The 288,358-nt window shown below is 36.9% G+C and overlaps 1 protein-coding gene across 2 annotated transcripts; it reads left to right on the top strand.

Annotated features, from left to right (window-relative positions):
- The first annotated feature begins 53,906 nt into the window (after positions 1 to 53,906).
- KCNJ3 (potassium inwardly rectifying channel subfamily J member 3) lies at positions 53,907 to 242,085 on the top strand. 2 transcript variants are annotated; one of them, XM_006079316.4, is made up of 3 exons: positions 53,910 to 55,099; positions 64,957 to 65,173; positions 238,800 to 242,085. In XM_006079316.4, exons 1-3 carry the CDS (start codon positions 54,398 to 54,400, stop codon positions 239,384 to 239,386), a joined length of 1,506 nt encoding a protein of 501 aa, XP_006079378.2. In that variant the 5' UTR covers positions 53,910 to 54,397; the 3' UTR covers positions 239,387 to 242,085. The 2 variants fall into 2 exon arrangements, with proteins under 2 accessions (XP_006079380.1, XP_006079378.2); XM_006079318.4 differs by lacking the exon at positions 64,957 to 65,173 and having other exon boundaries at positions 53,907 to 55,099; positions 238,800 to 238,916.
- Positions 242,086 to 288,358: the final 46,273 nt, after the last annotated feature.

The following is a 288,358-nucleotide window of genomic DNA, read 5'->3' as shown; positions in this document are numbered from 1 at the left end:
CCTCCCAGCATCAGAGTCTTTTCCAATGCGTCAACTCTTCACATGAGGTGCCCAAAGTACTGGAGTTTCAGCTTTAGCATCATTCCTTCCAAAGAACACCCAGGACTGGTTGGATCTCCTTGCAGTCCAAGGGACTCTCAAGAGTCTTCTCCAACACCACAGTTCAAAAGCATCAATTCTTCGGTGCTCAGCCTTCTTCACATCCATACATGACTACTGGAAAAACCATAGCCTGGACTAGATGGACCTTTATTGGCAAAGTAATGTCTCTGCTTTTCAATATGCCATCTAGGTTGGTCATAACTTTCCTTCCAAGGAGTAAGCGTCTTTCAATTTCATGGCTGCAATCACCATCTGCAGTGATTTTGGAGCCCCCCAAAATAAAGTCTGACATGTTTCCACTGTTTCCCCATCTATTTCCCATGAAGTGATGGGACTAGATGCCATGATCTTAGTTTTCTGAATGTTGAGCTTTAAGCCAACTTTTTCACTCTCCTCTTTCACTTTCATTAAGAGGCTTCTTAGTTCCTCTTCACAAAGCCTGTGCCCATCTTTGGTCAAATACCAATCACTTGGAGAAGGCCATCTGGCTCATCTACATGAGGTATAGACTGGGAATAATTATGACTTACAGAATGCAAACCACTCTGGAGCTGAAAATGCTTCCCTTGAGTGACATGGGCTGAATTGGGAGTAGATATTTGAACAAAATGACAGTTATATTAGGTAAGAGAAATAAACAGAATGGTTTCTAGATAAGTAAACAGTCTCTACCACACTAGTAGACAAAGACAAACTGACAATTACTAAAATTCAGGCAAGTTGATGTTTACTTTATATACATGATCAGATATTTTTCCTAAGGAATGATTTTTTTGTTGCCAATTTAGAGTTGAAAGGAAATAGGATAATCTGTGGAACAACTCCATCATAGCACTGGGTTAGTTTTCTGAGAGTGGAATCTCAGGCAGCATTTGATATCTAACATTTGCTAATTTTTAAAAATTTAATCAAAATATAGTTGATCTATAATGTGTCAATTTCCACTATACATCAAAGTGATTCAGTTACCATTTAATTCTAAGTATTTTGCTGGATTTTCTTATTGAAGGTTGGTTGCCTCAACCCTGCTGCTGCTGCTGCTGCTAAGTCGCTTCAGTCTTGTCCAACTCTCTGCAACCCCATAGACGGTAGCCCACTAGGCTCCTCTATCCTACAACACACCAAAGAAATAGACAGTCAGCTTTGCACAGGATCATATCAGTAGTTTAAGGTAGAACCAGTGTTCAAACTCAGTCCCTAAAATCCCCCAGACCAGAAAGTCAGAGTCATCACTCTGGTCATCACACATCACCCCCATTCATCAAAGGCAAATGAAACCATGGTGGGAAGAATGTTATGCTTGGGAAAATAAATGCAAAGAAACAAAGTTTTTAAAGGCAAATGATACAGGGTTTAAAATCTTGGGGCTGGTGCACTGGGATGACCCAGAGGGATGGTATGGGGAGGGAGGTGGGAGGTGGGTTCAGGACGGGGAACACATGTACACCCATGGTGGATTCATGCTGATGTATGGCAAAACCAATACAATATTGTAAAGTAATTAGCCTCCAATTAAAATAAATGAATTTATATTAAAAAAAAAAGAAATCTCCATGAGTTGTCAGGTACTCTAACAACTGAGCTAAAGTTCAAGATTGTTTGAACTGAACTCTAGCTGATGAAACAGGAAGTAGTCAAGAAGACTAGGGTTAGGAGAAGGCTATTTCCTTGTTTTCTGTATCTTTAGGTACAAAGATTTTTATGGATCTTTAGGTACAGAGCTTCCCATGGCTTAGCTCCTCATTTGAGGCCAGTGGCTGCTGACCGATGCTAAATCTTCTATTGAGAAATAAAAGTTCCTATCTGAGTTGAATTGGCTCAACAATTTATACAGAATTTTTGCATAAAGAATGTAAATGCCTGTGGTTGACAAGGTGTAGGGAAGGTGGTTTGTGTGGTAATACTGCTTAGTCACTTGGAGAAGGCAATGGCAACCGACTCCAGTACTCTTGCCTGGAGAATCCCATGGATGGAGGAGCCTAGCAGGCTGCAGTCCATGGGGTCGCTGAGGCTCAGACACGACTGAGTGACTTCACTTTCACTTTTCACTTTCATGCATTGGAGAAGGAAATGGCAACCTACTCCAGCGTTCTTGCCTGGAGAATCCCAGGGACAGGGGGAGCCTGGTGGGCTGCTGTCTATGGGGTCGCACAGAGTCGGACACGACTGAAGTGACTTAGCAGCAGCAGTACTGCTCAGTCACTAGCTGCTTAGCCTCTCCAACACTGATTGACAGCCAACAGCACCCACTCTCCTACAAAGGGAGTTTGCTAAAACCTCACCAAAAAGGCTTAAACTCATCCCAGTTCCCAAACCAAAACTTTTAAGGCACTGTTTATGATTTCTTATAGCCTTTACACACTCTTGTTTTTCATAAGACTTTAGTATTTCATCTACCAGCACTGGGCTTCCCCAGTGGCTCAGATGGTAAAGAATCTGCCTGCAATGAGGGAGGCCTGGGTATTTGGATCCCATAGTGTAAGCAGGTTTCATTTTGATGAAGTCTGACTTAGAATTTCATATCCTAGTGCTCTCTGTGAAATCCCACATCATTTCCTGAGTTGCAGCTCCACCGTCTTCAGAGAGAGGCTCTTCTGATATTTTGCCTGCCCCGCTCCATGTTACCTATCCTGAATTTTACTGTATCTTCGAGCTCAGACCCTATTCTGAGATTCTGTTTCAAAAACATGCAGTGTTCCTAAATCTGCCTTTTAGAGCAGACTTCTTCCTGGTCTCATTAATCAGGCTCCTTAGGAACTTGAATGCTGACTCGTACTAGTTCTACTTGCCCTGGGTCTGAATAGTGAATGGAGTTACCAAGCAGCTCACCTGCTGTGATGAATATTTCAGGTAGCCACACTACACCAGGGGGCAATTGACCCTGAGATATCTTACAACAAATAAACCGTCCTGCTTCACAGATGGACACTGAGAACACTTGTCATTGTCAACTCCATTGCCTCTGTAACTTTTAGTGGATTCTCAAATATTTCTATTATCCATAAAGTTTATATATCACTGATTTTAAAGAAATGATATATTTATAAATCACATATATATCACATATTTTAAAGAAGTATTTTATTTATTTATTGGAAGGGAATGTAGTTGATTTTTCAGTCATACCCAGAAAATATACTATGATAATTTTGGAAAGGAATTCAGACCTTGCACTCAGCCTATATAATTTATGTGACTGTAAAATGAAGTACTTAGGCAATTTGCAAAGTCAACACAAATTCAGCCTAGCTTGTACTCTTGAAAAATCATGACTTTAAGAAATCTTAAAATCAAGGCAGACTATAAACTCTAGACCTCCTCTATGGGACATAAAGAAAAAAATATATTTCCTCAAACCACTTTTATATTTTCAATCTGTCAACCTGAATTGATGTCACTAATTTGATTACAAATTCATCTGTATTACTTCTGGCTTGACAGGAGTTCAGGCTGCAATATCCAGCTCTTTTGGGATTCTGATACTGTCAGGAGGCCAATTTTGTGAAACATTTTAGATAAATAGTATTTATATAAAATGGGGACATTGTTCATGCAATTGATTATACTTGATTTATGTTTCTGTCTTTTAAATCAGGTAAATGTCTGCAACTGAATCCTTTTAATGCTTTTCCCCTCACAGTTCCCTGTTATGTATAAGGTGATTGAAAAAGAAATCAAACACTTTAAAAATATATTTTTCAGTAAGTTAGGTATATAAGATTATGTCATCAAACCAAATTGAAAAGAAGGAACATGAATATCATTGAACATGTTCAGCACATCTCCATTTCACCAGGCACACATCAATTTTGTGATCTAATTCTTTCAAGATCCCTCTTTTGCATGTTGTCTTCCATGATTGAATAAGATTTTTATCATGTGTTTCTTCTTTCTCTTATAGATGTGAGAAAGGAGTCTTACAACATCAAGGTTATTAATTTACCTCCCTCAGAGTCTTATAATTAACTATCCAGGGATCTGGGGATTTGGGCATCTACTCTTCAATTATTCATTGTATATATGGAGTGTGTATGTACAACTTCTCTGGTGACTCAGTGGTAAAGAATCTGCCTGTAAGGCAAAAGATGTGGGTTTGATCCCTGGGTCAGGAAGATTCCCTGCAGAAGGAAATGGCAACCCACTCCAGTATTCTTGACTGGGAAATCCCATGGACAGAGGAGCCTGATGGGTCTACAGTCCAGATCAGATCAGTCACTCAGTCGTGTCCGACTCTTTGCGACCCCATGAATCGCAGCATGCCAGGCCTCCCTGTCTATCACCAACTCCGGGAGTTCACTCAGACTCATGTCCATCGAGTCAGTGATGCCATCCAACCATCTCATCCTCTGTCGTCCCCTTTTCCTCTTGCCCCCAATCCCTCCCAGCATCAGAGTCTTTTCCAATGAGTCAACTCTTCGCATGAGGTGGCCAAAGTACTGGAGTTTCAGCTTTAGCATCATTCCTTCCAAAGAAATCCCAGGGCTGATCTCCTTCAGAATAGACTGGTTGGATCTCCTTGCAGTCCAAGGGACTCTCAAGAGTCTTCTCCAACACCACAGTTCAAAAGCATCAATTCTTCGGCGCTCAGCCTTCTTCACAGTCTAACTCTCACATTCATACATGACTACAGGAAAAACCATAGCCTTGACTACACGAACCTTTGTTGGCAAAGTAATGTCTCTGCTTTTGAATATGCTATCTAGGTTGGTCATAACTTTCCTTCCAAGGAGTAAGCGTCTTTTAATTTCATGGCTGCAGTCACCATCTGCAGTGATTTTTGGGCCCCCCAAAATAAAGTCTGACACTGTTTCCACTGTTGCCCCATCTATTTCCCATGAAGTGATGGGACCAGATGCCATGATCTTCATTTTCTGAATGTTGAGCTTTAAGCCAACTTTTTCACTCTCCACTTTCACCTTCATCAAGAGGCTTTTTAGTTCCTCTTCACTTTCTGCCATAAGGGTGGTGTCATCTGCATATCTGAGGTTATTGATATTTCTCCCAGCAATCTTGATTCCAGCTTGTGCTTCTTCCAGTCCAGCATTTCTCATGATGTACTCTGCATATGGGGTCACAAAAGAGTAAACACAACTTAGTGACTGAACAATAGCAAATATATATATATTATATTGCTTTTCAGATATATTATTTATTTATTATTATCAAGGATTATATCATGTTAAAATAAAAGCAGAAACTGTTATACTTCTTGACCACTGTTAAAAGATATTAAATGTTTATTTTTCTAATTTGATGTACAGGGTAGGTTAATTGCAGTGTTCTTTTATTCTAATTTTGGATTCGTTACAAATGCCGAAAATAAAGAAAAGAGGGAATCTACAAAAATAATACTTTTTGAAGTACTCTAAAAAATTAGCACTTTTTAACCCTACATAAATATAGGAAGTCTTGAATATGACATTTCTCAATAAAAGTTCTGATCTAAAACGTGCATATTAATATGGACTTAAATAATAGAAAGTGAGAAAATTGCATTATTTTGTATCATGTAGATCATTAGTTTGTCACTCACAGACATAATGTACTAAATAGATGAAAAAACATTAAAAGTGAGCAACGCAAAGATAACCAAGGAAAATCAAGTCTGTTATTAAAATGCAGAAGAGATGTGGACACAATGTACCATGATTTATAAGGAAGGTTTGATTAATAGAGATGTCTCAAAATTATTAATTTCGATATAAATAACTTCATATAACTAAGTGATGCTCTTGGGTATCAGAAATCAGTGTTTTGGTATAGTAGTTAAAAACACATGGAAAATAGTGTCAGAGCCAAGAGAGAAGATGTTCTTGAGTCAACTTCAGCATTATAAGGTAACTCTAATTATCATATATGCTTTATTCTTTAATGGTTTCCTTAAAATAAAACTAGCTTTAGTGAATGACCCAGTGGCTTAGCATTGAATATTTTGAAATTATTTTATCTAATTTTTATATTCATGTAATAACAGAAATGTAGTACAGTATATGATTGATATAAGTTTAATATGATAATATAGCATCCCCAATAAGATAATTTTTAAAAATCAAAATGCGTACATTAGAAGAGGCTAACTCTAGATGTCAGAATGATATCTAAAGGCCAATTGAATGAATTAAGCTTCTTGTCATGTTTCATGAAAAATGCACATTTCTAAATGTTCTTTTCTAGAGTTAAGAAATTCAGTGTGGCTATCAGCCAAAAGGAAGGGGTACACTAATACCTAAAAATGAATTGTAAACACACAGGAGGTAATTGTTATGAGCCAAAGCAAACAAACATGGCAAACATTAAAAAATCAAAAGTGTTCTCTGGAAGATCAGAATAAATGAATGGTTACTGAAGTATAAAGGTGTAAAATGAACATATAATTTTTGTATGGCAGAAGGATAATAATGAGAAAAATTAGAGTTATTGAAATGGAAACCAGTAAAGCATGATTGCAAAATGTGCATCTTTGTCACTTCTGTTGTAGGGATAGATTTCAAGTCATATATAGGTTATCATGAAATTATCATACAAATCAGGATACATTTGAGCATGAATAATGGTGCTATTAGTCATTACTACAGGCAAACTGGGACATGTATTCACAAGTGGCAAAGATATTTTCAAAGAATGCCTCTGCCAAAAATTTACTCCAACCCTTACCAGTGCTATAAACTTTCTGAACATGGTGATTAGTTTCTGTATGCCTGTTTCCTTCCCAGGGTAACAGGAATGAATAATAGTTGCATTTTGGGTTGTTGTGTAGAAGTTTCCTAAAATTACTATATAATTTTCAAATATTATTTTGCTTGTTTCTTCATACTATCCCACTAATAACTGCACATAGCTTACTTAGGAAGCTTAGATTATTTCCAATATTTTGCTATTATAGAAAATACAGCAATATCATTTCACATGTATGTGAGAATATATGTATATATTATGTGAATATATATATTTCTGTAAATTCCCAGGTATGGTATTGATGGATCAATGGGTATATGCATTCAGTATGTTTCTGAACTCTCAAAAATTTATTTTGGAAGTGAAGATATACAGTTAATAGTATCAGAGATAATCAATATAAAGAATAATGTCACACACATATATATTTCTGAAATTTTCCTCTTATAATGATAATTGACTTACTTAAATCCAGATAATTCTCTGTGGCTTTAATATTTCATTGCTAAATTATGATGTCTCACTACATTTTCCCCCTGAATTTTTGTCACTTCCTCAACTTCCATTTTTAACTTTTATTTTAAAGAAGTATCTGGTAGAACTTTGTGTTTGCAACGGAGAACAAGGAATGAGAAAGAAAAGGTAAAATAATATGACAAATTTGTTGTAGTAGAAGAAAGATAATTTGATGATGTTATGGCCTTTTTAATTCATTTGGAGCACACTGAAACAATTAATTTTCCTCATGCTTAGTAGAATCATCTACATTTATTAAGTGATTTCTTGAGCCTTGCTTGTATCACTCCTATTTTCGTACTCTCATCCCAATGGTGTACTCTTCAACTAAGTACCAATTTCCAGCAGATCACAGTAGTTAATGCTAGTTAATTATTTAAAATGAAGCAAACATGCTGAGAGAAAAACCAATATGTCATTATTATTACCCAAGTAAACTTTAAGATGCTGGAGCCGTCAGAGGCCCTGGAAGGATCTGAGTCAGTTTATGTATGTGACCTTTCTGACTCGATTCCTTCTTATGCATTTAAGGCTTGTTTTTAAACTTTTAAAACTGGGTCCTACTCTAAGGGTGGTTTCAATCCGCAATCGAGGTGTGACCCACATTGGATCTCTACTGAATGTCCCTCGTATTCAACATGTGTCTCTCTTCTGACTTGTGGGGACTCAATGACACCTGACTATAAGATCTCTTGAAATTATTTGATTTATAATAACCTGATAATTTCTCTTTCTTTTAAAGTTTTTTCTACTTTGCCTTGCGAGTTTTCACATGTGCAAAGTAATGTTTATCCATATACTCTAGAGCACCCTGTGGCCCCCTGGATCTCTACCACTTAGCGGAAAAGTTGAGAAGATAAAATCTGCAGAAATAGCATTCATATAATGATTGTTTAGAAGTTGATGGATAAAAACTCCAGCTTCCTCATCCTTTGGTTGGGATAACTCTGAGATACATTTTACAATATCTCCTAAAGTTCTCTAAGGAGATTGAATTTCAGTTATCTACAGAGGTAATTCTGTCAATAATGCATCCTTTATTAGTTTTTTCTTTTCCTTTTCTTATATCTCCACTCCTCTGAAAAAGTTTTTTGGAGTCAAATCACTTCAAGAATATTTTTACTTCTTTTACTTTTACTTCTCCTAGGAAGAACCTATTTTACATAGCTTTTTTAATCCCTTTGTGTTTTGTTCATTTTGATTGAGAGTTGTGTTTAAAAAATTATAGAAAAAATTAAAAGTAAGAATGATTTTTTTATTCCTCTAAAGATGATTTCAGTTATTTGCATCATGAAACCTGTGTCCAGAGCAGGGATTGGCAAACTTTTTTCCTGTGCAGATTCAGAGAACAAATGTTTCAGGCTTTGAGGGCCACATGACTTCTGTCACAACTACTAAGCTCTGTCAATGGGCAAGAAAACATCATGGACGGTATAAAAATAAATGAATGCAGCGTTTTCCAACAAAATAATTTTAGTTAATTTACAAAAACAAGTAGCATGCCAGATCTGACCCATAGGCTATAGTTTTATGACCTCCAGTCTATAGAAACGTGCAACCCAATTCCTTTTTGGTTTTCCTGCCTAATTGTACTCATGCCTCAAAAATCTCCACGTCTTCGGTAGTTCTCTAGTATTTCTAAATACTTTTCACAAAATATATTGAACAGCTTTTCTAGATCTCAGTGGGAGAGTTTGTCCACATTACCTAGTCTTCTATTACTGAGACTGGAACTCCTATACTTTACTTGTAGTTATCTGTGGTTAGTTGCTCTCATTTGAAAATTTCCTAGTTCATTGACATTTAAGTATTTTTTTAAAAAACTTTTTTAAATTGGAATATAGCTGATTAAAAATGTTTTGATAGCTTCAAGTGGACAGCAAGGGAACTCAGCCATATATACACAAGTATCCATTCTCCCCCAAATTCCCCTCCCATCCAGGCTGCCACATAATATTAAGCAGAGTTACCTGTGCTATACAGTAGGTCCTTGTTGGTTATCCATTGTAAATATAGAGGTGTGTACATGCCCTCCCCAAGTCATTGATTCTTGTACTTAAAAATTCATATACATGATTCTTCCATTACATGGACCTCCCCCAGACGTTTCATCTTGTTTCTAACAGTAATCATGCCCTTCACTATGAATGAATCCTCCACTGCTAAATATCATCTAGGTGTTGTCATAATTAATACATGTTTCAACTTGAGATCAGTGTCTTCTTTGTTTCTTGTTTATTGCCTCTAGAACTCCGCCTTGAGTTCTAAAAGTCTGCTTTGCACCTTCCTCATCTCCCAGACCAAAGACTTTATTGTATCAGAGCTCAGTAGCCACTCACTATCTTCAGGACCTCTTCCAGTCTTGTGGTTTCTTCTCAAGGCAAGGCAGGAATGCAAAGGAGGGTGGATCAGAACAAGTTGAGGAAATTGTCCACAACCCAGAAGCTGGGAATTAATTTTGGAGCTGTGGATTTTATACAAGGCCAGTTGTGAGGCCAAATGCTAAGAAAGGAGATAGTAAAGAAAAGAAGCCTTGAAACGGGTGGAATTCTGGCCTCAGAAAGAAAGCTTTCTAGATACTTTCTCTTTCAGTGGAAGCAAATTACTGAAATCTTCCAGGCATGATTCCAGGATATGAATAGTTTAAATGCATTAGGAAGATCATGAATAGACTTTTAAGTAAAATTAAAGTAGTTCTAATTGTTTGCAAACAAATTTCCTTTTTCTTTCCCACTCTTTGCTGCTGCTGCTAAGTCGCTTTAGTCGTGTCCGACTCTGTGCGACCCCATAGACGGCAGCCCACCAGGCTCCGCCGTCCCTGGGATTCTCCAGGCAAGAATACTGGAGTGGGATGCCATTGCCTTCTCCAATGCAGGAAAAGTGAAGTCGCTCAGTCGTGTTCGACTCTTAGCGACCCCATGGACTGCAACCCACCAGGCTCCTCCGTCCATGGGATTTTCCAGGCAAGAGTACTGCAGTGGGATGCCATTGCCTTCTCCGTTCCTACTCTTTAACAAGCCAATTAATTAAGAAGACTCTTTTTCTCTAGCTTTGGTCCATGGAATTCCAAGTATATCCTATTGAAGATGAAGGAAAACATTGCAGATATTACCTCCAAGAAGCTTGGTAGCTAAATTGGAGAAAGGGCTGAGACTTCTGTAAGTTCTGAAAAATTCTTCCATTGCAGCATCTGGAAACTTTTGTTCTAGTTTAGTCCCTTTTCAATACCATCATCATAATAAAATGAAACCACCTCTAACTCATAATTTGTACCATCTGGAGACAAATAAGAACTAAGCTCTCATTGCATCTAACTTGGCCCCTTCAGAGGTACTCACCCTTGTAGTTTTCAGTGAATAGTCTCACCATATTCTTGTGAAATTTTAAAATTTTATGACACATAATACTATTTCTTCCACTCCATAAAAATTCTAGATCCATCCAAAGTTCTGGGCAGTCTATTAACTTGACTCTAGAGGTTTTCCTAGGAATACCAAAGTACTAATTCCTACATGTCAAGTTGAAGATTAAAAAAAAAAATGAAGATTAATATTAATTCTATTTAAACAAATGCAGAGATATATAGAAATGTCTACATTCCTATTTCTAGTAAGATAGGGGAAATACTAATTAAATTATGTTGAAATTAGAAATTCTCCTCCAGGTTCTAATGCATGCTGCTGCTGCTGCTAAGTCGCTTCAGTCATGTCCGACTCTGTGCGACCCCACAGATGGCAGCCCACCAGGCTCCCCCATCCCTGGGATTCTCCAGGCAAGAACACTGGAGTAGGTTGCCATTTCCTTCTCCAATGCATGAAAGTGAAAAGTGAAAGTGAAGTCGCCCAGTCGTGTCCGACTCTTCACGACCCCATAGACTGCAGCCCATCAGGCTCCTCCATCCATGGGATTTTCCAGGCAAGAGTACTGGAGTGGGGTGCCATTGCCTTCTCCGTCTAATGCATAATTGCCTCTAATAGGTCTCTATAGTAAGGTATCATTTTTTAGAAAAGTATGATATAACAGCCAATGTGGTATAAAGACCTGGTTACACCACATAATACTTCTACGTTTGAGAAAATATTTAAACTCTCTTTCCCTAAATAACCTTATCTGTAAGTGGGTTGTGAGGATTCAATAAGATAACTACTTCAATAGTGCCTGACATATAAGAAGCACTCAACTGATGAATTCACTCATCCTCTCTATCTTTATGATAACTTTTTATTATCATTGCTTATCAGCTTTTGTAAAGAGTATATAAAATCTTACAAAAATGTTCATTAAATATTAACCAAGAAAATAAAAATATGCTATACCTAAAGCAACTCTATAAAATGTTAGCAGGTCAGAAAGGCTTATACAACTATTTATAATTGCCAAAATAGTTACATTTTCATGAATTTTTTTCAAATATTATTTTGATATATTATTAACTTAATAAAAATGAGTCTTTTGTTGCTTTTCAAATGATCCTCTTCTCCTGACAATTGGGGCTTCCCAATTGGGAAGTGGTAAAGAATCTGCCTGCCAGTGCAGGAGACACAAGACACGTGGGTTCAATCCCTGGATCAGGAAGAGTAGGAAGTAGGAAGATTTAAGTTAATCTTCTTCTGACAATTATCTAGCTCAAATTTATTTTTAATTGGTCAGTGAAAATGTGCATAGAAAATCTTCTTACAGGACTGGCAGTGTTACCTTCACTGTTCTCTACTGATCATCCTTAAAAGGTAATTTAGTATCCTTGTGAATTTTTCTGAGTCACTACATCCTAGGGCAGATCAGATCAGATTAGATCAGTCACTCAGTCGTGTCCGACTCTTTGCGACCCCATGAATCGCAGCACACCAGGCCTCCCTGTCCATCACCAACTCCCAGAGTTCTATCAAACTCACGTCCATCGAGTCAGTGATGCCATCCAGCCATCTCATCCTCTGTCGTCCCCTTCTCCCCTTGCCCTCAATCCCTCCCAGCATCAGAGTCTTTTCCAATGAGTCAACTCTTCACATGAGGTGGCCAAAGTATTGGAGTTTCAGCTTCAGCATCATTCCTTCCCAAGAAATCCCAGGGATGATCTCCTTCAGAATGGACTGGTTGGATCTCCTTGCAGTCCAAGGGACTCTCAAGAGTCTTCAACACCACAGTTCAAAAGCATCAATTCTTCAGCGCTCAGCCTTCTTCACAGTCCAACTCTCACATCCATACATGACCACAGGAAAAACCATAGCCTTGACTAGACGGACCTTTGTTGGGGCAAAGTATGTCTCTGCTTTTGAAAATGCTATCTAGGTTGGTCATAACTTTCCTTCCAAGGAGTAAGCATCTTTTAATTTCATGGCTGCAGTCACCATCTGTAGTGATTTTGGAGCCCAAAAAAATAAAGTCTGACACTGTTTCCACTGTTTCCCCATCTATTTCCCATGAAGTGGTGGAACCGGATGCCATGATCTTCATTTTCTGAATGTTGAGCTTTAAACCAACTTTTTCACTCTCCTCTTTCACTTTCTTCAAGAGGCTTTTGAGTACCTCTTCACAACCTAGGGCAGAGAGTTCTCTAATTGTTAGAAGCTATCTCCTTATACTGAGCTTAAATCTGTGTCTTAATTACAGATATCAGTTTACTCCAGTTCTGCCTTCTGAAACTCAAAACCTGTAATTCTAGCATATTTTCAGGAGAATATTCCTTCAGTCTTGTGAGAGAGGATTTAAAATAAACCTAATCAAACAATATGTTTATGAATGTACACATATGATTTATTCTGAGCTTAATCTTGAGTAAATAACGGAACATATATACAAAGAAATTTTGTGACTACTTTTTATTTATTTTAGGACTCCAATTTTAATATGATTTATAATATTAGTTACATAAATAAGGTATTTCAGCCATTGCTATTGGTAAAATACATTGCATTGTTTTAAAATTGAATTTTAATTCAAAATTATATATGCAGTTTAAATTCAAAATATAAATTCAAAATATATAATTTTGAAAATATATAATTTTTTATATATTTGTAAAATGTATAAATTCAAAATATATAATTCAAAATTATATGTGCAATTTAAATTTTTTTAAAAGCATTTCCTTTTATTATGTATGATGTTCCTATTAGGATATGTGTTACAAGCTTATAATATTTAAGCAAAGAAGTTTTTCATTATCTTCACTTTTGGATCTATATAAAATATATTTACATTTATTTTTAGCTTTTGAAAGGAGAAATGTTTTTGGGTACAGTAACCATGCAAATATTCCATCAGGAGAACTTTTAGAGAGCTCTGAGTAATAGAAAGCACAGCTTAGTAATCATAGTTATCTTTCTGGTAGCGTTTTCTTTCGCAAACTCTGTTATATAGAGATTCAAAGATCACTACATTGCAAAAAGTGATCATAAATGTGAATCTGAAGTATTTCTTTTCAATTTTTGGTAGCTTATCTTTAACCTAATTTTTATTTTGGAGTTTTCTAAATCCAACACTATTTGAACTTAAAATACAACACTATTTGAACTTAAAATACTTATTCTACAAATACAGTGTTTAGAAGTATAGTGCATAGATTATTTTAAAAGATGGCCTTTTATTTAGTTACCCATTTTTATAACTTTTACAATTTAAAGTTAATTAACTTCAATACATACAAAATGGTACTCAGCATGGTGATTTCACTTATTGCCAAGTTTCTGTGATCCTTACGTCATATTTAGAGATGTAATATTATTTTCCCTCCTCAAACATATAAAGACAAAACAGTGGAGAAAAGGTAGAGTTCTAAAACTATATTCTTTAACAGTATTTGAAGGTAAAAGGCATTATTTCACAGTTGTGACAGAATAAAGGCCATTATTGTCAACCCCCTGTTAGAATGATTGACTGTGAAGTGTTTATTTTCTCTAAACTTTTCCTTTTCTAATTTGCTCCCCTATTTAGAAGTTGGAAAAAGAATGAGCAAATTAGCCAAGAGAGACTTTTATATATTTTCACAAAGCAATTAATGCTTTATTCAACAGACTGTTGGATAAAACCAATATTTATTAAGCATCAACTGTGCAGTAAACTAGGCATTTCCATAAGTATATTTAACCCTAAAGGTGAATGCTGTTATTTCTATTATTTGGATAGAGAAACTAATGCTAAAAAATTACACCAATTTGCCTGGAGTCATGCAATATATTGAAGTTTCAACTTTAACATAAGAAAGTGTTAATTCTATAGTTGTGGAATTTCCCAGTTTCCACTGATGCTGCTACAATAACAAGATACCAGATGATCAAATTAGTTACATACATAACCCGAGTTCATATGAGACATTCCTGATGTAAAACCTTCAGAAACTCTATATATTTAACATGTCAAACATTCTTTTAAACAATTATAGTATGATATAATATTGAATGTATTATATTGACACAAAATAGGTTTGCACATAGAATTTAAATTGATTACTATAATAACTCTGTGAATTAGGTGGGATGATGATATATTGACCACATAATTAATAGATAAGGAAATACATACAAAGAAGTCTTAGTGTTTGTTATAGGTACAGATAGAAAAGTGTAAGAGTTTTAAGAAACTCTCAGAGCTTCTCTACCCTGTCCCTTTTCCCTGTGTAAAGACTCTAGATCCTTCTGCATAACCACCATTCACCCTCACAAATACCGATTGAGATTTACACACACACACACACACACACATACACACATTTTTTCTGACTTTGTAATTTGAATTTGAATATGGTATCAGACTTGGTACTTGATAAGTTTTGTGGTAAGGATCTAGAAGAGATTTATAGAATGTCTTCTTCAGAAGTAATTTAAACTAGGAGTGATTAGAAGTAAATATAATGTGTTTTTTTCTAGTCGATATTTCAATCCTCTACTTGTATAGCTTTGAAAAATTCATCATAATTTTTATAAAACATTAACTTAAAGAAGTAGTAATTCACAACTGATTAATTTTTGTATAAAAATACAAAAAAAAGTGTTCAGAGCTATTTTGGCTTAAGTAGTTATAATATTGTTTGTTCTTTTTGTTCAATATAGTTCTGCATTTGGCTACTTCTGCCCCAATGTGATGCTGACATAATATGCAGTGAAGGGCTTTTAGGTCAACAGATCCAAGAGCCCTGAAACAAAACCGGGTAACACTTGAAAAGGTTTCTTTCACCTTCATAGGAAAACTGGAATGCAAAATGCCAACTGTGCCTTAGGCATAATTTTTGAAATTTGTCTTTTTTCCTCTAAGGACTATTTTTCTGAATATGTTTTCTCACCAAATATTGTGCCCTTATAGACATGTTTGAGCAATCCAACATTTTACTTGGTTCAGCAATTCCCTAAAATGCCTTTATATTCCAAATGTAAGTTTTGTGTAACTGATTCTGGGCTAATGAATCTCAAGTTTTCAATCAGGAATGTATGGAACTTACTGAACCCACCATTTAATTTTAACAGACATAAAAATTTCAAATTGCCCTGTTAATTTTTAAAATTGGACACAAACATCACTGTTCCCTTACCCATTCTTAACATTCTGGGAGCAGAAAATTCTTTTGAGATTAAAAATTGAGACAAAAGCTATTTTTTGGTGTCAAGAAATGTAAGTAAATGATTGTCTAAAAGGTGTTCAACCACAATGATGCTCATAAATTTTTCTTAGTACTGGTACTTTTTGGCTGTTGGAGTAAATAAATGACATTTTACATGTAGATCTTAAATGACATATTAACCATAGATCTTTCAATAGAGAAATTCTATTTATCTATTCATGTATCATCTACCTATCTAGAGAAATGATTGGGCATAGGTACAGAGAGACATTTTCCTATTTTACAGACAGATAAAACCATCTAGCTGCAATTAAGATTAAAAGAATACCAACTGAACAGTGGCCTCACAGAAGGAAAAAAAAATCTCATAAATGATTAACAGATAATAATTTTGATAACTAATATAAAGATTGAGCCAAAGTATTGGACATGATTCATACTCTATATGTATTACCTTATTTAATATAGAAATCATATGATAGTTACTACCATTGTCCTGATTTTCAGATAAGACTACTAAAACTTAGAAAGATTAACTGCACTGCTCAAGTTTTATTATGAACTCAATGTTTGTGTCCCCTGGAATCAGTATATTAAATCTCTAATCCCCAAAGTGATGGTACTGGAGGCAGGGCCTTTAGGGAGTAGTTAGGTTTCAGTGAGGTGACAAGGGTAGGATCATGATGGGATTAGTGTCCTTCTAGGAAGAGGAAGAGACATAAAAGCTCTCTCTCCAGGAGTACACCCTGAGGAAAAGCTACATGAGGACAAGGTGAGAAGGCAGCCATCACAATCCAGGGGAAGGGCCCCCATCTGACACCAAGTCTTCTGGCCCCTTGCTCTCAGACTTTGAGTTTCCAGAACGTGAGAAATATAATTCTGTTATTGAATAGCTGTGTTATCATGTTAGAGGTAAAACAAGTTTACATGCTAGTAAGTTGTAGATCTAGGGCTGAAAATTACTCTCTGCCATATTTCAGAGCACATGCAGTTAACCATTAAAATATAAACTTGGATGAACAGTGTTTTATCTTCCTACCACTCTGGCTAACATGGTTTTGTTCCAATTCCCAAGATAAAGAAAAGAGTGAACAGGATGAATGAGAGGACCTGTTTAATAAATTTCTGGGTCATTCCTAGAAGATACTTAAGCATTTGCTACTTTTATATTTGGGCTTCCCTGGTGGCTCAGCTGGTAAAGAATCTGCCTGCAATACAGGAGGCCCCAGTTTGATTCCTGGGTCAGGAAGGAATCTTCTGGGTTCGATTCCTGGCTTCAATTCCTGGCTTTGATTCCTGGGTTGGGAACGTTTCACTTCCTGGGTTCGATTCCTGGGTTGAGACCCGGTTCTATTCCTAGGTCAGAAACTTTTATATTTACTTCAGAGATTTTTGACAATCCTAAGGCTTTATTTCTAGCTGCCTTAGAATTAAGGTTTCACTAGACCATTAATTTTTAAGATATAAATTATTTGTTGCTAGGAACGTGTAGTATTCCCCATTTTCAGTGCTACATATTTAAATGAGTATAACATGGTAGTTGGTATAGGTAGACTGTTTATGTCCCTCTACCAAAAATATTATGTTTAAATCTTAACTCTCAAGATGATAATATTATGAAGTAGAGTCTTTGGGGGTAGTTTTGTGGCTCACTGGCAAAGAATCCGCCTGCCAGTGCAGAAGACACAGGTTTGATCCCTGGGTTGGAAAGATTCCCTGGAGAAGGAAATGGCAACCCATTCCAGTATTCTTGCCTGGGAAATCCCATGGACAGAGGAGCCTGACAGGCTACAGTCTACAGAGTTGCAAAGAGTCCAACATGACTGAGAAAGTGAGAGAGCAGAATCTTTGGGAGGTGATCAGGTCCTGAGAGCAGAGTTCTCATGATTGGAATTAGTTCCTTTAAAAAAGAGAGCTCCTTCATCCTTTCTACCATGTCAGGACACAGTAAGATGATTTCTAGGAAGCAGGAAGCAAGCTGTCACCAGACACTGAATCAGCACATGCCTTGATATTGGACTTTCCAGCCTCTAGAACTGCAAAAAATACATTTATTTTGTGTATACTGTTTTCAGTTTATGGTATTTTATGATAGCCACCCAAATGGACTGAGACAGTGGTCTTGGGTAAAATTGCAGCTATGAAGTTTGTCAGAAAGATGAAGCAGATATTAAATCAGATGCAGCTATTTTCATTGCAGTTAGATTTGTCCTAAGTAAATTAACCAGTTTATATTTTTGAATGTTGGTAGACTTGTTTTGAGCAGATTCAGTTTGAATCCACATTCATCTGTCACTCATTAGATTAACAAATATTTACTAGACTTCTACTAATACTCACAATATGTTTGATTTAATCATGCTGCTACTGCTGCTAAGTCACTTCAGTCGTGTCCGACTCTGTGCAACCCCATAGACGGCAGCCCACCAGGCTCCCCCGTCCCTGGGATTCTCCAGGCAAGAACACTGGAGTGGGTTGCCATTTCCTTCTCCAGATTTAATCATGATGACATTGCAAATATGAAGACTAATGAGTTTAAGAGAAAAACTTAACAAATGTGAATCTCATGAGTTTTATATTTGAATATCTTTGGCAAAATGGGGCAAAATTATAACAAATGAGAAAACAAACTCTGGAAAAAACAATGTCTTTAGTTTAGTTGTGTAAAAACCTCCTTTTACACGTAAACTTTTACTAGTTTTGCTGTAATGCAACACATATATTTGATCTGAATTTCAAATTCTTTGCACCTTTTCATGAATATTAATATAAATATTGCTAAGAAATTGCCAAGATGGGCAAGAGTAGGAAAAAAGGAAAAAATTACTGGCTTGAATAAATCTTTAGATTCATTAACAGAGTGAATCAAACCAAGGAGCAGAAGTCAGACTGATTTGTGGTGTAGGATTTCAAGATTTCAAGCTCATCAACCAATGGAAAAAGCTAGGGAAATGGTTTAGGATATTTTACAGTGCAATGATACTTTAGAAGTTTTATTGGGACCTTTAATCTCAAAGATCTAATAGTCTTATTGAGAGAAAAAGAACAGCAATGTCTTAAGCAGAATATAGAGATATCAATTGTGTGAATGAAACAGGGATTTCAGGCTAGATACACCTCTGAATTTGGCCCCATCTTCTCTGAAGGTTTACACAGTCAGGAAGAAGTAGTATAGGGCAAACACAAGATGAAGACACTGAGGATGCATTTTAATGTTTATAAGTGAAAAGCACAACTACACAACACGGTACCACGCCCACTAAAACCAAGTTCTGGGGGTTGCAGATATGTTTATCTCTGTCCCTTCACTTCATTTCTGCCTTTGCTCTATTTTCCTGTGTAACTGAATGCTGAACCTAAAACTTTAACTCCTATCCTTTATTCTTTGCCATGTTCACCTTAAGTACACTTTCTTCTTTTAACCTATGAAACATTATCATAGATGAACTGCGTCTATGATAATGCATCTGATCTCATTGCATTTTTTTCAGACAGTCCCATGTGACATAAACTGGGGGATAGAAAGCCACTCGTGTCAAATCCTACTTGTTTGTCATTCTCAGCGACCTACTGCTCTCCCCAACCTCAGCAACCTATCCCTGCCCTCTTCCACCTTTATGCCCTCCTCCTAAAAGTGATCATATATGTAACTCAGTAATATCTCTGAACATTCCATCGTTCCCAGAAATGGATGAAATGGATCATGGTGGAAGATCAACACTTTTCGGAATAAAACTAAAAAATGATGTCTTGAAGGCCTCAGGTAGGATTTGATTTGATTTGACAGGTAATTGGGAAGTTCTACAGAATGGAGTAAATTATTTCAGGTATGTATGTGTGCATATATTTAGGGACATTTAGCAGGAACTACATTCACATATGAGGTCAGCCTATTACATGAGATGATGTTTGAAGTGATTCAGAATTAGACTAAATATGTGACTAAAAAATTGAAGAAACTAATTCTAAATAACTTGAACTCTGAAACACTTTTCATGTTTTTTTTCTAGCTACCTCATTCTTCTCTCCCTTTCTGGTAGAATAGAGTCATTTACATCTAATCCTAAATTGTTTTGGAAAGTACATCACAGGCATATTTCGATATTCAACCTAATTCCACACCTGACACACAGGGATTTTATTTTCATTGCAATTAAACTAATTAATTAATTAATGTTTACAACATGCCATGTTTTTTTTTGTTGTTTTTTTTTTTCCTGTGAGACAAATTTCCTCTGTTCATCAGTGGAGAGGCTGGAAAATCAACTTCATCATCACATCTTATACCTGTTTCCATTCTTCTATAATCATCCAGGACTTCTGAGCATCTGTGAAGCAGAAATCAAAGATATTGGCTAGGTTCCTGCTCATTTGCTTTTTAGCTATAGTCACCTCTCTGCTTCTTCATGCTGAAGTTTAGCCCTGTAGTCTATCCTTTTTTCTTGGACACGTTTCTTTAGAAAGCTTAGAAATTCCCCTAACAGCAGCCCTCCTTGCTGATGAACCCCATGGGCCTTCAGCCATTTCATTTGCATCTCTGCTCTCTTGGGGAAGCTCTCATTCTGTCCATGATCTACCTTGTCCATTTTCCCCATCAAAATACTTTCCTATTTCCAAACTCCTTGCAGGGACTTTGAACAAAATTCCACTCAGGGGACCATTAGAAACTCAGTGCTGGCTTCATCTAGAGTTGGATGGAAATTCTAAAATTCATATGGAAATTCAAAGGTCAAAAATAGATAAAGCAATTATGCAGTAGAACAAACCTTCAGGATGGAAGACATATTGTATAGTTACAGTAATTAAGTAAATGTAGTTTTGGAGCAAGTGTGTGTGGGGGGGTGTGGGGGGTACAAATGGCCAATAGAACAAACTAGAATCTAGAAAGACACTTTCATGTTCAATTACCTGATTTATGAAAATGCAGTGTTGTCTGGAGAAGGCAATGGCATCCCACTCCAGTACTCTTGCCTGGAAAATCCCATGGATGGAGGAGCCTGGTAGGCTGCAGTCTATGAGGTTGCTAAGAGTCAGACACGACTGAGTGACTTTCCTTTCACTTTCCACTTTCATGCATTGGAGAAGAAAATGGCAACCCACTCCAGTATTCTTGCCTGGAGAATCCCAGGGACAGGGGAGCCTGGTGGGCTGCCATCTATGGAGTTGCACAGAGTTGGACATGACTGAAGCGACTTAGCAGCAGTGTTCTTGATATGCTCAATCATTGGATATGCACATGAAAAGTATAAATTTTGACTCATTTCTCATACCAGCAATGTTTGCAGTACCGGTATCCATATCTTCATCAACACTTACCAACCGTTCTGTTTTCTTTTTGGCATATTAATTTTGCTTTAATTTGCATCCCCATGTTCATGCTGAGTAACTTGCCATTTGTTTGTTGGCCTTCTGATTTCAAGACTGAATCTAAATGGGGATCTTCTATAACATACATCTAATCCATCAAAATTATAAGAAAGAATATAAATACTTAAATTGCTGAGCTAGACAACAAGAAGAGAAATGCTTGGCAGACAGAGAGCTGAGAAATTCCAAACAGAATTAATCCTTTCTATTCATCTTTTCTCTTCCAGAACATGGCTTGAGCCTATATTCTGGCATCCATTTAATTCTTGTCACTAGAGTTGGACAGTTTTATGTCCTTCTGCTCCCTTTAGTTAATAAGCAAGATATGAAAAGCCATGTTGTTGTTTTTATCTGGACCCACCAAATAGGCAATAGAGCCATTTTAGAAATGCAGTTAATGTGAGTTGAATAATGTAACATTGAAATTGAGAAGAAACCTCTTAAGCTGGATATATTAGTTTTACAGGTCTGAGAATGAGCTTCCCAAAGCCTATTCATCTGTTATATTTTAAAATAAAAGCTAGTGTCCTCCAAGAGAGCATACAAAGTCATAATCTTCCACTCTATAACATTAAAATAATATATTTATGAGTGGGTAATCAGACAAAGGAAAACATACTTTTTTAAAATACCCATTTCAAATAATATTATAAATTCATTTTTATGAACTAAATTTGTTGATCAAGTTTGAATGTCCCGTTTGTGATGTTAAACTATGGAAGGAATATCTAGGCAGCTTCCGGAGAACCTCTCTACTGTAGACACTTCCAATAAGTATTTTCTCAAAATATTCATAAAAGTACACACCACAATTGAGAGAGGATAAGGAACACAAAGTGACTAATTGGATGAAGATACATCTTTAATAGTTATCATCGAATATTTAAGTTGCTGTTTGGGTCTCTAAATTGTGACCTAAATATAAGTTGCTCATTTATCAATAATAGTCCATTTAAAACATAATTAATAATGTTGCCCTAAAAGGCTTATTAATATATCACACAAGACATGGTTTATTTTAGAAGTTATTTTAAAAGCATGAAAGGACAGAAAAGGAAGTTTCTAGTCCAAAGAAACATTATATTTTCAGCTCCATAATTATTGTCATTTGCAGTGCTGTAAAGCTTTAATCCAGGGGAGCTCATCAGTGGAATATGACTCAGTTTGATCTGAAAGTCCTTGAGAGGAGGAGAAATATCTGCAGATGGTGGTTCATCTGCATCGTGTAATTACAGTATATGTTCACACTCTAATAAACCTAAAAATATATGAAGACCAATATAGCCAATCCTCTGAATAAGCAATAACTAATGAACATCTGGGAATGGCTGCATGACATATAATTGAGTAGATAATTTCCAAATCAGTCAATGAAGTGGTGGCTGTTAATTTCTTAGTATAAGTACATACTCCAGTGCCATCTAGCTAGACTCATTTGAAAGGACTTCCCAGACGGTGCTAGTGGTAAAGAACCCGCCTGTAAATGCAGGAGATGTTAGAGATGCGGGTTCAATCCTTTGGTTGGGAAGATTCCCTGGAGGAGGGCACGGCAGCTCACCCCAGTATTCTTGCCTGGAGAACCCCATGGACAGAGGAGCCTAGCAGGCTGCAGCCTACAGGGTCGCACAGAGCAGGACATGACTGAGGTGACTTAGCATTCATGCAGACCCATTTGAAACATTTCTTTATGCAAGTTATAATATGATATACTTTTAAACAAGTCTGTATATGAAAATGTATTTATTGGAGATAAACCACCACACGGTTGGGTGAACAACTGGTAACACGGATAAAATGATTCTAGGAAAAGCAGACAAGTGGGAAAGTATATAAGCCCTGTTAATATATTTACTATAACTATAGGGGAGCCTGGTGGGCTGCCGTCTATGGGGTCGCACAGAGTCAGACACGACTGAAGCGATTTAGCAGCAGCAGCAGCAGCATAGCTGAGCCATAGGGGGCAAAAAGCACTCTCAGGAAAAAAGATTCAGAGAGGGCCAACTAGTACTAGCCTCAGTTCCAAAGACATTGCATTTTCTGCTGCCTTTCTAATTCAGTTACACTTACCATTTTTGTGGCCTTTGCAAAAAATGAATTGCTAAGCTTATTCACTGAAAAACATTACATTCTATAAGGTAATGGTATTCTCAATTTGTTATTTAACTTAGTGTTCCGGGCTCCTGGCTTCCTGAGTCTGCTTCAACAAGAGGAGCTCTGGTTTTATTTTCATCTTTCAAATGACATTAATGCTTGTTTTAGTAATGCACTGGGCTAACAAAAAGCAAGGTTTGAAATATTTTATTGTAAAAAGCCAGGTCAATATTTGACATCAACAGGTGAAACAATGAATGTGAAATTTCAGGAAAAAAGCACAACACGCTTGACAAGTAGATATTTTTTAAAAGAGAACTTTACTGGCACTTATCTATAAATGTTACATTGAAGACAAACTTTCTAACCTACAGGAAATACTGAGGCTGATCTTATATAAAGAAAAGTCATGTGAACCAAAATAATTAAAGTAATAATTTTGGATTAGGATATGACTTTATATTTCATGTTTTCCAAAATTCCAATATTACCCCTTCCTCAATTTTTGGATGAAAATAGTAAATGTGTATAAAAAGAAGAAGGCAAAGCCCTTTCTCTTATTCAGTTGTAAGCACTGAGCTAAGCGTTTAAGCATTGCCTTATTTAATCTTTAAAACAATTTGTTTAAAGGAGGTACTACTTTTATTCCAATTTAATAGAGAAACTTGGCCTGGACAACTAGATCCTTAAAAATCTGTGATCTACATCATTCTTGGTTCCAAAGTCCCTTCCTTTTTGTTATCTCTTCAAGGAAGTAATAATACTTTGAGAGAATTCAGTGTCACTGTGTAAGTAAACTGGCCCTATTTGCTCTTCAATTCATATTTTTATTGGGCATGTGAAGCAAGAATAAATAATGTGTATTTCAGTAAACTCAAAACTTAATTACCTCTTACTTAGGTATAAAAATATGATTAAGAAAAATGTTTTCAACTTAGGAGTCAATGATTATTTTCCCCCAAAGTAGACACTACATTATTTATTTTGGTGTAATAGATGGTGCTTAGGTTATTATGAATTTGAATGTATGCATCGCTATTAACTTATTTTCTAATCCCTCAACTAGTTTATGAGAAATAAAAATGACTGGCTCAAAGCCAACATAATACTGCAAAACAATTATCCTTCAACTAAAAATAAATTTTTAAAAATGATTGGCTCTATTTCTTTAGAAAGAATTTTTTGGCTTTGCTTTCATAAGATAGCATCATTTGGTACTTTACAACAAATTTTTTTTAATCCTAAATCTGATACATTTATTTAAGATGCTATTTTAAAGTGATTTTTCTACCTGACAAAAAATTATTTTAACATATTTCATCTGATATTTTGTACTTGGTTGTCAAAAAATCATGTGAGTTGCTTAAGACAGTATACATTTTTTTAATGAATTAACTTTTGAGATAACATTGGTTTATAACATTATATAAAGTTCATGTGTACACTTTATATTCTACTTCTGTAAACACTGAAACATGCTCACCACCAAAAATGTCCTTTTCCTCCATCACCGTACAGTTGATCTCCTTTACCCATGTTGTTCTCCCCCCACAACTTCCCTTCTGGTAACCACTACTCTATTCTTAGTATCTATATGTTAACTGTGTGTTTATTTTTGCTTAGTTTGGTTTGTTCATTTACTTATTTTCTTTCTTTTTTATATTTCACATAGGAGTGAAATCATATGGCAATAAGAAATGTAGGAGAAAAGGCAACCCTCCTACACTGTTGCTGGGGATGTAAGGCAGTGCAGCTCCTGTGGAAAACAGTACAGATTCCTCAAAAAAAAAAAAAAATAAAATAAAGATAAAGCTATTGTATGATCCAGCTATTCTACTTCTGGGTATTTATCCAAAGAATATGAAAACACTAATTTGAAAAGATACATCCACCCCTATGTTCATCTCAGAATTATTTACAATAGCCAAGATATGGAAACAACCTAAGCGTCCATCAACGAATGAATGGATACAGAAGATGTGTATTTACATACAAAAGAATACTACTCAGTCACACAACAGATGAAATCTTGCCATGTAATAATAGGGATAGACCTTGAGGATATTAAGCTAAGTGAAATAAGTCAGATGAAGAAAAAAGAGAACAGCTCTTAAATGTTCTCATTACAGAAAAAACTGTAATTATATGATAGATGTATTAGTTAACATTATAGTGGCAATCAGGTTGCAATATATATGTGTATCAAATGACTGTGTTGTACACCTTAAAATTACATAATGTTGTTTGTCAATTCTATCTCAGTACAGCCTAGAAAAAATAAAAATTAAAATACTATGTTTGATTTCTGTAATTATGTATGTTCTCTTGGCCAAGTGATACTTCTTTTTTTTTTCTATTTTTTAAAATTTTTATTTTATTTTATTTTTTAACTTTAAATATTGTGGGATGATTTGGGAGAATGGCATTGAAACATGTATAATATCATATATGAAATGAGTCACAAGTGGTACTTCTTTGCAAGTTATTTGCCTTGATTTCAGGAAATTGAAACAAATAATCAACATCTCTTACAACTTGTTATTCATATAATTTATTAGAATGGTTACTGTTAAAGACTGAATTCTAAACCCCCAAAGTTCATATGCTGAAGCCCTGACCATTAGCATCTTATCATATGACTGTTTTGGAGATGCCATGAATGTGTTCTGGCACAGAGGAAAGTTTATGTAAGTCACAGGAAGAAAGCAGCCACCTACAAACCAAGAAGCAAACCCTCAAGAGAAACCAAACCTGCTGACATTTTGATCTTGGACTTCCAGCATCCAGAATTGTGAGAAAAAATTGTTTAAGCCACCCAATCTATGGTAATTTATTATAGCAACCCTAGGAATGAATACAGGGCTTATTAAGTTTCTTGGTTGTGTAAATATGTGTGGACATAGAAGAACAGAACTCATTTGGACAGAACAAATTGACAGCTTACCTCTCATCTTTTGCTCACGCAGTGACTTACAAGACAAATATTTAAGAATTATGGAAAGACAGCCAATTTATAAGTGCCTAAATCTATGGGATGAACGTTTTATCATTATTTTCCTGTCCAATTTTAGAGAAGGTAATCATCATAATCATTATACTCAATTACTGATCATCTAAAGGATGTGACATTAGATTAGATTCCAAATTCTAATCATGTCAAATCATCAAACATTAGAAAACAATTACCTGATAATGAGTCAATCTAAATAGTTTGGATCACAAAGTCTTCTCTTATTCTCTATCTGCTTCTATATTTCCTCAAATCCATTCTTCTCACTCACAAGAGTGACCATTCCGAAATGCCTTTGACCATGGAACTTTTGGGAAAACACTTTTGAATTGTTCCCTCATTAATTCAAGATAAATCTCAATCTCTGGAGCATAGCACAAAAAGTCTATGGTAACTTGATGACTTCTGTCTTGTCAACTTCCCTCCCAGGCCCTACCCTACTCTGTAGTCCAGCTCCCCAACCTACTGTGTCCCTGGGTTTTCCTTTTTGACATTTCACTTGCCTCTCTCTTTGCTTGGTTAGCCTTTCTCAAACACACCATGCTTGACAAATGAGTGTAGTGGCTAAGATTAAGAACTCTGATGTTAGACTTAATAGGTTCAAATCCCAGTTCTGTCATTAATTAGCTGGATGATCTGTCTGCTTTAGTTTTCTCATCTGTATGTATCTACAAGATTAAATTCATATCAAAATTAACATCTTAGGATAGTTACACTTAATAAGTTAATTCATGAAGAAAAAAATATTATTTGACTCATTATAAACATTCAGCAAATGTTGTTGTTCAGTCTCTAAGTTTTGTCCAATGCTTCGCCACTCCAGGAACTGTAGCACGCCAGGCTTCCCTGTCCTTCACTGTCTCCTGGAGTTTCCCAAACTCACGTCTGTTGAGTCAGTGATGCCATCCAACCACCTTACCCTCTGTCACCCTCTTCTCCTCTTGCTCTCAATCTTTCCCAGAAGCAGGGTCTTTTCCAATGAGTCGGCTGTTTATATCAGGTGGCCAAAGTATTAGATCTTCAGCTTCAGCCTCAGTCTATCCAGTGAATATTCAGGATTGATTTCCTTTAGGTATTAAGATTTAGGATAAGGGTCTCCTCCTCCAGGGAACTGTCCATGAGTAGAGTAGCTACCCTCCAAGTTTTTCCAATGTTATCAAGTCCATATTACACTTTATTTTAATTGACAAATACAATAGTATCTGTGATACAACTAAAGCATCTTGAAAAGAAGAATATGGTCTTATTTTCATTGCATTCCCAGAGCATATCACTGGACCAGATATATAGAAAGGCTTTATAAATATTCATTGGATAAGTGAACAAAACAGTGGAAGAGCAGTGTTTGATTCAAAGATTAAAAAGGCTTAAAATAAATACTTGAGATAGATGTTGTTCTTATACATAAATCAATTCATCTAGAATGACAATTTTCATTGCTTCTATAAACTAGTGTTTTTAAATATTGAATCACTAGGAAGAAATTTTTCATTATGAAACCAATACAACTTTATTAATAAAATTAATAATTACTTAAATGTTTGAAAATATGAACAGGAAAAATAAATATGAAAAATCCATAATAAAATCATCCAAAGATAAATGTTGTCAACATTTTAATATATTTTTGTCTTTTTACTCTTTAAAAAAGAATGTACATATTTTCTACATTATTCCAATATCTTCATAAACATAAACCACACAATAGATGTATCATTGTTTACTAAAATATTTTTTATTGTAGGTCATGGGTTTGACCAATCTTATTAGGCCATAAACAGTGTAAACAATAAACATCTTTTTGTATGAACCTTGTTTCTGCATATAGAATTATTCCTTGGAATGCCATGTGAGTAATTCAATTTCCAGTTCAAAGTTTGTGGACACCATTAAGACACTTCAAATCTACTCATAAATTGGCTTCAAAAAGATTTATATTAACATATATTTTGTGAATTTTTCTAGTATTTCAAATTACTATTATAACTATGGAAATGCTTACTTATCAAATAAATACCTTCCTTTGAATTATTATCTGTACTTTCCTAGTCTCCTTTGCTGTTTACTCACATCTTGCTAGAAAATGATTAATAATTTCCTTATATCCTAAGTCTTCTTAGGACAGGTATTGAGAATTAGCAAACATAACAAAACCATTCTTAATGATCTTTTTTTCTTTGGTAAATGGGATGGACGAGCAAAGAAAGAGAAACCAAAGGCATGGAAAAAGAGAATAGGGCTAACCAGGAAGGATGTCTTGCTGCTAGATGAGTTTCATTTCAAGGTCTGTCCCTCCTTTTCTTAGGGTTAGAAATTAAATTAGAGGCCACAGGATTGTGGAAGAAAGTTTTCTGTTAAATACACTAAGGGAGCTGATGCATAAAAACCTGAATGTCAAATGACTAATAAACAGTGAGAATAATAATTATATTTACTGCTCAAGAAATCTTACATGAGAAACTGAATTATTATTAAAAAATCACTGGGTGACCATGCAGTTAGAAAATGGAGAACTAGTTGCAATATATCTATGGCTGGTGTTGTCAAGTCAGGAATAGAATACAGCCTTCACTTCTGTTGGATGTATGTTATACAGAACCTGTGATCTTATTTATGGAGCACTGTTGGCATGTCAGCAACTTCCCATTTGGCTTATTTTTCCTCTACCTTCACAACAGAGAAATTGGCCTCTCATTAACAGTCTTACATTAGGTATGCTAATGTTCATAGTTTACAGAGTCTAGTTTAGCTGTCTGACAGTCATTTTGCCTAATGATGAAGACAATGATGGTCATAATACTGATGATGATATTGGGCCTAGAATTGCTTTATGCTTTTCTGCTTTAGCTCTTTGTTGTTGTTGTTTGTTGTTGCTTAGTCTTTAAGTCATGTCCAACTCTTTTGTGACCCCATGGACTGTAGTCCACTAGGCTCCTCTGTCTACACGCACACACACAAATCCACCATGAATATTATCCAATTTCTTTGATTGTCAATATACAATGATGGACAGGGAGGCCTGGGGTGCTGCAATTCATGGGGTCGCCAAGAGTCGGACACGACTGAGCGACTGAATTGAACTGAACTGAACTGAATAATGGTGAAATGAATTTCTCTTTCTTTTACATTATAGGAAGTCAGGACCATACAGGTAAGACCACTTATTCCCTTTTGTGTGTCTGTGTGCACTCAATTGTGTCCAACTCTTTGCAACCCCATGGACTACAGCTCCAATTTTACAATTTTACAAGAAGAATACTGGAGTGGGTTGCCATTTTCTTCTCCAGGGAATCTTCCTGACTCAGGGATTGAACCCATGTCTCTTGTGATTTATTCCCTTGCCTAGTTATAAAGGAAGCACAGCTTTTCTCTTTAGAAGTCTTTCATACCCAACACCAACCATGACCCAACACCAGTTTTGGATTTGTTTGTGACTTTCTTTAAAATCTCTCAGATTCTGCTGAATTTCAAAATTCAGTTGCTAACTCAATCTTATACATCTGCCATTGAGGTCACCCAAATCACCTGAACCATCAATGAACATTTTCTTTCTGGTTGCTGTGGCTGCAATGGATTTATCTTTCTATTGTGTCATAATTCCTGTTTCCCAATTGTTGCCAATGCTGTGCCTGTCAATCGGACCCACAGATCTCTGTAGCAGAAAGCAGAGTGCCAGACGCAAGCAATTACCCCAGGAGTGTGTGTGAGCACTTTTAGGAACAGCCTCACTGCAGTTATTTTGACTACAGGGTGAGGCTAATGAAGCAACTCCAAGAATTTTTCATAGTGAAAGCAATTACCCAGATATGGGGCTTGAACAACAACAACATGACCTTCCATTATGACACTCTGTTTATTAATATTTTAATTACTTCTACACAGATACCCAGTAATATTGGCCACATTTTATCTGGTAATTTTGTTTTTCTGCAACCCCTGGATCATAGGTCAAAGAAACTGTTGTAGCAAAATTTGGGGGGAAAGAGTCATTATATATTTACACTTATCATCATATTCCCCAAAAATAACAAAGCCTTTTTTTTTTTCTTTCATTAACTTTGCTGACTGCTGAGTTCTTTTTGCCCTTGGTTCTAACATAGACAAGAAAATGTATATTACTTAAGTAATATAACAAAAAATATCTATAAAAGATATAAGACTTCTGAAAATTTCAAAATATTGACAATGATATCGTGCCAATATGAATATTATGATTATATACAGATTAACCTAATTTACTGCTTTTCATTTGTTATTTTCATTCATTGATAATACCACTTCTGATTATGCATCTTTTCAATAAAATCTGTGTGTGTCTTTGTAGAAAAAAAACTAAATTTACCTCCAATTAAAGCACAAAAGCTTAATTTACTAGAACTTTTGAGGCCAAACATACTAATACTTGGGATATTTTAGTTTTTGTGCAGGCTACTCTCTCAGGATCAAGTGAATCTTAACTCATAACATAGACATTATTTTTGTGTTCTTGTCATATATTCTGTGAAAATATACAGCCCCACTGAATTAAAATATAGCAGGCAACATAGATTGGTGGTGGTGGTGGGGGTGTGTGTGTGTGTGTGTGTGTGTGTATGTGTGTGAAAAGAGAAGTGAATGTGTATATCAACTTGTGATTATCTGTGGTGAAACTGTGCTTTACATTCATTGGCAACATTTATATTTTAACATAATTGACAGTTCCTAATCAGCTTAATTACCTGTTTGTTGACTTACTGTTTTAATTAGAAGGTCTTGAATTGCAAATAGCAGAAAGCTCCACTTTAATTGGCTTAAAAAATAAAGGAACATTCTGGTTGAGTAGATTTATTGGTGGAAAGGGAAGGACATTCTCAGGCAGGGATTTATCCTGAGATTTATAATATCATGAGGGATCTAGCTCTGGGTCTCTCAGCTCTGTCCATCTTCATTTATTGGTTTTTCCTCCTGATGACTTTATTAAACTGGTTGCAGCAGACTTAGGCCTCACATCTATGCAAAAAATGTCTAGGGAAGAGAGCCCAGTCGCAGCACATCAACAACCCTGAGGTTTACCATTCTCAGGTCAGTTTAGAATGAATATTCAGGTCTGAACCCTATGACTGTGCTGAAGAGAATAGGATGCACTGAGTCAAGATCACATTCCTGCACCTGAAGCTTGCAGGATGCTCAGCTCCCATTACCTGTACCAGAAGGTAGGAGGGGAGCCAGTTTTCCTGGAAACACTGGGATGTCTAAATAAAAATCAGGGACTGTTAAAAAGGGATAGGATAAAAGGAAAAATGCATACTGAAAATAAAATCCACAAATAAGTTGTTGTTTTTTTTAAATCTGCATTGCCTACTGCAAAAATAGTCTGTGGTACTCACATGCTCATTTTGCTTTTCTGTATGGACTGACATGATTCTAAAAGACATTGAGCCATTCCTTGTGGTGTTAGAGAGTGGGAGGCAAAGAGAAATTCGGCGGGGAAGCAGAATGCAAAGAAAGCTGGACCATTTCCCAGCTCTCCTGAGTCAGGTCTTCACAGTATGGCTTCATTAATCTCTTTGAAGTAATTTCTCAGAACATCAGACACACATTCAAATGTTAGTACAAAAATACCTTTCAAAGCCAAATATGACTGCTTTTCACACCATGTATCATTTTGGATTAACCATATCTCTCTGATCAGGTGTAACTATTCCTCCGGGTTTTAGGCAGCAATGGCTTCAGGTAGACCTATGCATGTTATGGGCTTCTGTCAATCGCAGCACCCCCAGCCAAGAAGATGGGTTGTCAGCTAATGTTTCTAACTTATGAGTCCAGGTAAAATGACAGCCTGCTTAGATCCTTCCACAAGGAATCCTTGCATAGTTATATTAATAGTAAATTTTTAAGATTTAAGAAAGATTTATTATTTAAATAATGCAACTCTAGAGGTAAAAATGGATGCCAAATGACTTGATATTTGTGAGTATGAGGTCTCTTCCATTTCTTTCACTCTGGTCTTTCACTATTTGGCCTACACTTTTCTACTACAGTCAGTCAGTCAGTTCAGTCGCTCAGTTGTGTCCGACTCTTTGCATCCCCATGAATCGCAGCACTCCAGGCCTCCATGTCCATCACCATCTCCCGGAGTTCACTCAAACTCATGTCCATCAGGTCGGTGATGCCATCCAGCCATCTCATCCTCTGTCGTCCCCTTCTCCTCCTGCCCCCAATCCCTCCCAGCATCAGAGTCTTTTCCAATGAGTCAACTCTTTGCATGAGGTGGCCAAAGTACTGGAGTTTCAGTTTTAGCATCATTCCTTCCAAAGAATACCCAGGACTGATCTCCTTTAGAATGGACTAGTTGGATTTCCTTGCAGTCCAAGGGACTCTCAAGAGTCTTCTCCAACACCCCAGTTCAAAAGCATCAATTCTTCGGCACTCAGCTTTCTTCACAGTCCAACTCTCAAATCCATACATGACCACAGGAAAAATCATAGCCTTGACTAGACAGACCTTTGTTTGCAAGTAATGTCTCTGCTTTTCAATATGCTATCTAGGTTGGTCATAACTTTTCTTCCAAGCAGTAAGCTTCTTTTAATTTCATGGCTGCAATCACCATCTGCAGTGATTTTGGAGCCCCCCAAAATAAAGTCTGACACTGTTTCCACTGTTGCCCCATCTATTTCCCATGAAGTGATGGACCAGATGCCATGATCTTCATTTTCTGAATGTTGAGCTTTAAGCCAACTTTTTCATTCTCCTCTTTCACTTTCATCAAGAGGCTTTTGAGTTCCTCTTCACTTTCTGCCCTAAGGGTGGTGTCATCTGCATATCTGAGGTTATTGGTATTTCTTCCGGCAATCTTGATTCCAGCTTGTGCTTCTTTCAGCCCAGCGTTTCTCATGATGTGCTCTTTGGTATAAATTGCTGTTTTATAAATAGATAATTTATCAAACACACTTAAGCTTTATGATAAAGAAGAACAAATAAATGTACCTCCTAATTATAAATTATGTCTCCTATAGCTATAACCAGTTTATTGTTTTATCTTGTTTTTCATCTGTTGCTCCTGCACCAATGATCTGTCAATTATTTCTTACTTTATCTTCTGGGAGAATATGTGCTGAAATGAAACCACCTTGTCTTTGACTACTGTCCACTAATTGTCTGCATTCACAGCTCTGCCAATGTACAGGGCCCACTCTTGAGATCAGCCAAGCCATAAAGAAGGATCGTTTTGTTAGAAAACTGAATTTTTCTCAGAGAGGCTGCTGGTTACTTCTGGAAAAATTTTAGTAACTACTTTTCACTAGTCACCTATAGTTTCCTGATGCCATAGTCATTGTTCAGATTCACTGTGGAAGTATAACCCTAGAGTCAAGAAAATCAATTCCCTTAGTAGATTAGACAACATTTAGACATATTTGTATAACATCAGGAATAACTCATATTGGCATATGTGGGTCTATTAATAGATAAAATAAAAATCAAAGAAACTTTTAGTGAAGTGAATAGAATTGGATTTCCACTGACTGTAACTACTATAGAAACTGCTTCTTAATTGCATCTTCCCTTACATTCTAAGCCAAAGAGAAAAGAAAAAAAACTGCTTTGAAGGATCATTTGGAAACTATTGATCTCTTTTTTTCCCCTTCTTCTCAGAGCAGCAATGCAGTATCTTAAGCATGGATAAAAGAAGCACATCTTGACCATACTTTAAATAAGTTAAAAAAAATTCTTAGTGCAACCATTTTACACTTTTTTTAATAGATTTTTTTTTAATTTTATTTTTAAACTTTACAAAATTGTATTAGTTTTGCCAAATATCAAAATGAATCCGCCACAGGTATACATTTTACACTTTTTAATTCAGCTCATTTCTCATCTCTGTAATAATTCATAGTCCCTAGAACCAATGTGTTCACAAAGAAGAAAGAATACTGAGCTTGTCAGTATGACAATTAGTCCAAAATTTATTTCTGTATTCTAGATATACATATTCAACTTTGTGCATTTAAAACTTAAATGCCCAAGATAGAATTAAAACTTCGATTGCATTGCATTGATCCTATTTAGTAAAATGGTAGAATCTTGTGATCTATTGCTTGTAGAAACCCAGGAGTCATGGCTCACTCCCTCACTCCTTGCCCACACCCAGACAATCAATTGACAATTTCCCATCAGTTTCATCTCTTAATGTACCTTGAATCCATCAACTTTTTATTCTTCACTCCCTCACCCAAGTCACTTAATCTTCTGATATTCACACTTTACCCTCCCTACCCAATTCATTCTGTCCCAGCTGTCAGCATGAGCATATAAAAAATCCTTAAGCCTGATAAGGACACCTTTTTATTCAAAAGCTTTTAGTGGTTTCCATGACTCCTAGAATTAAAATTAAACAAAACCACTGGCCTTGACATTGAACATAAACACTGATATCAGTGGTTCTCAGTCTTGGCTTCAATATTTCAAGTACCCCAAGGCAGATTGATTTTACTATTTCAGTTTTATTTCTGATGTTCAAGGGACAGAGTCTGGTTGGTTTATCCAGACATGCAGGGTAGAGTGGTGAAATCGGCATTCTCAGCAGTTTATAGAGTCCTGCAAATCAATCAATACAAATTCCAGAACCCAGCTTGAGAAACGTTAGAAGTTGAGTAATTGGGCAACTGCTGACATTGTTTTCCCTGTGTATTAGTTAGAGTTCTCATGAGAAACAAAACTGATAGGATAGATTGATCTGTCTGTCTATCTGTCGGAGTAACCTCTCGTGATTTTGGAAGACTTAAGTCCAAAATTTGATGGGGATAGGCTAGCAGGTGAGAACATTCCTTGGTGGCTCAGATGGTAAAGCTTCTGCCTATAATGCAAGAGACCTGAGATCGATCCCTGGGTTGGGAAGATCCTCTGGAGAAGGAAATGGCAACTCACTCCAGTACTCCTGCCTGGGAAATCCCAGGAGGAGAGTAGTAAGCTACAGCCCATGGGGTCACAAGCAGTCGGACACAACTGAGCGACCAAGCAGGTGAGAGACTAAGGAGACTTGCAGTTCAAATCCAAAGGCAGTCTTCTGGTGAAGCAGGAAGAGGTGCTGTTGCAGATGAAGTCTGAAGGCAGTGTGCTGGAGAATTTCCACTTTCTCAGTTGGGAGTGGGGAGGTCAGCCTTTTGATCTAGGCAAGTCATCAACTGATTGGATAATGTTACCTACATTATAGCAGGCAATTGGCTTTACTTTAAGTCCACTGATTTAAGTGTGAATTTCATCAGAAACTTCATAGAAGTTCTTGTTTTCTAATCTTCCCAGAAACATTAGAATAATGTTGGACCATCTATCTGGGCACCATGGCCAAGCCAGGTTGACACATAAAATTAGCCATCATACCCTATTCATTCACTTTCTTTTGTGTAGCCTTTCAATAGATTGTTATAAGTGAAGGCAGGGTATATACACGTGTTATCTGTTAGCTCTGGACTTTTTGCATAAGAATTACAAGAAAAATTTGTTAAAGGACAGATTCCTGAGTCCCAATACAGGTTGATGTAGTCAGAACTTGCCTCTTTTAATAAAATTTGGCAAGTCATTTTCTACCTAGTAAAATATGAGAATAATTTGTGTTTCTTCTGAAATACCCTAATCAAAAAGTGTTTTTCACTATTTCCTTGGATTGTTTGTTTTGGTACTTACATAATAATGATCAATGTGCTTATTTTCCATTGTCAGCTTTGCCCTGAGTTCTCGAGCCAACAATTTAGTGAAGGATATGAATACAATCCAGAAAAAAATACATAATCTTTTATTTATTATTGTTATTGTTGTCAGGAATATGAAATCATCCACAATATTTGCTTAGAATGGCATTGAAGAATTAACCTTGCTCTGTGTTCCTTTCATCTGCCTCGAAGAATAGTTTAAATTTAACTATAAGAAAACTATATAACCTTCGGGTTATATTATACATTCTTCTGATGAATAAAGATATATATGAGAGGAACCTGTCTTTATTACTGTCTTATAGTGAATTAGTGAACCTGCTCATAAAAACATTTTCAAAATAATTTCCTTAAAGTGTAACTCATTTCAAATATTAGTTTGGTAGCAAAATGTTCAGTGAATATTTTTATACTACATTGCTTTTTTAAGATTCATGATATGCATTAAAAAGAGATTCTGAGTAGTCCAGTTAAAATTATTTCATTTTTTTTCTAATATGTCCCCAATTGGTTTATCTACAAAACCATATTTATATATGACAGTATTTCAATATACTTCTGAAACATATTTTTGAAAGATCCTATGTTAGCAATTCCTGTCTGTATTCACTCAATAATAACCATTTTTGAGATCATACTCTGTTCTAGCCAATAGATTATACTCTGGGGCATACAAATATGAATAATATAGAGTTCTTATTATGATGGAAGGCTTAATTTAGAATTTCCAGAAACATAAATGGTTGACATATACTTCAAAACTAGGATTGAGATGTTTAATAGATGCTTGAACAGTGGAGTACCAGGAGTTGAGGGTTATATATTTGTCTTCCAGGCAAACTTGAGGTTAAAAAATATTGTTTAAAAAATAATCCTTCTGTGAGAAGTGGGAACAAGGGAGGTTTTAAAACAGGATAGGGACATGATCAATTAAAAATGCTTTCAGGAAGATCATTTGGCAGGAATTTGATGGAGGGACTATAGTAAGAGAGCCTGGTGAGAGAAGGAACAGATGGGAAGCTATTGCAATATTTCAGATGAGTGATCCCGAGTTCCTGAATTAAGGCAGTTGCAATGGAATTAGACAAGACAAGCCAGACTTGAGAAAGAATTAACAAGAGAGGCTGATGTGTTGAATATGGGGAAGAAAGGAGCCAATGATGACTCTAAGATTTCCATCTCAGGGCATGGCAGGGATAACAATTTCAATAGTGCCTCAAGACAGAAGAAGGACTACTGATGTGTCCTGGGAAAGAAGTACTGATTTCAGATTTGAGCCCACAAAATTTGATATGGGTGTATAGCAGCAACATGGGAGAAATATTGATATGGAACTCGAAAGAAATTAGGGTTGACAAAATAGATTTGAAAATCATCAGCCTATGGATAATTGTATTTGAGAGTGTCAACAAGATCATTCAGAGGGCATGGAGTGAGGACAAACAAGGCAAGGATGTGGCAAATCTCACATGCACAGTACAGACCTGGGTGAGAGTCCTTGAGGAGACCAAAGACATGCAATCCAGTGACACTGAGGATAACAAGGAGAGGGCAGGGTTCTGGACTACACAGAAGGAAACAGCTTCAAGAAATGCATCAGTGCATCCCTCAGTGCTTCACAGAATTGGGACTTCCCTTATCATTTTCTTTTGCTTTGCAGTCTCCTCTATCTCCAATGTTTTTATAAGCTTTTTAGAGATGAGTATACATCAATATCACCTTTTATTTAATGGTTTCATTTTCTATTTTCTTCTGTCTACTGGCATTTATTTTGGGGTAAGCATTGGCATACAGGTTTAAGTTGATACCTGACTTCCACACAATAGTTAATTTATTATTATTTTTTTTGGTTTCAGATACACACTACTTCAAAATGGTTCTCCCTCAGCCTTTCCATCTCACTGTTTTACCTGCTCCAACCCCAATAACTGTAGCCAGAACTAACTTGGGGTAGACTGTGACCAACTTCACAACACAGACCTCCTGCCCTGAGGCCTTCTTATGGAAGAGTAGTGATGTAGAGGCATTTGTATCTGATGTCAAAATATATACAAGCGGGGACGTATGTGTGTGGGGTATACATGAGTGTTGTAGGAACTGGAGTAATTAATCTTTTGGGGGCACATCTTTGACTGACCAGTAACAGGCGGGGGGACAACTAGAGATCACTTTTTTTTTTTTGCCTTATGAGAAGCTGTTGTCCATAATGCCTCTTAGAAAATGGTCTTTTGAGATGGAGCAGTCAGTCAACTCAATCCTTGCATCTTCTATTGCCTTTTCCCCCCTTCCTAAACTCATTCTCCTTTTCTTCACTCTCACTATCTAGGATTACATTCCCTAATACAGGGGTATCTCATGAATCTTTGCCACAGACTCTGCTTTGCAGGGATCCCCAGTTAAGACATTCCTGGGACGTTCTTGGCGGTCGAGTGGTTGGGATTTGTTTTCCAGTGCAAGAGGTATGGGTTCAATCCCTCCTCATGGAGTTAGGATCCTACATGCCTTGTAGCCAAAAATATAAGAACACAAACAACAGAAGTCAACATTGTAACAAATTCAATAAAGACTTTAATAAAAGACATTCCTTAACAATAACAATGACATTTATTACGAACACACTCTGCATCACTAGTCTGGAATTCTTTTAGGTTTTTATGTGGGTTCTGGGTATGTAATCTGTTTAGTTAGTATCTCTTTAGCCTGTTTATTATAGCTATATAACATATTTTAGCATGATACTTACCAATTATCTTTAGAGAATCATCTATTTTCCAATGTTCTTATTTCTTTTGGTTGATGCATAGTGCTATCAATGTATAATGTGATCACTGGTCCATGTGATCCGTGGGTAATGTTATCGAGTTACAGCTGTGCTTCATTCACCAGGAGTCTGGAAAGTCATGAACAATGCAGTAGTTATGAAGTCCCTACATTTCTGAAATAAAGTGTCACAGACAACCTTGAGACATGCTCAGAGATCATAAAATTGGTTCAGTCAAAATTATGTCACCTGCTGCTTAAAAGGCTGTAGTGAGACAGCTTTTCAAAGAATTGACAGATTATTGTGTGTCCTCTTCACAATCTCCCAAGAGGGGAAAAATGAAAGACAACTCCAGATGGAAGGATTTTCAAGAAAATATTTTGGAAAGCTTGACATAGATTCCCTGGAGCTTGGGGGACCCTGGAACAAGAACCTGAGTCACACCAGGAAAGTGGAACAAAGCTTTGCTTTGATAGAACATCTGAAGCAGCGAAATAAGAGGCGTATCCCTGGGAACAAGCTGTAAAGTATCTGTGGGGAGTGGAACTGGCTGAGGACCATTTTGGAAAAGCCCCCAAGGGTGTTCCTGCTTGGAAAGCAAAAGAAAAAAGAGATGCACTCCCAAGACAGGAAGCTAAAGACGGAACTCTAGGCAGCCAGCACTGTCCATCCGCAATCAGAGGGCACCAGAGAAATTCTGAGGGCTCTCAAACAGAACCCTCAAAAAACCTTTAAAAAAGAAAACGTTCAAGCAATAAGGCAGATGCCTAGAGGATCGAGTCCTTTTAGTTCTCTGTCACTTCATGAACTTGAGACAATGAGGCTTGGACTAAGGTGGATGCTAGTAGCAGGGCGCATTATAGCTGCTGAGGGGCACTAGGGTGGCTCAAGTTGAGGCACTGTCTGAACCAGCCCCTTTGGAGCACATCTAGGAGACTGTTTTCTCTAGCCAAGGTTCCAGTTCTGGTGAATAAAATTTTCTCATCATATATAAGACTACCTCTCAGAAAGGCAAATCTGGGTAGAAGCCAGCTTCCTACCATCTCATGGACACAGAACACATGGCTTCTTTTGCATTATCTCTCAACCACATGGGGCCACAGTCTTTACCATCCTAAGGCTATGGGCTCCTCTGTGCATAAGTAAAGCAATTTCCAGTGATTCCAAGATGGATTACCTATCTTAGCAATGCTAGCCTCAGTGATTCCACAGTAACTTTCTGTCTTGCTGTCTTGTAATGTAACATCAGCTTTTCACATTAAAGAAAAAAGAAGGGAAATCCACACATCTAATTTCATGTAAGGTGAACAGACCGGAAAGTACCTATGACATGTGAGCTCCAGAGGGGAACTGAGCTCTACTCAGCACAGAGAAGTATGGTTGGAATATTCTGGAGGTGCAAAGACAGAGTGTATAAGTAAGTACAGAAATAATTTGACTGATTACTTTCTCAATACTTGAAAGAGTAAAGGTTATGCAGTCTCCTTCTCTGTTGTTGTTGCTGTCTAGTTGCTAAGTCTCTTTGAGACTCCATGGACTGTAGCTCACCAGACTCCTCTCTCCCTGGGATTCTCCAGGCAGGACTACTGGGATGAGTTGCTATTTCCTTCTCCAGAGAACCTTCCTGACCCAGGGACCAAACCCATGTTCTCCTGCATTGCAGGCAGATTCTTTGCCACTGAGCCACCAGGGAAGCCCCTCCTTCTCTATAGTTAACCTCTTATTCTGTTGTTGCCACTTGATCCTAGCACTTTCTTTTTCAACTAATGCAACTTCCACCATCCATCATATTTTTGGGGGAATCTTTTGGTGGTCACTCACTATTGTTGAGGTATAAGTCTAGGTCTGGTCAAGTAACAGAGGCTTTTTTTTTTCCTATTTTTTCCTGCTCTGCTGCCTCTCAGGGAATGGAAGTTTCCACTCAGGGGAGGAACCTGTGCGTACTGTCAGCTCTGTCACTTCTGACACTCTGTTCTCCCCTTGAGGAATCACACATGGAGCTGCCTCTTCTGGGCATTTTGCTCTCCCTCTGTGACAGGCCCTGCTCTGAAGCTAGGATCAAGATTACTCCATCTCATAGCAGGTAGGCTAGGCAACTTTAGGATATCCCAATGCTCAGAAACCAAGCTTTTTCAAAATAGCTCTCTCATGCAGTGTTAATACCATTCCACAAGGGTACCAAAGTGTGCTGTTTATACTCAACATTTTTTTCCTCACAGAATTCTTAATGAAATAGCATATTCTTTTTGAATTTAGGCTCCCATCAATCCTTCCCCACACCTGCACATCTGTAAGACTCATACATTATATCAGACCATTAGTTCCTGGATGAGGACATTTTGTGTGCTAGGTAACCTATGGCACAATTGCTCATCCCTCTATGACTAAGGCTTTGTTACTAGCTTCTCAACCTCACTCCTTCTCTCAGAAGGAATGGACTTCCTTTCATGAGACTTTTAAGTCCTTAAAGGAATTCACTTTCATCAGTTCAGCCTCCTCATTCCTCAAATGTCAGAGCATCCCGGAAGTGGACTTGGTTTGGGATGAATCTGGCATCTCTCCATCACCCTATCTCCATTCCATTCTATCAATTAAATTCCAGATACATGGAGGATATGCCCTTCTGAGTGCTATAGTTTCTATTTGTGTTGAGGAGATTCTCTGCCACTACCCAGCCTCAACAGGAATAGCTCTGCTTTTATCTGCTTTATTTTTCCTTCCTTGTAAGTTCTCTTTTAAGAAGGAGTTCTAAGAATATTATTCTTCCTTACCTTCAATTACAGTTCTAGATGGGACATAGGGTCATGAGTTATTTAGCACTGGAAACTCTTCAAAGTAACCCTGGTATTACTGGAGCCAATTAAAACTTACAGCAAACAGATGATGAATGCTATCAAATTCTGAAAAACAATATAAATATTTCTTATTTCCACATACTTGTGACAATTTCATGAAACTAATTGATTACTTATAGGTGTTTTGACTTTTGAAAATAAAATACTCTTGCTTTAGAAATGTGTGTATTAAGATGTTTCTTAGAAAATTATATATATATAATTTATATATATAAATATATATTTATATATTGTATATTTTACAATATTTATACATATATTGTATATATGTATATATATTTATATGTGTATATGTATAAATATATATACTGCTACAAGTTTTTGCTTTTATTTGAGGTAAACCCTAAAGTTATAGCTTTTCATACTGTTTGAAAGGCATGTAGAATTGAAGTATGTGTCACTTTTTATAGCACAGCTATTTTGCCTTTAAATAGCACCAATTTAAAGGTGCAGTATTATGTTAGGTGGGTTTACTTTCTAAAGTCATTATTTGAAATACTCTGATATAATTTCCAGATTGTTATTTGCACAGTTATTTTAATAACTTAGCCCACCACTATCTCTTAATTTTCATATGCCCTTTTCTCACTTGTGTCACTTTGTAACCCACACAGAACACAATGAAAGGTTAATGGTGATAAAGCTGATCTGGTGCAGCCACTGGTCTCTTTGACTTAATAAGGAAAATGTTTTTAAATAAACCCAAAATACAAAATCAGGATTGTAAACCAAGGGTCATGTTGGAGGCTCCTTACTCTTCACAGCACTATTCCAACTTGATTTGACCTTTATGGCCTTACCCAATCCAAAGCCCTCCCAAGATGTCTCTGTTTTCAGGGCTTATTTCTTCCTGCATCTTTTTATCTTTCAGATCTTGCAGCTGCAAGGACCATCTTGGCTTTCCTTTATGTTATATCAAGAGGAATGTGTGTCCCAAGCACTTCACTGGGTTCAAAAACAATCATCAGACCAATGAACTTTGTGAATTTCAAAGACTGTCATTGGGAGGTCTCCCATCAGCACTGAGACTACTCTCAATTCTTCCTCTTTTCCTTTTGTCCTTCCTGCTCTCTCTCAAGACTAACAAGCACCTCTTGAGGTCTGACTTTGAAATAGTTCCATCCACTTTAACATGTCTCAGACTCTGCTCAAACATTTCCACATCACAAAAAGCATTCTGGTGAATACTTCTTTCACTGTTTCATTACAGGAGAAAGTTAAAGAAAGTTTTTTCTGTTTTGCTTCTAGCAGGAGTTTTGTTGTTGTGGAGAATGGATAAGGTTGTCTTTTTGTTGGACTGCTAAGAAGCCCATTCTTTTCTTATATTGATGCAAGGACTTGGGTAGGGGTGGGGGTGGAATGAAGTGACCTGTGACCTTCCATCAATAAGCAAAGGTATCCTGAATGAGTGAATGCAAGTGCCCATTAGACCAGAAATAATAGACCCAGGTGGCGAAACTTCAGATACAGCCAGCATTGAGTGAGAAACAGGGAAATGGGAGAGCGGAGGGAATGAAAGGGCTTTCCTGGTGGCTCAGCTGTAAACAATCCACCTGCCAATGCAGGAGGCTGAGGTTCAGTTCCTAGGTTGGGAAGATCCACAGGAGAAGGAAGTGGCAATCCACTCCCAAGTGGCAACCCTTGCCTGGGAAATTCTCTGGACAGAAGCCTGGAGGGCTACAGTCCATGCGGTTGCAAAAGAGTTGTACCCGAATTAGTGACTAAGGAACAACAACAGGGAATGAAAACAGGCCCATTCATTTCTGTTGACTTGAGAAAACAGAGTTTATAACTTGTAACTTACAATGTTACTAAAGAAGGTGAATATACTAAAATCTTTTGACTTTAGTTGTTGCTTTAATTTCATTATATTTCTGTGGCCATAAAATCATCTGTAGGCTAATAGCAGGTGAGACGTTCTCCCTGTGGATATTTTATTCATTTAAAGATAATTTTTATTTGCTTTTCAGTGAATTTGAAAATATTTTGTGCCAAATATTAGACACTATGATTTATGTAGATTGTCAGTTAATTCTCACATCATACTACCTCAAAAAAGTTACTTTTATCTCATTTTAACAGTAAGAAAAGCGAGAAACAGAGACGTCAGTAACTTACCTAAGATCACAAAGCCAGAAATTTCAAAGCAAAGATTCGTATTCCAACAACTGGGGACAGTATTAGAGGTCAAAGTGAAGACCTCCCCCAAAAGCCTAGTGATTCAGTTAACAACTAATTATGTTTTGAACATCTAATTTATTAGTACCTGTCAGGATGATGAATAGAGGAAAATGTTAGTAGAGTGTTATCCCTAATAAAACAATGTTTTACAATTATTTTTAATATTTGAAAATGTATGGGACAGATTTATAATCACCTTTCAGATTTTACTGATTGATTTGATAAAATATTTTCACAGTACTTAGTTTTATCCCATTGACCTACCTTAGAGAGAAGGAAATAGCAACTCACTCCAGTGCCCTTGCCTGGAAAATCCCATGGATAGAGAAGCCTGGTAGGCTACAGTGCATAGGGTCACAGAGAGTCAGACACGACTGAGCGACTTCACTTATCTCACTTAGCTGGGAAAGGAGACAAGGGATTCAGGAACAAAGGGGCTGGCTCTCTTAGTGTGTATATAGTGCCAAGATTTTATCACTGTGTCATTTGGGTTTATTTTGTGTTATCCAAACTTTATTGGTGATAGCAATCTCCTGTAAATACATGGACTTCAAATTCAATACCAGAAGAAAGAACATCTGAAACAACATGCAAATAAAGGAGAAAAATAAATGACACTTCTCCTTCAGTACGACTATCCACTTGATAGCAGGGATTCAGAAAGGCATTTGAATCATTAAACGCTTTGCATTAAGTTGTTTAGTCAATATTTTTTCAATCAGGAGACTCACAGTTGTGTCTACTGTGTAGGCTGCTGGTAACATACCTAATTTAATGGCACAGTTTAAATGAATTCTGCTGACTACGCTGTCCTTCATCTGTGTTACCTCTAACAATTGGTATGCAACCTCTCGCAGCTATAGAGGCAGCCTTGTCATTCATTGGTATTGTCAAGAAGCATAAATAATCACTATGTGACATTTTGACACAAGGGTTTATTTAGTGATGTTTGCATTCTGACATTGACAGAATATGTGAGGACATTTCATCAGCAGCAACTTTAGCCTCACAGAATGCAAAAAAAGATACGCACTTTACTGATGGCTAGAACTGGGCTGTGACCTCCCTATCCCATCCTCTCTTTCTCCCCTTCTCTAATTGTTGCATCCTTGTTCTTTGATTTTGCTAAAAACTACTTGCTGAAAGAATTTTATTTCTACATGCATGAAATTATTTGATCCATTATTTGGTCATACATCCATTATGTGGTCATTTCACAGTATGTTTAATTTCTTTCTTTGGTTGTTCATCTTGATGCAAAACAAAAACAATATAGAAAGGTAACTATTGAACAGCAGGCATCTTCTTTATCTTACCTGCATAATAGATTGCTAACACCTATCCTCTCTCTCCAGAGAAATTCACTAATTAAAAAAAAAAAATGTGTCAATCACCTAAGCTCTGTTTGGAGGAGAGACTTTTCAATTAGTAGAGATGAGAGAGGGAAAAAAAGAGTAGCTTTGGAGAATCATTACATTTAATTATTACTTCAATGCCAAGATGCTTTCAGAGCCTCAGTATAATCTATGGTGTCATAATAAATAGGTAGAAGCTCTTTATGAATAAACTAGATATAATCTTTACTTTCAGAGCAGTTTTGACAATAATTGCTTAGTCTAGACAACCAGAAATTTGAATTGCTGAAGTACCCACTTTGAAAGTTGGAGGAGGAACCATGTAAGAGGGAAACACAGAGTTTTAGTGCACTTCTTCCACTCTACCCCTGGAGTTTACTAACCCACAGCGCCTCTTCTGTTAACTCATAGGGAACATGAAGATGATCTCTGGACGGCTGGATCATCACTAACATGGGTGAGTTTACGATGTCATTTTACTAAATGAAAGCAAAGCTAAATGAAAAAAAAAATATTGAGAGTTTTCTCTGAGTAAAAAACTGGGAGGAATTTTAGAAGTAAGTGTGTATAAAAATGACATTCTGGTTTCTAGTTGTTATTGTCTTTATTTCTGTAATTGTTCTTTACCCAGTCTTCTCCACTAATCATGTAATACAAAGCCTGTATTAGCTGAGATCTGCTAATCTCAGCTTGGCTGTCAGCCGAGGCAGCCACCTAGTTTCAGGGCTAACGTGCTCTGCCACAGGTTGATCAGTGATCTTTGTGAGAGTTTTAATTTTCGTGCTCTTTCTTCTTCCCTCCTTTTCTTCCTTCTGCTCTCCCTCCCTTTCCTAGTTTCAGTTATTTTAAATCAGGAAAGTATGATAAATAGTGGTGAAGAGAGATTATAAAGGCAGAATTTCTAAATTTACATCTGTATTCAGGGAAAGTTGTAGAAACATTATTAATGAAAAAACTTAAAACATTAATGGGCTTAAGATTTTAGTGGCCCCAGATCCTTCTATTCAGTTGCATTATTTATGAGTGTGGGTGGTAGGACTGGGTGAAACTGCAAGTAACCTGCATTGCGTCCTGTTTTGCCCAGGTGCTTTTGCAAGGAGGGAAAGATCTTCCTGTTACGTTGCATTCAGATCTGCAGGTGTTGGACTCTGGTGATTTGTGACAGTTCATAGAACAAGGGGTTACTAATCCCAACTGTCTTTTTCCAGTTAATCAAAGGACGGGGCCTTTGAGGAATGGGGAAGAAAGAGTGATGATACTTCTACATGTGACACTTCCCAGGGAAGCTCATCCACCATAAGCAAGCAGTTCCTACAACCAATGTTTCCCAGTCCTAGCTGTGCTGTCAGAACCACCAAGAGGGCTTTTGAAAAATACTGATGCCTGGGCCTTATGCAGAGAGAATCTGATATAATGACCTGGGGTGAGGTCACAAGGTGATGCTAATGCACAGTTATTGATAGAAATGATAACAGGATAATTAGATTTCAGAAAATTCTACATGTTGTTCCACTTTCCTTTCTGGGGCTTCCCAGGTGGCACAGTGGTAAAGAATCCACCTGTTAATGCAAGAGATGTGAGAGACACGGGTTCAATTCCTGAGTTGGGAAGATCCCCTGAAGAAGGAAATGGCAGCTCACTCTTGCCTGAAAAATTCCACAGATAGAGGAGACGGGTAGGCTACAGAACACAGGGTCTCAAAGAATCAGACACGACTGAGCACACACAGCAGCACTTTCCTTTCTAATCTGGGTTTCCTGCTATGAAATGTTGCTTGATTTCCATCCTCCATCTCTTTATCATCTCGTGTATTTTCTTTCATAATTTCTCTTTTACTCTCTTCTCCTGTCCTATGCCTAACTATTTCATGACTCTTGTCTCTCCCTCTGTCAAGCTGCCTCAGTCTTGGAAGATGCTAAAAGAAGTTTTTTTTTTATATATATAATCCTACCCTCTAGAATACTGTAACTGAAGACAAGATCAACATGGCCATAGGCTATTACTCCCCTCACTCCTGCCGGGAAAAAAAAGAGAGAGAGAGAGATTCATGTCATTGTACCGGGACAAAACTGAAGATTTATGAACACAGTCATAAACAGTTGTTTAGACTATACTAGTATTTCTGGATATTTGTAACAAAACTTCTGAAAAGACTCTGATAGATTCCACTTCTCTGATTAGCAGCCATGGAGGTTTGCCATTTGATCTGCCCTGGAGAATGCCTTCAGCTGGAAGGAGCGCAAGGGATGGTCTGGCTTCTGGTGACAGCATCTTCCTGGTCTGCTGCAGCATTCAGCCAGTCATGTTCTTCTGAGGGCATCCCCTAGCCAATGACAGCTCAGTGAGCCCATGGGACAGGGCTATCTGTGCCTGACTTTGTATGGACACTATTCCAGGGGTCAAATTTTGCTCCCCATGGGGTTGGCCAATTTGCATCACAGTCTGAATGTCTCTCTATTCTACTTCCTCTCACCTTTCTTTTCATTAGCATCAGATTAACATCACAGCTTAAAGGCTCTTTCTGCTTTATTCTGTCTCTTCCTCTTCCAAGTGTCACCCCTAAGAAAACTTTTGCCCTCCTAGCTTTGTCTGTGTATCTGCTTCCAGATAAACTGTACTGACACAATCTGTCAATCTTCTAACATTTTAATGAAAATGGCAAAAGTTGCATTTTTATTTTCCCATAGTGGAAACTAATTACAATCTTTTCTGTGTATACTAGCACAAAAATTAGCATGAAAAATATACTCTATTGTTCCAAAATGCTACTCTTCGTATTTTTTCTTCCAATATTTTAATGTTTAACTTTTTATGAGTATAAGTGACTTCTTATCCCATTATGTAGAAATGTTACCTCTTAGAATTTTGGACATTAAAACTCTGTCTTTGGATATCTAAAATAAAGTCATTTGGATAGAGATAATTTAATGCCTAAAAATGTATGTGATTCATAGGTTTGGAAACTCACCTTCAGAAGCATTTCCTAAAGAGACTCGTTCTTGTGAACCTTAACTAAAGCAATCTTTTTCCTTTAGATGCTTACCACATTGTATTATTATTGCTGTTGTTAACATATTTTATTTACGTTACATCGTTATCATTTCTGACGTGCACAACCCTTGGCATAGTGCTGGGCACATGGTTTATGTACATTAAGCAGCATTTTTGTACATATTTTGACATCTGGGACTTTATCAGTGTTCTTAGGGGAGAAATTCTCAGACATATAACTTCAACTGACATAATTCCAATAGGTAATTATTTTTTCTTTCATATCCTTAATAAACCCTTGAGTTTGATAATTATTTCTTTTCTAACAGACCTTAGTTTTGAAAGACTTTTTAAAAGTCTTTATTCTTTCATAAACCAGAGTATTCCCATGTATAGGACTGGAGTAAAGAGCAGGTTTGTGTCAGAAAAATTGTCACTAAATAAATGGTCTCCAAGTGATAATGGCATCTTGCCTTTCTCTGAATCCTCTGGCAGAGGCCAGGATTCGGAGCCAAGATGAAGGACTGGATGAGTCATCTGCTATGGTATGGCAATGCCTCTGTTCTCAAGTCTGTGCAATCAGATCTCAAACTGATTTCTCCCTTTCATTTTTTTCCCCTTCTTTTTTTGGCAAGAGAGAAAATAACTTCAGTATTTCTTTTTTTAGGAGGATTGGAAAAAAAAAACACACCATTCTATTGCCCAAAATTGCATACAGAATTTCAAAGAGTGACCTCTTCCCAAATATAGCAGAGCTTATGGTGGTAATGGGATATGTTAGCTTTTGAAGCATAAGAGCTTCAGATCCCAAGCCTGCCCATCCCTTCACCAGACTTTGGAGAATGGTAGGACTAGGAGTAAAGGAGTATTAAATATAATACCATTTTCACCTGGGAGTAATTAATATTTCTGGCCATGCAGACTGTCCCATGGTGGGAGTCACAGTAAAAATAAGTGAATGACGAGGAGATGAACCCCAGGTATGCTGAAATGTTCAAAGCCTTGCTTTTTTCACAGTTGGCAGACTAAGTCATTTTTAGAATTTGGACTTCTCGGGGGCAGAGGGTTTTTTCTTTTACATTAAATATACTCTTTTCTCCACACTGTTCTGTTATATAATAGGGTGAGTGCAAGTGCAAAGTCATGCTTTTTCAGTATTAAAACACAGAATCATATCCTTCATTTTTAAAGTTACAGTTATTCGTGTTATTACTAATTTTGGACACAGCAAATAAGACATTGCCAGAATCACTTTCTGGGAAGAATAAATGTGTAGCTTGTTTAGAACTGAGTTGGTTGTTAAATATAGCTTTGATTCCTTCCCCTCCTCCAGCTAAGAACCGCATGGTAGTTTTGTTGGTAATCTACCACCCTGTCTTTAAATGGTAGTTTGTGTATTCTCCAGTTCTATTTTCCACATTGTTCTGGCTTTGTGGCCTTGGCTGAAACTGTGTGCCTCTCCTGTCTTTGGCCCATTCTGTCCACAGTGTTTCACTTCAGTTCATCAGACAGCACCTGATTAGGTGGCCTTCTGTCATCCATTCTCTACACGTCTTGCCTGACCTCAGCACCGCGGGGCTGGCTGCTCTCCAGAACCTCATCATGGAAGCAGCTGCCCTGACAGGGGAAGATGTGCTTGGTTCATCTTTGAACATTTTCAAGGAGTGGGACTGGATGTCACAAATAGGTCAAAGGCTCAGTCACATGTAAAGGGTGACAATGATGGCATCCTGAAAAATCTTTAACTTATCAGGCAGTACTGCTTCTCTCCAAGAGAGACCTTGAAAATGGGGAGACATGCTTTGGGATCTCGTCTCTACCATCTTGTAGGCTCTGAAACAGGAATAGTAACTGTAAAGTTCCAAGCGAGTTTCCTGGCACGTTACAGTAGGCTCAGTAGTTTATGTTCTTTTTTAAAATGTATTAAATATTTAACTTTGCAAGGCAGGGTTGGGTAGCTGGAGTGCTAGATGGTATCTAAATATCAAGAGGTGGATGTTCAGGGTGTTTACCATTTTACAAGGGAAATCTTGGTAAATTCTGAATTCAGGCACAGGCCAGAAAGTAAAAGCCATATTGCAAATCTAGGGGAATTAGAATTCAGAGAAGGGATGATTGTGGCTAGTGGGAGCATAAGGTAAAGGTGGGGGAGATGGCACTTGAAATAAAAACTAAAGAAATTTCTCCCTTCGCTTATGTATACACTAGAGATGGTAATTTGGACTTTTCAGGGATAGAAAAAGAAAACTTAAAGTGACAAGACAGACGTTGAGCAAATGCAGTTCATGTTTGGGAAACTGCAGAACCAAAGTTGTCTGAATCAGAGACCACCTGTATGAGCAGTGTGGTGGAGCGGAAGGAGACCCTGGCTATGGAGCAGGAATCCCAGATTCCTTTCTATGCACCTGGGAAAAGATGGCAGAGCAACCAGGTTCTAAAGATTCATTGCTTTGGGTTCAAATCTCAAAGTTTCTACATATTAAGTCTGTGACATTGACCCAAGTGATTTCCCCCTTCTAGCCTCTAGACTAGACTATGCTTCTTAACATATAAACTTGTTTATAAATTTGGTTGTTGGTTAGGGACTTTGGAATGTTCATGTACACACTGCTATATTTAAAATGGATAACCAACAAGAACCTATTGTATAGCACATGGAACTCTGATCAATGTCATATGCCAGCCTGGATGAGAGAGGTGTTTGGAGGGAATAGATGTATGTATGTGTATGGTTGAGTACCTTCACTGCTCACCTGAAACTACCACAACATTGTTAATTGGCTATACCCCAATACAAAATAAAAGTTTAAAGTTTGGGAAAAAAGATTGGTTGTTGGAAAATGGCAAGGTTTTTCATAGAAAAACTTTTTTTTTTTTTTAAAAAGTGGGAATGTTTAAAAGCTTGGAAATGATATAATTAAATGAAATAATCAAATAGCTCTTTGGTTTCCATGCCACTGATAAATGGATACGATTCTAAGGAGACAGACCTAGTAATATTACCTAGGACAGCTTGAAGGAGTAAAAGGCTAAAGGTAAGAACATCATTTGACTTTGGGTCTAAAACGAAATGACGATTTGAAGAAAGTAGCATTTAAAAAAGAGAGATCAGAGGGACAATCAAAGGATTTGGCAACTGACTGAATATCAGTTTGAAAACTAACAAGCACAGGAAAGATTGCTTTAATTTACATGCTTTTTTATATTAAATTATTTAAGTGACCTGATTTAGGGATAACTTTTAATTTTGCATTACTCAGTGCATGTGGAGTTTCTAGTGATATATGTATGTTGGTATATGCTACTGATCGAATAAGTATTTATTGTGGACCCAGTACATGACAGATAGTGTTCGAGGTGTTAGGGACAAGATGTGCGCTTTTCCATTCCAGGACTCTGACAGAATGAGAGAGAAACAGGAAACAAATGAAGAAAATAGTAGCTGGAAAAAGAAGTATCATGAAGATGAACTAAGTTGATGTGATAGGGGGTAGATGAGAGGCTCTAGTGAAAGAGCTCCTTAAGGAGGACACATTCAAGCTGAGGTGAATGATTGAAGAAATCAGCAATATGGAATGCCATGGCAAGAACATTTCAGAAAGAGAACACAGATAAACAAAGGTCCAAGGATGAGGATTATGCCTCAGTGGGTTTCAGGATTTGAAAGAAGCCAGCCTGGCAAGGGCATCATGACTTAGGAGGAGAGCAGTCAGAGATGAAAGGAGAATATGTGCTAGTTCACAGCTTGAGACCAACTCCAAACACTCATTCCTCATCTCTTGGCCTCATTGCAACTTTACAGCCCGGTCTATGACATCCTTTGCAGCTAGAAGAGTTAATAAAACCACATTCATTCTCCTTTTCAGGTATCAACTTTGGGAAAATGTTCAAACTCCCAATTTTCCAGAATAGAAAGCTGAGGGTCAAAGACTTTGTGTGCAACTTGTTCAGGGTCACACAGTTTGTAAATAGCAGGGCCAAAACTCAAATCAGGTCTATGATCCAGGCCCAGAGAAATTTCCACTTCCCACAGGGTCACTTTCCCTTCTTATGTAATCCTAAAGAATCACAGGCACTGACCCCTTATCAGAGAGCCTGCAGGAGAAGTCTGTAACCTGGCGTAGGGATTTTAACCAAACCACAGGGCAAGAGTCCTCTACTTATGGCTGACCCACACTAAGGTTGAGAGAGAATTAGAAGAGAGCACCTATTGGAGGAGAATTAGTAGAAAGATTCATTTTCCTTTGCCTGGGAGTCTTACAGCAGCCCCTTATTTTCATAATCCCATGATTTGATGATTTTCCAACAATTCAATTTTATGGATCTGGAATGAATGGAATATGCCATAAGAGACCATGGCATTTTAGAACAGACATGAAATGTGGTAAACAAACTGATGTTTCCACATGGGCGCTTTATTAGCTATTTCTGCACTTTGTCCTTCCATTAAGTTAACTGCCAGGCCTGGGTTGTTACAATCCAGCCTTCATCCCTCAATTACAGCCACACATTAACTCCGGACATTCTGAGCCTTTCTAATAGAGCCATTCTCAGGCAGGACTGTGACCTCGCCTAGGAGTGTCTCCCGTCTCTTCTGTTCCCATCTTGAGCCCCCTCTGCTACTTGCAGCTCTGAGTTCTGAACAGGTTTATCACGAAGCCAGTTGCGGTCTCTCTTTATGGTGCATCCTTAAACCCAGGCATCCGTGTAAAGGAGAGCTCTAGTTATACAGACACATTATACTTCTCCCCTTTCAAAGAGAAGCCTTTCCTGCTTGTTGGGGGGTTTCTGCCTGGTGCAGAGGGGCGAGGAAGAAGAGTTGGCTGGCTTTGGGGAGCAGATTTAGAGTCGCATCTCATTGGAGGGGCTAGCTTTTTCCTGAGCTGCCAGACACTGCAGGCTCAACTGAGGCGCGGAGGTGCAATTCAGGCTGGTGAAACAGCGGGGGAAGCAGGACAGGCGGGGCTAGCGCGTCTCTGCAGCGGATCACAAGCACCCGCACACACACCACTCTCCCGCCGCCCCCGGCTCGCGCCTCGCTCCTTCCCACCCGGGCCGCAGAGACGCGGACCGGGAGTGGGGGCCAGGGAGGGAAGAGGAAAAAGGCAGGCGCCGTGAAGCCGAGGAAAAGCTGGAGCGGCGCTGGTATTTCACCTGAGAGTCTGACCCGAATCCCGAAGCTCAGACCCCCTTCAGCAGCACCTTTGTCGCCAGCTAGGAGAGCGCGGCGGTGCCCAGGAACCCTCGAGTCCCTCTTCCAAGTCTTCCTGTGCCCGGTGCACCAGGATCCTCCCGGTGGGGGCCGCGCGGTGCCCCCAGAAAGGCGCGGAGCTTGGGGGACCGGCGTTGGCGCCCATCGTGGTGCGCCGGGAAAAGTGGAGGCGAGAAGAGCCTTGAGGGCAGAGTGCGAGGCCCTGAGGCCGCTGCCGCCCGCGGCGCCGCCTCCTGCCCTCTCCCCTAGGGTGAGTGCCGGGCTGTAGCGCACCGCCACGTCTGCCCGGCGCGGGGGCGGCCGGGGGGCCCGGGTGGCGCCCGCGGAAAGTCCGCGGCTAGCGGACGGCAGGCGGACGCGTCTCTGGAGTCCGGAGAGAGGACTCTGAGCCGGGAGGACGTGGGTAGGGGCTGCTGCACCCTTGCCAGGGCAGAGATGCCTTTGGGCGGGATTTGGGCCAAAAGATAGGAGGCGGGAGCGCCGGAGGGAGCCGGCAGCCGTCCCGGGGGGGGGGGGGGACGGGCGAGCTGGGAGCGGCGGGGTGGGGGGGGGAGGGTCTGGTTGGAGCAGGTAGTGCCGCTTGGGCAACCCGGTGAGTTGGCCGGTGGGGAGGAACTCGCTGGTCAACTCGTTAATTTTAAAGCAGTCAGTTTGGGAGTGCGGCAGGATAGTCAGGGGGGCTGTGAGAAAGCGAGAGGTGGCCCCCGGGATGCCGGTGGTGGGGGCAGAGAGGAGAAGCCTGGAAAAGCTTGGAGGCGAATTCGCGCTTGGGTTCGTGGTCCTCGCAGCCCTCCTGCCTTGAGTGTGGGAGAACACTTTTTTCGGTTTTAAGACAGCGTGGAGAGAAAGCCTCCGTCCCAGGGGAGGAGAGACGTCTGCGGGGGGCAGAGACCGCAGCTACCGCCGGGTGCGCCCCCCACCCCAGGCGCGCCGGCTTTGGTCCCCCCTTTCTCTCCCGCCCCCACCTCCTTATTGGTGCTGGTTTGCAGCGCTAGGCTCCTGCGCCTTCGCTTCGCGTTTGAATCTGGCTCGCCCCTCCGTATTATGTCTGCACTCCGAAGGAAATTTGGGGACGATTACCAGGTAGTGACCACCTCGTCCAGCGGCTCGGGCTTGCAGCCTCAGGGGCCGGGCCAGGGCCCGCAGCAGCAGCTTGTGCCCAAGAAGAAGCGACAGCGGTTCGTGGACAAGAACGGCCGGTGCAATGTCCAACACGGCAACCTGGGCAGTGAGACGAGCCGCTACCTCTCAGACCTTTTCACCACCCTGGTGGACCTCAAGTGGCGCTGGAACCTCTTCATCTTCATCCTCACCTATACAGTGGCCTGGCTCTTCATGGCGTCCATGTGGTGGGTGATCGCCTACACTCGGGGCGACCTGAACAAAGCCCACGTCGGCAACTACACGCCCTGCGTGGCCAATGTCTATAACTTCCCTTCGGCCTTCCTCTTCTTCATCGAGACCGAGGCCACCATCGGCTATGGCTACCGCTACATCACCGACAAGTGCCCCGAGGGCATCATCCTCTTCCTCTTCCAGTCTATTCTCGGCTCCATCGTGGACGCTTTCCTCATCGGCTGTATGTTCATCAAGATGTCCCAGCCCAAGAAGCGCGCGGAGACCCTGATGTTTAGCGAGCACGCGGTGATCTCTATGAGGGACGGGAAACTCACGCTCATGTTCCGAGTGGGCAACCTGCGCAACAGCCACATGGTCTCCGCGCAGATCCGCTGTAAGCTGCTCAAAGTAAGTGCTATCCGCCCCCTCCCCACCTGGCGGCCGCCATTCCTCACGCTCGGGGGAATTAACCCACTTGAGAGCTACCCTCAGGCTCCTAGTCTGTCTTACGCTACAGGCAGACTTGTTTTTTCGGGGTGAAAGATGGGGCAAAGAGAGTACCATCGACAGTTCTGTTCTTTTCCCACCCATTCTCTTGCAGTTGTTTGTTTTATTCTTATTTATATTCATCGGAAGTACTTGTATCGCTTTCTGGACTAATAACACTTAACGGAGTGGTGTTGGCTCCTGGACCTCTGAGGTACAGGAATGCCCTGTTCTCCTTCCTACCCTGGCTCTTTTCCTATTTAGAGAGCTTTGAATTTGTTGTCAGTACACCATTCCAGTAAACTTGAAGTAGTAAAACTGAACAGGCTTTTAGTCTGAAGACAAAAGGTGCTGAACTTACCTCAATTTTCACCTAAGGCTTTATTTATTTATTTGTAGTTCTCTCTCTTCCTCCCCCCCCACCCCATAGTATCAGCAAGTGGATGATTGCTTCAGACCCAATAACTCTGTGGTTATCTTTTTAACAAGTACACAGATGGGAGAAGCAGTTTATAAAGTGGAAAAAGTAACACCTGGTTGTTACCAATTTTTATTTTTACTAAGTATTATCCTAGAGAAGTATTCTGTGCAAGCTGAGTGCTTTTCCTGCAGTCTCTTTAATTAATTTTATTCTTAATTGCTTGTTTTTATGAAGCCTTTGTCAAGTACAGATTTCACCTGAAACTTCCTAGTATCTATTAAAGAAGATTGCTTCCTACCAACAGCCGTGTACATGCTAAAAGAAATTGCTTCTGGAGTGATTTTTAAAGCAAGGTCCATCTAGTCGTTAGAGGGCACCACTACAAACAAGGAGAGAAGCCCACTCTGCACACTAACCCAATTAGAGTGAGGGATACAAGCCCAGTTCTCTCGGTGTTATTTATAGTTCATCTTTTTGAGGGATTCTCCTTAGTTTTCAAATGTTCATAAACTGAGAAAGATGACCGCAATACAATCTCAACAATTTATCTGACATTGCATAGAAAGCCATAGCCACATTCACAATTTTAGCACTAATAAAAAATGTAGGTTGACATTTTACCTTTGAGATTTCAATTCTATGTCCCAGGTCTATATGGTTTTATACAGCTTCAGTTTACATGGCAGTTAAAGTAGAACCGCGTGCTTTTAAAAAGTTTGGCTCTTGTGTTATTTTTATCATTCATTTATAAGGTCTTGCCCTAATCAATTTTGACTATCTTGCTCAGGATTGTGTTAGAATTAAAGCAGCTCAGTTGTCCTGTCACTTCACATCATACGCATATATTTCCTATGCTATAGACAGTAAATCAACAAATTGTGTGTAGCTTTCTGGAAAATTTTTAACCTAGTTCCAATGTATATGTTAATTAAGATAATTGTGTAATTTGAGTGGATCATATTCTTTATAAAACTCCAACGAGCTGCATGTAATTTTTAAAACATTTTAGCTTAGTGTATCCTGCTATGGACCACTGTTTGAACTGAGATGTTTGGATCAGGCTAAACATGCTGTAGACATGTTTGTTGTATGTGCCTGTTTCTATGTAGAGAACAAGATACATAGCCTCTTTTTTAGGTTAGGTGTACTGGGAACATTTTGTAAATATATTGCAAAAGTCTCTATCGTGGAAGCCATGTTTGTGTGTCACTTTGAGATTCTTACTGAAGAATAGTTTACCATATTGATTGATCTACTAGAAATTAAAAATTAGACCTTAAAGGTCAGTTATTGCTATTCTCTAGTGTTTCAAACATATAAATAATTTATTAAAACGTATCTTTTTAAGGAAGCATATTTAGATGTTTTTAGATTGATCAGAAGTCAGAAATAAATAGAATTAATATACATAGCATGTTTTGGTTATTGTTTTTGCTTTTTACAAAGTTATAGTGAATCTAAAGCCCTGGGTCTCTAGTGATTCAGGACGCTGACAGTGATTTTTCTGCATGAGACCGTGTAGCGCATGTACTGTAAGAAGTGTCTTTATTAAAAAAATAGTTCTCTAGTGCTGGAAAATTTGGAGCAAGGTGCTATATTAACACAAGGTGATTAAAAACATCTAATTAAAACAATATGTATTCTATTAAAATTCTTTACTTTTGATATGTTAGGAAGATGTCAGGGTTAAAAGTAAAATTGATTGGCATGTGGCATCAGTTTATATCTAAACAAAATTATGATGAAATTCTGTCCTGATTTTTTTGTGAAGGGAGAGGGTTGATGAGTGGCAACTCTTCATCCAGTCACTTACTGTAGTTTGCTTGAAGTTGATTTGTCCAGTAGCCATGGTGACTAAAATGAATTCTCAGAGTTCTTGTCATTTCCTTAGACTTCATTAAAAAGGAGCCATGTTTTATTGGGAAAATGATAACATTCAGCAAAATTAGAGGGAAGATTTGCCTTTACTAAATGACTCTTATTTTCTCTTAGGGACTGAGATGAAGTGACCCAAAGCAGCCAACTATATTTTTAAAGTGAAGCTATACCAAAAGCTTAAAGCAATAATATTTTGATGTTAGTCTTATACATCTTATTAAATATTATTACACATTTCAGTTTGTTTTCTTAACCCATGTTTGAGATTTTACATGGAAAATTTATGTATCTTTAATACAAAGAAATACATAGATTTTTAAGGCAACAAAAGCTTAATATTTAACAATAGTTATTATAGTCTGTATGAGTTCTTCCTATTACCTAATTTAATTTCATTTGTATTTTTTTCTGTTGCTGTTTTCTTATTTGCTGAATAAAGCCTATTGTAAATATTAATGTAAGAATTCTATTTGATGATTGTAAAGTGCTTTCTATTCTTGCAAAGACAGTAAGAACATTCATGTGGCTTTCTAATCCTCACCACTGTGAGGTTTTTCATGCATTTTTGGGGGTTCTCTTTCTTGATGGAAGTTTTTTTTATAGTTTTTCTGCTTAATTATTAACTGTTATTAACTTACATGAAAGCAAATTTTATTTCAACTCTATTCCTATCTTCTGCGCTTGCAAATACTGAAATTTATTTTGATATTTAAATATAGATCTTCCAACTGTATGCTTGGAGTGATCAGTCCTTTTCTACTTAGGAAAAAATGAAAGTAGATTAAATAAAAATTTTAGAATATAATTGGAAATTATTCTTTAAAATTTATAATATTATTATAAATACAGCTATAGGAAGCTCTTTTAAGATGAGTGGTCTTTCTCTTTTCATCCCCATATTGATGTTTTATTTGAATTTTCAATTTATTTTAGCTGTCTTTTTTAAGAAATCTAAAATATAGGAACTAATGAATGGCACAGTTGTGTTAAGTTAACATAACATCCAGTTTAAAATTTTAATAAAAATGCCTGAGTTAGGGAGTTGAGACTAATGGTTGATACTTTGGACCTTGTAATTTAGTGTTGGATTAAAAGGATTTGGAAATCTCACTCCTTCCCACAAATCTAATACTAATGGTCGACTGCCCTAGACTTCCATCTTAATAGGGAAAGATTTAAACTTTTTGATGCATCGTGTAACAGCTTGCACACTTACTGTCCAGAAGCCATTATACTTACATGTATACATGTGTATATGTGTGTGCATGTATAGATAGTCAAACCTTGTTTACATAAAGTAAGCATAAAATCAACTATTGTTAGATACATAATTTAAAATTAAGTGGTAAGGATATTTTTTTCTCATGGAAATATAATTTTATTTTTTCATATTTTTATTCATGGAAAATAGTCATCATCTTTCTTTCCTAGGATGTCAGCTATGTAACCCTTAAACTCTCAGTTAGTGAAAAGTAATGGTTCCCAGTTATCTTTTAATATATCACTTATATTATTTTTATAGTTATGTTTTCTATTCTCCATTTATATGGATACTCAAAATTGGATGTTATCTGGTTTCCTCATATGATTGTGATCCAGTGCAGATGCTATAAAAAACAAAATTGAATCTGCAAAACTAATAAGCTCTTCATTCTCTTCATATGTCTTAATCTTTTAGCCACAGTGATTCCTGGACCATATAATTCCTGATTTTTTTCCATATTATTTATTAGTTTGTCTTCATTCTATACCTTGCACTTAAATGTCATTATGATTTTTGACTCTATATGACCCTATTTTATATGACTGACTCTTTTCCCCAGTTGATCTTGGCCAGTTTGCACTTTAGTTTTAATCTTGAGACTATTAGTCATCTCTTTTAAATAAAATAATTCACAAATGAATATCTATTAAAAAAACACTCTTCTCCTGAACATTATACATGTGGCTAGTAAAAAGATTCAAGGAGTCTAGGACTGAGTACCCCAGAACTCTTGGGCTAGATCTTAATGTCAGTGAGGTTTTTTTAGGTGGGTTTATTATGTCTTATTAAAAAAGTAAAGTTCGTATTTAGCCTAGCTTTGCTTTCTCTGACACAAGTACAATAATTCTGTAATAGGTATAGAACTTGGGTTCCTTTTAAAGACTATAATTATTCTTCTTCTTTTAAATAATAGTAATATTTTTTTTTTATTATGGTTCCTGCAAAGTACAGGGTGGCTTGTGCTTAGGGGAATACAGCATGAATAGAAATAAGGGCATAAAGACCCACAAATACACAGCAGTAGGTAAGAACAAATGAAGAGAAGCAGGGAAAAACACTTGATGGATTTGAGGGTGTTTGGTGAGTAGGAGGACAATGTGTAAGTAGGGTTACAAATCCCATCCACAGTTATTATTATAAATTCCATAAAAAGTCCCCAAGGAATTACAAAGCTGTTCTTTCATTTGAATGGAATAAAAGCCTCACAAAAATTTATTACAAGATAAATTACATTCCATTCTTTAAGTTACTTTCTTTTTACAAAAATGAACATATTTTTATGGGATAATTGGCTTAGCATTAAAAAAATCTTTATTTTAGGTTTGATGTTGGTCATATTTTTTCCACCTGAGTATTGATGGGATTTCAAACTTAAGGAGTAAAAAATGTACAATTGTAGTTTATCCAGATGAAATTCTAGGTCCATACTTTCCTCTGCCTGACTCTAATTTTGGTCTGATCCCAAAACCATTGCCAGAACAGCTTTGAGTCACAAGACGTTGTTGTTCTTTATCTTTGTACCTGCTTTTGGCTCATTTCCTAATTTTAGATTCCACATGGTACCCTGACGTCATTGCGTGTAATTTTCTAACTTCAGCATATATTCAACATACACATAGACACACACATTGCCCATTTAAAGAGAAATGAAATTTCAGATAGAATAAGGGAGAGATGGTAGGCAAGAAGAGCCACCCTCTCCATCTTCACCTGCTTTGATTTCTTTTCCTTTCTGAACCACTGGCCCTCATTGCCTTTTCCAATGGAGACGTGTGAAAGGTGGTAGAGGGGTAGATCAAGTCTTAGAATATGATAAAGGTGCATCTCACATGTCAGATGTTAGTGATTAAATGTTTTTTTTCTTTTTTTCCCCAGACTCCCCTTGCTTGCCTCTGAGCTAGGAAAGGTCACAACAGTTAAAATTATAACACAGTTATGGGTTAGAGAGATGGGAGAAAGAGAGCAAAGAGATTGACTGTATTGGTGAAGTTTGTCCATGTTGAATGAATGTGGTCAACTGACCACAAATTTCCCAGAAGGAGAATGAACAAACGTGGATCTGGTTATGCCAAGGGTAGTTGTAACGGTATCCCAGATCAGTGTGTGTGTATGTGTGTGTGTGTGTGTGTCTTTCAATATGTACTCAGCAGTCTTTCACTATAAGAAAGATATTTGTTTGTAAAGTACATAACCATGATAATCCCTTCCAAACATCTATGACTTTTGATTCTTTTTTCACCTATAGTCAGAATTTGTAATTGAATATCTTGCAGGCCTTTTTGGACTCTAAGGGAGTTCAAAGTCATTTGACATTAGCTGCTTCTTTGAAATTAGTACTTGTGACTATAAAATGAGTCACAAACCTTAAGTTCTAGACGTAAATCCATGTGACTTCTAACTGAAGGATATATAACAGAAATAGTATATTTCAATAATAATATTTTATTACAAAGAATAACTTTATTGCCGAAATCTAAATTGTATAAAATAATTTCAAGTATCTATGATATTCTACTTATAATATATTTGGACAATAAATTTAAACAAACTTTATGCCTTAAATTTCCTTGATTTTTCTCTTAATTCCCAGAATTTTCTATATGCAACCAGCCAGAAAAGCTTTAAAATTTCAAAGAGATCTTTATTTCCTTTCGAAAAGTTATTCTATACAACTGAAAATAAAAGTTATATGGAAGTCATTCTGAGGTCCTAGTGTTTTCAAATTATGTTCTAAATTTTAAAGAATTAACTAATTTTCCATGAGCTGTTTTTCATTCCACCTTTCCCCCACTTATTCATCCAATAGTTTCAAGACTCTTAAGTGATTATTTCATCAAGTAAAGTCAACCTCAGAAATTTTAATAATTTACCACATTAATCTTAACCTTTAGCAGGTATTTTGAATTAATTTTTTGATTTTGACTGTATCTCTTTACATATTTTTATGTAAAAATGATCATGATTCTGTGTTCCCTTTGGAATTAGGAGGTATAATTTATAGAGCGAAAAGATACAATGTAGACTAGGTGCAAACTGCTTTACTAATGAAAGATTCTTCTTTTATCATAATGCTTAAGATAACATAATAAATTAAGGTTAAATAGGTTTTTCTCTAAATTTTTTCTGCCTATTATCAACATTTCTGAGTGAAATGCAGTAATTGTTATATAAATAAGATTATTAGAAATAGATGAAATATTATTGCTACTGATTTATTACATACTCAAGGTACAGATCACAGTTTAATTTTATAAGGGCACATACATAAATCCTCTTTTTTCTTTGTGTTTGTCATGTATGTATTACAATTCCTTGAGGAAAAGTTCTCAAACTCCAGTTATACAAGTTGAGAAACTTAAAACTATCATAGGCTTTTTTCCCCCCTTGCTCCAGAAAATCTCTAGAATTGCACCAGAATTAGAAAATCCTGGATTATAATTCTTTGTAAGCCTAGAATAGAATGTGCCTGCTTCTAAAGATATATTTGGTAGGCATATATCAGTTTCTGGAATATTGTATTTGGCTGAGCGTTGATAAGATAACCTTGCTCTTGCCAGGAGCTCTGACTTCAAACAATTCCAGTTCTACGAGCACTTGCCAATCCCTTCCCAATCTTTAAATAGAAAAGCTTTCCTTTTAATTCACAGTGATTAATAGGCTTCCAAGTCTACTACAGAGTCAGAGAAGCAAACAGAAATTAGTGAGGTAAGCATATTGATAGTTGGAATATCTCTTAACCAAACAAAATGGAAGAAGACTTGAAAGATAAAATTGTGGATATATGTAGTACCTTAGAGTCATTTAAAGAAAGGTTTAGGTTTACCCACTGGGAAATAATTTCCAATGAATGTGCAGAGAATTTCACTTATCTAAAAAAGATGTAATTGTGAAAAACTTTATTCAGTGAAATGAAGTATTATTTTCCCTATAGTATCACAAAATAAATGCAGTTGTTAACTTTGTTTCTGCCAAAACTTAGGATATAAAGCATTTTTGGAGGAGGGTATAGGCATAATTTCGAGTATATGGAACACATTTTTAAAATCAGAAGATAATGTGGAGTCTGAATGAAATAGATTCATGCATATTTAAGTGTAAATTACCTACATATGAATTAACTGCTTTGCTAAAAATAAGCTATTTCTTGTTCTAGGTTGGCATTTTCCTGATAGCCAGTCTGTTTCTAGGCCACTTCTTTTCATGGGTTGTAGAATGAGCAGAGACTATGAAGCCAATAGCTTACTCTGAGAATGAGGCACATGTATAAATAACAAATATATGAGTGAGGGAGATGAATTTCAGTCTTGGTGTATTATATAAAAGTAAGAAAAATATATGTTCTTTGGGGGAAATTGTTTTAAAATGAATGGGAAAGTGAGCTTAAAATTATATTTGTGAATATTTTTATTTCATGCAGGAAAAGCAGAGCTTAGAATAGTTGGTAAAATGACCTAAATTCTGATATTAACTAGAAATGTCAGAATACCACCTTGTGTTTATATAGCACCTGTTTCTTAGTAGGTGGGAGAACAATGACCCAGGATTTTTGCTTTTATTTTTGCTTTGTATTTAGCTTTTATTTTGCTACATAATCAATATAACTATACAACTGTATACTTGGAAAGTTCTGCTGGCTTAGAAATGATTAGTTTTCTCCAACATTGGTTGTTAGAGCTGCTGTTTTTATTTTTGCACCATCAGGTTTTTCTGTTTTTTTTTTTTTCCCTTGTCAGTAATCATTTTCTTCTTCTTTTTAAAAATTTAATCAACTACTCCTAGGGCAGAGAAGAAAAATAGTCTCTGTCTTTTCATTGGATGTTTTTCCTACTCAAAACTCCTGAGTATCACTAATTACAAAGTAGCTTCATTAACTGACTAGCTTTGTTTTTTAAGAATCTGCAATTGCTGCTATAACAATTTGTCACCAACTTTAAAGTCTTGGTTCTATTTTGCTGTGGAGGGCAGCTTATTATATACCATAGTTCTCAGTGTTTTCAAGCTCATTTACAAAACCTCTGTCTTTTCTGGAACTCCAAGAGTAAAGACTCTGTCTTCAATCTACTGATTCATTGGACAGACCAGTGTTATGGAGTCTGTTTTGTTTATTAAATTAGCTTTGCAAAGAGTCTCTTAAAATATATTGGATTCTTCCAAACCCCATTTGACCAGCAGCAAGCCTCCCTCTACCCTGATTTTTCTGTATGCAACTGCTTAACCCAGCTTTTATTTTACCAGCATCAGCATGTAAACCTAAATATTTGCTTTTGTGGTCCTTGTAAGTAAGATAAGGAATATGAATATGGAAAAACCAGATATGGAAAATGAATAGAAAAGGGAATTAAGTTTATTTTCATGGCTTGCTAATTGTTTATAATCATGTGTATACTTTTTTTCACCATGTAAGCAGTTTGTTGAATTAACCTTTTCAGTGATTTTTATTGAATGCCACTGTCTTATAAAAATTTTAGTAAGCTACAAGTTTGTCTAATATAGATATTTTAAACTACATTTTGACTTAGATTCATTTGAGCATAAATTTTCACTATTTTTACAATTCGTTAAATAGGTAGAGAAATGAACAACTTTAATGCAGTTATTTAGTAGTAGTTCGAAAACCACTAGTTAACAGCATCTGCTTTTATTTTTATTATGTGAGCTGTAGTGTACATAACATTATTTAATATGATAACATCTTCACTATTCTAGTTTATATCTATTACTTTTCAAATGTCCTGGAAAAATAAATTATTATGCTTGTTTTGTAATAATGCAGTAAATCTGTTTTTAAATTATGATCAACCTTATATCTTTAACTAACTCCATAAGAATTGCCTACTTATATGCTTTGAGAGGAAGAAACATCTGGCATGCAGTGTGTTATCATTTAGTGATTTATGTCAAGCCATAGCACATGTACAGTTAGTTCCACAGTTTGTGTTAACAGCCATTGTTGGACCAGGCGTTTCTCCAAAGCTCATGAGTTAGGGAATGGTAATTATAGTAAGTCGCATATTATAAATAATGCATGTATGTTCCACATGAGTTATGTGGGATTTCGGCCCATTTGCTAGAACATAGCCGCATAATGATTTGTTTGGATTTTGTTGCAGATGATTGATAGTGCAGAATGTTGGCAATAATGTAAATTACTGTTGGGCTTCCTTGCAAATTTCAGTACAAGTGGTGATTTCTTCTCTTTTCTGTGTGCTTGTCTAGTCTCGGCAGACACCTGAGGGTGAGTTCCTTCCCCTTGATCAACTTGAACTGGATGTAGGTTTTAGTACAGGGGCAGATCAACTTTTTCTTGTTTCCCCCCTCACGATTTGCCACGTGATCGATGCCAAAAGCCCCTTTTATGACCTATCTCAGCGAAGCATGCAAAGTGAACAGTTCGAGATTGTCGTCATCCTAGAAGGCATTGTGGAAACAACTGGTGAGTAAAAACATAGCTATGCCATCAAATTTCTTTATTCCATAATAACATTATATTACATGCATAATACCTCTCATAGATTGGGCTAAATGTCTCAGCTTGCAATAATGGAAGTAATGATTTGTCTGTTATTTCTTTGTAACATTCAGTTGATACTGCTTTGAAAATGAAGATTTATTGTTGTGATGATTGCATGTGTAATGTTAACTCAGAAATTCTTACTGCAAGACAAAAAAGGGAACTGAGATGACTCCTAGAAATGATTATGATGTTCTAGTTTAATTGCGGAGTTGGATTTCCTATAATCATATTTTTTAAAAGGTTTAAGGTTAAAATAAATTCAGGGCAATTAGTGAGCAGCCTGAACTCAGCAGGCATATCCTTGCCTTAGGGATGGTGATTTGGGTGTCACTGATAGAGCTTTGATATGCTACTAAGTGCAACCTCAGTGGAAAATTCCCTGTGTGTACATGTGTATGTGTGTGTGTGTGTGTGTGTGCGTGTGCTAAAGCAGCATTTTAATTTCAAAGTAGGTCAGTAGATTTCCCCAGCTGAACCTTGACAAAAAAATATTTAAAAAGAAAATTTCTTCCTTTTCTGCTTTGCTATAGCTAGCTGTGTGCTGTATGTTATTCTTTAAGATGCAATGTTGGTAATGCTGCGAATACTCACAATTTGCTACTCTCTGAGGAGAACAAGGTTGGCAAAAGAAAAATAACAGTAAATCAGAGTATATTATTTGGGACCTAAGCATTGCCAGTTGGTTCGCAATCTGCTGGATGCTTGAGACTAACAATGGAATATCTACATAGTTATATCTGTCAGTCTGTCTATCTTGAGTTTTATCCTTGCTACAAATAGTGAGAAAGCAGAAATATTTTCACTTTCCATTTTTTTCTGCCAATATCATTCTAGTCATTTTAAAGTACTAGTTATTATGTATAAACTATAGCACTGAAAGTTTTAATAACATTGGCAATAACATAGATGCATTCAAGCCTTATGTCAAGGTAGATGTTACATAAGGAAAGAATCTCCCACCTTGACATAAAGCTTTGTCTAAGGAGCAGGGGGAAGCAAGCCATTGTAATATTATACATCTGCTAGATAATACATATTTGAAATGTCGGCAAGATACTTAATCTCTATAAACTTCTTTTTTTCTCTCTAAAAGGAGAAAGATATAATAATCACCTTGAAGCTACTTGTTGTATTACTATTATTTTGTTAACATTAGTGCTTCACTTTAAAATTTAAGGTTTGGAGGACAATGAGTAAAGACTTAATTCATCAGTCTTTATCTGGAATTTGATTTCTGTGGACAATTTTATGGTTTAAATTCTCTAGATTTTTAACTTACAATTGAAATCATGCGATAGTATATTTTTAAAAATATATTGATAAATGATGAAACCAATCTGTAAAAGCTTCTAGTTCAAGAAATCTTTAAATTTAAGTTTTATTCTCCTCATTTATTGAAGTAATAATATATTGTTAGAGCTTAAACAGCAGATGGTTTTTATTGATTTGTTTTTATAGCATATGGTTCTACTTTTGACACAGCTGGTTATTATTTATTAATTGTTTATTATTCTAATCACTGCCACAGTGAAGTTTCTGTTTCACTTGACGGTCTCAGAAACATTTCACTAGTGATTTCTGTCTACCTATCTATCCATTCATCCATTTTTCCCTACTTATCTCTAGTTAGTGTGTATCTCTTAGGAATGAGAAAATTCTTCTACAAAATCACAGTGTAATTAAGAAAAAAATCAGAATATTAGACAATGATACAGTACTGTTACTTAGCTCATAGGCTACCTTCAGTTGTTCTAGTAATTTCCATCATGGCTATTTTTTCCTGGTTCAACATCAATTTAAGGATTACCCCCTTCTTTGTTTACTTGTCTTCTCAGTCTCAAGATGGAATAGTTCCTCGACCTTACTTTGTGTTCTTGATCTTGATGTACTTGAAGTGTAAAGGCCAGGTATTTAATAGAACGTCTCTCAACTTGGATTTGTCTGAGCCTTCCTTATTCATTAGGTCTTTCAAATTTTGCCTTCTACATGGGCATCTTAAGGGAATACTGAAGCAGACTGTTTTTAAAATACTCATATGTGTTCTTGACTGAAGTGTCTCCATCAGATTTCAGAGGATCATGGTTAGTAAATGATATTCAACATAAATAATTTGGAGTTTTGTAACATTAAATTATTCATTAGGACTGTAGATTTCATTTAAACAATTTCTCTCTTCTCCTTTTTTTTTTTTTTTAAATAATGAACTGGCAGAGAGTACTTTCCACAGAAAATGTGAAAACTTGACTGGAAACTGAATTTCTTATTTAGAGATCGCCTTTCATGGAGAAAAGAATAAAGTCTACCTCCTCTTAACCTCTTAACTAAGCCTGTTTTCTAGATCCAGTATAGCAAGAAAAACAGCAAAACATTACTCATAATTTATACATGTTATTTCATGGGAACTTTGTCTGACATTTTGTTTGTGTATATGCTCTAACTAATTAAATCATGTACTGTTCAAACTCTGTAAAATCTGTCTATATTCTCAGACCTTCCTGAGTCTGGTAAAAATATCATAAACATTCTTATGTCCATATGATCCTTTAAAATTATACTGAGGCTTATTTAGATTCATTTTTCAGGATGTTTCCTCCTTTATCCTTTCATTCATAATACTTTCTCATAATAGTTATTTGCTTAGAATAAGGCAAATATGATCTTTGGGGATGTTTTGAACATCAGTAATACCATTTTAGCTCCAGTGTTTTTTTTTTTGTTTGTTTGTTTGTTTGTTTGTTTCACAGGCTTGTGACTGTTTACTCAATGTAACTTTTCATCATACTTAACATTAAACCACTAAGATTTTTTTAAATCACTCATTCATTCACTAGATAAATATATGAATACATGCTCTGTTCTTGGAAAATATTTGAAATTCTGGCAATATAAAGCATGCTTCCCAGGCTTAGGTTGACAGTCAGGAAAGGTCTCTCTGAGAAGGAGATACCAAAGTGGAGACTTGCGTGTCAAGAAGGACCTTCTGGGTCTGTCTGGAGGAGAGCACAGCAGAGGCTGAGAAGCAACTGGTACAAGGATCCTGAGTTGGGAACCAACCTAACTGATTCCAGGAACTAAAAGAAGGAGGTGGATGGTTAGGATAGAGTGAGCAATGTAGAGTGTGGGGTGAGAGGTCAGAGAGGTGGGGGGGCACCTCTACATGACAGACGATTATATTGCATTGCTCCAGCAAGTGCTGGGATTTGATTCAAAAGCAAAGCCTGCATTGAAATGCTAAGAGTAGTAATTTAGTAATCTCAAACTCTATATAACTGACAAAAAGCTTTTTTTTTTCATATAAACTGGATTGCATGCAGTTTACTTAAAAACAAGTGACCCCAATGCCTAGGGAATGTATTAAACTTTTGACAGTTTTTGTATTAATAGTACTAAACTTACAGCCTTTATGCCCCAGCACAGGCACACCATTGCTCACTTGGCTGCAATCCTCTGATGAGGATCTTCTGATGTCATTTGGTTTTTGCCTCTTTCCTTCCTGTAGTCACAGTGGGAGTGGTGGTGGTGATGAGGAGGGGGGTGGAAAATTAGAAGCTTTCTCATTTCCTTGAGTCTCAACTTCCAGCTCAAGACTCACAAATAATTACTTTCCCCACCTCCTTGGAAATACTCCTCAGTGATCAGGTTCAGGGATGCTGCCTTGCTTGTTTCTAATGAGCTGGTCTTTCACTTCAAGGAACAGAACATCCACCTCTTCATGAATAACCTCTGCTTCTTGGCTCACATAGCAAATTTCTAAACATAGGTTACCTCCAACTCTTGCTCTCTTTGCTGCTTCTCCCAGGAGGGAGAGCACTGCTAGCGGCAAACAGCATTGCAGATTTGGCTCATTAGAACTCGATGCTTTCAAACTTCAATCTGCTCTCCGCTGCTATTTGGCAGTCTTCTTAATTGTCTTTTCTGCACTCCCAGGCTCTGTCCCCATGGGATCTATTATAGCCGTTTTCTCTCTTTCCATGCCCCCAGTCCCAGCTGTCCTATGCCTTAGCGTACCATCTTTCCACGTAGTCTATCAAAAAGAATGTGATGCTTCAATTTTGATACTTTTTTTTTTGCCCTCTTTGTCCATTTCTCATAACTATCTTCTCTTTTTCTTTGCTGGTGTCTGTGAGTAAAATATCTTTATTCTTCTTCAAAACCATCTCCTTTATCATTATGTTTATTACCTGTGACTCAAATGCCAATACTTATCATACCTAATACTTAAAATAACTGACTCTCATTTCTCTCAAACGTGTTCCAGGGTGTTCTTCATGAAAAACATAATCAAATTATTTATTCTTTTATACTCAAGGTTCTTTCTGGAATTCAGGGACACCACATTCTCTCTCTCCTTCTTTTTTGTTTCTTCTAATTTTTATTTTCCAGTTGTTCCTTATAACCTGTATGACTGCCTCTCCCTATAATTTTTTCCTGGATCGCTGCCCTTCCCTTCTTTCCTTTTGAATCAAACTACTTGATTTTTTTTTTTAATGAATCTACAAAGTACTTTCAAGTCTGTTATTTCTCTTATCTCCAGCTATGAGAAGGAAATGGCGACCCACTCCAGTATTCTTGCCTGGAAAATCCCATGGACAGAGGAGCCTGGGAAGCTACAGTTCATAGGGTCGCAAGAGTTGGACATGACTTAGCGACTAAACTTCTACTATGAAGTCTCTCACTCAGTCGTGTCCGACTCTTTGCGACCCCGTGGACTGTAGCCCACCAGGCTCCTCTGTCCATGGGATTCTCCAGGCAAGAATACTAGAGTGGGTTGCCATTTCCTTCTCCAGGGGATCTTCCCAACCCAGGGATCGAACCCAGGTGTCCCACATTGCAGGCAGATGCTTTAACCTCTGAGCCACCAGAGAAGCCCCATGAAGTCTTTCACCAGCCTTATATATGCCATCAATTTCCAGGACATTCTTCTACTCAGATGTCACTTTTTTGATTCAGAGTCTACTTGTCTAAATACTAAGTAATCATCTTATCCTCAAATTACATCCTCATCTGGAAAGTTTGTCCCTTTTAATCATGGCTGTTTTATCCAAGATCTCTTCCCCTTTCTTCCTTTTTAAAAATTATCAAATTAAATCATTTCACAAATATCTATTGAGTACCTGTTACAGGCTAAATAGTATTCTAGACTTTGGGGACATGTTAGTTAACAAAACACAATTCCTGTTATAATCACATGTGGAAATGAGACAATAAAATGAAGAAGTGCCTCATTTAGAACGTTAGAAAATAAATGCTATGGAAAAAAAATAAGAAAACAAGTTAAGAGGGATTAGAGTTGTAGGGAAGTCAGGGTAGGCTGCAATGAGAAGATGACTTTTAAGCCCAAACACAGTACCTTGAGTAAAGCAAATCCTTTTTCTTTGAAAGGGATTCTGGATGGAGCTTCAGCAGTTGTAAGTGCTCCGAGAGAGCCGGTAACTGGCTTCTGCTCTCTCTTAGTGATGTTTCTTAATTCAACTCTTCCTCTTTAAGTTCACTTCTAAATCACAGTAGTTGTCTCAGGAATGGATTTAGCATTTGCTTACCTGGAGACTGCATTGAATGGTTGCTTGGTGAATTTGCTTCAACACTACTGTCATAATAAACCTGTGCTCAAAGAGCCCTAATGACTGCCGATCAAAATGCATGTGCTCCTTCCTGAGAAAATTAGGCTGCTCTGCTTCCTGTAATGTCCATACACTGATGCTCCCTTTTGCTCCTTTGTCTGCAATAATACCATTTTCATTACCTAGGACAGCATTTCTGTCTTCTCTTACATGGTATGAGAACTGCCATATTTGTTTAGTTTTCCCTGGACTCTATAGTCCATGTGCTTTCCTTTAATAACATTTAAAATGCTGTTTTATTTTTTTACTGTGAAAGGGCTGTTAAATGCATTCTCATTATAGGAAAAAAATTAAAAATGCAAATATGCAAAATAAAGACTTTAGTCTTATTTTCAGCTACTGTACAGTTAATGTATAGGTCATTGACCTTTCAAGTGTCTGTATTCAGATATATTGTTATTAAATATGTGCTGTTTTATAACGTTCTTTATTGTATAATACGTGTTTAACATCTCTGCTGTCAAATTATGGAGGAGGCAATGGCAACCCACTCCAGTACTCTTGCCTGGAAAATCCCATGGATGGAGGAGCCTGGTAGGCTGCAGTCCATGGGGTCGTGAAAAGTTGTACATGGCTGAGCGACTTCACTTTCACTTTTCACTTTCATGCATTGGAGAAGGAAATGGCAACCCACTCTAGTGTTCTTACTTGGAGAATCCCAGGGAAGGCAGGGCCTGGTGGGCTGCCGTCTATGGGGTCGCACAGAGTTGGACAGCAGCAGCAGCAGCATGTCAAATTAGGGTTCTACACCCTTCATCTTAATGACTTTATTGTATGCCAGTTGTATGTATTTAAATTTTTATTATCTGTCTCCTACTCTGGAATTTTTAGCCATTTCCTTTTTATTGAGATAAAGACCCTTATAGGCCATAGCTTTAATTTACTACAACTTTACTCTTTTATATTAATTCTTAGAGATGAAATTCCTGGGTAAAGGAACATATATATTTATTTGTTTTTAACATCTATTTCAGGGTTGCTATATAGAAAGTTGACACCAATTTACATCTGGATATGAAGGTTCCCATTTCTTCATACCCTTGCCAATAATGGATATTATAATCAGTTTTATTTTTGCCAATTTGACATCATTTTATTCTAACTGATTACTAGCAAGGTTGAAATTATGGTATTTATTGACTATGAATTTTATTCCATGAATTCTGAGACACTGTTGCTCATTTTGCTTGCAATTTATTGTATGTATAAATTGCTTATATAATTAGAACATTATTTTGAAAAACTCTATCCCTAGTAGTCTGTATACTATTATCAAAATAATTTCTTTATTATATATACATGTATGTATTTTTCACATTCATCTCCCATGTGCTTTATTAATATCTCGAGATAAACTGTAAACTGCCAAGATTGATTAAGGACTTTGTTTTGAGGCTATATTTTTTATATCACAAATTGTATATCATTGATTGCAAAAAGTAGTAGATACCAGTAAACACTTCTAATCTGTTTATTGTTATTTTTAACTGATTTTAATAGAGTTGCTCTCTGTTTATAAGCTTGCTTTCTGAGTCACACATTATTTTCTTATAGGAAATTAATCAACAAATCCTTGTTGATGATTCATGTTATGGTAGGTGTACGTTCGGGCCTGCTCTTTGTGACCCCATGGACTGTAGTCCACCAGGCTCCTCTGTCCTTGGAGTTCTCCAGGCAAGAATACTGGAGCGGGTTGCCATTTCCTCCCCCAGGGGATTTTCCTGGCCCCAAGATCGAACCTGAGTCTCCTGTACCTCCTGCATTGGCAGGCAGATTCTTTACCACTGAGCCACCTGGGGATCCCCTATGGTAGGTGTAAGATATTACAAAGGTGATAAAGGAGGAAGCCCACAGTCCAAAGGGAGAAAGAAGTTGAACGAAATTGACTATTAGCAATGTGTGCTCAAACAGATGTATGTCGTGCTATAGTATAGGCCAAGAGTAGTGGTTCCTGATGGATTTGTTCTTAAACAGTCTGAGAAAGCCCCCTAGGGGACACAGCATGGGTTGAGACAGGAAGGTGAAGCAGAAGGTCATAAGGAGGGTAAAGGAGAGCTGGACATTCCAGCCCAAGGAAAAGCAAAGGAGAATTCATTTTGTTAGAATCAAATCGTTTTATGTGATCCGGATACAGGACAGGTGGAGGGGGATTGCCTGGAGATGAGCCTATCCCTGAGCCGTGATTTGAACCTCATTCTACAAGTAGTAAAGCCCTGCAGGGATTTGAAGCAGGAGAATGCCACAATCCCATTTGCGGGATCGAAAGATCCCTCTGGCTGCAGGTGGAGGATGGATTGAGTGGGGCTGAAACCGGAGGCAGACCAGTCATTAGCTGTTACAATAGGCCAGACCAGAGATAATTGGTTCCTGCGTGAAATTGTCTGACTCAGACAACTATATAACTGTTGAAAGTAATGAAAAAGGCCTCTGGTTCCAAAGTTGTTACTTATGATTAAACAGGAATGGGAAAAATCAGCTCCAGGATCTTTCCCACTGAAGTTCCTCTGGCTATTTAGAAGAAGCTGAGACAGAGAAACAATAAGATAAATTGAGAAAAATAAATCAAACAGCATGAACAAGCCACTGACTTCTCCTTACTAGTGAAAAACAGTTGGAAATTTTCTAATGAAAAAAATCACAGAGCAGAAGCTCAACTTGTGAATAATTGAGATGTGCCTACAATTTTCCTCTGTGAATGAGTCTACAATATTTAGCTTTATTGGTGGTAATTAATAGTTACACTTTAATGTTTCTTCCAAAGATAGTGTTCAGCAAACCCCTAGTGTTACTGCAAATGATGTAGCGCCCTCTCGACTTCTGGAAATTTTATTCATCCTTCCTCATTGAAAGTACTGAATCATTAGCCTGTGGGCTCCTTGTCCCTTTTGTATTCAGGACCTAAATCAGGGATGTCTTGTTTATTTTCTGGTTTCCCTAATTCCTTCCCAGGTTACAGTTGCCTTTTAAGTTAAGTGGTGTTTCAGAAGACTTAGCTTGCCACATGAGACCCATGGATGTGTATATTTTGGAAATCTCAAAGTACCCTCCTCCAAGTAACTTCTATGATTATATATTTGTTTGACATTTATTGTTTCTTAATTGTGATTTTTTTTTCTCTTTTAGAGATAGCTTTTGAATAATTTGTTGAGTCGAAATAGAATTCGGGGTTTTTGAGAACCATGGATTCTTTTTAAAATATAAGGGAATTTTTATGAATAATTTCTAAATAAAATCTTGGTTTTTTTTTTTCTTTTGATAGGCTATTATAAACATTTTCCCAGGGACTTTAAAAAATTAATGCCTAAACAGTGAGGCATGAAGTAGGATAACTAACTCCACTAATCTGAAACTGAAAGGTTTTCTGAGGCATGTAGCTTTCAGTGCTATAGGAGCTCTGAGCAAACTGGGATGGTTAGTCGCCCAAATTCACAGTCAGGAATGTTAATTAAGCCCTCCTAGAAGCCTGCTTCAATATAATGTGGAAGTTTGCTTCATTGGTAGTGGAATAGATCTTCTCAACTTATTATTGGAGTTACTCCACTGTTTTCCATATTCTGCCTTTATCAACGCTGAATCCTCAAAAATACATAATAAGAATATTTTCATATGTTACTTTCTCTATTACTTTCCTATCTTGTATAGAATATTTAATTAATACAATCCTCAGTGTTTTAGAATGAAGTTTATCATTTGTTGTGCAGGAGGGTGGTATGGGTAAGTTACTGAGGCTAAGGTGAGTTGGGAAGGGTTGACACTATATTTGTCACAATTTGCATATGAGGGATATGATAAAGTAGTAGTAGTAGTATGTGCACGCTCAGTTGTGTCTGACTCTTTGTGACCCCATGGACTGTAGCCCATCAGGCTCCTCTATCCACGAGACTTTTCCAGGCAAGAATACCAGAGTGGGTTGCCACTTCCTACTCCAGGGGATCTTCTGGACCCAGAGATCCGTATCTCTTGTGTCTCCTGCATTGGCAGGCAGATTCTTTACCACTGCGCTACCTGGGAAGCCAGCACAATAAAGAAGTCAGCAAACCTTATAGATAATGTAGCTAATTGTTAAAATGTAAGCATGAGGGATTGTAATTGGGGAAAACAGTTCTGATGAAGATGTGGCTTAGTCCAGTGACAAGGAACATCAAGATTTACACTTTAGGAAATTTTCAGAGATTTTCGAGGTAAAGTCCTGGGACTGACTGCATTGGAGTCCCATGGGATACTTATTAAAATACCGACTTTGGGGCCCTCACTTAGTCTTACAGTGTTCAAATATCTGGTGTTTGTGAACCAAGAAATTTGCATTTGTAATAGGCACCCCCGTGATTCTTATTAAGAACATTTAAGTTTGAGAACTCCTCAATCCAGCAACTAGTAAAGCCACAAATATTTAGTGAATTAATTACTCAACTGAAATACGAAGGACTAATGAAAGAGAACATAGCTCTTTAAATTTCTGAAGTCTTCAGAGATGAAGCTTTGTGTCGACTCAGACTGTGCTGATCAATGTAGCCAAATGCAAATGAATGTGGGTGGAAAACAGTGAAAATCAGGAGTATGAATTAAAATGCATTGCTATTCATCATCTTAACGAAGAACAAGATGTGATAGCTATTGTAGAACATTGTGTGAAGATGTAATATAAATGCCAAACAGCAGTGTTAGTGCCACTCACTGCTGGAGAGTATTCCGATCATCGAAATCACTACATATGGGCTTGACCAGAACACTGCATGCAGGTATTTAATGCATGCAGTATTTACTGTTTCATAAGAGGAATTATGCCTGTGAATGGCTTCAGCCCCCATCCCCACCTTATTTCTGAGTCTTATTTTTCTTTATTCTTCTGCGGCACTGCTCCCTCAGGTTGGTTCATTGTTGGGCTGGTCCTAACATTTGGTGCCCAAACAGGGACCTGAGCTTTCGAGGTTTTTTTGACGGTGCCAGAAGACTCAGGGAATTCCAGCCGAGAGACTGGAGGACAGTGACAGTACTTGATAATGGACAACACCACTGGATACCAGGAAGGCATGTCAAAGAAAGGAAGGAAGAGGACATAGTTTGACATCGATCCTCCTGGAGAGCCACCAGTGATGGGGATAAGAAGACTGACAATCCGCAACCACCTGGAACAGGCTCCAAGAACCAACAAAGCCAAACGGCCCACTTGGGGTCAATTGAAGAAACTGACCATTGAAGGGGAAAAATTGGTCAAAGAACAGGGACAGCTTTGACCTTGGCTACCTTGTTCTTGGCTATGTTATCTGTGATAACTACCATGGTAGGTGCCAATCATACTTATTGGGCATATGTACTCAGTCCTCCCCTATTAAGCCCGATTACATGGGAGGATTCTTCTGTTCCAGTTTTCATAAATGACTCTTCTTTGTTACTCAGACCTTTGGACCCAACCTTCCTTTAAAACCAGAAGAGGGCCGGCAACTTTCAAATGTTAGTGTTAATTATACTGTGGGAACAGGTCTTACACCTATATGTATGGGAGCGGAGACTCATTGTCTTGAGAGAGGATTTCAAAGTTGGTCATCTATAGTTAAAGAACCTATAAAGAACCAGTGAACAAAACTCATTTTTTTAAATTACAATTATTTTCCTTTAATATCACAGGAGAAAGTATTACTATGTTTCCGCCCCATCTACTTAACTGTATTATTTCTATAAAATCTGGAGTAGAACATTGGGTACAATGGAAATTATGTAAAGCTAATACTGGACTTCCCTGGTGGCTCAGAGGGTAAAGTGTCTGCCTGCAATGCAGGAGACCTGGGTTTGATCCCTGGGTTGGGAAGATCCCCTGGAGAAGGAAATGTCAACCCACTCCAGTACCCTTGCCTGGAAAATCCCATGGATGGAGAAGCCTGGTAGGCTACAGTCCATGGGATTGCAGAGTCGGACACGACTGAGCAACTTCACTTTCACTTTCAAGAGGAATTATCATTATGTTTACTGCACAGTTCAATAGGACTTGTTTTTTTTTCCTTCATAATTTTACATTAAGACTAACCCTGGCTGTTAATCATTAAAGCTAAAGATTTGAGGGCTTTGTTTTCTGGGGTAAGTTTTGTGGAAATTGCAGAGATTAAAGAGAAAGTTAAAATAGAAAATGGAAAATGAGGGAGTAAGATTTGAGATTCAGATAGAGTGAGTTTATTTTGACAAATAAAGATTCTAGAACCAATTTGTGTTGCTTCACTTTGATTAGTTTTCTTTGCCCTAGGCTCTGTTTGGAAGAGCTGAGATCATTAACCCATTCAGCTCATAGCGGAGAGCTCAGAACTGCAATTCAAGTGAGAATCATGGCTGCCGTTGTTACTGTTGCAGTTGATAATGAATGTTGAATAAGATAAAAATATATGGAGTTATTTCATAAGCTGTGTATTTTATTAGTCATAAATGATGGTAACAGGGTGCCATTACAAAACCGAGAAGCTATCATCCTGGGGCAGGAGAAAAAGGAGGACAATTCCTTCTTTGTTGTCCGAAGATGACTTACCTTTGGAGCCTAAACTTCATTGTGTTGATTATGGATGATGTGTATTTTCTGAATGTCTTGTGCCAAAAATAACTCACGAGCCTGAGAGTAGCTCTTGTTACAATCATTCCTGCTGTGTAGTTCAAAGAGTGATGTCTGGATGATTCGATCTTAAAGGCTTTTGAGAAAAGTGCATCTTTGTCTTCCAAATATCTATCAAGCAACCTTTTTGTACACCTCTAAATAATTTTTATTATAATTTAGACCTTTTATTTTATTTTGTTTGATTTTGTTTTTACTTTAGATTTCTTGTCATTTAAAAAAGTTGGAAACTTAATGACATTAGTTTTCAGATCCCTTTTTAGGCACATGTAGTATTAACTCTGTAGCATATCTCAACATTTAGATACAGACAAAATCTGAGTCCATGAGAGGAAATCCTTCTTCCAAATGTACAATATGAAGGGGTAACTTTGGGAAGGGAAGAGCTTTGATAATTAGGGTAGGTTTGGACCTTCGGAACAGAATGTATATGTATAAGCTCCCAGCACCATTTTTATTACTTTTTCAGTGCTAAGGGTTTACTTTCTGACTCATGCTCCTGATTCAGCAGTTCCCCAGAAATGGCTCTGATCCTTCCGTATTTGGCAGCACTGCTTAGAGAATGTAGAGAGAAAATGATGTAGCCTCTTTGTATGTGTGTATTTATTCAGATTAGCATTATCGGTTCCAAAAATGTTTTAACATGTGTTATCTGTTTCTTTCTAGTTTTGCTTTGCTGTACATTTCTCCCAGTGGCTTTTTTTTTTTCAAATGTGCTTCATTACCTTCATTTTAATTTGTATGCGTTAAATGCAAAGGTTTGTTAAGCTTATTTGGCTTATTTTCTTCATTTAGTTAAGCTTTTAACATTTTATAGCCTGTAAATTATAGAATGGTAGTGACTCACCATAATCCCTTATGAAAAAGTTTAGGAGTCTTGAGTTTTTAAGGCCTGTTTGCCAAAATTGAGGACAGACTTTGGTCTTAAACTTTTAATGTAATACATTGATGGTCTGTTGTTTTTTGTTCAGTTATTTATTAGTGTTTAAATTCAGTCTAACAAACTGAATTTTGCTTATCTTTTAAATATGTCTAAAACATTACTAAAGAAGGGACCTAACCTTTATAGAGTGCCTTTCTATATTCCAGGTTCTCCTAGACCAGTTGTGTGGATATCAGTTAAAATATTGTACCTTAGTTGAACTGGTCATTTAATCATATCTGCCCAATATCATATGTTCCTTGGCTTGGATATGCTTGGTTAGTCTAATATGCTATTTCAGCTTTGAAGAAGTGTATTTCTTTCTTTTCTTTACACTAGAAGCCATAATATTACCAAAACCAGAGAAAGTTGACAGGAAGGAAAACAGGGCACATTTATTATTGACACGTGTACCCCATTGTTCATTGCAGCACTGTTTATGATAGCCAGGACATGGAAGCAACCTAGATGTCCATCAGCAGATGAATGGATAAGAAAGCTGTGGTACATATACACAATGGAGTACTACTCAGCCATTAAAAAGAACACATTTGAATCAGTTCTAATGAGGTGGATGAAACTTGAGCCTATTATAGAGAGTGAAGTAAGCCAGAAAGAAAAACACCAATACAGTATACTAACGCATATATATGGAATTTAGAAAGATGGTAACAATAACCCTGTGTACGAGACAGCAAAAGAGACACTGATGTATAGAACAGTCTTATGGACTCTGTTGGAGAGGGAGAGGGTGGGGAGATTTGGGAGAAAGGCATTGAAACATGTGTAATATCATGTATGAAACGAGTTGCCAGTCCAGGTTCAATGCACAATACTGGATGCTTGGGGCTGGTGCACTGGGACGACCCAGAGGGATGGTGTGGGGAGGGAGGTGGGAGGAGGGTTCAGGATGGGGAGCATATGTATACCTGTGGCAGATTCATTTTGATGTTTGGCAAAACTAATACAGTGTTTCAGGTTTAAAAATAAAAAAAAAAAAGAAAAAAAAAACTAATAGAATTGAAATGATAATATTATAAAGATAAAGTGCACCTTAGTGATATTTTAGTTGAAACGGAAATGGAAATTCTGATTCGATGAGGTGAAATAACTTACCTGACTTTTGAGAACAAGTTGATGGAAGAGGCTGGAATATATCTTCGCACTTTGAGTCTTATTCAGGCTTTCTTCTCATTACCAACAATGATTCACTTATTTAAATGTAATTCTTGTTTACCATCTTCAAAATAATTAATAATGATGGCAATTGTATATCTTTTAAGACATGTCAAGGATTTTCTCCCTGTTACTAGAGTTTTAGTTTTTGATCAGGTCAACTAGTTGCCCAGCTGAGGAGAGGGGAAGGTCAGTCAGTAGATGCATGCCTTATAAATAGGCCTGGTTTTGAACAGACTGCAAAGTCCTTTTGGGGGTAAATACAATATGACTGATAGTTATCCAGCTCATTCATATTTTCAATAACTATGTATTAAGTAACTGTATTTCAAGCACTGTTCCAGGCAGTGGGTACATGTGATGAATAAGAAAGTCTGAGGATGCCAGTTGGCAAAATTCATGATCCAGTGAGAACTAACACTTACCCAGGCAGTGAGAGTAATGTAAATTGGGAAATACACCGTTAGTGGTATAATTAGTAGGAGATGTCTCAAAGCTACAACCTATGCTTAGAAATGGTAACGGAGTTAGCCAGGCTGAGAAGGAGTAGAGAGTACTACTGGAAGACTGAACAAACTTGGAAGACCTCAAGTGTAACAGACAGAGAACACTTGCTTTGTTTAAGGTATTGAGTGATATTCACGTGGTTAGAGATAGAGTATATATGGGGCTATTGTAGTTCAGCTGCTAAGTCATGTCCGAATCTTAGCGACCCCATGGACTGCAGCACACCAGGCTTACCTGTCCTTTACTGTCTCCCAGAGTTTGCTCAGTTTCATGTCCATTGAGTTGATGATGCTATCTAGCCATCTCATCCTCTGCCACCCTCTTTTCTTTTTGTCTTCAGTCTTCCTGAGCATCAGGGTCTTTTCCAATGAATCGGCTCTTCTCATCAGGTAGCCAAAGTATTAGGGCTTCAACTTCAGTATCAGTCCTTCCAATGAATATTCAGGGTTGATGTCCTTGAGGAAAATATCATATGCAGATGATATATGGGGTAATGGAGAAATAAAGAAGTTTCAGGAGATGGTATTGGAAAAATAAAGGCTGGAAAATGTAGTACTTTTAAGACATTTATGTGTTTGCACTTAATTATTTTGAGCAATGAGGAACCACAGATGGCTTTTAAGTAGAAGAATGATGTGATCATAATTACATTTTAGGAAAAAAATCACTCTGGCTGAATTTATCAAAAATATTAAGCAGAAGAAAAAAATAAATATGGGTTGATCAATTAGGGTGTTAGAGCAGTAATTTGGATGAGAAGTGATAATCTATTGCTAGGGGAAGTTTGAAAATGCATCTGGTGGCTCAGCTGGTAAAGAATCGGCCTGCAGTGTGGAAGAGCTGGATTCGATGCATGGATTGGGAAGATCCCCTGGAGAAGGGAATGGCTACCCACTCCAGTGTTCTGGCCTAGAGAATTCCATGGAGTTGCAAAGAGTTGGACATGATTGAGCAATTTTCACTTTCACTTTGGCCAACATATTGGGAAAGACTTGTTGAAAAGTCTTGTTGAGGTATGTAAAATTTCACATTGCCCCTGATGAAATTTGATGTCTGAAGATGAAGACACTAAAGATGAGGAAATTGCAGACTTAGGGGTGTAAAGTACAGGGACTATATAGCACAAGATTTTCTAAATTCATATTTGGACTAAAGAGAGAGATGTATGAAGTGGAATAAGCCCAGAAATTAAAGCTGGGAAAGTATTGGGAAGTTGTGGATAGGTCTCAGGGCTGGAACTTCAATTTGTTAGGGAAAACGGAAGGTATAACAGGTATTTAGAGCAGGAGAGCGCTACGATCAGATTTGTACCTAAAGGTCTCTGAATAATGATGTATAAAATAATAGTAGTGTATGTATCAGTTAACATTGTCTTTCTCATTTCATTGTTTTCTTTGTTCATGTTGAACCTCCTGGGAGAGGAAAGATAAATAAAATGGATATGGTTTAAATTCCTTTACCTTTTGAAAAATGCTTTACATTAATATGATTTGTAAATTTTGGAAATCAAATGAGAGATGCTAAATACTTTAGTTAAAATAAGTAGTCCTAAATTATTATTTTCCATCAATATCTGCTGCAAAAACTTATTCTTTAGATTAGATATGTAGAATGAGTTTGTCTTCAATGTGATCTTTTTTTTAAAGACCTACTATAGTGTGGTATATAAACCAAAAATGTCAAATTAGAATTGGAATTTAAAAACCTTTTTTAGATCTGTGTAAAGAAATCCTCTGTGTTAGTTGCTCAGTCATGTCCGATTCTTTGTGATCCCATAGACCGTAGCTCACCAGGCTCCTCTGTCCATGGAATTCTCCAGGCAAAATATTTCTACAGGGAATCTTCCCAACCCAGGGATCAAACCCGGGTCTCCTGCACTGCAGGCAGATTATTTGCTCTCTAAACCATTGAAATGTTTATTTGTACTGTATAACTTAAAATTAAGTCCTAGAGAGCCCTGTTGAATTGTGCTCCACTTATCTTTCAGAGAAGGAAATGGTAAACCACTCCAGTATTCTTGCCTTGAGAATCCCATGGACGGGGAAGCCTTGTAGGCTACAGTCCATGGGGTCGCAGAGAGTTGGAACGACTGAGCGACTTCACCTTCACCTTATCTTTCAGAATTCTTTAAGAAATAAAATTATGACTCTGTGATGAAAACTAAAATCTCAGAAATTTGAAATGTGTTAAAATTAGATAAATGCTTTGTGTGAAGATAAAAATTGTAATTTTATAGTTATGGAAATTAGTCTATTAGTGACAACATCTAAGACAATACTGTGAGTGTCTGAACTTACAAAATGTTGATGTATGTGTCTGTACAAATGTGTCTTCTGATGAACATACTTAAAATTAACCAAAAGATGCTATTATTATTTTGATCTTTGCTATATTAAGAATAATTAAGTTCAGTGAGTGCTGAATATAGGTAAATTCTGCCATGTTTCTTTGAATAATATACTATTCAAAATGATCTCGGGAAAAATGATATAGAAAAGTTCATTTCTCCTTAGAGTCAAGAATTTTCTTTCAGTGTGTTGCCATATTGAAATTTAAGTTGTTATACAAAATCCCACGGATGGAGGAGCGTGGTAGGTTACAGTCCATGGGATCGCAGAGTCGGACACGACTGAGTGATTTCACTTTTACTTTCACAGTTCCTGCTCATGCAGTGGTTTTTACTCTGCAAGCAAAAGTGAGGTTAGAACATAACCTGTTGAAAAATGCCTTTCCTCACATCTTTCATTTCTTGGACTTGTGCTGGCAGTCACAGTCCTAGGAATGGATTATTTCCTTTACGTGAACACATAAGGAAATACGTGTATCGTGTAACGATACTGAGTAGAGTATCATTTCAAATTGGATGATGAGAAGCTTAACTGGCTGAACAAATAAAACCTGATGTAATGGGTTAAAGTAAATTCTATTCCAGTATTATATTATAAATGTAATGTTTCACTTTACATTATTTATAAAGTAAAATGTTACATTTTATGTTTAACCTACACATGTACCTTTAATGCAGAGCTGAGACATGAAATATTACTTAACTCTGAAAGAGTTTTTATGACTCATCTGGACTTTTAGTGTTTCATTTGGGAGATTCTTCTGCAGCTTAATGGTTCATATTTCAAAAATAATTTTCTTAGACATTCAAAATCTCCTTCAAGAAATAAAACTTCACTGATAATAATATTAACTAGAGCCTTTTTACTTTTTTCTTTTTAAATGAAATCTTTGAATTTTTTTCTGGTTTTGACTGTATTCCCGCCATCACTCACTGGTCAGGTCAGACAATAAATGTTTATTTTCTTTTTCTTTTCCTTCCAAAATTTTCTTTTAGAAACTTGTCTTTTACTACTTTTTACATTTTGTATCTGGCAGCCTCCACCAACTACCTGTGTGTTTTGGGAAGATATCATTGAACAATTCCTGTTTTTAAAATTGGTAATAATACCTTCTCCACTTACCTCTCAGTTCCTATTCTAAGAATTCAAAGGGATGATGCCTAGACCATGCTTTGCAAAATTGAAGTTCTGTATAGTAAAACATCCTCAAACTCACAGTGTCTTCCATTTTTCACTTCTCCGCACACCTATGCCACTTGTTTGAAAACATAAACTTAACATGGTTTTGCTTCCTTTATTTTTCCCTAGTAATATTTGACTTAATTTTCTTTTGTCAAACTTTATTTCATTAACTCTTTTTCTCCTCTTTTTAAAATTTTTATTGCAGTATAGTTGATGTACAATATTGCATTAGTTTCAGGGGTAGAGCAAAGTGATTCAGTCATATATATACCTACACTTTTTGAGATTCTATTCCCATATAGATCATTGCTGCTGCTAAGTCGCTTCAGTCGTGTCCGACTCTGTGCGACCCCATGGACTGCAGCCTACCAGGCTTCTCCGTCCATGGGATTCTCCAGGCAAGAATACTGGAGTGGGTTGCCATTTCCTTCTCCACATATAGATCATTACAGAGTATTGAATAGAGTTCCCTGTGCTATACAGTAGCTCCTTATTTAGTTATCTGTTTTATATATAGTAATGTGTTTATGTCTGTCCCAATATTCCCATCTATTTGTTTCAGTAACCCTTCCCTTGACAATACTCTTAAACTTTCCATTTTTAGCTCTTTGGTGTAATCTACACAGATCTGCCAATAACCCGAAGATTATTTTAATTTATGGAAAGATTATAAATCAAATTTACTCAAAAGCTGAATGTTTATGTGTTTACATAATACTGTAGATTCTTTTACATGATTTCTCACACTAACAGTTTGATTATATTGAAAACTAGAGTGCAGACTTTATGTGTGGTATTAACTTTTTCAAGTGACATTTAGAGGAGTCTTCTACCAGTGTGGCCAGTTACTGTGCTAGAATGCTGAGTCAGAATCCAGTTCTGCCCCTAAATGGCCATGTTATCTTCGCCAAGTCAAATAATATCCTTGAAAAAAATTTTCATTATTTACAATATATGAATAATACTCCTTGTTCTGGTTTTTGCTAAGGCAAAGGATATTAATATTTTTGAAATTATTAAGTGCCATAATGTATAAAATATAATGATTTTGATGAATGGAAATAACAAATCTAGTTAGATTGCCTGACTTTAAAGACTATATGCTGTCTGTTATTCACATTGATTCTAGGAAAGTTGATTTAATTTTCCTCTGCCTGGATATCTTCATGGGTAAAATTAAGGTAAAAGATTTTCCCATCTCTTTTTCTTAATGTATGTATGGGGGGTATTAAACTAACAATATTAAAACAAGATAATATAGTGATTGTGCTTAGTATATTTAGGACTTAAGGGCCACCCAAAAAATGACTACTTGCTGTTGCTATCATCAATATCCTTAGGTCTTAGTTGAACTCATTTTTCAATAACTTATTAACATATGTAATATATACCAATTTCTTCAGACTTATGCTCTAAAACTAATGACTAATGATAAGCCTTTATGTGAAATTACAATGAAATTTTATTAATGAGTGGCAGAAATGAAGCCTTCTTCAGTTTCAGCAAGCTTTTAATCGACAAGTGCAGGTTTAGCATGATTATAATGAATTGAAAATAGTATTTATTTATTCCAGTTTGGAACAATTATATCCAAAATTTATTGTTGTTGTCATTGTTCAGTCATGTTCAACTCTGTGATCTCATGGACTTCAGCATGCTAAGCTTCCCTGTCCTTCACTATCTCCCAGAGTTAACTCAAATTCATGTACATTGAGTTGGTGATGCTATCTAACCATTTCATGCTCTGTTGCCCCCTTTTCCTCCTGCCCTCAATCATCCTCAGCATCAGGGTCGTTTCCAATGAGTTGGCTCTTGGCATCAGGTAGCCAAAGTATTGGAGCTTTAGCTTCAGCATCAGTCCTTCCAATGAATATTTGGGGTTGATTTTCTTTAGGATTGACTGGTTTGATCTCCCTGCAGTCCCAGGGACTCTCAAGAGTCTTCTCCAGCACTACTATTCAAAAGCATCAATTTTTCGGTGCTTAACCTTCTTTATGGTCTAACTCTTTCATCTGTACATGTGATGGAAAACCATACTGGAAATACCATAGCTTTGACTATACAGACCTTTGTTAGCACAGTGATGTCTCTCCTTTTTAATACACTGTCTAGGTTTGTCATAGCTTTCCTTCCAAGGAGCAAGCATCTTTTGCTAACTATACATGGAGGAATTTCATCTTTTATTTGCAAGTGCTGTAAAATGTCATAAAGTTCTAACAAGAGTAAGGAGCTTTCCTTTAATTGAGTCAGCCATGGTCATTTAATTAAGTTCTTCTTGAACTGGTCCATGAACCTGAATATAATATCCAGTGTTCAGAACATTCTTAGATATTTTATGTTTAACTCCTAATTGACTTAGGCTTTTTTTTTTCCTGTTCTGTGGTGCTATATTTTTGAAAGTGTTTTTCAGTAGCTTTATCATTTTATAAGCCACTGCCAATAAATCATATTGGCATAAAATGACTGACAAAAAAAGGTTAATTATTCTGACCTCTCATCAGTGAAAATCATGGACTTGGGACCAAAATGCTACATGTAGAGAGCAACAGAGACTATATTTTTTTGTTGTTGTTTAGTCACGTTCAACTGTTTTGTGACTCCATGGACTGTGGCCCACAGTCTCCTCTGTCCTTGGAATTTCCCAGGCAAGAATACTGGAGTTGGTTGCCATTTCCTTCAGTGTGCTACCTGGGAATCCTAGAGACTATGTAAATCCATTTAAAAAACAAATGAATAAGAATAAGTTTTATTATAAAATAAACTACAGTGAAATAATTTAAAATCAGAATTACCTTAACTCAGAAATCTTGATTTATATTTGCAGTACTAAATAATACTGAATGAATTAGGCATGCATTTGATGGCAAATAGTAGAAAATGCAGTCAACAGTGATTTCAACAGCTAGAGCTTTATTTTTCATTTCTAACAAGATGTTCAGAAGCTGGCAGACAGGCTGGTCCAGCTGCTCAAAGACTGCTTAAAGACTCAAACACCTTCTTTCTTCTTGCTGTGCCATCTTTAACATATGTCTTTCCTGCCAGTGGCCATTATGGCTGCCTCACTTTTAGATATTATTTAAAGTTACAAGCAGAAAGAAGGGGAAGGAGGAAAGGCTAACAGAGCTCTGTCCTAGCTCTGTCCTAGTGAGACTTATATATCATATTCAGAGAGGAAATTTCCTAGCAGATTCTCTCTCCATTGCATGGGTCAAAACCTCCTCTGACTCTTATCACCCATGGAAGAGTTTTAGAGACTGAATATTTTGAGCAGTGCATAATTTCTTAGATTAAATCAAATAGTTAATATTAAGCTTTTATTTGTTTTTTTGGCCGTGCCTTGTGGCATGTGGGATCCCCAACCAGGGATCAAACCTGTGCCCCCTGCATTGGAAGTACACAGTCTTCACTGGACAGCCAGGGAAGTCCCTAGATTAAATAATACAATGCAGTATTACTCAGCTGTAAAAAGGAGCGAATGTAGTCAGTTGAACTGAGGTAGATGAACCTAGAGCTTCTTATACAGAGAGAAGCAAGTCAGAAAGAAAAAAACAAATATTGTACATTAACACATTTATATGGAATCTAGAAAAATGATACAGATGAATCTATTAGCAAAGCAAGAATAGAGACACAAATGTAGAAAACAGACTTGTGGACACAGTGAGGAAGGGGAGGGTGGGACGAACTCAGAGAGTAGTGTTGATATATATACATTTCCATGTGTAAAATAGATAGCTAGTGGGAAGTTGCTGTATGGCCCAGGGAGCTCAGCCCAGTGTTCTGTAATGACTTAGAGGGGTGGGATTGGACGGGGGTGTTGTGAGGGAGGGTGAAGAGGGAGGGGATATATGTATACTTATGGCTGATTCATGTTGTATGGCAGAAACCAACATAACATTGTAGAGAAATTATCCTATAATTAAAAATACATTTAAAAATACATTTAAAAAATTAGAATGAAAATCTTGCTCTTTATAAGTTAAAGTTTCTACTTAAACCTTGTAAGGTAAGCCAAGATACCTACCTAATAGTTTAAAAAGTGCTGGCAGTATGCTTTATTATTTTTCCTACCATTCTGAAACTCTTTGTAGAGATAAAGCTTGATAGAAAGTGAGTTTTTCTGCTGTGTCTAATTTTGCATATGTTTGTATTTTAAATTTCAAAATGTCCTAGGTATCCCAGGACAATTTTGTTGCTATGGAATTTGTCATTGTTTCCTAATTAGCTTAGTATTTATGGGCTTTTCTCTTTCTCAACCCTTACCTCCTTTTCTTCATATTAGTCCATACTTTTCTTACCCACTGGTGTTTAGATAAATGAAAGACAATGGTAGACTTCAATGGACTCTTTAGAAACATAAAAACATCTTACAGGGTCATATTCTGGAACAGGATTCAAAAAGATTCGTGGCTTTCATCAATTTTTTTTTCCCTTTGTATCACCACTTGGTCTGAAGTTTTTCTTGGATGCAGTGCCAGGCTGGCATCCCAAGTAGCTCATTAGCTGTTCATTTCTGCCTTCTTTGCATTATTTCACTAACTGCCCATCAAAATTCAGTGTGTAGCTCTAGGCCTGCTAAGAACAATCTGGCAAGATATCATTCAAAAGCATGTATTATTTACAGATCACTTGAAAGTATCAGGGATTAATCAAGGATAGAAAGTACAAAAACACATTTAGCTTCTATGAGTGATTCATTTTAAAAGTGGAAAATAAATCAGATGTTTAGTGCATTTCTAGAAAACAGAGGCTAAGTTTCACCACCATGATATTGGAAAAAGCAAGCAAGTAAAAGCTTTAGTATTGATTTTTAGACATTTTGTTTCTTGAAATCTACTTTCCTTATACAGATTTAGAGACTAAACCAGCCAGCTTACCTAGACAACCGACTTGTGTTAAACAAGGTGAAACTAAAGCGCTGTCAGTGCTGTGCTCCTCTGCCTCTGATCCCTCCTCCTACTGTCCTTTCCAATTTTGCAGAACCAGCAGGTGGAAAAAGGATGAGAGAGGTGATGGAGAGAGGGAAGGATCAAGCCACATGCCTGCTTATTTGGACTAAAAAAAAAAAAAAAAAAGTGACATTGATGTTTGATTTTAGACAAGACTGAGCCATTTAGTAGTAAAAGTGAATTGTCATGATCAGCAAACATACAGTTCTTTCCATGGAAATTGAGATGTTGTCATTCATTGAAGAATCAGGAGCCAACAGAGTGAACTGAAAGGAATTACGTAGAGAAAAAGGAAGCTTTTTTTTTTTTTTTCCTGTTCACCTGGCATTCAGGTTGTTCATTAAGCAGGTTCTGTTTACGTTCAGTCAGTAATAGCTCTGGCTTTAGCTTACTGGACTTTGCACCCAGCTGTGGTCTGTCTCCAGGTCACAGGAGTGAGTATCTTAATCTGTGTTCTTGTTGACACAAACTACCTGAGATTATAAGGCAATCAGCCTTCCAGGGTAAGAAGAGGCCTAATTTTGTGGCAGTTTTTTTCTCCAAGCATGAAGGGAGACCCTGGAAATACGCTTAGTAAAATCCTACATTATTTTGTTTTCATCTGGGATGTAGTTAACTTAATTTGCTTGAATTATTGATGTAAGTGCAAAATGTCTTTGAATATTAAGAAATCCATTTCAAAAGTGAAACTTGGCATATATAGACACAGTGCCAATTGCTCTGAGAATTGTTTTTCTTTGTATATTATTATAGATGGCTTCATTTATTTAACATTTTTATATTTATTTCCTTCAGGATAGTCAAAGTTACATTTTGTAAAGTCATTGTGTATCACTCAGTTTTCCCCCCATATTATCTTTTAGGAGAAGCAAAAGAAAACTGTGAAATTTTGATTTTAAGTGACAGGTCCTGGACTGTTTCATAGAAAGATATTCTAGTTTGGCTTAAGAATTTTAGCTCTATCCTTCTAATTGGATACAATGAAGTAAATAATAAGCTCAATTCTGATTTTTAAGTTATAATTTTTGACTATTAGAAGAAGGCTACTGTGTCTCTATGAATGTCCTACGCCAGTGTGTACCATGTGTGTGGCATTGCTCTTTGAAAATTCGCAGTGTCTTCTGAATAATTCTTGGAGTTTCTGTTTCCTGTGCTTCTTTCTCTCTTGTTGCTATAAACTACATAAGGTTTTCCTGAACTTCACTGGTTGGTATAATATGTCATAAACTTAGTTATTGCAGCTCTCAATGCAGGTCACTTTAATGTCTAGAACTTGAGGCTGTTTCAAAACTAATAGGCCCTGGATACTTCCCTGGTTGTCCAGTGGTTAGGACTCTGAGCTTCTACTGCGGGAGGCCAGGCTTCAGTTCCTAGTCAGGGAACTAAGATCTTGCAAGCTGCGCTGCACAGCCAAAAAAGGAACAACAACAACAACAACTACAACACCCATAAAAGTAAGAGATCCTCAAAGCCATAAGAAGTGGGAGAAAGTGACAGGGTCACTGGTACTGAATATGAAGAAACAAAACAAAATGAAAAGACCTAAAGATTGAATTCTGCTTGTGCCAAGTCTGAGGGTTTACAGTGTGTATTTACTGAAGCAATAGAAATGGTAAAGAATAATGAATGTGGGGAGCAAAGAGCAGACTCTTACTCCTTTTTTAAAAATATAAATTTATTTATTTTAATTGGAGGTTAATTACTTTACAATATAAGTCAGATATCTGTTTTTTGGGTCAGACTCTTACTCTTAAAACTATACATTTGAAAGAAAAAAAACAGATATCTGACTTAGCTACTAAATCATCATCATCCTGCAAAGATAGATTGACAGAGACAAAGTATATTATCTTGCCTGAAACATCTAAAAAAGAACACACTGTATTAGACAACAGTTTTCAAGACATTGGATATTAAACATGGAGAGGCTCTGATTCTTAAGATAAGAAACAAGTGAAGTGAGCCTGTAACTGCCCCTGCTTGACAGGGTTGCAGGGAGAGAGCAGCAGGTGGAGCCTGGGGGTTTCCCTGAGTGAAAGGGAAGCGCTGGGAACCCAGAGAGATGAAAGTGCTGGAATATTCCAGAGGAGAGAGCTGCACAGAGACAGACTTTTGGAGATCTGCTGAGGCCTACAGTCTTCAGACTCATGTGCATGGGAACTACCTCAGGTGAGGGAAAGAACCACTGAAAAAGGTTAGAGGGACCTGACAGGGAGTGTTCTTATTTTCACCTGCCAGAGTGGAAAACCTCTTAATTTACAAGGCCTCAAAATTCAGTCTTGGGGAGAATGCACACAAAAATATACTGGCTTATTTAGGCTAATACTTTAAGATATAAGCTGCAATGTATGCTTTGACAGATATGTTCCTTCTGCCTTTATTTTGATATTTGGGAAATAATTCAGTATTTTCATTTGTGTTTGGCAATTGACTAAGGTGGTATTGTGTCTTATAGGCATGTATGTGAGTTTTTTTCTAAGTAGAAATGAGAAGCAGTGAGGTGTAGAAATAGAAAACTGGCTGATGGGAAGAAAACCTCCTTATCAATTTGCCTTAGAATGAAATGAAATACAAGTGGATAATTAGGGTTTCCTGGGGTGAAGTAAAATTTGTAGTTGACAAAATATTCACCTATGGTACTTCTTTAATTAAAATATTCACCTATGGCACTTCTTTTATTAATTCTTTTCTTTGGGTTATTTTTTGGTGTTTGTTTTTTCTCATACATTGAAAGAAAAAGGAAAATTTATTTATTTGATTCTCTTTTATAGAGTTGTCTTTAGTGGCTCATATCTCATTAAGTCATTTAGTCATGTCTGACTCTTTTGAGACCCCATGGATTGTAGCCCACCAGGCTCCTCTGTCCATGGAATTGTCCAGGCAAGAATACTGGAGTGGGTGGCCATTCCCTTCTTCGGGGAATCTTCTCAATCCAGGGATTGAACTTGGGTCTCCCACATTGCAGGCAGATCCTTTACTGTCTGAACCACTAGGGAAGCCCATCATAGCTCATTACAACAGGCTTTATTAATGATTTTATTTTCCTCTGAAACACTGAATAAGTTAATAACCATACTGGATTATTATTATTATTATTAGTGCTTCTCACCTAAAACACAAGTAGAAATGTATACTGTTCTCTTACCTTTTAGAAATAAAGAAATAACAGCTAGATTTCTCTCATTTTTCCTTTCATTTCTTGAGAAATCTAGAATTACTTCTGACATTGGAGTGCTTTATAATCCAGTTTTTCTTAGCCAGTTTATATCTCTTACTTACAAAAACTGAACAGAATTTACATATCATAAGGCTTTATCTTCATGTAAAAAGTCGAATGATATTTGGATTGCATGGCAGTATCATACTTCCCAAACAAAACAGCCTTCTTTATCTTTTTGAGTTTACTTAAATTTGAGACCTTTCAAGAGATCACCATCTGGCAACCTGTGTTGGATTTAGTTCATTGATGTATATGATGCCCATAGTTTTAAAATAATTCTTGGTATTTCTTTTTTAAAAAACAACAACACTTATGTAACTTGGAGATTCAAATAGATGTGTTGTTGTTCAGTTGCTAAGTCCTATCCAACTCTTTGTGACCCCATGGACTGCAGCACGCTGGGCTTCTCTGTCCTTCACTTTCTCCTGGAAGTATGGAATTTCAAAATTTTATTTGAAAAGGGAGATTTAACTACACCAGAGTTGCTTTATCACACCAAGCTGATTAGCACTCATCTTCTGTCCTCTGGGCCATTCTCTCTCCTGGTCCCCACAGTTCTCATACTGTTGGCCTCACTTGTCTATGTTACCTGCTTGGCACTTGAAGTTTGCAAGCGTATACTTTAGAAAATAAAGCCCTACTTATCAAGTATACTTTCAGATTTAGCCTGATTGACAAACAGCTGAAGACTATAAAACCTTTAAAGCCAAGTTCCTCCTCTGATAGAATGAAAATCTAAAGGGAGTAAAAAATCAAGTTCAAAATACTTGAATGAGCATGAAATAGGTTTTACTAAAGTCTGTCTGTGCTTCTGGATCATAAATTCCCCATTGTAATGGTATTAATTATAGATTGTTTTTCATTTTTCATGCTGAAAGCTGTCTTTGAATTATCAATTTTCATTATCAGGTCTCTATCTTTGTATTGTTAAAACAGCAGGAGAGATTTCTTTTTTGTTTTTCTTCAGCTCTGCGCTGTCATTAGAAACTATTTTTAGTAATGGCTTCTGTTATTATATTGCTGGTTGATCATATGTTCCCTGTTGTCACCCATGATGAAAAAAAAATACCTCCTGGTCTCTTGGAAACCAGTTCAATCCAGATTTTACTTCCCATCCCACAAACCAGTATGTTCAGTTTTGTTAATAAAATTTTAGTAGTATAACTATTTAATGGAAGGCATTTTTCATTAGAAGCGTGCTTTTGTTTTCTTCTTAATACTTTGTTGCCATTGTTACTGATGCTTTTTTAGAGAGAAATCATAGAACTCTGATGTCACGCCCTAGATGAGACTTTCCAGTTTTAGCATCTGTCCCCTTGGCATAATTCCTGGTGTTGACAGTTGGGTAAGAAGACACCCCTGGGTTTTAAGAAGTCCTCCTGCTACAGATGGTAGTTTTTGCTTGAGTCTGCTTTAGTACTGACTCTAATCTCCTTCCTATCTTTTTTTGTGTGTGTGTGTGAAAATTTTATATAATCAAAAAAAAATGAGAAGTTTCTCATATAAAATCAATATAAAATTTTACTATGGCATAGAATGTGAAATTAAAACCATATATTTTGAATTGGCCAAATCTACTCTGGCTTTACTTTCTAATAGACAGAAAGTAAAAACAAATTGCAAATAAGCTGAAGACAAAGCGCTTTGGTCATTTTTCTTGAGCTTTTGAAGGATTGAGTACAGAGAAACTCAACATTTTCTCAATATGACATAGCTTTCCAGGGAATCCTGTAACCGAAATAATTAAGGTTGAAAGGATATATGGTCCGGATTTCCAGGCATTGCCATCTCTATGCTTTCTGAGAAACACAGCTTTTTGTTTTTTGCCATATCGTGTGGCATGTGGGATCTTAGTTCCCCGACCAGGACTGAACCCCTGCCTGCTACATTGGGAACATGGATTTTTAATTAGTAGATCTCCAAGGAAGTCTCTACCTTTTAATAATTTTAAGAAATATTTATTGAGCAACTATTTTAGAGTAATTCTTATTTTGTGTCTTCATATATTATTTAAACCTCCTATCTAATTAGGTAGACACTGTTATCATAGTTGATGAAAATAATTGTCAGAGAGGTTAAGTAACTTCCTTACAGTCACACAGCTGATCAGTGATGCCTTTGAGATATGAGCTCTGGTGGGCTGCCTCCAGCACATGTTCATGTGCTAATGAATAATATGCTGCACTGCTTGATTATCTCTAGGTTACTCCATGAACCTCTTTCATGTCACATTTGTTTGATAAGTTTAATTCAAACTATCCTGTATAGAAATAAAAATATATTTGGTTTAGCTTTGCAATATTATTTTCCAATATTGTAATAAACATTTTGCTCAACACCCCCACACCTTAGGCAGTTTTTCCCCTGTCTTCTTGAAATGGGTGACAAGGAATTAATTAAAAATTAATTAATGTGTTAAAAATTCTAATTCTTCATTTCTCCATTCAAATCTTCTTCTATGGAAGTAGGTAGAATAGGATGAAAAGTTGAGCAAAAATTTTTCCAGTTATTTGTGTGGAAAAGTATAGCTGGAAACACAACTTTAGAGTATTGACTTGCGGTTTCAGATGGCAGGTTTAACATGTGAGTTTAGCCCGAATTTCATTGAAATGGCAGAAAAAGTAAATGCAAAAAATGAGTCCCTTTAAGAATCATAGAAGCCAGAAAGGATACAATCAGTAAATAAGCCACTTTGATGAATGTCTAAAGTGTGTAAAACAAATGAAATGGAATAAGGGAGAAATCAGAGGAGAGAAATTCAAACCACAAAAGTCGAAACTGAAATTTGCTTCAGAGCAAAGAGACATTGCTCCCAATGGACCTCACAAAATTTTTTTTCCCCTTAGGGAGGGTGATAAACAGGAATTCTTGAAGACAGTCTGCTTAAGGGGTGGTCCATGTGGGTCCCTCTGCCCTTCTGCTTGATTTCGGTGCTTGTAACCTGGATACATCTGGGAGAACAGTTGTTTAGGTTAAGTGAGAATTTCTCCTCTGAGACTGAGAGAAAGATGATGTTGGCATGGACTGAGGGAAGAGACAGACAAACCTCATCGAATCCTCAAGACTCCAAACTGATAAATCAGAGGTGCGTTTTCTGTTCGAAAGGAGCTCTTGGATTAGTTTGTATATCCTAGCTCTGTGATACTTAAAATGACAAAGAAAGCTCAATTAGGGAGATGGAGCTATTACAGCAAATGAATAGGCAAAGATACACCAAGAAAAATGAACTCAATGATTTTTTAAAAACTCAAGTAATGTGTAATTTAGAGTCTAATGCATCAGATAGAAAAATAATTGTTAAAAGTTCCAGTCCACCAGAAGATAAAGCTTAAACCTCTTGGGTAATAAATAGAAGAAACTTAAAAACGTTGAAATATTAGAAAAAAATTACAAAATACAAGGAAAACTTGACAAATCTACAGTATTTCTAAAATTGATACTCATTTGACCACATTTCTTGCAACCATGACATAAAAATAGAAATTCAAAGCAAAAGATGTATTTTTTACATCTCTAACCCCAATCTATAGCTCTGGAAATTTAAAAAGTTTAGAAAATGCAAAAATTAAATAAGCAGCAATTTATTTTATGACATTTTGAGTTTAAATAATTCATACTAAATTTACAGACTGTTTGATTCAAAATGACCAAGAATTCCACAAATTAAATCCTGTTTGGTGTCTAAATTTGTAGTCTTAATGGTATCTAATAAAAAGACATCATGAACTGAACTTAAACTAGAAAAGAACAATGAAATAAAGGTACAGAAGTAAATGAAACAGAGAGTAAAACCGAGATTTGTTAAATAAACCTCTCCATTCCCAAAGTAGAAGAGAACACAGAACCCTAAACCTGATTTGTTTAACGGGTTAAAAAAAAAAAAAAAAGACAAATAATTGGCAAATCAGAGTGATGCAGGGAGAGAAGATGTAATGCAAATGACTCTTTGAGAGTAAACATGAACAGTAGTCTTGGTATCAACAATAAATAAAGTTGAAGAATGTACAATATTATTGTAGAATTGAGATTTGCTTCTTATAAGACATGAAGCATGTATGTCACCTGTGGATTCTATTTAACTCACTTTACAGTCTTTTGAAATTAAAGTCACAAAGGGCTGACTTTGAATTACTGATTTCAGGTTAAGTGGGTTCCTAAGGAAGAAATAAAGCCATCTATGTATTGCAAGATTGTATTGCAAGGTAGTGTCTTCAGATGCCTTATGTTTTCTAAAATAAATTTGGCAAATAATGCTTTGCCAAAAAGTATATGATTATATTAACATTATAGATTGAAATATTTCATTTGTATTGTTTTGTCATGAAACAAAATTTCTGTATGCACTAAATTATTTGTGGTTATCCATTCCAGTATTCTTGCCTGGAGAATCCATGGACAGAGATGCCTGGCGGGCCATAGTCCATAGCGTCACAGGAGTTGGATACAACTGAAGTGACTTTGCATGAATGCATACCTTACATACACACACACACACACACACACACACATATATATATGTAGAGAGAGAGAGTTTCACTTTTGCTAAGTGAATAGTTTCACTTTTGCTAAGTGATAGTTTCACTTTTGCTAAAGTGATCTATTAAAAAAGCATATATCTACAAATATGGGCTTTGCATATGACAGTAAAAGTGTCTTGACTTTTTAACAATGAATCTAAATGCCATAAATCAATATGTAATAGAGTAAGTATGCCAATAAAAGTGCTTAGAAATTAACGTGAATACCTCTTTGCTGCTTTATAGTACTGAGTGAAGTGTTAGGAAAAGTCAAGGTCTCAGTTAATTGTCCTATGATTATGACTATGCCTCATAAGGACCATTTTCTCTATAAGTTTCTTATTCAAATTTATAATGGAACTCTATTTGATATCTCCATTAGGAATTCCAGTATATATTTCCAATTCAGTTAGGATGAGTCTGGAATATGTGGATCTGGGCAAAGTCACAACTTTCATAAGCACAGAAGAAAAAGCACATTTGTTTTCACATAGCACACCATTATATTTTAAGATGAAAATGTAAAGGATGTAATTATTTGTTTTTTAAGATTGTAAGGCAATTTAAATTACAGAATACAAAAGATGAGCTTTAGTCAAATATCTTCTAACCTAATGATTTTTTTCTTCTATATTATCGACTTGAGACTCAAGATTTACATTTAGACTTGGTTTTTATTTAATTTTTATAAGTAATCAGCATCTGATATCTCATTTGATCCCTATAAAACCATGTGTATTCAAAATATTCTAATTTTATTAATGGTGAAGTTCAGAAATCTGTGCAAAGGTGAATAACTAATGCTTTTCTGGTGATTCAGTGGGAAAGAATCTGCCTGCTATTGCAGGAGACAAGGTTCGATTCCTGGGTTGGAAAGATCCTCTGGGGAAGGAAATGGCAATGCACTCCAGTATTCTTGCCTGGAACATAACATGGACAGAGGAGCCTTGCAGTCTATAGCCCATGAGGTCACCAAAGAGTCAGACATGACTTAGTGCCTTAACACAACAACATAACTTGTAAGTGGTGAAACAGTCAATGTGCTAGCCTGGGACCCATTTACTCTTGAACTTAATGTTCATAATGGTTTACTTATAATAAACAATTTTGTACTGTTTTCTTATTACATTTTTAAATCCTTCAGGACAGATTTTATGCAATACCTTTCCCAAGTACTAAATATTTCTTGTAAGCTCTGCATAAATATTTATTAATTGATTTCTGATCCAGACTGATGCTGGAGGAGGAGAGTTAGTTTTGTTATGTAGGAATCAAGCTTTGAACCAGTGAAAGTGAAGCATGTGCCATCAAGTGCAATGTAGCCAAGTATTAATATTTGAAACTCCCAGACAGTTTTCTGTTTCTGAATGTTCTGCTTTCTGTCTTTCCCATAGTCTAGACAGAAAACTTAACATTTTGCTTTTACTTTTTGACTTAGATCTCCTATTCTTGGTTTTGCTTCTGACTTGACTTTTTCTGCTGATTGATCTGCCTGTTTTAGATCCAGTCAGCCCTGCTTTCTGATTACTTCTCTCATTTCAAGCTTTTGTTTAGATTCTGTGCTCTACAATTGGCCTTCTATATCCACGGGTTCCACATCTACAGATTCAAACAACCAGGGATTGAAAATATTTTTTAAAAATTCCAGAAAGTTCCAAAAAGCAAAATGTTGCCACTCACTGGCAACTATTTCCATACCATGTACATGGTATTTATAACTATTTATATAACTTCATGGGGTCGCTAAGAGTCGGACACGACTGAGTGACTTCACTTTCACTTTTCACTTTCATGCATTGGAAAAGGAAATGGCAGCCCACTCCAGTGTTCTTGCCTGGAGAATCCCAGGGACGGGGGAGCCTGGTGGGCTGCTGTCTATGGGGTCGCACAGAGTCGGACACAACTGAAGTGACTTAGCATATAGCATATAGCATATATTACAGGTACTCCAGAGATGATTTAAAGTATAGGGGAGGATATAGGTAGGTTATATTCAAATACTACCCATTTTGTATAAGAGACTTAAGCAACCTCTCAGATTTTGGTATCTTCAGAGGTCCTGGAATCTATTCTCTGTGGATACTGAGGAACAACCATATTCTAAGTTTGATTAACTCAGGCAGAGTGACTCATAAGAAAAAGCTAGGGCATCTTTCTAGCTACTTTCAGAATCAGCATTTTTGAGCCTTAATTTTTTAAACTTTTTAAGAGATAATTGCAAATTCACATGTACTTGTTAAGAAGTAATACAGATCCCATGTACCCTTTACCTCATTTCCCCTAATGGTAACCTCTTGCAAAACTATAAACACGACATCACAATTAAGATAATGACATTGGAACAGTCAAGATACAGAATATTTCCATCACTATTATATAGATTGCTTATGTTGAATTTTGAAAGTTCTTTGTATTCTAGACCCAAGTCTTTTGTTGGTTATGCGGTTTGCAAATATTCTCACCCAGTCTGTAGCCTATCTTTTTATTGTCTTCACAGGGCCTTTCAGAGAGTAAAATTTTTTAATTTATATGAGGTCCAATGTACCAACTTTTCACTTTATGAATTACGTTTTCTGAGTGAAGTGTAATACCTCTTCCCCTGACCCTAGATCCCAAAGAATGTTTTCTATTTTTTTCTAATAGTTTTTTAGTTTTACATTTAACATGTAAGTCTGAGTTATCTTTTGTATGTAGCATAAGATTTAAATCAAGGTTCATTTTTCCATGTGTGCCAGTGAATGTTGAATTGATCTAGCACTGTTGAAAGTGCCATCTTTCCTCCATCAAATTGCTTTTGCACCTTTGTCAAAAGTGAGTTAGGTGTATTTGTGTGGATCTATTTTTGGATTCTCTGCTCTGTGCCATTGATCTATGTGTCTATTGCTTTGACAAAACCAAATAGTCTTATTTCTGTAGTTGTATAGTAAGTCTCAAATCAGGTAGACAGATTCTTCCTGCTTTGTTCTTTTTCAAGGTTGTTTAGAAATTCTAGTCCCTTTGCCTTTTCATATAAATTTTAGAGTAATCTTATCATGTCTGTAAAACACCTTGCTGAGATTTTGAAACATATTAATTTGAACCTATAGATCAATTTGGGAGAGAATTGACTTCTTTACAATTTTGAATCTTCCAATCAGGAACAATGTATGTCTCCCCATTTATGAGATATTCTTTGATATATACACTTAGCATTTAATAATTTTTCAGGATATAAATCCTGTGTATGTTTTGTTAGATTTACTCCTAAGTATTTTCTTTTCTATTGATTGTGATGGTTTTATTTATTTATTTATTTTTTAATTTGAGTGTCTGTGTGTTCATTTCTAGTATATAGGGATAAAATAGATTTAAAAAATTAAAAAAATAGATTTTAAAATATTATACCTTGATATAGACTGAATATTTATGTTTCCTCCCCCCCACCCCCAATTCATATATTGAAATTAAATCCTGAATGCAGTGGTATTAGGAACGGGGGCCTTTAAGGTGGAACCTTCATGAACAGGAAAAGTGTTTGTATAAAAGAGATCTTAGAGCACTCCCTTGCCCCTTCTGCCTTGTGAGACACAGCAGAAAGATGGCCATCTTTGAGCCAAGAAGCAGAAACTCAACAGACAACAGATTTGATGGTTCCATAATCTTGGACTCCCCACCTTCTAGAACTGTTTGTTTATAAGCCACACAGTCCAGGATAATTCTGTTATAGCAGACTGAATGGACTAAGACATACCTGTAACCTTGCTGAACTCATTTATTAGTTCTAGGACATTATATATATATATATATATATATATATATATATACACACACACACACATATACACACACATATATATTTCTTGTGAAATTTCCTACATAGAAAAGCATGCCATCTATAAAATTTTATTTATAAATTTCTTTCTGATGGGAATGCATTTTTATTTTCTTGCATAATTGCGTAGGCTTGAACTTTCAATACTATGTTGATGATGCATTATTAGTATGGACATTCTTGCCTTAGTCTCTATTTGAAAAAGTAGCATTCATTATTTAACATTAAATATAGTATTACCTGCCTTATGATCCAGCAGTCCCACTGCTGGGCATACACACCGAGGAAACCAGAAGGGAAAGAGACACGTGTACCCCAATGTTCATCGCAGCACTGTTTATAATAGCCAGGACATGGAAGCAACCTAGATGTCCATCAGCAGATGAATGGATAAGAAAGCAGTGGTACATATACACAATGGAGTACTACTCAGCCATTAAAAAGAACACATTTGAATCAGTTCTAATGAGGTGGATGAAACTGGAGCCTATCATACAGAGTGAAGTAAGCCAGAAAGAAAAACATCAATACAGTATACTAACGCATATATATGGAATTTAGAAAGATGGTAACAATAACCCTGTGTACGAGACAGCAAAAGAGACACTGATGTATAGAACAGTCTTATGGACTCTGTGGGAGAGGGAGAGGGTGGGAAGATTTGGGAGAATGGCATTGAAACATGTGTAATATCATGTATGAAACGAGTTGCCAGTCCAGGTTCAATGCACGATACTGGATGCTTGGGGCTGGTGCACTGGGACCACCCAGAGGGATGGTGTGGGGAGGGAGGAGGGAGGAGGGTTCAGGATGGGGAGCATATGTATACCTGTGGTGGATTCATTTTGATGTTTGGCAAAACTAATACAGTGTTTCAGGTTTAAAAATAAAATAAAATTAAAAAAATATATAGTATTACCTATAATTTTGCAGATATTCTTTATAAAGTTGAAAAATCTACCCTCTTATTTTTATTTTCATGTTTTTAAGTATTTATTTGTATTTATTTATTTTGGCTGTGCTGAGTCTTAGTTGTGGCATACAGGATCTTTTGCTGTGGCATGAGAACCCTTAGTTGAGATGTGTGGGATCTCGTTCTCTGACCAGGAATCAAACCCCAGCCCCTTGCACAGAGAGTGCAGAGTCTTAGCCATTGGACCGCTAAGGAAGTCCCTATTCCTATTTTCTGAGTATCTTTAAATTTATGAATGGATATTAAGTTTTGTCAAATATTTTTCTGCATCAATTAATATGATGCAGTGATTTTTCTCTTTTAATGGGCTAGTATGGTAGATCATATTGATTGATTTTTTCATATTTAAACAGCTATGCATCCTTGGAATAAACCTCATTTGGTCATGGTTTATAATTATTTTTTATATGTTGCTGAACTGTTTTTGTTTATATTTGTTAGAAATGTTGGCATCTATATTCATGAGGGATATCAATATTTTTTTTTAAATTGACATGACAGTTAATAGTTTATTTTTCTTTATTTATTTAAAAAATGGTTTTTTCTTGGCTGTGCTAGGTCTTTATTGCTGTCTGGGCTTTTCTTTAGTTGCACCAAGCAGGGACTTCTCTCTAGTTGCAATATGAGGGCTTCTCATTGGGATGGCTTCTCTTGTTGCCAAGTGTAAGCCCTAGGGCGTGCGAGCTTCAGTAATTGCAGCACATGGCTCAGCAGTTGTGGCTCTTGGGCTCTAGAGAAAAGGTTCAGTAGTTGTGGCACATGGGTTTAGTTGCCTGAGGCATGTGGCATCTTCCCAGATCAGGGATCAAACCCGTGTCTCCTGCATTGGCAGGTGGATTCTTTACCACTGAGCAACCAGAGAAGCTTGGATATTGATATTTTTTGTACTGGTTTTGTTTTGGTATCAGGATAATCCCTGCTTCATAAATGAATTTGTGAGTACTTCCTTCCTCTTCTGTTTTTTTTTTTTGTAAGAGATTGTGTAAAATGGGTATTAGTTACTATTTAAATGTTCGGTAGAATTTTCTGGTAAAATTTTTTACAGGGGATTTTTAGGTAGGAATTAAATTCTTTATATCTGTAAGGCTGTTCATATTTTCTATCTCATATTCTATTTTGCTAGTTTATGTTTTTTAAGGAATTAATTCATTTTATCTAAATTGTCAAACATTTCTGTGTAGAATTGTTCATAGTATTCTCTTACAGCCTTCTAATGTCTACAAGGTCTGTCATGGTAACCCTTACACTGGTTATGTTTATTTTCCTTCTTTTCTGTTAGATCTTTGATTAAGTTTTGTTGATTTTGGTAATTGTTTCAAAAAACCAGCTATTTGCAACATTGATTTTGTTTAGAGTGTTTTTCTGTTTTTAAATTTCAGTTTTCATTTTTATTTTTTACTTTTGTTTGCGCTCATCTTCCTTGCTGTGCCTAGGCTTTACCTAGTTGTGGTGAGCAGGGGCTGCCCTAGTTGTGGCTCATAGGCTCTAGAGAGTAGGCTCAGCAGCTGTGGTGCACAATCTTTTTGCACTGTGGCATGTGGAATTATTCTGGAAGAGGGATCACACCTGTGTTCCCTGTATTGGCAGGCAGATTCTTAACCAGTGGACCACCAGGGAAGTGCATGTTTTTAATTTCATTTTTTTTTTTTTAATGTACTTTGTTTCTTCCTTCTGGCTTCTTGGGCTTATTTTACTTTTCTTTTTCTAAATTCTTGAAGTAGGATTTTAGAGTATTCATTTGAGGCCTCTCCTCTGTGCAAACATATGCATTTAGTGCTATACATTTCACTCTAGTGTTGTTTTATCTGTGTTGTGCTTTTTTCAATATGTTTTGGGGCTTCCCTGGTGGCTCAGTGGTAAAGAATCTGCTTGTAGTGCAGGAGACTTCCTGCCATGCAGAAGACACAGATTTGATCCCTGGGTAAAACAATCTCCTGGAGAAGGAAATGACAACGTACTCCAGTATTCTTGCCTGGGAAGTCCCATGGACAGAGGAGCCTGGTGGGCTACAGTCCATGGGGGTCACAAGTGTCAGACATGACTTAGGGTCTAACCCACCACCAGGTATGTTATTTTTTTCATTTTCATGCAATTCATTGTGCTTTTTTGGATTTCCTCTGAGATTTCCTCTTGACCTATGAATTATTTAGAAGTATGTTGTTGGACTGTCAAGTATTTGGAGATTTCCCTTTTATCTTTTGTCACTAATTCTTGATTTGGTTCCATTGTGGTCAGTGAACTCATGCTGCATGATTTCAGCTCTCTTAAACCTGATGAGATTTATTTTATGGTCTACCTTGTTCTAGGTTCTGTGGGTATTGGAAATTAATGTACATTCTGATGTTTGTTAGTGGAATATTTTATAAATGTTGATTAGATTCTGTTGGTGGATGATGTTTGAACTTATTCTGTATCCTTCCTAGTTTTTGGTGTAACTGTTCTATCAATTGTACAAAAAGGGGGTTTTGAGTGTCCAGCTATAGCTGTCAATTTGTGTACTTTTCCTTTCAATTCTGTCAGATTTTGTTTCACATGTTTTTCATCTTTGCTGTTTGGGTATGAACACATTTAGGGTTATATCTTCTTGGTGGTTTGGCTTTTTATCATTATTTAATGTCCCTCTGTGTCCCTGGTAATTATTATTTCAGTTACTGTGTTTTATACTTCTAAAATTTCCATTTTGTTTATCTTTATATCTTCTATTTGTTTGATGAGATTGTCTTTTCCATTTACTTCAAGTGGATTTACACTTGCTCATTAAAGCATTTTTAGAAAGTCTGCTTTCAGTTTTTTCTCAAATAATTAACAGCATCTTTGTCATCTTGGTTTTGGCATCTATTGGTTGCATTTTATCATTCAGTTTGAGGCCTTCCTGGTTCTTGGAATGACTAGTGGACATTTTATGGGTCTCTGAAATTCATTTAACCTTTCTGGTTTAGCTGGTTTCCTCTGACTCTGCTTGGATGGGAGACGGTAAGATGGCAGCAGAAATTTAAGTTCTCACTCAGCCTCCATTGACACTGGAGTCTCCTCTTTACTGCTGAGCAGGAATGGGGATTCTGGCCCTCTACTCGGCTTCTGCTGATATCTCTCTGTTGGGGAGGTATAGCAAAGCCACCGTACTTCTCCACAGGTGGCCTCCACTGACTGTAGAGGTGGAGGGGTGTGACATGGTTATGGCGAAAGTTCTGTCTCTCTACCAGGCCTCCTCTGACACTGCCATAACGGTATTGGGGGGATACCTTGTTACTGCCTGTTGGTTATAGACATCCAGATTCCTCCTGCAGTCTCCACCAACACAAGAGAGGAGAAGGTAGGAGTTCCCTGCTCAGTCTTCTCTGAGATCCCTCCAGTAGAAGTGGTCTACTTTGTTATAGTCAGGGGAGGGTGGAAATCTATATTCCACTTGACACTTGCTGGTGCGGGTGAGGTAAGGGCCGAAGGTTTTTGTGTGGTGTTTGACTGGAGTAGGATTTTTGCCTAACAGCTTTCCATCTTATTGGGCTGTCCTTTCTCTTTCCTTTTGGCTAGAGGGAGCAAACTTTTGTTGAGGCATTTTATGTCTGTGCCTTTTGGTGTTTCTTAGTTGTGAGTTCTTTTGTTCCAAGTCTGGAATATATACGAAGTAAAAAGGAAATCCAGTGAACTAATTACTATGTCTTTTATTGGGCCCTGAGATCTACCACTATTTTGCCTTATTCTCTTTCTTATGTTTGCTTTAAATATAACATCTATGGAGTTTCGTTGTACTTAACTGGAGACACAGGGATAAGTTTTACTCTGTCTTCCCAGGATTGGAAGTCCCTCTGAACTTTATTTTATTTATAAAATGTATACCATAAAATCTATCAACTGGTATTCTACTAGAGAAATTTATAAAAATTTTTGATTCATAGACATGTACTAAAATTATAAAGACATGTAATGATATTATATTATTACTGGTGGTAAGGATGTACATACACACATATATATGTATTTGAAATGTATGTATTTTGAAAGGAAATGACAGTGAGCACAAAAATGTTCATAAAGATGGCTAAAGCTACATAGAAAATTAATAAGCACCAAATTCTTCTCTCACATGTTTCTTGCTATAACTTCCTGGAAAATCATTTGTGAAATACATCTCCTGTCTTATGAGATCATAGTTATATGGACAGTGTTTTTATCTAAATGAGCAATAATTGCTTGCTCTTCAGATCATATCAATATAATTGAGTCTGCCCATTGTACAATGGCAGTAAGAACTTCTAGCAAGCAAACTACTTCCTGCTGTTGCTGTTGGAAGATGAGGGAAGCTCCAGAACATTTTTTTTGTGCAGCAGGGGATACATACCAAGCTTACAGTACTTTTTCACTACATAAATCCACTTTAAAGTTGTACTTTATAGTCTACTAAGAAGTGAATTGAAAATAATGCTTCTCCTGAGAGGTCAGTATTACATTTGTTATAAAATGTAAACCTTTTGAGCTGTTAACAGTTATTCCTTGTACTCATTTATCAGTGTGATTAAAGCTATATTCTCTAGTTCTTTTAGAATGGTTTGCCAACTAGAAGAGTTACAAAACATAAGGCTAAAGAATTACTGAAAAGGAAATTGAGAAAATTTAATTAGTGTTCTACTTTTTTTTTATTTTTTCTTATAAAATTAATGCAACAAGGTATATTTTTAAGAAGAAAACTAGTGTCCAGGTTTTTCTTTTAATTGCTGTTGCTGTGGTTCCATTAGGGAAGAATGAATATAATATGTTTTCTATCCCTATTGTGGGAAAATGGGGGGTGTAGTGGAGGGGTAAAGAGGGGTGGTAAGGCACCGCATTAATATTTCTAAAAGTCTGAACTCTCCTTACATTACCCCCATCACTACAGGTAAACAGCTTTGCCATCTCATGCCCTTTCCAGACAAGTGAAAGAAGTTATTGCTTGAATTTGAAAAGGACAAATAGCCCTCTGTGAATGTAATTTCTCAAGAGAAATGGGTTTAGAGCTGTAGATCTTTGAAATGGCAAGACTTTGATTGAGCCGAAAACACTATAGAGTCCCAGAGGAAGACCAGATGTTTGATGGAGCCAAATACCAAGGACCATGACTTTGGGAAATAAAGTAAAAGATTCCAGTGCCCAAGGCAGGAAAACAGTTAATCTTCAATGACCACGTGGGCTTGGTCAGGGAGCATTTTCTTAGTGTCCAATTCTCACTAAACTCAGTTTTTCTTCAAGTTTTCTAGACAAAATATGCCTCCCTGGGACTCTAGTATATCCCTGCTGCTGCTGCTGCTGCTAAGTCGCTTCAGTCGTGTCCGACTCTGTGCAACCCCATAGACGGCAGCCCACCAGGCTCTGCCATCCCTGGGATTCTCCAGGCAAGAACACTGGAGTGGGTTGCCATTGCCTTCTCCATTGTGTGAAAGTGAAAAGTGAAAGTGAAGTTGCTCAGTCGTGTCTGACTCTTCGCGACCCGTGGACTGCAGCCTACCAGGCTCCTCCATTCATGGGATTTTCTAGGCAAGAGTACTGGAGTGGCTTGCCATTGCCTTCTCTGAGTATATCCCTAGAGATCATTAAGCTTCCTTGCCTCTACCACCTACCACCTCAAAATATAATACATGAATAAGTTAGAATTTTCTGTGACCCTTTTATGACAAGAAGTAAACCTATTATATTATTTTGATTGTTTTAAATTTATATCTTGACTTTTCTTCCACTTGAAATCATAACCAAATTCGTAACTATTGCATATATGCCTATATGCGATATCTTTTTAAGCAATACTTAAAAAAATAACGTCACTCCTAATTCAAAATCAGCTTAAATTGATAGATCAATTGTCCTTTTTTTTTTTCTTTATTCTCTTTCATGCACTAAAGGTACAGTGGCCTTTCAAATAAAACTTCTGTAAAATATAAAAGTATTAGTTGCTCAGATGTGTCCATCTCTTTGCAACCACTTGTCTGTAGCCCACCAGGCTCCTCTGTCCATGGAATTCTCCAGGCAAGAATACTGAAGTGAGTAGCCATTCCCTTCTCCAGGGGATCTTCCCAACCCAGGGATTAAAGCCTTGTTTCCTGCATTGCCCACTCCCACTCAAATCCCATGGACGGAGAAACCTGGTAGGCTACAGTCCGTGGGGTCACAAAGAGTCAGACACAACCGAGTGACGTCACTTTCACTTTCCTGCATTGCAAGAAGACTCTCTACCATCTGAGCCCCCAGGGAAGCCAATGCATTGGCATCTTAAAGGTGATCGCTCACCTTGATTATCACCTTTAAGAACTGAAAAGTTGAAAGGTACAAGTGGGTTATCTGGCAGAGGCTGGTTTTTCTTTTCCAGTTGTTGAGGTGTATGATATTATCCAGTGAGAACAAGTAAGGAAGCAATACTGTGTTACATTTCTAGGATGCCTGGTACCCTGTGTCTTCTACCTTAGAACTAAATTCATCTGGTTGTAAGATCTAATTTAGAAGAAATATGAGTGCATTAAAAACTATCAGTCATACGTTGATTGACAAATTTCTTAGACACCTATACTCCTTTATTCAGATGTAGTAGGGAAATAGAATAAATATGATTTACATACTTAGGAAGCAGTGATAAAATTCAAATTTTTCTTTTAAATTTTACTTTCAGTGAGAAGACTGATATTCTGTGAAACAAGTTGTTTCATATGATTTTACATGGTAAATATACTATAGAAATGAATAAATTGACAGTTCTCTGTCAGCTGCTTGACTTTTCCCTCACTTGGTGGTGAAAATGAATTGGCTTGCAAAGCACTGTACAGGTTTCAACTGACCAGACCCATTGAAAAAGAAACTGTTAATATTTTCACTATTCAACATTAGCAGGAATTGTTCTCATTCCATTTAAAAAAATTACCAGATGCACTGCATAATGAGAATCACTGTTCTTGTTTTTGGTTGGAATGGGCAATGGTAGGGTAAATTCATGTCAACATAGATGTCAGTCTGTTCTTATGGAAGCTATTAATTTTGTATAAACTATTGATTAGGAATTTTGCCACTGACCACTAAATAACAGATTCACTGATAAATAAAAGACCTTTCAAATACACTTCAGTTCAGTTCAGTTGCTCAGTTGTATCCGACTCTTTGCGACCCCATGAACTGCAGCACGCCAGGCCTCCCTGTCCATCACCAACTCCTGGAGTTTACTCAAACTCATGTCCATTGAGTTGGTGATGCCATCCACATCCAACCATCTCATCCTCTGTCATCCCCTTCACCTCCCACCTTCAATCTTTTCCAGCATCAGGGTCTTTTCAAATCAGTTAGCTCTTCGCATTAGGTGGCCAAAGTATTGGAGTGTCAGCTTCAACATCAGAACTTTCAATGAACACTTAGGACTGATCTCCTTTAGGAGAGACTGGTTGGATCTCCTTGCAGTCCAAGGGACTCTCAAGAGTCTTCTCCAACACCACAGTTCAAAAGCATCAATTCTTCAGCGCTCAGCTCTCTTTATAGCCCAACTCTCACATCCATACATGACTACTGGGAAAACCATAGCCTTGACTAGATGGACCTTTGTTGGCAAAGTAATGTCTCTGCTTTTTAATATGCTGTCTAGGTTGGTCATGACTTTCCTGCCAAAGAGTAAGTGTCTTTTAATTTCATGGCTGCAGTCACCATCTGCAGTGATTTTGGAGCTCCCCCCAAAATAAAGTCAGCCACTGTTTCCCACATCTATTTGCCAAGAAGTGATGGGACCTGATGCCATGATCATCGTTTTCTGAATGTTGAGCTTTAAGCCAACTTTTTCACTCTCCTCTTTCACTTTCATCAAGAGGCTTTTTAGTTTCTCTTCACTTTCTGCCATAAGGGTGGTGTCATCTGCATATCTGAGGTTATTGATATTTCTTATAACAATCTTCAGTCCAGCTTCTGCTGCTTCTAGCCCAGCGTTTCTCGTGATGTACTCTGCATATAAGTTAAATAAGCAGGGTGACAATATACAGTCTTGATGTACTCCTTTTCTTATTTGGAACAAGTCTGTTGTTCCATGTCTAGTTCTAACCGTTGCTTCCTGACCTGCATATAGGTTTCTCTTAGTTGACACCAAATGACCTCCACCCAAACTTAAAGTTTTCTCAGATGTCTGTATTTGTAGCCAGCTCATCTGTATGTCCATGGAAAATTGAATTTGTTCAAAAGTTTCAGGAGATCTGCTTTATCATAGTTCATAAAGGTAGTTAACTTGCCAGCCCCTCAGATGGTACCCAGTTTTCTGTCATCCTCAATGTTCTATGACTATGCTGTGTGAGCAAACAAGCAAAATAATCTTTGGTTGCATCTGATTGTCATATGTTGCATAGGCATAACCCCAAATTGTTAAACTCTACAAGAATGTAGTTATAACCCTCATCTCAGAAGGTTGTAACCCAAGATATTTTATCATTTGCTTTTCTGTATTTTAAACTGTGTTTGAATACTGTTGGGTTTTTTTTTCTTTCTTTCTTTTTTCCCTTAGTGTTATGACCTTGGCAGAGTAACTTGACTTCTCTGATACTGATTTCTCTCTTCTGAAATGAGAACAGGTTACTTCTGAATATTTTTGCTTCTATTATATTAGTTTGCTAGAGCTGCCTTAGAAAGTACCACAGACTGGGTGGTTGAAACAATAGAAATTTATTTTCTCACAGTTTTAGTGGCTAGAAGACCAAGATCAAGATCTCAACTCAGTTTTTTCTGGCTTCTCTCTCCTTGGCTTGCAGATTGGCATCTTTTCTCTGTGATTTCACATGGTTTCCTTCTGTGTCTGCCTCTTGTATCTCTTCTTTCTATGACATCAATCATACTGGAGCAGGACCCACCTGTGATCTCTTTTCAATGTAATTACTCGTTTAAAAGCCCTGTCTCCAAATACAGACACATTCTGAAGTGTTGGGGGTTAATTAGAACTTCAGTGTATGAGTTTGAAGGGGACACAATTCAGCCTGTAACATCTACTAAAATTGTTTCTAATACATTTAGGGAAATACAGCTTTTTAATTTTCATTTCAGTTAATTCCTTCTTAAACCAACTGTGCAAGCAAAATGGTTCTGTTTTAATAATCTTGAATACAGAAACAATGGATTAGTGTACTGAAATTGAGATTAATTTTCTTTTAAAATAGACTATTGTCATTAAAAGAGTAATACCAATAAAGATCAGTAGTTTTCCTTTGCAACACCAATAACCAATTGAGAAATGTGATGAGAAAATTAAATCCATTCGTAATAATAATATAAACTACCACACAAACTACAAAATATGTGTGAATAAATTTAAGAAGTATGGAAGTTATACAAAAAGTATGAAGCTTAATAGGAGGATATGAAAAACTTGAAGAAATGGAGATGCTTTTAAATTTTATGATTTAAAATATTAGTTTACTAAAATTTATCTATTTGGTATATCCTTAACTAGAGGAACAGAGAAAGCAATGGCACCCCACTCCAGTACTCTTGCCTGGAAAATCCCATGGACGGAGGAGCCTGGTAGGCTGCAGTCCATGGGGTCGCTAGGAGTCGGACACGACTGAGCGACTTCACTTTCACTTTTCACTTTCATGCATTGGAGAAGGAAATGGCAACCCACTCCAGTGTTCTTGCCTGGAGAATCCCAGGGACGGGGGAGCCTGGTGGGCTTCCGTCTCTGGGGTCGCACAGAGTTGGACAGGACTGAAGCGGCTTAGCAGCAGTGGCAGCAGCAGTAACTAGAAGAGGAGGAAATATGAAATTTCACTTGATGATAGTAATAGTAATCATGCTGCTGCTGCTACTGCTGCTAAGTCGCTTCAGTCGTGTCCGACTCTGTGCGACCCCATAGACAGCAGCCCACCAGGCTCCCCCGTCCCTGGGATTCTCCAGGCAAGAACACTGGAGTGGGTTGCCATTTCCTTCTCCAATGCATGAAAGTGAAAAGTGAAAGTGAAGTCGCTCAGTCGTGTCCGACTCTTCGCAACCCCATGGACTGCAGCCCACCAGGCTCCTCCGTCCATATAGTAATGGCTAATCAGAAGCCTTTTCTGAATATTTACCATTTGTAAGTTCCTCAAGTTCCTCAAATATGTATTACTTGTTAGGTCCAAATATTTCTCAAATAGTTACTCTAAGATCTATATAAACCTTCGTATCACTAAATACATTGGTTTCCTTAACTGTAAAATTGGAATACTAATTGTTCTAGTAAGACATGAAGTGTTAGAAAGTTTGGGATTCTATTGAAACTGTTAGAACTCTGTAAGAAAGCTATTGTTAATATGACTATATGAAGATTAACATTTTTGTAACAAAAACATCATTAATAGATGAATGGCAGTCAGAAATAAAACATACGTGAAACATGACAAATTGTGTCTAAAACATCTAGTGTGTGTGTGTGTGTGTGTGTGTGCTCAGTTGTATCTGACTCCTGCGACCTCATGGAGCCCACTAGACTCCTTTGTTCGTGAATTTTCCAGGGAAGAATACTGGAGCAGGTTGCTTTTTCCTACTTCAGGGGGTCTTCCCAACCCAGGGATTGAACTCACGTGTCCTGCATTGGCAGGTGGATTCTCTACCACTGTACCACCTGGGAAGCCCAAATATTTAATAGATCTAACCAATTAGTATATGAGACAGCTTAATATAAGTAACATTGAACAGTTTTTATGTACCACATATTGTCCTAAAACAGCAATCCTGTTTGGTTAGTGTTATTATTCACCTCAATGAAGACTTTAATCCTCTCTTATTGCACACAAATTTTGTCTAGTGTATTATAATATAATGACTATAGTTTTTGTAGCAAGACTTTTTGAGCTATTGAAATATTCTTTGTAATGCATTGTTAAAACTGTAATTATGAAGTCAAAGGCCAATAATGTGACAGCTCCCCATGCTTTCAGTGCAGGTTATATCAATTAAACTGCCTCATAAATGTTTATTTATATAATGTTTATTAATAGCAGCCTTTCTGATTGATGTGAAGCCACTTAGAAATAGCATGACAAAATTGGCTTATTAAGTTTTTGTTGACACTAACATTTGAGAAAATGTCTCCTTTATTTCACATGTTATTTCTTTATATATTGTTCTTTCTTGAATTTAGGATGATAAGAAATCATGTTCATTGTAGTATTAGTTCTGGACTCACCACTGTAGCATAAATGCCTTGTCCTTTACCCAAATTTTAATTTCCAGTGAGTTTTTTTTTTTTTTTTCTCTTTGGTTTGTTTTAACTGCATGAATGGCTTTGACCCGCAAATTTAAAATGGCATTTTGAAAACTGTATCTGAAAAAGGAAAAAAAATAGAGGTGGAAAAGGCTTCCGGAGACTACTGAAAGGATGGGATGGGGAGAGGAAAAAATTTGCCAGTAATATTAATATATAACAAATTTTAAACATTATTCAGATGTTATTTCCAAAATTTTTTAATACATTTACTTCAATAGTATGATACATAGTTTCTCCTTTTTCCATGAAATTTGTCATGTGCTTTCTTTTAAGATGCATTATTTTGAGATAACTTTATATTTACAGAAAACTTAGATAAATAATATAGGGAGTTCCCACTTACATATCACCTAGCTTCTCTTGATGTTAATATCTTTCATAAGTGAGTGAAGTCGCTCAGTCGTGTCCGACTCTTTGCGACTACGTGGACTGTAGCCCACCAGGCTCCTCCGTCCATGGGATTCTCCAGGCAAGAGTACTGGAGTGGGTTGAATATCTTTCATAACTATAATATAATTGTGAGAACCATTTTATATGTAGTAGTTTGTATCTGCTGCTGCTAAGTCGCTTCAGTCGTGTCCGACTCTGTGCGACCCCATAGACGGCAGCCCACCAGGCTCCCCTGTCCCTGGGATTCTCCAGGCAAGAACACTGGAGTGGGTTGCCATTTCCTTCTCCAATGCATGAAAGTGAAAAGTGAAAGTGAAGTCGCTCAGTCTTGTCCGACTTAGCGACCCCACGGACTGCAGCCTACCAGGCTCCTCCATCCACGGGATTTTCCAGGCAAGAGTACTAGAGTGGGGTGCTATTGCCTTCTCCAAGTTTGCATCTACTAACCCCAAACTCCCAGTCCATCCTTTCTCTATCCTTCTCCTCCTGGGCAGCCACAAATCTGTTCTCTGTGTCTGTAATATTGTTCTGTTTTATAGACAAGTGCATTTGAGCTATATTTTAGATTCCACATGTAAGTATATCATATGCTATTTGTTTTTCTCTTTCTGACTTACTTCACCTACTATGATAATCTCTCTAGTTGCATCCATGTTGCCACAAATGGCATTTTTTTTCTTTTTATGACTGAGTGGTATTCCATTGTATATATGTACCACATCTTCTTTATCCATTCATCTGCTTTCATGCTTGGCTATTGTGAATAGTGCTGCTGTGAGCATAGGAATGCAGGTATCTTTTGGAATTACAGTTTTGTCTGGGTATATGCCCAGGAGTAGGAGTGCTAGATCATCAAGAAATTATTTTTAGCTTTCTGAGGAACCTGCACCAACTTACATTTCCACCAACGATTTAGGAGGGTTCCCTTTTCTCCACACTTTCTCTAGGTTTTTAATGATGGCTATTCTGATTGTTGTGAGGTGATACCTCATTTAGCTTTGATTTGTATTTTTCTAATAATTAGTGATGTTGAGCATTTCTGCTTGTGCTTTTTAGCCATTGGTATGTCTTCTTTGTAGAAATGTCTGTTTAACTCTGCTGCCCATTTTTTGGTTGTTTTCCTGTTGTTGAGTTGTATGAGCTGTCCGTATATTTTGGAAATAAAGCCCTTGTCAGTCACATCATGTTCATCTATCTTCTGCATTTTCTTAATCCATTTATCTGTTAAAGAAAACTTTAGGTTGTAGTAGGTTTTAATTGCAAGTCTAATTTTTTTTTATCAGTAATATCACTATTCAGATTTTCTACTTTTTCTTGTATCAGTTTTGTCAGTTATATTTTTAAGAAATTTGTTTATTTATCCTAAGTTGTCAAATCTATTGGTACATAGTTGTTTATAATATCTGTGTTTTACCTTTGAAATATTTGTAATCTATAATGATAGCTCCCTTTTCTTTCCTATTACTGGAAATATGTATTTTCTCTACATTTTATTCATCAGTCTTGCATGAGATTTTTCAGCACTTAAAGTTTTTCAAAAAACAGACTGTTGACTTTGTTGAGGTTCCCTGTTTTGTATCTGCCACTTTTGTTACTGATTTCTTCTTAACATTATTTTTTATTTATTTATTTTTATTTCTTCTTGAGGTTGAGTTACAGTATTTTCCTAGCATCTTGAGATGAAAGCTTAGATTATTGATTCTTGATTTTTCATTTAATTCAAAATATTACCTAATTTTCATTGTGACAAAATTTGTCACATAGGATTTTTTTTGAAATTTTATGCTAAACATTAAATTATTGAATATTTTATTTAATCTGGTATTTCAGGCATTTACAGACATTATTCTGCCTAAGATTCATGCTAAGAAATATTAAGACTCCCTGTGAATATTTGTGGCCAGAAAAATTACTCAATTCAAATTATTTTAATTTTTGTTAGAGTTTACTAAGTTGTTTCTCACTATAGTCAGCATTTTATGTTCATAAAGCCTGAGCGCAAAGATAGACATTTCATTCTAAGGTTCTCATTCATGTTTTTTCTCACAAACTTGCTTTTCCTTTTAGTTTGATATAGAATCAAGACTAATATATTCTTTATTGCTTTAAAGTTTACATAGAAATGAAGTTACACAAAAGGAATATAAAGAATGTAACATGATTTCATCTAAAGGTTAATGAGATAGATTGGATAGTTTGGGTTTGGAGTTTACCTCTAGTTTCTGCTAGCTTTTTGATATCAGATAAATTAATTAAACTTTCCTAGAGTTTCTTCATCTGTGAATTGGGGATAGTTAATATAGCTATAGGTATCTGGAAGACTCTGTTGCCAATTTTGTTTTAAGTGTGTTACTGTTCTTCCACATCATCTCCCCTTAAAGATGTCACTTTGAGGACCTTCACTGTTTACCTTTATTCTAATGGTCTTCAATATTTTTCTGTTATGGTTCCTGGATTTCCAGACAGTGTATGTCTTTGTGTAAATAGCACATATGATACATGCCTTCTTATTATGACCATTTGATCAATCCTAGAATAGAATCTGTCTTTCTTACTTCAAGTCAATAGAAAGTTCATGTTTATATATAGATAGTGCCTCTATTCTATACTTTTTTATATTCTTCATTTAGTGCACAAACAGTGGGACTTAATTCAATAAAAAGGGAGTTAACTATTATCTATGAATATAAATGATAATAATGATAGTGATTGTAGCAATTATCATATATATTAATAACCTCCTATATATAAAGTTCTATCTTAAGCACTTTATATGCATGTAATTTAATTTTTCAAACTAACACTGTTCTGTGTACTCAAGGGCTGATATCCTCTAGTGTAATTGTGACTCATGTTTGATAATTCATTGAATAATAAATGAATTCATATTTTATGTATTGGGAATCCTTACACTAGATTTCTATAAAATTGCTTCTATAGATGGTTGTATGTTCACAGTGCCATTTTTATCAAATGTGCTGTGTGGTATAAGAGAGCAAATACCTTTCTTTTAAGTCTAATTTAATATTTAGAATAAAACAATTGGTTCAAATTTGTAAATTCTAAGAAATTTATAGTAGAAAGAGCCCAAGATGTGTGTAAGAGGATTTTTTCTGAGATTTAGTGGGAAACTGTGTAATCTTGGGAAGTTATAAAACTTAACAAATCTAGGCTTCTCTATCCTTCCAAATTAAATAAGTAAAAAAAAATGATAACTTGACAGGCCATTACAAATACATTAATAATGAATTTAAAAGATACTTTAAAGTAGGCATTATATAAATATTTTCACAACAAATGTGGGTTTTTTAGAGTGAAATACAATATATTAATAGATACAGTATTACAAATGAAGAATATAAATCAACATATTTGAATGCAACAGAATGTTCTTTCCATTCCTCATTTTTTTTTTTGGCTCTTTCTGGATGAGCAACTAAAGAAAGCTGCTGATTTTGTATTTGTGAGCAGCAGAGCGGTATAATAAGTGAAGTGAATATTTTGGGGGAAGAAGGTTTAGTATTGCGACAGCTGGTTCAGGCTGTTCCTTTATCAGAAATAGTGCCTCTAGACTATCAAAAATAGGAATAGGAACTTAAAATATAATTTTCACTCAATCAAGTAAACTTTGCCCTTTTTCCCTTCTTATATTCATCTCTGTATCTCCCAACTTACAAATGTGCACATTTTGGCTTTTTCCCCCTTCACGGGAGATCTTATTATGTAGTATCAAATAGAAGAAAGATTTGGATACTTCAATATATTTTGCAAGCTTAGTTTTAATCTCTGATTTTGATGGCCTCCTTAAAAATTCTATGCTTAAAGTTAGAGAAATGCTCAGCATTTCAAGCTTATTGAACATAATCTTGACTAAGTAAGTTTCCTTAATTTCAGGCATTTTTGTAAATCTCTTGACAATAGAGAATCTTTTGACAATTAGTCCCTACATTTAAGTTGAGTGGTTTTGCAGGGATGTTGGCGGGGGATCCCTCAGAATTTCAGAACAAGGATTATTTTAGTGTGGGGAGGATGGCACTGGGTCAGCAACAGTGTTCAGAATTTATATCAAGTTTGACTTCCAGAGAAGTCATAGTATTTGAAATGCAACTGAGTACAAATTAAAGGTAAAGAACAAGAGGTAGTGATGTCCAAGCTGCTTCTAGCCAAGTTTAGAACTTTGCTTAATACTATTGGGTGTCCCTGGAGGGACTGCAATCTTGGACAACAGGCGAAATGTGATAAAGGAAAAAGGATCTTTTTTTTCATATGGAACAAATGCTAATTCTTTAATTGGATTAAATAATAAACTGAATATGTAAGAGACAATTTAACTACTTGAGAGCCCAGGTTTAAGTAAAAGGGTACTTCTTTTTTTATTTTTTTTTAATTTTATTTTATTTTTAAACTTTACATAACTGTATTAGTTTTGCCGAATATCAAAATGAATCCGCCACAGGTATACATGTGTTCCCCATCCTGAACCCTCCTCCCTCCTCCCTCCCCTTTGTCTTGAGAGCTCTTTTTTTAGCTTTTTCTTCAGGGCATTATGCTTAGTGATTGTAAGTTTGCAGCTTACACTGATGATTGGACTCTTGAGTTGGCCCTGGAGGCCTCTGACAACAGAAAACAAGGCTCATAAGCAAAGAATTAAAACAGATGACAGAAATTCCCTGGTTTTGCTGACTCATGAACAGATGGTGCTCCCAATCCTTCCATTAAATGCTCTTTTATAAAATTGCTGTCTGTAGCCAACCGAGAATGAGTCTCATGGCTATAAAGTCTAGATTTGTGTGAAATTGGGATGAATTTTGGAACAAACTCAGAGTTCTGGGACACTAATGTCAATTCTTAGTCCTTCGTACAGTTGAACTGCACTCCAGCCTAGTGTTTAGCCTACGATGAATTTCAGATGTACCAGAAGGATGTTGTACTTTTGATGTTAACGTGGTTCCAAGCAATTTTCCATTTGAGCCAGTTCCTTTTGCAATATACTTCAAGGACCTTCTTCATATTGGTTCTATTTCAATTGAATTTTATTTATAAAATATTTCAAACATATGGGTTAGAAGAAACATTTGTGTGTCCACTTCTCAGTCTTAACATTTGTTTGCAAGTTGAAATGTTTGAAATCTTGCTTTAAAAATACAAGTTGCTAAGATCTAACTGCACTTCTTTCCACTTCCTTATTCCCCCAAGGAAATTACTGTTCTGAAATGATGTGTATCAATACTGTGCAGTTTTTTTATTTTCATCATATTTGTATGCATTTCTAAAATAAATATTGATTATTCTGCCCATATTTAAAATGTAAGTAAGTTATATCACTTGTGACTACTTGCTTGTTTTTTATTGTTGTTGACTTCACTGTGTGGGTTGAAAACTTAGATAAGCTTATCAGTTTCTAAAAAAAGACTCTCTGGAATGCTGATCAGAATCTTAACTTTAGACTTAAGTGGGGAAATTTGCAATTTTCATAATATTTAAATAACCATAATATTTATTTGGAAAAACTCATAATCTCCATAGTATTCCCATCCTTATATATTTTCAATATTTTTTATTGTTTTATTATGCTTTCTTAGGATACTCAGCATTACAGAACTTGTGGATATACTAATATTACCTTACACATTGAAAGGAGCTTTGCAGATGTGTAACTTGAGTATTTTGAGATGGTGAGATGATCCTGGATTATCCAGATGGACCCAGTGTCACAACAAGTGTTCTTATAGGCTAAAGGGGAAGGTAGGAGGTAGAAAAAAGATTTGTAACTGATGGAAGTAGAGACTAGGTTGATGGGGCCACAAACCAAATAATGTAGGCAGCCTCTAGAGGCTACAAAAGGCAAAGAATGGATTCTCTCCTAGAGCCTCTAGAAGAAACTCAGTCCTACCATTTCTTGGTTTTGTATTTCTGACCTCCAGACATCTAAGATAATGAATTTGTGCTTAAACCACTAGCTGGTGATTTTTACTGAAGAAATAGGAAACAAATGGGCCTTCTGAAGAAATTGCTTTGCAAGGCTCTGATCTGATTTAGTGTGAGAAAGAAAATACCTCTAATACTATGTGTCAAATACCAAATGCTGTGCCTGTTTCTAAAAGGTTGTTATTTTGGTGAGATTAATCTAGAAACGAACATTTAGAAGAGGTTCATTCAGTCTTACCCAGTGTGTAATAGGTGATGTATCCACATGTGTCTCAGAGAATGGGCCAGAATTTTAAGCCTGGTTGAAGGTGAAGGAGGCAGTTACTTGTAATAAGTAACGTAATAATGTTTGAAGATATGATGGTTACTTGTTTACATAAGTACCCCAGCAAAACCAGTTCACCTCCTGGGAACTTGGTTTCTATTTTTTGTGCAGGAGGATGTGTACTATTTCCTATATCCAAGAGTTGTTTGCAGAAACAAATAGGATTTTGTATATAAATTGTCAAGAGATACCACAGAGGGCTATGGTTAGAGGGACTCTAATCCTGGAGGCCTGCTGGTGGGGATCCTACCTGGATTCTTCAATGTCATTTAAATAAATTAGTCTCTCTGTACTCGGTTGTGGCATCAGTTTCTGCTGTCAGTTTACTAAGTCATTGAGTTAAGTATGAAAATCCACCTACAATGCAGGAGATGTAGGAGACTTGGGTTTAGTCCCTGGGTAGGGAAGATCCTCTGGTGAAGGAAATGGAAACCCACTCCAGTATTTTTACCTGGGAAATCCAATGGACAGAGGACCTTGCCGGGCTATAGTCCATGGAGTCACAAAGAGTTGGGCACAACTTAGCAACTAAATGGTAGCAGCTTACTGTAACTATATCAATTATGTTCTGGGATAAAAGAAATATCAATGTTAAAAGTAATGAAAGTAATTATTTAAAATGAAAGCTAAAGGGTGAAAGTGTGTCTGATTATAAAATGCCCTCCTCTCTTTGTCCCTTCAGGTTCTTTGGTTTGAACAAAAACCAAAGTTATGCTTGATCAACTATAGAATCTCACAGTTGCTCAGAGGCCAGTACAAGCCATGACACAGCCATTTAATCACTGTGTAGGCCTTTGTGTAGATCAGTGTTTTCCTTACTGTGTCACATTTTACAGCAGAAGGTAAAGTTGAATACTACCATAATATACTGCCTGATATTTCCTTGAATAATTAAAATAACAGCTACTGGATTATTTAGGCAGAACAGCTTTTTTGATTACATTTCCCTCTAACTTTCTTGAGTGAATTTTAAGAATTGTTGCAGTTGTCTACACTGGCCTCCATCTGTACAAACCCTCTGTTTGTTCTTTGGATGTACTATGAAAGTGGAAGTGTAGTGGCTCAGTCATGTCTGGCTCCTTGCAAACCCATGGACTGTAGCCTACTAGGCCCCTCTATCCATGGGATTTTCCAGGCAAGGGAACTGGAGCAGATTGCCATTTCCTTCTCCAGAGTATCTTCCCAACCCAGGGATTGAACTCAGGTCTTCTGCACTACAGGCAGACACTTTACCATCTGAGCCACCAGGGAAGCCATTGGATGTACTGTATTCTTACTATTTAAGAGTTTGTAAGTTCTGTTCCTTTTTCCTGGAATGCTCACTGGTCCCCACCAACCCCCCAAACACAAACACACACACACACACACACACACCTATGTAAAGGCTTTTCATCATTGTGAACATTTGGGGTCAGATAATTCTTTGTCAGGGTGTAGTACTTGTGGGCTATGCTGTGTATTCTAGGATGTTTGCAGCATCTGTGGCATTTACCTACTGGATTGCCTGTAGCATCCCTCCCAGTCACAACAGCTAGAATGTCTTCAAATTTTCCAGATGTCCCATGGGAAGCAGATTCACCTTCCATTAAAAATCACTGCTTCAGAGTTTACTGCACATGTTATCTCTTTTAAGGAGTACTTCTCATGTCCCTTAAAGTAACTTGATTCCCTCCACCCGTATTTATTCTCAAGTCAGCCTATGCTCTTTGTCAGTTTCCTTTGTAGCCCTTACCACAAATAAAATGACACAATGAACATGTCTTTAGATATTTTGCATTAGTTGTTTTTGCTAGAATGTAAAGTGCAGGAGGGAAGTGACTTTTTTTGCCTGGTGCTTCATTGTATTCCTTGTGTCTCATGTGCTGCAGCCTGTATGTAGGCACTCAGTATACATTGATCACCTTTGTGATCTTTGACTTGGGTTCAGTTGATATCCTACTGCATAAAATTAATAGTTTTGAAATTAATGATTCTTTGTTTGTTTTTGGCCACATAGCTGTGGAATCTTAGTTCCCGGACCAGGGATCAAACCCTGGCCCAGGGCAGTGAAAACCCTGAGTCTTAACCACTGGACTGACAGGGAATTCTTGAAATGAATGTGATCATTGAAGCCCCAGCATTGAGTTTTGCTGTTGTGATCCTAAAGCATCCTTAGCCCTGTGGTTTCTAAACCACAGGCACTCCCATTGAACTCACAGGGCTATGGAATATTTAAAATTTTCAAGGAAAATACAGTAACATTTCCCTTACACCCTACAAACTATATGCTCAAGTTAGTTCAGTTTCAACACCAGACTGCATTACATTACTTTTGATGATGTCATATATTTGTGAACTATAGGTTTTTGACAGTGCTGTGATACAAAGCTATGCGAGAAGGAAAATTAGTGTGTAACAGAAAATGGGGGTGATGATAGTCAAAGTGATTCCAGGATTTGAGATATGATATGGTGCCAAACAGGTGTACACATGCCAATAGTAACTGTGGTTATTTAAGAATGAAATAAAATATTATTTTTCTTTTGAACTAGTTTTTAAAATGACTACTAAGTTGTTAAGGGCATAAATAATTAGTAAGTTGTTTGAATTTAACTGCTTAATGAACAGAACAAGCAGATATTTCTTTTGGATAAAAAGGTAAAGAAAAAAAATTACTGAAGCAGGAAGGGAGCAGTGAAGATAGAAAGTGTGGAAATCTCTACATTCACCAATTTAACCATTTTCATTCTAAACATTATTTTTAATTGACCCTTAAGTTTATAGCTTCTTAAATAAGCAGTAACATATTTTGAAAGATCTGACTATATTTCTCATGTTCTGCTGCTGTTGCTGCTAAGTCGCTTCAGTCATGTCCGACTCTCTGTGACCCCATAGACGGCAGCCCACCAGGCTCCCCTGTCCCTGGGATTCTCCAGGCAAGAACACTGGAGTGGGTTGCCATTTCCTTCTCCAATGCATGAAAGTGAAAAGTGAAAGTGAAGTCGCTCAATCATGTCGGACTCTTAGCGACCCCATGGACTGCAGCCCACCAGGCTCCTCCATCCATGGGATTTTCCAGGCAAAAGTACTGGAGTGGGGTGCCACTGCCTTCTCCTGTGATAAATCATTATTTCTTATGAAAGAATATGTGATAAGAAACTTAAGATGGGTATGAGTTGCAAATTTTCTTTTGCCATTATGTGGAAATTCAGTCCTCCAGGAAAATGAGATTGGTTTTAGAGAGTTTTCTGTTACTCAAATTAGAAAGAAAAATATTTAGTTAAAATAATCTATTTTTTTATGTTCTCATTTTTATAGGGAGTGTCTGTTAATGCTGAAACTGAGCTTAATATATGTTTGACCTTATCGTTGTATCTACTAGGGTTACTAAGCTACTCATAGGTTATTAATATTCTTGGCTGTACTAGATAAGTTCCTTATAAGAAGTTATTTGGAATAGGCCTTAACTGTCACTTTTAATTAAACTCCAGATCTCTTTGCCTTTTCAATAACTTTCAGTAAATTGTGCCATAGATTGCATAAATGCCATTATAATTAAAGCAAAATTATTTTAGCTGAAAATCTAAATTTGTTTAATTGCTTTGATATTCTTTACATTTGTAATAGACTCCTTATACTGATACCAACATTCTGTGGTTATATGAATTACTGCAGAACATGGGTAGAAGGGAAGCTTTATGAATGCTGAAACTATTAATAAATTTTGCATACTCATATTATTCTTCTATTGGTAGTTTAATGCAGAAATTTTCAGTAATAAATTCAGGTCTTTTAAAAGAAATTTATAATTATGATGTATCTACAGACTTATTATTATCTCTGGCTCTGGAAAAGTACTACAATAAGAGATGAAATTTTAAACTGAGTTCCACACTGGGGAAATTCAATAATTTACAATTCTCAGTGTTAAACATATTTACAAAAGATACAACATTTTTTTTAATTTATTATTATTTTTTTAATTTATTTTATTTTATTTTAGTTTTTAACTTTACAATATTGTATTGGTTTTGCCATATATCAAAATGAATCCGCCACAGGTATACATGTGTTCCCCATCATGAACCCTACTCCCTCCCCCCTCCCCATACCATCCCTCTGGGTCGTCCCAGTGCACCAGCCCCAAGCATCCAGTATCGTGCATCGAACCTGGACTGGCGACTTGTTTCATAAATGATATTATACATGTTCCAATGCCATTTACCCAAATCATCCCACCCTCTCCCTCTCCCACAGAGTCCAAAAGACTGTTCTATACATCTGTGTCTCTTTTGCTGTCTCGTATACAGGGTTATTGTTACCATCTTTCTAAATTCCATATATATGTGTTAGTATACTGTATTGGTGTTTTTCTTTCTGGCTTACTTCACTCTGTATAATAGGCTCCAGTTTCATCAACCTCATTAGAACGGATTCAAATATATTCTTTTTAATGGCTGAGTAATACTCCATTGTGTATATGTACCGTAGCTTTCTTATCCATTCATCTGCTGATGGACATCTAGGTTGCTTCCATGTCCTGGCTATTATAAACAGTGCTGCGATGAACTTTGGGGTACATGTGTCTCTTTCAATTCTGGTTTCTTCAGGGTGTATGCCCAGCAGTGGGATTGCTGGATCATAAGGCAGTTCTATTTCCAGTTTTTTTAAGGAATCTCCATAACATTTTTAAAAATTATTTTGTTATTGAAGGATAATTGCTTTACAGAATTTTGTTGTTTTCTGTCAAACCTCAACATGAATCAGCCATAGGTATATATGTAATCCCCTCCCTTTTGAACCTCCCTCCCATCTCCCTCCCCATCCCACCCCTCTAGGTTGGTACGGAGCCCCTGTTTGAGTTTCCTGAACCATACAGCAAATTCCCATTGGCTTTCTATTTTAATGTCAGTTTCCATGTTACTCTTTCCATACATCTCACCCTCTTCTCCCCTCTCTCCATGTTCATATGTCTATTCTCTATGTCTGTTTCTTCATTGCTGCCCTGTAAATAAATTCTTCAGGACCATTTTTCTAGATTCCGTATATGTGTGTTAGAATACAATATTTTATCTTTCTCTAAAGGATATAGCATTTTTTGCTTTCTTATGCTTTCTCCATTAGTTCATATCTTTGAAATTCATTGCTGTCTCAACAGTTCTCTTTGAAATTCCAGATATTGTGCGCCTAACTAATTTGTTAAAAATTTGTGTCACTGAGATTTCTTGGAAGGATGAGTAGAATTCATGTTGGTGGAAATCTTCCTAGTCCTAAATTCTGCTCCAGCACAGCTCTTGGAAACTGGAAGCAGCATATTTGACAGATTGAAGGAACTGAGAAACAGGAATTTTTGCCTCTGTTTTTTAATTTTTTTCCTTGTCTTTCTTGCCTGCAGTGTTTTAAGGATTATTTATTATTTTTAAGGATTATTATTGAGAGTAATTATTTTGTACCATTGCTAATTAGATGATTTTCTGAATTAAAGGGGTTGTGTTTTATGATTTTATTCATTCCATGACTGATTAATCTTACAGTATTGTTCTTGTTATTGCTTTGAAGTATTGAGGAGGCAGTGAATCGGGGGAGGTCAGGAATCATAAGGATCCATAAAGATCCTGTAATTTTCATTAACTAACTTATTAGAAGTAGTTTTGTTTTCCCCCATTCTAGTCTTCGGATGACAGCTTCCTCAGAGCAAAATACTGAAGCCAAACTTTTTAAGATGCTAGCAGAATTTGATTGATGTAATAAATTTGTGATAAATATTACATTTCTTTTCACAGATAATAAGCCTCAAGAAGATAAATTTTAAAGGTTGTTTGTTAAAATTAATTTGTTCAGAAGATGGAAAAAGGACGACCAACTAGGTTGTCTCTTCTACACAGACACAGAAAACAGGCCTTTTTGATAAATGATGCAGTACTTTTGATGAATAACACTAGAACAAGTAAACAGTCATCCGGAAAAAAATAAATTTGAATCTGTACCTCACATACGTGAGATAAATTACAAATGTTTTAAATATAAGAAATGAAGTAATGAAAGTACTCAATAATAATAATAATATTGAGGGATTTTTGTGAATGTGGAATGGTGCTGTATAAAGCTAACTTTCTGTCAGTAAAAACTTTCTGTAGGAAAGTTTAAAGTTAATGGGGTCAGATAGCTGAAAAGATAGTGATAGGGAGGCAGAATAGGACAGACCCAACTCTGGGAATTGAGAGGTGGTGTATTCCATAAAGTAGAACCTGTCATACTTGGGCCATTTATCAAGCCACTGTTACTCATTAGTGTTGGTGTCAGCTGCATCCAACATGGTCACAGTGTTCTGAGAGTCCAGTAGAAAAGAAACAAACACTTTTTAACAGGATAGTAGACTCTAGGTGCTAGACAATGTTATGCATCAATGGCAAGACCATAGCCTTACACTGAGGTCAGGATTTGGATTCCTCTAATCCTTAGAGGAGAAATTGGTGCTAGCAAGCTAGACTATACCAGTTACTATGTAAAGAACTTGGAGCACAAAATTAGTGGTGGCTTCATGCAAAGGGTGACTTTTTAAGAAGTATCAGGAATAATATATTAGTTTGAATTTCCCTTGTTTATGTTTGAAAATAAGCAGAGAAACTACATGGGTTGTAGACATTTAGTCCCATGTGTGCTGGGAAATAGAGGCCAAGATAGAAGTGAAAGGAAATCTATCAAGATGCTGGAAATACATATATTGATACTGAGGAAGATGACTGGTTTTGAGTGAGGTCATAAACCAAAATTGACATAAACCAATCATCTGTGTTGAAAATTTGGATTTAGGGAGAAATCTAAGCAGAAATAAAGGATTCTGAAAACTGCTTGCAAAGATGAAGGGTTGTTTTTGTATTTCACATGCCAAATAATATATTCAGCAGATCAGTCTAATTCCCTATCCCCTATCCTTATATTTATATTCTCCCTGGGATAGGACATTGAGTAAAGAGAGGGAACAAGAAATAAAAACTGAGAATAATAGGCAATCATTTCTCAGTTGTTTTTTAATTTGTTGCATACTCCTGGAATAAAGAAAACTCTAATGTGCAATTCATGGGTATTAAAAACACATCATGGAATTTAGATTGGTTGGAACACAGAACTATAAAGTCTACACCAACAGTTGCTTTTTTTGTTCTTGAGTATGGTTTTTGACAGTATGATGAATGGTAATCTTAACTTTTTACTTTCCTTGTGATAAGCTGTGCTATATCGTTTCAGTTGTGTCTGACTCTTGGTGACCCCATAGACTGTAGCCCACAAGGCTCCTCTATCCATGGGATTCACCAGGCAAGAATACTGGAGTGGGTTGCCATGCCCTCCTCCAGAGGATCTTCCTGACTCAGGGCTTGAACCTGTGTCTCTTATGTCTCCTGCATTGGCAGGTGGGTTCTTTACAAATAGCGCTACCTGGGAAGACCTTCACTTTCCTTGATACTTTCCCTTAATTGGTGGAGGAGAAAATGTACTGTAGCAAGAAAAAAATACATGAAGTATTTCATTGGTTTTAAGCTTTACTTATACAGTGGGAGTGAGAAATAGATTTAAGGGCCTAGATCTGATAGATAGAGTGCCTGATGAACTATGGAATGAGGTTCGTGACATTGTACAGGAGACAGGGATCAAGACCATCCCCGTGGAAAAGAAATGCAAAAAAGCAAAATGGCTGTCTGGGGAGGCCTTACAAATAGCTGTGAAAAGAAGAGAAGTGAAAAGCAAAGGAGAAAAGGAAAGATATAAGCATCTGAATGCAAAGTTCCAAAGAATAGCTAGAAGAGATAAGAAAGCCTTCTTCAGTGATCAACGCAAAGAAATAGAGGAAAACAACAGAATGGGAAAGACTAGAGATCTCTTCAAGAAAATGAGAGATATCAAGGGAATATTTCCTGCAAAGATGGACTCGATAAAGGACAGAAATGGTATGGACCTAACAGAAGCAGAAGATATTAAGAAGAGATGGCAAGAATACAAAGAAGAACTGTACAAAAAGATCTTCATGACCCAGATAATCATGATGGTGTGATCACTGACCTAGAGCCAGACATCCTGGAATGTGAAGTCAAGTGGGCCTTAGAAAGCATCACTACAAACAAAGCTAGTGGAGGTGATGGAATTCCAGTTGAGCTATTTCAAATCCTGAAAGATGATGCTGTGAAAGTTTTGCACTCAATATGCCAGCAAATTTGGAAAACTCAGCAGTGGCCACAGGACTGGAAAAGGTCAGTTTTCATTCCAATCCCAAAGAAAGGCAATGCCAAAGCATGCTCAAACTACCGCACAGTTGCACTCATCTCACACGGTAGTAAAGTAATGCTCAAAATTCTCCAAGCCAGGCTTCAGCAATACGTGAAGTGTGAATTTCCAGATGTTCAAGCTGGTTTTAGAAAAGGCAGAGGAACCAGAGATCAAATTGCCAACTTCCACTGGATCATGGAAAAAGCAAGAGAGTTCCAGAAAAACATCTATTTCTGCTTTATTGACTATGCCAAAGCCTTTGACTGTGTGGATCACAATAAACTGTGGAAAATTCTGAAAGAGATGGGAATACCAGACCACATGACCTGCCTCTTGAGAAATTTGTATGCAGGTCAGGAAGCAACAGTTAGAACTGGACATGGAACAACAGACTGGTTCCAAATAGGAAAAGGAGTATGTCAAGGCTGTATATTGTCACCCTGTTTATTTAACTTCTATGCAGAGTACACCATGAGAAACGCTGGACTGGAAGAAACACAAGCTGGAATCAAGATTGCCGGGAGAAATATCAATAACCTCAGATATGCAGATGACACCACCCTTATTGCAGAAAGTGAAGAGGAACTCAAAAGCCTCTTGATGAAAGTGAAAGTGGAGAGTGAAAAAGTTGGCTTAAAGCTCAACATTCAGAAAACGAAGATCATGGCATCTGGTCCCATCCCTTCATAGGAAATAGATGGGGAAACAGTGGAAACAGTGTCAGACTTTATTTTTCTGGGCCCCAAAATCACTGCAGATGGTGACTGCAGCCATGAAATTAGAAGACGCTTACTCCTTGGAAGGAAAGTTATGACCAACCTAGATAGCATATTGAAAAGCAGAGACATTACTTTGCCAACAAAGGTCCATCTAGTCCAGGCTATGGTTTCTCCTGTGGTCATGTATGGATGTGAGAGTTGGACTGTGAAGAAGGCTGAGCGCCAAAGAATGGATGCTTTTGAACTGTGGTGTTGGAGAAGACTCTTGAGAGTCCCTTGGACTGCAAGGAGATCCAACCAGTCCATTGTGAAGGAGATAAGCCCTGGGATTTCTTTGGAAGGAATGATGCTAAAGCTGAAACTCCAGTACTTTGGGCACCTCATGCGAAGAGTTGACTCATTGGAAAAGACTCTGATGCTGGGAGGGATTGGGGGCAGGAGGAGAAGGGGACGACAGAGGATGAGATGGCTGGATGGCATCACTGACTCGATGGACGTGTGTCTGTGTGAACTCTGGGAGTTGGTGATGGACAGGGAGGCCTGGCGTGCTGTGATTCATGGGGTCGCAAAGAGTCGGACTGAGTGACTGAACTGACTGAAGCTTTACCTAAGAAAATCAGAGCAATGTGAAAGCTGAGAATCATTCTGAATTATTATCCATAAATTCTATTTTGAAAGCCCAGTTCTTATAAGCTAGATCAGAAATGGTAGTGGCATCTTTCAAAGCCTTATTGCTTTTACCAATCTCAGTGTCTAAAAAAGCTCAGAAAGTTTATAATTATTTGAACTGTACAGTTAAACAAATGTGTTGAAATTTTTTACTCAAAAATAGTTTTATTAACTCAGAACTGTATTAAATGATATTTCCAAATTTAAATTTCAGTTCAGTTCAGGTGCTCAGTCGTGTCCGACTCTTTGCGACCCCATGAATCGCAACACGCCAGGCCTCCCTGTCCATCACTAACTCCCGGAGTTTACTCAAACTCATGTCCATCGAGTCAGTGATGCCACCCAGCTGTCTCATCCTCTGTCATCCTCTTCTCCTTCTGCCTCCAATCCCTCCCAGCATCAGAGTCTTTTCCAATGAGTCAACTCTTCGCATGAGGTGACTGAAGTATTGGAGTTTCAACTTTAGCATCAGTCCTTCCAATGAATACCCAGGGCTGATCTTCAGAATGGACTGGTTGGATCTCCTTGCAGTCCAAGGGACTCTCAAGAGTCTTCTCCAACACCACAGTTCAAAAGCATCAATTCTTCAGCACTCAGCTTTATTATAATTCCTGTGAAAATCATTGGAGTATTTAGTGGTTTTTGATATACCATTCATCAGCCTCCTGTATGGTACAGGAGGCAGTGATCAAGACCATCCCCAAGAAAAAAAAAATGCAAAAAGGGAAAATAGTTGTCTGAGGAAGCCTTACAGATAGCTGAGAAAAGAAGAGAACTAAAGGCAAAGCAGAAGAGGAAAGATATACCCATCTGAATGTAGAGTTCCAAAGAACAGCAGGAGAGATAAGAAAGCCTTCCTCAGTGATCAGTGCAAACAAATAGAGGAAAACAATAGAATGGAAAGACTAGAGATATCTACAAGAATATTAGAGGTATCAAGGGAACATTTCATGCAAAGATGGCCACAATAAAGGACAGAAATGGTATGGACTGAAAAGCAGAAGATACTAAGAGGTGATAAGAATACACAGAAGAACTATACAAAGAAGATCTCAATGACCCAGATAACCATGATAGTGTGATCACTGGCCTAGAGCCAGACATCCTGGAATGTGAAGTCAAGTGGGCCTTAAGAAGCATCATTACAAACACAGCTAGTGGAGGTGATGGAATCCCAGTTGAGCTATTTCAAATACTAAAAGATGATGCTGTGAAAGTGATGCACTCAAATGCCAGCAAAATGGAAAATCAGTAGTGACCACAGGACTGGAAAAGGTCAGTTTTCATTCCAATCTCAAAGAAAGCCCATGCTAAAGAATGTTTAAACTACTACACAATTGCACTCATCTCACACGCCAGCAGAGTAATGCACAAAATTCTCCAAGCTAAACTTCAACAGTACATGAATCATGAACCTCCAGATTTTCAAGCTGAATTTAGAAAAGGCAGAGGAACCAGAGATCAAATTGCCAACATCTGTTGGATCATTGAAAAAGGACAAGTGTTCCAGAGAAACATCTGCTTCTGCTTTATTGACTATGCCAAAGCCTTTGTATGGATCACAACAAACTCTGGAAAATTCTGAAAGAGATGGGATTACCACACCACCTTACCTGCTTCCTGAGAATTCTGTATGCAGGTCAGGAAGCAACAGGTAGAACTGGACATGGAAAGCAGACTGGTTCCAAATTGGGATAGGAGTACATCAAGGCTGTATATTGTCACCCTGCTTATTTAACTTACATGCAGATTACATCATGCAAAATGCTGGGCTGGGTAAAGCACAAACTGGTATCAAGATTGCTGGGAGAAATATCAATAACCTCAGATATGCAGATGACAGCACCCTTATGGCAGAAATTGAAGAAGAACTAAAGAGCCTCTTGATGAAAGTGAAAGAGGAGAGTGAAAAAGTTGGCATAAAACTCAACATTCAGAAAACAAATTCATGGCATCTGGTCCCATCACTTCTTGGCAAATAGATGGGGAAACAGCAGAAACAGTGACACATTTTATTTTGGGGGGACTCCAAAATCACTGCAGATGCTGACTGCAGCCATGAAATTAAAAGACGCTTGCTCCTTGGAAAAAAAGCTATGACCAACCTAGACAGCATATTAAAAAGCAGAGACATCACTTTGCCAACAAATGTCCATCTAGTCAAAGCCATGGTTTTCCAGTAGTGATGTATGGATGTGAGAGTTGGACTATAAGGAAAGCTGAGCACTGAAGAAATGATGCTTTTGAACTGTGGTGTTGGAGAAGACTCTTAAGAGTCCCTTGGACTGCAAGAAGATCCAACTAATCCATCCTAAAGGAGATCAGTCCTGGGTGTTTATTGGGAGAACTGATGTTGAAGCTGAAACTCCAATATTTTGGCCACCTGATGAGAAGAATTGACTCATTTGAAAAGACTCTGATTCTGGGAAAATTGAAGGCATGAGGAGAAGGGGATGACAGAGGATGAGATGGTTGGATGGCATCACCAATTCGATGGACTTAAGTTTGAGTAAGCTCTGGGAGTAAGTTCCAGGGTGATGGACAGGGAGGGCTGGTGTGCTGCAGTCCCTGGGGTCGCAGAGTCGTACATGACTGAGCGACTGAACTGAACTGATTCATCAGCCTCTAGGATGTCAGATGGCAAATTCCAGTGAATAGATTGAGACAATGAAGTTAGCATGGGATCTAAGAATATGCTCTGGATTAAAAGTTACTACATTTTTAAGGGGTAAGTGGTGTATTTCAACAATTGAAATTAACTTTTAATTTATATTAATTTATTTATACTTATTTTAATGTAGTCTTTGATTTTAAAATATAATCACCTCCTTAAAGAACTCACTGTATTTCTTTTAAGCATAGCACCATGGGATTTCTTTCTTCTTTGATAATTAGATAGCATCAAAGATGATATTTAAGAGTGTGTCTGAGGGATGGCTGTTAAATCTGGCAGCTTTTTGGATTGTGGGCCACTTTACTAGGTAGTTAACTTACATGTGATTCTGAAAATAAGAATTTGGAGTAGTTTAAGGGATGCATTTGGAGAGTAAATACGTAGAGTTTGGTAGAGATTTTATGATAGAGGTTTTTTGGAATACTTCTCAGTTTTGAGCAGATCCATGGTGCTGTCAAATTCATTTCTCTCCCACATGTTAAGAACCATTTAGTTGAGTTATTTGAAATCATGTTTCAATTAACACCTTTAATTTCTGATGTGGGTATCTCTAGTATTTTAATATCATTTTAATAATTCAGACTTTTACCTTTGGATTGCACATTTTTCTTTTATGTACTTTTAAATGTTTTAAAGCATTATTAAAGTGATTGAATGTCTGCTATTCATACTTGAGAGCATATTTTAATATACCTGCTAAAAACATTTGTGTTGTCATTATGTTACTTTTTTTTCTTTAATACTTTGTCATAGAATGATTTTTTTTAGATACAAATTCATTAATTTTCAGCTGTTTTTATACTTATTGTGCGATTATTAACACCACCAGTGCATAATTGCTAGAGGGTTTTCTTTAACTCTGTCCTTTCCTAAAGGTTCATATTTTCATTTATAGCATCACAATGAGCTGCAAAAAAAGTTCATCAAATGCACTTTTTGTCATATTAAGTTGGCCAAGGATGGGTATTGGTTTCCTCTATTTTATTAAATTTTAAAAAGTTAGTAAACTAATATTTTAATCACTTACAAGTATATTGATCAACATTTCCCAAGCATAATTTGCTTTCAAGCATGTCTGAAATGACAGATATCCTCAAAATGAAAAAAAAATAAAATTCTGGTCCAGGGCAAATGCTTCAAAGTAAATCTTGTACAGCAGAACTAGTTCTCTCAGATAGAAACTAATTTCCATGTATATAAACTCTGCTTCATTTCCTCTCCAACACTGGATGAACAGCACTTGAATAAATAAGGTTACACTTTTCCACTTGCATTGATTCAGTGTTTTAACAAAGTCGTTTATGATCAGATAGGTAAATTTAAGATTTTTATCAAATATTTATATATATTCCAATCTTTATTATACCCAAATAATACAAATATCCAATGTAAGAGAATTTGGTCAGTTTAGTTTTATATTTGAGGCTTTTTGGGTGGCGCTAGTGGTAAAGAATCTGCCTGCCAGTGCAGGAGATACAGGAGACCATGGGTTCAATTCCTGGGTTGGGAAGATACTCTGGAGAAGATAATGGCAACCCACTCTTTGGGTTGCCAAGTATTCTTGCCAGGAAAGTCCCATGGGGAGAGGATCCTGGTGGGCTACAGTCCATGGGGATGCAAAGAGTCAGACACTACTGAGTTCACACACAGTTTTACATTGAGAAATAGGATTTAATTATTTAGATTGATTTTTATTGGAGGAATATTTACTTTTTTTGACTTTCTATTTTGTATTGGAGTATAGCTGATTAACAAACAATGTTGTGATCATTTCAGGTGAACAGCAAGGTGACTCAGCCATATATACATGCATGTATCCATTCTCCCCCAAACTCCTTTCCATCCAGGCTTCCATATAACGTTGAGCAGAGTTCCCTGTGCTAGTAGGTCCTTGTTGGTAATCCATTTTAAATATGGCAATGAGAAATATTTATTTTTGAAGCATCAGATGCTTTCAGTGTTTCAAAAACTAATGTAGTAATAATGGGGCATATATTTTGATGAAATGGTGAAATCAGGTGGGGACACTATAATAAACAGGTGATGGAAAACATATACTTAATTTAAAATTACCAATTTTATACATAATGTGTGGAAGAAATTCTGAAATACATGGGAAAGACTTAGAATTCTGAACATATTAGCAAAAGCAAATGCAGAGTAATTTTTCTAAACCATGGTTAGCTTTTAAGGATGTCACTTATTTTTAGCATTTATAATGACAATGTAATAACTAGGCACTTTTTAATTATTAAATTCAGATAAACAGCCCATGAGGCTATTCCTCTTTTTTAACCTCTCACACTAAATTTTTCTTGCTACTTTTATTTCTTTTAGGATAAAAGAATTGTCTTCTCTATGATACTTTTGTATATCACAGAAAAGTGTCCTTCCTGTTGGATAGAATTCAAAAAAAATTCAAAGGAGCTTGGTCAGTTTATCTTGGTATTCAAGAGCCAGTATTTTGCAGAAAAGTTTTTTGCTAAACCACTCATCTATGTTATTTGTATCACATTCCTTTATTACAAGGCTGTTTGCTTCACAGATTTGGGTATCTATCTTCTTCTAGATTAAAGTTTCTTAAATACATAAATTCTTTTTATTTTCCTTTCTAATAGTTACTACTGCTAAAAAATAAAAGATTGAGGTTACAGCATATTTTATAAGTAAACATCAAAAATAATCTAATAGATTTTATAAAATATACTAGTTTAATTAAAATACATTTTTACTAATGTCATTATGTAAGACAATAGGCCTTCCTTGGTCCTGGTATTCAGTTCTGTTGTTCAGGAATGTCCAATCCATGTGACCCCATGGACTGCAGCATGCCTGGTTTACCTGTCCATCACCAGCTCTTGAAGCTTGCTCAAACTCATGTCCATCGAGTCAGTCATGCCATCCAGCCATCTCATCCTCTGTCGTCCCCTTCTCCTTCTGCCTTCAATCTTTACCAGCATCAGGGTATTTTCCAGTGAGTGACACCTTCGCATCAGGTGGCCAAAGTATTGGAGTTTCAGCTTCAACATCAGTCCTAACAATGCATAGCCAGGATGTGCTTAAGGATGGACTGGTTGGATCTCCTTGCAGTTCAAGGGACTCTCAAGAGTCTTCAACACCACAGTTCAAAAGCATGAATTCTTCATCACTCAGCTTTCTTTATGGTCCAACTTTCACATCCATACATGCCTACTGGAAAAATTGTAGCTTTGATTAGACGGACCTTTGTCGGCAAAGTAATGTCTCTGCTTTTTAATAGGCTATCTAGGTTGGTTATAGTTTTTTTTCCAAGGAGCAAGTGCCTTTTAATTTCATAGCTGAAGTCACCATCTGCAGTGATTTTGGAGCCCAAGAAAATAAAGTCTGTCACTGTTTCCATTGTTTCCCCTTATATTTTCCATGAAGTGATGGGACTGGATTCCATGATTTTCGTTTTCTGAATGTTGAGTTTTAAGCCAACTTTTTCACTCTCCTCTTTCATTTCCATCAAGAGACTCTTACTTCCTCTTTGCTTTCTGCCATAATAGTGGTGTCATCTGCATAACTGAGGCTATTGATATTTTTCCTGGCAGTCTTGATTCCAGTTTGTGCTTCATCCAGCCTGCATTTTGCACGATGCACTCTGCATATAAGTTAAATAAGCAGGGTGACAATACTGCCTTGACGTACTCCTTTCCCAATGTGGAGCAAGTCTGTTGTATCATGTCCAGTTATAACTGTTGCTTCTTGACAGGCATACAGATTTCTCAGGAGGCAGGTCAGGTGGTCTGGTATTCCCATCTCTTTCAGAATTTTCAACAGTTTGTTGTGATCCACACAATCAAAGGCTTTGGCATAGTCAATAAAGCAGGAATAAATGTTTTTCTGGAACTCTTGTGCATTTTCAATGATCCAGTGGATGTTGGCAATTTGATCTCTGGTTCCTCTGCCTTTTCTAAATCAAGCCTGAACATCTGGAAGTTCTTGGTTCACATACTATTGAAGCCTGGCTTGGAGAATTTTGAGCAATACTCTGTTGGCATGTGAAATGAGTGCAATTGTGTGGTAGTTTGAACATTCTTTGGCATTGGCTTTCTTGGGGATTGGAATGAAAACTGCCCTTTTCCAGTCCTGTGGCCACTGCTGAGTTTTCCAAATTTGCTGGCATTTCGAGTGCAGCACTTTCACAGCATCATCTTTTAGAATTTGGAATTCCATCACCTCCACTAGCTTTGTTCATAATGATGCTTCCTAAGGCCCACTTAAGTTCGCATTCCAGGATGTCTGGCTCTAGGCCAGTGACCACACCATCATGGTTATTTCGGTCATTGAGATCTTCTTTTTATAGTTCTTCTGTGTTCTTGTCACCTTTTAGTATTTTCTGCTTCTTTTCAGTCCGTACCATTTCTGTCCTTTATTGTGGCCATCTTTGCATGAAATGTTCCTTTGGTATCTCTAATTTTCTTGAAGATATCTCTAATCTTTCCCATTCTATTGTTTTCCTCTATTTCTTTGCACTAATCACTGAGGAAGGCTTTCTTATCTCTCCTTGCTGTTCTTTGGAACTGTACATTCAGATGGCTATATCTTTCCTCTTCTGCTTTGCCTTCAGCTTCTCTTCTTTTCTCAGCTATCTGTAAGGCCTCCTTAGACAACCATTTTCCCTTTTTGCATTTCTTTTTCTTGGGGATGGTCTTGATCACTGCCTCCTGTACAATATTACAAACCTCTGTCTATAGTTCTTCAGGGACTCTGTCTATCTGTCTGGTGTCTATCTATCTATCTTCAGGCACTCAGTCTATCCGTCTGTCTGTCTTCCCTGGTGGCTCAGTCGTAAATAATCCACCTGCAAGGTAGTATATGCAGGTTGAACCTCACGGTTTGGAAGATCCCCTGGTGAAGGAAATGGCAATCCACTCCAGTATTCTTGCCTGGGAAATACCATGGACAGAGGTGCCTGGTGATTATAGTCCATGGGGTCACAAAGAGTCAGACATGACCGAGCAACTCAACAACAACACTGTGGCACAATATTCATTTTAGAGTTGAGGGAATTCAGTATGTGTCTTTTTGAACTTGTAGAGAAGTTTTTCAGTTAATGACTGTGCATAAGTAATTACACAGAATATAGAGGGGACAATAAGTAATTACACAGAATATAGAGGGGACAAGACTGAAGATCCCGGCAATCTTGGGAAATGGAAAAAGTACAAGGAAGTATGGAGATAATAAAATTTTGGTACACTTGCCTTATCTAGAGGCAGGATATTCCCTTCAAAATTCTGAGCTTGCTTTTTTCTTATTAGTCCATAACAAATTGCAAACTGAGAATTTTATGAGCACTTTTAATTGGAATTTAGGAGAAAGGAATTCTTAGGGTTTCTGCTGTTTCACTGTCTCATGATTTCCTTTCTCATCCCCCTCTGCCTGGAAGTGTAGTGAGTAGATTGGGAAGGAGCTTGAATAAAAGCAGTTGTTCACTATCAGTCATGGTAAAGAAGCATATGTAACATACTGATATACATATAATTAATGAATTAATTTTTAAACTATTGAATTAAATTTATTATATTTGAAGCTGAAGATTTCAGACATTTTTTAGTAATTTTTGGTAAATTACTAATTTTGGTAAACATGTTTTGGTATTTGGTAATACCTAATGTTTGGTAAAACATGTTTTTTCCATACCTAATTTAGGAAACATTCTTTGAATTATGTGATCATATCTCTACAGTATTATTCAGAAAGGACAGATAAGTACTTTACAAAATTATTCTTGATTATATTGAATAAATATCTTAGTCTAACTGAAGAAAAAAAATATATATAGAGAGACAAATATAGAAATATGTACAATATTAGTTTTAAAAAATTACTATAGTTAAATGCTGATAATACCAGAAAAAGATGGCAGTACAAAATGTTTAGCAATGTTTTGCAGATTATTAAACATTTATTATTTTTGTCCTGTATATTCATGTTTTGTAGCATCCCATGGGCAGAGGAGCCTGATAGGCTGCAGTCCACGGGGTTGCTAAAAGTCAGACATGACTGAGCGACTTCACTTTCACTTTTCACTTTCATGCATTGGAGAAGGAAATGGCAACCCACTCCAGTGTTCTTGCCTGGAGAATCCAGGGACAGGGGAACCTGGTGGGCTGCCATCTATGGGGTCGCACAGAGTTGGACACGACTGAAGTGACCTAGCAGTAGCAGTAGTATTGGTAATAAATGCTCCAGTCCTTGCTGTTGCAGTTGGACACGACTGAGTGACTGAACAACAACTTCCACATTTAGAAAAATTAGGTTTTCAGAAAAGCAGAATTATGTTCTGGTGTTCTATTTTTAAATGACATCACACATACCAATCACTCGGTTTCTAAATATTCCAAAGAAAAATTTTCAGAAGTCTCTTCAACCAATTCTCTCTCTCTCTCTCTCTCACACACACACACACACACACACACAGGATCAAATTGGAAAGATGCAGTTGGGGCATGAGCTAAATTTGTCTGAATGATCAGAATGGTAAATCCAGCTTGAAAACACCTCTTCATACATAATGCACATAAATAAAAATTTTTTTGTGCAAGTAGGATCTTTTCAAAGTTTTCACTGAGAATATGTCGATTGAATCACAGTCAGTTCAGTTTAGTTCAGTTGCTCAGTCGTGTCCGACTCTTTGTGACCCCACGAATCGCCAGGCCTCCCTGTCCATTACTGACTCCCAGAGTTCACTCAGACTCATGTCCATCAAGTCAGTGATGCCATCCAGCCATCTCATCCTCTGTCGTCCCCTTCTCCTCCTGCCCCCAATCCCTCCCAGCATCACAGTCTTTTCCAATGAGTCAACTCTTCGCATGAGGTGCCCAAAGTACTGGAGTTTCAGCTTTAGCATCATTCCTTCCAAAGAAATCCCAGGGCTGATCTCCTTCAGAATGGACTGGTTGGATCTCCTTGCAGTCCAAGCCTTGTTATTAACCTTTGACTGTGTATTCCTGGACTTTGTGTGAGTATGAGTGTGTGCATGTATGTGTCAAACTTAAGCAAATATTCTTTTTTTTTCCTATTTATTCAATATCATGTGCATATCTTAGTTTATCCAGGTTGATTTTATCTGCTGTCAAAAATTATTGACCCAGTACAAGCCAGACAACTATCAAAAGTCCTATAAAAGTCATTACTTACCTTCCTATTTGCTGTCACTTTGTCAAATCCTCTTTATCATTTCTATCTATTTCACTTTTCCCTCCTGTCCCATTCTGTGCCAGTGACCTGATACTTTTTATTCTTCTGCATGATGAAGGATGTTGAAAAGCGATAACCTTATTAATTGAATCAGTAACCACTCTACCCCCACTTCCATTGTTTGGTGTATTCTGTTTAAATATATTGGACTTTAGGAGTGTTTCATTTCTTAAATATTTTTTATTTTGAAATATATCCTTTAGTCATGCTCTTTCAAAGAATAAAAGTTTTTTTGTATAAACGTGCTGAATATTTCAATCATAGCTGCTCTGAGCCAGTTGTTAAATTTAATGAACAGACTAAGTTGACAAAAGGAAACTAAAGAGAGGAAGGAGATTGCCTTTCTGTTAATCATAGGCAATAGAAATCAATGTGAATATGGAGCTTTAATGGCAGAGAACCAAAAACTAACTCAGTGGACTGCTTCTTTCACCAACTCTGTTCCCTGCATGCCAACTAATGGATATAGTTTACTTTGTTCATTGGTTTGTTCTTAATTATTCTTCATAAAGAAAAGGAATAATCACAAATTTTAAAAGAAAGACAACAAATGTGATAATCTGTAAAATGTGTTATTCTCTAAATCTTTCTTGAAATAACTTTATGTCTTCTTATACAAGATGATTAATTAAAAGCTAAAGGTTTCTGAAAAATTTTTACAACTATATTTTATAGTCTCAGTATAGAGATCACATTTTGAAAAAAATAAATTTCAAAAAAATTAAAAGACGCTTACTCCTTGGACGGAAAGTTATGACCAACCTAGATAGCATATTCAAAAGCAGAGACATTACTTTGCCAACAAAGGTCCATCTAGTCAAGGCTATGGTTTTTCCAGTGGTCATGTATGGATGTGAGAGTTGGACTGTGAAGAAAGCTGAGCGCCGAAGAATTGATGCCTTTGAACTGTGGTGTTGGAGAAGACTCTTAAAAGTCCCTTGGACTGCAAGGAGATCCAACCAGTCCATTCTAAAGGAGATCAGCTCTGGGTGTTCTTTGGAAGGAATGATGTTAAAGCTGAAACTCCAGTACTTTGGGCACCTCATGCCAAGAGTTGACTCATTGGAAAAGACTGTGATGCTGGGAGGGATTGGGGGCAGGAGGAGAAGGGGATGACAGAGGATGAGATGGCTGGATGGCATCACCGACTCGATGGACAAGAGTTTGAGAGAACTCTGGGAGTTGGTGATGGACAGGGAGGCCTGGCGTGCTGAAATTCATGGGGTTGCAAAGAGTTGGACACGACTGAGCGACTGAACTGAACTGAACTGAGTAATTCATTTTTTGTTAAAATATAGTTAATGATCAGTTACAGCTTCCATATTACTATGCTGTTACCAAGATTACTGTGTAGAACTGAGATACTTAAGGCCAAAGCAAAGCAACAAATATTGCTTTCAAGAATAAATGACAGATTTCTATTTTGTAATTTTTATCTGGTAGACTAAAGCTCTAGTGTGGGAAGTGCTTTCTGCAGTATCACTCAGAGGGTATTGGTTTTTATTTTACTTATTTATCTATTTATTTGTGGCTGCTCTGGGTCTGTGTTGCTGTGTGTGGGTTTTCTCTAGTTGTGATGGTTTCTCTCGTTGCAGAGCATGGACTGTAGGCATGCAGGCTTCAGTAGTTGTAGTGCACGGGCTCAGTTGCTGCACGGCATGTGGGATCTTCTTAGACCAGGGATTGAACTTGTGTCTCCTGCATTGGCAGGCAGATTTTAACTACTGGGCCACCAGGGAAGTTTGAGAATGATGTTTTTGACAATTTAAAATACTAAACCTCTTTCAAACTTTTAGCCTATTATAAAGACTTAAGAGTTAAACTTGGGTAGTTTTCCCTTAAGACAGTTAAGTACTATGTAAATATAAATGATATAACAGCTTTAGTAGCTGAGATTAACTTTATTTAATTATTATTATTTAATCATTATAACATGTATGCATACATTGGTCTCTTTTGGTGAGCAGTAATTTTCTTATGTATTTGAGACTGGAGATATTCTCCCTTCTTCTCTGTAGTCTAAGAGAGGTTTATCTTTTTTTTCCTTTGTTTCAGGGAATGTAGGAAAGCCTACAGTTTAAGAGCATGGACTTGTCTTTGGAGGGGACCAAAGCTTTGTGACTTTAGCAACAGGGGCTAGTATAATGCCCTAATCTTTACTTTCTTCCTATTTGAATCGAAAGATAATATTCCTCTCAGTGAGGTGTCATAAGGATTGGATCCGTCCCATTATGTGTGTGGGCTCAGTGGCTTCAGTCATGTACGACTCTTGGTGACCTCATGGACCATAGCCTGCCAGGCTCCTCTGTCCATGGGATTTCCAAGCAAGAATACTGGAGTGGGTTGCCATGCCCTCCTCCAGGAGATCCTCCTGACCCAGAGATCATACTCATGTCTTCTGCATTTGCAAGCAGATTCTTTACCACTGAGCCACCCTGGAAGCCTCATCATAAGGATTAAATATATGTAAATCCAATACTTGCTTGGCAAAAAGTAGATGCCTAGTAAAACGTAGTATTACTTATCTTCTAAAATGAAAAGAAAAACAGTTAATACTAACTCATTGATGGTTTACTTTTTCTTATGTAGTACAAGGAACATCACAATATGTTGATCATTCATTGCAATTTGTAGTTGGAGATTGATTACTTACCTCTAGCCTGGAAGTAGTTTCTGTAGACTTTGTGCAAAGGAATTAGTGATAAAAGGAGACCATCCTGGATGATACTTTGGGACCTGAAGTTGCTCAAGGTGTTTGCTTCTCTAACATGGCATATCCCACTAGCACCTCAATGAATTGAAATACTTGATGACTTATCAGGCTGGTTCTCAGAGTCAGTTTTAGAATACTGCACTGATTAGCATATCTCCCAAATTGCTTCCAAAGTCTGACTCCCAAAGGAGTTGGACACTTCCATGTATTCTTCTAGTTTAGGATTATAATGAGGTGTTTGAGTTTTTTTCTATTGTTTCAAAATGTGTCTCAGCACTTGTGACCTGGTAACTAAATACTAATAATAAGTTAATATAATAAAATAATTAATTATATATTACATATATAAGGCAATGCCAAAGAATGCTCAAACTACCACACAATTGCACTTATCTTACACAGTAAAGTAATGCTCAAAATTCTCCAAGCCAGGCCTCAGCAATACATGAAGTGTGAACTTCCACATGTTCAAGCTGGTTTTAGAAAAAGCAGAGGAACCAGAGATCAAATTGCCAACATCCTCTGGACCATCAAAAAAGCAAGAGAGTTCCAAAAAACATCTATTTCTGCTTTATTGACTATGCCAAAGCCTTTGACTGTGTGGATCACAATAAACTGTGGAAAATTCTGAAAGAGATGGGAATACCAGACCACCTGACCTGCCTCTTGAGAAACCTGTATGCAGTCGGGAAGTAACAGTTAGAACTGGACATGGAACAACAGACTGGTTCCAAATAGGAAAAGGAGTACTTCAAGGCTGTATATTGTCACCCTACTTATTTAACTTACATGCAGATTACATCATGCAAAATGCCGGGCTGGGTGAAGCACAAGCTGGAATCAAGATTTCTGGGAGAAATATCAATAACCTCAGATATGCAGATGACACCACCTTTATGGCAGAAAGTGAAGAAGAGCTAAAGAGCCTCTTGATGAAAGTGAAAGAGGAGAGTGAAAAAGTTGGCTTAAAACTCAACATTCAGAAAACTAAGATCATGGCATCCGGTCCCATCACTTCATGGCAAATAGATGGGGAAACAGTGGAAACAGTGGCTGAATTTATTTTTGGGGGGCTCCAAAATCACTGCAGATGGTGACTGCAGCCATGAAATTAAAAGACACTTACTCTTTGGCAGGAAATTTATGACCAACCTAGACAGCATATTCAAAAGCAGAGACATTACTTTGCCAGCAAAGGTCCATCTAGTCAAGGCTATGGTTTTCCCAGTAGTCATGTATGGATGTGAGAGTTGGGCTATAAAGAAAGCTGAGCACCGAAGAATTGATTCTTTTGAACTGTGGTGTTGGAAAAGACGCTTGAGAGTCCCTTGGACTACAAGGAGATCCAACCAGTCTCTCCTAAAGGAGATCAGTCCTAAGTGTTCATTGGAAGTTCTGATGTTGAAGCTGAAACTCCAATATTTTGGCCACCTGATGCGAAGAGCTGACTGATTTGAAAAGACCCTGATGTTGAAAAGATTGAAGGCAGGAGGAGAAGGGGATGACAGAGGATGAGATGGTTGGATGGCATCACAGACTCGATGGACGTGCGTTTGAGTAAACTCTGGGAGTTGGTGATGGACAAGGGAGGCCTAGCGTGCTCCAGTCCATGGGGTCACAAAGATTTGGACATGACTGAGCGACTGAACTGAACTGCTGCTAAGTCACTTCAGTCGTGTCCGACTCTGTGCGACCCCATAGATGGCAGCCCACTAGGCTTCCCCATCCCTGGGATTCTCCAGGCAAGAACACTGGAGTGGGTTGCCATTTCCTTCTCCAATGTATAAAAGTGAAAAGTGAAAGTGAAGTTGTTCAGTGGTGTCCAACCCTCAGCGACTCCATGGACTGCAGCCTTCCAGGCTCCTCCATCCATGTGATTTTCCAGGCAGGAGTACTGGAGTGGGGTGCCATTGCCTTCTCTGGAACTGAACTGATATTATATATATAATACAGTAATCAAAGAGTCACTTTTATTTCAGTAATATTTATTTAGAACCATCAGATGCTTCAGTTACATGTTGAATAGATTAAAAATGATAGTTGTACCATTCTTTCTCTTGAAGGGATCAGATTCTAGTCAGAGAGCAACAGAAATGAGAGAGACAGGAAGAGAGGAAAAGAGACGGAAAGAGGAGAGCAATATGTGTGTGAGTATGTGAGAGAGACAGAGAGGGAGAGAGAAAGATGTGGGAACACATATTTCAGTGCAACATGATAATATCACTAATAGAGTAGTGAAAGTGAAGTCGCTCAGTCGTGTCCGACTCTTTGCGACCCCGTGGACTGTAGCTCACCAGGCTCCTCCGTCCATGTGATTCTCCAAGCAAGAATACTGGAGTGGGTTGCCATTTCCTTCTCCAAGGGAATCTTCCCTACCCAGGGATCAAACCCTGGTCTCCTGCATTACAGGAAGATGCTTTAACCTCTGAGCCATCAGGGAAGCTCTAGAGTAGTATATCCTATTATATAAGGGAATACAGAGAAGGAAATACCCTACTTTGGGAAGGCCAGGGAGGAATTCACTCATAAGGAATTATTTGAACTGAATTACTAAAAGGACTTTTTGAGGCACACAAAGAAGGGATTTTTATAAAAGGGAAAACAAGGTACAAAAGCAGTAGACAGCCTGGCACATTCTGGGCATAATAAGTATTTCAGTTTGGGGAGAGGAATGTATGTGTTTGTGCACATGTATGTGTGTATATGTGATAGGATTATGTGTCAAGTGATTTGACTGCTGGATACTGAGACAGATTATTTTCACAAATGATTTAGTTTTATCCCACAGTGATACAGAACTATTTTAATCAAAGGGGTTGTAACAGGATTACCATCATAGAAACTGACTGTCATCAGTGGGAAAGATGTTGGAAGAGGAAAAACCTGGTAATAGTAAATGTGTGCGTGCTCAGTCTTGTCTAACTCTTTCATGCCTAGTTGCTCAGTCATGTCCGACTCTTTGTGACCTCAGGGACGGTAGCCGCCCAGACTCCTCTGTCAATGGAGTTTTCCATGCAATACTGGAGTACAATACTGGAGTATCTCCTGCATTGGCAGGCAGATTCTTTACCACTGACTTACCTGATTCTTTGCAACCTGCCAAAAGTAGATGGGCTTTAGTCCCAGGCAACAGAATTGAAGAGGGAGGAGAGGAACCTGATTATTGCTGAAGTGAGTTAGCTGGAGTGAAGGGATGGGTCCAGTAAGAGAACCTGAGTTCTGGTTTGCACAGTCTCTCAGGTGTGGGCTACAGGAGGTTTGTAGTGATGATGTTCTTGTTTTATCCATATGTATTACATGTGATGCACGTCTATTCAGAAGCTCTCCTTTAGGATTTCCTGTTTTTGGAACAGAAAGATTAGTGTGAATAATTTCTCAATATCAGAGAAAAACTGGCCTTTTTTGGTAGAGAGAATCATAGCCCTTCCCCCTGAAGATGTTCACATATGACTCTCAGAGCCTCTAATTAGATGTTACACTACAAGGCAAGGGGGAATTAAGGTGGAAGGTGGAATGAAAGCTGTTAACAAGCTGATTTTAAATTTGGGTGAGTCTCCATGATTTCCAACTTCCTTAATAAAGCTATGTCTCCTTTTATTCCCCACCCCAAATTAATAAATTAGGGAAAGTATCTTGAGTTATCTGATGGGCCCAGTATAATCAACAGGGTCCTAAAATGTGGAGGAGAAAAGCCGAAGAGTCAGTGTCACTTGATGACTTGTGAGACTCAACCAACCCTTGCTGGCTTTGAAGATGGAAAGGGGTCATGAGTCGAGGTATAATCATTTTTATAAAATGAACAAAATCAAGGAAATGAATTTTCCCCTACAGCTTCCAGAAAGGAATGCAGCCTGGATGATACCTTGATTTTAGCCTGGAGACACTCATTTCAGATTTCTGATTTACAGAACTGTAAGATAACACATTTATTTTGGACTTCTGAGTTTGTGATAGTTACAGCAGCACTAAGAAACCATTTCGCCTGGTCCACCACGGAGCCTTATGGCTGCAACTCGTGCCCTACGATCTTGTGTTCAATTATTTACATGAAGATTACAAGTGCTCCATTAGTACTAAAACACCACTCACAGTTTTCCAAAGAAGTCTTTCCTTTGAATTTTAGTCTTTTACTGACGGTAAAAGCAGTCTAGAGATAAAAAAAGAAGTAACATGACAATAAAACAGAAATACAGATACATGAATTAGCCATGAAGACTGTTTAGAAATTGATACTTAAGTAACGTGCATTTTAATTACTAAAATGATAGAATTCAACAGCATGCAAGGTCTTGGCTTTTTATTGACTTGCTTCTTGGCTACTGATGATATGGTAGGACAAAAACAGATCTTAAAGGGAAAAAAATAAATATTTGGATACTTTTATTCCTCTGAACTATCTAGTAATTTATTTACTGTTGCTATATCTATGGGTAGAGGTTAATGATCTAAGTGTGGAGCACATCTGTGATTTTTTATTTCTCCCACTTTGCCTACCTTATACTTAGTGGGAGCTCAGTAAAGACTTAATGAATTCAGTTATTTTTATTTAGTGTTTTATTGGGTCAGACTAACAACGGTGAACTGGTGTGTACCACTGGGGAGAACATTCAGTGGTTTTGAGTTCTGCAAAGTTGTCTTAAGTGAGTGTATAATTCTTTGTGCCTTTAAAGATGTTCTTGTGATTATTTGCCCTGTCAGTGAAATTGAATTAAGTATATTGCTGTTTTATTTGTGATATTTTAGGAGCTTCTTCTTGCTCATGTGCATTGTGATTATTGGGAAGTGTTACTTGATAAGGTAGTTTAAGGAAGCACTGTAGTGCTTGAGAAGAATAATTATAGAGCCAGAATACCAGCTTAAATGTGGTTCTGGTATCTGCTTACCATATAATTCTGGTCAAATTCCTTATCCTTTATATCCCTCACTTTCCTTATGTGTGAAATGATGATGATAATAATGCCTATCTGAGAAGGATATTGGAAGAATCAAATGAGTTAGTGTATTTAAGATACTCAGGACAAGATAAGTACTAGACAAATGTTCAGTCAGTTCAGTTCAGTTCAGTTGCTCAGTCGTGTCCTACTCTTTGCGACCCCATGGACTGCAGGACGCCAGGCCTCCCTGTCCATCACCATCTCCTGGAGTTTACTCAAACTAATGTCCATTGAGTTGGTGATGCCATCCAACCATCTCATCCTCTTTTGTCCCCTTCTCCTCATGCCTTCACTCTTTCCCAGCATCAGGGTCTTTTCAAATGAGTCAGGTCTTTGCATCAGGTGGCCAAAGTGTTGGAGTTTCAGCATCAGTCCTTCCAATGAATATTCAGGACTGATTTCCTTTAGGATGGACTGGTTGGATCTCCTTGCAGTCCAAGGGACTCTCAAGAGTCTTCACCAACACCACAGTTCAAAAGCATCAATTCTTTGACACTCAGCTTTCTTTATAGTCCAACTCTCACATCCATACATGACTACTGGAAAACCATAGCCTTGACTAGACAGACCTTTGTCAAAATAATGTCTATGCTTTTTAATATGCTGTCTAGGTTAGTCATAAGCATTAGCCATAATTACTCTACACATGATTGCAAATGGGTGAAACATCCATTTTAAACTATTATGAAACAGCATATTCATATTCCTACAAAGCTTGTGCAGACACACACACACACGATTCTTTCACCTCCAGCATATATTTTATAGATTAGAAAATTGGAGGCAAAAAGACATGATAAAATATCTGCTAATAAAACTATGTCCCCAGCTGCCTGTCTGGTGCCATGCATGGGAAGTAATAAAATGTTCCCTTGCAGTCTGCCTCAGTGAAAGATTGGGAAGAGAGATAGTTTCTTTACAGTGTTCTACTCAGATCAGTCATCTACAAAGAATCCTTATTTATTTTGTTTACTTTCTTAGTTGACTAGGGTGTGAAGATACAAAAAGAGAATAAAGCTTAAAATTACTTCAGCCAAAATTTCATACATCTTTTGAATGAAGAGCTCCACATTTAAATCATGGAGGAGTGATTTTAGCATGTTTTGGTGAAGAAACATTCACAGGTGACTGTAAAGCAATGGGCTTGGATTTCAGTAGCATTGGAATAGTCATGGATGTTAACATTTTTATCTCATCTGCCAGTGCATTTTGCATGAGTCCAGTGAGTTTTTTTAAAAATGAGCTTAAATAATGTTCCCAGATCTATATCTTGTTTTTTGGTCTTTTTGTTTCACTTGGAATCAGACAGAGACAAGGAAACAGGTTGTTTTTTCATGACATAGTAAGAGAATGACTCCTTAGTACATATATTTCTGCCAACACTAACTTCCTGGATTAACCACAAAATTATAATATTTCCATGTCTTTAAAAAATACATAGAAGATACTGGGACTAAATCACAGTTTTAAGTGCCATATAAATGTAAACTTATTAAATCCTCATAAAAACTCTATCAAGTAGACACTATGATTTTCCACATAGAGCAGAGGAAAATGAGGCACAGAGAGGTTAAATAACTTGCCCAATGTCCCACTGCTATAAAGTGATGGAGTCATATCTGCATTCAGTAACCTTCTACTCTACTTTTCTCGACTACAGGAGATGCTGTTTTTTTTTTTTTTTTTTCCCATACAAGAAACTCATTATAATTATTTCAATTATTCTATTTTTTTTAATGCCTAGTTTAAATTCTGTGTATGCTACAGACTTAAAGTGTATTTGGATTACTATGCTTTTATTGAATTCAGTGGAGAAAACTATTTCTCAAACATATCATAATGAAATTCAACTTGGATTTATGAACAAGTGATGGAAGAGTGTGATACTCTTTCCAATTTATAAACTTTAAAATCTAAGTTTTATTTTTTTCTTTCTGGGAGTTGAAGTTGGAAGTTTATAATATACTTCATTAAATTTTAGGGTATTACTTTAATGATATATCAATAATTGTGGCAAGGGTAATTTGGTTTTCCAACTGGTACTGTTACCAAGGATTTTCAAACAATTTTTAATATTTAAAAGTTCTCATTTACCACAGAAATATTATTTATGACCATTTCTAAACTGGAAACCTGGTAGGCTGCAGTCCATAGGGTGGTGAAGAGTTGGACACAGCTGAGCGACTTCACTTTCACTTTTCACTTTCATGCATTGGAGAAGGAAATGGCAACCCACTCCAATGTTCTTGCCTGGGGAATCCTAGGGACGGTGGAGCCTGGTAGGCTGCCGAATATGGGGTCGCACAGAGTTGGACACGACTGAAGTGACTTAGCAGCAGCAGCAGCAGCTAAACTGGAAAAAAATTCTATTTAGCTTATCTATCTGAACCAAAAAGGTATTGGTATTATATAAAAAAACAAAAACAAACAAACAAAAAACTTTTGAGTGGAAAACAGGTATGACTTCTGTAATAAAAATTCAGGTTGTGTAAGGAGAATAATTGAACCAAAATGGACAGCAAATAAACTTTCTAAAAGGCAGAATACTATTTAAACCCTGTAATGTAAAATATAGTCCCAGTTGACAGCCAAAGTTTGTACTTTTGGCAAAGTTACCTACCACTCTGTGTCTATTTCTCAGTTAATAAAATGATCCTAAAAATAAATGTAACTGTGGAATCATGAGAATTGAGTGATTCAGTATGTCAAGCATTTAGAATAGAGCCTATAACATGCTAGTTACATTTTGCTGTTGTGGGAGTGATTAATGGTGGTGGATAGGAGGAAGGAGAGAAGGACTAGGAGGGGGAGAGCTTTACTGGATTGTGATCTAATGTGCAGATAGTACAAGGCAGCATAGTATAAGTGAAACATTCCTCCAAATGTTGTTGTCAGTTGTTCTCTAATAGAGAATATATGATGATTAAATAAACTGTGTAATGGTAAATTTCGTGTAAATGGTAAAGATGCATGGTAAAATTATCAGTATTAGTTTACTATGGATGCCGTAACAAAATATCCCAAACTGGATAGAATAAAAAACAAGAATTTATTTTTTAACAGCATTGCAGACTAGACGTCCAAAGCCGGGTGGCAAGTTTAGTTTCTTCTGAGGTCTCTGTCCTTGATTTGCAAACGGCCATTCTCACTGTGTCCTCACATAGTGTTTCATCTGTCTGCAGTTGTCCCAGGTCTCTGTGTGCAAATTTCCTCTTCATATAAGGACATCAGTCAGATTGAATTAAAGCCTACCCTAATGGCCTCATTTTACTTCAAATGAAGATCATGGCATCCGGTTCCATCACTTCATGGGAAATAGATGGGGAAACAGTGTCAGACTTTATTTTTTTGGGCTCCAAAATCACTGCAGATGGTGACTGCAGCCATGAAATTAAAAGACGCTTACTCCTTGGATGGAAAGTTATGACCAACCTAGGTAGCATATTCAAAAGCAGAGACATTACTTTGCCAACAAAGGTCCGTCTAGTCAAGGCTATGGTGTTTCCAGTGGTCATGTATGGATGTGAGAGTTGGACTGTGAAAAAGAATAAGCGCTGAAGAATTGATGCTTTTGAACTTCGGTGTTGGAGAAGACTCTTGGGAGTCCCTTGGACTGCAAGGAGATCCAACCAGTCCATTCTGAAGGATATCAGCCCTGGGATTTCTTTGGAAGGAATGATGCTAAAGCTGAAACTCCAGTACTTTGGCCACCTCATGCGAAGAGTTGACTCATTGGAAAAGACTGTGATGCTGGGAGGGATTGGGGGCAGGAGGAGAAGGGGACGACAGAGGATAAGATGGCTGGATGGCATCACTGACTCGATGGACGTGAGTTTGAGTGAACTCTGGGAGATGGTGATGGACAGGGAGGCCTGGCGTGCTGCGATTCATGGGGTCGCAAAGAGTTGGACACTACTGAGTGACAACTGAATTGAACTGAATGGCCTCATTTTACTTCATACCACCTTTAAAGTTCCTATCACCATATGTAGTCACATTCTAAGGACTAAGGGTTAGGAACCGATTCAAAAAATGAATTATAAAGAATGCAATTTGGTCCATAAGAGTCATATTTAGGATAGATGAAATTAAGACCAATGGCTAAGTATCTGGACCAAACTTGTTGTTGTTGTTTAGTTGCTCAGTTCTGCCTGAATCTTTGCAACCCCATGGGCTGCAGCATGCCAGATTTCCCTGTCCTTCACCATCTCCTGGAGTTTGCTCAAACTCATATCCATTGTTTCAGTGATACCATCCAACCATCTCATCCTCTGTTGTCCCCTTCTCCTCCTGCCTTCCATCTTTCCAGCATCAGAGTCTTTTCCAATGAGTCGGTTCTTTGCATCAGGTGAGCAAAGTATTGGAGCTTCAGCTTCAGCATCAGTCCTTCCAATGAATATTCAGGACTGATTTCCTTTAGGAATCACTGGTTGGATCTCCTTGCAGTCCAAGGGACTCTCATGAATCTTCTCCAGCATCACAGTTTGAAGGCATCAGTTTTTTGGCACTCAGCCTTTTTTATTGTCCAGGTCTCACATCCGTATAAGATTTCTGGAAAAACCATAGCTTTGACCATGTGGACCTTTGTTGGCAAAGTAATATCTCTGCTTTTTTAAAAAAAATTATTTTAATTGGAGGCTAATTACTTTACAATATTGTAGTGGTTTTTATCCTGAACCCCCCTCCTACCTCCCTCCACATGCCATCCCTCAGGGTCATCCCAGTGTACTGGCCCTAAGCGCCTTGGCTCATGCATCGAACCTGGACTGGCAACCTATTTCACATATGGTAATATACATGTTTCAATGCTATCCTTTCAAATCATCCCACCCTTACCTTCTCCCACAGAGTCTAAAAGTCTGTTCTTTACATCTGTATCTCTTTTGTTGTCTCGCATATAGGGTCATCATTACCATCTTTCTAAATTCCATATATATGCATTAATATTGGTGTTTTTCTCTGACTTACTTCACTCTGTATAACAGGCTTCAGATTCATCCACCTCATTAGAACTGATTCAAATGCATTCTTTTTAATAGCTGAGTAATATTCCATTGTGTATTTGTACCACAGCTTTCTTATCCATTCGTCTGCTGATGGACATCTAGGTTGCTTCCATGTCCTGGCTATTATAAACAGTGCTGTGATGAACATTGGGGTACATGTGTCTCTTTCAATTCTGGTTTCCTCGGTGTGTATGCCCAGCAGTGAGATTACTGTGTCGTATGGCAGTTCTATTTCCAGTTTTGTAAGGAGTCTCCACACTGTTCTCCATAGTGGCTGTACTAGTTTGCATTCCCACCAACAGTGTAAGAGGGTTCCCTTTTCTCTGCACCCTCTTCAGCATTAATTGTTCATAGATTTTTTGATAGCAGCCATTCTGACTGCCGTGAGATAGTACCTCATTGTGATTTTGATTTGGATTTCTCTGATAATGAGTGATATTGAGCATCTTTTCATGTGTTTGTTAGCCATCTGTATGTCTTCTTTGGAGAAATGTCTATTTAGTTATTTGGCCTAATTTTTGATTGGGTTGTTTATTTTTCTGTAATTGAGCTGCATAAGTTGCTTGTATATTTTTGAGATTAATTCTTTGTCAGTTGTTTCGTTTGCTATTATTTTCTCCCATTCTGAAGGCTGCCTTTTCACTTTGCTTTTCACTTTTCCTTCATTGTGAAAAAGCTTTTAATTTTAATTAGGTCCCATTTGTTTATTTTTGCTTTTATTTCCATTACTCTGGGAGGTGGGTCATACAGGATCCTGCTTTGATTTATGTAATAGAGTGTTTAGCCTATGTTTTCCTCTAGGAGTTTTATAGTTTCTGGTCTTACATTTAGATCTTTAATCCATTTTGTTTATTTTTGTATATGGTGTTAGAAAGTGTTCTAGTTTCATCCTTTTACAAGTGGTTGACCAGTTTTCCCAGCATTACTTGTTAAAGAGATTGTCTTTTCTCCATTGTGTATTCTTGCCCCCTCTGTCAAAGATAAGGTGTCCATAGGTGTGTGAATTTATCTCTGGGCTTCCTATTTTGTTCCATTGATCTATATTTCTATCTTTGTGCCAGTACCATACTGTCTTAATGAATGCAGCTTTGTAGTATAGTCTGAAGTCAGGCAGGTTGATTCCTCCAGATCCATTCTTCTTTCTCAAGATTGCTTTGGCTATTCGAGGTTTTTTGTATTTCCATATAAATTGTGAAATAATTTGTTCTAGTTCTCTGAAAAATACTGTTAGTAGCTTGATAGGGATTGCATTGAATCTATAGATTGCTTTGGGTTTGGTTCAGTTCAGTCTCTCAGTCGTGTCCAACATTTTGCGATTCCAAGAACTGCAATGCTTCAGGCACTCGGTCTATCACCAACTCCCAGAGTTTATGCAAACTAGAGTCGGACATGACTGAAGTGACTTAGCAGCAGCAGCAGCATGTCCATTGAATCGGTGATGGCATCCAAACATCTATCCTCCCTCGTCCCCTTCTCCTGCTGCCCTCAATCTTTCCCAGCATCAGGATCTTTTCTAATGAGTCAGCTCTTCACATCAGGTGGTCAAAGTATTGGAGTTTTAGCTTAAACATTAGACCTTCCAATGAACACCCAGGACTGATCTCCCTTAGGATGGACTGGTTGGATCTCCTTGCAGTCCAAGGGACTCTCAAGAGTTTTCTCCAATACCACAGTTCAAAAGCATCAATTCTTTGGCACTTAGCTTTCTTTATAGTCCAACTCTCACATCCATACAGACTACTGGAAAAACCATAGCCTTGACTAGATGGACATTTGTCGGCAATGTCTTTGCTTTTTAATATGCTGCCTAGGTTGGTCATAACTTTCCTTCCAAGGAGTAAGTGTCTTTTAATTTCATGGCTGCAGTCACCATCTGCAGTGATTTTGGAGCCTCCCAAAATAAAGTCGGCCACTGTTTCCCCATCTATTTGCCATGAACTAATGGGAGGGATTCCATGATCTTAATTTTCTGAATGTTGAACTTTAAGCCAACTTTTTCACTCTCCTCTTTCACTTTCATCAAGAGGTTCTTTAGTTCTCTTCACTTTCTGCTATAAGGGTGGTGTCATCTGCATATATAAGGTTATTGATATTTCTCCCAGCAATCTCGATTCCAGTTGTGCTTCATCCAGCCCATGGATGGATGATGTACTCTGCATATAAGTTAAATAAGAAGGGTGACAATATACAACCTTGATGTACTCCTTTTCCGATTTGAAACCAGTCTGTTGTTCCATGTCCTGTTCTAACTGTTGCTTCCTGACCCGCACACAGGTTTCTCAAGAGGCAGGTCAGGTGGTCTGGTATTCCCATCTCTTTCAGAATTTTCCACAGTTTATTGTGATCCACACAGTCAAAGGCTTTGGCATAGTCAATAAAGCAGAAACAGATGTTTTTTTCTGGAACTCTCTTGCTTTTTTGATGGTCTAGCGGATGTTGGTAATTTGATCTCTCATTCCTCTGCCTTTTCTAAAACCAACTTGAACATCTGGAAGTTCATAGTTCACGTAATGCTGAAGCTTGGATTGGAGAATTTTGAGCATTACTATACTAGCATGTGAGATGAGTGCCATTGTGCAGTAGTTTGATCAATTTTTGGCCTTGTCTTTTTGGTATTGGAATGAAAACTGACCTTTTTCAGTCCTGTGGCCACTGCTGAGTTTTTCAAATTTGCTGGCATATTGAGTGCATCACTTTCACAGCATCATCTTTTAGGATGTGAAGCAGCTCACCTGGAATTCCATCACCTGCACTAGCTTTGTTTGGGTAGTATAGTCATTTTAACCATATTGTTTCTTCCAATCCATGAACATGGTATATTTCTCCATCTATTTGTGTTATCTTTGATTTCTCATCAATGTTTTATAGTTTTCTATATGTAGATCTTTTGTTTCTTTAGGTAGATTTATTCCTAAGTATTTTATTCTTTTCATTGCAGTGGTGAATGGAATTGTTTCCTTAATTTCTCTGTTTCATCATTGTTAGTGTATAGGAATGCAAGGGATTTCTGTGTGTTAATTTTATATCTTGCAACTTTACTGTTTTTATTGGTTAGCTCTACTAATTTTCTGGTGGTGTCTTTAGGGTTTCTATGTAGAGGATCATGTCATCTGCAAACAGTGAGAGTTTTACTTTTTTTCAAATCTGGATTCCTTTTATTTCTTTTTCTTCTCTGATTGCTGTGGCAAAAACTTCCATAACTATGTTGAATAGTAGTGATGAGAGCGGGCACCCTTGTCTTGTTCCTGACTTTATGGGAAATACTTTCAATCTTTCACCGTGAGGATAATGTTTACTGAGGGTTTATCATATATGGCTTTTATTATCTTGAGGTATGTTCCTTCTGTGCCTGCTTTCTGAAAGGTTTTTGTCATAAATGGATGTTGAATTTTGTCAAAGGCTTTCTCTGCATCTTTTGAGATAATCATATATATATATATTTTTAATCATATGGTTTTTATCTTTCAGTTTGTTAATGTGGTGTATGACATTGATTGCTTTGCAAATTTTAAAGAATCCTTGCATCCCTGGGATAAAGCCCACTTGGTCATGATGTATGATCTTTTTAATATGTTGTTGGATTCTGTTTGCTAGAATTTTGTTGAGGATTTTTGCATCTATGTTCATCAGTGATATTGGCGTATACTTTTCTTTTTTTGTGTGGCATCTTTGTATGATTTTGGTATTAGGGTGATGGTGGCCTCATAGAATGAGTTTGGGAGTTTACCTTCCTCTGCAATTTTTTGGAAGAGTTTGAGTAGGATAGGTGTTAGCTCTTCTCTAAATTTTTGGTAGAATTCCCCTGTGAAGTCATCTCATCCTAGGCTTTTGTTTGTTGGAAGATTTTTGATTCCAGTTTCTATTTCTTTGCTTGTGATAGGTCTGTTAAGATTTTCTATTTCTTCCTGGTTCAGTTTTGGAAGGTTATACTTTTCTAAGAATTTGTCCATTTCATCCAAGTTGTTCACTTTATTGGCACATAGTTTCTGATAGTAGTCTCTTATGATCCTTTGTATTTCTGTGTTGTCTGTTGTGATTTCTCCATTTTCATTTCTAATTTTGTTGATTTGATTCTTCTCCCTTTTTTTCTTGATGAGTCTGGCTAATGGTTTTTCTATTTTATCTTCTCAAAGAACCAGCTTTTAGATTTGTTGATTTTGCTATAGTCTCCTTTGTTTCTTTTTCACTTATTTCTGCCCTAATTTTTATGATTTCTTTCCTTCTGCTAATCCTGGGGTTCTTCATTTCTTCTTTTTCTAGTTGCTTTAGGTGTAAAGTTAGGTTATTTATTTGATTTTTCTCTTGTTTCTTTGAAACTCCAATACTTTGGCCACCTGATGCAAAGAGCTGACTCATTTGAAAAGACCCTGATGCTGGGAAAGATTGAGGGCAGGAGGAGAAGGGATGACAGAGGATGAGATGGTTGGATGGCATCACTGACTTGATGTACATGGGTTTGGGTGGACTCCGGGACTTGGTGATGGACAGGGAGGCCTGGCGTGCTGCAGTTCATGAGGCTGCAAAGAGTTGGACATGACTGAGTGGTTGAACTGAACTGAACTGAACTCTTCTTTCTTGAGGTAAGCGTATATTGCTGTGAACCTTCCCCTTAGCAGTGCTTTTACTGAATCCCATAGGTTTTGGGTTGTTGTGTTTTCATTTTCATTCATTTCTGTGCATATTTTGATTTCTTTTTGGATTTCTTCTGTGATTTGTTGGTTATTCAGAAGCGTGTTGTTTAGCTTCCATATATTTGTATTTTTATTAGTTTTTTTTCCTGTAGTTGACATCTAATCTTACTGCATTGTGATCAGAAAAGAAGCTTAACATGATTTCATTATTTTTTTGAATTTACCAAGGCTAGATTTATGGCCCAGGGTGTTAGCTATCCTGGAGAATGTTTCGTGTGCACTTGAGAAAAAGGTGAAATTCATTGTTTTGGGGTGAATTGTCCTATATAGATATCAATTAGGTCTATCTGGTCCATTGCATAATTTAAAGTTTGTGTTTCCTTGCTAATTTTCTGTTTAGTTGATCCATCCATAGGTCTGAGTGGGGTATTAAAGTCTCCTGCTATTATTGTGTTATTTAATTTCCCCTTTCATACTTGTTAGTATTTGCCTTACATATTGTGGTGCTCCTATGTTGGGTGCATTTATATTTATAATTGTTATATCTTCTTGTTGGATTGATCCTTTGGTCATTATGTAGTGTCCTTCTTTGTCTCTTTTCACGACCTTTATTTCAAAGTCTATTTTATCTGATATGAGTATTGCTACTCCTGCTTTCTTTTGGTCTCCATTTGCATGAAGTATCTTTTTCCAGCCCTTCACTTTCAGTCTGTATGTGTTCCTTGTTTTGAGGTGGGTCTTTTGTAGACAGCATATATAGGGGTCTTGTTTTTGTATCCATTCAGCCAGTCTTTGTCTTTTGGTTGGGGCATTCAACCCATTTACGTTTAGGGTAATTATTGATAAGTATGATAAGTATTGATAAGTATTTTTCTTCCCATTGCCATTTACTTTGTTGTTTTGGGTTCAAGTTTATAAACATTTTCTGTGTTTCCTGTCTCGAAAAGATCCTATAGCAGTTGTTGAAGAGCTGATTTGGTTTCAGCTTTTGATTGTCCGTAAAGCTTTTGATTTCACCTTCAAATTTGAATGAGATCCTTGCTGGGTATACTAATCTGGGTTGTAGGTTTTTCTCTTTCATGACTTTAGGTATGTCCAGCCATTCCTTTCTGACCTGAAGAGTTTCTATTGAAAAATCAGCTGTTATGCTTTCTAATATGTTGTCTAGGTTTGTGGTAGCTTTTCTTCTTCCAAGGACCAAGTGTCTTTTAATTCCATGACTGCAGTCACCGTCCACAGTGATTTTGCAGCCCAAGAAAATAAAGTGTGTCACTGTTTCCATTGTTTCCCCATATATTTGCCATGAAGCAATGGGACCAGATGCTATGATCTTAGTTTTTTGAATGTTGAGTTTTAAGCCAGCTTTTTCACTCTCCTCTTTCACTTTCATTAAAATGCTCTTTAGTTACTCTTCATTTTCTGCCAAAAGGCTGTTGTCATCTGCATATCTTAGATTATTGATATTTCTTGCAGTAATCTTGATTTCAGCTTGTGCTCCACCCAGCCTGGCATTTCACATGATGTATTCTGCATGTAAGTTAAATAACAGGGTGACAATATAGAGGCTTGGTGTACTCTCTTCCCAATTTTGCACCAGTCCTTTGTTCCATGTCTGACTCTAACTGTTGCTTCTTGACCTGCATGCAGGTTTCTCAGGAGGGAGTTAAGGTGGTCTTGTATTTCCATCTGTTTAACAATTTTCCACAGTTTTTTGAACCAACCTAGAAATGTCACCATCTCCTTTCAAGGTCTCAATCTTGAAATTGATGGCTATCAATTCTTTTAGGATCCCTTGTTGTGATATGAATATTATCTTCTAAAGGAATAGATTGACTGTATTCGAATCACTGTTCTCACTCAGACTGAACCTATTTTAGAAATTGGGTGGAAACTTTTGAAATACAGTTTTGACTCTGTATATTCAGAACTGAAATGATTACTAGTTAGAAAATTCAGTGTTTACTTTTTATTCCTTTATTTTAAGAACTGAAGTGAGAAAGTTATTAAATTTTCCTTCATAGACCCTTGGGAACTTAAGGATACTAAAGGTCCTTTCCAAAAAAAAGTTATTCAAACATAAATATTTCACTCATTTATGGGGCCAGAGACAATAGACATGAGAAAAGTTTTTCAGGATCAATGATGTCATCCACCAAAACTATAAAACTACCCATTGGTTATTGGGCACCATTTTATATGAGGAATGAAATGTCATTCCTCAGGTTATTTTAAGTCAGTCAAATTGTTCCTTAGTACTCTGTGCTATTTTATTTTATACCATTGAGATGCAGATATATAGTCAATATTCCTCTGTTTATTTATTACCCTGGCCAAATTGCTGTGCATCATTAATAAAACTGTGTTATCATAAAAGAGTTTCATTTTGGTCAAGAAAAATACATATATTCTTTTGTTTAGTACAGTATTCTAAAAGCTAAACTATAAAATGTTTTTTTTTGATGGAGAACAAACCAAAAATGAATTAGCCATAATATATTAGTATAATGCACATTATAAGGGAAGCAGAAGATTTAATAGTTATATTTCAAATATAAATCAGAGAATATCAATTTGTTAATTTCAAATTTCATTCATTTTGATATTTGGCAAAACTAATACAATTATGTAAAGTTTAAAAATAAAATAAAATTAAAAAAAAAATTTCATTTACTGTACAACATACAGGACTCTTGAGATATCAAGTGGTAACAGTGAATGATATTACTTGGCTTTTTATAAATCTTTCAATAAATATTTTTCTGCCACTCTAAAGAATGTATGTCAATTTAAAGACAATAAACCATATATTAAGATGAAAAAGATTTTCATACTTGGAAAATGGAGGAAAATTTTTTTTTTTTTGTATTTTGTTTTGGAATTAAGATTCCATCTCATTGTCCTTGCATTTTCTATAATATAAAATATTGCTGACATTGTATTGTATTCCTCTCATTTTTCCAGCTCCAGCAATCATTAATGGCTCTATTTCCTAGCAGTCTTTCTGAAAAAAATTGATTTTCATAATGTAGTTTTCTCTTACTTACTCTTTTCACTTTTTTTTTTTTTTTTTTCGTGTTAAACATCAATAGAATATTAACATATCTCTATGGAGCTGCCCTGCACCAGGGACTATGTCAGCCTTATTTGTTCTTCTCTCCTTTTGCCTCCCTCCCATGCCCCAACACATCACAGCAACCATTGGCTGCCTCTTGGAAACCCTAGGGAACCAGGAAGAAGATATGAATATGACTGCTCTGTGCATTACAGAGATATTTGTTTACCTCTTGTTATTCTTTCCGTTTTCTCAAACTTCCCTAAGTCCAATTCTCATGAAAGGAGCTTAATAAACACAAAAGCCATATCTGGGTTGATTTAGATGTAGATAAATGAGGCACACTTCCCCCACTATTCACACTTCCCCCACTTGTACTTCTCAAGTTCCTTGAATTTACCCTGTGTCCTTCTGCATTCATTTTTCCACGATTTTCCCTTTAAGTAGAACATAGCTTCTTACATTTCTGCCTTTTGAAAAGCCATACATCCTTTGACAGTCATCTCAAGTACTCTAACTCTCATTCCCTGATGCTTTCCAACTAAATGAGATTAGACAATTATGATGATAATCTTACCCTTCCTTGTAATATATTACAAAATACACTTGTGTTGTTGGCAAAAAAAAAAAAAAAACACCTCCTTCAGTGGAGGGAAGAATGTTCAGGGAAAGACTCAGGCATTCATCCACACTCATTTTTTCAGTTTGGAATTTTAACAAATAGAGTAGCTGATATTGCTGTGAAAATATGCATAAAAAATGAGATGAGAAGAGCCTTTGAGATAACTAATATTTAAGATAGAGCAAAGAAGGTCAATCAGAATGATTAAGAAGAAGCATACATATCACATATCTATATGTTTTATTGATAAGTAAGATCAATAAAGTTACATATATTTCATCCATAATGTGCACTATGCAAAATAGAAGTAGTGAGAAGATATAATGAAAACTACAAAACTATCCCAGATTATTGTATTCAGATGCTTTTTGGTGTTAGTCGAATGGTGTTAGTCACTTAGTCATGTTCGACTCTTTGCAATCCCATGGACTGTAGCCTGCCAGACTCCTCTGTCCATGGAATTCTCCAGGCAAGAATACTGGAGTGGTTAGCTGTTCCCTTCTCCATGAGATCTGCCAGACCCAGGGACTGAATATGAATTCATGAGTGGTCCTGGTGTGTACCACAGACTGCTGGTATTTTGGAACTTGAACTGTGGTATTATACCACTACAACTGAGAAAATGGCAGTCTTTTCTCATTTTGCAGAAGAAGCAATTTACTGTATAGCGTTTTCTTGCACCTAACTGAATATTTTGTCATTTTCTCTCATTCCTTTGATACCACAGCTTGTCTGCTAGCAAACATGGTCTTTTATATAAATATTGATGGAAAAATTTGAGATGGCTAGTGACATTTCTAATAGACAAGCGTTTTGCATGGCCCTGTGTTCTTCTTATTTTAAAAATATTAATGAAATATATTTATGTTTTTGACATTAGTATTGCTATTATTTTTAAGACAGAGGAAAAGATATCACTGGCTGAGTTTGAGGTATTTTTCAACTCAAATATGAGGACTGCTAGTCAAATATATTCGAAGGGATAATTTTCAAAAAGTAAGGTAGTATGCTCTTTCCTTGAAAAATGTGAATATCATGGAGAAAAAAAAAAAGTTATCCAAAATTTGCCTTGATGTGGATGTGAGGGTTTTTTAAAAACCTTATCTTTTCTTGATTCAGAGTTATTTGTGATTCTCACTCTGAAGTTCAATTTTAGAGTTTGAGAAACCTTTGCCATGTGGTCAAGAATTTGTTGATATAAATGTTAACTTTTGCTACTATTGGTAGTTCTGTGTTATATTATTTTCATAACCCTTAATTTGCTGAAAACTCAGGGATTTTGTGGCTGATATTTTTCTTAGCTGTATAATATTGCAGTGAGATAAAGTACAAGAATTTCTGTATATTAGATTTGTTTTTCTACCCAGCAAGTCCAGAAGTTATCATGTACCTAGGGGCTAATAGTAAGCAGCTTAAGCCTAAAATGAAGAAGACAGTGGCCCCAGGGGAAATTAAACCCACTATTGCTTTGAATTTGTTTGTTGGAATATCATGAGGCTTTTATATGAAGAGAACACTAAGGATACATATTTACATTATCAAGAATCCGAATTGTGCTAGTTTGTTTTATACAGGGCTTTATTAGAAACTAGAGAAGCAAAGGGATCTTGGAAACTAGAGTTACTTTCTTTGGAAAATACTAACTCTAAATATTATGATCTTAATAGACTTAACAGAACGCACTAGAAGTCTGCTCTGCTTACTGAGATAATGCACTCAAAACTGCCTTGAAATACACAAAACACCATTCAAATGATAGATATCATTATTTTATTAAAATGTAAACTCTTCCTGACAAAACACAGTCACACAAGATAATAGGGAAAACAATTTTATTTATCTTTTCTCAGTATTATAGATGTGTATATTTACCCAGGTATTCCACATTGTCCTCTTGAATATAAAATCTTCATTGACATTCTGTGGAAAAATGTACAGTATTGACACTGAGGAGCCCAAATAGAAAAGGCTTTGGATATTCAAAAATAAATGGGTAGATAGCAGAAGAAAATTTAAAGACAATGTGATGGAGAGAATAAAGATTTACAACAAAGAGCATTTGAAGCAAAAATTAAGTGAACAAATGAATACTACTGTAATCAGAGTTCTCTAATAAGAATATTATTAACAATACATTCGAATATTTTAGAAATTCATAGGAATCAGATTCCATTCAGTATGTTCAGTAACAAGCAGCTGTTTTATTACAGAAAAGGGGAAGGCATCATAAATATGACTGTCATCATGAAGCATGACCTTGTCTCCTTTTCTTGAACAGACATATATCTGATAGTACTTTGATAAAAGTCTGCAAATAGTACAGCTTTCAAGACAGGGTGACCAAATTATTCAAAGTAATACAGAGAACTAAAAAGATACCCTGCCCATACTACTGCTGCTAAGTCGCTTCAGTCGTGTCCGACTCTGTGCGACCCCATAGACAGCAGCCCACCAGGCTCCCCCGTCCCTGGGATTCTCCAGGCAAGAACACTGGAGTGGGTTGCCATTTCCTTCTCCAATGCATGAAAGTGAAAAGAGAAAGTGAAGTCGGGCAGTCATGTCCGACTCTTCGCAACCCCGTGGACTGCAGCCTACTAGGCTCTTCTGCCCATGGGATTTTCCAGGCAAGAGTACTGGAGTGGGGTGCCATTGCCTTCTCCAAAAGATACCCTAGAATGTATATTTTGTCATCACCGGTAATATAGTCATGTGTGGAACAAACCTTAATTTTGGTGAATCTTAACTCTGACAACCAAATTACTAGGGAATAGAGCAAGAGACACCAGATATCAGTTGTACCTTCTGACACTGTGGATATTTCCCTACTTATATTGTTGCATGAACTTCAATTATCTCCTCCACTTGCTTTCATTATTCTTCTTAATACTTGTCCTGAATCTGACACTCTTAAATGACTCTGAGGCTTTCCAAATGAATGATTCACTAAGATTCACTAAGGTAAGAGGATAGATACACTAACATTTGGCTTTTTCATTTGTCTTCATTTTTCACCATCATTTTGTTGTGAGGTTATGTGCTTTGTAGAAAGTTTCCTCTCCCTTCAAAAAAACCAACCAACTTTATAAGGGTTATCATAAGATGCAAGTGAAAAGAGTGAAAGTGAAGTCTCTCAGTCATGTCTGTTTGTGACTACATGGACTGTAGCCTACCAGGCTTCTCTGTCCATGGGATTTTCCAGGCAAGAGTATTGGAGCGAGTTGCCCTTTCCTTCTCCAGGGGTCTTCAGGGATTGAACCCAGGTCTTCCACATTGCAGGCAGACGCTTTACCCCCTGAGCCACTAGGGAAGCCCCATAAGATGTAAGAGTATTTCCTTATTTTTGATGACTAAGATTCTGGGGTTTGGTTTTATAAATTTCCAGTTAGAAGGCATGTTTCCAAATCTATATCCTTCCAAAAGTGGTGGTGCGAGCAGGGAAGAGCTCTATGGAGTGTACATCAGGAGTTGGATAAGAATCCAGTGGGTTCTGCCGGGGAGTTTTTGCTCGTGTTGCCTAAGGAATGGGGTAGGGGGAGGACTCCAGCAAGGTTAGAGGGTGATCTTTGAATAAGTCAGAAAAATACTCCAATAAAGATAACTAGTACTTGGATTTCAACAGCAATAGTTAAGTAAGACCTTGATTTTATCCTTATTTCTCCTCTTCTTCTTCAGTCTAGATAGTCTGAAGATGTCCATTGATAAGAGGTTAAGAGGAGAAGGTGAAACTTTGAGGAGGAGGAGAAAACACAGGGAAAAAGGATAAGTCCTACCTCCACTGTCAGCCTTTGGAAATCATTAGTTGTGCCTGATTTAGGGAAGTATTGCAGGTTTAATTGGTTAAGATTAAAGTCTTAGGAGACATTAGAACATATCCAGGGACATAAAAGAAGGTGCAAACATTTCATGGTCTAAAGGTTTGTACCTTGTTTTATGCCCCAGGGAATATTCCAGTGTAATCTGGTTTATAGTCTATGGGAACTTGAATAGAATATGTACCCTGCTGTTGTATGAAAGTTATATAAATCTTCATTATGTTAAATTGGTTTATAGTGCTTTTCAGGTCTACTATATTCTTCTACTTTTCTGTCTATTCATGCTATGAATTTTTGAGAGTTTGATATTGAAACTCTAAATATCTTAATTTATCTATTTAAAAATAATTGTAATATATAGTAGAACTATATATCACTTTGTTCTGTTTTTTCCAAGGCTCCTGTGTGTTATCATGCTTTCATAATTTAAAAATAAATATTAAAATTTTATTATCTTAAAATACATAAGAACTGCTAGTTCATTAACTTCTGAAAATGGTTAAAAGTCTAAAGGATGTACCCCACATTTTGTCCAGGAAAGAGGTGAAGGGGTGCAGAAAAGTTAGTTTTGGAAGCTAACATGTGAAAAAAAAATAAAGTTTCTTATTGCTCATTGAACTTTCTGGATCTAGCCTGTTCTGTGAACTGTTTGCACATGGTTTGCCTCATTTAATTTTCATGAGGTGGATTATATTATTATTATCATTTTAACAAATGTAAGTCAAAGCAAGGCTACAAGGCCTGTCTGAGTTCATACAGCTAGTAGCTAACTGAATCACATTTTGAAAATGGACTTTGACCAAGAAATTCACTCTTTTAAACATATAGACAAGTGTTCAGAGCTGGTTAGAACAGTAAGTAAGGATCCACAGCTGTGGAGAACAGAAATGAAGTAGTGATCTAAAAACTCTGAGGGAGATAAAAGTGAGAGTTAAAGCAAGGGTCTGGGAACAAGGGCATCCAAGGAGAGACCAGAAAGTCTTCAGTATTAGTTGACAGCAGCAAGTCACATTTTATCACAGCCAAGGATGGTGATTCAAGCAGAAAGTACCCCAGATGCAACTGGTTAAATCAGCAAGGTGCCTAATAGAATGAAACAAATGGCAGACATAATTTATTTAATCATTCAACAAAAAATACATTGAACTTTTCTTAACCCCATTAGACTTCCTGGTAGCACAATGGACAGGAATCTGCCAGCCAATGCAGGGGACACGGGTTGATCCCTGGTCCAGGAAGATTCCACATGCCGCTGAGCAGCTAAGCCCATGAACAGCTACTAAGCTCACCATCTAGAGCCCACAAGCAGCAACTACTGAAGCCCGTGCATCCTAGAGCATGGGCTCTGCAACAAGACCACCACAGTGAGAAATCTGAGCACCACGACGAAGAGTAGTCCCTGCTTGCCATAGCTAGAGAAAAGCTCCTGAGCAGCAACAGAGACCCAGTGCAACCAATAAATAAATAAATGGTTTATAAATCTTAACCCTCAATTAGAGTCCAGGTTCTATGTTTGGCCCTAAGATTAAATTAACCTAAGGAACAAATAAAATCTATCCTTGTACAGCTTCTTCAGAAGGTAAACTGGAACTATAATAGAATTGGAAAATTTTTCCTTGAACTATTTTTTTTTTTGGTATTGCATTGTTACATATTTTAGGTTTCTAGATCTAAAATATTTGTTATTCTATCGTTGCTGTTCAGTCACTTAGTCATGTCTGACTCTGTGATCCCATGGACTGCAGCATGCCAGGCTTCCCTGTCCTTAACCTTTTCCCAGAATTTGCTCAAACTCACATCCATTGAGTTGATGATGCCATCAACCATCTCATCTTCTGCTGTCCCCTTCTCCTCCTGCCTTCAATCTTTCCCAGCATTAGGGTCTTTTTAATGAGTTGGCTCTTCCCTTGACATACTACTTTCACAATTTTGAACCAGTCCAATGTTCCATGTTCCATTCTAACTATTTCTTCTTGTCCTGAATGCATGTTTCTCAGGAGGCAGTTCAGGTGGTCTGGTATTTCCATGTCTTGAAGAATTTCCCACAGTTTGTTGTGATCCACACAGTCAAAGGCTTTAGCATAGTCAATGAAGCAGAAGTAGATGTTCTTCTGGAATTCTCTTGCTTTTTCTATGATCCAGCAGATGTTGGCAATTTGATTTCTTGTTCCTCTGTCATTTCTAAATCCAGCTTCAACATCTGGAAGTTCTTCATTCAAGTACTGTTGAAGCCTAACTTGGAAAATTTTGAGCATTACTCTCACTCATTGTGAAATGAGTGCAATTGTGCAGTAGTTTGAACATTCTTTGGCATTGCCCTTCTTTGTGATTGAATGAAAACTGACCTTTTCCAGTCCTATGGCCACTGCCTAGTTTTCCAAATTCTGGCATATTGAGGGCAGCACTTTCACAACATCATCTTTTAGGATTTGACATAGCTCAGCTGGAATTCCATCACCTCCAGTAGCTTTGTTCCTAGTGATGCTTTCTAAGGCCCACTTGACTTCACACTCCCGATGTCTGGCTCTAGGTGAGTGATCACACCATCATGGTGACCTGGGTCATGAAGATCTTTTTTGTATAGTTCTGTGTATTCTTGCCACGTCTTCTTAATATCTTCTGCTTCTGTTCGGTCCATACCATTTCTCTCTTTTATTGTGCCCATCTTTGCATGAAGTGTTCCCTTGATGTCTCTAATTTTCTTGAAGATATCTCTAGTCTTACCCATTCTATTGTTCCTTCTGTTTCTTTGCATTGTTCACTTAGGAAGGCTTTCTTATCTCTCTTTGCTGTTCTTTGTAACTCTGCATTCAAATGAGTATATTCTTTCCTTTTTTTCCTTTGCCTTTAGCTTCTCTTCTTTTCTCGGCTATTTGTAAAGCCTCCTCAGACATGTCAGATTTCACTGACTTGTAAATTGACATATAGCAGTATATAAATTTAAGGTGTGCATCATCATTATTTGACTTATGTAAGTCATGAAATGGTTTTCATTTTTTAATTCATTTGTTTTTAATTGAATGATAATTTCTTTGCATTGTTGTGTTGGTTTCTGCCGTACATCAGCCATAGTTATACATATGTCCCCTACCTCTTGACCCTACCTCCTACCTCCCACCTCATCCCACCCCTCTAGGTTATTACAGAGCTCCAGTTGAGGTCCCTGAGTCATAGAGCAAATTCCCACTGGCTATCTATTTTACATATGGTAGTGAGTCATTCGGAGAAGGCAATGGCACCCCACTCCAGTACTCTTGCTTGGAAAATCCCATGGATGGAGGAGCCTGGTGGGCTGCAGTCCATGGGATCGCGAAGAGTTGGACATGACTGAGCATTTTCACTTTTCACTCTCATGCATTGGAGAAGGAAATGGCAACCCACTCCAGTGTTCTTGCCTGGAGAATCCCAGGGACGGTGGAGCCTGGCGGGCTGCCATCTATGGGGTCGCACAGAGTCGGACATGACTGAAGCGACTTAGCAGCAGCAGCAGCAAGTCATTGGAGAAGGAAATGGCAACCCACTCCAGTGTTCTTGCCTGGAGAATCCCAGGGACGGGGGAGCCTGGTGGGCTGCCATCTGTGGGGTCGCACAGAGTCAAACATGACTGAAGCGACTTAGCAGCAGCAGCAGCGAGTTTAGAGAACATCCATCAACTTGTATACATACAAAATTGAAGAAATAGAAAACAATTTTTCCTTGTGATGAGAACTCTTAGAATTTAACTTAACAAGTTTCATTTATAACATATAGTAATGCTAATAATATTTACCATGGTGTAAATTACATCTGTGCTACTTATTTATCTTATAACTAGAAGTTGGTACTTTTTGGTTACCTTCCTCCACTTCCCCTCCCTCCATCATCCACCTCATATAACCACAAATCGATCTCTTTTTCTATGTTTGTTTTTAATTTTTATTTTATGGGACTTTCCAACTGTAGGTGCATGCAAATCAATTGTCAGATCTGTTGCCTGGCAGTCCACCATGGTCCCCTTGACATTTTCCAAGTCTTGCACAGTGTGCCAAACCATCCTTTAGCTATGTTCCTTTTTAGGATTGTATATGCAGCTGCTGATTCTGAAAAGTAGGGAAACACATCCCAGGAGTGCACCGTTTAGTCCTAAACTAGACTTGGTTTCCTTCTGGGCAGAACTGCATGTAAGAGCAGCAGATTCCCTGAACTTGGGGTTCCTCTCTGCCGACGTGTCCCACTGCATGTCCAAGCTCCACATAGACTTTTGGGTTACCTTGTGGGTTTTGGGGCTCAGAGAACCAGAGCAGCTATGCTGAAACTTTTACCTCTGATTTTGCTGTGAGTAATAAAGTTAATTGTCCTTGATCAAGGATTCCTTGTCTTCTGTGAGAATCCATGGGGTGTGACAGACTAACTTATGAGCCCATATAGTTATTTTAATGAGAATTCTCCTGCTTCTAGCATTTAATCACACTTATTTTAGTAGTGAAAATTCAAAAAAAAAATCTATTTGGAGCAGTGCAGATTTTGTTTAAATCAGTTCATCACTGATGGGTGATTGTATTGACTTGGAGAATCATTCTGTATTTTGATCATAGCCTAGGGCAAAGGCAGAAACCTTATGGCCTCACAGAATGTTTGGCCTTGTTTATTTATTTCTCTTTCAGTTATCCGTGTATTTTTAAACATGACTACCCTCATGAAAAATATTAACTGTATTGTGCTGTCAGACACACTTCAACCAACTTGAATAGAAAAACATCTTCTGGAGCCTATTATATAGAGTGAAGTAAGCCAGAAAGAAAAACACCAATACAGTATATTAACGCATGTATATGGAATTTAGACAGATGGTAATGATAACCTTGTATGCGAGAAGGCAAAAGAGACACAGATGTATAGAACAGTCTTTTGGACTCTGTGGGAGAGGGTGAGGGTGGGATGATTTGGGAGAATGGCATTGAAACATGTATAATATCATATGTGAAATGAATCACCAGTCCAGGTTCGATGCATGATACCGGATGCTCGGGGCTGGTGCACTGGGATGACCCAGAGGGATGGTATGGGGAGGGAGGTGGGAGGTGGGTACAGGATGGGGAACACGTCTACACCCGTGGCAGATTCATGTTGATGTATGGCAAAACCAATATAATATTGTAAAGTAATTAGCCTCCAATTAAAATAAATAAATTTATATTAAAAAAATATTCTGAACAAAGTTGCCATTTATGATTATAAATAAAATCATAGAGGTAGGGGAAAGAGAAAGGAAATCTCTACTACAAATTCATAGCACAAATTTTCAGAAAAGTAAAAGTTTATTGCTCAGTTGTGTCTGACCCTTTATAATCCCATGGATTATAGCCTGCCAAGCTCCTCTGTCTATGGAATTCTCTAGGCAAGAGTGGGTTGTCATTTCCTTCTTCAGGGGTCTTCCCAACCCAGAGATCAAACCCGGGTCTCCTGCATTGCAGGCAGATTCTTTACCAACTGAACCACTGGGACATTAAAATGAAATTTTGTTGAAAATGAAAACCCAGAGTTGTACTAAGTAGAACTTTAGGAAATACTTCTTAAAATGGTCAGTTTAAACTTAGGCACCAGGCTGACTTAATTTTTTCTTTCCTCAGAAAATAGTATAGTTTCTAAGGATTCATTCCATGGCCCTTGAAAATAAAAGACTGCGAGTACTTGGGGAAATAAATGAGCTAATGAAAAATGCAAGTCACATCATAAGAATTATATTGGTGAGTTTCCACTGTTTCCCCCTCTCTTTGTGACAGTTCAATACCTGCAGTCTGCTTTCCACCACCTCATTTTGCTCTGTGGAAAACATCCACTGATGACATTGAGTCGTTTTAAGTAATCAAAGGCAACTGCATAAACTCCATCAGGATTATGCCTTCCAGGCACATGCTCATCAATTTATGGTGAAAGCTGGAAACTGCATGCATATATCTGAGCAGATGAAAACGAGGAGATGAAAATGTTGCTCTAGCGCTCTGCCTTTTCATGTCTTTCGTAAATCATGATTTCTAAGACTATACTCTACCATAAAAATTCAGAAAAATGTGATTGTGTGACTTTACCATAATCACACAGTCCTCAATCTTTTAACATTTTTACCCGCATGAAGTTTTCTAAAGTGATTTCAGAATGCAATATCTGTGGTTTAAAACCTATAAACAGAAATCTTCTGAATGAGGGCATTGCAACATATAGTATTTATCATCTTAAACTTTTCAAATTTGGGGTTGGCCAAGTATTGGCTACTGGATAGCTCCTTTAAAAACACACAGAGACATACAGACACAGATACACAGACACACACATACACACACACATACACACACACACCACGGCAGCTACATTGGAATTTTAAGTTTCCAGAAGCTGATGACTAACCTTTAATACATATGTCTGTAAGTTCACCAACTAGTGCAAGGAGCCTGGCATTTAACAAATATTTGTTGATTGAATGAATAAATGTGAATGAATAGCAGCATGAGAGATGGTCATGAATTGAATATAGGTAATTGGATTTAATGCCTCTAGGCATTCATACTGTAGATTCTGAGCCCAGACTTTATGGTAATTTTTTTTTTTTTTTTCCTGAAGCAAATGCCTTGCTATTTTCAGGAACTGGTATATGTTCACTTCCAGCAATGTAACGTGGAGGTGTCTGGAAATGCCTCCAAACTAATCTATGAGGAAAGTTTGGTTTTGCTGAATTGGGAGCTGACAGTTCACATCTAACTGGAAAAATCAGATTAATATGTAATTTCACATTCTGGGCCCTTGAGTAAGAATTTCTGTTGCTTTATTGATAGGAATCTATTCTTCAGATTGAATTGTTTTTGTCAAATAGGAGAGAATATATATTTTATTGTCATTTCTCATTGATGTTTTTATTTCCTTTAAGGGAACTGACTTTAGAAACTTTTGTTCTTATTCAGTATTTCCTTTCAATGTTCTTAAAAACATATCTGCCAAGAAAAATAATTCACCTTCTTGCAAAATGTTAACATTTTCCATTTTAAGTTAAAACCACCTTGCCAACAATGTTATTTCAAAATGTTTGATTTGTCATGATATGTTCAGTCTATTTTTAAGGTTCTCCAAATTATATTTTGAAGTTGGTACTTGTTCCAAGTTAAAGCAGTGTGCAATATGTTGCAGTATGACTGAGTGGAGGAGAGAAAGAGATCCAGGAATAAATATAACTAAGAGAAGAGCACTCAGAGCTACATTCTCTTTTCATTTCCAAGCAAAGGGGATTAACCTGCCAAATGGCAGCTTGCCCTCAAAGTCACACTGGATCTCATTCATGAATGAGTGTGATCATTACTTGTATAAAGTTTAATATTTTTTTTAAATTAGAGGATAATTACTATAATGTTGTGATGATTTTTGATGAAAATTTTCACTGATATGAAGCACTCAATATTGTTGAATAATAAGAAAATCATCTGAATTCTCATTGTTTTCCATCAGAGGTAGTTTTGTGCCCAGTTCTAGTGAAATAAATAATTGCACAATACTCAAAATGTAGTAGGTATTCCATGAATATAAATGGATGATGAAGTATTGATATCTATTTTAAAAAGCCTAGTTCTTTTCCTATAAAAGAATACTTGCAGTATATCATTTTCTTTCCTAATACCCAAACTTTATGCCAGCCACTGTGTAATGGGATATATAAATGAGTATAAAACAATTTTAGCCATCATGACACTCTCAATCGCAGTAAGCCAGGGACACAGGTCTGTAATCAGTCAGTTCAGTTCAGTTGCTCAATTGTGTCCGACTCTCTGTGACCCCATGGACCGCAGGCTTCCCTGTCCATCACCAGCTATCGGAGCTCGCTCAAACCCATGTCCATTGCATTGGTGATGCCATCCAACCATCTCATCCTCTGTCATCCCCTTCTCCTGCTTTCAATCTTTCCCAGCATCAGGGTCTTTTCAAATGAGTCAGTTCTTTGCATCAGGTGGCCAAAGTATTGGAGTTTCAGCTTAAACATCAGTCCTTCCAATGAATATTCAGGACTGATTTCCTTTAGGAGTGACTGGTTTGATCTTATTGCAGTCCAAGGGACTCTCAAGAGTCTTCTCCAACACCACAGTTCAAAAGCACCAATTCTTCAGTGCTCAGCTTTCTTTATAGTCCAACTCTCACATCCATGCATGACTAGTGGAAATGCCATAGCTTTGACTAGATGGACCTTTGTTGGCAAAGTAATGTCTCTGTTTTTAATATGCTGTCTAGGTTGGTCATAGCTTTTCTTCCAAGGAGCAAGCATCTTTTAATTTCATGGCTTCAGTCACCATCTGCAGTGATTTTTGTAGCCCCCCAAAATAAAGTCTGTCACTATTTCCATTGTTTCCCCACATATTTGCCATGAAGTGATGGGACTGGATGCCATGAAGTGATGGGACCAGATGGTATGATCTTAGTTTTTTGAGTGTTGCATTTTAAGCCAGCTTTTTCACTCTCCTCTTTCACTTTCATCAAGAGGCTCTTTAGTTACTCTTCACTTTCTGCCATATGGGTGGTATAATCTGTGTATCTGAGTGGCAATCTTGATTCCAGCTTGTGCTTAATCCAGCCTGGCATTTCACATGATGTACTGTGCATATAAGTTAAATAAGTAGGGTGACAATATACAGCCATGACTTACTCCTTTCCCAGTTTGGAACCAGTCCAATGTTCCACGTCCAGTTCTAACTGTTGCTTCTTGACAGGCATACAGATTTCTCAAGAGGCAGGTCAAGTGGTCTGGTATTCCCATCTCTTTAAGAATTTTCCAGTTTGTTGTGATCTACACAGTCAAAGGATTTGGGATAATCAATAAAGCAGTAATAGATGTTTTCCTAGAATTCTCTGGCTTTCTCTGTGTCCAGTGGATGGTGGTAATTTGATCTTTGTTTCCTCTGCCTTTTCTAAATCCAGCTTGAACACCTGGAAGTTCATGGCTCATGTACCTTTGAAGCCTAGCTTGAAGAATTTTGAGCATTACTTTGCTGGCATGTGAGATGAGTGCAATTGTGCAGAGTTTGAACCCTTTGGGACTGGAATGAAAACTGACCTTTTCCAGTCCTGTGGCCACTGCTGAGTTTTCCAAATTTGCTTGCTGTTATAGGTAGAAAATGTTGCACAGGATGCTTCATCAAGGAAGCCATCATTTTAGTAACATTTGCAAATATTTTTATATAATCTGATTGAAACTACCATTTTTGAAGAATCTGCTCTTTAAACAATCATTATTTTCTTTTCTCTATGAAGCCTGTATTTTAAGCTTAGCAAATGAAGTTGCTTTGTTGAACAGTACATGCATGTACCTTGTCACAAATCAATGCTATTCAGTAGATAACTTTGGTCGACACCAAATAGCTATACTAGATTATATTCAGATTTATTAAACATATGTTTTGTTTCATCTATGTGTAATTTGTTTCAATTTTGTTCATTTTTTCTTTGTAAGTTCTGTACCTAAGAAGGCCTATTATGTTGACTTTCCCATTTCTCCTTTAAATGGCTTGGTGTGTACAATTATATGTTTTCTACAGTTTTAGAGGAAAATTAGTGCTTTTTTTTAAAGGAAAATTGGAGATCATGAATCGATAATCTTTACCTCGGTAAACAAAAATCAAGTCAAACTGTGTCTTTGAAGCTGAAATTATATTTTGCTGCCTATTTTATCAATATGTGTGAATATTATATACTACATGTTAATATATTTATATATGTGTGGGTATATTTATGTGTATAGTGAGTGTGTGTTTTTATACACAGTCCTTTAGTGGACAACCGACACTTAAAATTATTTCCTATGGCTATTTCACTATTCTAATGTAGTAATACTTTTTATTATACTTTTTATAAATGTTTCAGAAACTTTAAATGCTAAGACTCAGGTTTTTTTTTTTTCCCTGTCTACATGTATATATTTTTTTTAATTTCAAATTTTTCAAGTCTTTCAGCTTCTTAAGGATATTTTTATTTAGTATTCCAGAGCTGATCTAATAGGCTTAAAGTCTTTTAAATGCTTTATAATACTGATTTGCCACCTGTCTAGATGAAATAGATTATGATTGATACTTTTTGTCCTGTAGACTCTTGAAAAGCAGACCCTTTGGAGTCATAAAAAAAACCCTGGTGTTTTGCTTTTGCATTTCTTTGTGAGGTGCTTTTCTTTTCATCCTCCCTGTTAAATCAGTGTGGAGCCCAAAGCATCATTACAGAGTAAGGAATGACTTAAGTAATTGGATTTCTACCTGGGAAATTGGATTTTGAGGAATTGGATTTCCCCATTGGGGTGTGAATGACAGTAACACAAATTCTAAAGGAAGGGCATCTTTTGGAATATCGTTGCAGACTAATTCACAAACCCTGGACTGATGTTATTTTCTACAAAACTGCAGATTTTTTCATTGCCATTTCTCTTACTGTCACTTGCATAACATGGATTATGGATTAAACAGCAAATTATGTTGAGTGTCTGAATGAAGATTGTGACATAGTGCTGAATTACATAATCATGTGAGGTTATCTGAAGGACTTGAATCTATCTTTAAGGCAGAAGATTTACAAAAAAAGACTCATTTTAGGAATGGCACTCAGGATATACAATACAAAAAGAAAAGATGCCAAATCAGGTAGATACTGAATAGAACTGTGGATTTCCATGGATATAAAAAATCCTGCAGAGTATCTTCATGAAAAGGGGAAAAACTGAAGTTTTTCCAGTTATGGTGTTTAGACAATATTTATGTATCACATATTATTGACTATGCCAAAGCCTTTGACTGTGTGGATCACAACAAACTGTGGAAAATTCTTAAAGAGATGGGAATACCAGACCACCTGACCTGTGGAGAAATCTGTATGCAGGTCAAGAAGCAACAGTTAGAACTGGACATGGAATAACAGACTGGTTCCAAATTGGAAAAGGAGTACATCATGGCTGTATATTGTTACCCTGCTTATTTAACTTTTATGCAGAGTATATCATGAGAAATGCTGGACTGGATGAAGCACCAGCTGAAATCAAAATTTCCAGGAGAAATATCAATAACCTCAGATATGCAAATAACACCACCCTTATGGCAGAAATCGAAGAACTAAAAAGCCTCTTGATGAAAGTGAAAAAGGAGAGTGGAAAAGTTGGCTTAAAACTCAACCTTCAGAAAACTAAGATTGTGGCATCTGGTCCCATCGCTTCATGGCAAATAGATGGGGAAACAATGGAAACAGTGACAGACTTTTTCTGGGGGGGGCTCCAAAATCACTGCAGTTGATGACTGCAGCCATGAAATTAAAAGACACTTGCTTCTTGGAAGAAAAGTTCCAACCCAGACAGCATATTAAAAAGCAGAGACATTACTTTGCCGACAAAGGTCCATCTAGTTAAGGCTATGGATTTTCCAGTAGTCATGTATGGATGTGAGTTGGACTACAAAGAAAACTGAGTGCTGAAGAAATGATGCTTTTGAACTGTGGTGTTGGAGAAGACTCTTAAGAGTCCCTTGGACTGCAAGGAGATCCCACCAGTCCATCCTAAAGGATATCAGTCCTGAATATTCATTGGAAGGACTGATGTTGGAGCTGAAACACCAACACTTTGGCCACCTGATGTGAAGAACTGACTTATTGGAAAAGACCCTGATCTGGGAAAGATTGAAGGCGGGAGGAAAAGGGGATGATGGAGGATGAGATGGTTGGATGGCATCACCGACTAATGGACATGAGTTTGAGTAAACTCTGGGAGTTGGTGATCGACAAGGAGGCCTGGAGTGCTGCAGTCCATGGGGTCGCAAAGAGTCAGACAGGACTGAACCACTGAATTGAACTAAAGTATCACATTTAGCTGCCTTGGTTATTTTATCTCAGTGATTTCACTGAAATGTTGACATAATTATTTGTTTTGTGTCTTTTAAATGCTAACCACCTTGCTCAATGAAGTGACATCTTTTTGTCCTTACTCACTTGATACTCCTGGGTCATGTTTTTCCATTAAGTGGAGGCAAAGAATTTAATATTTGAAAAGCTAATATGGTAGTCTGTGTTGCTCTCCAACTTTTGAGTCACTGAGTTCAAATAATGTGTTAAAGTTTCCTTCATGATTTTAATTATGAAAAAGATATTATTAATATATAACAGTAGAATGGCTTTATGCAGACATCATTTAAAGTAGGTTACCTGGGTAAACCACTGAATACCCTATTAGTGTTTTTTACTGTTATCACTTAAAATTTAGTTCATAAGAGTACTTAAGAGTCATCAAATATATTTATTAGGAGGAACAATAAATTCAACTGTGTAAAATATTCCTTTAAAGATAAAGAATTCTTATCAGAATACTTGTGTTAGGATCTGTGGTGATAGCTTGCTGAGTCTTTTCTATTCTAGACCCATTCTCAAGCCTATTGTATTGTAGCATTGCTGATCAAAAGTCATATAACCTGTTCAGGAGTGTCTAGAAAGGACTCACCTGCCTGGGTATAGGTTACAAAAAAGCCTCAAATTAGATATTTAGGTTCCTGGTCCCCAGAAATATGTCTTTGATTTGTGTCATTGAACCTACTGAGATGTGCCACCTGGTGTTCTAATTGCTTCGCATATAAAGGCAGCCGTCACCTTTCCAGTGCCTAAGCATTCCCATTGTCTTCTATGGAGCTTTTTTATTTCATTACTAATTTTGTGAAATTGAATATTAACATATATGATTGTGTTTCACAAAGTTGATGTAAGACTTCAGTTAGATAATGGATATTCTTCAAAGATCCTGAAATTTGATACCATGATATGTGTATAGATACATGTTTAATTACAAAAGTAAAGCATGAAATATGTTCTTTGTTTAAAATTTCCAATAGCACAGAACCCTAAAATAAAAAGTAAAGTCCTGCTTTTCCAAACCTTACTGTTCAGTTTAGTGTGTTCTCTGATGTTTTTAGCCATGTGCACGTATACAATGCAAATACATTTAATCTTGTTATTGTTTCTGTTTGAGTGTTAATATTTTATAAAAATGGGAGCATATTTTATATGCATGTATGTATATGCATGTACATATGTGTATGTACATACATATAGTATAATTTGCTTTTCTCTCGTAAAGAAAATATTACAGGCATTCTTCCTTACACACTATATTTTGTAGTATGTATGATAATTAATTAATAATCTTCCCTAGGTTGAACATTTAGATTGTCTCTATTATATTTTAACATTAAATGAAGTTGCAACAAATGTCGTAGTTTATCTTGATGCTTAAGTACAAACATTCATGGGCTTTATTCTTCTTCTTTTTTTTTTTTTTTTAACTAATTCCTGCACTGAAAACACTATATTAATGACTACAACTTTTTGTACATTTGTACTTTTTTATATCTAAAAGGCTAGCCTTCCTTATTATCCCACTTGGCTGTTCTTTCAGTTTTTCTTCCAGATGGACATTAGAATCAACCTGAAAAAGTCTACACACACACACACACACACACACACACACACACACACACACAAACTTTGTTGAAATTTTGATTGAGATTGCCTTGAATTTTAGATGTGTTTGGGAAGAGTTCACATGATTAAAGTGTTGAATATTTGTCTAGGAGTCTTCAAAGTTTAACCATGCTTCTTAACATTTGGTGTGCACACACCAAATGTGGCTGAGGAACAGACTGTGTGTGTTGGGTGTGTGTGTGTGCACTCCATAGTGTATGCTGGGGTGGGAAAGAAGCAGGGCTCAACATGTAAGACTGGAGTCTTTGAGGACTATATGTATGTTTTTACAAATTTGTAGAAAGGTGGTGGAGAAGAAGGGGATGCATAGAGAAGCCAGTAGTATAATCAGGTTCTAGATGTTTCCAAGGCTTTTCTTTTTGGATTCAAACACCCCACTCTTCTTTTAACTCGGACAACTTCATGAATCCTAATAATATATAAGAATTTATATCATACATTATTATGTGCTAGGCACTTAACATAGATAAAAACAGAGCAGAGTGGGATCGAGTAGAGAGTAGACTGTAATTTTAAATAGGATAGTCGGGACAGAGTCAACAAAGAGGTGACATTTTTGTCACCTAGTCTTGAAAGTGACAGGGGATTAGCAGTGCAAATATCTGGTCTCTACAGTAAAAGGCTTATTTTCGTTGCCCCTGAAACCCCAAAAGGTCAAGAAAATGTGTACATATTGTTTCATTTGTGTTATGCTTGCCTAGTCTTCAGAGACTTTTTTTGATCCAGAGGTTCAGGTACTTCCCACCCCCAGCTCTGGGAAGTTTACTGTCCAAAACTTTGAACACATCTTAGTTTGTCCTAGCTTTTTCTATAATGATCCTTGGAACTTCACTAAAATTCAAGCAAAGTGAGGGTAAAAGATCAGCTTCTTTCAATTTATGAGTTCTATAAAAATATGGGTATGGTTTTAGAGGCAAGGAATTTTAGGTCTTGAGTAGTCGTAGGGGGGAAAAATATCTGTTGAATGAAGGGACAGAAATGGATGTGTACATTTGCCTCCCTCCCGCCATTCTATTTCCCCCACGTCAATCATTTATTATATTGAATAGCTTTTCTTTCAGTGACCTTTTTGTTTATGTTTAAAGTACTTATGTTTTTCCTCTACATCACTTATTTTCAGTTTTTAATTCTGCTTTTTATTGCCTATTGGCTTCAATATGGATTTTAATTGAGCTTCAGTATTTAGAATATTTTGTATTTTCTTCCTATTTCTGCCAACTTCTTTTATAATAGCTTGTTCATTCTCACTTATTTTCTACTTCTGGCATGTTTTTATTTTTTCTTGATGCTCTTTTATTACACTAACCAGTTATTTTAAAAAATATATTTGAGTCCTATAGAAAAGCTATTTTAGTTTTACTGTTGTGGTTTTCCCTGGTGACTTTGGAAGAAGCTTTGGGTTGTTGTATAGATTATGTTTTAAGTGAAAATTATATACAAAAAGCCAAATTGAAAAATGGCTGTGCAAATCAGTACCTTTGGTATCATCCCCACCAGAGGAGCATGCTCCATTGACCTTCCTGTCCTTAAGAGCCTCCTGCCTATTTGACTCCACTTGATTTGGAGTAGGCACCCAGTAGTATTTTAAGAATCTGTGGTAGATGTTGTCACTTTCTTGAAATCCTTAGATGTATCAAATAAAGTGAATGTTAAGTCTGTGTACTCTGGAGTCAGATGCCTGAGTTTTAAATCCCTCTTTTGCCTACTTGTGCTCACTGCCTGACCCAGCATAAATCACTTACCTTAACTTGGTAAGTTACTTGGCTTCATTTTTCCTATTTCTAAGATAGATATAAAATCCCATTTACTATAGAGGATTGTCATTAGGATTAAATAAGTGGCTATGTGTTAAATATTTAAAAACATAATTGGCAAATAGTAAGAACCTAGTAAGAGTCGCACTAAGAATAACTAAGTGTAGCAAGTTTATTCTTAATTTTTATGATTATTTGTAGATCCCATAGCTTTTGTTTATGTTTACTCAAAACAGAAGCTCCAAAATTAGCCTTAGCCCTGTTCTCTTAGTGTGTATGAATGCAGTTTGGATTTGTATCCTGCTGATTTGGGATTTTCTCCTGCTCTGGCTATTTGGTTCTGACTCTAGTTCAGTCAGGGTTAGTGTGCTGTTTATATGTGTCTTTGATGAAAGAATCTGCTACTCATTATGTGATGTTATCAGGGTTTTAAAAGAGTTCTTGTTTTTAGCAACAACTCTTCAGCTGCACTGTGCCTCTAGGACTCTTGTCTATAGAAAGTGCTGGTGGGGGCAGAAGAGGAGTGGCCACATGGGGAGGTGTTATTCATTGTGGCTGGGGGAGGGAGCTGAGTTTTGCTACTGGTGTTCTGGTCCCTGCTGAGACTTGGTTCTGTTATCCTCATATATCCTTTCAGTTCTCTTGCCAGTTCTGCAGTTGTCTCCATAGTGTTTCTGCGCAGCAAGCTTCAGAGAAAAACTAAGAAAATCTGTATCACAGGTTCTTTATCATGAATTTATCCTTCATTCTTTAAATTATTGTATCTCTTTAATCTTAACTTAAAAAACCTATGATTTAAATTCTGGCTACTAACTATATTCTTTTATATGAAGGTATGCTGACTTTTTTTCTTCTGTCATGTATTTGAAATTAGAGTGAAAACAGTTAATTAGAGCATCTTGTTAACAAGATGCCTATAGAAATAAAGCTATTTTGTGGCATGGAAAGGCAGTGTATTCAAGATTAATAGTGAAATTTGAACTGAAGTGTAACACAAAATGAGTTAATAATGCTGATTACCTTGTAGATGAATAAATAATACTGCTGTTGCTATAGAAAATTGTTCTAAGTATAATTTTTGAATTGCATGAAAGAAATAAAAACACCAGAAAGGTTACAAAATCTAAGAGTTATCATAGTGTCTTAGTATTTAAATGCATTCTATATTAAGATATTTTTTAAAGCTTTTGCATTTCTAAGAAAGATTTATTTTAGGGTTATGAAGGCTATTTAAAAATATAGAGGGCTAGAATTTTATTGGGCATGATTGTCCTCAAGACATTTTATTTTTTGAGCAAGGAAATGGTAACCCCCTCTAGTTCTCTTGCCTGGAAAAATCCATGGACAGAGGAGCCTGGTAGGCTACAGTCCATGGGATCACAAAGAGTCAGACAAGAGCAAATTCACTTTATTTATAAAATAGTGAAAATAATACCTACTTCAAAGATATATAATATCTCTAAGGAAATAGTTATTAGGGTTTCAACTTAACTTAAAAGTGCCAGTTTTAGCTGAAATCTAATCAGTAGGTTTCCTGCAGAGCTATTTCTGATATGATGTCTTGTGCATTGCTTGCCAGTCACACAGAATTTTCTTTATTTTCCTCCATGGTCCTTATTTGCAAAAATTCTGCCTTTCTAGATTGTCTAGTAGATATTTCACAATATTGTAATGTAGAGAACAGGTCAAGTAAATAAGAGTGAAGGAGAAATCATATTGCACCATATTCCCATGATAAATTTTCTGCTGAATTTCTCATGAGATAATAATAGATAAACTCCATCGTGATGAGTAAATCCAGGTACCATGCAAGTATGGTAGCATCCAACTCTGTGAAGTAGATGTTATTTACACTTTATTGATGAATAATGCTAAGTAGAGGAAATTGAGGAGTTTATCTATGTGCACATACTCACCAACAGTGGTGCTGAGGTTCAGATCCGGATCAGTTTCACTCAAATCTGTGTTCCCAGCTGGAGGAATGCTTGCCAATATTTGACATGTTCCTCACCTATTTAGTATTAAAACATAAATAAGTTATAATATAAAATAATTATACATGATCAATTTTCCATTATTATATCATTTGAGTTTTCCTATATTTTAATATAAATTTCTAGGCAGTTCCAAAGTTGCAAGTGGATTTTCTTCCTGAAGTTCATTTCCAAATCAGATTTCAAAACATGAAAATAAGAAATTGATTTTTTTAAAGTTGACAAAAAGCAAATATAGACAAAGATAGTAAATAGGTAGATTGAGGTATATAAAATTCCAAAGGGGGGTTCTGTATACTTTGAAGGACTAAAAAATGGAATCCTGAGAAAAAATGAATGATTTTCTAAGAAGTCCCTTCAGCAGTTGGAATATGCATGAATGTGAAAAGCATAATCTATATTTATGTGTACCAAAGAGGTGGATTTAATAACTGATAAAAGACTTTTAAAAATAGGTATGAATGTGCAGTATTTTGTACAAACCATGTCCTAACAGACTCGAGGGGACAAGAGGAAGTAATGGACCTCTGGGGCAAAATAATTTCCTCCTGTGTTCTGGAGGTGGCACCTGCAGTCTGGGTGGCTTTATTGTTGAAATGGTGTCAGTAGCTGGATAGGAGTGAAAACCTAGAAGGATCTGAAGAACATTGAAGATGAAATAGAAGTCTTGTGAAGTTGACTTATTTTGTACTCAAAATAGGGTAGTCTCTTCATTAACCTTTCTTTTTTTCAGAGGAATTACTGTAGGTGGAGAGAGATATTAGGGATTTCCTCTGTTCTATCTTGATCTGAAAGAAGGATACTTAGGACAGTCTTCCATAACAGTCCTGGCCAGTGAGTTGAAACTGACCTAAATACCTTCTATGTACAAAATAGTATCACTTGTAACTTCAGCTAAGTCAGGGACACGTATGTTAGCATCTTTTCTAATTGGATGGCTCCAATTTTAAGGATGACCACCCAATGACTGCATATACCACAAGTCAGTCATTTATTAGTAACTAAGGTTGTCCAATCCCCAAAGACATCCACATTTATCTGAGAACTACATGATTCACTGGTAGTATTTCCTTAAACACTTGAAGGGCTCTTTTAACCACTCCTGAGGTACAAATCAAATCAAAGCAATTTATATATAAATTAATGTCTGGCTTCCACAGAAATAGTGCAGTCCTAGAGACATACATGGTGCTCCTGGAAAGAAGGTGTTAATTGAGATGGTTCTTCTATCTAAGGGTAATATACATCAATCGGGGACACAGGGTAGAGATACTTCCCATGTGGCTTCCTGACCAGCTAGTAAATCTTAGGTTCCCCAAGTCCAGTTCAACCCCTTTAGAAGGATTGCTTCAAGGAAGTCAGTCAGATCTATCATACTGGACTACACCCCTGGCCAGGTGGCATTCATCAATCATGTGTAAAAGCCAAGCGAGACAGATGGGAATGGAAACACTTAAAGGTGCTGAAAGGCATTTTGCATGAGAGCTGCAGGAGCTGGGGCCACACTTCTTGCTTCTTATTGACTTCGATAAAGTTGTAGAGACTGGAGATCAAGTCAAGGTTATCACCATTTAATGAGGAATGGCAGATCTAGGAGTCTTTTAAATGTAACCAGCTTACTACCTTTTGAGAGAGTGTATCAAGATGTTTTCTTTTATTTTTTTTTGTAAAGAAGACTCCAGAGTGGCTTTGTAAAGATGAGAGATTATTAATGTCTCTCCCTCCTCTGTAAATCCTGAATTCTAAGGTGATTCCTTTCCCAGTGCTGGCATTGTTCCTCTCTCTGTACACTATTCCACTAACTGTAAATCTACCTTTTTTCTAATCACCATCTCCATGTATCCAGACCTGTCATCCAGAGTGTCCAATGCAAGAAGAATAAGGGCAATTTGATAAAATTCATTGAGGTGCATTAATACCTTCCTTGCTTCATATGGATCTCATCAGCTACCTTTTGACCAGGTACCCGCACTTGCCTGGAAATTACCTGCCACTCTGGCCTGAGGCTGTTGTTAGGGGAAAAAAGAAGCAGCATCATAGGCAGGAATGATAGGATGGAATCCTAAAGTTTCAAAGAAGAGGTCTGTATAACTTCTCAACCCTGTGGTCCTAATCACTACCCAGGAGGTGGCCAAGAAAAGAATTATTGGGGGAAACTTCCTTATTTAGTAATCAGACTGCTTTTTACAAAGGTATTTGGACTGGAAAAAAGGTGAGGGAGGTGCAATCAAAAAGATAAATCTTTTTTCAGAGTATTTATTCAAAGACCATTCCACTTCTTAACGAGACCAACATTTAAGGATGAGAAGAGGCATAAATTGCCCTGACTGTTGGTTTAATGCTACAAACAAAGCTACTGGAGGTGATGGAATTCCAGTTGAGTTCTTTCAAATCCTGAAAGATGATACTGTGAAAGTGCTGCACTCAATATGCCAGCAAATTTGGAAAACTCAGCAGTGGCCACAGGACTGGAAAAGGTCAGTTTTCATTCCAATCCCAAAGAAAGGCAATGCCAAAGAATGCTCAAACTACCGCACAGTTGCACTCATCTCACACGCTAGTAAAGTAATGCTTAAAATTCTCCAAGCCAGGCTTTAGCAATACGTGAACTGTGAACTTCCTGATGTTCAAGCTGGTTTTAGAAAAGGCAGAGGAACCAGAGATCAAATTGCCAACATCCGCTGGATTATGGAAAAAGCAAGAGAGTTCCAGAAAAACATCTATTTCTGCTTTATTGACTATGCCAAAGCCTTTGACTGTGTGGATCACAATAATCTGTGGAAAATTCTGAAAGAGATAGGAATACCAGACCACCTGATCTGCCTCTTGAGAAATCTGTATGCAGGTCAGGAAGCAACAGTTAGAACTGGACATGGAACAACCAACTGTTTCCAAATAGGAAAAGGAGTGTGTCAAGGCTGTATATTGTCACCCTGCTTATTTAACTTACATGCAGAGTACATCATGAGAAACGCTGGACTGGAAGAAACACAAGCTGGAATCAAGATTGATGGGAGAAATATCAATAACCTCAGATATGCAGATGACACCACCCTTATGGCAGAAAGTGAAGAGGAACTCAAAAGCCTCTTGATGAAAGTGAAAGTGGAGAGTGAAAAAGTTGGCTTAAAGCTCAACATTCAGAAAACGAAGATCATGGCATCCGGTCCCATCACTTCATGGGAAATAGATGGGAAAACAGTGGAAACAGTGTCAGACTTTATTTTTCTGGTCTCCAAAATCACTGCAGATGGTGACTGCAGCCATGAAATTAGAAGATGCTTACTCCTTGGAAGGAAAGTTATAACCAACCTAGATAGCATATTCAAAAACAGAGACATTACTTTGCCAACAAAGGTCCATCTAGTCAAGGCTATGGTTTTTCCTGTGGTCATGTATGGATGTGAGAGTTGGAATGTGAAGAAAGCTGAGCGCCGAAGAATTGATGCTTTTGAAGTGTGGTGTTGGAGAAGACTCTTGAGAGTCCCTTGGACTGCAAGGAGATCCAACCAGTCCATTCTGAAGGAGATCAGCCCTGGGATTTCTTTGGAAGGAATGATGCTGAAGCTGAAACTCCAGTACTTTGGCCACCTCATGTGAAGAGTTGACTCATTGGAAAAGACTCTGATTCTGGGAGGGATTGGGGGCAGGAGGAGAAGGGGACGACAGAGGATGAGATGGCTGGATGGCATCACAGACAGGGAGGCCTGGCGTGCTGCGATTCATGGGGTCGAGAAGAGTTGGACATGACTGAGCGACTGAACTGAACTGAACTGACCTTTGTGAGAAAAGTTGCACCATTGTCAAAGGGTAAAACCCACCCCAGTCACCGCCCCAAGACTGTCACAGGCAGTTAGATGTGCTGGGAGCTTTTCCTTCATTAGCTCACCCATTATGACGATCACCTACAGCTGCATTGCAAATCACCTAGCAGTCCTAGTGGAGCTGGCCCTAAACAGTGGCTCTTATCAGGAAGCAGAAGCAGCAGTGCTTAAACTAGTACTTCTTAGAGCTGAACCAAAGATCATAATTCAAATGGGAAGCTTACACTTATAAGACTGCTTCACTGGGCTGGCAGTGAGGAGATACCCCACGTCAAAGGTCAGAGAAACCCCAGTAAGACGGTAGGCACTGGAGCAGATGGGAGGGGATACCCCCATGTCCAAGGGCAAAGGAGAAGCCCCAGCAAGTGGTAGGAGCGGTGAATTCGTGTTTACAATTAAACCCCATTCCTGCCAGAGATGCTAAGAGGGCCTAAACAAACCTTGTATGCACCAGGATCCAGGGACCCCACAGAGACTGAGACAGAACAGTGTTTGAACATCTCCTGTGGAGGTATGGGTCAGCAGTGGACTGCTACAGGGACAGGGGCTCTAGGTGCAGCAGATTTGGGTACGGCATAAGCCCTTTTGGAGACAGTTACCATTAACTCCACCATAGAGGCTGCCAGAACTTATACAGGACTAGGAAATAGACTCTTGGAGGGCACAAACAGAATCTTGTGCACCAGGATCCAGGAGAAAGGAGCAGTGACCATATAAGAGACTATTTCAGACTTGCCTGTGACTGTCCAGGAGTCTCCAGTAGAGGCGGGGGCTAAAGGTGGCCTGCTGCAGGGTTGGGGGAACTCAGTGTAGCAGTCCATGCATGGGATCTTTTGAAGGAGGTCACCATTATCTTCATTACCTCTACCATACTTTGGCCCCAGGTAAATAGCAGGGAAGGAACACAGCTCCACCCATCAACAGAAAATTAGATTAAAGATTTACTGAATATCAGTTCAGTTCAGTTTCTCAGTCCAGCCAACTCTGCCACCCCATGAACTGCAGCATGCCAGGCCTCCCAGTCCATCACCAACTCCCAGAGTTTACTCAAACTCATGCCCATTGAGTCAATGATGCCATCCAACCATCTCATCCTCTGTCATCCCCTTCTCCTCCCACCTTCAATCTTTCCCAGCATCAGGGTCTTTTCAAATGAGTCAGCTCTTTGCATCAGGTGGCCAAAGAATTGGAGTTTCAGCTTCAACATCAGTCCTTTCAAAGAACACCCAGGGCTAATCTCCTTGAGGATGGACTGGTTGGATCTCTTTGCAGTCCAAGGGACTCTCAAGAGTCTTCTCCAACACCACAGTTAAAAGCATCAACTCTTCGGCACTCAGCTTGCTTTATAGTCCAACTCTCACATTCATACATGACTACTGAAAAGCCATAGCCTTGACGATATGGACCTTTGTTGGCAAAATAATGTCTCTGCTTTTTAATATGCCGTCTAGGTTGGTCATAGCTTTCCTTCCAAGGAGTAAGCGTCTTTTAATTTCATGGCTGCAGTCACCATCTGCAGTGATTTTGGAGCCCCAAAAATAAAGTCTGCTTACTGAGCATGAAGCCACACATCAGAACAAGATCCAGTTGCCCCCTCAGTCAGTCTCTCCCATCATAAGCCTCTTAACCTTCTCCAGAAGTGGGAAGACAGACAGAAAACCACAATCATAGTAAACTAACCAATCTAATCAAATGGACCACAGCCTTGTCTAACTCAATGAAACTATGAGCCATGCTGTGTAGTGCTACCCAAGACAAACGGGTCATGGTGGAGAGGTCTGACAGAATGTGGTCCACTGGAGAAGAGAATGACAAAGCATTTCAGTATTCTTGCCTTGAGAACCCCATAAACAGTATGAAAAGGCAAAAAGATAGGATGCTAAAAGATGAACTCCCCAGGTCAGTAGGTGCCCAATATGTTGCTGCATCAGTGGAGAAATAACTAGAGAAAGAATGAAGAGACAGAGCCAAAGCAAAAACACCACCCAGTTGTGGATGTGACTGATGATGGAAGCAAGGTGAATGCTGTAAAGAGCAATATTGCACAGGAAATTGAAATGTTAGGTCCATGGCAAATTGGAAGTGGTCAAAGAGCAGATGGCAAGAGTGAATGTCGATATTTTAGGAATCAGCAAACTAAAATGGACTGGAATGGGTGAATTTAACTCAGATGACCATTGTATCTACTATTGTGGGCAAGAATTGCTTCAAAGAATTGGAGTAGCCATCATAGTCAACAAAACAGTCCGAAATGCAGTACTTGGGATGCAATCTCAAAAATGACAAAATGATCTCTGTTCGTTACCAAGGCAAGCCATTTAATATCATGGTAATCCAAGTCTGTGCCCCAACCAGTAGTGCTAAACAAGCTGAAGTTGAATGGTTCTATGAAGAACTACAAGACCTTTTAGAACTAACACCCAAAAAAGATGTCCTTTTCATTATAGGGGACTGGAATGCAAAAGTAGGAAGTCAAGAAACACCTGGAGTAACAGGCAAATTTGGCCTTCGAGTACATATTAAGCAGGGCAAAGGCTAATAGAGTTTTGCCAAGAGAATGCATTGGCCATAGCAAACACCCTCTTCCAACACAAGAGAAGACTCTACACATGGACATCACCAGATGGTCAACACTGAAATCAGATTGATTATATTCTTTGCAGCCAAAGATGGAGAAGCTCTATACAGTCAGCAAAACAAGACCAGGAGCTGACTGTGGCTCAGATCATGAACTCCTTATTGCCAAATTTAGACTTAAATTGAAGAAAGTATGGAAAACCACTAGATCATTCAGCTATGACCTAAATCAAATTCCTTATGACTATACAGTGGAAGTGAGAAATAGATTTAAGGCACTAAATCTGATAGAGTACTTGATGAACTATGGATGGAGTTTCGTTACATTGTACAGGAGACAAGGATCAAGACCATCACCCAGAAAAGAAATGCAAAAAAGCCAAATGGCTGTCTGAGGAGGACTTACAAATAACTGTGAAAAGAAGAGAAATGAAAAGCAAAGAGAAAAGAAAAGATACAACCATCTGAATGCAGAGTTCCAAGGAATAGCAAGGAGAAATAAGAAAGCCTTCCTCAGTGATCAGTGTAGAAAAATAAATGAAAACAATAGAATGAGAAAGACTAGAGATCTCTTCAGAAAAATTAGAGATACCAAGGGAACAGTTCATGCAAAGATGGGCTCAATAAAGGACAGAAATGGTATGGACCTAACAGAAGCAGAAGATATTAAGAAGAGGTGGCAAGAATACACAGAAGAACAGTACAAAAAAGATGTTCATGATGCATATAATAATGATGGTGTAATCACTCACCTAGAGCCATACATCCTGGAATATGAAATCAAGTGGGCTTTAGGAAGCATCACTATGAACAAAGCTAGTGGAGGTGATGGAATCCCAGTTGAGCTGTTTCAAATCCTACAAGATGATGCTGTGAAAGTGCTGCACTCGATATGCTAGCAAATTTGGAAAACTCAGCAGTGGCCACAGGACTGGAAAAGGTCAGTGTTCATTCAAATCCCAAAGAAAGGCAATGTCAAAAAATGCTAAAACTACTGCACAATTGAACTTATCTCACATGCTAGCAAAGTAATGCTTAAAATTGTCCAAGCCAGGTTCAAGCATACATGACTCATGAACTTCCATATGTTCAAGCTGGTTTTAGAAAAGGCAGAGGAACCAGAGATCAAATTGCCAACATTCATTGGATCATCAAAAAAGCAACAGAGTTCCAGGAAAATATCTTTCTGCTTTATTGACTATGCCAAAGCATTTGACGATGTGGATCACAGTAAACTGTGGAAAATTCTGAAAGAGATGGGAATACCAGACCACCTGACCTACCTCTTGAGAAATCTGTATGCAGACCAAGAAGCAACAGTTAGAACTGGAGATGAGCAACAGAGAGGTTCCAAATAGGAAAAGGAGTACATCAAGGCTGTATATTGTCACCCTTCTTATTTAACTTATATGCAGAGTACATCATGAGAAATGCTGGGCTGGATGAAGCAGAAGCTGGAATCAAGATTGCCCGGAGAAATATCAAAAACCTCAGATATGTAGATGACACCACCCTTATGGCAGAAAGTGAAGAAAAACTAAAGAACCTCTTGAAAATGAAAGAGGAGAGTGAAAAAGTTGGCTTAAAACTCAACATTCAGAAACTAGGATCATGGCATCTGGTCCCATCACTTCATGGGAAATAGATGGGGAAACAGTGGATACAGTGGCAGACTTTATTTTTTTGGGCTCCAAAATCACTGCAGATGGTGACTGCAGCCATGAAATTAAAAGTCACTTACTCCTTTGCAGGAAAGTTATGACCCACCTAGACAGCATATTAAAAAGCAGAGACATCACTTTGCCAACAAAGGTCCGTCTAGTCAAGGCTATGGTTTTATCAGTAGTCTTGTATGGATGTGAGAGTCGGACTATAAAGAAATCTGAACGCAAAAGAATTGATGCTTTTGGACTGTGGTGTTGTGGAAGACTCTTGAGAGTCCCTTGGACTGCAAGAAGTCCACCCAGTCCATCCTAAAGGAGATCAATCTGTCTTGGGTGTTCATTGGAAGGACTGAAACTGAAACTCTAGTACTTTGGCCACCTGATGCAAAGGGCTGACTCATTTGAAAAGACCCTGATGCTGGGAAAGATTGAAGGTGGGAGGAGAAGGGACAACAGAGGATGAATTGGTTGGATGGCATCACCTACTCAATGGAGATGTGTTTGCGTAAACTCCGGGAGTTGGCGATGGAGAGGGAGGTCTGGCATGCTGCAGTCCGTGGGGTCGCAAGGAATCGGACACAACTGAGCGACCGAACTGAAGTGAAGTGACTAAAATTGGTAAATGGTATGGAATGCCTAAAACACAACACTATTTCGTTTCCTTGGTCACAGTGATGTGACTGTTGTTGGGCTGAGCGATTGGAATGGCAATTGTTTCATGGTTTCCCATCAGCTTAGTTCACTAGTTATGAGCAACTCCAAGCATTGCAGGTAACTCTCTTCAGGGTGGGCATCTGACCACATAGCAGAAAGAGGCAGTAGGAAGAAAACCTGCAACTCCTGAAAAATCACCCAGTTCTTTTTGCTGGTCTCCATGGTCAAATAAGTAAGATTAGGTTAGAGGGGTTTCCCTGTTATCTCTGAGAGATGAGAATGTCGTTTCAAAAGTCAGAAAACTGAGAAGAGGGAATGATATCACCTAAACAGTGCTAGACTAGAGAGTAAGCTAATTACATCGGAAAATCAAGTTAATTAACAAATTGAGAGGCAAAGTGAATTGTCTACACAAGCAGTTATCTGAAACACTCATACAAGGCTGAAAATAAGTAGCATTGGATGGGCAGAATTGTCAGGTTTTTGTTTCAGTAAGATCTACCACAGAAAGTCTTGGCTTGGGATTTTTCTTTATTCACCATGTTTCCATCAGAAGCAGTGGGGTCAGTGGTATCTTTTTTTTTTTTTAATAAAACTTTAAACTGAAACCCAAAACCTTCTTGACTATGTACTAATATAGAGCAATATTAAACATATTTCCTAGAATAAAATGATACTTTATTTTTACCTGGTACTCAAGGAACTGGCATTACATACCTAGTTTTTACAAGTTCTTATACTTTTGTATGAATTTTTATAAAGAGATAACATCAGCTATTTCACAAAATGAATATGAAATTCCACATCATTGAAAAAATATATCTATATATATATGTACATGTGCATGTATATAATGTATAAAATTTATTTTACTTTTCTGTGTTATAATTTTTCCAAAATTTAGTGCCACATTTATATGTGCAGGGCACTAATTTTTTTTTTTTATCTTTATTGGAGGATAGTCACTTTACAATGTTGTATTAGTTTCTGCTGTATAGTAATGTGAATCAGTTATATGTATTCATATATCTTGTCTTTTTTAGATTTCCTTTCCATTTAGGTCACCCAGAGCATTGAGTAGAGTTCCCTGTGCTATGCAGTAGGTTCTCATTAGTTATTTATTTTATACATAGTAGTATATAAATATGATTTTAAAGGTAATTGAGACTCTCTACATTAAGGTCAAAGTAGAGGAGAAACAGATAAGACAAGGGCATATTTAAAAGCATGTCCTACTGTGTGCTTAGTCACTCACTCATGTCTGACTCTTTGTGACCCCATGGACTATATAGCCCACCAGGCTTCTCTGTCCATGGGGATTCTCCAGGCAAGAATATTGGAGTGTGTTGCCATGCCCTCCTCCAGGAGATCTTCCCAACCCAGGGATCAAACCCAGGTCTCTTGCATTGAAGGCAGATTCTTTACCATAGGATCACCAGGGGAGCCTACCAGATAGGCTAAAATATGGCCAGTAAAATCAGTCTGTGAAATTAAGAGATTATGTACTTAAAATAATACTAGCATAAGAATTCAGGGAAGCCTGGCGTGCTGCAGTCCATGGGGTTGCAAAGAGTTGGACACGACTGAGTGACTAGACTGAACTGAACATAAGAATATACAGAAAAGTTAATCAGAACAAAGGACCCAGAAATAGATTCAGCATATCTTAAACTTGGCATTTCAAATCATTTTATTTTTAAAAAATTATTAAATGATACTATAAAAGTAGGTTTACTATTTGAAAAATATTCAAAAATATATAAAGTTCCCATGAATTAAAAAATAAAAATCAAGCCAAAATGAACTAGATAATAATGTAATTTAAATATTTATTTGAGCTCATTTGTGACTAAGGTATTTATTAGATCAGTAAAAAGAAACTATAATAGATAAATATATTAAACTTACTTTCCTGGAAAGGGCTTTGGTCTCACCCTTTAATAAAATTTTATCAGAATAAAAATATTTTATTTCCCACTGCTTATAGGTGGTCCTTTCACTATGCCAAAAATTTAGAATGTATGTCTCTTGCATTTTCTTGCCCAGGATGGAAATAGAATGATTAGGTGTCTTTCAGTGTGGGACAGAGCCTTGGTTACATTTTTTCCATCTTTATGTATTTATTACATTGGCTGTATACTTACTATGATCCAAGCAGTACTCTAAATGTTAAAAGCTCACTTAAACCCAGCTGTAGTCTGATTGACACCTGAGTTCAAGTGAGGGACGAGAGTGGGAAAGGCCATGCTGGAAGAATTAAGTGCCTTTTTGATGTTAGTTAGTTCCTAAGTCATATCCGACTGACCCTTTGCAAACACATGGACTGAAGCTTACCAGGCTCTTCTGTCCATGGGATTTTCCAGGCAAGAATACTGGTGTGGGATGCCATTTCCTTTTCTAGGGGATTTTTCGACCCAGGGATTGTACCCACATCTTTTGTATTGGCAGGAGGATTCTTTACCACTGAGCTACCAGGGAAGAATCTTTTGGGGATACCCAGATCTTCTGAAAGGCATTGTCAAAAGAGAGGTAGACCAGTGAGGTGTTAAATGACAAGCTGTGGAATTTTTTTCCTTTTTATTTATTGTGTAAAAATAATTTTTATTGGAATATAGTTGCTTTACAATGTTATATTAGTTTCTGCTGTATATCAGTGTGAATCAGTTATACATATATCCCCTTTTTTATGGATTTCCTTCCTATTTAGGTCACCACAGAGCACTTAGTAGAGTTCCCTATACTATATGGTAGGTTGCCATTGGAAGTGAAAGTGAAAGTCGCTCAGTTGTATCTGACTCTGTGAATTCTACAGGCCAGAGTACTAGAGTGGATAACCGCTCCCTTCTCCAGGGGATCTTCCCAACCCAGGGATTAAACCCAGGTCTCCCACATTGCAGGTGGATTCTTTACCAGCTGAGCTACCAGGGAAGCCCGGGTTACTATTAATTATCTATTTTATACATAGTTGTGTACATATGTCCATACCAATTTCCCTATTCATTCGATATCTCCCCCCTGCTTTCTTTGCCACCTTGGTGTCCCTACATTTGTTCTCTACCTCTGTCTCTCTATTTCTGCTTTGCAAATAAGTTCATCTGTATCATTTTTCTAGATTCCACATAAAAGTGGTATTATATGATACTTATTTTTCTTTTTTCTGACTTACTTTTCTCTGTATGGAAGTCTCTAGTTCCATCCATATCTCTGCAAATGGCACTATTTCATTCTTTTTTATGACTGAGTAATATTCCATTGGCATCTGGTCCCATCACTTCATGGGAAATAGATGGAGAAACAATGGAAACAGTGTCAGACTTTATTTTGGGGGGCTCCAAAATCACTGCAGATGGTGACCGCAGCCATAAAATTAAAAGACCCTTACTCCTTGGAAGGAAACTTATGACCAACCTAGATAGCATATTGAAAAGCAGAGACGTTACTTTGCCAACAAAGGTCCGTCTAGTAAAGGCTCTGGTTTTTCCAGTGGTCATGTATGGATGTGAGAGTTGGACTGTGAAGAAAGCTGAGCACTGAAGAATTGATGCTTTTGAACTGTGGTGTTGGAGAAGACTCTTGAGAGTCCCTTGGACTGCAAGGAGATCCAACCAGTCCATTCTGAGGGAGATCAGTCCTCAGTGTTCATTGGAAGGAATGCTGCTAAAGCTGAAACTCCAATACTTTGGCCACCTCATGTGAAGAGTTGACTCATTGGAAAAGACCCTGATGCTGGGAGGGATTGGGGGCAGGAGGAGAAGGGGACGACAGAGGATGAGATGGCTGGATGGCATCACTGACTCGATGGACGTGAGTTTGAGTGAACTCCGGGAGATGGTGATGGATAGGGAGGCCTGGCGTGCTGTGATTCATGGGGTCACAAAGAGTCGGACACGGCGGAGTGACTGAACTGAACTGAACTGAACTGAATATTCCATTATATATATGTACTACATCTTTATCCATTCATCTGTTGATTAACATTGCAGTTGCTTCCTAGTCTTGGATATTGTAAATAGTGCTCCAGTGAACACTGGGCACATGTACCATTTTGAATTGTGTTTTTTTCTGGGTATATGCTCTGGAATGGATTGCTGGGTCATATGGTAGTTCTATTTAGTTTTTTAAGGAGCCTCCATACTGTTCTCCATAGCGATTGTATCAAATTACATACCTACCAACAGTGTAAGAGGATTCCCTTTGCTTCACAGCCCCTCCAGCATTTATTGTTTGTAGATTTTTTAGTGATGGCCTTTGACCAGTGTGAGGTGATACTTCACTGTTATTTTGATTTGCATTTCTCTCATAATTAGTGATATTGAGCATCTTTCCATGTGCTTTTTGGTCATCTATACGTCTTTGGAGAAATGTCTATTAGGTCTTCTGTCCATTTTTTGATTTTTTTTTTTAATGGAGCTGTATGAGCTATTACTATATTTTGGAGATTAATCCCTTGCCAGTTGCATCATTTGCAAATATTTTCTCCCATTCTGTAAGCGGGCTTTTTATTTTGCTTATAGTTTCCTTTGCTGCACAAAAGTTTTTAATTAGATCCCTAATATAACATTATAAAATGACTATAATTCTAATTTAAAATAAATTAAAACAAGAAAATATAAAAATGAATCTGAAAAATAAGACAGGTTGTATGAAGTGTTACAGGGAGCAGAGGGTGATGCCTCTAAAGTGATTTCCTATGCTTTTATTCTTTGGGAGCTCTGCTAATGAAGAAGACAAGAATGTCTGGGGACAGTTTTCAAGTTTGTTTCAAGCCCCTCCATCACTTCCTTGGAGAGCAGCAGCTTTGTCTCCCTTTGGCCTCCATCTTCTAACCATGAGCCCTTGCTCCACCACGTCTTGTCCGTTCTTGTCCCACTGCCATGAGTTGCTCCATGCTCCCGTTTCAGTATGTCCAGGAAAGAAGCAATTTTCAGTGTGCTTTGAGCTGTCTTAGCGAAAAAGGATATGAGGAGGAGAATTGCAGGTGTGCTACAAAGACTGGTGGAATTTCATCCAGTTCCCAGGTGGTGCAGTGGTAAAGAATCCACCAGCCAGTGCAGGAGATGTAAGAGACATGGTTTCAATCCCTTGGTTGGGAAGATCCCTTCGAGGAGGAAATGGCAACCCACTCCAGTGTTCTTGCCTGGAAGATCCCATGGACAGAGGAGCCTGGCGAACTACAGTCCATGCGGGTCACGCAAGAGTCAAACACAATTGATGGAGCATGTGTAGTGGCTGCCACACTTAATAAGCCTGGAAGGAAGGTGTGGTCCCTGTTGCTTTAAGTTCTCTTTAAAATAAAAATTTTAAAACTACTAAAAACTTTCTTGGGTTTTAGATTGTTCCCTAGGTGTCAATTGTTGGGCAAAGGAAGTCTCACTCAGCAGCCTTTCTTACTAGTGACAATTAAATAGAAAATTCTGTAAGAGGAAAAAGATTTAATTTACCAAAAATATCTTGAATCAACTTGAAATTTTAGGACCTATTCTAAGAGCATGACAAATATCACTGAGTGGGATTTATTTTTTCCTTATATAAATGCCTATTGACTGAGTATTATACAAAAGAAAATTGGAATGTCATCACCCTCAATGAGAGGAATCAATATTAGAAGGGTGAAACTTTACTCAAATTGATCTCTTAATGCAATGGTGATCAAAAGCTCAGTACAACCAAACAGGCACTTATTTAATCAAGAAAATTTTGACAAACTGCCTTTTCATAGTGTGGGGCATACTGAACTTGTCCTATTTGTTAATTGAAAAAGAAGTGTAAGGACAAAAGGTAATATACATATATATACACATATGTGTATTTATATATGTATATGTATGGTTTTTTAAATTTTTAAATTTTATTTTTGGGGTATAATTGCTTTACAATGTTGTATTAGTTTCTGCTATACAACAGAGTAAATAAGCTATATATATATATTTTAATTTTATTTAATTTTTTAAATTATATATATATATTTTAATTTTAAATAAATGTTTAAAAAAATTCAGTCTAAGTTTTCCTAGTGAAAACCATTCTTTCACAACCATTCTGTTGTGAAAGCCACAGAATCTTTTGAATTCTGTTAGAAATGAGAAACTTTCTGAAGTTGTTTCACATTTTTTGTAGGATATTGATTTCATGGTAAGTCAGTGATTCTGTCTCCATGGTACTCCCTTTTTTTCAGACTAAAGAATCTTTTGTTTTTAAACATTGACAGATCTGTTTTCTCATTCTTACAGGCACAGTACAATACTGGCAGTTGATTTGGGCTCTACAAAAGTTTGTTTTGATTAATTTGGTTCTCCCATAATGAGGTCGAGATATTAAAATAGTTTGTCTACACATTATTTTGGTATATCATATGGCAATCAGATTGCCTGACATATGACATAGTCAGTGAATGAAGCTGGAAAAGGGGCAATAAAAGCTTCATTTTATAGATATTATATATATTAATAATAATCAAAACTAAAGTTTATTGAGCACTTTCTATGTGTCTCCTATATGCTTTTCATTCAGTGTCTCTGTTAATCCCAGCAATAGAGACAAGCTAGGTATTATTATTATTGTCATTTCTGTTTTTTCAGATGCGGGAATTGATGTTAGTAAGCAATTGAAGTTAACTTATTAACCCAGGATATATAGAGAGTAAGTATCTGGAATATACCCCTAAGCATTATTTTGAATGGCTAAAGAGTTTTTTTTTTTTTTTTTTTTTTTCATATATTTAGTGTCAGCAGGGGCTGCTGTCCGGTGTTTTTTGTTTTATTCCTAGCCTATGTGCCTTCATTAGTAACCAGCTCGCAGCCGTGCCCCACTTTCTTTCTACCTGGCACAGCAGTCTTTTCCAAGTGCAAACCTCAAGCCTCTTCTTGAAGATTACTAGATAGGAATCTACCATCCATGAAGTCTCTTTTTGAAGAGCAGGATATCCATGTCTTCTGAGATCTGCTCTACTTTTTTTTCTGAATCATGGATTGGAGTTGTGTTTCCATTTTCTGATTCCACATTCTATTTGACAGAGTTTTCTTCTATTAGGATCCAAATTTAACTCCAGTTTTCCCTTTTCCTTACCTGGTTTTGCCTACTTCAGTGACTGCTGATAAGAGCATAGCTTTATATAGATATGATGATATGCCACTGTTCAAGGTAAATTTATTATTTGGGGTCAGTTTTATGACCATCTTGGCAAAATATGAAATAAAATATGTTAAATGTTGGCATCATCCAGTAAATTGAAACAGATTTCACTGTAGAAACTGAAATATGAAAAAAATTGTTATTGATCTTATCAATTCAACCTTTTTACCCTAAGAACAAAATGTTAGGAATGGGGGAGATTTTGAGTTACAAACGCTAATGGTATCAACTGGCACCTTCCTCACCTATGAAGAACTATACATTATACCCTACTGCATCAGAAATAAATGCATTGTCCATGTAATAATATGTTTCAAAATTGGGTTTACATGCCCCAGATAAATTGTCAAAACTCACAGCTATAAAAATGCATATATTAATCAACTTGTTGTGGTGTCTACAGAGTTGCCACTCACTGCACACTTACTACTATTCTCTCTAAATGGTGTCACCAATTCCAGTCTGCACACATTTTCTCCTGTCTTGTTTCTTCCTCAAAATTTATGCCAAGATTATTACCTGATACACACATTTTTTAAGAAGAGGTAGCTTTTCTTTTTAAAAGAGATAACTTTTCTTTTTAAACTAATTTTGGTGATTTCTCTTGGTTTTCAGTACTTAAGTAACTTTTGATGACATATGTCCATTCCTAGGGGACAAATATCATTTTATGAATTATTAGCAACATTTTCAAATATATCATTCTTAATATAATGTATAGGTATAGCAATAGTATGGCTTCCCAGGTGGTGCTAATGGTAAAGAACATGGATGCCATGCAAGAGACACCAGAGATGCAGGTTCAATTTCTGGCTCAGGAAGACTGTCTGGAGGAGGGAATGGTAATCCACTCCAGTATACTTGCCTGGAGAATCCCATGGACAGAAGAGCCTGGCAAACTAAAGTCCATAGGGTTGCAAAGAGTTGGACATGACAAGTGACTTCATACACACACACTCACAGAATAATAGTACAAGTCATGGTGTACAATAATAGTACAGGTCATGGTGAAATTGTATATAAAAATGAAGTATTTTAAAGGAGAAGATCACAATATAGTAAGCTAATAAAATGATTTTTGCTCACTTTTTGGTCTTTTTCTTTTATAATTTAATCTCAGTAGAAATGCTTTACAAGGCCTTTGGGTGAAAAATATATAATCAGTAATGTTATGTGCATTATTGTGAAAGGCGACCACCCAGGAACATTTTAAGATCTTTGTCAAATCCTAGGAATACAGTGGTAACAAAAGGATTTATTGTAAACCAGGCAATTTAACAAAATACTTTTAGAGCCAGACAGCAATTCTGGAAAAGATCACAGCCATAAATAGGTAAGACAGTTAAAAGCAGGCACCGTGACTTCCACAGAGACAAGGCTGGTGTATTTATGGCATGTTGAATGTGCAGGAATAGCTGCCGTAGCCCCACTAGTTAGATAGGAAAGTAGAGTTGCCTAATTTGTTTGACTTTTATTCAGTATAAACATTTCCTTTAGAGTCATGTCTGTGTGTGTGCTCAGTTGCTCAGTTGTATTCAACTCTTTGCGACCCCATGGTCTTTTAGCCCACTAGGTTCCTCTGTCCATGAAATTTTCCAGGCAAGAATACTGGAGTGGGTTGCCATTTGCTATCCCAGGAGATCTTTCCAACCCAGAGATTGAACCCTCATCTCTTGCATCTCCTGCATTGGCAGGCAGATTTTTTTGCCACTGTGCCACCTATATAGAAGCCATGTTTCTATATAATTATTCTTCTATATTCTTGTTTTCTTTCTGCTTAAGGAAAAGGTCCTCCTTAGCTTCTTAAATATATGTTTTGAATATAACTCAGTCCTAAAGAGGTGAACATGTATGGTTATTAATTCTGTTGTAGAAAATTCTCAGAAATTTAACAAGTATCAACAGCTAATTCTGTTCCAAAGAACTATATTAATAATCGGTAATAGCAAATAGATTCTGTGGATTTTATTCAATTCTTTACCTCTTTTTGTTTACTAAAACTGCCTTAGACATTAATATTGATTGTAGAGTCAGCTTTCAACAGTGTCCTTCTCTGTAATTTAATTATAGATTTATTATACATGCCCTTGTTCACCAGAAAGAATCAAAGTTGAATAGATGGAAAATGTGTGAGTCAACCCAGTTTTGACCTTAGGTACTTAAGAGTAGGTGTATATGAAGCCCTCCTGGGATTTGACTGGCTATAGATCCCCTTCCTGTCTTCCGTATATCCTTCCTCCAATCTATGAGGTTCACATGAGCAGTCTCCCTGACTCCATTCTTAATATTCATTGCTTTGCATTTTGCCCTGCAGTCATGGTGGACTCTCACCCCGCCCCCGCAACTACTGTTGTTTATACTTGCCATCTTCACACCCACCCAGGACCTTTGCATTCATGGTCCTTTTGATGAACCCCGGTTCTGCCAGATGTTTTCATGGCTTCCGTTGCTTACTTTATTTACACATCTGCCCATCAGGGAGTTATTTCTTGACACCTAACATATGGATGCCTGCTCCATTAGTCACACTGCTTTATTATTCCTTTCCTTGTGGCTCAGCTGGTAAAGAATCTCCCTGCAATTCAGGAGACTTGGGTTGGATCCCTGGTTTGGGAAGATCCCCTAGAGAAGGGAAAGGCTACCCAATCCAGTATTCTGTCCTGAAGAATTCCACGAAATGTATAGTCCATGGGGTCACAAAGAGTTGGACACTACTGAGTGACTTTCACTTTCACTATTATTCCTCAAAGAGCTTATTATTTTCTAGCATGATGTCATTCAGTTGTTTATCTTTTGTGTCCCTTTCCATTAGAATATATATTTCATGAGGGTGTTCCTTTGCCAGGTATATAGTACTTTCTTGAGATTATTTATAATGGATATAATTAAGAATTAATATTTAATAATTAATAAAAATATTTTTATGAGAAATTTAGAATATTTTTAATGAAAAGTAATAACTAATGTATTCAAACAAAGAAAAATTCTATATAAAAGATACACTGAGTAAAAATTGCTGTACATCATACTATGCAAAAGAGAATATTGATTGTTGGGACTTGATCAGAATTTTTTAAAAGTTGTGCATGTTAGAAAATAGTTTTCAACTACAGTATGATTATCACTGACTCAGAAGAAAATATATTAGTTGTTTTTAGTTTTGACTTGTTTTTTACTTTTCCCTTCATCTGTGTTGCATTTTGGAGCTTGCTATCTTTATGTATAAGTTCAGTTCAGTCGCTGAGTCGTGTCCGACTCTTTGCGACCCCATGAATCACAGCACACCAGGCCTCCCTGTCCATCACCAACTCCTGGAGTTCACTCAGAGTCACGTCCATCGAGGAGGTGATGCCATCCAGCCATCTCATCCTCTGCCATCCCCTTCTCCTCCTGCCCCCAATTCCTCCTAGCATCAGAGTCTTTTCCAATGAGTCAACTCTTTGCATGACGTGGCCAAAGTATTGGAGTTTCAGCTTTAGCATCATTCCTTCCAAAGAAATCCCAGGGCTGATCTCCTTCAGAATGGACTGGTTAGATCTCCTTGCAGCCCAAGGGACTCTCAAGAGTCTTCTCCAACATCACAGTTCCAAAGCATCAATTCTTCGGTGCTCAGCTTTCTTCACAGTCCAACTCTCACATCCATACATGACCACTGGAAAAACCATAGCCTTGACTAGATGGACCTTTGTTGGCAAAGTAATGTCTCTGCTTTTGAATATGCTATCTAGGTTGGTCATAACTTTCCTTCCAAGGAGTAAGCATCTTTTAATTTCATGGCTGCAGTCACCATCTGCAGTGATTTTGGAGCCCAGAAAAAGAAAGTCTGACACTGTTTGCACTGTTTCCCCATCTATTTCCCATGAAGTGATGGGACCGGATGCCATGATCTTCGTTTTCTGAATGTTGAGCTTTAAGCCAACATTTTCACTCTCCACTTTCACTTTCATCAAGAGGCTTTTGAGTTCCTCTTCACTTTCTGCCATAAGGATGGTGTCATCTGCATATTTGAGGTTATTGATATTTCTCCTGGAAATCTTGATTCCAGCCTGTGCTTCTTCCAGCCCAGTGTTTCTCATGATGTACTCTGCGTATAAGTTAAATAAGCAGGGTGACAATATATAGCCTTGAAGTACTCCTTTTCCTATTTGGAGGCAGTCTGTTGTTCCATGTCCAGTTCTAACTGTTGCTTCCTGACCTACATACAAATTTCTCAAGAGGCAGGTCAGGTGGTCTGGTATTCCCATCTCTTTCAGAATTTTCCACACTTTATTGTGGTCCACACAGTCAAAGGCTTTGACATAGTCAATAAAGCAGAAATAGATGTTTTTCTGGAACTCTCTTGCTTTTTTGATGATCCAGCAGATGTTGGCAATTTGATCTCTGGCTCCTCTGCCTTTTCTAAAACCAGCTTGAACATCTGAAAGTTCACGGTTGACATGTTGCTGAAGCCTGGCTTGGAGAATTTTGAGCATTACTTTACTAGCATGTGAGATGAGTGCAACTGTGCGGTAGTTTGAGCATTCTTTGGCATTGCCTTTCTTTGGGATTGTAGTGAAAACTGACCTTTTCCAGTCCTGTGGCCACTGCTGAGTTTTCCAAATTTGCTGGCATATTGAGCGCAGCACTTTCACAGCATCATCTTTCAGGATTTGAAATAGCTCAACTGGGATTCCATCACCTCCACTAGCTTTGTTCGTAGTGACGCTTTCTAAGGCCCACTTGACTTCACATTCCAGGATGTCTGGCTCTAGGTGAGTGATTACACCATCGTGATTATCTTGGTCGTGAAGATCTTTTTTGTACAGTTCTTCTGTGTATTCCTGCCAGCTCTTCTTAATATCTTCTGCTTCTGTTAGGTCCATACCATTTCTATCCTTCATCGAGGCCGTCTTTGCATGAAATGTTCCCTTGGTATCTCTAATTTTCTTGAAGAGACCTCTAGTCTTTCCCATTCTGTTGCTTTCCTCTATTTCTTTGCATTGGTCACTGGGGAAAGCTTTCTTATCTCTCCTTGCTATTCTTTGGAACTCTGCATTCAGATGCTTATATCTTTCCTTTTCTCCTTTGCTTTTTGCTTCTCTTCTTTTCACAGCTATTTGTAAGGCCTCCTCAGACAGCCATGTTGCTTTTCTGCATCTTTTCCATGGGGATGGTCTTGATCCCTGTCTCCTGTACAATGTCACGAACCTCATTCCATAGTTCATCATAGCACTCTATCTATGAGATCTAGTTCCTAAAATCTATTTCTCACTTCCACTGTATAATCATAATGGATTTGATTTAGGTCATACCTGAATGGTCTAGTGTTTTTCCCTACTTTTTTCAACTTCAGTCTGAATTTGTCAATAAGGTGTTCATGATCTGAGCCACAGTCAGTTCCTGGTCTTCTTTTTGTTGACTGTATAGAGCTTCTCCATCTTTGGCTGCAAAGAATATAATCAATCTGATTTTGGTCTTCACCATCTGGTGATATTCATGTGTAGAGTCTTCTCTTGTGTTGTTGCAAGAGGGTGTTTGCTATGACCAATGCATTTTCTTGGCAAAACTCTATTAGTCTTTGCCCTGCTTCATTCCGTATTCCAAGGCCAAATTTGCCTGTTACTCCAGGTGTTTCTTGACTTCCTACTTTTGCATTCCAGTCCCCTGTAATGAAAAGGACATCTTTTTTGGGTGTTAGTTCTAAAAGGTCTTGTAGGTCTTCACAGAACCGTTCAATTTCAGCTTCTTCAGCATTACTGGTTGGGGGCATAGACTTGGATTACCGTGATATTGAACGGTTTGCCTTGGAAACAAACAGAAATCATTCTGTCGTTTTTGAGATTGTATCCAAGTACTGCATTTTGGACTCTTTTGTTGACCATGATGGCTACTCCATTTCTCCTAAGTGATTCCTGCCCACCGTAGTAGATATAATGGTCATCTGAGTTAAATTCACCCATTTCAGTCCATTTTAGTTCGCTGATTCCTAGAATGTCAATGTTCACTCTTGCCATCTGCTGTTTGATCACTTCCAATTTGCCTTGATTCATGGACCTGACATTCTAGCTTCCTATGCAGTATTGCTCTTTACAGCATCGGACCTTGCTTCTATCACCAGTCACATCCACAATGGGGTATTGATTTTGCTTTGGCTCCATCCCTTTGTTCTTTCTGGAGTTATTTCTCCGCTGATCTCCAGTAGCATATTGGGCCCCTACTGACCTGGGGAGTTCCTCCTTCAGTATCCTATCATTTTTTCTTTTCATACTGTTCATGGGGTTCTCAAGGCAAGAATACTGAAGTGAGGTAACTCCTCTTGGCTGCTCCTGTGCTGTCGCAGCCTGGCACTCTGGGCCACTGCCCCTGACTTCGGACACCGGGTAGCTCCTCTCGGCTGCCACCCCTGACCTCGGACGTGGGGTAGCTCCTCCCCACTGCTGCCCCTGACCTCGGATGTGGGGTAGCTCCTCTCGGCCATTCCTGCACCGTCGCAGCCTGGCACTCTCGGCCACTGCCCTCGGACATGGGGTAACTCCTCTTGGCCGCCGCGCCTCGGGCATGGGGTCCTCCCGGTTTCTGCCTCTGATCTCAGACGTGGGGTATTTCCTCTCGGCTGCGCTCTGTGCCTCATCGCAGCTGCCTGCGCTCTGTGCGCCGTCGATACAAATACAGATATATACAAACATATACATATGTCTGTACCTCTATCTACTTACCTATCTATCATCTATCTATCTCATACAGTGTGGTGTTTAGATAAATGAGAGTCTTAAGCCAAAAGAGATCAGATTAGAGTTGGGGAAGAAAAGCACATCCACAAATATCATTCAGTATGTGTGAACTGTTACAAACCTAAAAGCACTAAAAATTGACTATAAAAAATTATATCTGTCATTTAATAAATGTAAATGGGTATGTATTGATTGACAGTATTCTTTATAACTTTGGGTTATAAGATGATAGAAAAGTATGAATACATCAGCAAATGTTTTTGTAAATAACCTACCATTAAACTTGCAGTTTATGGAAGTTTTGAAAAACTTCCATGGAGTGACATTTTCATATGTGTGAATAATTATTCTGTAGATATATTCTGATATATGGTTTTAAAGTGTAGTTCAGAGTTAGTTCTTTTATATGTATTGCAATTTCTCATTGACCTTTACTTTAGTCACTGATAATAGTTTCATATCCTAAAGATAAAGCCTTGTGAGAGATTTTAAACAACTGAGGACTTTGTTTTTGTTCTCCTGACAAGTCATTTAGCCCTGAGGCATTGTGTCATATCTATGCATGTCCTCAGTTATAAAAGTGACTAATGTGAGAAAAAAACAGAACACCTATTACAGTCATTTTAGCGCATTAATTGCATTCAAGATACAATCTTTTTCTTCCCCCAGATAATAAGAACTCATGTTTGGTTTTCTTCCCATTTACTGCATATTCCTTTTTCATTCTAATAATAACCTGCAATCTGCAGCCTTAATCATGATAAGCAGTCTCAAATCACTTTATCTCATCACAGTGTTGGATAAACACTTCTGATTTAAATTTCAATAATTCTGCATTAGCAGTGCTGATATGAGCCTTAGATGACTGATGGAAATTCTGCACAGAGATTACTTAGTAATTATTGGTTTCATTGAGGTTTACATTAGAGCTATAGTTAGTGCAGTGCCAGTAACCCAAGCCCCAGAGAGCAAGCCAGGCCAAGCTTGCATGATCACTGCTGTTCACCTATTAAATGTGTCATAAAAAATGAAATTAAAGTCTCTACAGGGTGATCAAGCTGTCTAAAAATCTTACAGAATTTTAGAATCATGGACATTTAAAGAAGAGACAGTTCTATTACATTATCTAATCAACCTCCCACCCCTATCTTCCTCCTGAGGAACTGTTCTCTTAATGCCATTTTTGATGATTTTGTCTAATCTATTTGAAGTGACTTGGTTCATAAGACTTCGATACTTCCCCCAGGAGAACTTGCCCTGCTTTAATAGATTTCCTTATTGGGAAGTGCTTTTTAATTGCTAAATCTCCCCCCTTTAATTTCATGCTATTGTCTTATTTTTTTAACCTTTGTTTTACTGTCTGGTTGTTTCTGTACTTTATACTCAATCCACATCTCAAACAAGTTTTACATTTATCCTATTGGGGTTCAGAAAATGGGCAATAAGAAAACTCACAAAAAGTAAAACTTAGTTAACCAGTCATATTTATTCATCAACTATGAAATTCTCTTAATATGTCTGTTGGAGACTGAGCTAATCATTTTTATATAATTGTTTCTCCCTTCATGTTACTATATTAAAACACTGAGCCACACTTGGTCATTCAGAGATGTTTGTCCCCTCACCCTTGGTGGTGGTAGGAGAGTCAGAACAAATATTCCATTGATATGTGCTGTGGACTGGATTGCTCAGTTGCTCAGTCATATCCAACTCTTTGTGACCCCTTGGACTGTAGTCCACCAGGCTCCTCTGTCCATGGGATTTTTCAGGCAAGAATACCGGAGTGGGTTGCCATTTCCTCTTCCAGGGGATGTTCCCATCCCAAGGATTGAACCCACATCTCCTGTACCTCCTGCATTGGCAGGCAAATTCTGTACCACTTAGCCACCTGGGAAGCCCCATGGACTGAATTTTAACCCTCTAAGTTCATTTGTTGAAGCCCTGAACCCCAAGGTGACTACATTTGGAGGATCTTTACGAGGTAATTAAGGTTAAAATGAGGTCATGAAGGGTTGGACACTAATCCAATAGGATTGGTGGCTTCATAAGAAGAGGAAAAGAGACATTTCTCTCACTCTGTCTCTCTCTTTCTCCCCATCTCCACTCACCCATGTACAGAGAAAAGGCTATGTGAGGTCTTATCAAGAAGGTGACTGTGCAGGCCAGGACGAGAGCTTTCCCCAGGATTTGAATTGGCTGGTATCTTGATCTAGGACTTCCACCTTCAAGAATTTTTAGAAAATAAACTTCTGTTGTTTAAGTCACCCCATCTGAAGTATTTTGTTGTGGCAACCCAACAAACGTGACTGATACATCTGACATTTTGTTTTTTGGAAGTTGGTGGCATGCTAGGAGTCGGACACAACTGAGCAACTTCACTTTCACTTTTCACTTTCATGCATTGGAGCAGGAAATGGCAACCCACTCCAGTATTCTTGCCTGGAGAATCCCAGGGACGGGGGAGCCTAGTGGGCTGCCGTCTATGGGGTCGCAAAGAGTAGGACACGACTGAAGCGACTTAGCAGCAGCAGCAGTGTTAATAAAAATCCCGTAGCACTTGTGCTTTAGTTACTAAAATTTTTCTTTATTATTAATACCTTGTGAGATTCTCCTGCAGGCTCATAGTAGGCACAGAGATTGCCAGGCAGCCCTCGTTGGTCATAAGGCAGTTATGGGATTCAATAGCATATATATAGCCAGTGAATGATGTGGATCAGGGCTGAGTGAGCCCAGAACTCTGTTCTTATTGCATGACCAAGCAGAGGTTATAGGATATAAACCTTTTAAAAACTAACACAGATGTGGAAAGTATGTTATAATGAACTCCCATATACTTATCCCCAGATTCAACCCATATCAATGAAAAATCATCAGTGAATTTTCCTTTTCTCACTTCCTATAGAATTTTAAAAGTCAAATCCTTGGCATCATGACATCCATCTCTAATTACATCTGTATTTGTTTCTTTCAAAATAATTTGTTCTTCTATGTTCGTAATGCTATTATCGTACCTACAAAATTAAGTATATCTAAGATTGAATTCATCTTTGAATTTCCCAATTTGTCAGGAAGATATCCTGGAGTAGGAACTAGCAACCCACTCCAATATTCTTGCCTGGGAAATCCCATGGACAGAGGAGTCTGAAGGGCTACAGTCCATGGTGTTGCAAAGAGTCCAACACGACTTGAGTGAATGCATACAGACACACACACACACACACACACACAAGTTGTCTTAAAAAATGTCTCTTTGTAATTAAATGTTCAAATTGGGAAGCAAGAATACTGTGCACTTTGCATTTGTTGTATGTCACTCTTTTTAACTTTCAAATTTGAAATAATTTTAGTTATTTGAACATTGCAGATTACAGTAAGTTGCAGAATAGCATTTACCCTCCTTCCTTTAATGTATAATCTTGTATAACCATAGTACAATGATCCAAGGGAAGAAGTTAGTATTGGTGCAGTATTATTAACTAAACTATACACTTTGTTTGCATTTCATCAGTTTCTCACTGATGTTTTTTACCCTCAAAGGGTCTCTTGTATATACAATCCAGTCTCCCACTCCCTTATCTCCAGTCACCTAATTAAAAACGCAAAACAATTAGTGGGCAGAATGTCTTACTTTCTAACCTTGTCTGCTTCCTCACGGTCTTACTAAATATGTACCTGCATCTATAGTTATATTTTATGAGAATTGGAAGTGAAAACCAAACATGTAATTGAATTTAGGTTTATCTTTTTGACAAAAATATTTCAAAGCTGATACTGTGTAATTAATGTCATATCATATAAGGTACAGGTAATATCTGCTTGTTCCACTTTAGTGATGGAGACAGGTTGAGGGATAAAGGTGGTCCCAGACAGGTTGTTTTGTTGTTAATTTCCCATCAACTTTTTTCATGATTTTAGTATCCATTGATGATCATTGCCTGAATCATTATTTCATCTGGGATTGAAAAACGGTGGTGATTTTCTTATTTTGTAGTTTCTTGTATAATTTGTTATCAGGAATGATACTGTAAAGGCAAACTTGCCCTTAATGACTAGAAGTTTTTAGTTACCTAATGTATTAGTTGGGTTAGCTGGGGTGACCATAACAAATTACCACCTACCGAGTGGTTAACAACACTTTAAAAAATTTGTTTGCCACAGTTCTGGAAGTTGCAAGTCTAAAACTTAGATGTCAGCAGGTTTGGTTTCTCCTGAGCTCTGTCTCCTTGGCTTGCACATGGCAGTCTTCTCACTGTGCCCTTACCTGGCTTTTTCTCTGTGCTTCAGCATTGCTGGTTTCCGTTTCTCATCTTATATTAACACTAGTCATATTGGCTTAAACCCCACACTAGTGACCTCATTTAATCATTATTACCTCTTTAAAAGCCTTGTCTCTAAATATAGTCACATTCTAAGGTATGGGGGCTTAGAGTTTCAGTTTATGAATTTTGAGGGGACACAAATTCATTCCATAACACCCTGAATATTAATTTTCTATTTAATTGCCAGTTTTTGTCTAAAGGGTTGGTGTTCCAGCTACCTCCAATCACAACCAGAAATTTTATTTTTTCTCTTTTATTCTGTTTGAGCACTTTGTCTCTCTTTGTAGCTGTGTCTGTCTATATCTGTTTCTATAGAGAGAGATGTTTTGAAGTGTCATTATGAGCTCATGGGTTTTCGTACATTCAGTGTTTCTATTAATAGTACTTGTTATTCTTTTTCATGCTGAAATCCTACATCTCTTATCAGTACTAACCAAATTGACTTGTTTCCGGTGTCCTTTTTACATGACTTTAGATTTTGACAGGTTTCTTGTTTTTCAGTATAAAAAGTCCGAGTTTCACCTTGTGCGTTTCATGTTTAAGACCCGGAATGAGTTATTTCTTCAAAGTGCCCAAGCTCTTTGTGTGTTAAAATGAGATTGAGAATCATAAGCTGGAAGCATGATTCAAAAACATAGATACTATTTCCTTGAAGTACATTATTTCATGGGCAGATTATTGAGCAATTGACTATTGGAAAATAATCTCCTGTAAAAATTAAAAGGTTGAACATATTTTGAAAAAAAAAAATTTCCTATAACTTTTCAAAATCAGATTATCTACAAATCATTTTTCTACAGAGTACTTTAAACAGAATCCCATTAGTTATATCTTGTACTCTTATAGAGATGGCTTTCTGATTTCAAGAAAGCAAAACCACCCACAGAAGCGTATAGTCACTGGTTGGAAATGCTCGCACCAAAACCTTTCCAAGAAAGGAAAAGAGAAGGCACTAATTTTTTCAAATAAGTGTGCATCTGTCTGGCAGCAGAAGTATACCAAAGACTGCAGCCATGCTACTTTTTTATTTTTGGACTTAGATCACCTTAGCATGCTATTGCTACTGCTCACTACATACCCTATAGTCCACTTGTCAAACTTAATGATGCTGTTCTTCACAGAAACCTTCAAAACCTACACAGGTGCAGTGTAATATTTTTCTGAATCTAGTATGAGGTTTGGAGCATGATCTCCACAGATGTTTACAAGTGAAACTGAGCAGGATTTCAAATATCTGAGGTGAAATAAATCATATATGAGTGACTGGTTATTTTTTTTTTTCAATATGTGAATTTAAAACTACAACACTAAAGAAGGTATCCACTTGCTTTCATCTCCAGTCTCTATGTCTCATAGTTTTCTTGAACCACTGGGACATTTCAGCAACTCTAACTGACCTAGTTATATAACATTTAAATATGTTTTATTCAATTCCTGTTATTGACAAAATGAAATAGTGAGTGTGGCATATAGTAAAAGAATTGGATCCAAGACAATCCGTCCATTCATTATAAACCAGAAACTCAGTCTCTTTCCATTTGCTTTTGCTTCATTGACAAGGGTGAACTGTAACCTGTGCAGTTGAAACTTTATGTAGCACAGCTTCCAAATATTTTGCTGTAATAATGGATACTATGTTTCCATGGGAACAGAATATACCTGTTAGATTATAAAAGTAAATGAATCATTATTTTAATTAACATGCTAATTAGATATTATTAAAGCTACATTTTAATTTCTCAAGTTATTCTAGTAAAAATATCCTTTCTAAAAGTACCAGCATTTGTGTGTACAGCATACCAATAAAGAATAGGATAAAAAAATCTAATGCAATAGAAATACAGTTTGTAGTATTTTATTATAAATGCTTTTTGCTTGACTGAGCAGTAGTTGGGTCTTCAAATTTGGCATTGAATATTTTGTGAAAATATTGAAGCTTGGGACTCTTTTCTAACATGAAGGATATTATTTTAATGAAGTGGATGATACATATATATTTATTTTTTGACAGCTTGGAACTTTAGCAGATTATTCTTAATAATTTATATTGCATAATAATATTGATACAGAACTGATAGAAAGTATGACATATAAATCATGCATATGCAACATTGAGTTGACTTTTATCCATTTTTACTAGTGTACACTAATGTAGCTTTATGAATCATAATTGAAAGATAAACAGACAGTGATACAATGAGGGATAATCAATGTTGATATAGAAAGGAACATTGAAGGAGTAAAACAAGGAAAACAAAAAAGAGGCCAGGGTAAAGTTGAGGACTGAGATACCATAGCTGCTGCTGCTAAGTCGCTTCAGTCATGTCTGACTCTGTGCAGCCCCATAGACAGCAGCCCACCAGGCTTCTCTGTCCCTGGGATTCTCCAGGCAAGAATACTGGAGTGAGTTGCCATTTCTTTCTCCAATGCATACACGCATGCTAAGTCACTTCAGTCGTGTCCAACTCTGTGTGACCCCATGGACAGCAGCCCACCAGGCTCTTCTGTCCACAGGATTCTCCAAGCAAGAATACTGGAGTGGGTTGCCATTTCCTTCTCTGAGATGCCATAGAGATTTCTCTTATCTACTCAGTGAACGAAGTCCAGTGATAATTCATGGTTTTATTTATTTAGTCTTTTTTTCCCCCTCAATCAACAAATATTTTTCCATCACCTAACATATGATAATCTCATGAATCCTAATGCCTCTGTCTGTCTCATGTAATCTGTCTCTAATTTTACTGCCTTCATTATACTTTGAATATATTATATCCATTCCTTTTCTTATATTTCCCCTTTTAATCATATATCTTTTCCTCATATTTTAAGCTCAGTTCATATGTCTTTTTTTCTGAATGATATTCCTGATATCACCCACAATGACCAGTATCAGTTACTTCCTTTTTTGTTATCTCTCTACATATACATATATGTCTTGCTTTGTTCCTATTGCTTTTTAGTGGGGTATTTGTTTATAATTTTGCTTCTATATAAGGCTGTGATCTCCTAAATCAAAAGTCTTGTCTTCTTTATTCATCTCTGGTATGATGACCTTTTAGTATTGTGCACAAAGCAAGTATTCACATACTTGAAAAAATGAGTGCATTTTTTGGTGTTCAGTATTTGATTTCTTTGCTTAGGTTTTAAAGGAGTGAGAATTTGAGAAGTTTATTTGGCCCTAAATTATTTCATACTTGAGAATACATCATTGTGTTATTAATTTTATTAATATTTACTTCTTGGTATCTTTAAATATTAAATACCAGGCTTTCATTTTTAACAAAGATTTGTGTACCTAATGTAATAGACATCAAAGTCACATTGTACCAGTTTTCAGTCCTTTCAAAGTTATTCAGAAGTCAAGAGTTCATTGTGCGATATCACTGAAATAAAGTCAGTGGACAGTCTATTAAAAAAACTCAATGTATACCTCTGGCCTGCAGTGATATTCCTTAATTTAGAAATATGTAAATCCATTTACAAAATGGGGAAACTTTTTAAATCATATGACATAGATCATAAATATACATTTTCATGTATAGAAGCTAGAAAGCAGAATCCAGTCACAAGAAACCCAGATGAGGAATTGTGAACTAGAAACTGCCTTATATCAAAAACAGATTTATAGGTAACCTTCCAGGGGATGCAGGTCAAAGTAACTACCGGAAACTAATGACGGTAATAAAGTCTTCTTGAAAGGGCTTTAGTAAACCACATGTGATGCTCCTTTAAGGGAAAATAGTCATGTGGATTATTTGGTGCTAGCCATCCTGTGCAATCTATGTAAAGGAGACCTTTGAAAGGGAAATCAAACAAATTTGTAAGGGAAGTGATCACTTGCTACGTATGTGACACATTTAATATTCTTCAATGCTTCTGTGTTTCTCTCAAGTTCAGTCTGCTTAGTATGACTTCATGGCTCTCTATGACCTGGCTGTCTATGAAATGCCTCTCTATGACTCAATCATGTCTGACTCTTTGCAACCGCATGGACTGTAGCCCACCAGTCCATGAAATTCTCCAGGCAAGAATACTGGAGTGAGTAGCCATTCCCTTTTCCAGGAGATCTTCCCAACCCAGGGATCAACCTGGGTCTCCTTCATTGCAGACAGATTCTTTACCATCTGAGCCACCAGGGAAGCCGTGGCCTGGTCACTAGTTACTTATTTGTTATGTTATTATTGCTTACCTTATTTTTAATAGTCTGTGTTTGTCCATAACTGGTTTTATTCAATATATTCAGTGTGTTTTCGGGCTTCCACTTTCAGCATTTAAGTTTTCCTATCTCTTGGCCTGGAGCAATCTCCCTCCCAATTTGCTTTTTCATTATCATTTCTCTGTGTACTATCTACTGTGGGAGACCTTACTTTTCCTGACCTGGGTGGGTACATCAGCCTTTTGTTCCAGAAGTGCCTAGAGGGAAGTTATCACATTTTATTGAAATGTGATTAGAAATCTATTCTTTCCTACACTCTTGTGTCAACTAGATGGGGATCAGACTGCTTTTATTGTTCTATTTACATTTAGTGCCTAGTATTTAATATAATGCTCAATACCTAAATGTTTGAGTGTATTAATGACATAACTGAAATATTTAGAGAAATGTTAAGAAACAAGTAGTAATTTTGAGGAGTTAGTCATGGGAATGAAGACTCAGGACCCAAGTACCCATGTGATATTTTTCGTTAGACATCAGTATTACAAATGAACTTAATTGTATATTCATACTCAACCAAGAATACAGGACTGGGATAGAAATTTTAAGAGTTAAAGATCAGTGGTAGAATTACCTAACATGAAGTCACTCACCAGTTGTTTTGTTGAAGACATCCTGGGTAATACTTCTTTCCTAGTTTTTAACATTGTAGAGGAGGCATTCTCCCCTCTATTTAACTTAGAGGGGAGAGTAAGAGAGAGTTTGAGGCTCTGATTCATTTCCCCATGACATCCTTGGTCACTTAGTATTCAGGATCCATGAATTGTTTAGTGAGGGTCAAATATGCAGCTAAGCACAGCTAATCATTAGAAAGGGCACAGAAAATTAAGGAATAGTCTTTGCCTAATAAGATATGTGAAAATATCCATAAAGAAAAGTTCAGAGGACATAGCATTTGACTAACAACAGATTTTTTTTTCTAAAATGTTATTGGAAATCTGGAAATTTTCCAAAACTTGTGAAATATTTAGAGTTTTTAGCTCCATGTTACTTTCTTTTTATTTATATAAAGGAAATTTGGTTAAGAAATTAATTTACAATATAAGTTCATGGAGTTTTACTAATTTAAATTAATGTGGGGCCAACTTTCCCACACAAATACGAAACTGTTTTCACACATATAATTTGAGAATTGTCACTAACATTTGCTTTTCAGAGATAATGTTAAAGCTGATTTTGTATTTAACTAGAAATAAATACATGTGGATACTTTTGAACAGTGGTTTCTCTTCGATGAGAGCTTGCCAATAATTAGGGTATTTAGGTTATAGATTGTATGGGTTCCAGCAACACAGCTTGTTCTAAAATGCTTCACAGTGAATCCAGAGAGTACCAGTTCTCTTATGTGCATTTTGACTGGACATTTTATTTCTCAGATAAACCTACCTGTATCTGTATTTCTATATGTATAAGTGTGTGTTTGTTTTGGGGGATATTTTCTGCAATTACATTTTAATGTAAAGCAGACACACTTGATGTAACAGACTAACTTACTAAATTTGCATATATTTGTAGTTACTGTTCAAAAACAGCATACATGGATTAGCGGCCTCTGGTCATCTTGCACAGTTTCATTTTTAAGAACAGGTTAGAATGTGTAAATCTCCATTCCTTTTATGTGTCTGTGTATCTGAGCCTCCAGGATTCTCATTTCCCTTTATTATTGGTACATTCTGTTCTCTAACATGACATTCTTTTGCCAAATCAAATCCTTCACTCCTTTCCAACTTAATAAATCTTCCTTTATTTCCCATTCTGATCATAAACATATCTTTTAATTTATACCTTCCTTGATTTTCTGAGAAAACCTAACTCCTGCAAGCAAAGTGTTCTAGACATAAGCTTCTTTTTGGCTTCTTAGTTTTTTGGCTAGCAGTATATATTTCTTTTATACTTCAATCAAAGAAGTTCTCAAAATGATCTCTCCTTCCTTTTGACTTGTGTGTTGATAAAATCTATCACTTTTCTGTGGCTTAGTACTTAGAAATTTCAGTCACTCAGAAATTTCCTTTAAGACTTTTGAAAGGTGATATTTTCCTAAGTCAGATTAACAGGTGTTCTACTAAATTAACTGCCTCATTCATGTTGATGATTCTCTCTGCATGTCAAGTATGAAGAGAGCATTGCCTCTTTCCTGTGATGACCCCTACTTGAAATACAATTCATCACAGCTCTAAACTTCTAGGAGTCTCACAAACTAGTGATTGTTGGAGGACACAAGGATCAGAGATGGTAAACAATTTGAAGACAGAAGTGTATAGGTGCTTCCTGTGAATGTTCAAAAAATTGCCAATTTATTGAAACAAGTGCATTTAAGAGATTTCATGTGCAAATAGGTTTTTAAGATAGATGCTATCTCGAGTATAACATATTCCAATCTAATATGTTTAATAGAGTATAAGCATATTTTATAAGCCATATCGTTCAACATAATTATGATAAGGAATTTTATTTTCTGATATCACTAGTAATGATTCTAATAATTAGATTCTGGAGAAAAATTTTTCCTGTAATTCACGTTTTAGAAAAGACAAGCAGACTATCAGAAGATTAATAGTATGTTAGTATGTTATGTATAACATTCATATTATATATAATATCTTATAATATATGTAAGAGAGCATATATAGGCATACTAATATGGAATCTGTTAGTAAAATCTAACAATATATTAGATTCAATAACACATTTTTGAGTGCATTTCTATACTCTGCTAACTTTTATATTAAACTGATGACATGAGTTTGACATTTGAATTCTAGTTGTGCTAAAATTAAGGCCTGGAAGATTAAGTAAATAGCCAGAACAATAATGACTCCATTTTCAAAATCACATTCTTTGGCGTTGCCTTTCTTTGGGATTTGAATGAACACTGACCTTTTCCAGTCCTGTGGGCACTGCTGAGTTTTCCAAATTTGCTGGCATATTGATTGCAGCACTTTCACAGCATCATCATTTAGGATTTGAAACAGCGCAACTGGAATTCCATTACCTCCACTAGCTTTGTTAGTACTGATGCTTCCTAAGGCCCAGTTGACTTCACGTTTCAGGATGTCTGGCTCTTGGTGATCATACCATTGTGGTTATCTGGGTCATGAACATCCTTTTTGTACAGTTCTTCTGTGTATTCTTGCCAGCTCTTGTTAACATCTTCTGCTTTTGTTAGGTCCATACCATTTCTGTCCTTTATTGAGCCCATCTTTGCATGAAATGTTCCCTTGGTATCTCTAATTTTCTTGAAGAGATCTTTAGTCTTTCCCATTCTGTTGTTTTTCTCTATTCCTTTGCATTGATCACTGAGGAAGGCTTTCTTATCTCTTATGCTATTCTTTGGAACTCTGCATTCATATGTGTATATCTTTCCTTTTCTTCTTTTTTTTTCACTTCTCCTCTTTTCTCAGATATCTATAAGGCCTCCTAAGACAACCATTTTACCTTTTTGCATTTCTTTTTCTTGTGGATGGTCTTGATCACTGCCTCCAGTTAACCAATGCACTGTATCAAAAATGTGTTATGCCATTATGCTGTCTTTTATATAATAGATTTTGTATAATGTTTAGATCTAAAGTAATAAACTTTAAAAAGCCTCTGCTTAATGATACCATATTACCCGCCATACCATCCAGGTTCTGTTATTTGCTTCCTCGCCTAGGTAAGCAAAGGTTGAAAGTATCTGAAAGGACCTTGGAATAGATATAAAGGTTTGAAACACAGACATTATTTTTAAATGACAGTAAAGAGAGAGACAGATGGCTGTTCCCTTTACATATTGTAATAACAACCAGTACTGTCAATTAAAATAAGACATAGCTCAAAATATAACTAAACCTATACTGAGAGTGAAATTCCTGAGACAAGACCACAGCTCTCTTCACTTTAAAGCAAGGCTTTAGGTTGTGTTCAAATTAGTTGGTCATTGAACTCACATTCCCAGTTCACTTTCCTAGTGTTGAAATCATCTTATACATTGAATCATGTTATAAGTGAAAAATAGGTGAGACTGGCACCTTTATAGGAAGTTGTTCTTGTATCTCAGTTTCCCTCTTTGAAACAAGTTAATGTTTTAGATTATGTTTCCTAGCAGAGACATTACTTTGCCAACAAAGGTCCATCTAATCAAGGCTATGGTTTTTCCAGTGGTCGTGTATGGATGCAAGAGTTGGACTGTGAAAAAAGCTGAGCTCCGAAGAATTGATGCTTTTGAACTGTGGTGTTGGAGAAGACTCCTGAGAGTCCCTTGGACTGCAAGGAGATCCAACCAGTCCATTCTGAAGGAGATCAGTCCTGGGTGTTCTTTGGAGGGAATGATGCTAAAGCTGAAGCTCCAGTACTTTGGCCACCTCATGCAAAGAGATGACTCATTCAAAAAGACTCTGATGCTGGGAGGGATTGGGGGCAGGAGGAGAAGGGGATGACAGAGGATGAGATGGCTGGATGACATCACCGACTCGATAGACATGAGTCTGAGTGAACTCCGGGAGTTGGTGATGGACAGGGAGGCCTGGCATGCTGCGATTCATGGGGTCGCAAAGAGTTGGACACGACTGACCAACTGAACTGAACTGAACTCAAGTTATTCTGAGTTTCTTTAATTATGCTATTCAGGCTAAGATTGCTCAGCTTACCTTAGATATATTTCTTTGTCACAGTTCTTAATAAAGTACTTTTTTTTTTTTTGGCCTATTTTGCTCTTGTATTCTTGGAAAAGAAACAATAAATTGTGGCTGTTTTCCAACAGATTTCTATTGATTTTAGGAAAGTTAATGGCTTCTATAAAAATTATATTTTAAAATATCACCAAATCACTGTAATATTATTGATAGCTATTTGTCCAGAAAGGAGCCTTGGAAAAACAATTGCATTGATGTGCATCATGTACTTCAAATTCAATGTATTTAATCTGATTTACTTGGCTGAGACCTAGTCAGTGCTTTGTCAGCATATCAGGAGTGAAACAAAGAAGCTATAATTAAATAAATGCTAGATATAGAAACTTGAGATTTGAGGTGACATTTTGGTCATAACATTTCCTTTGAGCTTAGCAGAATGGACAGACAGCTTAGTTGAAAGTAATTGTTCTTGGTTTAATGGCACATGATTAGATGAGGATGGTTATTTTTCTCACGCTACTGGCTGCTAGGACTCTCAGTCGGCAGGCAGGATGGTACAAAACTGTCAACCATTTAATCAAAAAGTTCAGAAAATAAAAGGGTATGATTTAATTTGCTATTATTATCTTCTCTTTCTTATGAGAAGTACTAGTAAAATTTCATGGCATGTCCATCCATCTTCGTCTTTCTAACAATATGAAATTGTTGGTCTTTCTCACCTTCTAAATATAATCAGTTTTCAAGTCTTGTTAAATTTGCCTCTTAAATATCTTTTCAATCTATCTTACAGTCATTGTCTTTTAACACAGCTTCTCAACTGGTCTACTTGTTTTAGTCTTGCCCTGATCAGATATTTTCTCCAGGAAACAGTCAAGGTGATTTCTGCAAAGCCTATCAGACAGTGTCACGACCTTTGATTAAACACATCAATTACCCCCCACTGAGTGGAGCAGCACATTTTTTTTTCCAGGTGTTAAGCACAAATTTCCTTCAATATAAAACAGCAGATACTCCTTGTCAGATAGAGGTTTTTCAGCATTCCAAGGAAATAAGAGAGTTTAACCTTTCACTATAAAAATAGTTGTGTATAGTATGATCTTGGTCCCTGAAAGTAAACATTGAAATCTTGATAATAGTAGTAGTACTAATAACAGGCAATATTGAATTTTCTATGAAATCAAAGAAAGGAAATGGTGAGGAAGAGTCCTTAGGCTAATTGCCAGGTGCTGTTTTCTGAATTAGATCTGAGGTGGGGAAACATGATGTCATGTTTGGGCAGTTTGTACAGATAAGTTATGTACTTGAGGTGAAATAGGGAATGTCGTTAAAAGGTATGCAGAATGTATAATCTCCTTCCAAAGATAAAATATACTAAGAACAGATAAATTATAAAATAATTGCACCAAGATAATGGAAAATCTTTTTAATTGTGCATGCAGTCTGTGTCACTGAGCATGTCACTTTGATTGCATGTTATAGCACTTTGTGGGTACAAACCTAGGCAGGAATGGATGCGCTCATAATTTGAGGAGGAGGTCTTTTTAAGGAAAAAGGAATACAAAATGATGAAATCAAGTATGTGAAAATGTAAAGGACGTGTCCTAGTGGAAGTCCCTGAAGCATAAGCTTCATGAGTATCATCTTAAATCACCTCTGGCAGATTGAGGTTTTGAATGTTTACTTTCTGCTTCTCTTGATGAATAGTCTGTGTACATTTCCTTTTCTCTTCTGATGATAGGAACATTTCTTCATTAAGATCCTAGAATGTTCTCATAACAAGACTTAGATCTTATTTGTTAAATACTTTACAGTAAGTTCTACTTCTTCCACTGTTTATTAGATATTATATGCACTTAAAGAATTCATGTCTGAAGAAAGATTAAAAAAAGAGTATGTATTGCTTAAGGGAAGAAGTAGATTAAAAAGAGCATGAGAACAGCCTATAAATAACTAGGAACTGTCAGTATCAGAGGGAATGGAGCTCCTGTAGATGGTATAAGCAGTAATGATAGTTTAAAATTACAGAAGGAAAATTTTGTTTATATTTTTAAAGAATGGCTGCATAATTATATCTTTGTTTGTAGAAACTTTGACTTTAAACTTAGCTTCTGAAAATTAACTTAGACTAAATAGAAAATATACCTATTTCTTACTTCCATTCATTTTGTGGAGATACAATATAGGCACAGTAAGAGAGATGTGCCCATTTACACTTACGTAAATAGGCTAGGCCTGTTGTGGTGAGCAGGATAGTTAGAGTGTACAAATGTAAGAACAGCAAAATAGGGTATTTAATTATGTGACCTTTCATTCCGCCCTTAAAAGTAATGATTTTTTTTAAAAATTAAGTGCTTCAGACCCCTTTGTGAATTATAATATTAAAAATTTAGAAGCTGTTAAAGAAAACAGATTTGATAGTATATCTCTGTCAATAGTTTTTTTGTTTTGTTTTTCCCATCATGTGCATCATGGTACCTAGGTTCACCTTTAAGGCAGACTAAAATGGTTGAAATGTAGCATGTAAGCACTGAATAGTTTTACTGCCCTAAAAACCCTGGTGTGCCAGCTGTTCATCCCCAAACCCTGTACTGATTAATCTTTTCAATCTCTCCATCATTGCCTTTTCCAGACCAGAATGCCATATAATTGGAATCATACAGTATGTAGACTTTTCAGATTTGCTTATTTTCACTTAGTAATATCCATTTGAAATTACTCCATGTCTCTTTGTGGCATGATAGCTCATTTATTTTTATCACTGAATAGTATTCTTTTGTGGAGATACACACCAGTTTGTTTATCTATTTATCTATTGAAGAATATTTTGGTTGCTTCCAAGTTTGGGCAATTATAAATAAAGTTGCTGTAAATATTTGTGTGCAGATTTTTGTATGGACATAAATTTTCAATTAATTTGAATAAGTAACAGACTTATTGCTGGATCATATAGTAAGACTACATTTTGTTTTGGAAGAAATTGTCAAACTGTCTTCCAAGGTGGCTGTATCATTTTGCGTTCCCATAGCAGTGCCTGGGAGTTCCAGTTGCTTCTCAACCCCATCAGCATCTGCTATTGTCAGTGCTCCCGATTTTGGCCATTCTAATAAGGGTATAGTGGTATCTCATTGTTATTTCATTCTTCAATTTTTTAATGACATACAACGTGGAGCATCTTTTAATATGATTGGTTGCCATCTGTATATCTTCTTTGATGAATGGTTTGTTCAGATCTTTTGCCCTTTTTTTAGGTGCAGGTTTATTAGCTAAAAATGAGATAGCAACAACTTTACATGAATTTTGAAAATAAAATAATTCATTTCAAATCTTAGTATAGACTAGAATATGTATGTACAATAAATTTTAGGTGATATTGCTATAAACTGTGTATATTACATCATAATAACATGTCTGCAACAAAGGTTACTCCCCACACCTCATCCCGTCAACCAACTTCCCTTTCCTCTTTTAAAAACGAATACTGCCAATATTCTTCCTTTTGATTTAGTTTAAAAGATTTCTATTATTCTTTATTAAAGTATTCCCCAAATGCAGGCAAATTCATTTCACTTTTTTTGGAATTCTTGATAAATAAAGGTATAAATTAGTGAATGAAACAGTCTCAGGATAACTTTGGATACTTTTGTGCCAGTATATTTCAGAGGATTTAATAATACACATTTCATGTATTTTTCAGGTCAGTCAAAAGAAATATAACCTTCCTGTTTAACTTCAGGAATGTTTATCAGGAAGAGTAAAATATTTCTTGAAATAAAATAACTGTAAGATGTTATTTTCTAATCCTGTTTTAATCTTGTTCACAAAGTCATGTATCGAAGTATAAACATCAATAGCTGCAAGTCTGTTAAAATTGGTAGAATATTTGAGAATGTAGTTTTCTGATGATGATTCATATAAAAATTGATACCTGTAGGTATGTATGGTCACAAAACGAGCCTCTTATTTACCAGTTATTAATTCTATCTTATGTTTCATTAAGTGGGCATCTATCCAGAGAGCTTGGGTCCTAATATTCTAAGTGGATTAATTTACTTGCCTTTTCTCCTTTCTCTTTCTCTTCTTTAGTTAGACCTTGGTAATTAGGTCATAATTTAGACCTTTGTAATATTAAGAAGTATTTGAATATTAGACAGTTTTATATATTATATACCGAGCATCATTTATATGATATAAATAATTCTGTTTATAAATGTCAAGACTTTCTGCAAAGATATATATGATAAAATTTCCCCACAAGTTCACCAAACCAGTGGGGACCATTGTGGAGGGTCACCACTTTTTCCTCTATATCTTGGTTCCCTTCATTAACAAAATGCTGTAGAGAGATCATTTTTTACTTAAAACATGGGAAAAAATTTAGGGTACCTTAGGAGTTGAGCTGTATTTTAGCATAAAGCTACAGAGTTTGGCTTCTTCTGAAAATGTCAATTTAAGGAAGTTACTATTCACATCTCATATGTTATTTGCCTTAGCATTTTTATATATAATTTTTTACTTGAAGTGATTTTATTTTTTTAAATTCAAATAATTTAAAGTGATTCATGGAGATGAGAAACAATGTAGTTTAAGGAAACCTTTAATAGTTTGACTTTTAAATATTTGTTTATGTCATGGAAGATAGATTATTTCAAAAGACTTGTGTATATGTGTTCAAACCAATCATTTTCCTATAAAATATCATATATTTGTGATTATTACTGCAATGTGTTTTTCACTCCTAAAATAAAAGCTACTCTGTAATAGTTCTCATAAAATTTTAGGGACTTTTTTTTTCATTTAGACTTTGTAAATAACAACAACAAAATTAGAAGCAAAATTCTCTGACCTTTTACTGCAAAGCGTAGAACCAGCACAACCGCTGAATTGCAAATATTTATTCAGGCTCTGTTCTAAGCCTGCAAGCAAACAAAATGTATTTGAATTTCTGCCAAAGAAGATGTTAAAAAAATAGCCATAGTTTGTGATGCAAAAAGATATAGCAACTTATATAAAAAATCAACCTCATGAATTAAAGGGAAAATAAGTTTTCAAATATCCGATAAAAATGGATTGTCTCCATTTTCTAAGGTGATCAATTATAGTTGCATAATGGGTAGTTTCCTCAAAACTTTAGCTATAACTAGAGGTCACATATTCAAGTGTATCAAAATATTCAAGTAATTATCAAAATACTTAATGGTTACATGCAGATAAATCTAACCTCTACTAGATGTATCTAGTTGTACATCTATCAGTGTATAATTTTCACAAAAATGACTGCTTATCATTGAATATGATTTATTAGCAAGTATGTCTCGCTTCTATGTGCAAGAATCATTCATATTCTACATAGTGATTATATATAATATATTTTAAGATTTTCCCTTTCCTACTTTACTACTCAAAATAAGAAGCTCTTAATATAGTTGTTTCAAAGTTAATTTTTGAGTTCATGTGTTGAAGTAATTAATAGATCATCACCTTAAAAGCATAGAAAGTAATCAATATTGTCATATTATCTGTATCTATATTGCAGTTATATCCCTTCCATTTTGTTGACTACAGTATCTCCTGGTGGTGAATAAATTACCCCTGTGTATGGGAACTCTGTTCATTCAAAAAGTTGACTTTTCTTGCACTGCCGTTTTAGCCTTCCCATTCGTCCCTTTCCTCTATTCCTTTCACTGTCTCTTCCCAAGAAAGCATTAAGCATCCAATACAGGCACAGTGTTGGATACTAGCAATGTTATGTTGATAAAGAGTTCTCTTAAGAAGCTTACTCTAATATTTATCTGTAAACATAATGAATGAACAAAAAGGAAGAAGTGAAGTTGCTCAGTCGTGTCTGGCTCTTTGTGACCCCGTGGGCTGTAGCCTACCAGGCTCCTCTGTCCACAGAATTCTCCAGGCAAGAATACTGGAGTGGGTTGCCATTTCCTTCTCCAGGGGATCTTCCTGACCCAGGGATTGAACCCAGGTCTCCTGCATTGCAGGCAGACGCTTTACCCTCTGAGCCACCAGGGGAGTGTATACAGTATAAGGTACATAGTAAATATGGATCAAATATGCGTTTTCTCCATTACTTATCACTGCATAAAAAGGAACTGTATCCTAAATTCAGGTACAATTGGTTGTGCCCTTACATAGCTGAATGTGTGCACAAGTCTGTCCTCACCCCAGATGTGTTTTTTTTCACGTAGTGGGTGTGAACTTTGTGGTAGACTACTAGCCATTTTTCAGACTAGGTTTATTTTTTATTTTATTTTTAATTGAAAATGTAAATGTAGTATTCCACTGCATCCTAAGAAACAATTGCTTTTATTTTTATTTATGTTTTAAATTTTTCTGGCTGTACTCTGTGGCATATGGGATCCCTGTTCACCATCCAGGAATCAAACCTGTGCCCTCTGCAGTGGATGAGCAGGGTCATAACCATTGGACTACCAGGGAAGTACCCAAAAGCTTGGGTTTAAACATGGAGCTTGAGAGTGTTGATCTTTCATCCCATTGCCATAACACCTTGTAATTCAGCACCTAGAAGAGTGCGTGGCAGAAAGGAGATATTTAACAAATAAATGTTAAACATTATCATTGATCAATATGTATATATATACGTGTGTGTGTGTGTGTGTGTGTAATTGAGATATTTAATATACTTGCTTGTCAAAGAATGTGAATGTGTGTATATGTGCATATGAACATGAAAATAAGACACATTTAAAACATAGTAAATTAAAGTAGAAAAATCCTATTACGAAAGACTCCATAGAATTAATGACATTTGATCTGAACTTCAAGTTCAGTTCAGTTCAGTCGCTCAGTCGTGTCTGACTCTTTGTGACCACGTGAGCTGCAGCACACCAGGCCTTGCTGTCCAACACCAACTCCTGGAGCCCACCCAAACTCATGTCCATTGAGTTGGTGATGCCATCCAACCATCTCATCCTCTGTCTTCCCCTTCTCATCCTGCCCTCAATCTTTCCCAGCATCAGGGTCTTCTCAAATGAGTCAGCTCTTCACATCAGGGGGCCAAAGGATTGGAGTTTCACCTTCAACTTCAGATATTCCAATGAACAACCAGGACTGATCTCCTTTAGGATGGACTGGTTGGATCTCCTTGCAGTCCAAGGGACTCTCAAGAGTCTTCCTCAACACCACAGTTCAAAAGCATCAATTCTTTGATACTCAGCTTCCTTTATAGTCCAACTCTCACATCCATACACGACTACTGGAAAAACCATAGCTTTGACTAGACGGACATTTTTCGGCCAAGTAATGTCTCTGCTTTACAATATGCTGTCTAGGTTGGTGATAGCTTTTCTTCCAAGGATCAAGAGTTTTTTTTTTTAATTTCAAGGCTGCAGTCACCATCTGCAGTGATTTTCGAGCCCCCCAATAGAAAGTCTCTTACTGTTTCCATTGTTTCCTCATCTATTTGCCATGAAGTGATGGGACTGCAAGGAGATCCAACCAGTCCATCCTGAAGGAAATCAGTCCTGAATATTCATTGGAAGGACTGATGCTGAAGCTGAAACTCCAATACTTTGGCCACGTGATACGAACAACTGACTCATTGGAAAAGACCCTGATGCTGGGAGGGATTGGGGACAGGAGAAGGGGACGACAGAGGATGAGATTGTTGGATGGCATGACTGACTCAATGGACATGAGTTTGTGTAAACTCCGGGAGTTGGCCATGGACAGGGAGGCCTGGCTTCCTGCAATCCATGGAGTCGCAAAAAATTGGACACGACTGAGTGACTGAACTGCACTGAACTGATAGGACTGGATGTCATGATCTTTGTTTTTTTAATGTTGAGTTTTAAGCCAACTTTTCACTCTCTTCTTTCACTTTCATCAAGAGACTCTTTAGTTCCTCTTCACTTTCTCCCATAAGGGTGGTGTCATCTGCATATCTGAGGTTATTGATATTTCTCCCAGTAGTCTTCATTCCATCTTGTTCTTCATCCAGCCTGGTATTTCTCATGATGTACTCTGCATATAAGTTAAATAAGCAGGGTGACAATATACAGCCTTGACGTACTCCTTTCCTAATTTTGAAACAGTTCGTTATTCCATGTCCAGTTCTAACTGTTGCTTCTTGAGTTGCATGCAGATATCTCAGGAGGCAGGTCAGGTGGTCTGGTATTCTCATCTCTTTCAGAATTTTCCAGGTTTTTTATGATCCACAGAGTCAAAGGCTTTAGCATAGTCAATAAAGCAGAAGTAAATGTTTTTCTAGAATTATCTTTCTTTTTCTGTGATCCAGTGGATGTTGGCAATTTGGTCTCTAGTTCCTCTGCCTTTTCTAAATTCAGCTTGAACATCTGGAAGTTCACAGTTCACCTACTGTTGAAGCCTAGCTTGGAGAATTTTGAGCATTACTTTGCTAGCTTGTGAGATGTGTGCAATTGTGTGGTAGTTTGAACATTCTTTGGCATTGTCTTCCTTTGGGATTGGAATGAACACTGACCTTTTCCAGTCCTGTGGCCACTGCTGAGTTTTCCAAATTTGCTGGCCTATTGAGTGCAGCACTTTCACAGCATCATCTTGTAGGATTTTAAATAGTTTCACTGGATTTCCATCACCTTTATTAGCTTTGTTACTGCTGATGCTTCTAAGACCCACTTGACTTCACATTCCAGGATGTCTGGCTCTAGGTGAATGGCCATACCATTGTTGTCATCTGGGTCATTAAGATCTTTTTTTGTATAATTCCTCTGTGTATTCTTACCACATTTAATTAATATATTATGCCTCTGTTAGGTCCGTACCATTTGTGTCCTTTATTGAGCCCATCTTTGCATGAAATGTTCTCTTGGTATCTCTAATTTTCTTGAATAAATCTCTAGTCTTTCCCATTCTACTGTTTCCCTCTATTTCTTCCAGCATTATATGAAAGATATTCTGTTTTCTTTAAGCTAAAAATCTACTACATTTTTCCCTTTGAAAAGTATCTTTTATGATTTCAGTCTAATAATATAGGGTATTTTCCTATACATTGTTATATTCCTAACAGTAATTAGGTTACATTATACCTATACTATTAAGATATTTCAGAAGCTAAAAATCATATCTTAACAGGAGAAAACAACAGCATGAATGGATTTAGGTAGCTTTGATTCTATAGTTGTCAATGCAAGAAATAATTTTTAATAGATGCCCTGAAGGAAAAATAGAAAAAGATATGCAAGAATTGAACATTTCCAGTTAGTTAAGGGAATGATAATCATTTGAAAATATATCCTTTAAAATCTGCAGTGCTTCTATATGAAGTGAGTGTGGAGAGCTGAAGATAGTGCCTTGTCAACAAAGTAGAGAATTTAATTGTATTTTGAAGGGAATAGTTGCTGCTGTAAAGTTAGTCACATTTGTGCAGGGCAGTCCAGGTTAACTGTGCTAGACTTGACTCACTTTATTATGTATGCAGTAATAGATCTTCCCTCATACTCTAGATAAATATAAACAACTTGGAATATATCAGATTAATAGAAACAAGATGAAAATTATTTCATTTACCTTGAGTTGATTCTAAGGAAATGTTCACTAAAGAATTGAAATAAAATGATCCTTTATCTAGTTTGAACACTAATAATAATAATAATACTTGATAGTAGCTACCAATTATTGAACCTTTATTATTTATCAGATATATGGTAAACCCATGAGCTAGATAACATCTTATAATCATAATAGCCTTATAAATATTATGTTATTATCCTTGATATATTATTATCCCTCATTACTGTTTTCTCTTTAGTAATCAAAATTCAGATCCTTAAAATAGTATGCCCAAGGCCTTACTGCTACTGCTGCTTCTAAGTCACTTCAGTTGTGTCCGACTCTGTGCGACCCCATAGATGGCAGCCCACCAGGCTCCCCCACCCCTGGGATTCTCCAGGCAAGAACACTGGAGTGGGTTGCCATTTCTTTCTCCAATGCATCAAAGTGAAAAGTGGAAGTGAAGTCACTTAGTCGTGTCTGACCCTCAGCGACCCCATTGACTGTAGGCTTCCAGGCTCCGCCATCCATGGGATTTTCCAGGCAAGAGTACTGAAGTAGGAAATCCATTGCCTTCTCCGCAAGGCCTTACTAATGAGTGGTTAAAACAGCAACAGTATTGTTTATATTCTAGACCCCTGTCCTTTTACTTAATATTACCCTGATTCTCTTAACTATATTTTCATCAGTATGATAATGCATTCTGCATCATATATTCCATCTGCCATTGACCCTTAGGACCTGCACTTATATTCCTTTCTGGGAAACTAACATTTTGTTCTGTTGGAATTGGATAAAAATGTATTTTATTTTCTTTTGTTCTTCTGGGAACTTAGAAATCTAAAGTAATTCATTTGAAACATTTATTGCTAAATGTCCTATTTACACTTTATTCTCTAACAAGTATAATTGTTTTTTATTCTTGTTTTTATTTATTTATTTAATTATCAGACTTTGACCTAACTTGGAGAAGGCAATGGCACCCCACTCCAGTACTCTTGCATGGAGAATCCCATGGATGGAGGAGCCTGGTGGGCCGCAGTCCATGGGGTCGCTAAGAGTCGGACAAGACTCAGCGACTTCACTTTCACTTTTCCCTTTCCTGCATTGGAGAAGGAAATGGCAGCCCACTCCAGTGTTCTTGCCTGGAGAATCCCAGGGACGAGGGAGCCTGGTGGGCTGCCGTCTATGGAGTCGCACAGAGTCGGACACTACTGAAGCGACTTAGCAGTTAGCAGACCTAACTTAGGCAGTAATAGCAATTTGATGTCTGTGAGCACATTGTAAGACCAAGTGCTTGTAAATAATAGAGGATAATATTTGGTTGAATGTATGCCAGAAACATCTTACCAAAGTCTGTCTGATCAAAATATGCTGAGCTTTAAAGACATCCATATTTTTGAAAACTGCAGATTCTGGAAGCCACTCATGTATTCTTAGGAACTTTGCAACATATATCACAGAGGAGCCTGATGCCATGACCTTAGTATTATTGAGTAGCAGTGTACACAAGGTCTTTATGTTTTGTAAACAAGATAAAGCCCCAAACATCATATGCTTCCCCAGAGCCTTTATCCTTCAGAGTTCAGCTTAGTGCAACACAATAGGGAGAATGCAGAGAATGCCAAGTGAGCTTTACAGTTGTTACATCTTGGGTGATGGGTGAAATTTTGGAAGTACTTTAGGAATGGCACAGCTACAGACCTTATTCAATAATCGTCAGAGCAGTGCATAGGGCAGACTAGGAAATTACTTTGTGATATAGCACATGGGCTTCCCTGATAGCTCAGTTGGTAAAGAATCCACCTGCAGTGCAGGAGACCCCAGTTTGATTCCTGGGTTGGGAAGATCAGCTGGAGAAGGGATAGGCTACCCACTCCAGTATTCTTGGGCTTCCCTGGTGCCTCAGCTGGTAAAGAATCCGCCTTTAATGTGGGAAACCTGGATTGGATCCCTGGGTTGGGAAGATACTCTGGAGAAAGGAAAGGCTCCCCACTCCAGTATTCTGGCCTGGAAAATTCCATGGACTGTATAATCCATGGGATCACAAAGAGTCAGACATGACTGAGCAACTTTCACTTCACTTTCATAGCACATGACATGCATGCTAAGCTATTAGTCAACTCAGTTATAAAAACCACTGCCAATTTAAAGAAAAAAATAGACAAAGAGGATAGAATTAAGAAACAAAAAGATTAACTTGGCTAAATATTTCAGCTGTGTGTGTATAAATGTATAAGGTTTGCTAGTCAAGGCTATGGTTTTTCCTGTGGTCATGTATGGATGTGACAGTTGGACTGTGAAGAAGGCTGAGCGCCGAAGAATTGATGCTTTTGAACTCTGGTGTTGGAGAAGACTCTTGAGAGTCCCTTGGACTGACTGCAAGGAGATCCAACCAGTCCATTCTGAAGGAGATCAGCCCTGGGATTTCTTTGGAAGGAATGATGCTAAAGCTGAAACTCCAGTACTTTGGCCACCTCATGCGAAGAGTTGACTCATGGGAAAAGACTCTAATGCTGGGAGGGATTGGGGGCAGGAGGAGAAGGGGACGACAGAGGATGAGATGGCTGGATGGCATCACTGACTCGATGGACGTGAGTCTCAGTGAACTCCAGGAGTTGGTGATGGACAGCGAGGCCTGGCATGCTGCGATTCATGGGGTCGCAAAGAGTCGGACACGACTGAGCGACAGATCTGATCTGATCTGATCTGATCTGATAGCCTATAAGTCTTCTGGATGAAAGTGACAAATTTTTATTGCACAAGCTATATATATATAATTATATATATAATTTAATTATACATGTAAGTTACATAAATATAACTTAATTACATATATCTATTAATTAATTTCATTTAATTCTTAGAATATTCAGGTGCAATCATTTGTTCAGTCACTCAGTTGTTGCAACCCCATGGACTGCAGGACGCCAGGCTTCCCTGTCCTTCATCATCTCCCAGAGCTTGCTCAAACTCATGTCCATTGAGTCAGTGATGCTGTCCAACCATCTCGTCCTCTGTCATCCCCTTCTCCTCTAGCCTTCAGTCTTTCCCAGCAGCATCATGGTCTTTTCTAATGAGCTGGCTCTTCACATCAGATGGCCAAAGTGTTGGAGCTTCAGCATCAGTCCTTCCAGTGAATATTCAGGGTTGATTTCCTTTAGGATTGACTGGTTTGATCTCCTTGCAGTCCAAAGGACTCTCAAGAGTCTTCTCCAACACTACAGTTCAAAAGCATCAATTCTTTGGCACTCAGCCTTCCTTTGTCCAACTCTCACATCCATACATGACTACTGGAAAAACCAAAGCTTTGACTATATGGACCTTTGTCAGCAAGGTAATGTCTCTGGTTTTATTACACTGTCTAGGTTGGTCAGAGCTTTTCTTCCAAGGAGCAAGTGTCTTTAATTTTACAGATGATGAAATTTAAGTTTAAGAGATTTAGTAGATTTTTTAAAAAATCATACATTAATTAGTGGTAGAGCTTAGGTTCACACACTTTCTTTAAGGAGTTGTGAAGATTCTGAAAAGCGCTTAGAATGATATTTGACACACAGTAAGCCTTATAGCAATGTTATTTATTATTATTAGTATGTCATGGCTTATTTAAAGGAGTTCTGCTTTTGTCTTTCTTTTTATTTCACACATGATAAAACACAGTGACAACCACCATTACTGAAGAATTTCTAACCCTCCACCCCTCTTTCTCTCATCAAGCTTCTATATTGAGTAAGGTTTAGGTTAAGCTTCCACTGTGCAGAAGTTATTGATTATTTGATAATTTTGCATCACAGCACCCACTCACCTTAGACTGTGGTAATACTGTATTTAACTATCACATACTCACTGCATGTAGGTGACGTATGCATCACCTCTGGCCAGAAGAAGCCACAGAGGACAGCTAACTTAGAGATATTCTGATAGTTTAATTAAAGACTTATCAGGTAACAACTCACTTTACCATTTTTCATACTTCTTATCTGAATGAACATTCAATTTACTTAAGGAAATGAACTTAGTGATATAAAGGCAGAATCAGGAAAAAGAAAAGTAAAAAATAAAAAGATTAGACTACATTGCCTCTATCATTTTAAGTTAAAACACTGACTTTGGAATAAATTTAAAAATAATATATAGTTTCTTTGTCCATGAATCAATGAACAGATAAGTCATTTTTTCACAAAATGTTTTTCATCTCAGGATTCAAAAGTCCCAGCTATTTCCAGTTAAAGCAGCATCTGTTGCTTTGCCAGTTTCCACAGAGATGAGCTCGTGTTGATTTTCATCACATTTGTTCAAGTCTGGAATCTGGTTAAAACATGCAAACAGTTGCATTGCAAGTTAAGAGGCGCAATCAGATAGTATCTTTTCACCTGCATTTATTTTGATTCAAATGGCATTTGTAATTACGATTCCAAGCATGGATTATTTTTAAATAATTTGGCTGGGAGCAGGAATATCATAAGTTAAAGCATTCAAGAAGGAGGAATACTATGATATATATATATTCTTAGAAAACATAGTTATGTTTACATTAAATCATCTCTTGGATTCTGTATTCTATTTTTTTTCAACACTGTTTTGGGTATTAACTTATTTGGGATAATTGTAAAAAGAAGTAGTTTATCAATTATGTCTTAGCACATTGTCTAAACTGCAGACTGACCATCATAGACATTTTCCTGTTATTCAGTTTATAATGTCATTATCCAGATGTTGATTTTACATTAATATTCTGAGGTGAAACCAGATTTTTAAAAAATGATGTTGTTGAATTGGAAATTTCTGATATTTGTGTCAGTCAGTTCAGTCTCTCAGTCATGTCCGACTCTTTGCCACACCATGAATCACAGGCACGCCAGGCCTCCCTGTCCATCACCAACTCCCGGAGTTCACACAGACACGTCCATTGAGGAGGTGATGCCATCCAGACATCTCATCCTCTGTCGTCCCCTTCTCCTCCTGCCCCCAATCCCTCCCAGCATCAGAGTCTTTTCCAATGAGTCAACTCTTCACATGAGGTGGCCCAAGTACTGGAGTTTCAGCTTCAGCATCATTCCCTCCAAAGAAATCCCAGGGCTGATCTCCTTCAGAATGGACTGGTTGGATCTCCTGCAGTCCAAGGGACTCTCAAGAGTCTTCTCCAACATCACAGTTCAAAAGCATCAATTCTTCGGTGCTCAGCTTTCTTTACTGTCCAACTGTCACATCCATACATGACCACAGGAAAAACCATAGCCTTGACTAGACGGACCTTTGTTGGCAAAGTAATGTCTCCGCTTTTGAATATGCTATCTAGGTTGGTCATAACTTTCCTTCCAAGGAGTAAGCGTCTTTAAATTTCATGGCTTCAATCACCATCTGCAGTGAATTTGGAGCCCAAAAAATAAAGAAGTCTGACACTGTTTCCACTGTTTCCCCATCTATTTCCCATGAAGTGATGGGACCAGATGCCATGATCTTCATTTTCTGAATGTTGAGCTTTCAGTCAACTTTCTAACTCTCCTCTTTCACTTCGATCAAGAGGCTTTTTAGTTACTCTTCACTTTCTGCCATAAGGGTGGTGTCATCTGCATACCTGAGGTTACTGATATTTCTCCTGGCAAACTTGAGTCCAGCTTGTGTTTCTTCCAGCCCAGCATTTCTCATGATGTACTCTGCATATAAGTTAAATAAGCAGGGTGACAATATACAGCCTTGATGTACTCCTTTCCTGATTTGGAACCAGTCTATTGTTCCATGTACAGTTCTGACTGTTGCTTCTTGACCTGCATATAGATTTCTCAAGAGGCAGGTCAGATGGTCTGGTATTCCCATCTCTTTCAGAATTTTCCACAATTTATTGTGATCCACACAGTCAAAGGCTTTGGCATAGTCGATAAAGCAGAAATAGATATTTTCCTGGAACTCTGTTGCTTTTTTGATGATCCAGTGAATGATGGCAATTTGATCTCTGGTTCCTCTGCCTTTTCTAAAACCAGCTTGAACATCTAGAAGTTCATGGTTGACATGTTGCTGAAGCCTGGCTTGGAGAATTTTGAGCATTACTTTACTAGCATGTGAGATGAGTGCAATTGTGCAGTAGTTTGAGCATGCTTTGGCATTGCCTTTCTTTGGGATTGGAATGAAAACTGACCTTTTCCAGTCCTGTGGCCACTGCTGAGTTTTCCAAATTTGCTGGCATATTGAGTGCAGCACTTTCACAGCATCATCTTTCAGGATTTGAAATAGCTCAACTGGAATTCCATCACCTCCACTAGCTTTGTTCGTAGTGATGCTTTCTGTGGCCCACTTGACTTCACATTCCGGGATGTCTGGCTCTAGGTGAGTGATCACACCATCGTGATTATCTTGGTTGTGAAGATCTTTTTTGTATAGGTCTTCTTTGTATTCTTGCCACCTCTTCTTAATATCTTCTGCTTCTGTTGGGTCCATACCATTTCTGTCCTTTATCGAGCCCATCTTTACATGAAATGTTCTCTTGGTATCTCTAATTTTCTTGAAGAGATCTCTAGTCTTTCCCATTCTGTTGTTTTCCTCTATTTCTTTGCATTGATCGCTGAAGAAGGCTTTCTTATCTCTTCTTGCTATTCTTTGGAACTCTGCATTCAGATGCTTATATCTTTCCTTTTCTCCTTTGCTTTTCACTTCTCTTCTTTTCACAGCTATTTGTAAGGCCTCCTCAGACAGCCATTTTGCTTTTTTGCATTTCTTTTCCATGGGGATGGTCTTGATCCCTGTCTCCTGTACAATGTTATGAACCTCCATCCATATTTAATCAGGCACTCTGTCTATCAGATCTAGTCCCTTAAATCTATTTCTTACTTCCACTGTATAATCATAAGGGATTTGATTTAGATCATACCTGAATGGTCTAGTGGTTTTCCCTACTTTCTTCAATTGAAGTCTGGATTTGGCAATAAGGAGTTACTGTTCTGAGCCTCAGTCAGCTCCCAGTCTTGTTTTTGCTGACTGTATAGAGCTTCTCCATCTTTGGCTGCAAAGAATATAATCAATCTGATTTTGGTGTTGACCATCTGGTGATGTCCATGTGTATAGTCTTCTCTTGTGTTGTTGGAAGAGGGTGTTTGCTATGACCAGTGCGTTCTCTTGGCAAAACTCTACTAGTCTTTGCCCTGCTTCATTCCGTATTCCAAGGCCAAATTTGCCTGTTACTCCAGGTGTTTCTTGACTTCCTACTTTTGCATTCTAGTCCCCTATAATGAAAAGGACCTCTTTTTTTCGTGTTAATTCTAAAAGTTCTTGTAGGTCTTTATAGAATTGTTCAACTTCAGCTTCTTCAGTGTTACTGGTTGGGGCATAGGCTTAGATTACTGTGATATTGAATGGTTTGCCTTGGAAATGAACAGAGATCATTCTGTCATTTTTGAGTTGCATCTGTACTGCATTTTGGACTCTTGTTGACCATGATGGCTACTCCATTTCTTCTGAGGGATTCCTGCCCTCAGTAGTAGATATAATGCTCATCTGAGTTAAATTCACCCATTCCAGTTCATTTTAGTTCGCTGATTCCTAGAATGTCGACGTTCACTCTTGCCATCTCCTGTTTTGACTACTTCCAATTTGTCTTGATTCATGGACCTGACATTCCAGGTTCCTATGCAATATTGCTGTTTACAGTATTGGACCTTGCTTCTATCACCAGTCACATCCACAACGGGGTATTGATTTTGCTTTGGCTCCATCCCTTCATTCTTTCTGGAGTTATTTCTCCACTGATCTCCAGTAGCATATTGGGCACCTACTGACCTGGGGAGTTCTTCTTTCAGTAACCTATCTTTTTGCCTTTTCATACTGTTCATGGGGTTCTCAAGGCAAGAATACTGAAGTGGTTTGCCATTCCCTTCTCTAGTGGACAACAGTCTGTCAGACCTTTCCACCATGACCCGCCAAGGAAGAGAAGAAGAACAAACAAAGGTTAAAGTGCTGGCAAATGTCCTTCATTACCAAAGTTTATAGTGGATTGTAGTCAGTTACCTTGTCAAGGCGTTTTTAGTATACTGCAAGCTTTCACTTTTAGTCTCCTCTGCTATTCTAGATAATTAGGTGGAAAATGTTGAGAAACCCTAAAAATTGGGAAGATGAGTAACATATCTTTTTCTGCATTTTAAATATTTCAGATATTTAATTTGCCATTTCAAAAGAAAATTGCTGTGTGATGCCTAGCAATTTTTAAGTAAATTTCCTATATTACTGCTGCTGCTAGGTCGCTTCAGTCGTGTCCGACTTTGTGCCACCGCATATACGGCAGCCCACCAGGCTCCCCTGTCCCTGGGTTTCTCCAGGCAAGAACACTGGAGTGGGTTGCCATTTCCTTCTCCAATGCATGAAACTGAAAAGTGAAAGTGAATTCACTCAGTCTTGTCTGACTCTTCATGACCCCCTGGACTGCAGCCTACCAGGCTCCTCTGTCCATGGGATTTTCCAGGCAAGAGTACTGGAGTGGGGTGCCATTGCCTTCTCTGTTCAATATTATTAATATGGGACAAATTACTAATATGTGAAAATTGTCCAGTTATAATAATGATTTATCACTAATGTCTAGGAAAAACATAAATACAAAGGATCACCCACAGAATGATTTAAAAAAAATAGTTACGATGGAGCAATGTCTAATACCAAGCACTGTTTTAGACACTTCACTTATCTCAAACTCTCAATAGCTCAGAGGATACTGTTATCCTTACTACATAGAAGAGTAAACTGAAGCTCAGAGAGCTTTGAGTGATTTCTACAAGCTGTTTAGTAGTGTATTAGGAAGCCAAATTTATATATTTTTCAATTAGATAAAGATGTTGCCTCACAAGTATTAGTTCGCTATGGAAGGAAGTAAAGTCAACTTCATATAGTAGAATAAAATTACAACCGTTTTTTTTTTCAGTCAGAATTAACCACCGGCATTTTAGTAACAAAGCTTACAGGTATTTTTATGCAAACATATCTGAAATTGAAATACCTGTTTCCATTGTAGATGTCACATCACCTCAGTTATCAGTCCTGTTTCCTCAAAGTGAGATCTTTACAAGATTTTATTTCCCTATTTTTTTTCTTCCACTTAAGTTTCTCTCTATGATTTCTGATAACTTCATAATAAACAACTCAGGGTAGGCATTGAGGATCAGCAATGCTGTATATTATAATAAGTAATGGAGACAGAATTTTGATTTTTTTAATTTCATAGACCTTTCCTAATGTTAAAAAAGGGTCACTAAATATGGGCTTAGATGGTGATAGGAATCAAATTTTGTTTCAGTATGTACTCTATTGTTAGAAATAATCGAACAAAGTTCATGATATGAATTTACTTCAGCTGTTAATATATACATGCATTTATAGTGATCAAAGGACAAGCACACAGGTCTATGTTACAAAAGTAAATACCGAGTTAGTTATATCTGCCCTCCTGTCAGATAATCCCATCCACTATCAATTTTCAGTAGTGTGTTTTTAAAATTAAAATGAGGTTGTAAGGGAAGTACTGTCACTTAATAAGTATATATTTATAATCATTTTTCTTTAATTTAAATTAATACCCCAGACTGGAAACTTTTCATAAAGAATTCATGAGAATGATTGCTCTTAAAGAGAAATTAAAGGGTACTTTTAAACTAAACAAATAAAAGGTATTTACTCACTCACTCCAGTACTATTGCCTGGAAAATCCCATGGACAGAGGAGCCTGGTAGGCTGCAGTCCATGGGGTCACAGAGAGTCAGACATGACTGAGCGACTTCACTTTCACTTTTCACTTTCACGCATTGGAGAAGAAAATGGCGGCCCACTCCAGTGTTCTTGCCTGGAGAATCCCAGGGACAGAGGAGCCTGGTGGGCTGCCGTCTATGGGGTCGCACAGAGTCGAACACGACTGAAGCGACTTAGCAGCAGCAGCAACTCACTTTAATATTCCTATATTGATACTAATGGATAAGAACATCAGTATTTGTATTTCTAAGTAGTTTGTTCAATATTTAAACATCTTGAAATTAAACCAAGTAGATATATCAGGAAATACATATTTTATCATTTTAAATAAGTGATGATCTATAATTTTTTGTCATGAAATATTTAGTCAGAGGCTAGACATGTTTGAAAATACAGAATGCTACTTACTGTGTGCATGTCTATAAAATGTACAAATCATTTTTAAACTATTTTGTTATTTTCACTGTACATATTTCTGGAGGTGGGAGTGCTTCCCTGGTGGTTCAGTGGTTAAGAATCCACCCACCAGTGCAGGAGACACGGGTTCGATACCTGGTCTTAGAGGATCCCACATGCCGTGGAGCAACTAAGTCTGTGCAACTCAGCTATTGAACCTGTGTTCAAGAGCCTGGGAAACACAACTGCTGAGCCCACACACCACAGCAGCTGAAGACAGCATGCCCTCCACACAAGAGAAGCCGCTGCAATGAGAAACTCATGCACCACAGCCAGAGAGTGGCCCCCACTCATGGCAACTAGAGGAATACCTGCATATTAATAAAGACCCAGCACAGCTTAAATAAATAAATATTTCTGGGGGCTATTCTTGATATGATAAAGATTATGAAAACTAATATTGGATCACTATTAGATATACACCATAATGGTGAGATTGATAAGTTGTTTAGAATCAGGTTCCTAACTAAAATAACAGAGACATCATGGCAAAGTAAAAACAGCAACAAAAACATCAGTTAGAATAATACTGACATCTTTTCTTTTCAGCTTCCTAGATCTATGTACTAGGAGGGCAAGAGATTTAATCTCTCTGAGAACTACATTCCTTATCTTTAAAATGGACATAAGAAGATTTTCTTAGCAAGATAATATTGATGATTAGAGATAATATGGAGAGAGAGCACCTCACATAGTGCCTGAGATGGGCATTTATTTTCTACATAATTTTCTTTAAAAGCTGTCTGGAGAAAACCAATATATTTGTCATAACAACTGATTTCCTGGTCATACAGAACTGATAATAATTATAAGATAAGATTTTGGAAGGATTTCAGTGAAGGATTTAATTTCTCTTCAATATGATTTTTGAATTATGCCTTTTATCTTCATTCTTAGTATTATATGTGTGATTACTAGTCAGGGGAAAAAAGGAATATCTCTTTATCCAAACTATTCCAGGCTTAAACACAATAGAAATTATTTATAAAGTGGCAAAGAAAGAATAGAAATGAAAGAAAAAAGACTGTCATTACTTGTTTAAATTATACTTAACTACTGAAGAGATGCATTTTTAAAATTCATCTTTTATTTTACACTTTAATAGCCTTTAATAGAAGTCTGATAGTAAAGGTAGAAGACAGTAATGACTTTTGCAAATGATACAGAAAATTTTACCTTTTGATAAATATAAAACTGAAATATATGGCTTTAATTTATTCATATATTTCCAATCTTCACAAAGGAATATTGAAGTTGACTGATTTAACAGTAACTCAGTCTTAACATGATTTATGAGAACAGAGCTGAGTAAATCAGAGTACCATAAGGTAAATGATATCCAAGCAAAATAATATTAATATACAAATAGCAACATTTCACATCTTATATGCAGCATCGAGTTTCCAAAGCTTTTATAGCAAGAATAGAACTTGTAACATCACAGTGGCCTAGAGTACTGATTGTATAGGTTTCAAAAACTTGAGCAAAAGTTCATTCTGGCCTTAAAGGTCCAGAAGATGTGAATCACTACAGTAACTTTACATTATGCAACAGAAATGTTTTCAACTTTTATTCATTTAGCAAATACTTGGAATGCTTATCATGCTCTCATTTATAAAAGGCAACCATTTTTAGACATTATAAGATACGTTTTACATTTCTGTATGAGTACTTTGGGGGCTCACCTAGTGAAAAAATGTGAGTGAAAGCTGACTTAAATTCAGTATTCACAATATTAAGATCATGGCATCCAGTTGCATCACTTCATGGCAAATGGGTGGGGAAAAGTAGAAACAGTGACAGATTTTATTTTCTTGGGTTCCAAAATCACAGTGGATGGTGACTGAAGCCATGAAATTAAAAGATGCTTGCTCCATGGAAGGAAAGTTATGATAAACCTAGACAGCATATTAAAAAGCAGAGACCTCACTTTGCCAACAAAGTTCCATATAATCAAAGCTATGGTTTTTCCAGTAGTCATGTACAGATGTGAGATTTGGACCATAAAGAAAGCTGAGCACTGAAGAATTAATGCTTTCATAGTGTGCTCAAGAAGACTCTTGAGAGTCCCTTGGACTGCCAGGAGATCAAACCAGTCAATCCTAGAGGAAATCAACTCTGAATATTCATTGGAAGGACTGATTGATGCTGAAGCTGAAGGTCCAATATTTTGGCCACCTGATGGGAACAGCCAAATTACTGGAAAAGGCACTGATGCTGGGAAAGATTGAAGGCCGGAGGAAAGGGCAGTAACAGAGGATGAAATGGTTAGATGGCATTACCAATTCAATGGACATGAGTTTAAGCAAAACTCAGGAGATAGAGAAGGGCAAGGAAGCCTGGCATGCTGCAGTCCGTGGGGTCACAAAGAGTTGGACACAACTTAGCGACTAAACAACATGAGTGATTTTATTTCGTACTCATAGCATTCCTGGGAGATAGGTATTGCTTTTTATGCTTTACTCTTCAGAAGAGGAAGCTGTACTCAGCTAAATATCCTTAAGTTTCCACAGACGTAAAGTTTGGATTCAAAGTCAGGTTTGTTTGTTTCATATATCATATTGCTTCTTCAATGATGGAAAATGACTATGTGATTTTTTTTTCCACTTACCTCCTTACAGAAGAGACATACGTTATGACACTGTTCTGTGCCATTTTTGCTTTTGGTTTATGATAATAAACAATTGGTAATGGTTTGATGTACTATCCTTCATATATAAACACTAAATGTACCCTTCATTTTTTATGGGAAGAAAGTATATGTATCAAAGTTATTAACACCACAACTTTGAACATATTCTATATTCAGTCTACTCAGATAAACAGTCCAGAGCTTAAATAAGAAAGCAAAATGAATTCCTTTGTGAAAAATGCCTGAACATGTGCTTCTACTATGCCTAATTTATCAAAGACTTTCTTTTTGCTTTCAGGGATGACTTGTCAAGCTCGAACATCATACACTGAAGATGAAGTTCTCTGGGGTCATCGTTTTTTCCCTGTAATTTCCTTAGAAGAAGGATTCTTTAAAGTTGATTACTCCCAGTTCCATGCAACATTTGAAGTCCCCACCCCACCTTACAGTGTGAAAGAACAGGAGGAAATGCTCCTTATGTCATCTCCTTTAATAGCACCAGCCATAGCTAACAGCAAAGAAAGACATAACTCTGTGGAATGCTTAGATGGACTTGATGACATTAGTACCAAACTTCCATCTAAGCTGCAAAAAATTACTGGAAGAGAAGACTTTCCCAAAAAACTCTTGAGAATGAGTTCTACAACTTCTGAAAAAGCCTACAGCTTGGGCGATTTGCCCATGAAACTTCAACGAATAAGTTCAGTACCTGGCAACTCAGAAGAAAAACTGGTATCTAAAACCACCAAAATGTTGTCTGATCCCATGAGCCAATCAGTGGCTGATTTGCCACCAAAGCTTCAAAAGATGGCAGGAGGAGCAGCCAGGATGGAAGGGAATCTTCCAGCAAAATTAAGAAAAATGAACTCTGATAGATTCACATAACAAAACACCCCTTCAGGCATTATTTATTGTTTGATTTAGTAATAGTCCAATATTTGGCTGATGAGGTAATCCTCTCTAAGGAGTTTGAAAGGTACATTTTTTTCTCCCAGTCATATATGCATATTTTAGAACCCTTCCTTTTCAAGTATTGCTACTGCACAGAAAGAAAATGTTGTAAAGGGAGGACATCAGAAGGAAGTTCTTAATCATGGGCATGTATTATCACATCAAGCATGCAATAATGTGCAAATTTTGCATTTAGTTTTATGGCATGATTTATATATGGTATATTTATATTGTATATTATGGAAAATGTATATATATATTTAAAGGGGTGGTACTATCCACAATATTTCTAACATATGTATTAAGCCAAACATGAGTTGATAGCTTTCAGGGTTATAAAACTATATATATGTGTGTGTACACATAGTTTTATATATACACACACATATATATGTACATATATACACACACACACACACAGACATATATCTGATAAAATTGTGATGTTTTGTTCAAAGTTGTAGTTCTTGTGCATGTTTACTTTATTAGGCTAGGAAAGCTTCTGGCATTAATTATTAATACCAAATATTTTAGCCTTAAATTATTTGTCATTTTAAAATCTGATTTAATGTTTTCTGCTGTTTAAGGACCTGGAAGGTTTTCAATTGTACTTTATATGAGGGAGTCTCGCAAGTATGTGCTACTTATGGCCCTGCAAAAATGTAACCATTATATATTTGACATGTAATTTTTGAAGCATACTAATACACTGACAATTTCTAATGATTTTTAAAAGTTGCCAGTACTGGGGAAAAAATAAACATTGCTTATTTTGAGAGTTGGTCCTTTCCTGGACTAAAGTCTGGAAATCTCTTTTGTATATGATCTAATTTAAATATGAGCTCTGAACAAATGCTGAGTCATTGTAATAGTCAGTGGCCAAGTAATATTGAATATATTGGAATCTGTGTGAAATTGCATAATGAATGGTCCCTGTTTCGAGCTGAGTGAATTGGTAATATTTTTCACTCTTTTTCTCGAACTTTTGTCATTTTAAAAACCAATAATTAATCCTTGAGTAGACAAAACAACACAATGAAATAGATGATAGATATTTATGCATAAATTACGTATGTCTAATTGTGTCTCTCATTTTATGCCATTTTCTTGTTTGTGGCATTTGTTATAACAGGACAGATTTTTTCCTCACCTGGGCAACCTATTTTATCCCATACCTGTCACTCAATCCAGACAGAATGTTTTGTACATACCTGAGAGAATTTAAAATCAGATAACTTGAAGATATTTTACCCGTGTGAGTTTTTTGCTTTGTTTTGTTTCAGTAAACAATCAGTTTATTGGTGTCTTGGATCTCTGGCCTACCAAAATAAGTGTAGCAGTACTATTTTTTTAACCCAAAGGTCTGATATTTATGACTCATTAATGGGAATTAAAACTATTCCTTAAAAGAACACAGGTGAAATAAAGATTTGGAATGTAGAGATTTTAATGAAAATTTATAAGTGCTCCTTATTGGAATATCATGGACTTTCCTATAAAACTTCTTTGGGTGTTGTACTTAAAGTCTGTCCAGAATTAATCTATTTCTCCTTATAAATATGTAAATCCTTAATAGCTGGTTTGGGCTCCCACCATTTCCCCCCTTTTTAGCAATCCTGTGATGATTTTCATATTGGAAAATTATTACATCAACAATTCTCTCATTGACTACAATAATATGAATACCTTCTGGCTACCTCTGTATCAATCAAATTCTGCAGGTGCAAACATATACCAGGGAATTGTTACTGGCAAAATGATCAACTTTGGGTATCCATCCACTGTGAATAGACCTGGTTGACCTAACCCTTTACCCCCAAACTTTCTTATTTGCTGGATACAGGAAATGAAATAGTAGCAGAGCGAGAAGGGGCCCGAGGGGCACAGTATATTTGTTATCAGTGGAAGAAACTGCACAGATCATTTAGTCCAACCACTTAAAACTAAAAAGCCATAATTTAATTTGGAGAGTCAATTTGAGTTTGGTTTTGGTGCCAAGGGGAAAATGGGACCAAAAATAAACTCTCCAAATACATTCAATCATTCATTCAATGAAATTCTGCATGTCTTTTAAGTTCTAGGCATTTTTAGCTCCTGTAGATTTGGATATGACTAAGTCAGAGGTGGTCATTGCTCATTCAAACACCACATATCAGTTGGAGAGGGGGGAGGGGAGATAAAAATAACACAATTTCAGAGTCAAAATATCAGTTAATGGAAGGAAAGCAGACTAACCCAGTGGAAAATGATTGGGTGAAATAATTGATTATTTTGGAAGGGGGAGAGGGTGATATTTAAACAGAAACCTGAATAATGAGAGAGAACCATTGTTGCCAAATTAATTTTTCTTAGTGAATGCTATTCCTTTATCTTTCCCACATACATATGGGAAAGGTATGATTTCTGCATGTAATTGCAGTTTAACTCCTGTTACTAAGTTGATCATTGGTCCCGGTTTACCCAGGAGAGTTCCAGTTTTTACTTGTTGTACCTGTGTAATTATTAATAGTACTCCCTTTCACTCCTATAATGTCTTGGTTTGGATGATATATGGTGACTCTACATTTTTGTTGAGACTATATTATGAAGTCTGATATATTTGGATAAAAATAAAGAATTGCTTTTTCTTCTCATTTTGCTGATTTTTTTGACACTGGCATTCCAAGCAAAGTCATCTCAGTTTCATATATTTCTTCCTGGAGGACTTCTTAACAAAGTTATTTCCTGTAACATTTGTTAATCTGTACATGATATGTCTTCCTAGCATTGAAAAGTTACGTATTTTATTGACTGAATAAAAGGTAAATCTCTGATGTTTCCATTTCAGGAATTTGTAAGAGCTCAGATCAAAGGGAGTAAAAGTTAATTTAAGTCAAGATAATTTTCAGCCCACCAATATGGCAACTATTGTAAAGCAAAATATAGTATTCATTGAACTGAATAATTCAACTTTAATAGAAACTACTCCCTTTTAATGGTATTTTCATGGATAGTTCTTTCATGGTAAAATATTTCATTCTATTTATTAAAATGTAAATGAAAATACAATTATTTTGATAATGCCTATCTTCAATTTAAATATCCTTCTCAGGAATATGTGGATACTTTTTGTAAATATATATTCAATTAAAAATTAGAATATTTAAAAAAATAAAAATAAAAATTAGAATATTTTATCATTAATTATTTTTGAAAAAATTCTTATGCTGTTTTAAATTCATCCATATATGGGATTAAATACTTTGGAAAGTATTTAGTTGTGTCAGTACTCAAGAGACACTTTGTAGAAATAGGATGCAACCATAAAGTGTGATTTCTTTTGGAGGAAAAGTGAGATTATGGGGAAGGTGGTTTACATTCCATTTGAATGAAGGTTTCTGCTATTTCATACCTTGAAGAGAGTTCAGCTTGACAACGCAGCACATCCGTGAGCTCTACTTTGAATTTGTGCTTGAGTTATGTTGTACATATTTAAATTAGCATCAAGCTAATTGCATTGTCTGGCAAGCAGTTTATTATTATTTAAATGTGCGAGGTCATTTAGGTTACAAAAGTAGTAACTTATGTATTCAATACTGCAAGTTCAGTTTTATAAACACTGTTTTAAACTTTCAAAATATAATTGGGTTAAATTTTTATAGCATGCTCATCCTTTTTCTACTTCCCAAAAGTTGATTACTCACATTACTTTATTTGGTCTATCATAAGACTCTTAACTACTGAAAATCAATAATTCAGTCCATTACAAGCTTTTCCTCAAAGGTTACTTTTATTTTGGCTCCTTACTGATGAGATGCTTCAGCAATATGGAACCTGAACTTACTAATACAGATCATTTGAGACCTGCATTTCTTGGAAGAAGCTTCATGACCATCTTACCCTTTGCTGAACCCGAGTCTCAAAAGCCACAGTAAGTAAAGCAGACAAATACACAGTTTTCCTAATTTTGTTTAAGTATCAAATCACATTTTGGAAAAATGGTCATTTACTTTTTCTGATAGTGTTTCAAGGAAACAGTGTTTTCCTAATTTTAGATCAGATGAGTTTGATATGTCATATATTCAAGTCTCTGGTGCCTCACAGAATTAATCCACAAAGTCATGTTCCTACAGATTCTGCTATAGTGGAGTTCAAAAAGGATGATCTGCATCATCCAGTAGAATTTTTTTCCAAATTATGGTTTTTTGGACCTGAAAATTTTCTCAAAATCGTGGCTGTTTTTAAATATTCAGGCGGTGTGTGACCAATGGACAAAAGATATAGGAGGGCCCGTTATCTTTCCTCATTACTTATTAAAGTCAGCATTCAATTTAACTACTCTTTATCCTTTCCCAGCTTCGCTAGTCAATCACTTGCGTACAAATTTGCACATCCATTTGTGCAAATTGAATCTTTACATCAACTTTACATGGTGGATATTATCCCTGTTTTACACTTGATAAAAATGAATCTCAGTGAGGTTGCTTAGAGAGTTTTTAATTAAACGAAATCCACAAAGCTGAGTAGTCCCTACCTTCTTGGGTGGTTCTATTGCTATGCTGTTGCTTCTGGATTTTCCATTTGGGGCATTATCTGTTTACCTTGTGGTAGATGGAGATATATTTCTACTTCTACACTTGCTGTTCACCACACCTCTACTGTGTACATGTGTGCATGTTCTGTTGCTCAGTCATGTCCAACTCTTTGCATCCCCATGGACTCCTATGTCCATGGGGTTATCCAGGCAAGAATACTGGAGTGGGTTGCCATTTCCTCCTGCAGGGGATCTTCCCAACCCAGGAATCAAACTCATGTTTCTTATGGCTCCTGCATTGACATGCGAACTCTTTACCACTGAGCCACCTGGGAAGCCCCTACTATGTACACCCTACCCTAGAGTTACAATATTGTTATATATTTTCATATTTTAACTAGATTAATTAGCAGTGTTTTAAGTTCTACTATATTTGAATTCATATATTTTGATCATTTTTCTCATCCTTCACAGATTTCCCCCCCCTAAAGTTGGTAGAGTGTTTTTCCTTTGCTTATTTATACTTATACTTGTGGGACTAGTGGTAAAAGAATCCATCTGCCAATGAAGGAGACACAAGAGATGCGTATTGCATGTTTGATCCCTGGTTTGAGACAATCCCCTGGAGGAGAAAAGGGCAACCCACTCCAGTATTCTTGCCTGGAAAATTCCATGGGTAGAGAAGCCTGGCAGGCTACAGACCATAGACCCCAAAGAGTCAGACACAACTGAACACACGCAGGCATACCTCACGAATTTAGCCATAGTGTCTTTCCCAATTATAAATATTTTCCTATTAATTCCTCAAACATAAAATATTGGAACAGTGGTATCTTCTTGATGATCTCTATCAAAACATCCTGATCTGCTCAGTTGTGTAAATCTTTCTCCATTTAGTGCACAGCTGTTATCTTGGGATCTCCCTTTATAATCATGGGAATTCCATTCATGTCTTTCTTGGTATATAAACCCAGTTTCTATACCAATACATAGGTTACTTGGTTTACTCCTTGTTTTTGTTTTTCTGGATGTGCTACATGGCACATGGGATCTTTCTTAGTTCCCTACTAAGATTGGAACCATTCCTCTTCAGCGGAAGGGTAGAGTCTTAACCGTTGGACTGCCAGGGAAGTCTTTACTTTTTCAGTTTTGATGAATCACATTTTCCAGGGGTTTCTCAGGAGAAAAAGGTGGGGGAACTAGAAGTAAACTTTTTGAAAGTTTGATATCTATAAAAAAGATAACTTGTCCCTAATAATTAAGAGTTTGGTCTAGTATAGAAATTATGTCCCTTCTGAATTTCAGCAGCATTGTTCCTTTTACTACTAGACTCTAATGTTGCTATTGAGATGTCTAACACCATAAAGTTTTAGTCCCTTGTGTAAAACTGATTTCTCTTCTTAAAGCTAATAGGATATTCTAATCCTCCCTAGTGTTCTAAAATGTCAAAATTTCTACCTAAGTGTGCATTCATTTTAATCTATTTTGCTGTGCACTTTCAATCTGGAAATTCAGGAAAATTTTCTTAAGTTCTTTTTCCTTTATTTACTCATTTCCATCTTCCTCTAGCCTTCTTTCTGGAATCTTCATTATTTGGATGTCAGAACTCTCGGAATGATTTTCTAATATTCTCCTATTTTCTCTTCTATGTAACTCTTTGTATTTTTTCTCCACTTTCTTGGAGATTTTCTTAATTTTATCATCCATAACTTTCATCTATATGCATCTACTTGATTTCATTTATCTTCCAAGATGTTCTTCTATAGTAGTCTTAATTTTTAAGAACATTTTATTGTTGTTTTCTAAAGGTTTCCTTTTTTTTTAAGAGTCTTTTTCTTGTATCATAAGTGAAGGATTTTAGTGCTTTCAAATTTTTGACTGTGTTTTAACTGTTTATTCTGCACATATTCTATTTCTAATATCTATTAATATATATGATTTTGAATTTAAGATTATTGAGACTGCACAATTTCATACAGTAAGTCTGTAGACTTCCATTTTCAGTGATGTGGTTCAACTTTTCACCAGAAGTTGGTATCTTTAGACTTCTTTAAAGTCAATGACATTGTCCAGGTAAGACAATCACCTTCCTACAGAGAGGTGCCTTGCTGTCATTGTTCTGAAAACCAGTTGAGTTGATTAAAACAAAGGTAAGTGTGCTTTTTAAGCAGACTTTCAAGGAGTTCTTTTTACACTCTCCTTTCCTGATCTTTTTACTCTCCTATGCTTTGAAAATCCCTCTACTATTGTTTCAGAAAATAGCAGTAATAAATACTTATGGTTAATCTTCCATTTGGAGAAGGAAGGCCAGCTTTCCTGATGGTTAATCTTCCATTTGGAGAAGAAAGGCCAGCTTTCCTGTATTAGTTTTCTATCACTGTTTAATTCCCAGGTGGTGCTAGTGGTAAAGAACTCACCTGACAATGAGGGAGATGAGAGACTCAGATTCGATCCCTGTGTCGGGAAGATCCCCTGGAGGAGATAATGGCAACCCACTCCAGTATTCCTGCCTGGAGAATCCTATGGACAAAGAGACCTGGTGGGCTACAATCCACTGTGTCGCAGAGTCTGACACAGCTGCAGTGACTTGGCACACATACACATACACTACAAACTTGAAGCCTCAGTAGCACAAATGGATAATACTACGGTCTATAGGTAGAAGTTTGACATAGGCCTCATTGGGCTAAAATCAGTACATTACCAGGGCTTAAGTTCTGTCTGGAAGCTCTAGAAGAGAATTAATTTCCTGGATGTCTTCAGTTTCTAGAGGCCATCCCTATTCTTTGGCTCATTGCCCTCTCCTTCCATCATCAAAGCCAAAAAATTTGCATCTCTCTGTGCTTTTGTTCATAGTCACATCTTCTGACTCTTCTACCTTCTTCCTCCAATTTTAAGGACCGTTGTGATCACACTGGCCTCACCTAGATAATCTGAAATAATCTTCCCCGTCTGTCCTTAATATAGTCACATATGCCAGTCACTTTTGCCAAGTAGCCTATTCGCAGGTTCCATAGATGATGATGTGGATTTCTTTGAGGATCATTGTATCTCACTAATTTTTCTTCTTTCCTCCTTTTATATCAAATGAAATATTGTCTCAACAAAATATTTTTCCAGTGTCTCAGTATATGTAAAAATAGGGGCAGTATTTATTTTCATTAATAACATCCTTCTTTGTAAAGAAACATTTAACAACACATTATTTAATTATTCTTTAGGAATTTATTTTTGTCCTAGTGTATGAGCAAGCCTCATAGTCTATGAGGTTTTATTTTCCACTTCTTTAGAGATGAGAAAAACAAAACAAACCAGTGTTTCATTAAATAGATTGAAAATAACATACAAAACTTCAGTGTCCTGAATCTGAGCTTATATATCAAGTTCACTTTTCTTGGTAAGAACCCTTTCCTTTGGTCTTAAAAAAAATATCAAAGATGGATTTACATTTCAGTACATAACCTAAAAGCTGGTGTCGGTATTTGTTGGCAGAAAACTATCTGCTGTATAGACACTTAAAATGTATGAAAGCTTGTGACCTAGAAGTTAATTTTAGAAATAAATCCCGTCATATTTTAACCAAATGATCAATGAACAGTATGCAGAGACAGTAGGTGGGCCCATGAGACTTGTATTAAGATCAAGGTTATATTTCAGTGGCTGACTAAATGAGAAGGGAAAATCAGAAAATATCACTTACAGTAAGGTTTATTTTTGTAAAGGAAAGGTAGCAGCATGTCTTTTACCAGTAGTCTGTTATTATAATGATATGGACTTTCAGTAATATAAACTTTTAAAGTATGAGATATATGGCTTCCTTTTTCATTAAAGCTTCCTAAATAAATGACTGCTTTTTTTTAACTTTTATCTCTTCCCCTTTTTCATTGATGATATAGCTTCTTGGTTTCATAAGCTATTTGTATTAAAAGGGAAGTTGTGCACAGAATAAGAGAATTAATGATATAATAGACTACTTTTTTTGTAACCCTGTAAAGGTTTGACTTCACTAGCTCTCACTTCCCCATACATACAATTTATAGTGTGAAACTGTATCATTACACTATATTCTGAGATTTGTATTCCACATTATTCAGAACTTCACTTATTAATAAAATATTTAGATTTGCACATGTGAATGAACCCTCTCATCCAACTGTGGTGTTTTGACTAAGATGACTCATGTTTAACACAAGACACTTTCCATTCTGGATGACTTACTGAGTTGATATTTAACAGTAAAGAAGACATTGTGGCAGATATTTGGTAAATTGACATCTATGCTGTGATACTCGGAGAAGGCAATGGCACTCCACTCCAATACTCTTGCCTGGAAAATCCCATGGATGGAGGAGCCTGGTGGGCTGCAGTCTATGGGGTCGCGAAGAGTCGGACACGACTGAGCGACTTCACTTTCACTTTTCACTTTCATGCATTGGAGAAGGAAATGGCAACCCACCCCAGTGTTCTTGCCTGGAGAATCCCAGGGATGGTGGAGCCTGGTGGGCTGCCGTCTATGGGGTCGTACAGAGTCGGACACGACTGAAGTGATTTAGCAGTAGCATGCTGTGATAAGATATATAGTTTCTTAAAGTAAGGATTAATCACAAATTTTAGGCTTATTAGAGAATAAAATAATGATTGATGATCAAGTTGGAGGACAAAAAATTTGCTTGGGAAGGTGTGTACTTGTGCACAGATGATTAGTCATGTCTGACTCTTTGGACTGTAGCCTACCAGGCACCTCTGTCCATGGAATTGCCCAGGCAAGAATTCTGGAGTTGGTTGCCATTTCCTCCTCCAGGGGATCTTCGCAATCCAGGGATCAAACCCGCATCTCTCAGGTCTCCTGCATTGGCAAGCAGATTCTTTACCACTAGCACCATCTGGGAAGCCCTTGGGGAAGTATACATTACAGTTAGTCTTGAAGAGGGTAGTCTCCCTCTCGACTGAGAATCTAATGTTGGTAAAGTTGGAATGGAGCACTACTGTGAATGACCAGTATTTATACCAATAATCTATTCTGAATCCATAAATTATTTTTTAGCCATTGGTTATATATTTTACTTTGTTTCTTTTCCCAGTGCCCCCTTTTAATACTTTCCAAGTTCTCAAGCATGCCTTTTATATGGGGAGATCTTATTGGAATATGATGTAATCAATTTTACTATATGTATAATCTATGCCACCTTTTTTTCCCATTGACATGAATTTTCTGGGTACTCATCCAGTTTGAAATTTTCTGCAGCGTTGATATATCCACAGAGACCCATCAACTTAAAAGTCAAATCAATAAATACTTGTTTGATCAATTTTGTGTGCCTATTATGTTGTAGGTGTTAAGATATACACTAGAGTTATACAAAAGCATCTCAAACATTCAGTGTTCTGAATGTTTTGAAGCATAGCTATACATGATACTATGGGCACAATGAGGAAGAAAGTGATCCAACTCATCAGGTTTGGGATTGGGGTGGGTTTAAACAATGTGGAAGGATCTTGAAAAGCATTTTGTAGCAAGGGATACTGGGACTGTATTTTCTGAGATTTGGAGAAATTATATAATGAAAAGAAGAAGTAAAAGAAGCACTGTTATAGATTAATACAGTTTGGAAAACATATTATGTGTTCAAATATAAGTAGTTCAGATAGACGATGTTGGGTCATGAGAAGTACATTAATATAGGTGATAATTAGAGAGGTAAATAGGGACCCATTCATGAATATTATAATCCTCAAAAAAAGTTGTTTTTTTATGTTGAAAACCAACTTTTAAAGATTTTAAAAGGATGGTGGAATCAGATACTTATTTTAGGAAGTTTACTCTTCCAATATGTACATGGGATAAAAGGACTTCACAATTTTTATTTCAATGGAACCAATATGTTGCTCATTAAACTTTATTTACAGCTTTGCATCCATCAGAATTTATAGGGCTTACAAAATGATATAAAATACAAATAAGATTGAATGCATAAGAGGTGAGAAAAACAAAAAAAACATATTATTATTGCAATGGTTAATATAGATACTGTAATTGATGTAACATTTCTCTCCTGAAAAGTAGGGAGGAAAAAGAGAACCACTTTATGTGGTTCCCCTTTCCTGAAAAGGAAAACACTAACATTTCCCCAAAGAACAGCCAGCAATTTCAGATCTTTTTAACTCTCATTATATTTTCACAACATTGTCTCCTTCCTCAAACATTGCAATCAAGCACTCCAAATTACCTGAACTGTTCCCCAAAGGAAAATGTTATTTGAAAGTTTATTTCCTCTCTTTACTTTTCTTGCTTTGTTTAAGAGCATTAACTTGATTTAAAGAAAGATGGTAAAATGCAAACTATGAAGAAGCAAATATTGAAACAATAAAACAGTTTTAATATTGGCTGTTTGCTAATCAAGAGGTGATTTTTGGATCAGGTATGTGTTTCAGAGGAATAATTCCTGATTTCTAATCCAAGATGGAATTTAAGAAAAAACAATATTGAGTATTAGCACTTAAGTTAGAATCATCTGGAATAATATTTTAGATTTTCCACTACTTAAAGTTTAATAATGAATGATTCACTGGTTAAATCACTTGAATTTAAAATTTATGCAACAAAAAGTATTTTTCAAATAATTATTTGTAGGAAAATAAAAACTTGATTCTTATTCAACATCACTCAAGGGAATAAATGTTCATATATTGACCCTTTCATTCAGCCTTGGGATTCAACATAGTGATGCACCAATGTAGACCACATATAGACTGATATTCATACACAAACCACATATAGTTAAATCCCTGCAACTGTGTGAGCTTTGATGAGGTACAAATCAGAATTTCTGCTTTACAATTTTAATTTATAGCTAACTTGTAGGGCCTTACCTTTGGCTTCCCTGGTGACTCAGATGGTAAAGCGTCTGCCTACAATGCAGGAGACCCGGGTTCAATCCCTGGGTTGGGAAGATCTCCTGGAGAAGGAAATGGCAACACACTCCAGTACTCTTACCTGGAAAATCCCATGAACAGAGGAACCTGGTAGGCTACAGTCTATGGGGTCGCAAAGGATCGGACACAACCGAGTGACTTCACTTTCACTTTGCTATAATATAGCTAATTTCCCACATCTGGGGAAAGAGAATCAGTGGTATATGTCTTGGTCTCCCCCAGGTCATATAGATCATTTGAAATTTCAATAGAAATTGAATTGAATAGACCACTCTAAGCAATATCTGGGATGATGGGCACAGATACAATGTATTCTCTGAGTATCCTGGTTGGGTTAGGCAAATGCCATTTGACAAATGCCAATCTCCACCCAGTTTCACCATGTAAATTGGTCTAATTTATATCCAGTGAAAAGTTAAATAAACATGGCAGACATTTTTTTGCCATTCTAAGATAATTGTAATTTTATTTTATTTTTTAAATATGTCATGTACAGATATGCGAGCTGGACCATAATAAAGGCTGAATGCTGAAGAATTGATGCTTTCAAACTGTGGTTCTGGAGAAGACTCTTGAGTGTCCCTTGGACTACGAGGAAATCAAACCAGTCAATCCTAAGGGAAATCAACCCTGAATATTCACTGGAAGGTCTGATGCTGAAGCTGAAGCTCCAATACTTTAGCCACCTGATGTGAAGAGTCGACTAAGTGTAAAAGACCCTGATGCCAGGCAGAAGGATAAGGGGATGAAAGAGGATGAGATGGTTGGATGGCATCACCAACTCAATGGACATCAGTTTGAGCAAATTCTGGGAGATAGTGAAGGACAGGGATGCCTGGCATGCTGCAGTCCATGGGGTCACAAAGAGTCAGACACAACTGAGTGACTGTACAACATCAAATCTTCCTGATGTGTTACTCCCATGCCAGTGAGGACATATTTGATAGTGAATTACATCCCATTTTCTTCCAGAACTATGGAATTGAATGTGCAACTACTGTTTCAACCATCCTATGGAAGATTTTAGATATATGCTCACTGAACGCTTACTTAATCTGCATTCCTTTTACATCCAACACAATGGTAGCTTCTAACATAAAATATGCAATATAATTGATGAGTGCTATTTTCCTAATAAAGTCTAATTAAATTGACCCTTTTGATCTCTGGCCCTTGAATGAGAAGTATATGGGTCTGTCTTATCTTTGACTAATAATTATGTATTATAATAACCCTGCTATTCAGAAGTACTATGAACAAGGTAAGTGAGAAATATTCCTTTCCTTGTGGCTGTAGGATTCATGGAAACTTGCTTCTTTTTATTATTATTATTTTTTTAATTTTTACAATGTTGTGTTGGTTTCTGCCATACAGCAAGGGGAAGAAGCTTGCTTCTTTAAAGCCAGCAATAGAGAGAGAGACGGGTGTTATCACATCTATGTAACTATCTAAATCCCTTTGCCTTTCCTCCATTTTTTCTATGTAAACAAGCCACAGGTGCTGCCCACACTCAAGGGTAGAGATTACATAAAAGCATTAATATCAGGAGATAGGGTTCAGGGATTTATTTCTTTATTTGGTCTGTCTTGAAGACTATGACAATTTTGAATAGAATTTAACAATCTGAACAGATAAATTCCCCAAATTATAGGTCATCAGGAAATTTCCAGAATGCATCCTCTGCTGCTCTTTCCATCTTAAAAAATATCAAATGTGTAGGACTCCACACAGACCTCTAAGTAGCTCACTTTTATTTAGTCCTACAGAAGTATCAAGATTTCCAAAATGACCTGAAGAAAGTGTGTCTACCTCTGAGTCAGATCTTACCCATGGTGTTAAGTGAGAATTTTATAGAGAAAGAAAAGTTCTGTAGCAGTAACTAGAAAAGGTAACTTTCTATTTATCCTTATATTAATATTTTTCCTTCCTAATATTAGTTATAAATAGGGAACCTTTCTTTTTACTTGCTTATTTACTCATTTATGACCACCTGACCTGCCTCTTGAGAAATCTGTATGCAGGTCAGGAAGCAACAGTCAGAACTGGACATGGAAAAACAGACTGGTTCCAAATAGGAAAAGGAGTACATCAAGGCTGTATATTCTCACCCTGCTTATTTAACTTATATGCAGAGTACATCATGAGAAACGCTGGACTGGAAGAAACACAAGCTGGAATCAAGATTTCCAGGAGAAATATCAACAACCTCAGATATGCAGATAACACCACCCTTATGGCAGAAAGTGAAGAGGAACTCAAAAGCCTCTTGATGAAAGTGAAAGTGGAGAGTGAAAAAGTTGGCTTAAAGCTCAACATTCAGAAAATGAAGATCATGGCATCTGGTCCCATCACTTCATGAGAAATAGATGGGGAAACAGTGGAAACAGTGTAAGACTTTATTTTTTTGGGCTCCAAAATCACTGCAGATGGAGACTGCAGCCATGAAATTAAAAGATGCTTACTCCTTGGAAGAAAAGTTATGTCCAACCTAGATAGCATATTCAAAAGCAGGGACATTACTTTACCAACAAAGGTCCATCTAGTCAAGGCTATGGTTTTTCCTGTGGTCATGTATGGATGTGAGAGTTGGACTGTGAAGAAGGCTGAGCGCCGAAGAATTGATGCTTTTGAACTGTGGTGTTGGAGAAGAGTCTTGAGAGTCCCTTGGACTGCAAGGAGATCCAACCAGTCCATCCTGAAGGAGATCAGCCCTGGGTGTTCTCTGGAAGGAATGATGCTAAAGCTGAAACTCCAGTACTTTGGCCACCTCATGCGAAGAGTTGACTCATTGGAAAAGACTGTGATGCTGGGAGGGATTGGGGGCAGGAGGAGAAGGGGACGACAGAGGATGAGATGTCTGGATGGCATCACCTCCTCAATGGATGTGTCTGAGTGAACTCCGGGAGTTGGTGATGGACAGGGAGCCCTGGCGTGCTGCGATTCATGGGGTCACAAAGAGTCGGACACGACTGAGCGACTGAACTGAACTGAATTGTATTCTTTTCCCTGTGTTTAGAATCCTTAACCACAGAGAATCTAAGATAGTTTTTAAAATACAGTAAAACTGTAAAATTATTTTTTAAAAATCTAAACATAGAAGTATGCCAAAACTGAAAAGAAAAAAAATTAAACAAAAATATGTGACTTAAAAGACCATTGTATTTTAATTGGGCTGAGAATTTGGGTTGAGTTTGCTGGCAAAGATATATGAGGAACATTTATTTCATTTTTATATAGAAAACCTCATTGAAAAATATGGCTGTATGTATTAAAGTTGGAACTATCTATATCTAGAATCAGTATTTCCTCTTCTATGTATAAGCACTAGAGAAACTCAGAAATATTTTTACACCAGGGTACATGTAAAAGAATATGTACAATCTTATTTTTCATAATGTTGAAAAATAAAAAGACCCAAATGCCCTTCAATAGTAGAAAGGAAAAATAAATTGTGGTAAATGTATACAATCAAATCCTATGAAATAAAAAAAAAAATAAAAGAACCAGACTACAGATAACAGTGTGCATTGATCTTGCAAGCATAATATTAATATAGGAAAAAGAAAAAAAATTAACTTCATATTAATTTTTTGCAAAAGAAAACCTAATGGATACTTTATATGATGTCACCAGTCAAACTGTATCTGCAACCACATTTTGTAATAACCAGGCTTGTGTAGCTTTACCCTGTAACTTCCATCTGTAAGTAGTAAAACATAGCAGCTACCATCATCATGACAACGAAACCTCACAAGCTAAAATTTGAAAATGTCAACACTGTTGTTTGGATAACCACTTAAAAAACTCAGAAAGAAATGTGATATTGCATTTCTCATGAAAATGGTCAACAATAAAATAGTCATTTTTGTGCACATTCATAGACTAAATATTATCCTGTTTTAAAAAAATGTGACTTATTGTCTGTTTTAAATTTTTTTGGTGGTTTTGGATTATACTGCTTTTGTTAAAAGGGAGCAATTTATCAAAGACTTATTCCTTTGATAATTTGGGCTTTCTGTTTCTCCTTAAAATCTTTTCCTACAAAAGTAACTGTAGTATGAGTATAAGTGAAAGCATACAAGTGCACTCAGTCACTGAATTCACCATCTATTTTCAAATAGCAAGCATTTTAAAAACCGGCTTAACTACAAATACATTTCTTTGTGTTAAGGTTCAAGTACAACTAAATTTTAACAGTACAAATATTAGCAATGTTTATTTCACTAGAATATGTTTTTAAAAAACAAAAACAATCTTTGATTATAACTTTGAAAATCTTCATTTTTCTGGGTTAACAAGGTAACTTTTTTTTGTTACCTTGCATATTAAAACTGTGTTGACTAAAATTACTGAAAAAATAGGCCATATGCATATTTCAGCTTCTAAGATCAGTTTTTTTAAATCAAATGTTGAAAAGTTAATTTGCAAAGTTCAATAAAAATTCATATGGAATATATTTAAGACAGTCTGTTTGATAATGTACCTCAAAATTAGTAAATCTTCAGATAAAGTTGATTGCAGAATGGTAGTAATAATTTTGACATGTGTATCTGTAAACCTATTTGATAAAGTAATAATAGTATCACTAAATTGCTAAAACAATCATATCCAGTTATTTAGAGAATGAAGTTTTTAACAGTGAAGCAAAGAATAGACCCATGCAATTGATGATAACAATAAGAATGAGTGTGGATATATAAGAGCCCAATAATGTGGAAGGGAAAGTGGATTTTATTCACCTGAAATGGAAAACTTATAAAAAGAAGTTATATTTAGTAAGATGATTTGGTAACAGGGACCAGCGGTTGTAATTGCCTCTGAGAATTAAAGCCTTGAGAAAATCAAATGTTTGCCTCTATGTTTTAGACTGCACAGCTTGAATAATGAAACATATGAAAGGAGAATCTTTTGTTTCAAAAGATGATTTGTTTGATTTGACAGTGTATATAGGAAGGAGAATTATGATAAAATGAAGCAGCAAGGTAGAGAAGGAGACAAATTATGCATTTGAAATGGACTTTCCTGGTGAATGTAGGATAACCAGCCAATACTAACAAACTCCTGATTGTGAGTCTTTAGCTCATCAAATTCTAGTTGTTCCAGCTGTTTTTAAGGGATAGGCAATGAGCTTTTTATTTTGTTTTTTGTTTTTGTTTTTTTTTTTTGTATTTCAAGAGACCAAATCCAGCTAACTATTCCCTGAATCAGGTAACAAACAATCATTCATCATTATTATTGTACTTATAAAGTCATATTTATGGAGTCCTTACTATGTTCCTGATAGTGACAATTTTTATGGGATTTTATTCTTTTTAACCTTCACAAACATTCAATAGGTTAAAAGAATTGTTATCTTTGTATTAAAAATGATAATATTGACACACAGAAGCATTAAGTAGCTCTTTTAATGCAGGAAAGTACATGTTCAATGAATGAAATAAGTATCTTTCCTAAACAAATATACATTTCAAAAGACTAAATACCCAAAACAAACAAAAATATTTTATGGAGTCATGTATTGTTTTGTTTGGAGAAGGCAATGGCACCCCACTCCAGTACTCTTGCCTGGAAATGGGTGGAGGAGCCTGGTAGGCTGTAGTCCATGGGGTCGCTAAGGGTTGAATACAACTGAGCGACTTCACTTTCACTTTTCACTTTGATGCATTGGAGAAGGAGATGGCAACCCACTCCAGTGTTCTTGCCTGGAGAATCCTAGGGACGGGGGAGCCTGGTGGGCTGCCGTCTATGGGGTCGCACAGGGTCAGACATGATTGAAGTGACTTAGCAGTAGCAGCAGTATTGTTTTGTTGTAAATATAAACAATAACTTAAAATAGGCAAAGTAAAGAATCCGCCTGCCAATGCAGGAGACACAGGAGAAGTGGGTTCAATCCCTGGGTCGGGAATATCCTCTGGAGGAGGAACTGGCAACTCACTCCAGTATTCTTGCCTGGGAAATCCCACGGACAGAGGAGCCTGGTGGACTACAGTTCATGTGATCGCAGAGTCGGACACAACTGAACAACTAAATGCAAGATCTGTATAGACTGATTATTGCTAGACAGAAAAATGTAGGAGGGATGGTAGGAAGTACTAGAGGGGGTACACAGGAAGTGCTTACTAAGGTAGTGACATTGGAATAAAGACCTGAGGAGGTCCCAGAAGCTCTGTGAGAAGAAAGCATCCAGAAAGTAGGCATATTCTCAAGACATGAACATGGTTAGCAATTTGATTTCAAGAAGCAGCAAGAACAATTTAGCTAGAAAGCAAAATCAAAAATAAACAGATGGGACCTAATTAAACTTGAAGGTTTTTGCACAGCAAAGAAAACCAACAAAATGAAAACATCTATTGAATGGGAGAAAATATTTCCAAATTATATGACTGATAAAGGGTTGATATCCAAAATGTATAAATAGCTCATACAATTCAATTAAAAAAAAAAGCCCCATTAAAAAATGAGGAGAGGACCTGAATAGACATTTTTCCAAAGAAGACATACAGATGATCAACATGAAAAGGCACATGAAAAGATGCTCAACATTATTAATATCAGAGAAATGCAAATTGAAATCACAATGAGATATTACCTTTTGATGATGGCTATCATCAAAAAGAACACAAATAGCAAATGGTGGTGTGGAGAAAAGGAAAACCTGCACACTTTCCATGGGAATGTAAATTGCGGTAGATTTCTGAAGGTTTCTCTAAAAGCTAAAAACAGAACTATCATATGACCCCAAAATTTCACTCCTGGGCATCCAAAAATACTAAAATAAAAATACAAATTCAAAAAGATTATATGCCCAAATATTCGTAGCAGCATTATTTAGAATTGCCAAGATATGGAAGCAATCTAAGTGACTATTAACAGATGAAAGGATAAAGAAGATGATATTATATATATATATATATATATATATATATACATATATATATACACATATGAATTTTACTGACATGAAATGAGAATTTATTGAGACAACTTTCTGCAAAGAAGTGACATTGATTTCATTTACACTTTAATATTATCACACCACCTGCTGTGTTGAAAGTAGATTGATAAGGAGCACAGACAACTCAGGGAGACCATTTAGATGTTTGTAATAATCCATACAGGAGATGTTGACAGAAGAAGTAGGGATTCAGCTGTGGATTTAGTGAGAAGTAGTTGTACTCTGTATTTTTGAAGATAGCTGACAAAATGTGCTGGCATGGTAGCATGCGATTGCCCTTGTAGTTATAATATGCATGCTAAGTCTCTTTAGTCTTGTCTGACTCTTTGGACCCCATGGACTGTAGCCTGCCAAGCTCCTCTGTCCATGGGAGTCCATACTTGAGTGGGTTGTCCTGCCCTCCTCCAGGATATCTTCCTGACCCAGGGATAAAACCCGTATCTTTTATGTCTCAGGAACCAGCAAGTGCATTCTTTACCACTAGCACCACCTGGGAAACCCAATTATAATTACATGACAAATCAAGCTTCATACCTATTTCATAACTCTTGCTGTCCCACCATTTTTTAAATGAAAATTATCAAGACTCAGATATAAAAGAAAAAAGTTTGCTTTCAAAGAAGTCTACAAGACAGGTACTGATTCACCAAATAAAAATATCTCAGGTGTTGAAAAAATAATCCACAACAATAACAACATTATTGCTGGGAACCAGTTGTTGATAGATGCTGCTATTTTCCTTGTCAGAGATTTTCAGAGATCAGCCCTCCAAAACTGAGGAAAAATGGTGCTTCTTGAGGGAAGTTTCAGGTAAAGCTCAAGATGACTTTATTTAGCAGACAGGAACTAAGTGGAGATAGGGTTACTACTCTGTTTTGAGGAGAAGGTTATTTATTTATATTTATTTAAATATACTGATTTATCAGAGAAACCAAAATTCTTTTTTATTCTTCTCTGACATAGGTTCTGTTGCTCTGTTCATTCGAAGTGAAGGCAGGCAAGGTGTCAGTTTTCTTTGGCATAACTGGTGTTAGCTTATATTAGGTGGAATAATAGTTCTGAGCTGCACCTGAGCTTTGTCTCCATCCCTGGGCTGGCCAAGGCAGCCCCATTGCTCAGAGTTGGGTGGCTTGTACTCTGGCCAAGGGGCTGACATCCCTCTGCACACACATCAAGGTGTACCCTGAGCTCCTCACCAGATAGGGAAACTTTTTACCTAATTGCTCAGTTCAGAGAGAAACTTTTTATCCAGTTTCTCTTTGAACAGAGAGTTCCTTTTTCTAATTTTCACAGAAGAGCTGATTTACTTAGCTTTTGAAAGCACTGAGTAGTATCATACCAGTATGACTAATTCTAGATCAGAGGACAGAATCCTTATTGTCAGGTTCAAGTGCTATACTTGTGATACTCTAAAAAATAAACAAAAGAAGCAGAAATATTGGCTTTCCTAATATAGTTTAGTTCATATTAACAGAATTACACAGTTTATGAATTTAACCAAAAACAGGTAATGGATAATCAGAGGATTCCTGGATGGCAAATTCAGATACCACATCATATCACCTCCTCAAATATTCCTATTCATTAACCTCATGTAGATAGAGGCTTGTGGTTGAAGAAAAAAATTAGGAAATGATGACTAAAGTCTTTATCTGAAGTAGAGACAAATGTTATTTTTTTTGATTAAATAAATGTCCATGTTTATTACTGAACTGCTGTTCAGAAGAGAGAAAGTGATGAAAAGAATAAAGAAAATGAGAAACAATGCCTTAGCTGTTAGGAGAGACAACTGTTATTAGCTGCCAGGACACCTAGAAATGTTCAGAGAACTCCAGAAAATCTGACCACTCAAAAATTTCGTATTGAATTTTAAATCACATATCCATTTCCAGTGACATCTTAAAGGGTTGCGCAGTATGACAGTAGCAGACATAAGAGACCCTGGGCTGGGACGATCCCCTGGAGGAGGGCATGGCAACCCACTCTAGTATCTTGCCTGGAGAATCCCGTGACAGAGCAGCCTGGCGGGCTACAGTCCATAGGGTCACAAAGATTCAGACACGACTGAAGCAACTTGGCACACATGCACGTGTAGTACACAGTGGGACTCCTGCACTTTTCTCACTAAGCAGTTTTGTTCCCATCTCCTGAGGCAGAGGCTCTTACCAGTTCATTTTATGTGTGTGCATGCTCGGTCTTAGGTATCATTACTTCATTAGAAGAGGAATTAAGCATATTTTCACGTTTTAAAGTCCATTTTGTTTTTCTGTGCATGTCCAGTTTATAACCTTTGGTTTTTTCTGTTGCGTTTTTCCCTTTATTTCTAAGCTTTGGCATCCTCCTGTGGAAACAGATCTGATTGTGTGGATGGTAAAGTCTCCCACTTTAAGTTCTATGAAACTTCAATTTGAGCTTTTTCCATTTTGCACAAGCACAGTTACAAGTTTGTCTGCTGTCACAGATTAGACTCTTTGGAAAGTATTTAGTGTGAGATATTTACTAAGTGCTTCAGGCATCTATGGAAACAGCAAAGCCAAGTGGTGATGTAGGTTCCATGACAGTTTTGCTGACTGTATAAAGAGCTCTGTGACTAAAATGACCCGAGATGCCAGGCCTGTGTGTATCTTCACTGTTCAAATGCTGGATGTAGTCACCTGTGAAAGAAAATTACTTTGACACTTAGGAACTGAGGTTAACCCTGTTGGATACATTTATTTGTTATCTGTATTGTAATAAAACATATTCAAATGGGGCAATGGCATCCCACTCCAGTACTCTTGCCTGGAAAATTCCATGGATGGAGGAGCCTGGTGGGCTGCCATCTGTGGGGTCGCACAGAGTTGGACACGACTGAAGTGACTTAGCAGAAGCAGCAGCAGCAGAAAGTATTAAAAAGTGAAATGATTTCAAAAGTATTTCTATATGTACCAGTTTTTTACTGTAATTTTTCCTTTAATTAAATAAAAAATCATTATTCTTATCCATCAATACTTCATACAGTGCAAATAAAAATGCAATAGAATGTCATAGCTAAGAGGGAATAAGACTGTAAAACTGATTAATTAAATTCTGAAGGTAGGCCTTAAAAATAGCTTTGGTGAATAATGTATTATATTTTGTTACAAAGGAGAATTTAAACACACTTTGGCATAATTAATACTTCCATAGCTCAGGAATTGTTTGGCAGGTCTCCTAACTTCATTGTGATTAAAATTACAGGCTCTAAAATAATGGATTTGTCAATTAATGCTATTACATGCTTATACAGTATACAAAATTTAACTCTAGGCATTTTCTAAGACATACAAGTCAAGGATAAAAGTAGATATACTGATAGTAATGCTTCCCCAAATAAACCAGGGGTAGCTGTATTCATAACAGGCAAACAGACTTAAAGGAAAATAACTCTTCCAAAGATGATTAAAGGCATTAATCATGAGAAAATACACTTTCAGCCACAATGACATAAAATATAAACTAAGTTATATAAAGAAAAGTTAATAAATTTAAGGAAGATATAGGCAAATTCACAATTATTATGGAAAACTTTGATGCACCTCTTTCAGTAATCAACTGAAAAATAGACACAAACTATTAAGGATATTAGAAAAGTAAGATTTATAATAAATGCACTGACTTTATATAGGGCCTTGCACTGCAGGAAAAAAAAAAAGGAACAAAAGATAATTTGATAGCTCAGTTGGTAAAGAACATGCCTGCAATATGGGAGACCTGGGTTTGATCCCTGGGTTGGGAAGATCCCCTGGAGAAGGGAAAGGTTATCCACTCAAGTAGTCTGGTCTGGAGAATTCCATGGACTGTACAGTCCATGGGGTCGCAAAGAGTTGGACATGACTGAGCGACTTTCATTTTCACTTTCATGCTATTTAAGTACATGGATCATTCACAAGATTTGATCAGATACTGAGTCATGAAACAAGTCAACAAATTTCAAATTACTAAAATCAAAGGATCTGCTCTCTGATCATAGCAAAATTTAGCTATTAATCAATACAACAAAAGTAACTAGAAGTTTTTATATGTTTGAAAATTAAGAAAGCACTTCAAATTGTCCATGGTTCTATTAGGTAGGAAGTTATGCCCAAGCACAAGAAGTGGCCTAGCTGAAAAGGATGCAACCTGACTCTCTAATCCCCACTTAGACATGCCCAGGAGAGCTCACAGATATGCTAGAAAAATAACCACAAAGACTTTTCCAACTTCTGAGCATGTGCCCTAGGCATGCAGTGGTACAAAGTAACCACAGGGGCTTCTCCAATTCAAGCACATGCACCCTGGATGCACAGCTGTGTCCTCAAGTAACCTTAGGCACCCAGGAGCCCCATTAAGCATTCATAAATATTCTATATATACATACATCTGATTATAACAGACTGAATTATGGGAAAGATGTGCAATAGAGTCTGTTGTTATATAATTCGCAACTGTCAATCAAAACTCTCAGTCCATGCCTAGATGAATATGTAAAAGCCTTATATTTCATGTACCAAGACATGCCCCCTTTCCTGATTGACCTTGATCATGCACCCAATATACATTTCCATTCCTGATTGGTGGCAGGTACAAGTTCTATCTGCTTGAGCTGTAACCAATCTGTTGGTTTGAATCCTTGCTCGGATGAGACAGAAGCCAAGAGATCTGCCTGCTTGAGCTGTAATTAGTCTGTCATTCCAAATCTTTTTTACTCCAAGAGAACATACTAATATCGGTGCATAAGATCACTATGTAAAAGAGGGCCATGTCTCTTTCAGCCTCCTAAACAAAGGATAAAATTTCCTAGTGGCTAAATGAACTAAGGAGTATTTTTACACTGTCAGAGAATTTACTGGTAGCAAAAACCTCTCAATAAGCAACTCCAACAAGTCTGGAATATTTATGGATTTGATAATTTAAAAAAAATGTGATCCTTGTATTTATGGGGTTTATAGATAACTGCCATTTATATGTAACATATCAAGTTGTAGAGATGATACCTGGAAGATAAAACATCCAAGAACCACCCCCTTTTAAATAAAGTACAAAAAATAAAAGAGAGCTACAAATAATCCTACCCATAATGGCATCTGGTCCCATCACTTCATGGGAAATAGATGGGGAAACAGTAGAAACTGTGTCAGATTTTATTTTTGGGGGCTCCAAAATCATTGCAGATGGTGATTGGAGCCATGAAATTAAGATGCTTACTCCTTAGAAGGAAAGTTATGACCAACCTAGGTAGCATATTCAAAAGCAGAGACATTACTTTGCCAACAAAGGTCCATCTAGTCAAGGCTATGGTTTTCCCTGTGGTCATGTATGGATGTGAGAGTTGGACTGTGAAGAAAGCTGAGCACTGAAGAATTGATGCTTTTGAACTGTGGTGTTGGAGAAGACTCTTGAGAGTCCCTTGGACTGCAAGGAGATCCAACCAGTCCATTCTAAAGGAGATCAGTCCTGGGTGTTCATTGGAAGGAATGCTGCTAAAGCTGAAACTCCAGTACTTCGGCCACCTCGTGTGAAGAGTTGACTCATTGGAGAAGACTGATGCTGAAAGGGATTGGGGGAAGGAGGAGAAGGGACAACAGAGGATGAGATGGCTGGATGGTATCACTGACTCGATGGACATGAGTCTGAGTGAACTCCGGGAGTTGGTGATGGACAGGGAGGCCTGGCATGCTGCGATTCACGGGGTCACAAAGAGTCAGACACGACTGAGCAACTGAACAGAACTGAACTGAACTGACAGTGTTCTTGCCTAGGAAATCTCATGGAGAGAGGAGCCTGGCAGGCTACAGCCCTTGGAGTTGCAAAAAAGTTAGGCACAACTTAGTGACCAAATAGCAAAAAACATTTACAAGTAATTTTATCATATCTAAATTATAATTTCCCTATTCCTTTTCATTTTTTTAATGGTTTCCTTAGAAAGAAAGCTATTAATTTTTATGAAGTTCAATTTTTCATATTTATTTTATGGGTCATGCTTTTAATCATATTTTAGAAATCTTTGACTAATTCAAAGTCATGAAAATTTCTTCTATGTTTTCTTATAAAATGTTTACAGTTTAGCTCTTGCATTTAAATCTGTTATCCTTTTAAGCTAATGTTTGTGTGATATGAGATAGGGATAAATATCTGCGTTGTTATATCTTACTGTCCCAGGATGTTGTGGTGAAAAGTCCGGCTTTTTCCTATCAAACTGTCTTGATGACTTTGTGAAAAATCAATGTACCACAAATGTAAGAACTTATTTTTGGATTATCAAACCTGTTCTATTGATATACTTGTGTATTCTCATGATATTACCAGATGGTCTATGTTAGTGTAGCTTTAGATTGAGCAAGTTTTCAAAGTGTATGAATAACTTAAAACAGGTGTACAATTAGGTAAATCACCACAAGATGATTTTTTCTACTACTGGAAGAAATGCAAATTAAAATAATGTTAAGATTCAAATAAATTCTTATTAAACTAGAACAATGAATGAACAGTTATAAAACCAAATATCAGACTGTGAATTTATGTTTGAGTCTACACCCTGGAAATATATATGAAGAAAGAAAAAGCTTTTAAAAATATTTTACTAAGGAACACTGTACCGTATACTGCATAAAAATAAGAAAAAAATACTCTCCCAAGCAACCAAGAAAATGAGGAGAAGCCATATGTTAAATGATAATATCAATAAACATAAGAATGTGCACTCTGTCAGACATGAAAATACAGTATCAGTCAGTTCAGTCATTCAGTTGTGTCCGACTTTTTGCGACCCCATGAATCGCAGCACGCCAGGCCTCCCTGTCCATCACTGTCTCCTGGAGTTCACTCAAACTCACGTCCATCGAGTCGGTGATGCCATCCAGCCATCTCATCCTCTGTCGTCCCCTTTTCCTCCTGCCCCCAATCCCTCCCAGCATCAGTCTTTTCCAATGAGTCAACTCTTCACACGAGGTGGCCAAAGTACTGGAGTTTCAGCTTTAGCAGCATTCCTTCCAAAGAACACCCAGGACTGATCTCCTTCAGGATGGACTGGTTGGATCTCCTTGCAGTCCAAGGGACTCTCAAGAGTCTTCTCCAACACCACAGTTCAAAAGCATCAATTCTTCGGTGCTCAGCTTTCTTCACAGTCCAACTCTCACATCCATACATGACCACTGAAAAAACCATAGCCTTGACTAGACAGACCTTTGTTGGCAAAGTAATGTCTCTGCTTTTCAATATGCTATCTAAGTTGGTCATAACTTTTCTTCCAAGGAGTAAGCGTCTTTTAATTTCATGGCTGCAGTCACCATCTGCAGTGATTTTGGAGCCCAAAAAAATAAAGTCTGACACAGTTTCCACTGTTTCCCCATCTATTTCCCATGAAGTGATGGGACCAGATGCCATGATCTTTGTTTTCTGAATGTTGAGCTTTAAGCCAACTTTTTCACTTTCCTCTTTCACTTTCATCAAGAGGCTTTTGAGTTCCTCTTCACTTTCTGCCATAAGGGTGGTGCCATCTGCATATCTGAGGTTATTGATATTTCTCCTGGCAATCTTGACTCCAACTTGTGCTTCTTCCAGCCCAGCGTTTCTCATGATGTACTCTGCATATAATTTAAATAAGCAGGGTGACAATATACAGCCTTGACGGACTCCTTTTCCTATTTGGAACCAGTCTGTTTTTCCATGTCCAGTTCTAACTGTTGCTACCTGACCTGTTTAAGAAATATACTAAGTTGCATGAACAAAACGAAAATAAAGCAGAAATAGTGACAAGAGCATTTTACTTCATTGCTTTGGATAAATGATAAAGGTCAGATGTAATTTGGTGTAATTAAATAACTTATATGCAGAGTATATCATGCAAAATACTGGGCTGGATGATGCACAAGCTGGAATCATGATTGCTGGGAGAAATATCAATCATCACAGATATGCAGATGATACCACCCTTACAGCAGAAAGCAAAGAAGAACTAAAGAGCCTCTTGATGAAAGTGAAACAGAAAAATGAAAAAGCTGGCTTAAAACTCAACAATCAGAAAACTAAGATCATGGCATCTGGTCCCATCACTTCATGTGAAATAGATGGGGAAGTGGAAACAGTGACAGACTTTATTTTCTTGGGCTCTAAAATCGCTGTAGATGGTGACTGCAGCCATGAAATTAGAAGAGGCTTGCTCCTTGGAGGAAAAGCTATGACTAACCTAGACAGCATTAAAAAGCAGAGACATTACTTTGCCAAGAAACGTCCATCTAGTCAAAGCTAATATTTTTCCAGTAGTTATGTATGGATGTGATAGTTGGACTATAAAGAAAGCTGAGCACTAAAGAATTGATGCTTTTGAACTGTGGTGTTGGAGAAGACTCTTGAGAATCCACTGGACTGCAAGGAGATCCAACCAGTCCATCCTAAAGGAACTCAGTCCTGGATATTCATTGGAAGAACTGATGCTAAAGCTGGAACTCCAATACTTTGGCCACCTGATGCAAAGAACTGACTCATTTGAAAAGACCCTGATGCTGGGAAAGAGTGAAGGTGGGAGGAGAAGGGAACCACAGAGGATTAAATGGTTGGATGGCATCACTGACTCAATGGACATGAGTTTGAGTAAGTTCTGGGAGTTGGTGATGGACAGGGAAGCCTGGCAAAGTGCAGTCCATGGGGCCGCAAAGAGTCGGACACAACTGAGCGACTGAACTGAACTGAACTGAAATAGCTTCACTAACCTTATGTTTGTCATGTAAATTCGTCTTACATTGAATGTATTTCTTCTGCATAATTGCCTAAGGTCAAAATTATACACAAATGCATATCATAAAATACTAATATAACTTCATGAAAAATGCTCCTTTCCTGTGAGTATGTGTGTGTGTTTGTGTGTGTGTGCATGTGCACATGTGTCATGACTAACAGTAATATGTGAAGAATGGAAATAACAAAGAGTATATGTCCTTATTGGAGAACAGAGTTACTGACCTTAGCATTTTCAGAAAAAAGTTTTGGGAAAGGAGTATGGATTTCCAGTGATAGGTCAGATTTGTTGAGCGAGGAAGACGAATTGAGACCCTCAAGGTCCTGGAGAATATTTTCTCAACAGTGGCCCTTACATTTTTAATGCTTTCATTATTTTTCGATCTTCCATTTCTTACACTTTGTGTCACTTAATTTCTTTGCCTCCCAGTTTACTCTCATTTATACTTCACTTTCATTACACCTGTTCGCCATTTTTTCTGTGCCCATCTCTTTAATTATCTCCAGATTAGTATTGTTGACTCCGTCTTTGAAATGAAAAATGTTACCATAGGTTAGGATCTCAAGCACTACAGAGCATTTATTGGCAAGACGCCCAAGGGATAAATACCAAATGAGTGGGTGTGTCCTTGTGGCCCCTGAGGCAAAGATAGCACAGTTAGTATTAATATTTTTCCTACTGTGAAAAGAAAGACCAAGGGCTAAGCTGAGACCTGAAACAAGAGATTCCTATAAAGATGTCCATAGCAGTTCACTTTCCAGTGTCCCAACACACAGAGCACTGACATGCTCTGTGCAAAAATTCAATATCAGGAGATTTTAGAAAACAGGCATTGACATATAAAGTCAGACATTCTTTACTAACCCAGGTGATTATCTGTATTATTCTCTTAAAAATGAATTACTGTTGTGAAAGGAGGAAACATTTATTTTCCATTCCTGAGGTGGCCATTATTTAAACAGTTTCACATAACATGCTGTATTAGTTGTAATTTGACTCTGGCAATTTTGGTGTGTTTTTTTTTAAATATCTTCCTTTAACCCTCCTATAATCATCTTTGGGCTTCCCTGGTGGCTCAGACAGTGAAGAATCTGCCCACAGTGCAAAAGATCCCGGTTCAATCCCTGGATCAGGAAGATCCCCTGGAGAAGGGAATGGCTACTCACTCCAGTATTCTTGCTTGCAGAATTCCATGGACAGAGGAGCCTGGCGGGCTATAGTCTAAGGGGTCGCAAAGCACTGGACATGACTGAGTGACTAATACTATTATTACTACTATAATCATCCTATGGCTGGACATATTAGCATAGTCCTTTGCATTGTTCTAACAGCCAATGTAACCTGTATACCTTTTCCATTTAGGTCACGGAGATTAGTTGGCACTGTGCCTACTGAGTTATTAATGATAGCTAGCTTGCAGAGGACTTTTTAAATAAACCATACTGCATTCAATTCATGATACTTGTGGCTCATTATGACTTTATAATAATGTTCTAACTTTAAGAAAGTTATTTATGATTTTTGATTAAGGAATGAAAAAATCTTTGCATTGCCTTGCAATGTCAATACAAAAGAACAAGAAGAGCATAATGAGTCTTCCGAATGCATTTTTCACAACATAGTTGTAAACAACTTCATCTCTAAAACAATGCTTCTTTCCAAGAGAAAACATAATTGCCTTCTACTAGTAAAGTTAACAATAACCAATAATTTTAATTTTTGGTTGTTAAACCACAAAGTATAGTGAAATCTTTTAAGACAGGGGTCCGCAACCCCCTGTTCAGAAAAGGGCTGCTGAGCAGGAGGGGAGTGGCCAGTGAATGAGTAAAGCTTCATCTTTATCTGTAGCTCCCCATCACTCCCCATGCTCACATTGCTGCCTGAACCGTCACCTTCTTCCTCTGTAGAAAAATTGTCTTCCATAAAATCAGTCCCTGGTACCAAAAAGGTTGGGGACTGCTGCTTGCATTACTTGGGGATAAATTCATTGCTTTTGAAAAAGGGTCATTTTGTAGATCTTTACCTTTCTGCTCATCTATAAATTTTAATATTGAATATAGATATCACTAAAATTATTTAATTATAGCTCTATGAGATTGTAGAGTCCTGTGCTGAATGTATCTGAATGAGAAGATGACTGGTCTCTCCTCTTCTGCATATGTACATAAACACATGGCTCTGTTTACGTTTCAATTCCATTCCAATGAATAATACGGAAAGACAGTCACTTGTATTTAGACAAGTAGAGTGAAAATATGGGTTCAAAAATATCGTGAAGAAAGAGAAGAGTAAGGAAGATTAAAGGAAAAAGGAAGAAAAAAGAAAAATACTGTCCAAAAATAAAAGCAATTTGGTATGTGGTTACAGTTTTCATTCAGGTACATTTAAATATATATGATAATATACATAAAAATAAAATGCTTATATTTTATTTAAAAGCTAAGATCAATCAATTAAAAACAAATTAATTTTAAAGCCTAGATGAGAGACAATTTCTTTGTAAATAATGAGTGAGAGCCAGTGGAATTCTTCTTTGCAAAGTGAGACATATGGGTTTGTACTATGCATTCATTTGACAATTAAGATCGATGATTTGGTAAATAATTTATTTGGACTATTGCCACAAGAGAATCTATGAAGAAGGAATTTTTACAAATTTACTTATTGTTTCTAATTTGAGAGATATACTTTGATCAACTATGATGGGAGGGCAAGTCTGGGACTTGGATGATTTGTTCTGTACAAAACAAAGAAATATAGCCATACTTGTTATCATAAAACACTGATGAGGAATTTGTAATTTGCTGTAAGAAGGGAGAAATTGGAGTGGGGGAAGGGAAGTAGGCAGGCAACAAGGCACATAACGCTGGGCTCTCTCTGGAGAAGGGCGGCCGGACAAAAATGATCGTCTATGAGGAGGCCAAAGAACTTTTAAGGATAACAGGACATGCAAGCATTTCTGACATATAAAAGTTTTTCACCATGCAAAATCTTCACTAAAATTTGCCATGCATTACTAACTTTGGATGCAATAGTTTGGGAAAAAATGAGCAAAAGTGATTCCGTTTTCTGTCTAGGTTAAAGCTGTAAGGTAGAAAGTAAGTGCTCATGGAAAGAATTAGTTTATCAGAGTCCAGAATTGGTAACTTATAACTGCCATGCAAATATTAACTGTCAAAATTTTGCTAACGTTTTAAGGAAAACTTCTCACTGTTTCTGAATAACACTGGAAATTGAAATCAACCCAAAGATTCAAGCAGATGATGTGGGGTTTATTTGTTACTTTGTGGACAAGCTCCCTGTACCTAAACAATGCCACACGTGTAACCAAGTGCGTTGAAGTTTTAGAAGCCCGACCCTACGTTACTGACAGGCCAAATCCATGCTGTGCCCAATGCAGAAGTGAGATAAAGGCTAATCCATGATTTCTCATCTGGACATCTGAGCGCTATTTATGCCTTGTGCCTGGTGTAAAAACAGCTTTTTATTTTTTAGCCTAGAGTTTCTCTCTCCTTAGGCCCTCAAGCACAAGTTCATTGGCCATGCTGGGGAATTATTATCCAAGGCAGGCACCATGCTATCTGAAACACAGAATTTTTTTCCCTAATTTTATTTTTAGGTTTTAAAAATATCCATCTTGCAAATAACTCCTGGTGGACCCTCCAAATGTTTATCAAACAAGCCTAGAAACAAGCTGAATCAAAATCTTGTAACATTATATCCAATTATAAAGTGATACAGTGGTATGGTTGGGAGAGAGGTCTCTAAAGCTACATTGCCTGGGTTTGAATACTTGCTTTTCCATTTACTTTCTGTAGGTTCTTAGGCAAACCACAAAATGTTCCCTCAATTCCCTCATCTATTAAATAGAGCTAATTGTAGTACCTACACATTAACTGAGTTAACCTGCCTGTGTGAGTGATAACTTGCTTCAGTGGTGTCTGACTCTGTGCGACCCTATGGACTGTAGCCTGCCAGGCTCCTCTCTGTCCATGGGATGTTTCAGGAAAGAATACTGGAGAGTGTTTCCATTTCCTCTTCCTGGGAAATCAGGGGATTTTCCGGATCCAGGGATCAAACCTGCGTCTCTTCTGTCTCCTGCATTGGCAGGTGGGTTCTTTACCTCTAGTGCCATCTGAGAATATATGAATGTATTTTTTATCTTGTTTTGTTTTAGGAAATTGCCCAGTATAGAAAGCATTAGATAATATTAACTATTAGAAACATTATATATTAGATAATGTTGAATGACAAATATTAGAGACTATTGTTTCCCTAGATAGCAATATAATTTAGTCACTAATTCTCCAGGCAAGAATACTTGAATAGGTAGCCATTCCATTCTCCAGGGGGCTCTTCCTGACCCAGGGATTAAACCCAGGTCTCCTGTATTGCAGGAGGATTCTTCACCATCAGAGTCACCAGGGAAGTGCACTCATACACTCAATAAATATTTATTAAGCTCCTGTTGCTGCTAAGTCACTTCAGTCGTGTCCGACTCTGTGTGACCCCGTAGACAGCAGCCCACCAGGCTTCCCTGCCTCTGGGATTCTCCAGGCAAGAACACTGGAGTGGATTGCCATTGCCTTCTCCAATGCATGAAAGTGAAAAGTGAAAGTGAAGTCGCTTAGTCGTGTCCGACTCTAGCGACCCCATGGACTGCAGCCTACCAGGCTCCTCCGTCCATGGGATTTTCTAGGCAAAAGTACTGGAGTGGGGTGCCATTGCCTTCTCTGTATTAAGCTCCTAATATGTACTAAATAGCTTCCTAGGTGGCTCAGGTGGTAAAGAATCTGCCTGCTGATGCAGGAAATGTGGGTTCAATCCCTGGGTTGAGAAGATCTCCTGGAAGAGGAAATGGCAACCCACTGCAGTATTCTTACCTGGAAAATTCTATGGATAGAGAAGCCTGGCAGGCTACAGTCCATGGGGTCACAAAGTCAGACATGCTGAGCATGTCCATCCAATCTGTACTATGACTGTGCTAGTGTGTAGGAACACAGTGATGAGACTATTTAATCCCCAGGTGATAAAGAACCCTTCTGCTAATGCAAGAGATGTGTGAGATGAGACTTTGATCCCTGAGTCAGGAAGGTCCCCTGGAGGAGGGCACGGCAACCCACTGCAGTATTCTTGCCTGGATTATCCCATGGACAAAGGATCCTTGTGGGCCACAGTCAATAGGGTTGCAAAGAGTCGGACACAACTGAAGCGACTTAGCACATCCACAAGAAAGTATGCAGTTTATTAGATAGGCAAGCTAATTATAAAAACACTAATAATAATGAGTCTAATATATGAGAAGAGGTGGGAAAATAATCAAAGAAGCTATTAGGCTGATTTGTAAGCACAACATAGACCATCACAGAACAAGCAGCATTAATCTAAGATTTGAAAGAAGAGTTAGATTTTTCTGATAAGTCAGCTTGGGTATTTCTGAGGAAAAATACTCAATGCAAAGATTTTGCTGCAAATGTGAATTGTGCTTTGGAAACTGCAAATAATTATAAATTCCTGTAGCATAAAGTTTGGGGATGCTGGTGGTGGACAAGGAGGGGTGGAATTATAAAGGCTCTGAAAGCCATGTAGTAAACATTAAAATTTCTCTTTCAGGTGGTGAGAACCATTGAAGAATTTTGAACAAGGATGTTACAATGATGTGGTTTACATGATGGGTCTCCCTGCAAGATGTGATGACAGAAGGACTCAGGTACCAGGAACCAGGGAGGCAGCTGTTGGCTGTTCAGGCAAGGTATGGTGATGAGATTGTTGATTAAGGTAAGCTAGTGGGAGAGAAGACACGCGGTTTAAGAAATATGTAAGTGGGAGAAAAGTCACAGCCTACATGATTGTCTACATGGTGTGAATGTAGAAACATGAGGAAAGAATGACTTCTGTGTTTCTAGCTAAATGATGTTTAATAAATGGTGAAACTGACATGAAGTTCTAACTTCTCTTCTCTAGCCTGAAACACTCAGCAATGTGGATGACCTCTACTCTACAAGGTCACTTAAAAATGCATAGGAATGACCTTCATGTACATGGTTGTCACCTGCCATTTCTATGTAAGAATACATTACTACAATTCATCACATTAATCATCACATTGAAATATAGCTTAATAACTGAACCTTGGAAATATAAACCATAAGACATATTTAGGATTTAGGTATGGAAGACAGCACTGTGAGATCCCTGCTTCAGGAAAAGCAGCAGACTTTACTGAGGGTGGAAAGTGGAGGTGGATAAACTAGAGACAATACCAATAGACACACACATATACAATGAACAGTTAGGAATAAAGTGATAGAGCAAGTGATGAGTAAATTAAAACTCATAAAAAAGTAAATGAGGGTCAATAAGATCTCAGACTTTCATTCGATGGGTCTGTGCTGATTATTTAGGCAAGTGAATAGGAGACAGTTTATAATAGTAAGAAGAAAGATGTATCTAATCAATAGACATCATATAAAATAGTTAAATATTATATATTAGTATAACAAGTAATGTATTATGTTACAATTATGCCATATGTAATATAATTAATATATAATAGTAAACAAAGAGACATAGTATTTAGACATGTTCATATGGACTAACTACAACTGGTATCAGTTTGTTAGCCAAAAGCATTGCATCTACATTAGGTCATCATTAAAGAGAAATATTAATACAGGGAGGTCAAGGTTGATTTCTCACCTGTGAATCTCAATACTCAATCATTTTTCTCCATTCTCTTGTAATATTTAGAGTTTAAATATTTTTATTTTATGATTTTTCAACATATAGCTTAGCTTCTTCATGATATATGAAAAGTAGTTCACGAAATTATTAAAATGTTGGAATTTAGTTACCCATAAATAACTAAATTCAGAAGTATTTCTCAAGCTCTGAGTTGTAAGACTACAAGATATTAATAATTACATATAAGAATGAGTGATAAAAATTAACTTTTATTTTGATACATTGATTGGCTTTACAAAAATATTACACTAGAAGTAAATTGAATTACATAAAATCTGTGGTCTATCTTATTCATATAAACATTGTATTCATATCCTTAAATTGATTATTATAATCCCTGAATTTGATATGGACTTCCCAGGTGGCTCTAGGGGTAAAGAACCCTCCTGCCATTGCTGGAGTAGTGAGAGATGCTGGTTCGATCCCTGGGTCAGGAAGATCCCCTGGAGGAGGGCATGGCAACCCACTCCAGTACTCTTGCCTGGAGAATCCCATGGACAGAGTCCAGGCTACAGTCCATAGGGTCGCAATCAGACACGACTGAAGTAGCTTAGCATACTCACATGTACTTGATATAAGATGTTTTTAGGAACTTGAGGAATTTTCCCCTTGATCCCAGGAAACATTTTCAGAGTAACAACTGTGTATTAGATAATGGGGCTCAGAGATAAGACATGATTTCTGCACTCAGGAACTCACAGTTTAGCAGGCAGACATAGATAATGCAGTGTTTAACTATAATTCAGCTTGTTAGGTGGTGTTATCTGCAAGGCCAACTTTATGATAAACACTGTAAATAGTAGATATTCCTTACTTCTTTTGGGTCAGGCACTATATATGACATTATCTCTAATTACAACAAAAACCCTGTAAGGCTGGTTTTCTTGTGGCTTTTATAGATAACGAAAAGGAAGATTAAAGAGGTGATAGCTTGTTAATGTCATAGCTGCAAAAAGGATGGTTTGAGTCAAGATTACATTCCAAGGCCAGCTGACCGTGTTTACAACTTCATGAGTTACATGTCACTCTCTATTCCTTGAAACTATATTTCAGAGCATAATAATGTAAAGGCAACTTGTATTTGTAAAATTTATTTTCTTGGATTATCTAAGTAATTTGTATGTGATTGAACTGCCAAAACTGCTATATCTGTTCAAAACAAAGAATGACAAACTCTAGCTTCTTATCAATAAATTGTCTACTACATTTGAAGGATTAAACACGTTGTCTTGATGATATTTTTTGAAGCCAGTGAGTTTTGTTTGGTGTCTTTCTGTCTTCCCTGGGATTTGCTGAGCTACAATAAGTCTGTCCCTTTCAAAATCTCTTGGCTTTCAGAAAATACCTGCTGTCTAATGTGGAGCAAAGCAGGACATTAGCCCTACAGGTACATGTAGACAGCTCTAGGAGGGATGAATTGGGACATGGCCAATGTAAGCTGGCAGCTGAATCATTTGGCACTAAAATTAAATTCATCAGAATTATGCTTCCGAAAATATAGGTTGAAAATATATAACACATTGCTAATTTGAAACAATAACACACAGATGATTTTTTTGTTATATGAACTTATCTGAAGCAATGTAAGCATTTGTTGTTTGAAGAAAGCAACCCTTCCTTAAACTACATTGACTTTACACCATTTTGGCTTGAATTTCCTTTTAGGTATTTAAACAGTGCAAATTCCCACTTTCCATTTCTCTGCTTCACTCTGTGTTATTCAAACTTGAAAAAGGTTTTCACCACTTGAATACTCCTAGTCTCTATCTCAATAATGGTTAGCACTGTGTATGTCAAAGTGAGTTTCCTGGCTAGTGGACATTCCTCAAAGTCAACTAATATTGGATAAATGGAAACATTCACATATTTTTGATGGGACAAGTCCTAGGACAAATTATACTGAATGGCAATTTCCAAATATATTTAAAAAATTAGGACATACTTATTTCCTAAGCAATTTTCCTATGGGAATGCATCTCACAAAAAATACAGAAGAAAGCATGAATAAATATGGAATGGATATTCATCAAAGAAATATTGATATTTGTAATAGTTGGGAAAAATAAATATTTACTAAAAGCTGAATGGTTTTTGTTAATATGAATGATACTATTAACAAAACTAACAATGCCACATACAAATTACCACTTTAAGCATAACATGACATCAGTGTTACAAAAATATTGCAAAGAATCCAAATGGCAAATTATCTCTTCAGATCAATAAAATTTATGTAGTTTTCAATTTATACTTGAATATACATATATTTCTTCAATAAATGGATGTGACAAGTGTATTTTTAAGTGCATAAGATATATTTCATTCATATTGTTAAGGTGCAAAATATATTCATCACCTCAAGAATCCCTCATTGCTGAGCTTTTAGAACTACCCAAGGATTGAACCCGGGTCTCCCACACTATAGGCAGATGCTTTACTGTCTGAGCCACCAGGGAAGTCCTTTTTAGAACTAAACCACCTCCTTATTTGTCTACCCCATCTCTGACTCTTGGTGACTACTAATCTGTTATCCAGTTGTATAATTTTGCTATCATGAAAATGTAATATAAATAGAAATATGGAATATGTAACCTTTAGGGATTGGTTTTTTCATCCAGAATTGTTTGAAAATGCATTCAAGTCATTGCATGAATCAAAAGTGTTTTTTTTATTGTTAAATAACTTTCCCTATGTGAATGCAAACACAGTTACAGTAATTGCAAGTTTACTTTTTAAAGAAACTTAGACTATATTCCAGACTATTTATATTCTTTTATGTCACTACCAGTAAAGTATGAGTTATCTGGAACTTCCCAGTGGCATTTGTTTTTGTCCCTATTTATCTTTGCCAGCATTTGTTGTTTATTTTAATTTTAGTCATCCTGATAGGTGTGTGGTGATAGCTTACTGAGAGTTTCATTTCTTGATGCTAATGGTGTCAAACTTCTTTTGATGTTCTTTGTTTCATCTTGTATTCCCTTCAGTGAAACATCTATGCATTTTTTTTCATAATTTTGTTCTATTTCTTTATGACATTTAGATTTACAACTTTAGCATCCTAAATCAAAATAATAATATTCATATGGACATAATCAAATCTTAGTTTTTAGAACAGTTTAGGTAATTTTCTCCTTTAGGCAAAAATAGTGTGGAGTCATATGGGCTAGAAAATAAAATTATAATACACCCAGACCTAAGAAATTCAGATTAGCCAAAAATACTTAGATGGACTAAAATTTGCATTGCAAGAGATAAAATATATAATTATTGACATTACTATTCTGTGGGATATTTCTGCTGAACTCAATCTCCTTTATGATACATTATTAATAGCTTATAACTGTTAGATGATATTTATTCCACTTAACTTTATTTCACACCTAGACTGATGAGAATTTTATCTCAAAGTACTGATAGAATATTGCATAATTTTTACATTAATTTTAATTTAGGGTGTTTCATTATCAATTTCTAAATATGAAAGCTGATTCTTCTAAAACATGTTGTTACTCGCTAAAATGCAGAATATAAATGTGATATTATTTACATGTTAAAAGTCTTGTATTTGAATGAGATATAATGTAGACTCTAAATTTTTTTTTGATATACTAACCTATCACTGCTGATCATTTTGATTTTTTGGCACAGAATTATAACTAAGATCAGTATGTAAATCATTATATTTTCTTGAGTTCATTTTTAAAGTAGACTTATAAAAGATCATAGAAAATAATGAGCTTCATATACTATTATTTTTTAGTTCTGCGTTTATAAATAACTTCTCTATGCATTTAGCTACAGTCCCTCCTATTGTGCATTAACCTCCATCCCCAACCTACTTACAGACATCACAGCTGGAGAGGAAGACAGAAGATTTTTTATTTGAAAACTATAATGTGTCATTGGGAATTTAAATTAAACAAAACTTTTTATAATAATAACAAAAAGATGAAATATTTACAAATTTCTACCCATTAAAATCTACAAAACATTGTGAAGATAATACTTTGGCCACCTGATGGGAAGAGTCAATTGTTTGGAAAAGACCCTAATGCTGGGAAAGATTGAGGGCAAGAGGAATAGGGGACGACAGAGGATGAGATGGTTGGATGGAATCACTGATGCAATGGACATGAGTTTGAGCAAACTCTGGGAGATAATAAAGGACAGAGAAGCCTGGTGTGCTGCCGTTCATGGGATCACAAAGAGTCAGACATGACTTAGTGACTGAACAACAAGTAAATGCAAATATGTACCATGATTGGGGACTGGAAAAAAAATAGTATGTTTAGATATTGAATTTCTTCCAAAATGATCTATAGTATCAGTGCAATATCAACCTATTTCCTGAAATTGTTTTTGTAGAAACTGACCACTCAATTAAAATTCATATGGAAAAGCACAAGAGCAACCAAACAAATTTAAAAACTAACAAATAAATTAGATAACTCAGACTATCAGATATCAAGAAAAAAAAAAGCTAAGAGAATTCAAGACAGTATTGTTTTAGAAAAGACATATATACCAATGAAATATAACAAAGTCCAGAAATATACCCACATATATAAGTGTATTGATTTTTGACAATGGGGTCAAATTAATTCAGAGGGAAAGATAATTGTCTTTTGAACAAAGGGTACTGTAATAAATGGACTTTCATACACAAAAGTAAGTTAATTTTTACTTTTACTTCACATTATATACAAATTAACTTAAATAGATATAAAACAAACTAACAATTTTAGTCAAAACATAAAAAGTTTTTGTAACTTAGGCAAATATTTGTTAGAACAAAAGAAAATGAACCATAAAGAAGAAAAACTAATACATTAAGCTATCAAAATTTAAAATGTATGCTCTTCAGAAAACACTGTAAAAATTAATGGAAAAACAGTATGGTACAGCACTTTGAAACACTGTTTGTCACTTCCTTATAAATTTAAGTATATAGTGAATATATGAACCAACAATTTCATTTCTAGGTATCCAAGAGTAATGAAAACATATATCTACATAAAGACCTGTACACAAATAGTTATGGTGATTTTATTCATAATTGCCAAAATTGGCAACAATCTAAATGACTATCAATATGCAAATGGATTTAAAAAGGTGGTTTTCTATACAATGGAATATGTGTGTGTGTATGTGTGTATGTTCACTCGGTCACTAAGTCGTTTCAGACTCTATACAATTCCATGGACTGTAGCTGCTAGGCTCCTCTGTCCTGGATTTCTCTAGGCAAAAATACTGGAGTGAGTTGTTATTTCCTCCTCTAGGAGATTTTCCCTATGTAGGGATCCAACACATATCTTCTGCGTCTCCTGCATTGGCAGGTGGATTCTCACCACTGAGCCACCTGGTGGCCCATACAATGGAATACTTCTCAGTAATCAAAAGGAATGAACTACTTATATATACAACAGTATGGATGAATCATTATAACTTTATACTAAGTGAAATAAATCATATATAAGGTTACATATTTTATGATGGCATTTATAAGGCCTTGTGGAAAAGACTGTAAACTATAAAGACAAATTAGATCAGTCATTTTCAGGGATTTGGGATGGGAATGAGTACAAAGTATATGGTGGAAGTTTCAGCTCATGAAAATACATGTTGACTATGATTCAGTTTCAATTCTATATTCATTTGGAAAAACTCATTGAACTGCATGCTTTTTTTTTTTTTTGTTTTTAAACTTTACATAACTGTATTAGATTTGCCAAATATCAAAATGAATCCGCCACAGGTATACATGTGTTCCCCATCCTGAACCCTACTCCCTCCTCCCTCCCCATTCCATCCCTCTGGGTCGTCCCAGTGCACCAGCCCCAAGCATCCAGTATCGTGCATCAAACCTGGACTGGCAACTCGTTTCATACATGATATTTTACATGTTTCAATGCCATTCTCCCAAATCTTCCCACCCTCTCCCTCTCCCACAGAGTCCATAAGACTGTTCTATACATCAGTGTCTCTTTTGCTGTCTCGTACACAGGGTTATTGTTACCATCTTTCTAAATTCCATATATATGTGTTAGTATACTGTATTGGTGTTTTTCTTTCTGGCTTACTTCACTCTGTATAATAGGCTCCAGTTTCATCCACCTCATTAGAACTGGTTCAAATGTATTCTTTTTAATGGCTGAATAATACTCCATTGTGTATATGTACCACTGCTTTCTTATCCATTCATCTGCTGATGGACATCTAGGTTGCTTCCATGTCCTGGCTATTATAAACAGTGCTGCGATGAACATTGGGGTACTCGTGTCTCTTTCCCTTCTGCTTTTCTCAGTGTGTATGCCCAGCAGTGGGATTGCTGGATCATAAGGCAGTTCTATTTCCAGTTTTTTAAGGAATCTCCACACTGTTCTCCATAGTGGCTGTACTAGTTTGCATTCCCACCAACAGTGGAAGAGGGTTCCCTTTTCTCCACACCCTCTCCAGCATTTATTACTTGTAGACTTTTGGATCGCAGCCATTCTGACTGGTGTGAAATGGTACCTCATAGTGGTTTTGATTTGCATTTCTCTGATAATGAGTGATGTTGAGCATCTTTTCATGTGTTTGTTAGCCATCTGGATGTCTTCTTTGGAGAAATGTCTATTTAGTTCTTTGGCCCATTTTTTGATTGGGTCATTTATTTTTCTGGAGTTGAGCTGTAGGAGTTGCTTGTATATTCTCGAGATTAGTTGTTTGTCAGTTGCTTCATTTGCTATTATCTTCTCCCATTCTGAAGGCTGTCTTTTCACCTTGCTAATAGTTTCCTTTGATGTGCAGAAGCTTTTAAGGTTAATTAGGTCCCATTTGTTTATTTTTTCTTTTATTTCCAATATTCTGGGAGGTGGGTCATAGAGGATCCTGCTGTGATGTATGTCAGAGAGTGTTTTGCCTATGTTCTCCTCTAGGAGTTTTATAGTTGCATGCTTTAAAAAAGATGATATTAATGTAAATTATACTACTGACTTAAAATACATTAAATTAAAATAAACATTGTTTTCATAAAATTTGGAATGGTGTTTTTAATTACTAGATTGGCATAGTCTTCCTTATTACTTATGACTTTGTCCAGTCACCAGTAGTTTTTCAAAGGGCATAGAATTCTAAAATTAGATAGTGTATTTTCTATCCTCTGGGAACTCATGACAGAGATCATTGTAACTGAAGATGCTTGATTATTGTCAAGGCTTAAAACAATATCATGAACAATCAGTGGTATAATAAATGTTTTAGGGGTGATAACACTATACATATTTTTGTTATTTAAATTTTTAAGTCAGTATTTGTGTTTCATTATTAGAATTCTTACAGTTACATATGCAATGCTTTCTAATTTTAAGATCTCTTTTCAATTTATGCAACACAAGAGGCAGAGAGCTTTCTAATAACTCACTCTAAAATTTAAGGAACAAAATGCTTATCTAATAAATAGATATTCTGAAACAAAACTCAATTAAAAATTACTTTTCCATTTTGCATTAATCTGAGAAAGGCATACTATACATTAGTATTTAGATCAAACTGAGCAAACAAATGAGAGTTTTTATTATGAGGGGAAGGTAGAATGTGCCTTTTCTTTGAACTCTTATCATTTAACACCACTATACCCCAAAAGTTGGCTTAAAGCTCAACATTCAGAAAATGAAGATCATGGCATCCGGTCCCACCACTTCATGGGAAATAGATGGGGTAACAGTGGAAACAGTGTCAGACTTTATTTTTCTGGGCTCCAAAATCACTGCAGATGGTGACTGCAGCCATGACATTAAAAGACGCTTACTCCTTGGAAGGAAAGTTATGACCAACCTAGATAGCATATTCAAAAGCGGAGACATTACTTTGCCAACAAAGGTTCGTCTAGTCAAGGCTATGGTTTTTCCTGTGGTCATGTATGGATGTGAGAGTTGGACTGTGAAGAAGGCTGAGCGCCGAAGAATTGATACTTTTGAACTGTGGTGTTGGAGAAGACTCTTGAGAGTCCCTTGGACTGCAGGGAGATCCAACCAGTCCATTCTGAAGGAGATCAGCCCTGGGATTTCTTTGGAAGGAATGATGCTAAAGCTGAAACTCCAGTACTTTGGCCACCTCATGCCAAGAGTTGACTCATTGGAAAAGACTCTGATGATGGGAGGGATTGGGGGCAGGAGGAGAAGGGGACGGCAGAGGATGAGATGGCTGGATGGCATCACTGACTCGATGGACATGAGTCTCAGTGAACTCTGGGAGTTGGTAATGGACAGGGAGGCCTGGCGTGTTGTAATTCATGGGGTTGCAAGAGTCAGACACGACTGAGTGACTGATCTGATCTGATCTGATCTGATACCCCAGTGTTCATTGCAGCATTTATAATAGCCAGGACATGGAAGCAATCTAGATGTCCATCAGCAGATGAATGGATAAGAAAGCTATGGTACATATATGCAATGGAATATTACTCAGCCGTTAAAAAGAATACATCTGAATCAGTTCTAATGAGGTGGATGAAACTGAAGCCTATTATACAGAGTGAAGTAAGCCAGAAAGAAAAGCACCAATACAGTATACTAACGCATATATATGGAATTTAGAAAGAAGTAACGATAACCCTGTATGTGAGACAGCAAAAGAGACACAGATGTATTGAACAGTCTTTTGGATTCTGTGGGAGAGGGTGAGGGTGGGATGATATGGGTGAATGGCATTGAAACATGTAAAATATGTGAAATGAAAAAAATGAATAAATAAATACCAAAATTTAAAACAAAGTCAAAAATTTTCTTTCTGCAATCACATTCGAATATTGCCAAGGTGATGCTAAAGCCAAGAAAATGTTACATTCTGTAGTCAAAAGATTTTTCAATTATTTTGGAAAACTGAAATGCATTTAATCAAATTAAACACTTAATGGTTCTTTGGAGTTAAAAGTGTTTCTAAAGTTAAGCACTAACAAAAGCAGTTTATTTACTGAGGAGTAGTCAAGTACATACTTAAAATCACCTTTTTGTTGAATCTCTTTAATGTTCATGCTGAATCAGACTTTGCAATCTATGGATGCTCTGTAATTTAGATAGACTTACTACAAACTTTTCCGTTCTTCTGGTTTTACCTTTATTTCTAATATGAAATTCATCAATTAGTCTCAGTGCTTTGTTATTTATGATATGGTAATGGAATACCTTATGAAATTATTGCTTTTGTCTCATCAACTGCAATGAGATATAAAACCTTACTTATAGTTTTAAACAAAAATAATGCCTAATATATCAACTATTACCAAATGGTGAGAAGATGACCTACTTCTTGTTCATAATTAGATTTATTCTTTGTGATAAATTCCTTGCTCTTTAGCAAAAAGCCTTACTTGGTGTTATCACTAGCAAGGATTGAGAGAGAAAATGTGTATTTCTAGGAACATTTATTTTCATTAGTGCTTTTTAGATGAATAAGATATATATATATATATATATATATATATGATTAAGAATAAGACATTAACTCAATTTCTTCTCCAAACACTTCTTATAAATGTTAAAGAGAAAGGATTTTGTGATTTAACTAAGTGTAGGAAGACAGCTATCTTTTTCAGCCCTTTAGGCCAAGTATTTAAATTAGAGTATTTCTTACAAGTTATAAGAAATAAAGTCCTAGTTTTATTTCTGTTATAGTGAAACAACTACCAGTAAGTTTCATTTTACACTTTTGTGACTTCATGAATGTAAAAAGAAAAGGGACAGCTGTCCAATTTTCAGCATTTCACCCCATATTTCCCTCAAAAATCTCCTTCCCTCTCATTGCCCCTTATTGGACCCTATGCCAAGCCCCAAACCTATCTTATGGCTAGAATACTGAATTACTCTAATTGGTAAGGCCTCAGTCCATTGCCCACTTCTATAGAAAGAAGTGGAGTCTTCCCTGTAGAAACACATAGACTGTTCTTCCTAGAGAATCAGTAGGAGGTCACCGGAAGAGATGTGAAAGAAATATCAGAGAGAAAAGCAGCAAACAGTTAATTATTTTCTGCCCCAGGCTCTATTATATGTGCTTAACAAATATTAATTTTTTAATATTCAGAAAAATTCTATGACATCTTTTATTGTAAGGGGAGGAAACCAAGAATCTAAGAATGTAACAACTTGCCATAGGTTGTATGGATACTAACAGAATTTATATTCCAATCCAGGCAGTCTGGTTTCCAAGTAAAAGCATCTATAACCTTCTTTGAGAGATATTGAATCATAGGTATATGAAAAAAAAATTCATATCAAGTCTAAACCAGAGAGTGAGGAGTGAGGAAATTAGGGAAGACCATATAGGAGACCTTCTGAAGGCCTGGGGAATATCCAAATCAGATGTAAACCCACAAATGCCTTGGAAAAAGGAGAGATCAGGAAATAAAACATACTCTGTGACAGGGACTTCCCTGGTGGTCCAATGGTTAAGTCTCTGTGCCTTCAATGCAGGGCATGCAGATCTGATCCCTGGTCAGGGAATGAAGGTTCCCACATGTCTCAGAGGGGCTAAAAACTCTGTGACCAACTCAAACACATTGTAGTGTTCTAGAATAAACTCGATTCCTTAATCAAGAAAGTGTAAAACTTCCATTGTGATACAAAGCTGTATTTCTAGTGGGAAAGAGATTTGGGGAGTAGAAAGTTAGGCAAGAATTATATCATTAGCAAGTAGAAGCCCTAATGATATCATCCTTGTTCTCATTCTGCACTATCCTATGTCTAGTGATGAAACTCCTGAACAACAGTAATCGATACCAGAATTTACCCTCTCTGTAGCCACATCCATTGTGGGACCAATCAAATACAGTACGATTATAAAGAAAGACTGGTCTTTCCTGGTGGCTCAGATGGTAAAGAATCTGTCTGCAATGCAGGAGACCTGGGTTCAATCCCAAGGTCAGGAATATGTCCTGTAGAAGGAAATGGCTACCCCCTCCAGTATACTTGCCTGGGAATTCCCAAGGACAGAGGAGACTGGCGGACTACAGTCCATGTGGTCATAAAGAGTCGACATGACTGAGCAACTAACACACTTAATGCCTAATAAAGAAAGACTGAATTTGTTCAAAGTAGGAAATAAATACACATCAACTACTAATGTCTCTGGCAAGTTTCAAGGCCCATTTAGTCTGTAATACTATCGTCTAAATGCCTGGTTATCTCTCATTTTGTTCCAGAATACAAAATCTGCTCCTTCCAAATCAAACTCCTCATTAAATAAATCTTTAGTAATGTTCACTTCCCTAGCTTATCTTGTTTCCTTATCTTGTTATGTCTTCGCTTGCTTTTATCAAATACTTTGATTTTTGAGGCTTATTTGAGATTACAAACTCTTGCATGTTTAATTAATTGTCTTCATTTGTGTCAGTTTCTTCTCCCCTATTGCCTCTGTATTTCACATTCACATTTCATTGCATTTCGTGTCATACATATTTCACAGATCATGACATTTACTGCTTATAATGATGTAGTATCGTTATTGAGATCGTTATTGAGTATTGAGAATCAAGATAATATTTTATATGTAATGTTTTCTCCTTGCAAATAAAGTTGCTCAGGATGTTGATTGAAGTAGAAACTACCAAATCTAATACAGAGGGACATTAATTATGAGATGAAGCCTGACACTTAAAGCATTTTTATTTTGATACTTTAAAAATAATAGCAATGATAATAAAATACAGAATAAAGTGTAACTGAATCCAAGTATGCCCTACTAATATTTGTCAAAGGTTAATATGTAATTTCCTTCAATTTTTTCATGAAAGTAGAACATTATGCATAAATTTTAAATCTATTTCTTTCTCTCCACAAGTCTGTTGCCCTTTTGCTATGTATTTAAGAAGCATCTTTTTAGATTGTGAGTATTATAGAAATCAGATTAGTTAATTCATATAGTATTACAATTTATGGCTTTGTCATAAATATATACAAATGAGTATACATGTGCATATAAATAGATATGTGTGTGCTTATCCTGTATGTACTCCAAGAACTGAAATACATACACATACGTATATATACGTATACTTATAAGAGCAAGAAAGCTATGGAGCATAAGGTCCAGAAAGCTGAGAAGTACAAAGCTAAAGATTAGAAAGAGTGGGGAAAATAGTGTTTTCCAAGTATTTGCTTGAATCTTATGCATGAAAGAAGCCGTTGATGAAAAACTTCAAGGCAAGATCAACAAAGAAGGCAAACAAAAATTCTTAGTAAGTCTAATGAAATCATCAACTGGCTTGAAAAGAATGAGACTTCAGAGAAAGAATCTGAACACTTGTAGAAAGAGCTAGAAAGTCTGCAATTCTATCGTTACCAGACTCCAGAGTTCAGGAGGCATGCCGGAGGATATCCTGGTAGTGGAGCTCTTCTATCTGTGGAGGCCTTCTCTGGGCCCACCACTGATGAGTTAAGTCAACCTTAGCATAGATTTAACATTTTCCCATACAATGAAGCACACTGAAAGATCCAAATTTATAACATAGCATTACATCTTCGCTAGTGGCTCAGATGGTAAAGAGTCTGCCTGCAATGCAGGTGACCTGGGTTGGGAAGATTCCTTGGAGAAGGGAATGGCTACCCACTCCAGTATTCTGGCCTGGAGAATTCCTTGGACAGAGGAGACTGGCAGGCTACAGTCCATGGGGTCACAAAGAGAGACATGACTGAACGATGTTCACATCTGAAGCACTCTATTCTAAGTGGAAAGCACAGTGTCTTAAGTAAAACTGTATTTAAATTTGGCATCAAAATGTATACTTATGTGTGCATATGTGTGTATACACATGTATGTATAGGGATGTGTGTGTATTATTTCCAAGCTTCATTTCTTTTCACTATTTCAAACAATGCTGCATCTAACATTCTTCACAGCTCTCCTTGTGTACATGTTGTATTTCTAAAGTAGAATGACTACCAAAATTGCATTGGTTATGTGCATTGCAAATATTTTTCTCAGACTGTTGATTTCCTTTTAATTTTATGGGATAATTTTGTCCTTTTTTTTTTTTTTGGTAATCTTTCTGCATTGATGTCACAAAGATGCTTTCACACATATTCTTATAAATGTTGCAATGTTTTGCTTTTTATATACAGGTATTTAACCCATCTGGAACTTATTTTTGAATATGGTGTGAGGTAGGTATTTAATTTATCCTTCTCCATATGGAGAACCAGTTGTCCTAGCGTCATTTACAGGAAAAGTGTGTCCTTTCCTTGCTGATGCACAGCACTTCTGCCAAAATCACCTTCAAAATATTCAGAGGTGTGTTTATGCCACATGCCATAAATTTGTGTGTGTGTGTGTGTTTTACTAGTCTATCTTGTAGCATAACTATATACTTGGCTAACAGTTCTCTGAAACCACATTGTTTTAATTAGCCAATAATTTGAAATCCAATGGACAAGTTTGTGTTATTTATAACTTTTAAAAATTATCTTGCCTACTCTTGCATTTCTTTATATACCTTTTAGATAGCTTGATAAATTTTATGAAAAACTCTGCTGGAACATTTTTGCAGCTATGTTAAATTTATGAGTAACTTGGGAAGAAACAACTCCAAAATATTGAATTTTTCCATAAAATGTTACATTTCTCATTCTTTCTTTCTTGTCCTCTAATAATACTTCAATTATACTTTTAGATGTTGGACATGGACAACATTTGATTTCCTTATTTATAGCTATGTTATAGTTAGAATAAGACTTTAAAAATTATTATTAAATTGTTCCTGGCATATTAAATATATTAATTTTATATCATTTTATAGCTGATGATATTGCTGAAATTTCTCATGAATTTTCATAATTAGTTTTGGTTTTGGATTTTCTGTGATTAAACATCTAACATCTATGAATATTAGATTTGTATTTTTCTTTCAATCCTTAAATCTCATTTCTTTCACTAATTAATTGCATTGACAAAAATATCCTCTTGATTCAGTTTTAAAAATGCACAATTTAGATTAAGGAAGTAATTCTTTATTTTTCAAATTTATATTTGCAATGTAGTTTATAATACTTACTTATAATTATTTTCTTTTAACTGTCTTTTTTTATTTCTAGCATTACTTTTTAATTTTCTATTGAAGACTAACATATACACTAGTCATAACTGTATGACTTGTTAAATTTTTACATATAGATACACCCAATTTTCTAAGTGGTTAAATCAATTTAAACTCCTGCCAAAAACATATGAAAGTTCTAGATGTTTTTCCTTGGCATACACCTTGTATCATTAGCCCTTTTAATTATAGCTTTTGTGATGGGTATAATTATCTCCTGGTTTTACTTTGCATTTTCTTGATGACTAATGATGTTACGTGTACTTTCCCATGCATGTTGGACAATTGTCTGAATATATTTTATTCAAGTCTGCAATTTTTCTTCTTATTCTCTTATTTTAACATTTGATGAACAAAAATTCTTTAAAATTGTTCCTTTTATGTTTAATACTTCCTGTGTCTTGTTTAAGAAAAATAATTATTAACGCAAGGTTATGGATTTTCTTCCTGTGGCTACTTTTTTTAATCTTTAACATTTAGACCTAAGATCCATCTTTGATTAATTTTTATTCGTGGTTTGAGGTTATGCTCAAAGTTTTGCTATACTTTCTTTTTTCTTTTTTTAAATAGATGTTTAACTGACGGAGCACCATTTTTTGGTAAAGACTATTGTTTCTTCACCAACTTGCAGCACTTTTTTTGGTCATAAAACATGTCATTGTATATGTTTGTGTCTATTTACAGACTCTATTTTGTTCTAATGATTGTTTTTTCTAGACTTATGCCCAAATCACCCTGTCTTGAGTATAATAATATTGAGTAACTCTAGATGTTAATATTTATTAGTCTAAGTCTTTAGCATTGTTATTCTATGTTTCTAAAATCATGTGGGCTTCTTGTTTTATAAATCAGTCTCATTGTCTTTTCTCTTTTGTGAGTGCTTTCAAAGAGGCTTGTTTTTCTATTTTTTAGTATCTCTTTTTATCCTCTCCTATTTTAAATACTCTTACAATTATCATTAT

Source organism: Bubalus bubalis, chromosome 2 (genome assembly GCF_019923935.1).
Source record: "Bubalus bubalis isolate 160015118507 breed Murrah chromosome 2, NDDB_SH_1, whole genome shotgun sequence".
NCBI lineage: Eukaryota > Metazoa > Chordata > Mammalia > Artiodactyla > Bovidae > Bubalus > Bubalus bubalis.
Note: the sequence above shows the minus strand (reverse complement) of the source record. Positions and strands in the feature narration are given on the sequence as shown.

Excerpts from the sequence above, each read along its gene's own strand:
- KCNJ3 (XM_006079316.4), top strand. The coding sequence starts at position 54,398 with ATGTCTGCACTCCGAAGGAAATTTGGGGACGATTACCAGGTAGTGACC. Across the intron at positions 55,100-64,956 it reads TCCGCTGTAAGCTGCTCAAA|TCTCGGCAGACACCTGAGGG; the intron begins GTAAGTGCTATC and ends GTGCTTGTCTAG. Across the intron at positions 65,174-238,799 it reads AGGCATTGTGGAAACAACTG|GGATGACTTGTCAAGCTCGA; the intron begins GTGAGTAAAAAC and ends TTTTGCTTTCAG.